Source organism: Sipha flava, unplaced genomic scaffold (assembly GCF_003268045.1).
Source record: "Sipha flava isolate LNK unplaced genomic scaffold, YSA_version1 232_pilon_pilon, whole genome shotgun sequence".
NCBI lineage: Eukaryota > Metazoa > Arthropoda > Insecta > Hemiptera > Aphididae > Sipha > Sipha flava.
Window position 1 is genome coordinate 1297933 of NW_020272869.1, and position 246387 is coordinate 1544319.

A 246387-nucleotide genomic window follows, 5' to 3' on the forward strand; every position below is an offset into this window, starting at 1 on the left:
TGACGAATTACCGTATTAATGTTTTGAGAATTATTCGAAAGTAGGAAGATTGATAGACTTGAATTGTTCGGATCGGTTATTTTCTTTTTTCCGAAGGTTTAACTGAACTCTAGATGATGATATCGTAAGTCCAGATAGTATTTAATAACATTTTGTAGAGGAACAGTTTGAAGGGAATTGATTTTTTGAGTGAAGATTTAAGGAGTGACTTTAAACTAATATTTAATTTTTAATTTTTAATTTAGGCTTTTTAAAATAACATAAAATAGCGTATGAATGCTTTTGATTTTCAGACTTAACAATTACTAAAATTCTCTATATATTATTTTATTATTCGTGATACCTACATTCAATTTACAATTTTACAAAAAATAAAATAGAATATACTGTTCAAAATGTTTGGTTCGTAAATGTATAAAGAAGTATTATAATTGAACCGTGGTATTTCAATGATGATAATAATATAATAATATAATGTAATAATTTCATAATTTTCCCCTCTATTTTGTTCAATTAATAAAAATTATACTTTTCAGAACACTTTTTTTTTTATTTTAATAAATTTTAACATTTCAATGTAAATGCAAAACATCTATTTAATTTGTACTCGTAGACCTCATTTACCATAAATATTTGATGAGATGATAAATAACTACCCTAAAAAATTCACTGGATGAAATCAGCATATACTCGTATGTAACGATCTAAATTTTATAAATATAATTTCTGATAATGAGAAAAGAATCGACTATCGTTAATCAAAGAACACAAACTATATAATTTATATATATTTGCCCCCACAGAAACTTGTTCAGTAGGGCCCATTTTTTCGGACAAATAAACAACAATAACAATAAAAAATAAATTAATACAATATGAAAGAGTTAAAGTGGAAATAAAAAAAGAAATTGAAATTTCACATTAATTAATCAAATAATATGACATCCGATGATTAATGATAATAAAATATCTACATCATTGTCATTATGTAAAACAATATTATTTTTTAACTCTATAAAACACTTTAAAATTATATAAGTATACACTCTAGCCTTGAATTTATATAATTTAATTAAATTACATCATTACACAAAAAAAAAATGACTGTTTATTGTAATACCTTTTTTTTTTATTTACTCATCTAATTTAATATTGATCTTATTTTAGCAATAGGCTTAGCATATTTCTATCTTTTCTGTAATATTTTTTCGATATTTAACACTACATTATAATATGAAATCACAAGCATGACAATATTGTAAGAATTTATTAGTGTTATTAAAAAATAAAGTTGTAGGATTCAACTTAATAGTTCATTCATATTTGTCATGTAGAAACGAATGAAATATATGGTATATTCATAACTAGAGCCTGGAATTATATGCACTCAAAACGTACGAAATATGCATACATTTATGCGATGGTTATCATTCAAATATTCACTCAAAATATGCAAATAAAAATGCATTTTTATTATTTATTAAATTTATTTAATTTTAAAATGTATACAATTCATTAAATAATTAATACTCAACTAAAAATATATTTTAAAACATATCAATTGTATTTTATTTATACGTATATTATTGAACTGTATGGAATTGTATGATGTATTGAAATTAAATTGTATTTTGAACACTCACTCATCTAAATAAAAAGTTACAAACGAAAATCAATTAAAACAAATCAAGCGGATTTTTATATTTTTTAAAGTTACCTGGAGAGTTACTATTGTATTGGTACTTTTAGCAAACTTTATCTTATCTTATTATAACAAAAAAATCAAATTATATAACTGCACGATTCACGAAATTTACGATGGACATACACTAGGTAATAAATAATAATATTAATAACTTCGTAATATTTTTTTTTATATATGCATTATATTTTAGAAAAATGCTAAAATATGCATAATAATTTGAAATGTTCCAAATATGCAAAACTATGCCAAATTTAATTTCGCATACCAACACATTAGATTAAGATTCAAATATCTATCTTACATAGCTACTTTTTAGTTTAATATATAAATATATGCAAATGCATACAATTCCGGATCCTATTCATAACTTTTTATACTTCTTATCACTATGAAGTAGAAATTTTGAAGTTTGAGTTTCAATCATACATTCAATCAAACATACTTTTGAGATTTAAAGTTTTTTAAGTTTAAATTGACACAGAAAAATAAATTTATGTTGAACCTATGTGAAAAAATTGAACATTATTTGGCGATCTAAACACTAACTCACGTTAATTATACAAGTAACACAGAGTGAATTTTATCTATAAAACGTATTTTCAATAAATAATCAATCTGTAACTCAAACTTTTGTTTGAATAAATAAAATAAATAAATAAAATAAGAAATGATTCAATAATATAACAGTCATTGATACAATTTCTAACCAACAATTAGTATTACTATTTAATTTAACAGACCTTGAAATTAAAAAATGTTATTGCAAGATTCATAGAGTTTTAAAGTGAAATTCTTTATAATCGTAATACTTGTACCATAACACGTAATATTAATTAGTTAGTTTATAAATAATCATTAGAATAAAATCAATTCAATAAAATAGACACATATATTATATTAAAATGATCAATACTTTATTATAATTAAAAATACAAGTGTTTCCAATTATTTGAATGTATAGAGCTTATAATTCAGTGTAAAATAATTATTAAATAATTACTAAATACCATTTCAATTTCGGCGTAATCAATGTTATTTTTAGAAACTTGAACTCATTGTCACTATTTTGAAACATATACTTATTTTTGAGGTAAATCAACTCTCTTAGAAACACCTTCAGCTGTAATTTGGAATCTGTTCGATAAAATTTTTCGTATTTCATCGCGATAGCTAGGTGGGTTTCTTCTCTGAAAGTCTTTGCCAGTCGGTATATTGGCGTGATTCAAAAAACTCTTCCACGTACTCACACTCATGGTTCTCACCGAATCCAATAAATCAAACAAATCCAATACATCGTTTTCGTTTTCTTTGATCCACGCGTCAATGGTCTCGAGTGGGACAGTTTCCGATATTTTTTTATCAGAAAAAATTTCCGGATACTTATCCAAGTCACCCTGTGTCGCGATGTTAAGCTGTTTGAAATAGACGGACATATCTTTTTGTGTACAAGACGACTCGATGGATTGATTGACCGCCGTTAACTCTTTGTCCAGGCCATCGAGGTTCTCTTGTTTCGCGATATCTTCGTCGCTCTGGGACAAAATTCCGTTGATTTTGTCAAACAAACTTAACAACTCCATATACTTATCGTTCTTTACGGTCATCAATATGTCCACGCTAGATGGTATCAGGTTCGTGAACACCAGGAGCCTTATTCGGTTCAAGCTTTTCTCGGTTTGAAGTACCAGCATCCTACTGGTCAGCGTCACGTGAACGGCTATACGCTTGAACAACAAACATTTCAACGCCGTACTTAAAATGTTGGTGCTCGCAGCCAGCGCTTGGCCCGAATAGTATTTCGTGGGTTTTGACAGCTTGTGCAGAGCGACTAGCGGGTCCAGATCGTCGATGTTCTCCAGCGATTCCTTGATCCATGGTGCCAAGTTACTGGCGTTCAGTTTAATCCTTTCCGACAATATGTCCTGGAACAGTAAGTCCTCGAAAAGTATTTCTTTCACTATGTCATGAATCTGCGTCTTAATCGGTAAGCCTAAACCGCATGGTGCGATCACGACCACGGTCAACCAAAAGTGCGGTGATAAGTACATTGGAATCAAGATTTAAACGGATATGCGTACAGAATTACTGCGCTACGGTTAAACACCAAAAGGCGAACAACTGATTACCACTCGACTTTCCACCAACGACGTGTCTTATTTTGCGCGTGCTTCGTTTGGTAACTGTTTTCAATAAAAATCTGTGTACACAAACTCGACTCGAAACAAAATTAAAAACATGTATCTATACATTTAATAAGACAAACACATTCGCGCCTAACATACTGTTGCGATTTTACTTTACGAAAAGTAGAATAATACAATATATTGATTATTATTTGAACAGCATAATTTATATTTTACACTAAGTGTTGATTATAGTATAATATCCTCTCTTAAGGAAGAAAAATCCAAAAATTAGTACTTATAATATGTTATATTTTAGTATTATAGTTATAATAATTCGTGTATTATAGTTATAATGGATGGATGTTATGAATAACGAAAAAATAAAATAAAAACGATATAAACGATTCCTAAATTTGTCACTTAATATGTTCAGATTAATAATCTTTAGTTTCCTAATATTCTTTCCAATACAACATATTGATATAGATAAAAAAATTTAGTATACTTAAATCGTACTGTAATGTTTAAATATCAATAACTATCATTTATCCAATAATTTTATTAAAATAGTTATGATGAGTTATGCTTATTAAAGTCTACATTTCTAGAATACACCAAGTGAAATTAGGCATTTTAAACGTATACCGGAAGAAAAAATTATAACCGGTTCCAATTTGGATTTAAGTAAATTATAATATAAAATATAGACGTAGTTTTTTAAAATGAAAAATTATATTTGTATTATAATAACAATTTAGGTACCATCATAATATTTAACTTTGTTCTTATATAAATCAGTAATATAATCAGTAATAAATAATAACAAAATAAACTGAATAAGTATTAAATACTGTAGAAACCTGATTTTTATTGGAATATGCTTTTAAAATAAAATGAAAAAACTTTTTTACTTATGAATTGATATTATAACATTTACAATATTACTGGGTTAAACCCATTTTTTTGCAGCAGTGTTTTGGTTTCAAGTCTATATCCTAAAATAAACTTTAATTGGCGTATACTTGTGAATCAAAAACATATCCGTTAAGTAATTAATCAATTACACTTTTTCAGACATATCTCAGCACAATAGTTACATCATTTATTATATGGTTAAAGTTTATATTTATTTAGTGTATCCAACATATAAATATTTAATAATTACATTTGTCTATAATTTTATGAATAATAAATTACTTGACAAATTAATTGTAATTCGTTAGTATTGTTCGTGTTGTGTAACACGTGTTATATATTATATAATAAATCCTCCTTTTTATATAAGTTTAATATTTGAATTATTAAATACTTTTAATATAAAATCCCTCTTCGTAATGGTTTCTTATTTAATAACGTTAAAATAATGTTTATAAACTTTACGGATGGTTGGTAATAATAACACGTAAAAACATAAATTATACCTGATTGAGATATAAATAACGATTTATTTGATATATTGATATTATTTGATTTATTATAATTAATGGTATACCCTAAACTTATAATAATACAATAGCATATAACAGCAAACATATAATAAAATAACAATATGGGAGGAATTATTTATTTTTATTTATTTTTACTATTCTATAATCTGGACGTACATTAGATAATAAATAAGCTAATTGTAATGATGGTTAATAATAACATTATGTTGTATAGTGCGCACTGATTTATTGTAGGTAGAAAGCATTATCTGATTCGAGTACTTCGTGAACTTCGTGTTCTTCGTGTACTTCAAGTATTTCCGGATTGTTGAGATAGTCGGACCATAATGTCAGATCCATGGTAGTAAACGGCAAGCCGTAGAACAACTCTTGCAGCTGCTTCTGGCACTTATTGAATATGGCTTTCGGGCCGTCTGGTGATGTCCAGTTTTCAATTTCCGGATCGAAATTAAAGGTAGCCTCGATTTCGTCGACGGTGTTCACTAAGCACGATTCGTCCAGAGTGCTTTGCAGGAGCTCCTTGAACGGCTTAACATCACCAGTGGTGCCGGTGATGGGCTCGGGCGTAGCTAGGAACGTCTGGCCGGTCATGATGCTCCACTTGTGGTACAATTCTGCAGCGGTGTGCAACGAGTCCTTGAGCTTAGCCATCTTGTCAATGTACTGCACCAGGTTCTTCCAGATGATCTTGGGCCGCAAGACGCTTTCTGCGTCCTCTTGGCCCGCCGTATGCTCGATCACCTTCAACTGGATCAGTATGTACGGTAGAACCTTGCACTTGATTCCGGACGTCATCACGGCCATGCCGAAATTGATCGCATCGCTTTCCTTGTTGTGCTTGGTCACCACGTCAACGATCAACCGCAACGCCTTTGCGGATACCACCCCGCTGCCGCCGTCGTTCTTCGGTCCCTCGTCCGACGACGTGGGCAGACTAGACGTGTCCACCCGTTCAGTATTCGGTGTCATGGGCACGGGACGGTGCGTAACGTGCACGGGCTGAACGAGGTTCAAGTCCTGCAACACGTTCCCGGCGGCAAACGACACCATGGACGGGTCAATCTTCACCTCTACGTCCAGGTACCGCATCCAGTACTCGTCATATTTGACCACGTTGTACAGGAACGTCAACTCGTCGTCCATGTTCTTCACTCGGATTGCTCCGGCCCACAGCGTGACGCTTGCCGCCAGCCACACGTTCAGCGCCAGCATATTGATTTTCCGTCCGTGTACGCGTTCCTCCTTTTCTCCCCCTTGTCGTAGGATTCGTAAACAGTGTTACTCGTTCTTAACCCCTGTTGGAGCGAACGGAATGTACTGACGCGCCGCGGCCGCTCAGCAACGCATTTATTCGGTTTTCCTCGACAGCCGTCGTGGTGTTTGTATGTACAACGCGTTCGCGCACAGTCGTACTTCTATATAGTTACATTTTACCTGTCGCGTACTTCCGTTTTTGTGTTTACACACGTGTTCCGCCGCTCCTGTGGCTCGAAAGTCGCAGTTATCGTGATGTTTCCTACTGATTTTCAACTTAAGAAGAAATGCATTTATTTTCTTATTACAATATCAGTAGGATGAAAGGGTATGTTTCAGCCCACTCCCACTCACCGTCCATCCATCGCTGCTGTCGCCCCAAGACCACTACCTCCGTCGCAGACCCACATTTACCTGCAGACACCCGAACCCGCAGACACCTATTATTCATCACCTCCGTAGCCTGCTGCGTCCATTACCCACCATCTCCCTCACTCTCAACCGATATTGTATTTTTTTTATTTTTGTACAACCAATAAATAAATCATTTATAATAAATCGATCATATCAATTTATTCATATAATCCATTAGAAAGCATGTCGATCACATCTAGTTATATCAAAAAAATATCGGTGGCTTTCTTATCATTGTATTAGGACTATCCATCAGAGCGCAGGTCAGTCGCACAATTGATAATGGAAATAGGCGTGAAAAAATAAATAAAAAAATTTAGTTGAGGGTAAGGGAGGTGGGAGTTAGTGGACGCGGTTGGCTATGTCGATCACGAGCTACGAGTACCTATCTACAAATAAAGATGAACTTTGACGAAGGAGTTGGTCATGGTGGCGACGGAAACGGCTAGTTGTAGATTGGTGATAAGTGCGGGTGTCTGAGAATGAGAGAGGGCTAGAACATACCTTTTTATCCTACTAAAGTCGACTCGTCAAAAACGATCTCTGCGATCTTTGAATTCCTTATTGCGACTTGTTAATATTGTAACTGTTTTCATTTCGACCCACAGGTGTATTGAAATATATTACAAATAACGTACGCCATCTATCAGTATAATTATTTTTCCATAACACAACATGTCGCTCCTTCACCTTCATTGTTAAACAGAAATATTTATATTATTTATTTTATTTTCTTATAGTTTATATGATTAGAAAAAATAAGACAAGTCTTGCTGGAATAACACAATAAGAAAAATGCTCTTTGGAGAACATTACCCCCAGTGAAATATACACGTTAACCATTTTGAAGATGTACTCAGGGGCGGATCCAGAGTCTGGGAACTGTGGGTCAAGCAATTTCAAGAGGCCATTTATCAGAGATGAAACTAAATTAGAAATTAATACCTTATAAAAAAAAAAAAACACATATGCTCATAAAAGTTTGTATTAGTATATTTATATTACATTTTAGAATTAATGATACCACCGATAATGACTTATTTACGATTAATAAATATAATCTAATTTTATCAGCGCAACAAACATACGGAATAAAATATGATTTACTTAACATTCTACTAAAACGATATAATTTAAAATATAAATTATGAATAGAAAAAATTTAAATTTTGAATATACATGGCATTCATTTTTCAAGTAACTCCGATGGGCCAACTGTCCAAGAGTCCAAATAAAGGTCTAAAAAGAGAAAAAAATTTCCAAGAGGCCAAATCAAGGTATAAAAAGAGAAAAAAATTTCCAAAAAACCAATTTTGTCAACAAATATTAACTGTGGATCAGCTGACACCCTGAACCCCCCCTAGATCCACCCCTGGATGTACTACAAGGTTATGAGCTGGTCATACACTACCTTTGTTCAAGATATTACTTACGTCATATCACTTTGGCACTTTGTAAAGGTTAAATTATTTTGGTAGTATTAAAATAAAATAGGAATTATAAAATAAAAAGCTAGCAAATAATACTCATAAGACTTTAAACGGTTTCAATAGTACACTTTATTGTTGCCGAGGTAATAACAATAGTGTCAGTAAACTGATTTCACCATCATCTGTAGAAACTCATAGAACTTGCATATAATTACAACCCTTTGTCCTAAAATAAAAATTTAATTTGCCACATTAATTGAGAAAAAAACAATTCAAAATGTAAAGGTTTCACCTCCTCATCGCTGTCATTCCTCCATCTAATTTACTCATTGTATATATAGTATAGATTGTACATTTTTAATAATCGTTATTTAAAAAAATATTGTTGCTACTAATTGAGAAGTTTCTCAAATAAATCTCAAGCAAGACAAAATAAAACATAAGATTTTTCTATAATTTAATTGATTTAATATCAAAAACAAGTATTTGTGACACATTATTAGTATATAATCTACTGTATATTATATAATAATGTTGTTTTAATTGTATTGATATTAAAGCTAACTATTTATAGGAAAATATTATTTTCTGAAAATTTATAGTTATTGATACATAAACAGTATAGATATGTCCAAGACATTAAAATACTTCAGGTAACTAAACTTAAATAATATTTCTTTAAATGATCGTAGAAACATGCATACCATGTCTTACCTATATGTTCCACATACAATTTATAATTCAATTTTTTCATTTATATTAAGTATTATGTGTTTCCTGAAAAATTTTATTACATAGACATGTGTTCTTTTTGTGTTTAGCGATTCATACACAAATAAATAATAATATAACTGTAGTTTGTTCTTCTGTAGATAATACATTTAGAATTCAAATCAACCGCCAACACTGATAATGGTGTACAATATTTTTTTCCGCGTTACTTAATGGTGGCACTGAGCAAAGTTGACCATCCTGAGTTAACCTGTACCGTGATATCATTTTGATGCTCTTGATACCACATTTTATTTTGAAACATTTCTTTAATCGTGTTTTGAAATCATTATCTACAGCCGTGTTCGAAAATCATAATTATCAAATCACTATCTCGGTCGATTTTTCTAAAAATTAAACGCTTTTCCACTCTTCGTATTTTAATTGATAACGGCGCGTAACTACGTACGCATCAACTTGAGTACGGAACGCGACCCCCGTGCCGTGCTTGTTGTCCTTGTGCGCTTTTCGGTAGTACACCGTTTTGTCCGTCGCTTATCATTACTATTATTATTTTTCTTTATTTTTCCTATTCAATCGGGAAAATGTGTTGAATTTATATCGGATTGCAGTGTTATTATACGATTTAATCATGGCCAACAGTGACAGCGACGATATTTTGTCCGCCGAATTTCTAGAACCTGGTGAGCTGTTAGACAGTGACGAAGATGAACAGCAGGACAATAATAGTACATCAGCGAGAACGAATCAGTCAGTTTTAGTAAACAGAACCAAAGTACGTTAAATGTTTACATTGTTTCATAGATTTTTTAATGTATTGGATATCAGTTGAATAGGAATACTTTCCAAACCGCAACAGTGTCAAACAGAAATGAACAGTCTACCCATAATTCTTGTGACATCACAGATAAACAAATTCAATATATTTTAAATAGGTATGATGAGGAAGTGCATTTTATAGAAATTTAAACTAGACAGTGTCTAAATTGTATTTTTTTTACGTTACAGTTTGGGCATGAATAAAAATAACAAAGATATTCAACTAAATGCTTTACATTTACATGGAGTCAATGGAATGACTACTAAAGATATAATAAGTTATTTTGATCAGTATGATCCAAAATTTTTAGAATGGATATCTAATTCTGAATGTTAGTTGATAATTTGTTGAATGTTAATAAAATATTGGGCATGCACATGATTTTTATTTTAATATTTTTAGGTAATGTTGTGTGGCTAGATGACCGAATGCCTACAAAAGCATTATTGGAATTAACCCGTCCAATACGTGAACTTAAACACCTTACGTCTGTAGTTGAAGACAATTTAAATGATGAAGCTAGAGAATTAAATGATAATTCAAATGATGATCACATGGATCAAGATGATGTAAGTTGATATTTAAACTTTTAATATTTTATTTATAAAAAAAAAAAAAAAATGTTATAGGTTTTGGTGTCCGAAGATTATGTTAGTTGTGTTGGTAATGAATTACCACCAGGGATGTGGCGAAAAGCAATTAAACCACATACTAAAAATAAGTGTATACTGATGAGATATAGCACAGTACATGACAAACAAGATGTGAAGAACAAAAATATTGATGCAGAAGATGGAGGTAATAGAAGAACAATTTTAACTATGCAGTATGCACCAATATAATATTATAGTTTTTGTGAATATAAATGTTTTATAGAGTATGAAATGTTTTCACCTGAAAGTCGTAAACGTAAGTTTATACCAGTTATTAATCATCCTGATATTGGTGATGAAGTATTGAAAGATGATGTTCGGTGGAAATTAGCCAAAAATCCTGGAATCAATACTTGGACTGCTATAGCAAAGACTTGGAGCCAATATGACAATGCTATGGATGCCAAATGTAAGTATTTTTATTAATTAATATTATTTGATATTTTAGTATATTATATTATATAACTAATGTTTAGGGCAGATGACTAGTAGCATTTTCATATTTGTGTTGTTTAATCATAAAAATAGCAGAGAACTAAATAAATAACGTTTAATACTTTCATAAAACTAGTCTTAAAATTTTATTTTGCGTTTAAATGCATATTTTGAGGTTTTTTTTTGTTCTGAGATCATATTTCTTCCAGTTTATTATTTTAGATGCCTATCTTAAAAATATAATTTTAAATTTTGATTATATAATATGGTTGTTGATTGTTCTTAGATGAATGTTTTTCCTATAAATATATCTTGATGGTTTCTAATTAGATTGATTATATTTATAAACAGTAAACACGTTGTTTACATCATAACATTTCCAATAGGACATTAATAATTCTACAAATAATACCAACAATTTTCATTGCACTGACTTTAATCAATCGTTAATAATTTAGTTATTTGGTCTTGGTTCTGCAATCTGTGTATGTGTATTTATTCTTAAATTGTGTCAATTTTCATCTTTGTATACTGTTTTAACATTAAAATGTTGAAAGATTAACAGTCATTTAAAGGGCTATTTAATAGAGTTTGGTGTCAATGTGTCTTCAACTTACGGTAAAGTCCTATACTGTAAGAATTTTGTCATTAAAGTAGGATGTGAAAAACAATTTGATGTTACGCAATATTCAATATTCAAATGATTTATATATTTTTAAAATAAATAGCTTTAAAAAAAATTATAAGATAATTTTTTTTGGTGATAGTGTATTTAGGATTTTTAATTCTCAATACTTTCAATATTACTAACTTTCTTAAAATATGTAATTACTTTAAACATGTTAATACATTTTCTGTGGATAGTACAAAACCAAAACATTATAGTTTTTGTGATTTAACATAATGTAATAATTTTAATTTTATTTTAAAAATTACAAAAAATATATTGTTTTAAAATTTAAATTGTCCTATTTTAATCATTTATGAGTGATACATTGTTTTATCTATTATTTTTGTTAAAATAATTACAAAATGATAGTAACTGTTTATAATTAATTTAAATTAAATATATAAATATTTTCCAAAATATTTATGGTAGAAGTATTAAGAATAAAATGTTAATTAAAAACAACTATTTTGTCAATTTCTTTATTATTAAATGTTATATTTAAAGAAAATAAATCAATTTTAATTTCAAAGAATTCTTTAAAATTTTGCTAGGAGTATTTAAAATTAATAGTTTCATTAAATTATTAATAATATCTACTTTTAAATATAGTCTAATGACAAAAATAAAATCATTTTTATTATTTTAAGAATGGTAATTCTTTGATAAATTATGTTATTAAAAAAAGAAAAGGGTATAGTTATAATTTAAAAGGATATAAAATAGAGCACCCACAACACGACTTTTCACAGATTTGCTCTAAATTAAATATACTCTTACCTTCTAACTCGTTGCTCTGAAGCTGACTTCAATTTCATTTTGTCTGTTCTTAATGGTACTTTGGAAATTCCTAAAATTTTATTTGATATAAAACTACGTGTTCCCTCTCATAACACTAAAATCCATAATCATTTCTTTATCCCTCCTTATTCTTTTTTTTATGGTTTCAACCATCCGATGCACTGAATGCTACTCTTTCTTAACAACGCTCCCTCACATTGTTTACACTAATTATAACTTTTCGGTTTGTTATACTTTTTTATGCCTATCTTAATTGTTGCACTTACTTAATTGTATTTCTATTCTATGCTGTACATATATTCTTATACTTGTATTCACCTATACAATTGCTAACTGGTGTTAATACAATAAATAAATAACTTAATAAAATCATCTTAATGAAATTTGGTAGTGGATATTTATACATGTAATTTTAACTTAGACATCATAGTTAAAGTTCTGCAATACTGGATTCTGCCATTTTTATTCATAAGGTCAATGGAGAAAATATGAGTATAACTCCATTGTTTTCAAAACCACAGAATGTACAAATACAGAATTTCAAATTTATATATTGCTATTATATTAATATGAAATATTACATTCATGTATATCAAAATGTATATTTTAACCATAATTGTATTTAACTATATGTTTAAGTGAAATTTAAAGTTTAAATAATTTATAATTTTCAGACATTTTTAAAGGTATTTTTATAGTATTTCAAAACATAAGAAAGTTCATTAAAAGCAATAATTTAAGAGTTATAAAAATAAGTCATAAAGCCTAATCACTGATCTATTTTATATCAGTCATTAATAATTTATTTTATTTATATTTTATATATTTTAATTTTTTTTTTTTTTTTAATTTAATCCTTTTACTCTAAAACTGTGAAAAAAATGCATCTTTGGGTAGAAATTTATATATCTAGTACCTAGATACCTATTTTCAATTATTTTGCCCATTTCTGGTTGAATTAATGCATAATATGTATTATATTAATATGATAAAGTTCTTAAAAAAATTGTGTAAATTCAAAAATTGTTTTGTATGAATTTAAAATTTTAGTAGTTGTTAAAAACCTAATTTTTCTGCTATTTGCAATAAAATGTACATTATATTCTCAATAATAATTTGACCATTTCAATCTTATTTTTTTTAATAATATTTATCATGATAAATAGTAAATGTTAATTTTAAATTTACCTATAATAATTATTGAATTCTTATTAAAATAAGAAAGTTGCTGCAAATCAATCGTTAGATTGAATACGGTAGAAGAAAAATTCTTATTGAAAGGAATCGCATATATTTAAATTTTTTGAATTGTAATTTTATTTATAATATGTATGTATGTAATTTGTATATATGTATGTATGTGTTAATAATTTTTTAATTTTTACTATAATTCGTGGTTTTTTTTTAAAAAATAATAAAATGTTAAAGTAATGTTTGATAAATTTAAATATATATATAGTGAATACTGGGTATAGTTTTTATAAAGCTTGTTAATTGTTAACTTTTTTAATCGTTTTAGATAAATCCAAAGTACGTACTCCTTCTCCACCACCACCTACATCATCTTCAGGCGCTGCAAGTGAAGATGATGATGAAGATGATTACAATGAAGCCAGATATAGAGAAAGCAAAATTCCAAGAATGCGTATGTATGCAGATGATGAATCACAGAATACTATGAGAAAACGTGTGAATTCTAGTTCAAATTCAAGGTTAGATTATTTATAATTGAATAATTATCATCATTCCATTATAAACAACAATCAGCAACCAGTGACCCGCAGGCCATATCAGGCCCTTACATTTTTTATATGATCTGCATTAAATTCCAATACTAGGAAATTTCATTGAATATCATATAATTTTTTTGTTTTGTCTGGACCGTGAACCCTTTTTAAATTGTGAATATGACCCAAAGGTCTAAAAAGGTTGCTGGAAACTGTACTATAATTTAAAAACTTAAGTTTAAAGAAAATATTGATTCTCCAATAACTGTAGTTTTTAATTTTTAAACCTCCTTAACTTTACATACTTTACATATAATGCATTTCAATTTATTTTTCTTTAAGTGACTATTCCTTTATTATTTACTTCAATTAAGTGTGTTAGTTATTCAATATTTTAAACAAAAATGTTTTAATAATTATTCTATGTATTTTTTTTATAATTAGACATCAAGTAAATATAGCTAATGACTTACGTGAACGTCTCAATGGACGTATAGTGTCTGCAAAAGTTGCTAAAGCTATCCGAGCTGCAAAAGCTCACCATTATATTGATGATGAGTCCTTTGAAGTAGATGTTGAAGATGTTAATGATGAAGAATATTCAGATATTCCATTCAGTCGTGCAACACGTCGAGATATTCCACGCCGCCAGTATTTACATGAAGATGATGGTGATTATACAAGTGATGAAGATGTGTATGAAAAGAGGCATGTAAAAAGTAGACTAGGACCTCATAGAAAACATGGCCATCGCTATAATGCTCGCTCTGTATCTCCACTTCAGATACAAATTAATAATGATAAATATTATAAGCGTACAAATCGGCGTTAACAAGTGAGTTCATTTTTAAATTTTGAATTGAATTGACTTAACATTTGATTTTATAAATCTTAATTATATTCAATTATTTATATGAATCATTATACTCTACATAATTTTACAACCATTTATTTTTTTATTTTATTGTTGTACAAATAAAAGCACAATTATTTGTATAATTTTATATTTTTACTGTGTTATTGATAATTCCTAATTTATTCCATTAAATTTTAATTTTAACAAAATTAACTTTGGTAAGTTGTATAATATTACATTATAGCTCTAAGTAATGTATGAAAATTTGATATAACTTAGATTTTTAAGATTATGATTTATTTAAAATAAATTACTGCAGTTGAACAACTGTTAGTCTTATTGGTTTTTTTCCATTATTTATCAATGATTTAAGCGTGCTAATTCATTAATCCATTAATTATTCACTTAAAGACTTATAGAAAAATATGTGATTTGGAAAAGTTAATACCTTATTCAAAAATATATTTAGGTATGTTATATTTATATATCTGCAATATTTTTCCTGATATTTGTAAAAAAAAATTTAAAAATGTATAAATACAATGTTTTTGTTACTAATTTGACAGTTTTAACTCTATTGTACAATATTTAAAAATAAAATTTTATTAATTTTATTACAAAAAAACTGACTGGTTTATGCTTGTGAAAACTAACTATAAATTAAATATTTTACTTGACATTTTTAGTTTAATAAAATTTTTAAGTTTAAATTTTGAATCCTACTTAGTTATTTATATTAAATCTTAGATATTCTAAAAATGCTATCACTTTTTTATACATTAAAATCATATGATCATCATGACGCTCAATTACATCAATTCCCATAATTATTATACTGGGATTAAAAAATGGAAATTAAAAAATGTCGATTGGAATACATACCAAATGGAAATTGATAAAAAATATTGAATCAACATCTTGGACAAATACTAATAATATAGAAGAAAAGATAAAACTGTTCACCAACCTCATTATAAATACAGCTTTAAACATTTTCTAGTTAATTAGCTACTCTGGCAAGAGACCTCCAGTCCCTTGGTGTAATAAAACTATTAAACAAGCTATACGGGGAAAAAAACTGCCTTTAACTGATACAAACAAACATTAGACCTTTACGATTTTATACAATTAAAAAAAAAACAAAGCGCTAGTCCGTTACCTATTTAAAAGTGAAAAAAGTCATGGTAAAATTTTACATCTAGTTTAAACAGTCATATTTCCCCAACCAAAATGTGGAACGAAATTAAAACATTAAAAGAATTCCCTTTACACAAATAAAAATACTGATGGTAGGACAAATAGTTTATACAGAAACTAAAGAGATTACCAACCAAATAGGACAGTTTTTTTACTCCAACAGTAGTAGCTCTAGTTTGAATCCAAACTTTTTGAAATTTAAAGAAACTCAAGAATTGAATGCTTTACTGATCCCCACATCAACAACAAATCAAGGTTCAATTCTCAACGATCCTATCACAATGTCAAAACTGAACTCTAGAAGGAAAAAAAAGAGTTGTGGACCAGACAAAATACCGTTCTTATCTCTCCAGAACCTCTCCATTAAAGGCAAAAATTTACTCATCGAGTTATATAATAATGTTTGGTTGTTCGGTATTATCCCAACGTTATGGAAAGCATTACTCCTATTCCTAAAAAAGAATAAGACAGACATAAACCTTTAGGATATCGTCCTATTTCTGTTCTATGTAACCTGAGTAAAACGTTTAAAAAAATAATTTATAATTTACTTAATTGATATGTACTAAAATTTAATCTGTTATCAACAAACCAGCATGGATTTAGAAAATGTCATTTCACTATAGATTGCCATGTTAAAATAGAAACGGGAATACTCAAATCTTTTGCCAACAAACAAATCATGATTCTCATTAGTCTAGACCAGAGTTTCTTAAACTTTTTTATCTGTGGAACCCTTTTTGATGTCCACATTTATCGTGGAACCCCTACTTTTTTTTTTAGCTTTTTTTAGGATTTTTTGCAAATAAATTATAATCATATAATATTGTGTTAAAGGTATTTAATTCAAAAAATGTTTTAAAATTAAAATTAAAATAATTAAAAAATATCTATATATATAATAATAATACTTTAATAATAATTACTTTAATTAGACTAAATATAAGGACGCACCGTAGCTTCGCGCGAATAAAATTATTTTGTAAATCCGCAACTCCGCAGCACCATAATTCGGCACGGTTAAAAAAATTAAAGTACTGTAGCTCCGCATTCTAAAAATATTTTTAACACCGAAAGTCCGCATAGCATAAAACTATGTTTTGAAAATTACTTTATAAATGACCAACCCAAGATTCACGAATTAAAAAAATGATCACTCACTAAAACAAAACATACATAAAAAAACGATGCAATATTTCCATCCAGTATTTGGGTCAAAAAAGAAGCAATACTGGAGAGAACAATAAACAACTATGAGTCTTTTCATGCAAAATTTGGTAATTTATTTACTTCAGTACTTACATCTAAATATTGCAGTTTTCATTAAAAACTTATTAGCTATGCAGACGGATTCTTACATACGAACGAATTCTGCTAATAATAATGAAGTAGGATAGTTAGAACTAAACAAAAAACCAATATGGAATTTATAAATAAAAACATAGAATTATATAACGATGGCTAATTGATAGAATACCGATTTTTTTTTTTAAATTATGTACAAAAATATATACAAAAATTATGTGCGGAATTTAGGTGTAAAAAAAAACCTCGTAGGCGGAGTTTATGTGATGTATTACAAAATGGTAACGATGCATGCGCAGTGATGTGCACCGAAATATAAATGTAGACTATTCCATATCGCTTATACATGTTATTTAATATACAAAGATTTTTTTTCTATAATGCAAACAGTTTTTCAACATTGCTAATCTTAAGTTGGAAATTTTAAAGTAATTTTCTTAAATTTTTTTAAAAAATTACTTAAGCTTCACGGAACCCTGAAGTGATCATCGCGGAACCCCAGGGTTCCGCGGAACACAGTTTAAGAAACGCTGGTCTAGACCTTCTAAAAGCATACGACACAGTTTGGCGACATAGAGTTTTGAATATACTCAGCAAATGGCATATTATTGGGCAAATGTTACAATTTATATCAAGTTTTCTGAATGAACGTTTTTTCCAAGTTGAAATAAATGATCAAATTTCAGAAAAATTTGTACTCGAGAACGGAATCCCACAAGGATCCCCCCTGAGTATTCTGCTTTTTCAAGCTGCAATCAAAAACCTACTTGACGAAATTTTGCATCCCATTAAATCAATCATGTGACGACACCCATATTTATTTCAAAGGGAAAAACATTAAATCAATGACACGTCGCCTTCAAGATTGCCTAAACGACCTACGAGTATCTAATTGGTGCTTCCACTCGGGTTTTATTTTTTCACCAGAAAAAACCAAATGTATTATATTAACTAAAAAGAAACAAATTACAAAACTAAAGTTATTTTTTCTATTAACTTTATTTGACAATATTATATTTTAAAATATTTTCCACTAACATACATTATTTTTTTTATGATAAAATCAACATTTTAATTAGATACCTTATATCTGTTAACATACAATTTCAATGAGGATACGTTAAATCGATTATACGATCTCAATGTTATTAACCGATTATCGATTCCCTTGTTTCCATTAAAAGACACAAACTGAAAATGTATTGTTGATTTATTAGAGTATCACAAATCCCTATGGATTATGTTCAATACAGGTCTTTCAATTTTTATAAAATAATTTATTTTTCAATCTGTTATGATTGTGGCTATTTGATTGGTCATATCAGTTGGTCGGTAGATTAACATGTATTTATTTTATAAGAGTTTGAGCTTGTGGCATAGTCTAACCTAACCCTGGTAACCCATCCGGTTTCTAACAACGTTGGACTGTGTTTAATCACAAAAATAATCAATGCGTTGTGTGTTTTATTGTAACATTACATATGATAAGGTTTAGGTATTAGAATAATATAGCAACATTTTAAATTTTAAGTACAATATCACGTCTTTTATTAAAAAAATTACACAATCGTAAAAAAAAAATCTCAACGATTTTGATACTTGCTTAAAAAAATATAAGTACCTACAGAATAAATTGTATCTACAGGTTGTACGAATAATATATATTATATAAATATTTATATGTATATATTTTATATCATAAAATAAAACGCTTAACGTAAATAATATATAGATTAAGTATTGATAAAAAAAAATAAATAAAAATATCACAAATTTGTTCAGGCACTCAAAACGTAATAGATGAGTTGTATTGGCGAGAAAATATCTCCTGTTCAAGTCACGCCCACCAATGGCAGCCTAAAATTATAGTCGCGTTCAGGTGATATTAAAAACGTTCATAAATGCACGATATTATCCCAATTTATTATAGTAATAGTGAATATAATACTTTCCGGCGCAATAGTTCTCGTTCGCGGTACAGGTATCACTTGTAGTAGTTGTTATTTTCGACTTGATGACAGGATTGAATTTAAGGTCTCGTGTAGCTTCTGACGTTCTGTTCATCAGTCTTTATTTGAGAACAAGAAAAATTATTGCGTCAAAGTTGATTTTTTTTTTTTTTATGAGGGGACGAGACTAAATCGTAGTGTTGATTAGGAGCAGCAAAAGTCTAAATACGTCCCTGAATTTCGACTCTAAATATGCTTGGACGTGATTGTAATAAAGTTCGAGCGATTGTTATTCAACATCAAAATAAATTATATTACACGATAATAAATCGCTGCGACGGCATTCGGCATAGTCGTCAAGGTATGTACAACCACAATGCCCCGTACGGTTTACACCGTGGGTACGAGGAGGGGGGGAGGGTCGTGGTATGCGTCGCATTGAAACCACATGTACCGTACTACGTTCCCCGGCCGGGTAGGCGACGACCGAAGCTTGACGTAGTCTGACGTGCTCACAAGAGCCGCCACGTAGAGCTCCAAAACATTGCTGCCGGCCACACAAGTAATGATAGAAACGTCGGCTGCAGCAGACCGTTGGCAATGGCGGCCGAGGAAGGCTTTTCGCCGGGAAATTCGGCCTCGGATAGCAATCGTCCGCCTCGGCCCGCGGAACGATCTGTAACCACGGTCACCCGACCCTTGCTTCTCACTGGTGGCCGTTGTTTGCCACCATCCGTGGTCGTCGTACAATTGAACCAGAACTCGCCGATTGACCTGGGCTCTTCCTGTTCAACGCGCATCCGTAGATCGTTGAACTTCCAGAAGCCTCGGTTCTTTAAAAAGTAAGTGGCACCTGTGCACAACAACAATACGTAGGCAATTAATAACGAACATCGTCGGGAATAGCATGCAAGGTGTTTTCGTATTTAAAACCGCGTTCTCTTTACAACGTGTCGTACAATTTATGTATGTTAATTTTAAATTGATTTGATTTTCCAATACATACCACGGATGTGTTTTTTATTTATACCTAACCACCGATCAGTGTTAAGTCTTTTGTGAGTGTTTCGTATTTTATGCTCTTTACGGTTAATAAAATTTTTAAGTTGTTTTCTCACAACGTTATACTGTTTTTTTTAATAAATATAATTATATCGTAATAATTATTATTTGTTATAAATATTTTTACTGTATTGAACTTATAACTCTAGAAGAACTTACCGTCATGCCACTGAAAGGCGGCATTAAGGTTGTATCCCACCCCTTTCCATATGGTCATTATGTCACGAGGATAGCCCAGTTCCATCCGATCAGTTTCGTCATCATACCTCCAATACTCCGTTCCACTGAATATGTACGTCTTGCTGTTATGGCCCCATACAGTTACCGCGTCTACGTGGTCGAGTCTTTCTGGTAGCCCTAGTGCTGTTAACGGTTTCGGATATCCTGGTACTAGGATGTTTCCATTGAACACGTAAAAACTGCGACCTATGTAATTATAGATAAATTTAATACGGGTCATTATTGATTTTCAATACATAAATTAATTAAACATCCGAAAATGAAATGCCCTATTTATTGATATAGGTTCCTTAAACGATCATAAATATTATACAAATATTTGGCTGTAAATAAAATTTTATAAGAAAATTTAATGAAAAAAAAACCTTTTAAATAAACATTTTTATCTAAATTAATTAAAATATGAAGTAATTCAGATACGTAACAATCTCAGAGCATTACATAAACATGCACATAAAATATGCGTAGATAAAAAGTTAAAAATAATTTTGCTAACCGATGAAGAATACAATTTTGTGATCTTGTCTTTCATACACAGCATCCACTTGGTTCATATCTTCGGGCAGGTTATACCACAGCCGGCTAATGAGTGCTGGATATCCAGAGTACAGTCCCTTGTCGCCTAATCTCCACGAGTATTTACCCTTAAAGAAGAATAGGTCCTTCCTTATAATCGATACTGCGTCAAAGGTTGTATTGCAAAAGTCCGGTTTATCGTTAGCTGGAGGTATATCTGGTTGCCTTGTTCTAATATTCGTGTATGTTGTAGTAGTCCTCGGAGTAGTAGTGGAAGTAGAGGAAGTAGTGGTCCTGACCGTAGTCCTCGGGGGAATGGTATTTGGATAGTTGGGTCTTGGAGCAGCCGGTCTATATACGGGTATATTTCCCCATTTCTTGTCGTTTTTGGAATCTATATGATATGTTTGATAAAAAAACAAACATCACTAATTTAATACAATGTAATGGTATTTGATATGCAAGTAACTTTTTAGTTTAAAATATGGTATTCGGTAAAATATAATGAAGATCGAAAAATAGCTGAAACAATAATTTTCTTACACATAGATCTAATTCTTAGTGAAAAAAATGATGTGTTTGTAATATTAATTTCTATTAAGTCTACTGAAATTATAATTTATTTCTTTTATATATTTCATATCTTTATTTTTTGAAACGATTCATAGCGTTCATCCGCTCATATGGGCTCATTTATTATTCCTAAAACTATTATTATATTATATTAGATATATAATCGGAAAAATCAGGTATCGACTTCTTGTTAAAGTGGAGATAGTATTGGACATAAGTAAATTTTAGAGTGAGTGGAATTCATCACATGAGACATCCTAACATATTTGATGTATTAAAAGTAAAATACAACATTGCAATATTCTTGACTATTGTAGTGTATTTACCGTATAAGACTTGTATACCCAGCCGATCGTCGTCGGGCAGTTCAAAGTCTGACTGTAAGCCTTGGTACCATGGAGACATCAGCGCACCTCCAACCGACGAGTGGGCCAGACCGAGTGAGTGTCCGAATTCATGCGCAGCCACTGTATACAAACTGGTCCCTATGATTGCGTAAAAATAGAATGAAATAAGTTAACAAAATGCACACAATAACTCTACTCTCGCTACGGCACACCACAAAAGTATTACTAATAATATTATGTACCTTCATTGTTTTGTTCACCATTCAGCAGCCAATCTTCTTCTACGTCGAAATGCGCGTCTCCTCCGTGACCCGTGCCCGGGAAAAATGCATGAGCCAACACTTGACCCCGCCCGTCGAAAGGATATCCATCGCCGTGGTAGCCTCTGTGCATTAAACAGGCGTTTATTATACTTTGTGCGTATAGGACATTAACGAGTGGTATATATTTGTTTGAATCACTTATAAGTTATAACGATTGACAATTCTCGCGAAACCAAAAAACTTACTTTTCAAAGTATACCAGTATATCCGCTGTTTCACTGTTTATTTCCCGGAATGTGAGTTTGGAATGTTTGGACCAAATTTCCAACGCCTTGTGTAAATCTGACCTTACCCATCCGTGATCCATTCGCTCTAGGTGCCTCGTTCGCAAACTGAAACAGATAGCAATTCTTATTATATGTTCATCGGTTATTAAAAATAAGTATAAAAAAATATCGAACTGTATATACTCGTATGTATTTATGATGATTTATATATATTCATGATCGGTTCAGTCTATACAGTTTGGATATATGCATATATTATATATTATTAGTTATATTTTATGAATATAAAATCAGTGACGCCGAACCCTATATTCAGACAGGGCAGTTGCCCTATATTTTAATAATATTTCAGTGGTGGACGAGTTGGTCCAGTTTCCAGTAGTTAGGTCATTACAATTATTGTAAACTATAAACAAACTCGGTTGGTAATCAACACGTTGCTACACACTGCCTGGTAAATTAATCTGCGTGTCTTATTTATCACATAATATAGTACATGCAATGAAAATATTAATAGGTTCTAAATCCAATGGTATATCGGTGGTCAGGTCTCATCTCATGTTATGAGTATATGCGTTAACTGAAATGTTTGGTTTCGGCGTCACTATGTATAATATACACACGCTTATGTATGTTTGTTATACACACATAGTATGTATTATATTGATACAAATATACAATACATTAGGTCGATATAACATGGTATTATTTTTTTCTTTACTTCTCCATTTTCTTTTTTTGTCATAATTGTACATTATATACAACATATGGCACTCACGATGTGAACATGTGATACATACTGTAAAATCACTGAGAATGTATGAGCGGTGATGTTTATTATGTTTCAGTGTCATATTATTACAATTTTACCCCTGCAGGAGACATGGAGAGCCGTCGCTTCACATTAATTTATAAACAATTCAGTGGGCATTTCTGCTTTTGGTTGGAAGACAATGCGTTGTAATGGTTAAATATAACGAATTTAAGGATGTGTGTCGACTTTCCAAAACAAATAAAATTATATAGGTACATCAATAAGAAAATGTAAATACACTCCATTATATGAAGAAACGATATTATATATTTTAGTTTTACTTATTAATTAACTTCTATACACCAATTATAATGGAAAAATTATTAAGAAAATTAAGTATACAAAAAAGAGTAACACATGCAAAATACCATACACATATTCTTTTATTTTTATTTTGCAAGTGAACCTAAATTATAGAGTGTAAACTATAAAATCTATAGTATAAATAGATTAATATAAAATAAAATATACATAATCTATCAGTGGTTCTCAATCTTTTTGAGGTTGTAGACTAGCAGATGACTTATTAAGTAGGATTACGACTCTTTTAGGATTTTAGCTAAAAAAATCAAAAACATTTCCTTTTTTCTTAGTTTTGATTGCATTTTTATATATTAAATTAATAAATTATATATATTAATAAAATATTATATTACCGGTGTATATAACAATATTACCATACAAAATAAATATAAAATATCTATAATTATTTAAATAAAAATGAATTAGTACGATGTTCATGTTTTGTTATGAAAATTGTAACTCTTTGTTCCACTCAAGTAGTCTAAGCCGAGCGTAGACTATTTATGATATCAAGCTTATTCCTAGTTTTAGTTTTTTATGAGCGTTATTCCGAAAATTCCTGCTTCAAAAAAATACATAGAAGAAAATGGAAGTGAAATTGTCATCGCTATTTTGAACAGCACGAAATACTTGTCCTTAATTTCAATTCAAAATTTGTTCAGAGACATTTATTTAAATTTAGATTGTAAACCAGTATAACTCTAACTTTAACAAAAGTTCTTCTTCTTTTAAGCCCAATGTATGTTATAAGTTCGTTTTATACGGATTTTGTACAAACAAATTTCAGTCTCGTAGATTTGGGTTAAATTAATAAAAACTTTCAAAATTATCATGCAATGGCTGTAAATAATTTTGGATAGTAATTTTAAAAGTATTTATATTGATGTCTATCCCGTTAGTTTCTAAAATTTATGAAAAGATTCAAACATTTAGCAGTTCCCTTCTAAATTTTCTTTATTCATAATCAGATTTTTTTTTTTTAATGCATAAAATATATTATCCATGCTAAAAATTGTTGTAAGTAAACTTTGTAAGAATTTATAATGTTAAAAATACCAAATTTTTAACTTAACTTTTGCAATCCATTAATTATTTTGCGTAATTAATATGTAATTGCTTTTCTTTTAAATTAAAAATAATTCTATTTATTCTCTTAACTCAACAAATCTAGCTTAGACTCTACTACGGAACAACTACCGAACATACAATTATTTAAAAAACAACAAAACACGCAACAAAAACCGCATGTAACGCTGCATTGACAAACAATGAAATACTCATCATAATGCCCTAAACGAATTGTTGTGATAGTAGGATTAATTTTAGGTGCTGATAAATATATTTTACTTGTATCCATATACGGTTTAAAGTGTTTAAATAATAAATTAAAAATATAAATTTGTCCAATACAATATAGATCGGCAGTGGTATAGGTAAGGGGCGTTTTTGAGGTTCAACTCTCTATCATTGCCAAAATTCCAGCTAGTAAATAAATAGGTAACAATTAAAGTATTTATTATCTAAATATATCAAACCTTCCCATAAATAATATAATTTCCGGCGGTCATCAAAACCGCACACTTACCGTTTATAACCGCATATTTTACATCGTTCAATACCGCACATATTTATTTATTTATTCTATTGTTAAAAAATTTGAAAGGTCGATAGTTCAAAACCGCACACATTTGGTTAACAGTTCCTTTCTTTTTGTATACTTTGCATGTGATGTTACATAGCAAATCGGGGGATATTTTCGTTTTTAACTGTCCTAGCAAGCACATTGAGTGAGTGACTCCGCTCAGTCTCGAGGTGCACTCATGTTATTTTAGATAAATGTATAGGTAATTGATATATATATACTTATATATAAATTTGTGCAATATTGAACGGTTTAATTTGGCGAAAATATGTGGAATTTAGATATAAAAGTGTGCGGTTATGAACGATGAACATAATTTCTACCTACGCCCTTGGGGATCGGTCTACCCTTTCAATCGCCGACCGGTGGTTTAGAATCACTAAAATAGACAACAACATCATGTCAGATAAAAATATTTTATCTTTAGTTATCAAATTTTTATTAAAAAAAAAAGTAAAAATATGTACATTTAATCTTTAAATAAGACACGTCCTCTAGAAAGTACATTTAATTCAATTTTTTAAAATATCAGAAAAGATTCAATGATAATTATAATTTGTTTCCTCTTTTCTTGTCATTATATCACCCGACTGGTTTATTTTCTTTATTATTCTAAATTATGTAAATACGTGATTTCAGATTGAGCTAAATCTTTCTCTACGACATGTTGACTGTTGATACTTGTTATACAAATGTGAAATGAATCAATCGATTCGGTAAAATACGATTGAGAATGTAATTTTTGGTAACACAATTGAGAACGCTCGAGTTTTTTTTTCTAACGTTGCCAAATGTAATCAATCGATAATATGAGCATAATAATTTGTTGATATTTATCGGATTTCTATATCGGATTTGCTGGATGTTAATAGTAACTTAGATACTAGATACGAGAGAATGACGGTTAAGCTTTACAGTCGTTGCACAAACTGTTCGTCAATTTAATATACTACATAGTATATTTATTAAAATGGAAAAAAACGAAATTAAAATTATAAGAAGCGAACAAGGTGAAGACCTAATATTATTAGAAAGTAATAAATTTTATAAATTCTACATATTTTACAATTATTTATACATATATATTCACTACATATATTTATTAGATATTTTTATAAGTCCTACATATTTTTGATTTTTATTCATATTATATATTACATATTATTAGGCACTTATTTGTATACGATTGTAATTATTAATTTATAACTTTTATTAAGAATATTTATTGTATGTATACTGAATTTTTCAAAAGCCAAATAAATGATATGGTAAACTATAGCAACGTTGCACATAAATTGGTTCTCATTCGTATCGTTTTTCAGGGTTTTTTTTGGGTCAGTGGTAAGTTCTTTGTTAATTTTAAGTGTTCTCAATCGTTCGGCCAAAAAGTACAACGTTCTCAATCGTTCGATAGTCAATCAATTAAAAATAAAATAATAATCGGTAGTGCGTTTTATTACCACTAATATGCTCCCTACGTATCATTTTAATGCATTTCGACAAGGATAAAGTCAAGGTGCATATGACAGTTTTCGAAATGTCACACGTTAATTTTACGGTGCAAAACTTTATTCATTTTTATGTACTTTAACAAAATGTGCCGTAAAATTACGACGCAGTAAAATAACATCCGTGTGTTCCTAGTCTAATTAAAAAAAAAAAAAAACCAATAATTTCAGCGCATAGCAGTTTAAAGGATAAACGTCTTTGTAAATGTATCTAAGACCAAGTCTAAAGGAGATTATAATTATTATTGTTAATAATAGAGATTTATTTAAATCATTATTTATTTAATATTATATTGGAAATTTCAATAAATCCATAAGTTAGGATAACTTGTAAAAATAAGGTTGATGTAAAAGTCAAAAGTTTTTTTTTTAAATTGAAATGAATATAAAAATAATTTACACATGTAAAACAAAAAATAATATAATAATAAAAATAATAATACATACATTTTTCTCGCCCTGAATATATTGTTTAAAATTTGTAAATATCTATGGATTATAATAAAAACGAATAAATATCTAATTTTTATATGCCTACCGTTTGTTTTAACAATTAATAACGAATTAATAACTACCTACTAATTTGGTATCGTTATTAAATATATTTTATACCATAAACACCTATTTGTTTAATATTTTATTCTAAACCATGTGTGTATATAATACATTATTAAAATAAAAACTGTAGATAATGTTCCGAGGTGAATTGTACGTACAAAATTTGTAATTTTTTTTTTTTTTTTTAATTTTAATATATTTAATATATTGAAGAAAAAATTTAAAGAGACATAGATTTTAGTAGCTAATATTCTAATTTCTTATATGTGTATAATATAATATAATTTGAGAGAGACAATGTTTCAATAAAAAAGACAAGGGTAAAAAGGTCAATAACTTTTGAAATTGGTTATCATATAATCATAGAAGCAAATTACCCAACTTTTTTGGGCAGTTGAAGTGTCTAAGCCCCCAAGCCCATCTTATTGCGCCAATGCGTATAATCATAATGTGTTTAATTTTTATAGAACACTAATATATTTTGTTTAACCATCTATAGCGACATATACATTTTCCTATGAAAATCATTTTCTATTAGTGATACGAGAACAATACGACAATAAACGTTAAGGCTCCTCGTATGCTGTACCTATTTTATGAATGTACATGATGTCTATGCATAAATAAGAGAATGGATTTTTTCTAAAAGAACTTGTAGAATCTCTATCGTATTAATTTGTATAATTATTAATTATTTTTGCATAATTAATAAGTATTTATAACAATGGTTATTACTAAAATCAATTATTTAAAACATTTAAATATTGATATATTATTACTTAATATTTATTACTACAAAAAGTATTAACATTTATTTTATATTAGATATAGATAGGAATTGTATAAATGTAAGTTTAAATAGGATACGTGAATATAGATGACTTTATACTGGAACTTTATATTGAAGTTTTAAATATAATTAAATTCTCTTACCGTACGTTGTTTATTAAATCACCAGCTTTATATCGTTTTTATTATAAATGGTTTATAATCATTTAGGTCGCATTTTATGCAATAAAAATAAAAACACTAACATGATTTGATAGAACAATGACCCCATATTTGTTTTAATTTCAGGTTGAAATTGATTAATTTTGTTTTAAATTTATTTTTATTTTCATTGTTTCCTTTTATACAGCTAATTCATGACAAAAAAAGTTAAACCTATCACATTGATTAACCATCATAGAACATAATATTTACAAATAATAGAACAAATTATACTATAGAAAACAATTACACAAAATTGATTCACTTATAATTTTTAGAATATTTTATAAAAACTATTTTAAAGTATTTATAATATTAATTAAACCTTGTTAATAATCAATTAGAGATTACATTGTTAAAATAATTTTATGTTAAGTTACTAAAAATAACTCAGTGTAATATATTTTAATGTATATAAATGTATTAAGAAATAATTTATGAATCGATGTATCTGTTGTTTAGAAAACAATTTTATATTTAATTATTAAAACTGATGATAATATTTGTAAGATTTAACAACATTTCATTATTTCTAAAACTACATAAGCTACATAATATATAATATACTAGTTAAAAAAAAATAATACATTAATATTACATAAATAACACTCCAGGTGACATATAAACTATTTAGTTTCTAAACTTAAATTATTATTATATTATAAGACTATGATTATAAAAAATCAATTTTTTATAAAAAAAACTAATAAAAAAATTCATAAAATAATATTTACATAGCTAATATATGATTAACGAACATAATTATAATTTCGATAAAAAAATATTTGAATCATGACATTATTGACAGTTATTGAAATACGCAAATATATATATATATATATATATATATATATATATATATATATATATAATAATAATAATGATAGATTTATATTAAATTACATATTTACAAACTATTATGTTGACGACGAGTATGTAGATCCCCGAGTCGCTCACTCAAGGAGGTTGTGGTGGCACCAATTTGAACATCACATCCAAATTGAGTGAGTAACTCTGAATATCCATTGATTTTTTTCATATAATTTTACATGTAATAATACCTAAATTACTTTTTTTTCTTAACATTCACGTCTCGGATATATTATACAGATTTATTTTCTTGATCCGTTCGTAAACACAATAAACTGTTTGTAACGGCAAAAAAAATGTTCATAAGTTCTGAGAATTTATATGGCCAGGACTCGTGTGCGTGCAAAAAGATGGTATTGGCGAAGTTATTTAATAAAAAAATATGAGCTTTAAAAATACGTAAATGGAGTGGGCGCGGCACATGTAGCGACTTAATGAAAAGAGAACTTAGAGTGGGTTCACCTAAAAGCTCTTTTCAACAACCCTTCCATTTGTGCTTGTGCTTATCTATAGCTAGAGTGTCGGGAATATCCTGCGAAATTATTATTATTTTACTGAGCAGTGCGCGGGTTGTTTACGGGCTATGCCGTTACCTAGTATCGGCAACGTACAATTTTCAAAATGTCAAAAAGTCGTAAGCTTCAGACGTGAAGACTAGAGGAGTAGATATTTTTATATTTATAGCGGTAGGATACGACGCCAGCTATAGGGTATATATGATTATTATATTATATTTAAAAAGCTATCAAGATGTCCACTTGTACATGAAAGTCGTTGAAACGCATAAAAGTAAGTTTATCTACGTTAAGAAATTATTTAATCTGAGAATATTCTTTATAAATTACGTCTAGAAACGAATTGATGTAATATGTGAATTATAATATAATATATATATACAATGATGCAGAATTTAAATTGGGATGTGAATAATGAAATAATCTCTTTTTAAATATTTTTATACGTGCTTAAATGAAATGCAACGAAGTGAGATTTTTTAATATCAAATTACAAAAGTAAGTCATAAATAAAAAAATGAAGTGGAAAACATCTGTTATTTAAGGACTACATGTGTAATGTAAAACTCAACAACATTTGTTATAACATACTCACTTTTGCAGCTTCATTTAAATAATGCATACCTACATTGAATTTGAGTAAATTATGAAAACATTAGAGTTATTTTATACTATAAAGAATTAGAGTATAAATTAATAAATATCGCAAAATTTTAAACTCTTAAACGTGAAAAAAATATAAATAAAAATGTTATGTATTTAAAAATGACAATACATACAAAAAAAATTAACAGACTACAAAATACTTATGAAAAAAAAATACATGATGCGTCATATGAATAGATTTAAAAATATTTAAGTTTTAATACGATCTATACATACATAAATAGTGATCTTTAAATATTTTCGTACAGTCGCATGTTTATTTTATCGCTAATAGATACGGTTAAAGTATTGTACACGTAGTTAAAATCGCACAAACCTGTACACACTATAAAATGCAAAATAGTTTCATTTCAAAAACTGTTCGGTTACGCACTGCTTACATATATCATAAGTATCGCGTAAAAAAATAAAATTGAAATTAACCTTAAGTCCTCATCGAGGACTGTGTTCAGAAAAATACTAATATATGATCGGTGAACTGGTGTCGAAACGGCAAAATAACGACGATTACAACGAATTCATAAGATACTAAATCGTTTTTAACAATAAAATATTAATTTATCGCCCATACGTACATGGTACACAAATTTCGATTAAATTTTTTCTCTTGGCACATACACACACACACACACACACACGAACGCACGTTGGTTCACTACACGAGTAGGGTACGCGCGTAGCACAGGAAACGGTTCGCGGGCTATTGTGTACACGTACTTACGCGATCGGTCGTCATCGTCGACCGTTGTCCGATTGGAAGATGATGCGCTTTTCGGTCGTCAACACGATTCGCAATGCTTCCGATGTTCGCCGCCGCCGAGACGTTGCACGAGAGAAGACCGTTGCAGGAGTGTTCGTTTCCAGCGCCTCGTCGCACGTTTATATAGCGACACCCCCGAACAAGACCCTCGTGCTATCAAACACACACGTACACACGCACACGTGCACACCCACACGCACGCGCACGCACAACCAAACAGAACCGGAGATAGCGTTTATGAAGGCGAATCGGAAGTGCGTCTCGTCTCGGCGTAAGCTGTTCGCGACGACGACGTATTAGATACATATTTATTCCGCGAGGTCAACACACGTAGCACGACAATAATGTTGCACCCCACCGTCGTGTTCGTGGATACACGTGATAGGTGTACACAAGGGGTGGTACTCATAACGTTGGGCACCGCATAGCTAAGGATATACGCGAGTATCATTTGAAATTTTATACAGAAACCGACTGGATGTTTAATGTTTCGACGGGAACTCGTAGAGGTAGAACATAAACACCTCAACTATCGACTAGCTTTATAATCTTTATAATGTATATGGTGTACATTTAAATTTTAGGTAATCTCTTCCATTAGTTGTTCACGAATGAAACGTGTAAACAATGTTGCAATAATAATTTTAATGTATAGTTAAACTTATTGTAGATAATCACAATAATAAAAAAAAAACATATTTTTTTCATCCGATATTCAATCCTACTTACTCGTCAGTCAACATTTTAATATATAAAAAATTTCTTTCATATGGCCTTATGTCGTCGATAAATTATACAATTATTAATTTCTATGAATTACATATATTTGACCGAATTATAACATTAACAGATACCACTTGTGCGCTAAATATCAGTAAATACTTCCTTAATTTAATTTTTGATTAAAATTTAATATTTTAAATAATATTAATTTTACTAGAGATTAGGGTAGACGTATAATTTTTTTTTATATTTTTAAAATTTGAACTATCTACAGTTAATATTTTTCAGTTTAAGCTTTAATGACTGAAAATTACAATTAGCATGTAATTATATCACAATTACTTGTGTACCATTGAAATATAAATAGATGACATTCAAAACAAAAATACTCTGATAATTTAAATTCACATAATATCGCTTCTTATAATAATAAAACAATTTTATAATAATACGTAACAAATTGTACATTTTAAAATTTGTAGTCACATTTATGAGGTTTTTGTTTTTTATAAATATTAACTGCTTACTCTTGTTTCAACTGTAAGTAAATCAGTTTTAATAATTATTAACTTATGTTGTCTTTATTTATTCGTACATAACAATAGACCAAAAACTTTCATACAGTTAACTTTTAGTTTTACTTATTTTGAATACCAAACTTGAAGAAAAAATCAAAATAAATGTCATTATGTTTCGTGGAGTATGATGTCCGTTTTAATAACTACTACACTGACTGGGTACATTTTTTGAATTAAATCCATGGCTAATTTTAGTCTTAAATATTTTAATATAAAAAAAACCGCGTATTCGCGGATGTTAGTCTAGTATTGTGTTAATGTTAGTTTGTTTTATATAAGATATTCATTTCGTAATTAGGTTAAAATTTAGACAAAATATATATTCTCGTGTCTCATATACATATTATTTGTAAATATAGTTTTTCCCTGTTTGAACATTAACCTAATCAGATTTGTCTCCCCTCGCACTGTGTTAACATTTAAACATTCATGAGCCACAATAATGATTTATACGTAATAGTTGAAAAGTTTTAACTTTTTTGTTTGATTTTTATTTTTAAACGATATCAATATATAATAATGACGATCGTATAGTGTGTTCATATTTCACTACTGTTGCTACCGCCTTAATGGGTTAATGACGGTTACCTATTGAAGTATTACTTGTATATTATTTTAAAGTCATTACATGTCCGATATTCGTGTAGTGATACGTATAAAATAAATAATTAATGCCCTTAAAAACGTCCAAATTTTATTCCATCGATTCGATACCAAACTACTGTATGAAGATCAGATTAATAGTTATACTCGTAGGTCATTGATCCAAAACGGACCTAAATGAAAAATTATTTGTTTTGGATAGATCGGTGCGTTTTGCGTTGTAGATCACGTAAACCTTACGATAAAAGATATTTTATTTCCACAAAATAATTAAGATTTTAGTTTAAAATCTAGAAATTTTAAGAACTCATTCGAAATTTCTGTGTTTACTTGCTACATAAACTAATCAACATTTTTTATTTAGAGATGTAAGAGACACCGATTTTATATGCATTAGTGTATTATTAAATCTGTCTAATATTGACTTATTATTAGCACATTGATAATTATAGTGATATTATATTACGATTTTATCGATAGTAGTGGACCAGCAAAATAGGAGGAGCTCTCGATTTGTAATAATTAAAATGTATATATTAAGTGTTTTAGTATAACAATGCGTACGAATATTTTGATATATCGTTCATTTAATGTACAATATTATTGCAATATTCTTATCGTGGAGGGCGGGCTAGAAACCGAAGCCGTATCAGTATGAGTGTATAAGAGAGTTGCTAGGCGAATCTATTGTAGTTATATGTTCATTTGAAGTTATCGCATATAATGATATAGCAGCGATCACCATTGTCGACGACGACGCCCAGTCGTTCCCAAGGGGCTATGAGTCGATTTTCGTAATAACATAACAGACACATTACACTATACAGTACACACACGTAATGGACTAATCAGACGTACGATATCATAATATATATTTTTATCATACTACATTATTTATGCGTATATATATATATATATATATATATAATGTGATATGTATAGAATACATGAAGATAATGTCAATTTTACATTGAAATTACTCGGGAAAATATCAAATCTTGGTGATACATCCTGTATATATTGTTGTGTGTGTGTGTGTGTGTATATATGTTAGTTCTGTTCTGTGATTATAAATTGTATAATATAAAACAGGACATGATGTTGCTATAGCAGAGAGGCGAACCGCGATAGCTCAACGCATGGTTATACGAACAAAATATAATATAAAACACTAAATACAACGCTAAAATGAGAATAGAGTACATTTTTTATCGGATTCACTGATACTGATAGTTAAACACAAACATGTATTACGCGTTGATTAACAGACATGCATATGGCTGCTGTAACGAACATCCATGTACCCGTTTCACGCTCTTTCATCCATATGTCTTTACACACACATATATATATACCCATATAAATATATATTTCCGCGAGAAATCTGCTTATTATTATTATAGAACATTTTTTTTCTGTTTCTATGTTGATATATTTTATAATAATAATTGTTTAGTGTAGAAATTCCAGGATGATAAAAAATGCTTTTTTCGTTTACAAAACACCGCACTGCAGTCCCTTTGCCAGTGAATGTGTGTAAATATGAAATTAAAGTAATAACAAATTTCCACATGGTATTTCTTTTTCTCTAGGGAACCGGCTACAAGCCATACACTCAGTATTATTATTTTTATTATCATAAACACACGTATATTACCTATATTTTATTACAGAGGACCACAACACGTCCGTTCGTCCCTTACGGCGGTAGGTAGCGTAGCGTCAACAAAAGATCGACCTTTACAAAATATCGTCACGGTTCGTATGAAATGTGAATTATTACAAAGGTCAAACCCTTTAAAAGTCGACTGGCTTAAGTATTGTGACCGAATTAGTATAGTGATTTTAACGATATGCATTAGGTATACTGTTATATTGTAGTACACATCCGATTGTGTTACCTTGGCCTACCGTGACGGAATTATGCGTGATTTCACCTTTAATGATTTTTGTAAATTTCATTATTATTATATTATTATGAAGTTACAGGAATCCAAGAATCCAAAGTGATAACACAAAAAATATAGAGAATTTATTATAAAGCATATTATAAAGTGCTCGTGATTTCCGATCTAGTTAGTAGATTTTTTCTTTGTACGATAATGAATAATTATAATTATTGTATCCCGATGTTAATATATTATTAATAATTGTAAGTTTACCGAAAATACGGTACATGATCTATATAAAACTAAACTATTATTTATAATGGTATTAAAACCAAAGTTATTATGAATTGAATTTTTTGCAGTCACATGTTTGCACACATATATTTCAAATAATTGAAATATATACTTATATATATATATATATATATATATATATATATAAGCAAATTTAATTTAATAATAATACCAAGTCATGAAAATAAAAAATTACAAAGGCAAATTCTACAGAAAATAGTTTAAATATTTATTAAAAAAAAAAAATCTTTTCCTATATTTTTACCCGAAATTGTTAAAACCAGTTTGGTGCATGTGTGTTTTAATATGTAACATACACAAAGTTATTGACAATATATAATCTTGTTACGTAACGGTAAGATGTTAAAATTTAATCTGAGAGAGCGTCGTCAATAATTAAATATCAAACATGATTATATTGATCGAATCTTAAAGTTTAAAAGTTTTAATTTATTATAACAGGAGCTTTAAAAAGTTTGTTTAATTATTTAAAAATTTTTAATGCAAAAAAGCTATTAAAATAAACAATATTAGGAATATACTAGTAAATATATTAGAACTTTAAAAAATATTCACTGCTGTATTCTATACATTGTGATTTATTGTAATCATAATTTAAATAAATTGTAATTTATAGATAACAAAACATTATTTATTGAATCTTAATTTCTGGGTGATTAAAAATCTTTTCGTTAATATAATCATTGAATTAAAACTGTAATACAACTTTTAATGTTATTTTGTATTTAATACTTTAAAATAAATATAATTTAATATAAAAATCGAAAATAATGAAAAAAAATCTTAAAACTCTTTTCAGTCTTAACATAATATTAATATTTCAAATTATTACTATACCTATAACCTTTATCATTCTTATATTTGACTAAAGTCTAGATAAAAATGTCTACGTTATAAATATTCATGGCAAAAATTTTCCAAATACATAAATATCCATTTACACAAATGTTCAGGTATAAAAATGTCACTTACAAAATTGTTCATACACAAAAGTAAATTTTCATATAGAAGAAAAAAAGTTAATTAAAACGTATAATTTTAATAATTTTTAGATAAAGATTAACAAAAATAATTATTATTTATTATTATTTATATTTATTAATTTACAATGTATTAATATTTATTATTATATTAATTATTATTATTATAATTATTACTAATTTAAATTACAATTTCTTGAGCAGTAATTATTATTTTAATGAAATAATTAAATTAAACTTGTTTTCATTCTTGTATTTTGAGTACAAAGAATTAAAAAATACTTATATTTTTCTCTGAGCTTGGCATTTTTGGTACTTGAAATTTTGAACTCTGATATTTTTTTCTTTGTACATTTTTACCGAATACTATTAGAATGTATTTGTTAAGTTTTTTTAAATTGATTTAAAGTTGAGTTATAATTTTACTATGAAGTTTTTTCCTTCAAACAATTTTTGAGCGAGTAAAAGAAAAGTTCTTCTGTGATATGATATGAAATCATAAAAAAAAAAGATACTGTATAAATTAGCTTAATTTTCTTGGTAATTATTCAAAACTGATGAAAAAATGAAAAACCTGTAAAAATTATTAAATCTCTTCAAAATTTAAATTTAATTTAAAAATAAAAACAATTTAGTATTATTTAAAATTTTAATGTATTTTTTGTATGCAGTACCAAAAATTTTAAATTGATATACGTAAAAATACCACTCACTCACTGATCATAGCTACATCTCAAAAAAGGCAGATCATATGAACTTAAAAAACTGACATAATGGTCTTCTCAATACTTTAAATATGCAATAAAATAGGATTTTCAAAAATATTGGCACTAACAGAAACAGTTCCGTAATGCGAAACCAGGTAATTCAGTGTACAACCAAAACTACCAAACCGATTCATTTGAAATTTAATTTAATTTTTTTTATAACATTTACATCATACTAGGATTTAAATAGTGTAAGGTAATAATTCATTAAAAACTATGTTCCGGCCAAGACTGTTCCGAGAGAAATCGGGTTATGAAGTTTGGTACTTATATAATTGTCTATAATGTCCATGCATACACAAAAAAAAAAATCAATAGTATAACTAAAAATTATGATTTTTACAATTAATATTTAGCAAACAAAATTGATTAGCTAACTTAAATTTACTTCCAAAAGCATTTTGCTGATAATATATATAATTAAATTTAATATTTACCAGTTTAGTCGAAATGCCTTAAACAAATCATTTTTTTTATTAAAATAAATATTTTAGTAAGATGATTTAAAACTCCATGATTCTATAAGACTATAAAAAAACTATTTTAATTTTTTATTGTATGGCTAAAAAAATTAGATTTTATTTTTAAAGCCTTATTGTAAAAAAAATCATAGCGAAAAAGTTTAATGCTGATAATATTTTGTTGTCCCTTTGCATATAATGCTTTAAAAAAATTACAGTAATTTCTAATTAATAATATGAAATATATTTTGTTAAAATATAACTTAAAATTAAATTTTAAATTCAGTAAATCACGAAGATTGATGAAAATTATGATTATAATATACATATCTACTACTTGTTAGCTATACTACCTTATAATATTTGCAATAAACGTTATCTTCGAGAAATTAAAATTAATGTAAAAAACAATTACTGGGTAGTTAATTGAAATTACTGATGGTCGTGATGGGAAATGGACCGGTTAAAGAGCTTGAGTGTAAATTAAAATAATATTACGATAGCATAATTGCAGTGGTGTGTGTATCATTTCGGACAGTCTCATCGAGAAGTAATTTAAATAAGTTGTACGCTTGATAAAATAAATGAAACGAGCTTTACATTATTAGGTACTATTTAATATTATCATCGAACTCGACCTGTGTTGAAAATGCAAAACTAATTTGAACGTTATTACGATGTATAGGTACTATAAAAATATGGCGTACAATTAGTATTATGTGAATAAAAGATTTTACCAATACTAATTTAAGCTTTTTTTGGATATTTCATTTACATATCTAATACATATTAAAATAAAATTATAATTTAAAATAAAATTAATTAAAATAAAATTATAATTTAAGCATATTAAAGGTAGATTGTATATATAAGTTCTATACTTTAATTCAACATATAGATATTTTAACACAAAATCATTATAGACATATTTACCGTGGAAAATTAACGATTTTTTTTTTTTTAATATCATGTTAGTTTTCTAATTTATATGGTATTTTTATTTTTTAAACTGAAATAAAAAAAAAAAGTAACATTAATAATTACTTTTATAGATTCCTAGGGGAATGGATAGAAACTATATCGGTTTTATAATGAAGTGAGTTTTTTTAAAAACAATTTTTGAAGCAATAAAAGTGCAATATAGTCTCTTCATAAAATGAAATTTAGACAAACATTGCACACTATATTGTTATTTTTGAGAAATTTGAAAACAAAAACTGTTTTAAATAGAAACTAAAGCAGTGTATTTGTAATAAAAAATACTTACTTTCAAATACTTTTTAAAAGGATCGATGTGCTCAGAAGTTTTAATGTAATATGTAACATGAAGTAGATTATTATGTAAAAATATTCAGTTTTAAAAGTATTTGAACTTCAATATGTGAAAATATTATTATTAATATATATATTATGGATTATGATTTTAATTGCAACTATTTTTTTATTTTTTTGTGTGGCATAATTTAGAACTTTACAATGAATGCCATATCATTATTATTTTTATTACAATAATCAAGGTATGGTAAGATATTGAATCCGTATAGGAAACTTAAGATTTTTAAAACTATAAGTAGTGCATTTATTATTTTATTATACTCTATTTTAGTAATCAAATATATATATATACTTTATAATTCAATAAATAATGTTAAGTAACCGATATTATAACTAATGATATAAATATACACACACATATAAGTGAAAACATGTATAAATGTGTTCACTTTGTATTGATATAAAATAAAAATTAGTATGTTATACTATTTCAGAAAATATACTCAATATTATAAGCATCGGTATTTATTTGATCTTAAGAATTTTTATTACTTTCAAACTTTTGTTGAGTTTCATTTGAAATGCAATATGAATATATAATAGTTAACAAAATAAAACAATTTAATTGGAATGCATTATTTTAACTAGTACAGCTTGGTGGAATAATAACAAACAATTACGACGAAAATCATTATAACGATATTTCAAATTTAGTATATTGGAGACGAGACAACTGTTTTTGAAGCATAGGTACATTATATTATAAGTATTACCACGTATAGTCGATCGTTAAGGGTCCATCGTCAATGTTCGCCTTTATCCTTAATTTTAACGTTACATAATATCATTTTATGAAAACGAGTGGTGTTTACATGATATAATATTTATATTTTGTATAAAACGTATATAAATGTTTTCGGATAAAGAAAATTATAAGGAAAAATACGTTAGGACCTTAATGAAAACGCTCGATTCTTCGGTTAAAATAAATATTTACATACAAACTAAACAGATTAATTTATTACTATGATTTAACGTCTTATTAATAAAATAGTGGGGTCAAAAATAGCAAACGTTAGGGATTCCTTCTAAATAGTGATTAAATGTAATATGGGATGCGGACATATACGATCGCGGTAAAAGGTCGTATACCATATGTAAACAACCATGTAGATTATGAGACGATAGAATTAATTTTGTTTTACGACGTATGCCTATATTTTGTGTTTTTATACAAACGAATAGAGCCACCCAATTATGGCTTTAATTCAAAATTATTACATTTTGGCAGGAACAAATTAATAATGTCAAAATAAGACTTTAATCTACACAAAATCGCGATGGGTTTTTATCAACTCTTGTTCATAATTCGAATAGCCTATAATATTATATTGATAAACTATGCATGTTTTTAAAAGTTTTTGTCGATAATTTAGTCCTTTGAGTACATGCTCATTTATATCTCTGAAATAAATAAAATGAAAATAATATTGTGCTTTGCACATGTTTTTAACTCCTATAACGTATAAGTTTAACAACAATTTACAATTTCAATTCGGCTACAATTCTTTGTGTTCTCAATTTAAAGCAACTTGAGTAAGACATAAGTGGGCGTTACTTCCAGTGAGGTACGTCCAAAGAAGGAAGATGATTATGTAATACAATTGACTGACGGCACAGAAAATAATTGATCGCTTCAGAACGCGTGCGTATTGTGTCGGGAACTTAATTAATTGCGTTATAAGTTGCATTTGACCGGTCCCCATAAATTAATAGAAAATAAGTAAATTCAATGAAATAGTATTTTTTTTTTTTTTTTTTATAGCATTATAGGCCATTTAGGCCCTTTGCTGCCAATATCAAATTCTTCCACTCTTCTCTATTATATGCATGCATTAGGTCTCCATGCCAATCTGGTCTTAACTCCTGGATATCTCTTTTGACTACATCTATCCAACGCTGCTTCGGTCTGCCGCGAGGTCTTTTCCTGTTCAAGTTGTTAACAAGTACAAGTAATGAAATAGTATAATACTCAAAAATACTATTTACATTTTGAACCCCACATTTTTTTTGTCTTTTCAACAATTTTTTTTCTTCATGTAATCAAAACAAACCTAAATTTATTGAACTTTAAAAAAACTTAGTTGGAACTAATTTAGTAGAATTGGTTTTCAGAAACGGCTAAATCCTGTCGCATAAATAAATGTTAATAGTTAAGACTAATAGTTTACGATTATACTTATATAACTATATACTATACACAGGGGCGTGGCAAGCATATTTCAAATCTTAAGCAAAGTATTTAAATAATAACTTTCCCCTCCCCCTCCCCATACTACATAACATATATATCTTCAATTATACTATCTGAAAGATTTTCTTAATATCCTAAAAAATTCCTAAATCTATAGGGCTTTCAAATACCTAACCTATTTACCATTTGTGAATATTAAATTATTTTTCAATGCATGCAATTAGCCAATTAATTGCATTATTTAAATAAAATATGTTCATAAATACACGAGCCTAGGGATACCCAGCCTCTTCATACGTTTCTAGCTATTGCATTAGGAAAATATCGTTTATCACGCCACTGACTATACAATGTTACTATTTAACTAGGTACTTAACTTATGGATAATTAATTTAAATATAAATAAATTATGATCGTGAAAGTTAATTATATTAACATTGGTTTCATTAGAGGAAACTGAATCAAAATAAAACACATAAAGTATAACGTTAAATAAAATTAATTTTTCGTTATAAATGTGAAAAAATTTCTCTACTTCTTAATTATTAAGTTTAGAATTTAAAAACCTTCGTAAATATGATAAAATGTTTTATAATATGGACAAAATAATAATATAAAAAAATGTTTATTTCAATGATTTCTTTTTCTTTCCGAGATTATTTTTCAGCTTGTTTCAGCTTACCTTAAAAACAACGAATATCGCAAATCTGGTGAAGGGTTTTCAATCTTAATATATACGTATATATGTATGTATATTATTATATATATACTGAAGCTGTTACACAGTACGGATAGGTCGGTATTTTTCGGTAATATGAGCCTTCTTTGGCATCGTCCTATATGTTGAACCCTTAGACCCAAGCGGCTAACCTCTCGCATCTGGAACGTCTATAAATATATACATATAGGTCTACACATAACATCGAATACCGTCGGTTTAGCATGAGCCTATAAAACAATATGTGCCAGTTTCCATCCCTTCCAATACATTTAACTTCAGTGGTGTGGTGGATTGTGTGGGTCGTTAGATCGATGATGCTTGAGAGAGGAAACTCGGGATTAGATTATTGTTTGTCTGCTGATGTATTTACAATAATCTCTATGCCTATAATATACCGATCGAGTGATATACGAACAACGTGACTTATTCGAAGATGACGGCGAACGGTCGTCCTTTTGAGTTGAGAGATGAGTAGTCCTTTTTGAAAAAAAATTGTTACTTACCCAAGATTAAAAGATAATAACATGTTTGATAAATACTCGTAGATAATATTGCTCGTTTGAAGTCTCAAATATAAAATTGTATGCGTGAAGTACCTATCAAATTAGTGAGAACACGTATTCATTATCATCTGAAATACTATTATTAAAGTTTGAAATTATATTTTTAACATCGTCACCGGTTACAGATCCTACAGATAAAACGATATTTTTGTATGAATTGATATTAAAAAAAACTATAGGTACACCGATAATTTAAGTGAAGAATTATACTGCAACGTTGAATATAATTATAATAATGTGTAAAAAGTTATAAAGAATCACGCCAGTGTTGAATTATAATTATAACAAATTTTTGTTTATGATGAAATTCGAATGTTCCATTACAATAATACGAGTTAATTATTAACAAGAAGAGAATACATTTGTATATGTGTCCATACTATACATTATAACCAAATTACTATAATTGTGTTCATAAAGTCTTTGATTAGTTTTAGTTTTTGTGGAATTTTGTCAAGTCCGAAGTCTGTTATTGCAAAAGAAAAGATAGAAGTTTAAAAAAATACAATTTTGGGTCCATTACAAAGTATTTAGATAGGCCATTGTTTTGTTCGCTCAGTATTATTATACATATAAAATCATATAGGGAAGATATGGGTCGAGCGTACTAAGGGGGAGAGAATTTTTGGATTATCTATCTATGAACCTCAGACGTATTTTCATGATATGGACATGTCACTTTGACTCATGACATTTTCCGATGTATTCAAATTGATTTACACTTTATATGTGAAATAAAGAAAAGAAAAACTAATCGGCAAAATAAAAATCGAGCTAGCCCGAGCCTGCACAGTTTTTAAAGGTTCGGCCACTCTAGAAACAGGCCACTGAGAATCCTTGTCGCCACTCGGATTATATATTCACTATTTAATACACATCGAATTGTGTATTACGTCAAAGACATTTTCAATCTACGGGTTGAAGGCAATGTCGACAAGGTATAATCGTTGAATAATAATTATGCTGGATAAAATGTCATCGCAAGTGAACGTTTTATAAAATATAGCCGACCAAACATTGAGTACAAAATCTCCCTAAAAGACATGTAACGATTTTACTACCCTAAACGTAAACGTTATTGTCGACATTCGAACATTCATTTTGGTATATTATTTTACGGAATATGGTACGCCATCTAGTAACTTGTTTGTATAATAATAAACGACGATCGTGACACCTAGGTGCTAAGCACAATTGTTATTTAACCACCAATAGATAGCGCTAGCATTATAATACGGAAATAATATTTTTTGAATTGGCTTACGAAGGATAACATTCAATGTAGTTCATATTAGTAAATTGTACAAGACTTAATACGAATTTTATGCTTAGATCAAATTAAATGTAAATTATCGAAACTAACTACTGATGAAAGTTAACCAACATGAAATCATAACATTTTTTTACACGAAATAATGCGAAAACGAATTGTAATACATATTTCTTTTATCCATGTAGATTGTATAAACTAATAAGATGGTATAAACTATTTGACATTCTTATAATCAAACATCTTAGTGAGGATCGAATCAGAATTTGTCACCCCACCCCTTCCCTCAAAAAAAAAAAAATGTTTTCACTAACAAATTAGAAGTATAAAAATCACCTTCCCTCTTAAAATATGCTACCAGGAACGACTTTCTGCGGCACTTCTTTCTGCCCTAATTATGGTGCTGAATTTAATACGAAGCGTACCATTTACAATCGAAATCCAAGTCTTCAAATAAACATTTGGAATATTTTTTGGTTTATTACAACTTTAATTAAGTTACATTATAAAACAGTACTAATAGTTTCTTATCGTTGCTGAAGATCTAATAACAGATAGTCGGATTCTAGTATAAAAAAAAGATTATAAAGAATCTGAACTTGTGCAAATGCGAGTACTACATGATTAATAGTTTATAGTATCTACCTAATTTTGTAATATAAAACTATTTAATTTATTATTTTAATACAACACAGTTATTATTATTTTTAAATTCTTGTCGGAAAATTAGGATTTACCTATACTTTGATAAATTAATTATTGGTCGAGTCTGACACTAGTTTAAGTCATGGTGTACTAATAATATTATTCATGTTTATATATTTCTCTAAGTACGATAAATATTGTATCATTAGTTTTGTTAAATCGATAATCAATATATATACACATAATAATGATGACTGCAGTTTTACAGCAGTCTTCTTGAACTAATAATTGAAATTACTTACCTCCATGTTAGATTCACGTGTTGCCATTTCTGACCGTGCAAAGTGTAACGTTTGTTCCGATGTCTTCCAGGTGGAGTGACATCGGGAACACCGCATCTAGGTTTTCGCATCAGCTCTTTAGTTTCCGCGTCCAGTTTTCCGGTAACTGGGATGTTTCCATACGTCTATGGGTTGACAAAAATGTTTATGTTTATATAATATATATATATATTATCATGATAAATTTAATATTACACTAATAAAATACATGATTGTCTAGTATATTAAAAAATATACGACCATAAAGCATGTAAAATATTTAATTCTATAAAAAAAATATATATACATATATATATATTAGCTGACCAAGTAAACGTGGTTTTGCCATATATTTCTAGTTTTTTTACTATATATTTTTAGGACTAAAGAAAAACTAACTTATTGTAAGTATGTTGGGATGGTATCTATGATTGAAAATGGAAGGAGCCCTATGGACGATGACAGCCTATAAAAATTACAAAACGCCAGCCATTTATTTTTTTACTTTATATGCCAGGAACGCATCTTTAACCGTCGAATACTATTGTCCATTCACTTTGCATATATCTTGAAATGACAATGGGCCGGTGAAATTAACCAATAATAATTGCAAATAGAAGCACTTAATCTGCCTTAAACTGACTGTTTATATTCGGCCTAAAGTTTTTGATTTGAATTAACCTGTCCACGCATCAATTGGTATTCCTTGTTTGTGAGGCATCCATTTTTTCGCTTGAACTTATGTGAAATAGCGTGTTACTTTGAAGTAGAATTGTGTTTGTGTAAAGGCACCAAAAGAATTCGCATGATTACACAATTCGAAAAAAATTTAGTGAGTATAGTTTTTTGTAGATTCAATGCATATGATTGTCAATGTCAATGTCTCCGTTATTAATATTTTTTTTAAATGATTGTCCACTATTATCGATATTTGTTCGACGATGTATTGGATAACCGTCGACATTTGTGATTATATCGTTAGTGAAATCTTTCGGAAAACGGTTTGTACATATTCCATCTGTCATGTAAGACTGAACGATTTAGATTACCACATGGGGCCATGAATCATGTTCGTTGTAAAAATGTCAAACAGTAGGTAGATCAGAAATGTCCGTAGAAATAATACTATCGATTTCTTCAGGACGTATTTCGTCGATTAACCAAATTAAAATGTGTACATGAAGTAATCCTTAACTATTTGTGATGATCCGAAAAAAGTAATTTGAAAGCATGAATTAAATTTGCGTATGGACTTCAGGAACCGGTTTGAATCTAGATCCTAAATTAGATATACTATATCATAAGTATGCCTTTCAATGGTTCTGGTGGTATTTAATTTACAGGTAGTTGCACTTTTCCTGATGCCCAACATATCCCGACTGGCAAATTTGGGAATTTAAGCGCATGACAATTGGGACATTCATTGTCCATAGCACCAATCTTCACTTTCGAATGAACGTAATATTCAATATCTGGCTCATAGTTGAATGCCAGACGAATTAATGAATGAGATATAAATGCTCAATGTACTTGTTGACGCTATTGATCATGTGCTCTGCGTGTGTTCACTATGAACCGGTGTGATTGACTTCGCTCAGATTGGATTTGTTCATCTGTTCTTTACTCTCTTCTAAATCTCATGTTTATAATTGCATTTGTTCGAGAGCACAAATTGGCCCCTTTGTGTCTTGCTGACATTATTTAAAAAATAGAACATTTTTTTTTTTTTATATAAATATTATTACTTAATAACAAATACTGTGCTGGAGAATTTTACACACATAAGATTCAATAAGAATGTGTGATATTTACAATTTGCAGTTGCATGGATATTAAGCCAATGATTCCGTCTATATTATAGATATACAATTTATATGTTTGGGGTAGGCCACCCTTAACTTCTAGGGGTCCGAAAAATAGTTTAGGAGCTATTCTCAACTCTACCAAATATACACACAAAATTTCATGAAAATCGGTCAAGCCGTTTCAGAGAAGTTCAATAACAAACTCTATGATAGAAGAATTTTATGTATAAGATATATGTAGTAAATAATGAATATTCTCTATTATTTTAATGGTTTTGATGAAAATATATTTTCACCATTGATTTTAAATGGTCAATAAAAATTTTTCCTTTAAATCAAGAGGGCCAAATTTTAAAAATGTTAGAATCGCTGGACTACGTAACAACACAGTAAAATGTATTGATGATTGATTTGTATTATTTATATTAAACTCGTATACAATTATATTAATAAATCTACTATTTATTTAAGTAAATAGTATAATATTTTAATTGGTAGAGTTTTTAAATAACACGTTTTGTTTAGATGAATGACATATATTATCATAAATATATTGTTATAGCTTTTACAAGAAAAAAAAGAAAGTTCCAAACCAATACATTAGTATTAATATGAATATACTTCGTTATAAATGAATACCTATGGTTAACGTTAAGATTAAGTAGTATCTTTGTTAACATTCATTACGGATGTACTTATAAGTACTTGTTCTATGCATTAGTATTGGCTATATTATATTTATGAAATGTAGGTACCTATTGGATATTTTACTTAACAAAATACATTACATTAACTACATTTTTACCAGGGTTATTACCCTTTAGTGCTCAGCCTCATTCTCATTCTCAGTGTTATGCTACTGGGTGGATGTACAACGAAGTCATTTAATCCATTCAATTGCTCAATACATTCCATAACCTAATGCGGTTTATTGGTATTCTGAACACATTTGTATTACCTGTAATGTCCGTAAAGCATCATGTAGTTGATCGACGGTCTGTAAATTTCCTGTTGCTAAATCTGATTCTGGCAAGTAACCGAACTTGGTCAAATATCCATACTGTAAAAAAAAATTATATATGCAATTTTCAATAAATTTTATTGTTTTGAATTTATTTTAGAATTTTTTATTTTATTTTTTTATTTTAATATTAATTTCATTTAATTTGTTAAAATTTATTTAAACGACCGTTATGAATACGTAAACGGTTCATAAATCATATAGCGTTTTTATTGCTGCTGTAAAATAATTATGTCGTTAACAGTAGCTGATATATTAATGAATTTGTATTGTATGTTTTCAAATTAAATTCAATCGAACATTTGGCCATCAACATAAAAAGAACTCTTTGCATTTATTATTTTTCTTGTTATAATTTTGTGTTGATATTTATTTTGAGCATTAAGCCATTTCACATTATATTTTAATGTAACATTATTAGTACAATTTTTCTGAACACTCATATTAAGACCTATTTAGATTTTAATATTATTTTATACTAGTTACTACAATGAGTTCACTGGAAACGAGTTTTTATTATGTCATTTTAATTATGTTCACCATAACAGTTGACATATTTATGAGAAACTAAAATGTATCGTCCAACATTTTCCTTGTAATACATGATTTATTATTATTTTTTAATATTTATTAAATTGTTTTTTAAGTAGTATGTTTATATGTATAATGTATTAAATTTAAATCAAATCCTTTTAATCGATTTAATTTAAAATATGCATATGCACGAATGAGTTGAATATAATACATGTAGGAATGACAGAATTTTTTTAATTACCTCTATAAAATGCAGGTTAAATAATAATAATTTGTAATTTTGTCAACAATATTTTTTTCTCTAAGTTCAACTAAGGTACGTTTCTCGTTTTTTGCTATTGTAATTGCAATACATTTGATTATGATAATATACCTATTGACATTTAAGTCGTTGTTATACGTTATATTTCAAATGTAATACAAAACTTCAAACTTATAAATAGAAACTATCTATATATATTTTTAATCGTGATCGATTTGATTATTTTAAAATAATCAGTTCGAAAAAACCATACGTGTGCATTACAATAAATTGTGTTATAATAATCTTAATAGTGTTTACTATGTAATTTATGTTTTATTATTTGGTTTTTCGTAATTTGCTGGCGCTTAAATATTTTGATTGTGGTTGTATTAAATATTAATATATGTACAACAGTTGCCGTCGTAAATATAAAAAATCTGACTCGTAGACACAGATCGATTATTAAGGACTGCGGTAACAATAATGTTGTATGATTGTGTCTGTATAGAATAATATATGAATGCATAATATAAAAATTAAAACTTCTCCAAAGGGTATAATAATTTCTGCCAACGTGTTCAATATACATATCAATAAATTATCGTCTACAAGATCATTCATGGATTTAATTTGAAAAGAAAAAACAAATCTCAATAGTAAAAAGTAAATTATTAATATGAACATGCTATTGAATTCTATTTTTACTGTATAAAAGAAAATCACAAGACACGTACCCATTATTATTTTTGTTACAGATCGCAAAAACTTGTAATCACTATATTTTCCAATGTACATATTTGTACCACAAATAAATAAAATAAATATATCTAAAACTGTACTATGTACCATCATATAAGAAGCACATATCATGTCGGAAATTCCCTAACTGAGCGAGTAAAAAAAATATGAGTAATACACACAAGGTCTACGCTAAAAAATATTGATGGGAGGTGGGAGAGTAAGTTATAAATATAATATATTATATTTTAAATTTGATAACTACTTTCTAAAACAAAATTCTACCATACTTATAATAAACTTAATTAAAATTATAAAAACTTAATTTGTTGATGATTGCTGACTGTATAAATAGATTAGGTTTAATAGCCCCTCCCCATACCGCCAGCCCTAAATACACAAAATAAACTAAAAAACGTATTCACAAATTAGAAAATGTTGCAGAATATAGAAAAAACTCGTGATTAAATCAGTGCTGATACTAATATTGATGATTGGTTATTTTCTTATGTAAATATCTGATTTAATTATTATTAAAATAAATTATATTTATTATATTTATATTCATATTTATTATAATATTTGATGACAATTGTAAATATTTAAAGAGTTATTAGATCATATAAATTATATATTATTTATAAATTATTATTCACTAATGACCACCGGTTTTTTTTTTGAAATTTACCGACTAATTTACTGAGATATGTAACAAATAACCCATTTGATATACAATCATCATAGTATACAAGAGATTAACGAGACTTATGACAAGCATTTGTTTTGCCAAAAAAACATAGATTCACCGATTTCGTATGAATAGGAGACTCGAAAATGACCATAAAAAATGGCATCGCATTATAATCCGAAAGTAAAAGTTAATGGATGATCGTGCGTGTTTTTCATTCACATATATTGTTAAGATCGCACTATCTCTTTATTGTCATCAAAAACGTTCGGGATCCTCGGAATAATACCGCGTACCACATGACTCATGTATTGAATATTCTTTCTAACACCATTACATATGAAGTGCACAAAAGAAGTCGCTCATCTTTAGTAACGTCCGGCTCCCCGACGTGCGAAATAATAGCTTACATCACACATCTACCAGAATATACCGGATGACGTTGTCGTCACTATAAATAATAATAAAAAAAAAACACACGTGCGAACATTTCAATCGTAAGATTATGATTATAGAACTACTGCATTAGACAAGGCACACTCACGGTACGTTATTATTTTAGCGATGAACTAATTGTGTTGGTTGTTTTTTGGTTATATCCAAATTTTATTCCTGTACATAGCTGATTACGCTACCTATAGATCGAGCATGGTTAAATCGTGCCACATGCGACTTTTAAACAGTGATGATCACGGCTTATTTGTTCGATCTATACAAAAACTGTTTGCTGATATAGATGGAGCTAACTATACATTTACATTTAGGTACAACATCATCGTTGCGTGATTACTAAATAGGATATTTTATTCAGCAACTGTTATTACGTTCAATACATTTTTATTAATTTAAATCGCACTTTAATGACACAGATATCACTTGACTTATTGGGGGAAAAAATGAGTCAATCGTAGAACTGTTTGTTACTCAGGTAAATGGAATGTAATTATTATAAGAAATCAGTAAATAGATCTAGTGTTCATATATTGTGGTTAACATAAAGAAAAAACTACTAGTCCACACACATTGAAAAGATTTTATTTTATTTTTGTATACTCTTGATTATCCACAAGAATAATTTAGAAGACATAAACGCGATTTTCGGTTTAAAATAATTTATACTGTCAACTCTATATAACTCGAAATTCGTGGAACATATGAAAAATTTTGAATTACTGACATATGAAAAATGTTTTGTTTTTTTATTATATGGATTTAATGATTAAATATTAATAAATAAAACGAGATAACCAATTTTTTTGTAAATAATTTTGCTTTTTCTTTTAGTAAGAGGCCACACATGGGCACATTTTGTCCTCTGCATTGCCTAACCTATTGTAATGGACACTTCTAATCTTGGATGCTCATCTTTACTATTTTGTGTACTACCTAACAACGATTTTATTTTTGTCCTTCAAAATAGTATAAAATGTAATTTAAAAAACGTCAAATGTCTTTGCCACATCGTTTTTGTAGTCACCTCTTTTCACCACTTCAATCAATTGCTTTTTTTTCCGAAATCGTTAAATATTTGTATTTTTTTTAAAAATTAGACACGAGAATATTACTTTTAAACTGACAAAAAAAAACTGCAGTCGGTTTTTGACGATTTAAAATACGATAAGAGATTATTAAGAAATAAAATGCTAAAAGGTTATAATTTCATAGTTATCGAAAACATTAAGTTAAATTTATACACAACTGTACAGTAAATTATAAACGAAAAGATAATAAGAAATACATTTTGAATATATTTCGAATCACCGAACGTTGAACGGATGAAACTTCAAATTGTCACATGTTAGTGGCCAGTTTTTCCAAAATTTAATTTTAAATTACTTAAACAAATTGTTTTCTTCGAATTACCGTGAAATTTTCAAGAGAAATACCATTTACTTCGAACTATAAAAAGTTATAAACCATCGAAGGTTTGAATTATTGATAGTCAACTGTAGCTTCAAGCTATCACCAACATTTCTATTCTAGAATAAAAATATAGGGTACATATTTGTGTACATTTAATACATAATTAAAACATACATGATTATTGAATTGAAACTTGAGTTAATAGGTACATTGTTTTTCGAAAAAACAACAAATCCAAATATTTAAATATGTGGCCATTTATCGCATTTTTAATTACATTATGTAAATACTTCGTGCATGTTTTATTTGTAAATAATAAATTTAGGTGCATATTATATTTCCATTACAATATTTGAATTTAATCTGACTATTTATTTAATGAGATTATATTAATTTCATAGCTATAGTACCTACATAAAATATTATTACACATGTATAAAATATATGTGTGTATATTGCTGATTTACATACAAGTGATATGAACAGTGAACACGTAAATATAACGAATTATTTGTTTTATAATAAATAATAATATTGAGAGCTATACCCCAGCCAACTTATATACTCATCGTACATTTTTTCAATAATTGTTATAGTATTCAGTGGCGCCCATCCCTATCTAGGGCCGTAGAGAAAATAAAGGACAAATTAATTCAGGCCCTTATTACATGAGGTATTAAACTTTTCACTGACATTCAGGGTCTTCTTTTAAAATGTGTATACCAAAGAGCTAATGTAATCGCAGTCATGGTTATTCCACAGACTAAATTAAAACAATTATTTATAGCCTACGGGTCTTTCTTGAAAATGTTATTTGTATACGTTTTAGATCAATATTGAAGTATTCACTTTATTGTAAACTCATTATAATTATACAGCATACGCTATAATTATTTGGGTAGTTTATTAGCACGATTCAGGATGGTAATCCATAAATAGCTCAACCCCATAACCGAGACGTAGTGAACTTAGTTAGGCCCCTAGGCTTTTTTGAAGCGTGAGCCTCTGGGCTACAGCCCCAGCTACCTCCCCCTCTCACGCTGGGCCTGTCCCCATCACTAAATACAGGGACCACTACAACTTTTAAAATACGTCAGAAGATAATTGAGCTACTAATATGTTAAAATATTAATATAAAATTATTGCAACAACTTAAGTTGCTAATTATGTCTATTATTATAGTTGAAAACAGAAATATTAAATTAATAATTCACCTAATAATATATGTACGTACAGTAGCGGCGCAATGTTTATTTTCCAATAAAGCATTTACGTGTATTAAGTACCCACCACAAGTAATTTAACCCATAAATATTAAAATTAACAGGTTCAAATAAAATAGTATATAATAATATTTTATGTCAAATGTGTAAATGATGTATTAAACTTTTCTGTCATACAACACTACCTATCCACACAATTTTATTCATGAAGCAGCTGCTTCAATAAAACCCATATCACACCATCACGGTGTACATTTGTTTGAAGGGAAAATGAGGACCATTGACAGCAATAATTTTAAAGATATGAGTGGATGGTACAAAAAAAATTTTATTGCTTTATAATTTAGTTTAGATCTGTGTGCCACTGATAATGCTTACAACACACTAGTTTAAGTAGAAGATTAATAAAAGTAAATTGATAAAAAGAAAAAACTTTGGTACACGATGAAAATTGTATTGGAAAAAAAATAGGTAAGTATATTATACATCTTTATTATTATTATTTATTTATTTTATTTTATTAAGCATGGGTAAATTGGTCGTTTCTTCACGTTTTTTATATTTGCAAACACATTATTAAATTCGTTATTCATAGTCCTAGGAAAACAATTTTATATTTTAGAAAAATGTCATAAGCATATATATATGAATTATTATTTCGTGCAAGGAGAGAGTAGTGTGTTCATTGTCGATGTAATATTAATGGGGTAACACGTCCGGCGACGGGCCGTACGTTATATTAAAGACTATTGGGGAGCTCTTATAACCACTCCGAATACAAATGTGCGATGTAAATGGTAATAACAATAATAAATAATATATTATACACACACTTCCTGTCAGCAGAGTTCAACTGTGTATTGGACGAGACTTACATTTGCATTTGCATAGACTATTGAAACCTTCCTCGTAGTCCCGTCTCCCCTCTAAACACGTCTAGTATAAATAGCCGTCCATGCAAGTGATAAAAAACAGTATGTACGTTTAATTAGATAATATATAGTACATACATAGTGCAGTACTGTGAGCATCCGAGAGTATTAATTATTATTATCATCCATACGATAGAATGGTAATTATTGTTGGTATTTTCGCTATGCTAATGGGTTTGCGCGGTTTTCGAGAGACCGTCTGCAATTGTGTGCAATTTAGGCGACAAATTTTTTTCACTATTAAATTATTATTTTAAATTTTTTTATATCAATTTTTGTTGCCTATAAGATTAAGATTTATAAACATATGATATAGCATCCTAAGTACCTAATAAAGAGTGAAATCATTAAATTATTAAAAAAGCCAAGAGAAAATATTATTTTATTTACTAATTTCATTTTTAATTTAATAATATTAAAACATTTTACTTTGCATTATATTCATTATACAAATTATCCACCCTCCGTGAAAATATGAAATCCAACTGAGATATCGCTAGCTCATCGTACGTTAATTTTACAAATTTTTCCATTTTTTTTTCTTTTGGATAAATTATTTCTTCAATACAACATCCTACTCATTGATATTTTTATAAACAAACATTTTTAAAATTTTAATTTAAAAATATATATTTATTATTCGTTCAATTTATCCTAAGCCATTCATTTGTATAACTATTATCTTTCGGTGGGTATTTTAGCTGTTTTTGGCCATTATCATCCCCCTCAGTCACCGCATATTATTATCACCAGTCGTGTGTGCAATAATGTCTTGCATTTATATACAACATTTAAAACATATATTTTACAATAAGTTCGTTCAACCACGCGGTGGTGGAGTTTTTTTATAGACTTGGCATCGATAATCCACTGTAGTTTTCACAGCACACGGGACGGACATATAGGTCATATGTATACGTATATATGACAAGTTCTTATAGCTTACTAATATTATTCGAATCTACACCTCCGTTATTTGGTCTTGGTGACAAAATATTTTTGAATTACATAATTTTGAATTACTAATAAACACCTATTGTAAGATGCAGTGATTTTGTAAAAAAAAAAAGACGCTAGTATTGGTATCTCATTTAACATTATTCGCCTTATCACTCAGTTTAATTAACCCGCTTATTATTTTAATTGTAAAATGAAAAATAAAAACAAAAACCTATATATTATTTTGGTTAATAATTAACATTATATACTAATAATGAATACTAAACCATATGCTGTATAATGTATATACATATTTGTGTTTAGATGATAAATATGTTATCTAATAAAACATACGATAATTTGTTTATAATTTTTTGTAAGTAGCAATGTGATTTCAGATTTTTTTTATTTTACTTTGGTCGTTATTCATTAATTATTCATCTACTTAGCTTTTTTATTTAAAAAGCATTTAAATAAAATTATATGTGTTGAAGCACATCTATAATTCTATCTAAATCCATAAATCTTAAGTTTAAGTACGAAACATTTTGTGAAAACTATTTTAGAAAGTCTTATTGTATTTTACAAAATTGTATTTAAGAGTTTATCATAAAAATATTTAAAATATTACTTTTATCAATTATATATTTGTTTAATTATATTTAAATAAATGTATTATTATTGATAATATACAAGTATATTATTTAAGGTTTATCTTAATAATATTTTTTTTATATTATTTCAATTTTTGAATGACATTTTTTCGTGGAAGGTATTTGATTTTTAAACATTTAATATTCAATATTTTTATTTTGTAATAAACAAAATTGTATTAAATATTCATATTTAATTCTATTTATTTTTTCCTATACAATACTATACGTCTTATACAAGTTCATATTATTGAACCATTAAATATTTAGGGTTCAAAAATTATCCAAACACAGCTATATTATAAAATCAAAGTTTTACCTATATATACTACAGTCATATTTATAGCATACCTACTAATAAATCAAAACATATCATATTCTAGGATAAATTGTTTTTATATTTTAACTAGATTTAATCAATAACCTTTGCACTTAAATAACGACGTATGAATTTAAAAAAATTGATTATATATTTTATGAATGTAATAAAACATTATATTATGTTAAACTATTGAATAAAAAGTTGTGCACTCCTCCAATACAAATATTAAACTTACGTAACCTTGGTTATTACTTTTTATATTTTATCTATGTATAATAGTTCGTAGGAATGCTTTTTTTTATTATTTTTGTCTACATTCAACTTTTCAGTCCTAATTTGACGAATAAAAAATTTCAATATTAAAAGTAAATATTCAATTAAAAGACTTCAAAAAGAAAATTCTAAAATAAAAGAAAATTCATTAAACTAATAGTTGGTTACAATTAAAGTATAATCAATATTATACTATGATATAAGTCATAATATAATACTATATTATAGTTGAACACTATTTCTAGTTAACTATACTTCACATATAGACACTGATACATATATAAGCCTTCATGAACATTTTCGTTAAAACTAAATATATCTATAGTTTTAATGACTCTTAGTAAAACGTATGAATATTCGTTTATGGGCAAATTTCAAGTGACTTTTTGTTAGTGATCAAGACCTAGTATACGTATTTACGTATATGTATAATATACATGTATAATTATGAGATTCAATAACACACGTTTAAAACGAATGGAACCTTTTCATTACTTGTGGGTTATGCATAATATTTCAGTCGGTAGAAAATTATTTATCATGCACATAGTATAACATATTAGTATGTACTTTGTAGATTTAGTAAATTGTCCAAGTCACATAATATGGCGCCTGTCGGAAGTGCCTAATTCATCCAGTGTACTATAGACTTAATTTCATTACAAGGTATCTATTGTCCAAGAAAATTATAGACGCATATAATAGCAATACACTTATAATATTAAATATATTATGTACTACGGAAATAATGAAAAGTCATACAAGAGAATATAATACCAACAAATGGAACGGAAATATAGTCTCATACGTGCATAAAAATATGATTTATTTAAAAAAAGTAAGGTTTACTGTAATATACTTGTCACTTTATAAATTCGAATCAAAGGACTCACACTATGTACTATATTGTGGTAGTTTCTATTTATCAATTATCCATAATATTAATCTATAAGTACTTATATCTTATTAAGATATACAAAATCAAAATGTTTTAGGGAAATAATAATAAAAAACCAACTCAAAGGAAACAAAATTATTTTCGTTAAACAGTATAAGTGCTCGTCAAACTATTCATTAAACTACCCCAATGAGTATATTTATTAAATTGAAATATTAACTAAACATAGTGAAGTATTTAAATAATAATTTATTGTTACTTTAGGCATGTAATATAATATTATTTTTTAAACGAATAACAATAAAGCTATCGATGATTATACTAATAGAACGTAATAAATTACATTTTTTATTAATTACCGACCACTTACTTCTCATTTTAATATCTAGTAATTATAATTCAATAATAAATATCGATCACATTCATCTTTTCCGCCAAAAATGTGGGCTTCAATGATATATAGTACACACAGGTGTACTAACGTTTGTGAATTTTCCACATTAAATTTTATCCTAATTTTACGTCCACTTATTCTCATATTCATAAATTTTTGAATGTACTAAAATTAATGCAATTACATATGGTAGTATTAATTAGATCTTTAAAAATGAAAACCAAAAAAATTAGAGAATAGAGAAACTATTAAAAATAAAATAAACTTTATGAATAACTTAATTGATAAATTAAACAATTCAGAAATTTCAAAATTTCAATATTTTGAAGTATTAGCAAATAAATTTATACCTCGGAAACATACAACAAGACTAATTTAATAATAGGATGTAATTCTAATGAATGATATTTTTTTAAATCGGGAAGCATTTCAGTAACCTTTTTAAAAAAAAATTCACGAGAGGCAATTTAAGGGTCAGATGGGAGGAAATTCATGTGCGCTCATTTAATGAATTTCAATTGAAAATCAATGGATGGTTTTTCTTAACTTAATAATATGTATGTAATTTCAATAACTTCATTTAGTTAGTATTTTATAAGTGTTTGCCAAACTTCAAAAGTGTTGTGAAGTAATTACTAGAACATTAAATCAAAATAGACCTATATGCTTTAATATTAACAATATTTATGTAAAAAAAAAAATTATCAAATATTAAAACAAGACGATAATTTGATCCATATGATCAATATAATACTATGGTAAATGTACTACTCGTATATTATAACAATAATAAAACTATGAAGAAGAAAAACGTGTTTCGATTAAGTGACTCTCTGTCACCACCGTAACGCTCATAGTTAGGGACATAATTTCTATGAGTACCCCACGTTGTTATAATACCAGATGTTTGTATACACATATATACACAAGGAAAATGACAGGTATTATGTTTTTATTAAATTTAAAAATTGGTATTTTTAGTGTTTTCATCATGAATAATCTAATGTATGGTAGAACAACGATTATTCAATAAATAAACTAGAAGGCTTAAAAAAAACAGATTCTCAAAAATATTATAAGTATCCAAATTGTTTATTTCATTACAATAACTTTTAGATATAATGTAAATGAATTATAAGTAAAATAATATATTCAAGTACAACACTATATATATCTATCTGTTAATCTAAATAGATATATTAGGCAATATTACGATTGTATACATTAAGCTATGGATTTTATTATTTATTTAACGAAGACCGATGATTGTAATTAATATAAAACACGAACAAATCACAGTTTTAAAATGTATTTATATTTAACATAGATATTACATCTAAAATAACTGAATTGTTTTTTAATAATTTATTGGTACATTGAACGATTAATTAACAACAGTAGATAATATCGATGTAAATGATCAATAAGTTAATATTATGTTTTACATTTGATTAAAAAATTAAAAAGTAGTAATGTGTGCAAAAATTACATATTTATACTTATACTCGTATAAAGGTGTATCAAATTAAGTTATAAAAATAATAATGCTCCAGCAGTTAACCAGTAAATGATTTTCTGGTTTTGTATATTTGTTTCTTTAACATGATAAAATAGTCTTAAATATTCAAAATAATATAATTTTTAGTACCACACTTGTACCACGTTTATCTGTTAATTATTAATAAAGTTATATAAATAAGATTTTTCGAATGTTTTGGTATAAATAAGTATAGATACAAATATATGAGTTGTACTAATATGATGAAAGACGATAATTAGTAAAAGACGTAATTTATTAGCAAATGATATCTTTTACTAAAATGATTCAATTATGTAAGTAAATGTTGTAAAAAAGAGAATTTTGAATTTAAATTTACTACTTTCACCGGTCGATAGAATCATTTACTAAGAATGTTGCTAAATTCTGATAAATCTCATATTTTTCAAAATAATAAACCAAATAATTATTTTACTATGTTAATACATATGAATTAATAATAATCATTCATCGTAAGGGATTCCTGTTGAAACCAATTCTATCCATGCTCTACACTTCATATCATTCAATAACTTCCAAAGTTCATAAACGGGACTTATGCAACCTGACATGCTGACCTTACTGAGCCATAATTGAAAGATAAAGTAAGGTATTTAAATGTCTAAATTTACGTTTTCTCTCAAAACCAAAAACTGCATCTTCCTCAATGTGAGTTTACTAATTTTTAAATTCACACTAAATACGTAATTTTTTTGGTTAACTGGTCATAGACGTCAATTACCGATAAATAACAACAATTACAACATTAACCAACTTTAATTTCCTGGTAAATAACGTCATTCACCATAATAGTAGGTAATAATAATATTTACCTAATCATTAAACTTTTCAAATAAGTTCGAAAAATAAATAATTTTTTTTTTTTAATTAAAATAATTTAATGTCGATTCGCATACTATTTTTCCAATTAAATTGATTCGGTAGCAAAAAACTCGAGATTGGTTTTCACGCATTAAGTAAGCGTGATCATCCGTTGTAGTTCATGTCCGAAAGCGTTATGGATATTTGTACGAGACGAGGGTTATATTGGATACTGTCAAATCGTGTTTCCCCTAATACCCTTGAAATTTTAATTTCGATTTCCTGTCCTCATCTTACGACGCAAATCAGCACACGTAATATTGATTTATTCATTTTAAACATTTTGAGTAAACCATAACATTATAAATAGCGTATCAGCATACACGTTCATTATTTCGAAACGCGTTAGGTGTATTTTCGGCAATGAGCACGTACAATACGGTAATGTTATATCGCGATTCACATGTATTATACGTACGTGTACCACCTACATCCTGCATCATAAGATAGGTATATCTGCTCTACACAATGATAAAATAATATAATGGATACTGGATACAGCTGACTTGCACCTTGTCCTTAAGGGTTAAAAGTTAAAACATATAATATGAGGTAATTGTGAAGACTATTGTAAACGCACGCACACGTCTTAATACACGTTTTTTCGTGAAGGTGTGTGTGTGTACAAAACAACAAACGCCTACAACAGTATATCATTGTGTATGTTTATAAAACGCACGTTTGTTGTAAACACAGAGTTAAATAAACGTTACTGTCTTTGAACGTTTCCCCTAAATCATCTTATCTGACTACAAATCTAAATCATTTCGGGGTGCCCACGACGGAACACAATGCAATTGAATATGTGACATCAACACATGTGTACATGATAACAATTTTAAATGTGTAGACAGACGGTTTTCGAAAACATCATCAATTGATAAGTCATTTTTATTTATTATTTAAAACCTTTATAAGATTATGGTGAACAAATAACGGTACATGAAAATATGAATAAATGAGTACAGTTACAATATTCACGTGTGGTATTATATTATTGTTTTTTAATAATATTTAAAATATAAATTTAAAAAATAAACTATACATTTTGTGGCAGTATACATATTATAACATAAATAACGGCTATGACTGATGATTATCGAACGAAAATTTGTTTATTTTACAAGTTAAACATTACATTTATTTCAGTCGGCAAAATAATAATATTGAAACTAATGACTATTAGGAATTTAAACTCTTCGGAAAGTAATACCGGCGATATGTACAATTATATTATTAATAATGGTTATACTTATGAAACCAAATTATAATTTTATATATTTTACTAGTGTACACTATGATAATTATACTAATACATGCTACATGCTACATACTAATGAAACTTATGACTAAAATGGCAATTGAGCTTTTTCATTTATTGAGGATGGTCATTATTACTTAGTTCTATATTATTTTTCCAATTGTTGAAACAATTAGATTAGAGAAAAAATATGTTTTAAGTAGGATAGTGTGACAAATAAAATTAAAAAATAAATTAAAATTAAAGACTATCATTACAATATTTTTAAGGTGCCGGTATAACATTGTTCAATGCGCATAATTCATATTTTATGCGGAAACATTTTACTTTGAAAAAGTTTTACATTGTACAAGTTCCTACTTATTTATAAGTTTATAACATATACAAATATACAAATTGTTTAAATATAATTTTTAATATATTTTTAAGGCTAAACCTAAGTGTTCTTCAGTCTGCTATCGTAATTAAATACATTTTGTATTGGAGAACCCTACAAAACTTGTAGAGTTCTTTTTACATTTAATGTAAAATATAATAATTAATGATTAATTTATATATGTATCTCTATAACTGATACATTATTTGATGAAAATTATGAACATTTTGTTTGATTTTTTTATAACAAGTAACATTTTTTTAACCATTTATATAAATAATATATGCATGTTTATTAAATACAAAAAATAAAGTTACAATTTTTTCAACTCGCATTAGTATACTAATATATAAATTGAAATATCATAAAAACTAAAATGGAATTAGACATTGTGCAACAAACAACAGGGAAAATATACTAACATTAGTATTCAACAAATCGTAATTGTAAAATAAATAATAGCTGTATCATATTTCTTTCGTAACTTGGTACACAACTAGTGTATTATAAATATATTATCCAAATAAGTATGCAATATGTATGATATCAAAGAAATTCTGTCAGGAAATTTTCATAAACACGACCAACAATGTTTATTTCCGTGTACCTCTATGGTCGCCTGCATACGCATACACACAGTAAAGTTTAGAAAACGATACATAAAAAGATCGGTGTTATGTATAACACGTGTACCGGTATGTTTACAAGCAAACAAAAGAGTGAAAGAATAGTTTCTAAATAGAACCTTGAAACCTTGATATACGCAAGTTTACATTTGGAATGATCTTGAGAAAACTTGTAGGATAAAACAAACATTGGTATCAGAAAAAAATACAGATACGCGTCTTGCAGAAGAGTTAGGGCAGTGTTTCCCAACCTATGGGTCACGAAATATTTTTTATGAGTCACGACTAGCGACCAGTTCCATCAGGCAGTTCAGTACTATGATTATTAATAACACTATATTATCACATATTTTTTTTAGAATTGGTGGGGTGGGTCGCGTAATTTACAAGCAATGAATAGTTGGATTGCCATTACAAACAGGTTGGGAAACACTGAGATAGGGGAATAAATGAATTGTAATTTTTCGAAAGATAATAATAAACTTATTATTCTAATTTTTCAACGAATAACGAATTATGTTTCATTATATAAATAAATATGAGCCAGCGTAAGAAGAACTTAAGTCACTGATATTATATTCTTAATACAAGATGTTATAATGGGTTTGGGTTTTCAATTTGAATGACCCATCATATTATAATTATTCACTCGAGAGTCCAACTCGCATCTTTATATACTTCCGGCAACCACTCGAGGTATAAAAGATGAACAAAACTACAAATATACATAATATTCAATAAAGTAGTTAATTATCATAAATGAAGTGATACCATTTACAGAATTTAAAGTTGTGAAATAAACAACTGACTGGTCGGTTTCCTTCGAATATTTGTGTTTATTGACATATCTTGAAAAGTTAACTGCTAATTTAGATTGCTATACATCTTTAAATTGTTATCTTTTGAAATTTTTCCATTTAAAAACCTACAAATTAGTTTGATATAAAATAAACTTTTTTTACCTATTGAGCTGATCATCAGATTTTCACACATTCAGATGAAACACTGAAATTGCACGTTTATCACACTGATTTAGTACTAATGATAAACATAGATTAAGTGGATATAAATACTAATTTTTTTTTAAATATTATTATTCTGATTTTCTTATTCTATAATTCCCATATTTTCAGAGAAATAATAAAAAAAAAATAAGTGCATATAATTTAACTTTGATATTAATAACTATTTTACTCGTATAATTATAAGTATCAACTAATCCAATATTATTTTTGTATTCAAATCCATAAATATTCACATAATGAGACAAATTATAAAATTATTTGGACTTTAAGGTTAAGTTAAAAGTGTAATGGGAAAAATGACCCGTTTTTAATCATGTGGTTTTTTTAGGCCATTTACAAAAGGTCAAACCATTTAGTTGAAATTATGTGACATATTCAAACAAATTGATAATATATTAACAAAAACTATGGATATTACAATACTTGAAATTTATTTTTTTTATCATCTACAATATGTGTATAAATAAATACAGCGAAATTGCATAATAACAAATTCAAAGGATTAACTTTAAACGGAAAAATATAATCCGTAGAATGTCAAAGTAATTGAAAAATGTATATAAATACACTGTCGGCTATAGAAAGTTCTAATGGTTAATTTTATCATTATGTTGAAATCACCTTTGTTTTAGAATATTTTTTATAAATTTCTCGTACATGAACATTTTAAAAGCCATTAAGCATTATGCTAATCTTCCAAGAGTTATGCTCATTACAAATAAAACTCAGAAACATAAATTATACAATATATAATCAAAAAATATACTCGATAGTTAAATTGCCTAATTATCTATGAGTAAAAAACCGTTTATCAGACATTTTATAATTCATAGAACTTTTTAATTTTCAAATTAGTAGTAATAAGACTTTTTATATTATTTAATAATTATTTAGGTAAAATAAATATTTCAAATCTAATTTAATTGTATCACTTCTAATAACTAATCATTGAAAATATGAACTATATAGAAATAGAGAAAATAGCTGTTTAATAATGTTGTAGTTTAGCACTGCACAAGTAAATATATAATAACTTTTGAAATTATTCAATCAGTATATGATTCGGGGTATTATTATATTAGAAAAAATTAAAATTAAGAGAAATCCATTAAATAAATAAAAAATTCTTGCATTTTGTACATTGATTTCTTCACCGTTTGTCCACTGTTCATTTTATTTGCCATCTCATAACTATTGAAATATTTAAAAATACTCACTTAAGCTTAACTTTCAAAAAATAATTTGATTAAGTATTCAAAAAAAGAAATTCAACTTTGTAATCAAATTTCTGTTTGAAATTATTATGAAATAACTATGAGTATAACTAAAATACATACTTATAATTGTAAAACTAAATGTTCACTACCTCTATTCAATATTTAATAATAATAAAAAAAGTTAGATCATTATTTTGTTTATTGAGGTTGGTAGATCAAATTAAATATATCGGTATAACGTTATATTATTCATAATATAGAAATTTTTGGTCTCAAAATTTGCTTGTAAATTGATACTTATATGCTGAATTATAATAATGTGCGATTATATTTATAAGTAAAGAATAGTAGTATAATAGTATATGTATAGACGTATAGCTGTAAGGAAAATAACAGTTAACATTGTCATTTACAATATTTGGTGACTTTTATTTTATAATACTTGTCAATACGCTATATATAGTGAAGCAAGGTTCGTGTGTAAATATTGCATTAACTGAAGCGATAATACATTGTTATGTTATTCCATCATTTTTTAACTTTGGTAAAAAACAAAACAAAAATAAAATTAATAGTCGATCAAAATTGAAAAGAATCAGGTGTACAACAAACAACGATAAACGTTTATTATTGATTCATAAGACAAATAAAAGTTACAGCAATTCTAAACAAGTCAGCTAGTATAAAGTAAACGCGTTTATTTCATCAACGCATCTTATTTCAACAAAGAGATTTTAAAAATTCAACTTCATCCGTTATCCTACAATGATGACATATTTGTTGACATAACGACTTAACACAGATCAGAAGAAAAAAAATATTTTTTCAGCTGTTCATGAAGAAACATTAAGAAACCTTTATACCTTTATATAATATAAAAATATTAAATTTAATGATATAATACATTAAATTAAAATCGTTTTAGAATTTTCTGCAGAAAGAAAGCATTATCACTTTAAGATTTTCATCTTCTAATTTATTTAGTATAAATGACTAACTGATCATACTATTAAAAAGATTAATAAACATCAAATTTAAAATATTAAAAATTTAATATTATTTTAAACTGAAGTACCGGTACACGAAAGTTTTAATTAAATTGAATGCAACCTTTTTATTAAATTTATTTAATTTTGTAAAAATATTATGATTAAGTATTTAATTATTAAATAAACAGAAAAATATTTATTTGATTTTTATTTATAAGATTTAAATTAACAGTACGTAGCATGATATATTTTACTGTACCAAAATAAAATAAAAGAATATTTATCTGTTGAATATCTCATTATTATGATATGGAAGAAATTGTTCTATATACTAATATAATTTTTTACAATTGTAACATATTCAATAAAAATAAATTATAATCCAAATGAATTGGTAAAATAATTTATCTAAACATTAAAAACTACGATTTTGCTTATACTATGAATTGCATACAATGTATAATGGTTTATTTTTAATAATTGTTTGCACAACGAGCACCCGCAATTTCAAAATTTTTAGATCAAAGCTAAAAAATATACAAAACATCATTGAAAATTATAGGAAGAATTTACATGTATACGTGTATACTGCACATCATACTCATAAGCCGCATATTGGTATATGATACATTAATATTAATATGGTAATAAACTAATTTAATTAATCTAATTTGTTTTATATTAAAGTATATTATCTTTACTGTTAACAATTACTGTTAGTGTTTTTAATTTTAATTTCGATTAGATATAATTAGAATATTATAATTTATATTTATATTTGAACATACATGTAGATAGACTTGGTCTCTTCATGAGGTCATCTATTGTATCTATAAATGTAATGTTATCATTTAATGGAGTTCTTTTAGATAATATACTTCTCTGGAGTCCTTTTTTACGCATGTTAAACAATAATATAATTTGAACCTAACCACACAGGATTTATGAAATTTATTATAGTTATACAGTAGACTGTAGACTTGTAACGACACACCCTATTAAATGTGTCGCTACTAAGTTAACAATCGTTTCTATATAACCTACCGCAACGTATTATGGTCACGCGGCACACCTCTATTTATAAAATTATATATTTATACTACCTACCCTAGGATGTATTTTATGAATACGTATATATATATACAGTATCTTTTTGGGCGCAGAACACGCGCGCCATGTGTTACTATAACATATATCCTGGGTGCAGGATTATTATTAATTAACATTTTCCCCAGACATCATCATCGATCTCTCGCCTGATGAACAGTATCGAAAATAATATTTATAACTCGTGACCGATCGATTCAAAATGATGGATATATACCACTACTGCACATATTAATAATTATTATCGACTACTATTGCATACAATTCCCAACTGTTTAGCTAACCGTTTCTTTTCACTAGACTGTAGGGTGTCTAAGCTCGTATTTACCATATATGTTGATTAAAAAATGAAAACACGAAGTTTTCTACTCATTTTTCCTACACAGTCTATATTGCAATATTGACGAATATTAAGGCTTCAGACACTACATTGATTCTATACGTTTATTATACTTCACATGTAGAAATTGTACATAGTAACTACAAACTACACAATACGATTGCTTCTTTTTAAATTGATACCACGAATAAAAGAATAATATATTATTATTGTCATGATCGCATTCATAAAATCAACCTTCGTTCTTCCATTCTGATTGTAACCAGGTAAATAAGGTATTTTTAACAAATGAGTTTTTTGTTTTTTACATGAACTGAAAACGAATAAGGTCTAGAAAATTAATTCAATTTCAATAATGTACTTGAACATAAAATATGTATGCACGCTATATAATGTGTAGTATATTGTATATTTTCTTATTAACAACATTGTGAAAAAATAATATTGATATTAATCAACATGAAGTTATTATAAAACATTTATATGAGTGTAATTTATGCTCACAAAAGTGAAGTTATTTTTAAATTATTTACAATCGTTTTCGTGAAATATTTTACGTGGCACTTCAACATGATGTAATTAAACAAAAATAAATTGTTCACTCCACTTAAAATCAAGAGCAATCTCTTTCGGTAACATATTTTCCCAAGTGGCATTCTTATATTAAAGTAAGACTATTCTAACTGTATTAATAAACTAAATCAATACTTTTTTTATGAAAAATCGAGTAAATATAAATTAAAATTGCTTTGGAGAAGAATTAAATAGGTAAGAATTTATAAAATAAATTTTTTATGAGACATCAGAACTTTTATTGTCTAGATCCTATATGTTTATTATGTCTGCGAATTTTTAAGTACACGATTAGAATGTATTATTATTGTATGTTATATCATGTGTGATTCCTAAACCTTCACAGCTAGTGCTCTAAATATAATTTATCAACTCCCTTTATTTCGTAAAAATCAACTGATAAATCCATACTAAACACTTACCACATCTTCATGGACTGGAGGTGACCTTATTTTATTCGATTGTTCTACAGGTCTTGAAAATGCCGATTGTATATAAATGGCTAAAAGTAACCATCGAACAGACAGCGATTTGAACAACATGGGCTTGATATACATTCGGTTCGTTTGCATGTTATCATACGCGAATAGTCATCATTATTGGGTTTGTGTTCTGTAAAATGCATAATAGATATATTATTATAATCAGAAGAAGAAAAAATTACAATTATAATTTATAAAGAAAACGAAATCTAAAAAAACCCAATATTATTTTATTTATAGGTATTTAAATTTTTCAAATCACTTATCTAAGATCTACTTATCCGAAAATTAAATTTATTCAACAAATATAAATTTCAATGTGCGATGTAGAGTACTTTTGGATCATTCAAAAATGTTAATCATATAATTTTTTGTTCACACAACATAAGGCCCATTTCACACATACACGGTTTATGTATTATGTTACTTGGTATATTTTCAATGGTTAAATAACGATAAAAAGTTGATACATATTTTATATTATATATAATCGAAAATGATTTTTATCGAATTCGATAACCACGGTATACTAAATAATTATACCTATAAAAAATAAAAATACAATTTCCATAATATTGTTAATTCAAAAGTATTATAACAGAATTAACTTGTTTTTGCTCAAGAACTACAAAGTTCAATTAGGTCAATTGAAATGACTTAGATTTTAAAAATTTATAAATAAATATTTATCAATTTAAACGTCTATTGTTACTGTGATGTAAAAAGACAATTATATACATTTACAATGGCATCCAACAGGCACGCGCTCACAGTTGTGATCTGGATTATAATGATAATTTTTTTTCTTATAATTTTATTATTTATTTAATTTTTTCTATTCCAGAAACACATAAATTAATGTCTAAATTGTGATATAAAAAACGTTTCTAAACAACTGAAACAGTTAACTAGAAATTAAGACGTTCATTGTATTCATTTGGAATTCTATTGAAATACACAGCGTAAAACCCGTAATAAGAGGAGACGTACATATTACTGGCGTCTACGTAGGCTTTACGCAGCTGATAGTTTTAATAAATATGATTCCGGCTGACACGATATAATAATAATAATAATACGTGATCGGTCTGCTTTGTCTACGGATAAAGCATTTACGTGTAACCCGTAATAAATACAAATCGGTCCATTGCAGACGCGTGTAACGTAAAAATGGAATACTCAATATAGTGTGTTAGTATGAATACGATAATTATTGGTTTTATTACTGTCGAAAAGTCCGGAGCAATTTAGTATAGCGAACATTTTACTGCCGCGGAAGACGAAAATGTTACAGGAAAGAGTGATCATTTTTCAAGTGAAAAATTCGCTGTCTGTAACACAATAATAATTCGCTGTTGATACGTATAAATACGGATAAACACGTTCACGTCATCATATTGTGCACAATATAGATTATGGATACCACTGAAAGTACTTTGCACCGGAAATTTAAAATAAAAATAATAATATACAAATGACCATCGATAAAATAACATATAATAACCTTATATATATATATATATATATATATATATATATATATATGTGTGTGTGTGTGTGTGTGTGTGTGTGTGTGTGTGTGTGCGCATATAAAGTGCATAGGTCAATTATTCATACTGCGGAACGCAATTGTTCACGAATCCGACACATCCGTGGTGAACTTCAATATCCGCATTTCCTTTAACGCTCACGCCGCATCAAGACTCTGCTATGGAAGGCGTACGGAGAAATACTTCCGATTTCTGACCGATGGTTTTCACGCCCGCCCACTAATCCGCGAGGTAGCAGTTGTCAAGTTTGCCGCGACGCGTCCACAGAGGCATCACGATCGATATCAAAGTGCGTGCTGCTGATGTGATGATGAGTCAACGAAAGTTACGCAACTACAGTGGTACAATCATGACGATTAGCAGGCGGAAACGATGAAAGGTGCTCAGATAGAAAACTTTCATGTAATGCATCCTAAGCAACACTTGGCGGTCTTGCCTTACGAATAAATAAAATCGGACGATAACATTGAACACTTACGCAATAACCTTTTTGCTTATGAAGATGCACCGCGCACTTGGTTTTTGATGCATTAATTTTTTATTTTCGGAATTGACTCTATAAAATCGTTCTGTTAGTGTTGGAATCGTGGAATTTACAAAAACCCTCGCAATCGTCTTAAAACTCCGAGTTATGGTGTTAGGACATGCTTTACGCGTCTGCAATGTTATCCAATGGCCTCCATACATAATCTTATACGCTAACCTACATATTGAACTACGTTTTTCACGAACTATACTACCTTATCGTGCTAGGGTTTGAAAAATGTCGTAATTAATGAGCCCTAGAATAATTAACAGCAATAAATGATACCGTGTAATAAATACATCTCAAATGTTGTCAAATGTTGGAAGTCAAAAAGATACCATTCATGTGAATAATTATCTGTTCTATTTTAGACGTTGATTATATGATATCAACAAAATTTATGTGTCGGTGTAATGAATGACTAATTAACGTGGATATACACAACTTTTCCCATTTTTAATATCCTCAACCTTTTTCACGTGCAGTCCAGCTGTTATAGTTGCTATGAAGATTACCATTGCAGTTGTTTATGTAAGATCAAGAACGTAATGATAAACGAACCAAAAACATTTTTTCGTACTGAATATTTATATTTTTGAAGCATAAATCAATTTCTTTAATTTTAAAGCCAATAATTATGCATTCATTTGATAATAAAATCGACTATTTGTCAACACACGTTGACCACCAATAAACGACTAAATGTTGGAATAGACGAGAAAATTATTTGTTGTTTACAAATATAGGTACTATGATATCATAATAGCAAGTGATGCTTATTTGTTGTAGAACTAAAAATTTACATAAAATAATATACATGTTTTCACTCACGCTAAGGATTTTCGAAGAAATCGTGGGTGTTTACAATATTAATTTTTTACGTAATACAAATCAGCATAATTTTCATTAGTTTTAACTATTTATTCGTTTTTTCTATGCTAACAAAAAAAAAAAAAATAAATAAATGGCAAACCTAAATAGTTATATTATATTGAAAAATATTTATATTTTAGTTTATTAATAATATTAGGTACCTAATACTGTAGTTTTTGGCAATACACCGTGTGATATACGATTGGTGGATTTAGGCTAATTATAATCTGTGGAAAGAAAAACAATACATTTCTATACATCGACGTTAAATCGAAGTATAAAACTTATAAATTATGATTTAAAACGTAATTGAAGTATTTTAACTATTAATTCGTACAGCAATGGTTAATTATTTCACATTTAATTGCTTAGTACACAAATAACTAGACAAAAACTAGACCAAATAATTAATGTATTTTTATTCCTTTACAAATAAATGAGAATGAGAATGATAGTTTTTAAAATTTAATATTTAAGAGAAATATTTAAACAAAGAAAAAATAATTTTTATAAAATTAAGGCAGTTTGCCACCTTTTAAGCTAATGCAAGAAATTTTATCCTAAAACAGTTATTATAACATTATGAAAAATAATCGAATTTTTAATAAAATTTTACATTCAAAAACAAAACAATACTTCTATAGTACTATAATTATGTTTCACTAAGCGTATATGGACAAAAATAAAGCTAGAGTTAAATTTTATGTATTTATTCAAATAATAATATAAATAATATAAGGCATAATAACACATAAATAGTAATTTATAGCATTTTTTTCTAATCAGACGACATAAAATAAAATAATAAATAAATAAAATAATAACTATGACATTATAAAACATTTTCTTTGATTTGATTACGTATAATTTTTAATATAATTAATTTATTGATTTATTTCAAAAATCTTCATTCAATTGTTTATATTTCGTTGGTAAATATTTTAAATATATATACAATATTTGGTTTTTAAAAAATATGCATAATTTTAGATTATTATAGTTAACATTATATACTTACATTGAAACTCAAATATGTATAAGCATAAAATCAGTTCAACATTTACTAAACTATATTCTACTATTAATATATAATATATATAATTAACTATCACTTGAAATAATCATATTATATATAATCGTAATACGATAGTTATTTGTTATACAATTAAATCTACTGATAATGTTTTAGTTTTTTAAGGAATATCATTTTTTTATGTCCATTGAACTGGATAACATCCTCATAACCAATTACCACTATTATACAGTTTAAATTGATAGGCATGTTTTACTAATGTGTTTTACAAATTATATTAGTGATAGCTTACTCAGAATCTACTTGACTTGACTTTTTGTATATGACTAAAATGTATTAACTAAAATAAACTAGCTAAGCATTGATTAATTATTTTATAAAGTATATTTTATTAGGTACAACCATATAGTGTAGATCTACAGGTAATCTTGAAAAATGTTTCAGTTAATACAGTTTTCCTCTATCAAATTTTCTCTAGTTGTTTGGGTAGTCTTGATTTGAAATTAAAATAAAACCATCTTCATAAATGGATATTTAGTAATTTTTCAATTACAAACAAAAAAATTATACTCCTACGGTAGTTGACCCAGCTACTTTACAGAAACGTAACTCGGGGTACATATGGTCAGCAGGCGGAGTAATTGACGGGGGAATAGTAATAAAATCTTTTAGACGCCGTAAAAACGTGCATAATATCGACACTATATACAATGAAGGACCATACTTCCATAGAAGGGTTAAAGACCTTCCAAAGTTTCGTTTCGAATTACAAGATAATTGCGATAAATAAAGAGGGCAAAACAATAGAGATTAAACAAAGTATAAAATTTAAAAATATGAACAAACGTTTCTGGTGTAGAGCGAATAATAAAAGTATTCTTACAAAATCTTTACTGTAATTTGAAATACTGTGATGAATTCATGTAGAGAAGTAGAGAAATATACGTTTTAAATAAACGATTGACATTAATTAAGTTTTATTAAAATCAAATCGCATTGCATATAGGTACCCATTTTTTAAATTTTTTTTTATTAGTCTAACATATAATGTAGACATGCGTACGAGAGTGAGTCATATAAACGATTAACAATAAAAATATAAATGCTCTATTTTATTGTTATTCTACATTTGATTCAAAGGGAAATTTCGAACAGTGATTTTGAAATATTATGTATGTTAGCGCTTCTAATCAGAAATGTTGAAATACGTAAGGTAATTACCATAATTAATCACAACAATTTTTAAATAGTATCCTGGTAAACTAAAGTTACTTGACTAATAATTTTACTTTAAGGAGATATACTCGTAATGATTTACATTTTACTAACATTTGACTAAAAATTACGAGAACTAATAAATTAAATCAAGAAACCTGCACGAGTCAAAAACCGCAGTTATACGTTCTTAAAATAGTTTTAAATTGAACTCTATTAAATTTCGTTTTATAATGCCATAGTTATTATCACATAAAAATTTTGAATTATAATATATTATTAAAATTACTATCTAATACAAATAAGTGACTTTAACCATGCAAATGTTTCGATTTTAAAACAATTGGTATACACAATAATTCAAAAACAATGCTTTTATTCATATTTTTAGTAAAAACCACTAATACGTATAGTTATAACGTTACAGTTGTTTTTAATTCTTATTACTTATAAAAATAAGAAGTTTTAAACTCATATATGTTATTTTATTGAGGATGAATTAAAAAGTAAATTTTCAAATAATGATATAACTTATTGCATGCATCAGTACAGTACTTTTAATAATTAATATTCATATTAAATTTACTTAATGATTTTATGATTCACCGAATTTGGAACACGTTATGTTGATTGTAATCAGTACAGAAAAACTAAAGCTTTTTTTAACAACTTTAAAACAGAAAAAATGCTTATTGTATAATACATAAAAATATTTAAGTAGACAAATAACTGATATTATGTCAAATTTCGTTACTTATTAATAAATGAGCAAAAAAATAATGTTTAATTTTGTTTTTCAATAAAAAATAAATTTTAATTTATCAATCACAAATCATTTATTTTTCTCCACATAATTGATACTCAAATTAATGCGCTGTTGATTAATAATTTTTTTTATAAATTAAGTGTAGCTTTGCGGTGGTTATAAACAAGATATTCCTAATAATTAAAATTCGAAAACACGAGAATTTGTGCATTCGTACGTGGTTATAAGAAAATTATAACTTTTTCAGTGCTTAAATTATAAAATAAACGCACTAGGTCCGTTTTAATTTACAATTATTTTGTTCTTAGTTATACAAACTATCGAGCGCATAAAAATGAATATAACTTGAAGTTTTAAAATACGAGATTAATAGCACTTCAATAACAATTTCAACCACGGAATATTACTACGAACGCTTCGAATGTACACGTAACATTATGGTATCGGACGATTAATTCGAAAACCGCACAACATCAGTAATACATATATCAGTAGGTACGTATCCTATAACATTGCAACTGTGTTGAACATTTAGGAGATTTTTTTGTAAACAAATACGGATCCACAATGATATATTGTCATCCGTCGCGATAACGGTACGGAGGTGTGGGTATACGTTTGCGATGCGTATGAACGGTTAATCTACGGATGCACCGAGAGATGTACGACTGCAGTCCGCGTAGAGCTAAAACGTTCGGTTTCCTCGGTTTTAAGGGATCGACCCAAATCGAGAACCATATGCTGTGCGAGAAAACAAAATAATATATTTTCGTAGAAAAAAAACATACTTAGTAAAATGCGTGACGCTCAAGCATACTTGACAATCAATAGCAGAGCTCACGTGAGCAGACGAGGATTACGGACGAGCTTGCCTTGCCAGCCGCTGAAGCCGGATAACGTTCGAAAATGGGATCGGATTCCACGGGAACGATGAGTACGACTCGGCAGTGCGAAAAAAAACGATCGGTGCGCGGTGTAGGCGCGACGGTTGAAACGGTTGAAAATAAAATTTTAAAAATAAAAAAACGAAAACGAACGACCGGAGAAAAGAATAAAAATAAAAAAATAAAAGCAACCGCACGCTGATCGATAAACACAACCGCACGCGTTCGCCACGGCCGCACCACTGGTCGTTCATTCAACTTGCGACGCGACCGACGGGCCTACGGGGGCTACCAGCCGTCGCCGTAGCCGCCACTGCCGCCGCCGACGCCGCCGCCACCGCCGCCTCCACCGCCGCCACCATGCCGACAGTCCCCTCGCGTGTCCAACGACAATACCGACCGTTGTTACCACGGGCTATGCAGCCTCAGTGTGCCTCACGATCAAGTGCAACACGCGCGAACCCCGTTGCACGACCAAAACGAGTTTTACACCGTACACCGTTGTGGTATGCATTGCCAATGTAGAGGTATCCATGCGGTAACCCAAACGTGATCCCTCGTTGCTACGAGTTCGACGAGAAAATTGGTAAGAACTATAGCGATACAGTCAACCTTCCCCTAAAACCAGATCCATTAGAATTCGAGACTTTTTAGACGTTTTAATTTAAAACTTTTAAACGGATCAGCTGTGGTTTGAAATTTGTTCGAAACGATCAATCTATTAGAATTGATGATAAACCATGATAAGAAATCCGGTAACGTATTAACTTAAATTTATCATTTTTTAAACCCCCTTTTCCGCGATCTTGGTCACCGCCTTAAGATTCCAGTAAACGGCTATGAACGTTTCGTGAACCAAATAATCGGATTTCATGTCCAGCCATGTCACGAACCAACGAGATGGCACGTGGACTTACAGTATGCGATAAACTTTTTTAACTTCAAGAGAATACTTCAAGTTTTTTTTGATCATTTTTGGCATCGTGTTTGGTTTTTAAAATATATTGTTTGATTAACTCAAAAGATGAATTCTAACGCGCACTAACATACGTATTATACATCATTCTCGAGTTATTAAAATTGCTTTTATCCACATAACACTTGTATCACTGAGAGAATAACATTATGTACACAGTGGCGTACATATGGGAGGGGGTCCGGGTTCAAACCCCCCCAGGGCCAAAAAAAAAAAGAAAATTGTTTTATAATTGATTACGTGTAATATATTCGTAGTTTCATTATTACCCTTTGAACTTAAAATATACAACTATACAAATATTATGATAATTAAATAATTATATTGATAGGTATTTGAAAAGTTTTGTTACCTATGCTGTTTTTATATTCCAATAGCTATTAATTTACTGTAATGTAAAAGTAAACTGTAAATTGGTAAAAATGTTATATAAAATAATATCTATATATCTATTTATAGCAGTTATTTATCTTATTTATCTGTGCAACGAAAAAAAAAGATAACGATTATTTTTGTTAACCCCCCCCCCCCCAGAGCATGATTAAATGTACGCCGCTGTAGGTACAATTTATCTAATAAAAAGCTACAGTTAGCATCTCAAAAATTACACGTTAACGTTGTAATAATTGTAAATAAATATTTATCAGATTCCTAGTGGATTCTCAGAGGTCCTTCATTCATACTGCCCAAAAAAGGTCTACCAGTAATTTACCGTAATCAGCCTGTTGTGAAATAATGAAAACCCTTATAATAACGGAATATAAGGGGTGGTTCCTAAGACCAACCACTATATAAAGGCTATATCTGTTATTTAGCTTATTTTTGGGAATAAAATGTACAATGGAGTATTTTTTTGATCGCAAGAAATTTCTTAATGTACGCGATTGTAAGGTAGTACGACACTTTTACAGATGGATGTCTGTAAATAGAAATCTCATTATTATGAATACACCGAATCTTATCTTTGTAAAACGATCGAATAGGTAACAGGTGAATGAAAATTTTGGTTGATGTATAAAAGTGTTCAGCGTTGAAAAAATGAAAGTTTTGGTATCTGTATATACTAAATTTTTAATTTTTGTGATATTAATAGTTTTGTAAACATCCGTTAAACATAGCTTTTACATTGGTTACGCAGTTAATGCCACAGGTTTTGCTACACGTTGATTTTCGTTTGTAACATAAATATATACGAAATAATAATAAGAAATTGTATAAATTTGGTTTGATAATAAACTATAACGATAATACAATATACCTATATGTATTACATAGATAAATATTATCCATACAACTTACGTGTAACTGTAGGGCGTACAATTTAAGGGAGTCATGAATCAAAAATCATAAAAATCGGTACTACTACTGATTTTCTATTGTTTTTAAAATTATTATTTTAAGTTATAAACTGTTGGGGTATTATTAATGTTATGATGATGTACAATAATAAATAAAATTCAATAACTAATGTGAATGAAATGAGTTCTAGTTTTTCATTTCGAGTGTCGAAAATTATATTCATTTTTATTTTTATTTTTGATCCCCGATACCGATCTAGTCAATTAGTGCAATAAGAAAATAGTAGTTCTTCGTTGGTCGGTGGAACGCATATTATAGGAGTTGCAAAATTAGCGGGTGGTCGTTACCAATTCAGGAACTAGTAATAACGCCGGACGCGACCTAATCGCAACGCCGTAAGAAAACTGCGCCATAACCAGCCCCACTTGTTACTTGTTTAATTATATGCTGGTCTATGGATCATATTTCAAAATGGAGTGCTAGTTGTTAGTGCCTAAGAGGACAGAAGAAATATGAATGTTACCACTGGGCTTGTATATTAAAACGTGTCGAATTATCTACCGAATAGTGAAAATCATAACTACGATGACGTTTACAAGGATATCATATTTATATAATATACTCCACAACATGTTCACTACCCCAGAATGGCCAGTGTACTACTATGCATTTCTACCCTATCAGTTATTTATAACCTACACCCGCTGTTTACTCTTAACAGGACGCTGTACTTACACGGCTACACACTGTACACGTTTTATACACGAGTAGGTATAGGTAAAATATATTTACTGTTGTACTCGGTAAAGTGTCGATATCATGTAAAAATAAACACCTAACGAAACAAAACTCGTACCGAACGCTATGTTGTATATTATGCTTTTGATATCTCAAAAAAAAATTCGTTTCTATATAAAATAAATAACCGAACACAACACTCGAGAAATGTACTTTTAATTGAGATATTAATATAGTGTATATCATCATAATTTATTTAAATAATGATAATATATTTTCCATGAAATTGTTAAAATAAGATAACTGTACGTAATTATTATTATTATTATGTAGTATATTTTACTTTATTTACATATTTTATACCTATACATTGATTATAGATTGTTATATTTAAACGATCATTAATTTTTCAAAACTTCTCAAGTCTATTCAATATTTATATCAATATTTATAGATCAGCTCATTCAAACTTAAGATATTTGAATAAATAATGGATCCTTAGTCCCAACGCAATTATATCTATCATGGTTGTCATGATTTTCCGGTTATCCGATGAATGATTAAGAACGCGATGTAAAAACCAATGCAATGCGTCATTGGATACGCCAATTGCATTAACGATTGATGACATTGCAACGAGTTCATGATTTTTAATAATACACAAGTTTAATAAACATTCATTTAATTTCTGTAAACCTTATAACTTTATAAAATGAAACAAGAATCAATAACAAATATTTCGCAGTACAATTTTAGTAAAAGTGTATTGAATTATTTTTTTTTTTTATTAACACAGCCAAGTAGTCTAATCGCATTTAATATTTAAATAATAAAATACACATTTAAAGATTTTTAATCTATTCTATATTATAATTATAGGTATAATATATTGAGTACAACCAAGACCAGATTAAGGGAGACAAAGAGAGAGTCATGACCCCGGGCTTCATGGATATAAAAAATATATGAATAACAATTATTATTTATCATTATATGGAATATCAAATACATGTTTATAGTTTTATAAACTAAATATAAAAATTACCTATGTATCCAACAAAATATTTTTGAATTTTTGAATACGAAATTACCGAATTATATTTTAAATTTACAATCATGTAATACATATAAAAACTACTTTTTTTTATGGTTTTCATAAATTTAAATATGCAAAGTGACCATAAGAATCTTCATAAATTTAATTTAAAATAGTTTTCTTGAACATTTTAACTTAACGGAATTAGTTTTATCATTTATTTTTATACAAATATTTAAAACAAAATTATAAAATAAAGATTGAAATATTCAATATACCAACACTAAATAATAATTAAACCAATATCAAAACTAATGAAATATTAAAATCAATATTATTTCAAACTTAGGTTACCGTTTACCGATTGTTTTAAAGTAGGTCAGGAATGCATGATTATAAATAAAAGCAAAAACCAGTTTTGTTTTATAATATATTGAAAATACTTGTATGAATAGAGAGAAATTAATATGTTTGCTTTCAGTAAATTAGAATCCGATATATTTCACCTCCATGATATTTCCGATTTGTTGATTACACATAATATTTCCAAAAATTAACGCAAAGAAAAAAATCGAAGAAGAATTATTAATTTATAATATTCTCAGAAAAGTATCATTGGAAATATTTTCACTTAGTCACTCACTTAATCATTTTATAGCTATTATTTAGTGGCTCAGAATTGAAAATGAATGATGTCTAATTGTAGTTAAACTAATAATATAATATGATAAAATAAAATAAAATAAAAAAATCTTGACAATCCTGATAATATTTCATCCATTTTTTCAAATCTATAATTATAGAAATTATAGTTTTTTACTTAAAACATTGACCTATATCATAAAAGTTATTCGAGTACAATTTAGCAGTATAATACAGCATCACAAATAGACTATAATTTTTACCTTTTTAACATTTTATTTTATTCTTTTTCTTTTTCTGGCTTTTACAACTCTCTAAGAATCTTAGCCGCCAATACAACCTCGCGCCACCTATCCCTGTCAAGCACCATTTCCCTCCATGTGCCTATTCCCATATTTCTTAGATCTTCTTCGACAACATCGATCCATCTTTTCCTGGGTCTTCCCCGGGGTCTCTTTCCGTATGGTTTCCATTCTAGTGCTGGTTTAGCAGTATCGCTTTCCCCCTTCTCATGATGTGTCCAAGCCATTGTATTCTTTGCCCTTTGATGAAACTGGTTACTGGTGGTATATTAAACATTTCGAGTAGTTCTTTGTTGTACTTTTTTCTCCGACTACTTGTTGATTCATCATAGGTGAGACCGCAAATTCTTCTCCAAATTTTATTCCCAAACGTCCTCAGCCTTTTTTTCAGTTTGCTTAGTTATTGTCCACGTTTCAAATATTTTATTTTGAATAGTAAAAATATTAATTTACTAAATTTATCGTGATAATATCGAATAATGCAGATAAAATAATTGAAAATGTAACTTCACTACCATAAATATTTTCTATATATTTAACTGCTATGGTTAAATTCATAGATAAAAAATAATAACGTCTTATATTAAAACAAAAATACTTTAACTATAACAGAAAAATACTACTTGAATATTTTTTTAGTTAGACTTAAATTAATTAAAATATAAGTAGAAACTTATAATTTTACTTATATGCATGATATGTAGTATCTTTGGTAGAAGCGGCAAAGCGACTAAATGGTGAGTGAAGCAAAACAAAAAATAATAAATAAAAAAATATAAGTACTATTATACGTTTAATTTAATAATATATATATTTATATATATATATATAATATCAGCTACCTTTAAACGAAAGAAATTGGAAAACTGTTAAAAAATGAAATGTACTAGTATTTTTCCATGATGATACTCTAAATTAAACCAAAATTTGTAGACACAAATCGTTTTCTATACTACTTCAATATATTCACGTGAATATATAATTTCTCTTTTATTCTCTATATTTTCGGATATTTACATAAAATAATGCATTTTGCATTATTAGTTTCAATAACTATGTTCAACACATATATGGGTTACATACATAGGACGGAGATAATTCAATTCTTTTAATAATTTACAAAGCATTAATTATTATCAAAATAGACTACGGCTCTGGATTACTTAAAATTGCCAAAACTAAAATAATTAAGTATGATCCAAACTAAACTAAATACTGCCATAAGACTATCAATCATCGGATTCAAATCCAATCTAATCAAAATCATCAGAAATATTGCAAATTAAATTCCACTTGACCTCAGAATAGAAAAACTACTCCTATTATATGATACCAGAACCAAAAGAAACTTGAACAATCCGGCTAACAAAGTAATAAACACATATTAACCTTTCTCTAACAAAAATTAAAAAAGAAAACACAATGCCTTCCATATAAATATAACAGTGACTACTTATAAGCTGATGCATTTACAACAATTAATGAAGTTGGACTTGTAATTATAATAAATAACCAAGCAATAACATACAAACTTCCTCCCTCCCTAAACCTCAATATTCTTGACAGCAGTGAAGGCAATACATCAAGCCATAAAATATATTCACACAGAATATACAAACATCCAAACTATATTTAAAATTCTTATTGACTTGCTTTGGAATTCAATCACCACTACAAATACGCAAAATCTTAACACCTAACTCAACAAAATAAAAACCAATATCAATTTATGGCAAAATATCAAACTCAATAGCAAAGAAGAAACCATAGTTAACAGACTCCAAATTAGATAAAATCACCTAACAAACAGCTTTTTGATGAGCCATGATGAACATTCATTATGTGACATACATGGTTTTCGATTAATGATCAAGCACATTATCACCGAATGTCAAAAATGCCGAAACCGATTCCACAGCTTCAAACAAATCTGTCAAGCTTTAGGATTGAACCCGGAAGATACAAGGAACATAATTATATTTCTTAAAAAATCTTATAAAATAGTATAAAACTTAATTAAAAAAAAAAAAAAAAGAAAAAAAGTAAATAACACAAATTTGGTATATACTCATATATTTTAATAAGTTTGTAAATAAATTGCAAATATGGTAATTTAATTATTTTTATTTTTTTGTCATTACATGATGGTTATTTTTAAAATAAATAAAACCTATTAATATTATTTATTAAATAAAACGCTATGAATATATGTGCACGAAAAAAAACTGTAACAATATAAGTAAAGAACACATATTATTATAACTACACATAATTATTTCATATTTAACAGCTTGAAAATAATATATATAATTTAGATGTACTGCATAAACTGTGATAATATCATTCTGTAAAATATGGTTTAAATAATATGCAACGCTGAGTAAAAAAATAAAAAGGAAACTTCAAGACATTAAAGTAACAGAAACACAGAACATTAAAAATTCTATAATAATCAAAAAAAAATATTCATAAACAGTAACTTAGACTTCTATTTATACAGTTTTACACAAAAAAGATATCTAGCAAGAAGATAAGTTATTTTAAAATACAAAAAATGAAAACTTAAGAATTAAATATGAGTCATATTACTATGAAATAATGAACTTACATTTTTAATTAATAAAAAATAATTTCAACCATTGTATCACACAAAATATGTTTCAATATATTCGTGGTTAATAACTTTTATTGTATTAATGATAATTATAATAGTAATAATAATAATAATCAAACTAATCATTATAGAATTTAAATAGCGATTTAATCAATCAATATCTGTATCCAAAAATGAATTTCATTTATGTAGAACACAATGTAGTGGAATAAATACTAATAAAAAAAAATGAATTACTAATTAATTAATTAATTAATTAATTAATTAAATAATTAAATTAAAATTATGTAGTTTTAAATATTTACCGTCGTAAAAAATAATATTTTATGCAGTCTTATACTTTTAATCATATAATAATTCCATTAAATTAAACAATATTATTGTAATTACATTAACTATTTTAATTTAAATAATGGAGAAAAAAATTATCATTTTTCGAATCAATGAATAATAATTATTATTTTAGCACATTTTTTTGGTGCCGATTTGAATAATTGTTATCATTTTCTTTGTAATATATTAGTTATTAAAATATAATTATTAAAAACGGTTTTGTTATTTTTTCATATTTATAGGAAGACATAGATAAACATAGTCAACAATTACTACTGCTTAAAAACGTTATTATAACTCAACGTTATTTTGGCATTCACTACCCATCACGTAAGACTGTATGTTGCTAGGAACTTGTACACCATCCAAACGATTAGCCAAACTCCAATACCTTTTCCTCAAATGATGTGCTGATGCTTTGGGCTCTCGTTGTCGTGTGAAGACGCCTTTCCGATTACCTCCTACTCTCGTGACACCTAAACAGTAATACAACTTAACATACAGAAACTAATTCAAACACTACATTGTTAAAAATTATTGCAAAAATATCCAAGGAATGTATAAATCATCGCTCGTCAAGGTATTGATTATAACTTTTTACTATGTATTATACATTTTGATAAAAATAGCAGTAATATGTGCATAATTTTTTTTGCTTATTAATATAAACGCTATAAATTATTCATCAATAACAAGCTTATAGTTTAAATAATATTGTCTCCTACAAATTGTACGGACAAAATAAAATCAAGAGTCATATAATTTTTTGTATTGCCAATTTCATACACTGTTATTTTTCAAAATTGGACACAATGCAATCTCATTACTTAAAAATATTACATAAAAAAAGTTATCAAATCTGCATTATAATAAACAATATAAAAGCTCAGAAGAATAAAAAATACGATTTTGATATAGACATAATAATTTATAATAATTATATTATTACATTAAATTTTCTAACATTTTGTTAGACATATATTACATTTTTTTTAAATTGCAAGCACAAAAAAAATTATTTTTATTTATTCGTCCTGCACATTTTTAATTTCAAAATTGTGATCAAGAGAGGATAACATTGATAATTTTTGATCCTCTAATTATTATGGCACTGAATATTCGTAACATTTTACAACTCGAGATCGCAAAACATTTATTAAATAATAAACGTTAAGATTGAAATATTTGAAATGTACTCACTTTGTTCAGTTTTAAAGTCTGCAAAATTCCATATCATTTCACCAATAAAAAATTTTTTACTTCGAAGTATGTCGAACGCTTTAAAGTGTTCAGCCATTAATTCTACCTGATATTCTTCAGACCAAACGAACGAGGGATTCTGAAAAAAAAAATTAAAAACATTAGCCATATTTAACTTGTCCAATTATATGATCTATATATAAATATATATATATATATATATATATATATATATATAAAATACGGCTTTTGATCAGTATACTACATACCATATGCAAACCTGGCATCGTGTCAGCTCCATATTCCGTCATGAAAACCGGCTTGTTGTGTTTGACGTGCCATTTGGTCGCTTCATCTTCAACTCTGCTTTTGATGATCTCCGTATGACCTGGTAAAGTATACCAAGCACTGTATCTATTGAAACCAATTATGTCCAAGTGTTGACCCTATAAAAATTATATCATTGCAAATCCGAAATAATTCGTCGAGCACTTGGGATTATTATATAATTTGTTTTCAGCATATAAAAGAATAGATAGCATGAAGAATTTCCGGCCAAAGTGTTTCCACTCACCAATTGATCAGTTTCAACATTTGTCGCAATAGCTGCTGTTATGGGCCGCGTATTGTCTAAGGTTTTGGCATAAATAGCTACGGATCTACAAAAAACAATTTTAACATACGCTCAAGAATGCATAAAACAGTCAACAAGAAATATTATATTGTTAGGTATGTATATGTAGGTACATTGTGAGTATTAGGAGAAGTATTATGTAATGTAAAGCTGTAATTTATTTCGACAGATGTTTTAAAAGCTAACTATTTCTACTATTCATTAATATATGTATTATTATAGCGTAGTAGTGATGTAAGCTTAGTTGAAATAACACACAAGTGCAACGTTTAATAATATTAAAATATTGCAATAATAGTTTTGTAACGGTATGTATAGTTTGTATAGTCACTCACCGCCCTGTCAATGCTGAACCATTTGTTCAGAGCGGCAGTAACTGGGCGTGTTTTATCCTTAGTTTTGACAAAGTTCACCAAATACCTACGGAACAGAAAACAAGTAAAAAAATTTCCTAAAAAATTAAGACAATTATGTTAATCAAATATTATTCATTAAAAATATATTTTTTGATAATTTTATTAACGTAGTTAATAGGCTGTATTGTACGAAATATATTAAATTTAAATCTAATGTTCATTATAAAATATTTTCAAATTTTAATTTAAAATGTTTTTTTTTCATTATTAAAGACATTTTAACAGGTAATTTATTACAGAGAATTTAGAAAATAAAATTTAACACTAGTAAAGCTGTATAAATAATATGTTATATTTTTATAGACCTATAATATAATTTAAATTATAACAGGACTGATGTTTTTATTTTATTACTCAATTTTATGTACCTATTTATACAATTTTGGTTAGTTAGTTGGCTGTTTAAAAAATGATTAATTTAAATGTTCAATTTACTGTGATAACATAGTCTTCATGTATTAAAATAAAAAAAAAAATTGCAATAAACAGGTGAATAAACGAGTTTGAAACTATAAAATATATGCAATCAAAAATATAAATAGATTACATAATTTAATATAGTTCTTAATTTGTTAAACATGACGTTATTTTCAATCAATTATTCACGTCATTGTGCGATTTGTCAAAAGTGTTTTCCATGATAAAGAAAAAACCATTTTAAACATCACCTCGTTGGTCAATGTATTTATTAAACAGAACTGCATTCATACTAGATCCTTCATTAGTTTTATTACAATGCAATCGAATATGACGTGTAAACTATAGGAAGACTAAACTATACCATCACTCTAACATTTGTGTATAATATGTTAACTATTCTATTTGTGAAAGGAGTTGACTTACTTGAAATATGAATCGGCGTCTTTATGATCTGACCGTGGCTCGTTTGCAATGGACCACATGATAACACTAGGTCTATTTTTATCTCTTTTGATGAGTTCTGCTAAGCTCATGGTATGCTTTTTCAACAATTTGTCAGAAAAATTACTGAAAGAGTATAAAAAATTGTGTTTATTAATTATAAAAAAACCTTATATTTTTAATTACATATTCTTATTCGTACAATATGTATTCAATTCAAAATCAAAAATAACAGTATAACTAATAAACGAAATAGTGTAGATTTAAAATAACAAAACACTAAACTAAATCGAAGATGATGATAAAGCAAAAAGCATGTAACCTTTAATTTACAACTCATAAACTCTAATGGATTAGTATAATGTACCAGCTATCACTTGAATACTTTGATATGTCGATATGAATGTAAAAAAAAAATGAAAAAATAAAATAACAAATACTTAATTATTTGATCTGGAAAGATATTGAAGCATTTTTACAAATATCATGAAAATAAAGATTATAATATTCATAACTTTAAATATTCCTGGACAATTTATCAACCGTACTGAAATTATGTAATATTCTAAAGCTTAGTAAATAAAACTATTAAATCTTATTTTCCTTACTCTGTATCAACACTGGGACACTCGTCAACGACCATGATGCCGTGTTTGTCGGCAAAATCCATGATTTCTTCTGCGTACGGGTAGTGGGAAGTTCTGTAAGAGTTCGCTCCGATCCACTTGATAAGGTCGTAATCTCTAGTCACCAGGGCATAGTCCATTCCTTTTCCTCTAATCTATTCAACAAGCGTCTTTATAAATTTCACTAGCCTACACAGAAACGTGACAGTATTTACATCTGAATCTTCATGTCGTCCAAACCCTCTCAAGTATGCTGGTTTGTTGTTAATAAGAAACGATGAATTCGTCCACTTGATCGTTCGAATTCCAACTGGTAATCGGTACAAGTCGTCCATGTTCCAAGTGGTTGAAAGTCTAATCTAAACGTGTAAGCTCAATATTATCTATTTTCATTGTAAACACATTGCATTGTAAGTAATAATAACATAAACCTATATATGTAGTTAGAATAATACATTGATCAAACAACTTTCTTATAATACCGAGTCATACCTATGATATTTTTTTAACCGCTATAGACATAATATCCTTTCTTTTTTTTGAAGTAAATTATGGATCAATATAGCTTACAGCTTCGATGTAAAAGTGTATATTGATACCCATCACATGGTGTACATTGAATATAATACTAATCAATTTACCTCTAACGTGTACATATATCCAGACACTTCATTCATTAAATACGGCCACCAAAGTTGTACATTTTCAATTTCGATTGTACCCGAAAGGCCCTCTGCATCATTTGTAATCACAGTGAACTTTTCTCGTACATTTTCGTTATTGAACACCGTTATTGAACAATTCAAAACTTCACCACTACTTAGTGATCCTCCATATTGTACTTTGTAATAAATTATTCCTGGAAATATAATGTACCCATAAGTGGACATTATTAAAACGTCACTAAATATATTTTTAAATAACTATTATCTAAGAGTAGTAGTAAAATATTAAATAAAAATAAAAAATGTATATCCAAGTAAAAAACTCATTTAATATAGTTAGATTTGTATGTTACATCAACTGTGATTAAATGACGTAATGTAAAATTATATATAAACGTAATAAATAAACAAATTTTTAAAAAATTTATATTATACAATAAACACTACGTAGATGAATGAATATGAAAAGTAAATATTAAAAAATGTATTTTTCTAGTTAATGAAATATTTCATTATATTATCATTGTACGGTAAATTGGATTATTTCTTTAAAATTATGAAATTATACACATGAAAAAAAAATTAATAATCAATCAATAATGAGAAGGTATTTTTGTACACAAGTCTGCTACATTTAAAATCTTAGACATGATTAAAATGTACATCTTTAACTCTTATGTCAGCTATTTATTTATTTATTTTTACTAGCTTTTGATTATATTTTAAATAGTATTACAGTTCAATTAAATGGATTTATTTTAAAGTTATAAATATTTACTACCTAATAAATCTCAAATTTAATCAAAACCAACATTTAAAGATCACGCTGCTCTCTTGGGATGAAAAACCAATATCAAAAAAATTAAAAAGAATCAAAAGAAGCAATAATAAATAAAATGATCCACGAAAATAACAATCGGTCACTTTTTTTTAACCTATTCACACACAATGAATAAATTTACTCGATACATACATTCTAACGAATATATAACAATTAAACATGTCATTTTCCAATGTTGTACGTATACTGCAGATCTTTTGGATAATATCAATAATTTTTCCAAAACATTATGGAACTTAGAAATTAATATTTTTAATTTTAAAATGAAATTTACAACTAATTTATATACTCAACACATTTCAAATACCTATGAATTTAATTGTTCTATAATATCTATAAGTGGTCAATAATATTTAATATAAGTATTTATAATTTATATACATTTTAAAGGTAACACAAAATAATCGTCTCAGTTCTGGAGCTTGAACTGTAATATAACAATTTAAAAAGAAAAAAAAGGTAGTTCCGCATGATTTATTTAATAGTAAATTAATGAATGGTGTGGTATCAAGTTTCTCATATGGCTAAATATAATTTATGTTTCACTAAAATACAAGTTGAAAATAATATACCTTATTAGTTATCAGCTATAATTTATCTAGTTAATTTTGAAATAGCTAATTGATCACTATTATCATTATATATTTATGATGATTATATAAATTTATAGTTTATAATATGATAATCAAAACTTAATTAATCCATTTATCAGATAATATTATTATTATTTTGTTTGTATCAATGTAAATAGTATAAACATTTTCCAATTTTAATACATTTAAATAAATTATCCCACTAATTAAAATTGATATTGCTAAAATATGTATCATATTTTTACCATATTTATACTTCGAAATATAAATATGCCTATATGTTATAACAAATTACTATCGATTAATGGAACTGCCAAATCTGATAAACTATTAACAAAACTCGATAAAAAAAATTTGATAAATTATTTAATATTATAATTTTTTTGTTAATTCTTGTTCTTTGTAACTTCTTAAATTGTATAAGAAGATAATGAATATAAATAAAAATAAAATAAAAATATAATATGCATCTTATCTAGATAAAGAAAAATACACTTTACCTACGCCATCATCAGTGTAATCAGTTGTCACATCTACATCATCTATGTACACAATAGGAGTTGTATACAGAAACACGGACCGATGAATACCTGCATAGTTGAAGAAGTCAAATGTGTACGATTGAATAGTCTTAGGTCCATTATTCCTACAATTATAGACACGAATAAAACTATTATTTCAAAACATACGTGTATAATATTATGATAATATTTCGTAATGTGTATAATATATTGTTTGACATGTGCAATCTTTGATTTTTTTTTTTTTGTATTTTAAATAAGCTCAAACAAAATAACGGTATGATTATTAAGTTGTTTATTTCACAATTTGTTATGTATTATTCAAAAGATAGTATAATTTTACAAAGATGGAAAAAAATTATTTCTCAAGCAAAATGTTTGAATTATCTCATAGGGAATCAAACCGAGGTAGGCGAGGTATTATTTTTTTTTGAAATACAATTATTTATAAATATTTTGTTAAATTATTGTTTTCAAGCAATTATGTAAAACGTGTTTAAGCAACATTATTATATGACCATAAATATGTACATAAAAATACTTTATAAATAAAATTACTTACGTAGTAATATTTTGTAATGATCCTTGTGGTATAGTAGTTGATAATAAAACGTTATCCACAGCTACGGTTATTCTATTCAGTCGTCCAAACTTTAAATTGGAAGTGATATCCCTTTGAAATGGTAAATGTCCGATTTCATGATTCATTACTAAATGTGTATTCACCCACTTTACACAAAATTATAAAATTTTAATTCCATATATATATTATATTTACAGATAATTTCATATTTAAAATAGTAATAATTTTCTTTATGATTCGTTCATATATTTTAATAAGATTAGTATTACAGTATTAAGGATATTAAATCTCATATAAGAAAAATATAATATAATTACTTATAAGTACAAGTTTAGTTAATAAAATATATTTACACATAAAAAGTTTCCATTTAATATATATATATATATATATATATATATATATTGTAAACTTTTAATTACAAAGTCTAAATGAAAATCAAATAAAATTTAAAATATAAATGAAAAAAATTGTAAATAAATCTATATACTATGTAGTTAAATAAATTACGTTATCATGATCAGATTCAAAAGTAAACTATTTTTATTTTTTGGTATGATATAAGTATTATCCTACAAACATTACTAATAAAATATTTCACTTACTACTTGTGCTGCATAATGAACACTGCCGAATCTTAAGCATACTCTAAAACCCTGCTGCCTCCAGGATTCAGGCACGAAAAACGACTTATCATACCAAACTAACCCGACGTGATCTCTGATTTTTTTATCCACCATCACGTCATTGTAACTACTGGGCACCGGCATTTGAATTACTGGACCCGACTAAAAAAAAACAAGTACAGTTAGTCAAAATATATTTCATTGAAAAAAATTTACCTGTAAGAATGTATTTCTACACATAATATTTTCACTAATTAGTAATTAATATTTTACAAATCTGAGTTATTTTGAATACATTTATATCTTATTATTTTTATTATTTACATTATAAATTAACATCTGTTTAACATTTTATAAGTGTTTCTTCATGTTTATATACTGTATGAAAACAGCAATTATGTAATAATAACTGGTAATAAAATCGCTAAATTCGAATTATACTAAAAGGCAGTTATGTATATGCAATGTCGTTACTTGTACGTGTCGAAAGATTATTTCTAAACGGAATTATTGCTATACGCTTTCTATTGCAACCGAATTTACAAAAATTTATTCAGATGTTGTACATAAAACTATTTAACGTTTATATTATTTATTTTATTCACTATTAAAGTATTAACATATAAATTTGTATATTAGGGTCAGATTGCATATTAAAAACTATTTTTGTACATTAGTACACGAAACTGTATATAATGTATTCATAACAATATTTACAACGTTTTTTAATTTTAGATAAATATTAATATATCTATTAATTGGACATATTTTTAAACCATATATTAAAATTACTATTGTGTGTATTTATTAAAATTATGCAATCGTTATAATCTAGCACTTTTATTCTAAATGTTTTTATATAAAACTATACAAGACATTAAAACACACCAATCTTACAACCATATTATTAATTATTTTCTCGATTTAAAAAAGAAAGCTTCTTTAAAGTCGAATAAAATTTGTTGTTTTGCATCAGATTCCAACAATATTTTCTAATAGAAAAATAGTGTACCTACCAGTGATGGGAATTATTTGAATATTCGAATATTTGATTATTCAAACTCGAATAGGTCCAGTGTAAATAATTCGAATACTTGAATATTCGATCATTCGAATATCAGTATTCGATTTTACAATACAATACATAACGAAAATTATTTGTTTAGGTTTTCGCGAAACACAAAACGTTTAATAATAATAGGTATTGTAGCATCGAATACTGATATTCGAATGTTCGAATATTCAATTATTTATATATTCGAATTATTAACGGCAAGCCTATTCGAAGTTGAATATTCGAATATTCGAATAATTCAATTATTCGAATATACATTACATCTCTAGTACCTACTCGTTTGTTATGTCCACTTATTACTATCCAATTTAAAATAATTTACAAATTATGTACTATATGTTCTATTAGAGAAAAATCATCGAATAATACATACAGTTATTTTATTATGAGATCTTATTATCAGGATATGAAATTATTTATTGTGTTTATATTCATTATGAACAACAAGCGATAAAGTAGTAAACACTTAGATAACGAACAGGTAAAAAAAAAATTAAAATAAAGCTAGTATATCCTAACTGACGGTTACTTATAACAGTTCATTATTTTTATCATATAAAATATCAAATATAAGCTATGATACAAATTTAAAAGTTACACACCTTATCGTTACCGTATTATTTTCTCTTACTTCGTTTCAATCACATATTCCGTTACAAATGGGCATTTCAATTTAAAATTGGAACGTTAAACGTTCATCGATAACTATTGTATAATATTTTAATATGCTTCTACAGTTCAAACTTCAAAACAACTATATACAAACCCAACCATATAAGTAATTCGACACGCGTTATTTTATGTACACACATAACACTGTAGCATTAATAATGCAAACTTTGTACGATTAATAGACAAATGACATGGCAAATGTGACCGTACAGGTCAACACCTCGAACTCAACACAAAGGTATCACTTATAATCCATTATTGTGTGATTTCTGAAATTTATTTAACATACTTATTACAGTGAAAATAACACAAATAGCAAAAGTACAAATAGCTTATATTATGTTCATAAGATAGCCATGGTATTATAGCTATTTTTTATAGTCTAAAATACACGTGGCATATAAGAGTATTTATATAGAATATATTTCTAATTCTCATTTCAACAGATAATCATGTAGCCGCGTGTCACAGCAATTAAGTAGGTATGAATAGGCAGACAAATTGCATTACTAATGTAATTATTATACACACATTGGAAAGATTGTTTTCGTCACAGACATTATAGATTTTAATTGTCTGTGTAAAATACACGTTATTCCTTAAAAAATAACTTCAACAACGTCTGCTTAAATAACGTCCAATAATGAGGACTACTTGAACCTCTGTCAAAACGGGCTTTTATAAAGAAAATTGTATAAAATACTATTTGTTCGATTGACCATAAAATAAAACAATCTTACAAAATAAGATAAAAACTAATGAAAATGTCTACTCAGATAATGTTTTACAAACAATCCACTTGGCTGAAACATGAAATAATTTGCAGAATAAAATGATACACATAATACATTCTTTATATATTTTCTTTGTTTATGTTTAGGATGTTAGCAACTAAACTAGTAGGAACTTATTTTAAAATATAAAATAACTATGTATTAAACAATAATAACAATAAATAAAAAATAAAAACAATCATTTGTGTTCGAGTTTGTACTTACTCAAATAATGTGATTAAAAGAATATTATTTTTTTTCTTCAATGAAGAAAAATCATATAAATCGGAAGCACCGATTATCATATTTAATCATATTTTGTTCTTTGAATAGCCAGCCCAGGCTCATCGTTTAATCATAATATTTTATTTTACATACCTAATAAAAATCATCGCTAAATCGAATAAATTTACCATTATATGAATAATAATTAAATTAAATAAAAATAAAAAATTAAAATGGAATTAAATAAAATTTATTGAGGTTAATTGTTTTCAAATCCATGATTAAAAAAAAAAAAAAAATGTTGTGTATGATATCTTAATAAATGTATGGACATAATCCAACAGAAACATAACAATTCTTATGTTAATATAACTAAAGGTTAAATACCAATATCAGTCGCCTGCTGTTAATTTATAGTAACCGAAGTGTACTATTTATGAATAATCCAGAGTGTTGCATGGATTACATTTTATTGCTGCAACTAAAACTGCTATTTCGTTAATTTTCTACAGGATATTAAACGATAACTCTTGTTTATTAATTTCTGATAAAAAAATATATGCACAAAAGAATAATTATCTAACGTCTTAGTATATTATTTTATAATACTGTGTACCCATACATATATTCCAGCTTCACTCAATACCCAAGAAGTATATTAATGAATGGGTACAGTATTTTATTGAACATTATAATTATTATATATAGTAATAAATTAGTGTATATTTTTCTTCAAGTGATTTAACAACGAACTTTTATTTTACACAGATGTTACTGACATTAAATTATTTACAATGTTTACATGTCATTCGGATTTAATAGTGTACCGAATGGCGAATACCCTGAAATACGTATTCAATATGTACTAACGCCCACATATTATTTGTTTAATTATAGGTATTTTCAATATTTTGAGAATAGTATTCATATAGTTTAAGTAAAATCAAAAATTCTGAGGAAAATAATACAACGTTAAGTGTTTGGTGAATCATTTAGTATCATCATATATTATATTGTCAATAAAAAACCAAAATAACCTTCTAAACATATTCTAAAATATGTATCGTTGTATAATAAATAATTAAAATATCTTAGTTCAATTTAATTTTTTTTCTTTAATACCACGTATAATGTAATATGAAAAATTAAATTAAACGTACCTTGCTCAAGTCCTTCATATACCAACGTTCTTTAAAACCAACGAGGGGATCAGGAAGAGATAGTCTGAAGTTCCACATGCCATCTAACGACTTTACTTCCCGGGATTCCGATTCTCGTGGATACAAGATGCCTGCGGTATTGGCACATGTCAGCAAAAATGAAATGCAAATAACTAGACTTACACACCACATAATTGTCATGTTTTGAAGAATCTACAAAAAAAAAAAAAAAAAAAAATAAGAACACTTTATAATTGGGACTAAATAAATGCATTCTTCATTTCCCTTTGAACTAAAATTGTAATTACGGTTGAAAAATATTAAATACCATTCCTATAAAAATTAAAAAAAATATAAACTATTGTGTGTATACCTACATACAACAATGATAAATGATAGAAAACATACAAATAAAATTATGACCAAAATTAACAAACTGGTTTTTATTAATATCAAATAGTTCTTTCGTGTTTTTATAATAATCTACCCGCCGTAATTTATATTATTGAAACTGGTTTAAAGAGTGTAACAAATTTATTTCTTTGTGCAAACCTGAGAAAGAGAATAAAAAGGTTACGTCTTTTCAGAGGAAACACGCACAGGAAACATGACTAGTATTGCTGAACGTTGTGGGACAATTAAAAAATTATGTCGATATGCTCATCTCATACCTAATATGATTTCCTCCTTCCAACTTATGTCGGCTATCTATTAAGAATAAAACTGATTGCCGACAAACTTACAATGAAATCGGTGTCCTATGCTTTATGAGGTATATGATAAATATTTATACTCGATGAATTTCACACAATTATCACAGCATGAACTTTCTAAAATTACAATAGTTAATTTTTCTTTTAATTTTAATTTTTTTTTTTTTCATTTAAACGATTTCGATTAAATATTTAAATACTAATGGCTACAGTATAACAGTAATTTTCTTTTAAATTAAAATTATTAATAAGATGGTTCAAATATATTATACTTAAAATTGAAGTCATATTTAAACTTATTTGAAATCGAAATCAAATTTTGTATCACTCATTAAATAAGAAAAAAATTGAATTGTTATACTATTCTAACATTGTTTATGATATATAAAATAATGTGTTATTTCCTACACTTGAAACCTCAAAATATATTATTTAACTTGGTCATACATCATATATTTTATCAATCATTTAATTTCACTTTCACTTTTGGTGTTGCATTAATGTTTATTATTAACTTTTTTTAGCTAAAGGAAATTTTTTCAATTATTTATTTGTATAACATTCATTTTTATAATATAACTTTTTAAAACTTTTACACATTTTAAAAATACAAAGATTGTAAACATTATTTTATTTTAAATTAAAAAAAAACCTTTATTATTTTAGAAATATTAAAAATAATAACTGCAAATTTTTAATAATTTCCTGGTAAATATATTACGTTATTATTAAAATGATATAGTTATACTATGGTATATTCGATTACAATTTATGGTCTAGTTGTAAAGCTCATATTTGTAATGAATAGGATATTTATTATTAATTTCAAACATAGGCATATATATATTATTTAAAAATGAATAAACCCTTTATTGCTGAAGAATTTATTTAAAATTATAAGAATTATGACATAGGTTATTTAGGTACACTTGTTGTACATCATGGTGTACACAATAGATGTTGTGAATTAATTTTATACTTTTACATTTTTATAAAACAATTAAAAATAATCAATTATTACATATGTAAGATGTGTGTTTAATGTTCAATGTATACAACATATTCAATGTGCTTACTATATTATTGCCAAGTACCGGTCAAGTAGCTAATAAATGTTTTTATAGGTACCATTATGTTTTTGGTATGTTCAAACTCAATTCGAATTGAAAAAAATTGTTTTAATTTGATTTTATGTATGATATAAAATAAATCTTAATTGCAAATTTTATTTTTTTTCCTATATTCTACAGATAGTAAATTATCCACATATATAATAATGTTACAATTTAATTGTTTATATAAACGAACCATAATAACACATAAACACACAAACTGTGTACATACCACCAGTGATAAGTTTTTTGTGTATATATCTAAAATAAAATTAACTTATTGTTATTACCTTGAGAGAGTTGGAATTTAAAAGCTCAATGTTTTATAATTAGTTTTCGACAACATTACATATTACTATAATAAACGGAGGTTGTTGTCGTTGATTAAAACGAGTTAACAATGCGTTGTTTATTAATATATTTCACTTAAAATAAATATTTTTTTTTTAATAAAATTACATAACGTAAAGTACCTATTAGAATATATATTTTGACTATATTTTACTTTTTTTTTCAAGTAGACTAAATCAAATCTTTTTTTGTTTTATATTTTTTATATGACTAATTTTTACTACGCTAAATAATGTCATGTTAAAATTACAACAAGAATTCATTCAACAAAACAAAAATATTAATTTATCAGATTAGTAAGTGAATATATATGTCCTATACACAAACACACGCGTAAATAATAAATAATCAAAATTTATATCTTTATAATCTATATTTAATAACTTTTACTTGTTGATTATTATATTTTGATAAAATTAAATTACATTATAGTATGTACTGTTCTAAACAAAATCACATTATTTAACATCAAATTACTATATTTAGTACTATTAAAGTAATAATACTAAAAATATAGTATCCCAATAATTATTAGCAACTAATAATTATATTCTAAGTATAAATATTTACAGATAATCAAATATTAATATTAAATCATGCATTAGTTAAAAAATATTATACAAGCAATTTATTTATAAATAGGTATTACATTTTTATCACAAAAAAAACCGTAAAAATACGTTATTTTACTTTATTATTTTAAATATCGAAATGTTCTTATTAGTAATAATTAACTCTAAAATGAGAATATTACTATGAATTGCACTAGGTAATAAACAATTAAGTAATACAATTTTATTAAAAATTCGAATGTTACCTTTAAAACGACAATATAGTAATTCCCAAAAACATTTATTAGGTGAAGATGAAAACCATGTGCAACAAAGTAATAATAAAATTATAAAAAAACAAACCGTGTAACAAATATAATTTAATTTTTATTAAAAAAAATACTTATATTATACTAAAGATTACTAGACATCATCTAGACCTGTGTGTTTTAAATATGAATGTCTTCAACACACTGCCTACAGTAACTAACAAACCGTCTGGTTTTAGCCAGTGGGATTTATCATGAAAGTGGGTTGCATTAGACGAACTCTATAACGTGCGCACGCGCCAACAAATTTTTATCTTAGACGCAACTATATTGTAGTATTTTTTAAAACGTAATCCAACGTTTTTTAAATATTTTTAATTATATTGCTTAAGAATTTTAATGTGCCGATGATATTAAATATTTTTTCTTGTAAGAATTTAATCACGATTCCTGTATATTAGGTAATTATCTCGCTTTACCCACTTTACTGCAATATAGTGATGTATAATTTTTACAAACCATCAAATTTAAAAATAAAAGTTGGGTGATTTTGACCTAATTATGAATATGTAATGTATGAGAGTAATTCTCTATGAAACTATTGCAGAAATTCAAAAATCTATAGGAGGACGATGGGATTGACAGGATTTAATTTTTTTTATATTAAAATGTTGGGTAGTGCGTTTTATGCAAATAGTATAAAAAATGAGATGTAATTTAGTAATTAAAAATATCAGTTTTCTATTTTTAAAATATTTTTTTATTACTGTCGAAAATGTATAAATATAACAATATAACAGTTACTGTAAAAATTAAATAATAAAATATTTTACAGTCAAACATATTTTTTTTTTTTTTAGTGTTAAAAATTTTAATATTAGAATATTTGATTATTTTTCGTCAATCAATTTTTTAACAACTTTCTGCAGATGAAAATTTTGACAATAATTGAAAAAAATTATAAAATAAGAGTCTTTATATTCTTTAGACTAGTTTATTTACAATGTATTATCTATAAAGTATTAATATACTATGAAAAAAATTTAAATTTTCTGACTGGATAAAAAATGACGGTTTTTTCTAGTTAATTGTACTTATGTAGATAATGTTCATTAAGAGTAACATTAATTTTACAAATAAATTTAATTTGAGGCCTGGAGGAACTTTTTAACACATGCATATAACAGATGTAATAATTAACGAGCACTCAAACCTTATGTTTTATCCACTTTTAAATATTAAGTTTTCATAAGTAGTAAACTTCCACAAAATATATTAAACAAGACAAATATACAAAATGGAAGTTCATATATTGGTTGAGTTGTTATTAAATTATTTCAAATTATCATAAAATTTAAATTATTGTTGACTGGATATACAACAAACTACAATACAGTAATTATTAATAATCCATCAATATTTTACGTAGTATACATCATATACTAAGCCATTTAATTTTATAAAATACAATATTAAAACTATCTATTATAAAAAAAAAATTTAATACAAATGAAATTGAAAATATTATTTAATAATATACACAATAAACGATTAAACATACATTAAGTATTATGCTCAAATGTTCAAACCTGAAACATTAAGTACACTACGATATTTGATATTTGGATCTATTGGGTTGTACATTAATCTATAAGTTATTAAATAAGTCAATACCTACATAATATATATATTATATTCAATATTATTGATATGTAAGTAAAACTATTCCTCACCCAAAATTATATCATTATGTGTATATAATTTATTATCAGATATATTTCATATATCTGTATCTATTGTAGAATTATGAAGTATTTTGAAAATATTAAAAATATTAAAGTACTAAATCTTTTAAACCCATATAATTTATTAGTATATGTATTTAATAATTTTAATGTATTAATAATATGTGTATATATAAACAATTGTATAATACTTGTGTAAACCATAGTTATGATATTGATCTTTTTAATTCAACCCTTAACAATGAGTGTGTGATGAACAAATAAGATTATATTAAAATGTTTTTCATTAAATAATTCTCGTCAACGCATAAAATATAATGTAACGTTTTATTGATATATAAGCACAGTAGACGTCTGAAGTTTTAACGATGATTAATATGTCATTAATATTGAGTTCATTACCCGAATGATGGTGATTCTATATAAAAACCAAGGAACATACGGCAAAATAGCCAAAGAGGTCAATTGGTCATCACATTGATATTTTTTCTGCTACTTTTTCTTGTACATTACTAATCATAGTTAGATATAATATATATATAGAGAGAGAGAGAGAGCCATTACAAACAATCTTTGTGACAACAAAACACCGCGTAATGGTACCAACCCGCCATTAAGTCTAGAAACTTTCCCCCTTTGTGTCAATCCTTCACACTATGTCCTTAAAAGGATCAACAGGACTATTCGTAGTCATTTTAAGTATATTGTATACTTGTTTTGGTAAATAAACCTACTATGGAGGGAAGTAATAAAATTATAATAAACTTTCTTTTGTTTCTGAAAAAAATTCTTTGTGACACGACTACTTACTACTTAGTATTCACCGTTTCACCAAAAATTCATAATGCACTAGACACGCACTAATCAAATCGACGTTTTCTATTTATATTGTGAATAATATATGTATCACCATTTAAATGAACTAGGGTTAATTTGAATGATAATCAAACAATAGTTAGTTAAAATTATTTCTAAACTATTTGATTATTTTGTATAAAATTAATCTTATTTTTGTAAAAAACTCAATTTATTTATAATCATATACTAAATTTATTTAAAAGTAATAATGATATAAGTATAAAATGTATTCAAAATTATTTTAATGAAATTATAGGATATTTTAAAACTTAAATCATGTTTCGCATAAATCACTCACTCAAAAGGACTATTATCAAATACATAATTAGTGAATTTATTGATATTCAAACATTATAATATGTTTATAATAAATTTAAATATTGTCCGGTTGTAGGTAAAATTCTATAAATTAATAAAAGGTCCGGAAAAAAAACCTCCCGTATTTCTAGACGTTTATATTTAAAGCTATTTACAGAAAAAACGGTATTCCGGGTATAGATAGATAGAAGTTTATGTGCAATTTTCAGTAATCATAATGTTGTAGCACGGTGAGCACCACGCGTTTGTCGTAAAAGAAAAGGAATAGGAATAGGATTTTTTCAAAGAAAATGGGCAAAAAGTTACAGTTAATGCGGATCGCTACTGTCACATGATTGAGACCTTTCTCCGACCAAACTTAAATCAGTTTACTAGGAACCACGAAGAAATCTGGTTCTAACAAGATGGAGTCACAGCACATACTTCACGGCGTCCATTAACCATTTTGAAAGAGATGTTTCCAGGATATCTTCTCTCTACGAGAAGATATCACCTGGCCCCCAAGGTCCCCAAATTTATCACTTTGTGATTTTTTTTCTTTCGGGACATTTAAAGGTCCAAGTCTACACTCATCGCCCAACATCTTTGGAAGCACTTAAGAAGGCAATCACTCAGGAAGTGACAGCCATTACATCACGAATGACTCGACGAGCAATAGAAACTTCCGGCAAAGGCTTCGTAAGTACATTAATAATAAACGACAATATTAAACGGATATAATGTTTAAAACTAAGTAATTATTTTATTTAATGTAAAATGTCATAGTATTTAATTTAAATAATTTAATAAAATTGATCTGTTTAATTGTTTATTTATTTGTAATTACCTTTTAAAATATAGGATGTCTTTTTACCGGACCCTGTACTTAATAATTAATAACTCAATTTGAATGGCTATAATACAGAATTCAAAAATAATAACATAGGTACTAAGTATTTTAAATTTTATGAGCTTTAAATCTTTTGCTTTTTTTTATATTTTAGTTAAAATTATAATCATTCAAAACAATAGCATGTTTTTTTTTTTTGCGATTTTTAAGAACATTTTGATTTTAATTCTAAAACTTTGAAGCAAGAGAGATTCATTGCTTTGGTCAAAATCTAAAAATCAATTGATAATAATTTACGGTCCACAAAAATACTTAATAATATACTATAACTATGCTTATAATACAGGTTACTATAATTTAATAAGTAAAAGATAGACGAAATAATTATTAAGCCCAATTAGAAATGATTTTACATACATCAAAATGTATTAATTGTAAGTCATTTAAAAAAATTTTTGGAGATCTGAGTACCTGACCGGTATTTTGAACCATTAGACATCCAGTCGTCGGTGAACTTCCTCCCCTCAGGGTAATAGTCGTTCTACATCCATAATATTAATATAGATACCTGCTCTACAAAACAAGAGAGTGAAATTAATTTTTATATTCAACAGAATATTGGTAGAAATTAAATTTTCTGTAATATATATTGTAATATCTAGCCTGATATATTAATAGAGTTGCATAACCGACATACTTTTAACGTATACCAATTGAACTTTATGGATGATCTGTATACTCTATAAGGTACTAAAATTGGACATTTCCGGTGCATCTTGTTTAGCTTTTTATAGTCGTTAGCAGATATTTTATACAATGGATTTTACGTCCTAACTACATAATTTTACGTACTACGTAATAAGTATATCATTTAATATTCATTTATTTTAAGCCTTATGTGAATAATAATTTAATAAAATCTGTAAAACAATATATATACTATAAAATGGTGTGTAAATATGTATTATGTCATATATGGCAAGGTTGGGCAAGTTAATGATATTTTTTACTCAGTTAAGTTTAGTTAATTTAGTTCATATTCAATTATGTCAACAATTAAGTTAATATTATTATTAATATATGCAAGTAATTTAATATTAAAAATAATTTTATTTTTATTCAAATTGTGAAGAAAAATATTTCCAAGTTGTTTTAATGAAATTTACCTCTAATTTACAACTAAGTCGACTACTCCAATTACATTACAAGTAATAATTTTATTCACAAAATCAAAAATATTTTTTTTCAAAATTATTTTTAATTGTAAGTTGGTAGAGCAATAAAGAACTATGTTAATAATATGTACATTAAAGACAAACAAATTGTATTACATAGCCAATGAATTAAATATAAATAAACACAGGAAATAACGTGAGTCAATTATGTGATTAATTTTTTATTAGCCTTTAATAGTACTATGATAGTTCAATAATTAAAATAATATTATGTAATTATGTGTTAATATATTATAGTTCTACAAATATTAAAAGAAAATGTATAATATTTCTTATTCAAATATATTATTGACCCAGTTTACATCTGATTAAAAAATAAATCATAAACGAATTAAATACTCGAGTCGTCAAAATGTATAAATAATATTCTATTGTAAAAAGAGTAAAAAAATAATACTAATTATTTTACTCAGCTTTCTATTTACCTATATTTAATTAAGAAATGCTTTAACAAAACCTACTAATTAATAAAATGTAAACACTTTGTAGAAAGAACATTAAAAAGAATATTATAAGTATAATTTTTGATATTTTTAAGGGTTTTCAAATATTCACAGAAGAAAAATGTACGAAATATTTTTTTTAACCAATATTTATTTTTATCAACATAATACTTGTTAAGATTTAACCACCAATTAAGTAAAATTAATAATTTATAATCATACATTTAATTATATCATATCATACGCATAAATTTACTTAGATTTAAAAGTATGGAAAATAGTTAATAAATTTCAGTTTCAACTATAGAAGTTTTTATTCCCTAGGTACCGATCATCTAATCAAAGTTATTTGTGAGTATTTTCAAATATGTTAATATTTATATTTTCTTGGTAATTCAGTAGATGAATTTATTCAAATTAAATATTAAAAATAATTGAATAAACTAATTAAAATTGTTACTCTAATTTACCCTTTACGCGCAATTTAATAAAATAAAACACCTGTAATAATATTTGTATTAATATTTGATATATTATGATGTCTTGTTGTTTACTTTTCATATTTACTTGTTTATAATTTAACTCGTCGTTTTCGTTTCCACATAATTTTTAATGTCTTAAACATTCTTTTATATCTTAACAGTTTACATTTCTACAAAACTCATACATTTATTAATTTATTTTTATAAATTAAACTTTATTTTATTTATATAATTATTAAAGACAATTTTTAAAGGACAATTGTATTCTAAGAAATTTGATAGTTATAAAAAAAAAACAATATTGATCACGTCACTGTTCACATTGGATAATGAGGCTATTTTTGAAAATTTTTAAAATAAAGCATCATACAAATGGTGTTTTATTTAAAGCATACCACATAAAATCGAACAATGAGTTTACTGTATCAACATTTTTAGAAAAAATAAGCGCATAAAATGTTAAAATTGTGATTAAAAATATTGAAAATTATTCACTGTATATTAGTTACAAGAAATCCAAAAGCCCTAAAAGAAAAAAATATATTCATACAGAAAATGTTGAAAGGGCATTTGCTACAGGAATTAATGGTGATTTTTTCAAATAAACTTATTAGACTTGAATTTTCGCGTTTCTTTTTTTAATTTAAATTGTATTTTTAGTATCAAATATATTATTATGTAATAGTTAACTAAACGTTGATTAATAATTAATAATAGTTCGTTTCATAATTAAATTTATACAAAATAATCACTACCTATTAATCGTTATCAATACATTGTTATAAAATAATAATTATAATACTATCGACTAAGTACATGTGTTCATATATGTACATATCATAATAATATAGTATTTGTATTTTGTTTAAGTTTTTAGATATTATATTAGTGTTGTTATTTTAATTTAAACATAGCATGCTTGTCAAGAAGTAAAAAGATATTAAAGTTAGTTATTACATCTTCAAAAATCATAAAAGATTCATCTATAACTGAAGAAAATTTTAATGTAATTGGTATTGATAATTTAAGTAGTATAGATATAAATGATATTCATAAATTTGTTTTCTTAAATGATTTTAAAAATATGAATAATAATAATATTGTAGTAAATGATAATGTAAGGTGTACTATTAATAATAATATATTAATAGCAGATAGTATTTATTTTGAAAACATAATAATTTTTTTACCATCCAGTGCAGATGTATAGAATGTATTGCACAGAACAGCCTATCAAATAATATTATTGACTAAAGCCACAATGATAATTCACATATTAATAATATTATGATACATTCTTTACCTAATGAAGAAGATAGTGAAGAAATAGATCATCAAACTGTGAACGCATGTTCATGTGAACAAGTGAACGCAAAATCTGTGTTTATAAAAGGGCGCATACCACGACTAATATCACTTAGAATAATAAAAATATAATTCACGCATGTTTAAAAATTAAAATGATAAGCTTAATTAAATTATCAACATGTTTTCTATATGAAGGTAGGTTCGAAATCAACTGATTTCAACGACATCATTTTTAAAAACACTATTTTTTTTCCTCCTGAACAATTTAAATTATGTGGTATACGCCCTTCTAATAAAACACCATCGATATGATAGTTTGTTGCTTCTAAATCTCACCACTTTAAATTATAATTAATGATTAAGATCTGAAAACTCAATACTGTCATTATTAATCAACATCAAAATTATAATTACTTTACAATTTATTTTTAATATATTACTGTAATTTGGACCTCACCGGTGTTTAATTATATAAAATTAACAATGAACGTATAGTCTGGGGGACGAGCTTATTTATCGTTAGCCGATAGGAATTAAATTAGAAAGTTGTAGAAGGGCTTTAAATGGCTACATGCGTAAGAGAAATGTTCGATGTTATGCCAAAGGCCATAATACAATGATTTATATTAATCTCATAACAGTAATAGGTATACAGGTCACCTACAAAAAAAATGTATTTTAAATTTAGCCCTCAGTATTTTAACCGTTTATCATGTATGTAGGCTATAATTAATTGTCAACTTACGATTTTCACGCATTTTCTTTTGTTTTGATTATACCTCTGTAGTCTACTATGTTAATTTTATATGACTAAATTATTCTTTATAAGTTATTTTACTAAATGTTTACCATTACTATATCTACTTTACGTTCATTATGCTCAGACAATTACTATTTTATTAGTTCATAGATTATTTGTTATTCTCTTTACACCTAAACTGTCTAAATACAATTATAGCTATGATATGAATTTCTGTCAATTGTTGTAGCAACCGAAATATGTGACTACATTATTATTCCAAATCAATTTCATACATTTTATTGACCGCTGTAGTTCGCCCAATGCGGTTGACAAGAAGCTCAGGAGTCACGGTATTATCTACTGATTAGGACAATCGTCTTAATTTAAAATACAATTTTAACCGCTAAAAATGTTTAACTTCTTTGTGTTTCTCTTTATTATCACTAACAGCATTTCGCCTGCAAATGCTTTGATAAAATCTGTGGATAAAATGCTTTGAAAAAAAATTTGAGGTTATGTTGATAAAATTGATATTGCTATTCAATGTGCAATACGGGTAGTATAAATTATATATGTACATATCTATTTTTTCCATAGAATTCAGAATAGAAACAAATACATGCTTCATCACATTGCCATCACTGTGTTAACTTGAGTTCAAACATTTTGCATTTACTACTCGAGAAGCATTCTTTTTTTATCGTTTTTGTTATTAACTTCGGTATTGTTTTTTGGAATTAATTGTCATCATGAATACATTAATTAGATGCTTAGGACATTCTTTAAAAATGTCCAACATGGCCATTAATAACTTCACTAGGAATATGTCAATATCACCCATTAGCCAATCGCTATTGCTTACAACTCGAAAGATACAGACATGTAAACCTTTCAATGTTCGGCTTGCACATTCTTCAGGTCAGTATTTTCATTAGATATTACAGATACAATACTGTTAAAGTGCACTTCCTGGATAATATAAGCATTAACAATTTTACATTATCACATTTTTTTAGTTGAAAAAGAACTTCAACAGTTTTTAGACAACGAAATAAAAACTGAAGAACAAACATCAGACAAGACTTATCTACCTAAAACATTTGAAGGATTTAAAGTAAACGCTGATGGAGCAGAAATTGAATTGATCAAGGAATCCTCTGATGAAACGTAATATATTTATAAATAAAAATATGTAAATTAAAATATATAACAAAAAAAATATACATATAAACAAAATTAATAATTTTATAATTTACATATGTAACTTATGATTTTAAATTTAAGCTAAAAGTAAAACAAACATCATATAAATAACAATCAAAAAATTATAATTTTCTATTTTATTTATTTACAAAATATAACTGGATATTAACATATTTTAACGTTCAACACTAATTACTAATATTTTTCACTTCATATTTTTTTTATGGTAAATTCAGTAATTTTTTACAAAATTGAAATAGGTATAAATGGTAGTAAACCAATTAATATAATTATTACAATCCTACATACACATTTATATTATAGATGCACATGTCTTTTATATTAGTAGTACATATAATACACTCTTGATTATCTGTGGAATTAGATGCTGTGAAAAAGGGTTTTTTTGTCCAGTGTAGACAACCGAAAAAAATTGAAAATTAATAAAAATATATATTTTTTATTTATTTTTTTTATTAATTTAAATAATTTACAATCTATACAGTAATTAGTACAATAAGAAAATGTTATGGTAAATAATGGTTAGTGATAGGAGATTAACATATATGAGCAGGCACGCAGCAGTACCATCTGACCAGAAACATTTTAAGTATTATGATATTTTTGTTTAATTTTAGTTTTTATTTTAATAGTTCTGTAGGCCATTGTTTTTTGAGTTCTCTATCTACATAACCAGGAAGTGAGGTGGAAGATATTTATTTTATTAATAAGTTACTGTGAGAATTTAAGTTTGTGTAAAATTTGGGGTAATATGATTTTGCTAATTCATTGAGTGTAGGAATTTTTAAATCTTTGTGAAAGTTATTGTTTGAAGTACCAGGGAGAATAGGTTATTATAGATAAATTGAAACGCCTGAAGCGTTTTAGTATTTGATGGCTTTGCATTTCCCCATAACTGAATTCCGTTTGTCCAAAATAATCCAATTATTGTTTTATGTACTTATGATAACTTTGTTGGATAGGGAAAGTTTTGATTTTAAGAGTGGTCTGAGGATATGCATTTAACATTTAATTATTTTATTATTATTATAACTACATTATTATCATTTATTTTTAAATAAAAAAATTTTATATTTGGTTTTTCTTGCTCAAACTCCTCTTTTTTGTGTTTAAAGTTTTTAAATAATGTTTTGCTACAAAGTCTTTTAATTACAATATTTTCCTCTATATACTAAATAAATCTGTAAATATATTCCAAAGCTGTCTTGGCTTACTCACTTTTGTAATTTATCTACTTCTGTTTCCTACAAGATGTTCTGATAATTATTTTTTCATCAATCAGATGTTTAAATTCTGGGTCGTTAGTATTACAATTTATCTACTTAACTATATTATTTTTGTTAATATTTTCATATGTGTACATGATTTGTAATTCTAAAATTAATACTGCTTCATAGAAAGCCACATATAATTGAGAGCTTACTATATTTATGTTTGTACATTCCTTATGAATACTAGTTTTACTTCAATTATATATACCAATGTTTTTGGCCGTCTTTGAGTAATTGTCCATTCATAAGCATTCATAAGCATTATGTCACATAACTACAGTATAGCACTTTGATACAACTAATATTTTTTTTTAATTTTTTTTTTTAAGAATTGCTATCAAATTCAACATTAACCATTCAGTATCTGAAGAAGAAACTGAAGGTGCAGAAAAAGTTGCATTAAGATCTAAACCAGATTTTGAAGTAGATATCACTCGAGGCAATACTATTCTTGGTTTTAACTGTTCATATGCTAGCAATTTTGACAATGCAGAATTAGAAGAAGCAGATGGTACCATTAAATATAATTATAATTTGTATGTTTTGAAAACTTCATTGTTTTTAATTTTATAGAAGATGTATTTCATATTGATGAGGTAACTATTTACGAAGACAAATACTCGGACAATAAATATGCCCTGGCTGGAGATACATTAGATAGTGTAAGTCCAATATATATATATTTATTTTACCATAAATTTGCTCTGCCCTTTTAATGTAAGTTCTAAATAAGTTATAATGTTTTAAAATAAAATGTAAATTAAAATTACATTAAAATGTAAATAAGATGTATATTAGACCCTAGATTGGTAAGTTATCTAATGTTATAATAATATATATAATGTAACTTTAATAGAAAGTTAAGTTCAATATTTATCGATTAACCATAAATATATTTTATTATTTCTGTTACTGATATTTCAATCTACAATCTAGTTCTTCCCTCTCCATCGCGCCTTCATAGATCATAAGTTTTTTTTTTATTAAACTTTAAAATTGTTGGATTAAACAATATACTATATAGATGTTATATATAAAGAAAAAGATTAAAATATAGTTAGTTACATTTATATAGGTTTAAAAACATTCATTATCAATAATCATTAATATTATTTTTGGTTATTTGTTATTTTTTCGAAATGTGATTAAAAAAAAAACAGCTACTAAGTTTTAACAATTCCTTTTCTGTTTTATTTTGTTTGATATTTTTAGCACTATTGTAGTAAAGTTTTGTTTTTAGTAAATTAAATTTTTCGATTTGAAAAAGAACTATAGTCAATATAATATAGTTTTAAAAATATTTAATTTTAAATATCTTTGTAGAATAATAATCTATGATTAATTTTACTTACTAGTAAAATAATTATGTACACTTCTAAACATAAAAGTGTACTTAAAATACATATTAAAATTAAAAAGTACTCAGCCTATTACTTTACAATAACATATACTTTACAGATATTAATATTATCAATATTTTATATATTTCAGGACCTCTACGATTTATTGATCACATTCCTTGCAGAAAAAGGTATATCCAACACATTTGTTGAAAATCTTTCAGATTTCAGTACGCAGTATGAACAAAAAGTATATATAAAATTTTTAAGCGACTTAAGAAAATTTTTTTAAGATAAATTATTTTCACACTATTATTTAAACATTAATTTTATGTATTATTTTAGTCTCATGTAATTGAAAATATATTTAAAAACTCCAATAATTTATTTTAAAACAATATAACCTATTATTCCTAATTTTCATACTTTTCCTTATTAAATTTCCCATTGATTTATTAACCCATACTTGTTGACAAACTTCAGAATAATTTAAATTTTTATTATATACATCAAAATGTCTTAATAGTATATAATAATTGAGTGGCAATAATATGTAAACATTTACATATTTAGAAAAAAACAAAATAAATTTTTAGTACAATAATAATAATAATAACAGATTATAAATAAAATAAAAATAGTACTTTACAATATTTAATGCATTAGAAATTAGATTAGTTTTAATATGCAATACTTAAAATTATTATGATTTTTAAAAAGGTTAATATTAATTTTTAAATGATAACACAAGATAATTGTGCTTAAACTTATTTAGTTTTTAAACTAATTGATTTATACAATTTAGATTTATTTATATTTACATTTTTATTTGTATATACAAGTCACAGTTAACATCTTTTAAATAACTTATCAAAACCAAACATATTTAGTTCTTTATAAATAACATTAGGACTTTTATGGCCAAATAAATTTAATTATTCTGTTTAAAGTTATTTTTAGTGTTCTTAGATAAATTTAAGTGCATCCTCAGCTGTCAGTAACTGATTAAACAAATGAAATATATATTATTCTTGATTGTTTTTATCAATTATAGATTTTAAATTATAAAAAATTTAAAATCATTGTGAACAAACAATGCTTAATATTCTATATGTTTATTCCATTTTAATTTTCAGTCAATATACAGACCTTATTATTTTATTATATAATAAACATTTTCAATACAAAGACATGAGTAATTAAAATTATTTTTTGCTAGTGAGTGATCACAAATTTTAAGTTGTCTTGAATATCATTATTTATTTATTTATTAATAACAATATGCTTTGTTTTATTTAAATTTAATTAAATTAATTTTTAAGCAAACCTTGATGTAACTGTGTTAAAAATATTGTTTGCTTTAGTATATAGATTTTCTATATTTTTATCGTGGATAAGAATGACTGTCATCAGTAAAGCACATTATTTCTGTTTCAATATTAATAATGAGTAAACCATTTATATATAAGGTAAATAATACCAGACCCAGAACTGTTCCCATGGAACACCATGCTTAACTCATAAAGGTTGACTTGGTCTATTGTTAATTTTAACTATTTGGTTTATTTATTTTATTTAATTATTAAATAAAATAATGGTAAATATCAAATATCTATCACTTAGATTTGAGGTAATGAAATTATTTGCAGTGCCTCAAATGCCAGCATAATTTAATTTTTTAATTATAATTGATGGTCACACAATCATGTCTTCTTAATATTTAAAAATATACCTATTACCTTATTATTTTACTTTATATATTTACTATGAAAAAAGTTAGCATCACTTAAAATACCCGACAAGATACAAAATACGAATTGTGGAATGAAATTTTAATTAAAACAAATAATTCTAGTAAGTTAATGATATACAATCCTTTTTATTACGAAATAATGAATAACTAATTTATCTCATACATGTGAGTATTTGATGTATTCAACATACTTATAATATTAATATTCAATCAACAGATATAAGTTAAAGGTGAATAAAGTTAATTTTCAGGTTTTTTTATAAGAACATAAAGAAACTCAACTGTAATGACAGTCACGTCGCTTAGCGTAGTTGTTGACAGTTGCTTTTGATGAAAACATAGCTTAATTCTTAAGGCTGATCGCACACCAAAATTAGCAAAACTGCGTTAGACATTGTTAATCAGTCTAACACAGTTTTGTTAAACATAGAACGTAGGAAATTACATTGCTGAAAATTGAAATCACATGCTGATAAGCAGGGCTCGGAACTTTATGCGCTAAAAAAACATGAAATATGTGCATACGTATGCACTAAAAAACACCAAAATATGCGGTATAATATGCATTTATTATTTTATAAAATATGTGTTTAAAAGCATAATTAATAATTATAGAAACAAAAAATTTTTTTTTTATTTGTATTTTTCTTTTGATAATGAAGCTGTTCTACACTGGATCTATTCCCAGAGTCCTAAATTTAAAAAAAATAGAATTTATCAAATACAGCGATTATTAAATCATGTTAGGTATTCATTGTTATATTTACCTAAATTACACTGAATGATAAGATACTTTTTTATGTTTTCAAGTTTAAATGATCGTCTGTTTTGGCTCAGGTTTTTGTAAACAGAAAATGATCTTTCGACATCCACTGACGTCATTGGTGCGTACTTGTAGAAAATAAGGTCATTTGTTGACAGATCTTCGGGAAGACCATCCATGGTGGAGATAGATCTACTAAGTATTGACGAGATTTGTTTTAATGTTTTTAATCCGATATTTTTAGACAAAACACTTTCCATTTTTTCATAGACTTTTTTCCCTGGTTCACCTTGAACGGATTTTAATTGTGTTTGAACATTGTCCACGATACTCAACGATTCAGCTAAAGGCATGTTTTTTGTCTGCAGTTTCAAAATTGATTCAAAAAGAGCTTTAAAATTTGAAGTAATATACACCAAATTATTTTGAACGTGTTCTTTTACCAAATTTTTTTTTGAAACTTTAATACTTAAAGCATCATTGGAGTTCAACATATTTACAACATCACGAATTTTTTCGTAATATTTACAATAATAAAGTACAGCATTGATCCAGGTACCCCATCAGGTTATAATTGGTTCCGGAGGTAAAGGGATATCAGGAGCGTAATTTTTTAAAATTTGTATGCGTGATGGTGCTTTTTTAAACATTTTTTTTACATTAGCTACAATTTTATCAACAGTACCAAATTGATTTCGTACTTCCTTCGAAACTCTATGGAGGCCATGAGCAGCACAAGTCACATGTACCATTTTAGAGTAGAGTGCATTCAGAGATTTTCCACACTTTATCATATACGGCGCAGCGTCGGACAAAAATAATAAAACGTTGTCGTGTCTTATCCCATCAGGCCATAAAATGCTTAAAGATTTGTCAAAAAGTTTAGAAACTGTAGAGTGATTGGTCTTTTCTAGTGCTTCAGTATTCAGTAAAAAAATTGGACCAGCAGTATCCTCTTCTAAAGTCCCTATTATTACATTAGCTATATATCGACCTTCTGCGTCTGTTGTTTCATCAAGTGACACCCAAATTTTTCGGTCGAAAACACGTTGCCTAATTTTTTCCATCATTTCGTTGTAGCAGTCGTCTAAATAGAATTTTTGAAGTACTGATTCTGTGGGGACATCTTTTCCAGAATAAACTTCCAAAAATGTCCGAAACTCTATATTTGATAGTTTATTTAGTGGTATATTAGCCGAGATCATAGCTTTGCATAAATCCAGGTTGAACTTCGATTTTTTAGACGGTAAATCATTGGTTAATAGTTGTTGGCACTTGGTCTCTTGTTGATTTTCTTTACGTTTAACAGAACACAAATGTTTTTCTGTTTTCAAGTGCTGTATTACGCTGGATCTTCTATCCAAATCGACTTTCGTTTCGCAATATTTGCAAAATAATACCCTAGTGTCAATACTAAAAACATTTTTACTGAACTCAGACACGAAAGTATTTAAACGACTACTTAAATTTTTTTTTTTTTTTTAGGCATTTTAATTTTTGTTTAACAAATATTAAAATCAGAATATTACGTGGCACATAAACGGTAATCGAGCACGGTAAGCAAACAATACGAACTACGAACACACTAATTTATTTAAGTAACAGACCACCGTTATCGAATATGTTTTCGACACACGATCAAACACATACTAACACACACCACGAATATACAACGATTTTATCGATTTTATCTAACGAGCGACTTCAATATAAATAAAACCAGGGCGGTAATTACGGTAAGAGTAACGACCCAATTCTTATTTCTTAGTAAAAACACTATAAACCATGCGGGCGAGCATGATTGATAGCATAGCAAATTTAGAATAGGAAACAGTGTGCGGCGGCTATTTATTTTTAAATTATTTAATTTACAATATTCAATTATCAAAAAATTGTTAGTTGTTGATTTCTTATAAATTTTTACCATAAAATGCATTTATATATTCAAAATCTTTAAATATGCATAATCATATAAATTTGGTAAAATATGCAAAAATATGCAACATCAACTTTTGTATTTCAACTGTATGGTTCATGAAACGAATTTGTATCGAATCAGATTTGAAATATGCAGCTTCCTAAGAAAGATGCAAATGCATAAAGTTCCGAGCCCTGCTGATAAGACATAGTCCAAACAAAACTTTTTTGCTTTAGAACACAATTAGTCATGACTTATACTGTCTGAGTTTCCAAATTTTTCGTTAAGCCGGTCCCATACTACTCGAAAGTATACACGATTAACTCACAATTAAATTAATCGTTGACACTCGTGAGTAACGTGGGACTAGAGGTTTGCTATAATTATACACTTGCGATGTCATTCGTAGTTGATCGCCCAGAAAGCGGTAAATTGTCCCGAGTCAAAGTGAGCCGAAACGCACTCGTAAATAATCGAGGTAATTCCCACACTCCTCGGGAATGACTGAGAATGATCAAAAATAATTCAGATAACAAACAGACATAATTAATAATATTATTCAGTGTTGTGACGTCGGTTATAAGTCATATATATATCTCAATTATAGTACTCATTAACTGGAATAGCTTTTCTCCGAGTGGTGTTTTTTTTTCATTATACGAGGAACGATTTTATATGAAATGATACCAAAATATTTTGCTGACATTCTGCAAAAAATTTTCAAAAGAACCATATAGTACGTTAATTAAGTCCTCCAACATGTGAGAAGCATTATAGCTGCAAATAAAAAATAAAAATATTTACTACATTTATTTCATACTAGTTGTGAATAAAAATGATTGAATTATTAAAATTAAAGTGTATACTTTACCTGGATCTACTTATATTTATTGATAACATCCACCATCTTCTTTTACGTTTATTTTTTTTTTTTGAACTTCAAGTATGCACCACAAATAATTACATACGCAGCGCTCATCATAACCTTCAGTATCCATCTTAACTGACGTCTCAACACTGGTCTGAATACTTTTTGACAAAAGACTAGAGACGATTTTTGAAAAATAACATTCGTAATCACGTAACTCGGTTGTCGCTAAACTTTGTGAATACTCGTAGTAGCTTGTACTCGGCTCTACTTCCAATTAGTGTGGGAAATCACTTCGAAGGTCGTGCAATCAATCGGAATAGTCACTCATCTCTACACTTGTGATTACTTGGGAGTGGTGTGGGACCGGCTTTAGTCACAACTGGACAAGAAAGAATTATTTGTGTGTATTTTATATTTCGTTTATATTTTTAATATACTTATCACATAATGACTTGTGATGGGGAATTATTAGTAAGTTTAGTGGAAATAAAACCATCCATTTATGATTTTGTAGAAAAGGACTATAGCAATAGAATTGTGCAATAGTATTAGCAAAGAAATTAATGTTGATGGTAATTTTAATATATGATACTTGTATAAATTAATATATATAGTTAATATTGTATATTAAGCACTCAGTGCTCGAAATGGGGGGGGGGGGATACGGAGGGATGGAATCTCTCTATTTTTTTTGTATTTACAGTTTTCATCCCTCTACTTATTTTGTCTAAAATAACGCATTCCTTCTAAGACTTGTATTTTAAAATGATATACTTATCATTTTTATATTTATATATAAGACAATTTTTTCTTCAGTGAAAATAATTGTTTTTAACATTCAGGCCCGGGTGCCCGGCTTATCGTGTTGTTTAGTATAAGCCGTTTCGCAATTTGTATTATACGCATATTTATAGCCACTGACTAAGATAATATACTTTATGTGAAATATAAAAAAAAATAAAAATATTATAGGTTCACAAGGTGTGAAGAATATTATGATGATATCAGGAAATCTGAATAATAAGGCATCCCACCACTTATCTTGAGCCATTTCGACCACTGTGTGCACTTTATAAAAAACAAATTGTATTTGGTTGACTAACACATCACAGTTTTGCTCTTTTGGTATACGATCGGCCCAACTCTTAGCCGAACAACTGGACGGCGACAAAAACTTGTCTGTTCTTGCGCATTCCCACCATTTTCAGTGCGTTCACACATCGGTAGCCGCGTGATGAAGAGATGATATTAGAGTTCGAGACGGCAGAACGAACGTGCAATAAAGTAGTGGGAATGTGCGAACGAGTTGCGTTCTCTCGGTGAACAAAGTATGATCAGTATATGTGTACCTGAATTGCCTACACAAAGCGCCGTCTAAATCGTGCTATCTCAAATAATATAATAGTTATTAATTAATAAATCATTTAGAAACCGGATTTATTTGCGCTTACAATCATAAAAATAAGATGTTCTTATGCATTACAATTCCATCAAAATAATCTTTTAGATGTATTAATATTCTTTTTTAGTAAAATATGATTTTTCATAAAAATATATTAAATAATGAATAAACAAATAAATTAAGAGTTTATAAAAATTATAATATAATTAAATTAATCCTAACCTTTAAAAAAATATTCGAACAGTCATATTTCATCTATACTATGGTGATATACTGGTTTATATTTATTTTTATATTTTACTTATGTGATTATGTAGCACATAGTCACATATAATACCTAAAATTCAGATTTATTTAAAAATAATATAAACAACAAGTTTTAAATAATAAAATAAAAATTAAATGCATATAACTCTCAAAAAATAGTATCTATTAGTACACTTACAAGTGTAAGCTTAAACATGTATCCATATTGGAGCATTTATAATACACTATGATATTACGATAATATCGTACAGTCACAAGTTACACATGAAGAGCGCCCTTTATCTACGACCGTTCTACGTGTACAACAGGCTAGTATTTTAGTATAAGGCACGAATTAAGATCTATCTAAATTCGTGGTATATGGTTTACGGATATCAGTGAATTTTTTTTGATATCTCATCTATAACCACATAATAATTTATTTTTTTTACCAATGTTATGTTCTTATCAATATTACATTGCACATTTTGTCTTGAAAATAAAAGAGAGTAATGGAGATTAAAAACATTTTTGTATTTTGTATAAACCATTACATTTTTTAAAAAATGTTCAAATCAAACCTCAATATGGTAATATATTCCTAAAATATATTATTTTGCACAACATATTCTTTATCCTTGAAATATGTTTTTTTTATGCTCTAAAACTTTTCGTATATATTGATAGGAAAATAAATTGTCGAAAACCCTTATTCAATAGGAATTGCATACTCTCAGTAAAAATATGTAAAAACATAAAAATTTGATCTCTAATCATAATACTATTTTAATTACATGGCTTTAATATCAGAAAATAAAAATAAAGATGATTATCAGTTTTTTTTTTTATTATTATTATAATACAAACAATAATGTGTAATATTATACATTCACACCTTAAATTAATTCTTTACTGGAGTTCCTATAATCTATTTATCGATTTCCATTTTATCAAATGAACATATATCACACCTTAAGACATTAATTATACTTCGTCATCGCTCGAGCCAACTGCCAATTGCAGAGAAATTCATCATTTTATAATTTTTTCAATAAAAAAATACACACCTTCTGAACAAATATAATGTGCCAATTTCAGTAATGAATTGTTGGTTTTTTTTTTTATAAAATCATAATAGTTAATCTAATATTCGATTAATAACATTGAAAATATTTTGAAATATTTATTTAAATGTATAGAAAAAAATTAACATACCAGGAACTGTCATTAGTACAACCATCTGAAATCACACACGGTATCTAGGGGCCTATTCAGAAGCTCCCAAAAAAAAAAATCCATATACGAACGATTCACACGATTTGTTTCCGAGTACGAATAAAAAATGCTATTCACAAAATTTGTATATTCGTTTACGAATCCACGTTCCCTATATTATCCATCCGTATGGGAATGATATTCACATGACAAACAGTGGTAACATTGCAAACTATTGGTTTTCCCACAAAAATATCATGGAAAACAATTTGAAATATATAAATAACAAAGATATCATTATGATATTTGAATTATATTATTATTTATATTATAGTGAAGAATCGATAAACAAAAATCAGAAATGTAGTCGTGTACGTTATGGCTTTTCGTATGCGTACTGTGGGTGAAACGAACTAGGAGAAAATCGAAATTTATTTTACAAACGGAAACTCATCCGAAGGAGTCATTTGAATACTTTCACATAATTATACCCGTACACGGAAAAGTTTTTAGAACACGATTTTTTAAGATCATGTGAAAATTCATGTGGAAATGAAAATTTACGTGTACGGATCCTATCCGTATGAGTGTCTGAATAGGCCCCAATAGTCTTGTTAAACGTCGACTATTTAATGGCATTTAGTTTATACATTAATTACTTAATACCTACTCGTGTGGATTTTCCAGAAATCCAAGAGAAATTTAAATATTTCTTTTCATTCTATTATTAACCAAGCTACTATTTAGATTGACCAGCATCTGATATGATAATGCGATAATCATCATCAATAAAAAATAAAAATATATGTAGATACCGGCAGTGAAAAACATCATATTACTTTTACATTAGAATTATAACATTATTTTTCTATAAAATTTTGACAAACATCATTTTACCATTTTAACAAAATATGTATGTATGTATGGTATACTCATATGGAACACAACCCTCATAGAGTATACATAAAAGCTTAAAGTTTATCTACCTCAACAGGGTGTAAACAAACATATGATGAACATCAAAACATAGAAGTTGACAGTAGTGTAATTAATCGTTACAGATATATAAATTAACACGCGCAATGTAAAATCGTGTGTAGCGTACAACACGATTCGTCACCATTCCAAGCACGTCGGCACGCATACAAACACGATATGGACCATAAATTAAACGTTCCAAGGTAAACAAAATGAGTCGACTGTGCGTGTTACAGCTGATTCAAAAACAATATATTCTATATATATACATATATATATACTCGTATATTTTTTAACGATAGATATTTTTTAAAACCACAGTAGGATAGCTATCGCAAATTAATACGTAAATTATATAATTATATTGTTCTGCTGCGAATACTAGTCTTTAATTGCCAATCGCCTTGGAACGAGCTCTGTATGTTTATACCTTTAAACATGTATTGCCGGTTGTACGTTAATATAGTGATATGTGTAAGTATAATGTAGGTATACACTTATATGCAAATATAAATATATATTACGTATGCTAATAAATAAATTCAAGATTAAAGATGACTAGGCATGGGAGATTAGTTCATTTGTTTTTATAGTTCTCTCTCTGTATATATATATATATATATATACATACTGCCTAGTCGATAATTATTATCGATGAGTTTCTTTTTACACAATTTGGAATGGGTTGTACCAACATTAACGAAGTGACCGTTGCATATAATATGGATTACTATGTTTATGGTCAATGCGTGTGTGGTATAACCAGTAACATATTTGGGATAATTATTCAAGGGGAAGGGGCAGAATCTGTACATTTGATTTTGACATATTAATGCCAAAACGTTGTCTACTCTAAAAACATAAAATATTTTAATCAAAACGAAACTCAAACCAAACGCGAATTCAGAGTAATTATTTGGGGGGGGGCATTTTATATTGTGGACATAATATAATATATAAAATTCAATGATTCTATAATATTATAAGTATTACCGTTTACCATCAATATTTCTTAACACTGTAAAGGAATAAACTTTCAACTAAAGTTTAAAAAAAAATAGGTATATACATTGAAAAGAAAACTTTATATTTAAGAACAATAAAAAAAATATTAAATATAAATTAAAAATTATAGAAAGAAATCTAATTTTCTTTTGGTTTTTGAAAACATGTCAATACATAGTTGCTATGGAAAAAATATAATTTTTATCATTGCTTGACATATAATATTTTTTTTCGTGACATTTGGGGGGGATATCGCTCCCATGACCCCCTTGTATCCGCGCCTGACTCAAACAATTGAATCAACTATAAACTACAAAGTATAATAAAAATAAACTATTAACACAGAATATTGATTATAACTATAGATAGGTACCTAATAGATTTTTCTATATTATCTATAGCCAAGGCCTTATCTAGAAATTTTTTTCGGGAGGAGTCCAAAACATGTATATTGTAATTTTATTGAATTTAGGTTTTAACTTTTAATATTTGGTTAAAAATAAAACAGAAAAAAATTTAATCTTCTTTTATTAAAATTAATACCATATTTTTATATATTATGTTATAAAACTAAAAGCAGCCAATGGTTAATTGTAGCTTAAGTCATTTTTGACTAAAAATATTTATATTGGTTTTAAAAAAAAAATTTTTTTTTTAAACATTCGTAAAATATCGAAGAAATTTTTGGGGGGGGGGGTCCAGACACCCTGGTTAGCGGCCTTGTCTAAAGCTACATACTTTCAGTTTTTGGTTCAAACTTGACTGAATGTATCGGGACGTTCAGTTAAGTCTTAACGTGATCTTAACTTATCATGATTGATTTTTCGATCACACGCACGTCAAATCGTCGGTAGTGAAGATTTCGATTGTAGTAGCTACACTTATTGACTGACAATACTAGTAGTGTGCAGGCATGAAAACAAGGATGCTAGGGGGCTGAAGTTCCTCCTACCTTAGGCACTTAAAATATTTCGAAGGTTACCTTAATCTTTAATTTATTAATTAAAGTACAGAGAAGCAATATTATACTTATATTATAAATTGATTATTGGAGTGATTTATAATCGTAATTATTTATATTGTTCTCAATAATTATAATCTAGAAGGATGAAAATAAAGGATTGGTTGAATTAATTTGCTAATAAACTGTGATATATTTTACAACTATTAAATATTTTGCACTCTTTCCTTGTTATAATATAATGTATGCAATACAAGGTAATTTTAAATATTAGGTAAATTAAATATTTTTATGATTATTTTATAATATGCATGTATGATTAATATTTTATTAAAATTAAAACCTAAACTTAATACCTATTATAAATAACTTATTTTTTCATTTCTATCCGTAGACTGGTAGTGTATAGTCAATCTCATACTCCAACTTAGTGTGTAGACCACTTATGATTATAAAAAATATAGAACACGGTATTGATGCTAGAAACAGTTTCTATTGTTATTACAAAATTGGGTATTGTATTTGATGGGAACGTATGATAGGAGAGTAATCTAAATAATGAAATTTGATTTATTACCATAGTTTTCGCGAAACAATAAAAAAAATCACTGGTTGTAACTCGCTAATTATCATTAATAAATATATTATATTCTACCGTTCATTGTAATATACTTACATATTTCATGTACATTATTGTTATTATTATATTGATACGTATTGTTTACATACATAAAACTAGATGAAATAACAATAATTGGTCAAAGGTTTTTATTCGCACAAGTTTTATTTTCTGTACTGTTGCACAGTTTGTTACAATTAATACTATTATTATGGATACTTGTATCATTAAACCACCAAAAAAAAAAATATATAGAAAATTATTAAATTCCTATAGTAAATTATAATTGGTAATTATGCACATAATATGTAATTAGCAAAAATATTTTTTTATAGAAAGAAAAGTTGTATACATCTTTTAGCAATTAAATAATTAGCGGATCACACATTCGTTGTAATTCGAGTGGCTGTATAGAAATTAGCTACATGCGTAGATATGTCGGCTAATAACACATGGTCGTTGTGCGTCAAACTTATTTTTATCATTCCGCGTATCACGTCGATCGGGATCAAAATTATTTTTTTCCAATTAATTTTTTTTTCGCCATGAAGAAGAGCTTAAGAAAATTAATTGTTTTTAAGTACATCATATGTGTCTATACCTATAACAAAATTAATATTTTTTTACCCGCCTATCATACAATTGATTTAGTGAATATTTTAAGAAATTTTTCACTCGGTGACAAAAAAAAATTTCATGCATTTAAACAAAATTAATAAAATCAACATTAACAATATAATGAACCTATAGAATAAAAAAAAATATCAATGTTTAATATACAAATCTTAGAAACTTTAATAATATGATTCAAACTTTTAATGCAAATTTAAACAGTGTTCGGAACGTTCAGTTAAAAATTGAACTCGTACACGTTCACGTTATGTGCATAAAAAAAAGAACTCGTTCACGTTCATGTTAATTTTTTTAAAGTGTACACGATCACGTACAAGTTTTTCAAAATCCATATATATGAATATGATGATGAAATAAATTTGAACGTCCCAAAAATCGTTTAAATTCATTAAAAATATAAACATTGTTCGTGTTCACGTTCAACCTGAAAAAGCGAGTGACGTTCGTGTGTCGTTTACAAAATATAAATGTGAACATGAGAATGTTATGTTTCAACTTCAAATCATCAAAGGAAACGATAAACAAGTTACAAAATCAAGCATAATGAAAACAATAATAAATACAATTTTAAAATAATTACAAACCTCTTAATTTTTAACAAAACAACGTTGCCGCCCAGTAATTAAATATATCGTTTTCTAGGCGACAAAAAATATTTACTAGGCGACATTTATGTCGCCCATTATATTAGTTAAAATATGCACTGAATTGATTAGTTCACAACCATATATGAACCTCATAAGCAGCCACTGACTTGTATCATGATCAGTGCCGTACTTAGCATAATCAGCGTCCAGTGCCAAAAATCATTTCTAGTGCTCTCACCCCTCTACCAAATATTTTTATACTTTCAAAAAGTCTACATAGCATTATTGGAGAGCCGGAGACAGATTCGTCAAATTTAACTTATGTTTCACATTAAACATTTTTGTCAACATGTACAATGTACAAACACTTCTAAAGATGATAATATGTAAACAGGGAGAGAGCCTTTAACATAATTAATATGTTGAATTTTCAGTAATATTACTTATATTATAAAAATGCGTTTAGTGGTGCACGCACACTTCTCGCACCCCCCTAGGCACGGCCCTGATCATAATTAAGATATAATGTCTTCAAATAATTAAATGCTTAAACTTTATATGAGTGGCATTAATATCTACTATTAATATACTATCTTCAAATATTAATTGAAACACTTCTATCTACTTAGACTTTCATAGTTTCATACACCAGAATTATCGCTTCAATAAATCTAAAAGTACAAAATATACTCTCATTATAATTTCTTTTTTTTTTTATTAAATGAACTACAGTCAAACATTTGGTTTTTAGTATTTCTTAATTTACTGGAATCAAAAAAAATACACAGAATATTATTTATGCAATATAACTCAGATAGTATAAAATAAATAGTGTCTCGTTACTTTAGTTTAATGAAAAATTATAAATATTTAGAAATAAACAATTTTTTAGTACATTATAGTACGTTATGTTCTACAAAAATAAAAACTATTTCTATTTATCATGAAGTGTATTACTTAATCTTTATTTTTAAGCTTATATACATGTAATCTTTATTTTTAAGCTTACGTGTATATTTAATTTCCTACATGAGTTGTATTCGTATGTTACAAAGTAAAATGTAAAAAATACCGTATGACACGTACGTTAAGTTTGAAGAAACTAATCTACATATATTTTATGAGATTACTGTAGATAATTTTTGACGATCATTTGTAAGTCATTTAAAACTGGTTTACATTTATCGATAGTGGCTTTGAAATTATTTGTATAAATTAGTAGTGTTAGAAAATTGTTCTAATTTATCATGTATGGACATATTTTGTTATAAATGTACACCTATTGTATATATTATATATATAATTAGTGTTCTCGAAAAAAAACTAATTTTATTGAAAAATAATAAACATCATAACTACAAACTTAATATATTCCTCGCTTTGTTCAGAATTTAAAATAGTAGGTACATAACAGTGGTTGTCAGTAACAACCTATATAGAACGTATATATACATATTTATAAAAACAAAAAGATAAATCTATAATCATCAAAATTTGAAATTTTAATATAGTAATTTAAATACGTTTACTTCATAGAGTGATCCAAATTAGTGTCGTATTTACGGGGTGGGAGATATGAAGGATAGATCACCTTTGATGTTCTTTTTTTTTTTTATAATAAGTTAAGTTGTCTCATTTTATCATTACTTTTAAATATGTCTGCTTTCTAAAAAAAATCATTTTCCTCACAAGTCACAGCTGTTTAACAGGGATTTTCATTCAATTGGAATGTGTAAGTGAACTTAAAAATGATTCTGAGATGTAAAAAAATTAAAAACCATTGCTCAAATATGTTTGTTAAATAAAAATTGCTGTAAATAAGTATAATCAATAATGTTCCATTCAATAAAAAAAAAAGCTGCATGGTTTAAAAGTGTTAAACGATCATAGAATTATTATATATCATATACATAATATTTAACAGAGGTTTGGTTAGCTTAAATGTTACTATTCATTGCCATAACTGTGACTCGAATAATAGATTCATTTTAAATTGACTCATATTTTGTATTCATAATACATAGGTGTTTTACTACTGTAGTCTTGAAATTACCTAAAAAATATTTTATTCAACATTATTATGTTCAATACCTACTATAAGTTTTGTTATGACGTGATCAATAGCGTATTTACGGGTATCCATGGGATCCGGACCATCTCTATTGGCCCCATAAATACCAATTATTTATTTTATTTATTAATTCTTATTATTTTTGTTTATAAATAAGAAAAATTAAAAAAAATAAAGTTTGGGTATAAAAAATTTAATATTTTGATAGAATTTAGCAAATGTTATTGGTGCATAAATAATCAATAATCGCATAGCTAAGAAAACAAACAATTAGAGCAATTTTCAAGTATCTTATGTAGAAGATTATTATTGAGTGACAGTTTTTTTTGCCATTTATTGACAATTTTATTAACCAACTAACAACTCAATTTTTGACAACTAACAATCTAACAACAATCCGTTTTTAATGGTATAGATTTTGACTTATCTATGTTTAAATAAAAACCGGTATTAAATATTATGTTTTGTGATTATTTTATAGGGTTTAAATGTTTATTTAGTTTCACATTTACAGATGAAGAAAGGTTATCATTTAAAAATATAGGTTGAGTTTAATTTACCACCAGTTGAAAATGATAATGCTTTTGTTGAATTAAAAATATGGAAAATGAAAATAACCAGTTGAGATGTTAACATCAAAAATGGATTAGAAACGCTTTTAAGTTGCCCAAAAACTGATTCTCGTAATATACATTATTTAATTAAATTATTTTTCACATTGCCAATGTCAATAACACCTAAAAGATCTTTTTCAACTTTAACAAGGCTGAAAACATATATCAGATCAAAAATGAATAAAGTAATATTTTAATTATTTTGTAAATATTTAATACCTAGTGTATAACAATATAACTTAGAACTGTATTCTTAAATGTATTACTATGTACGAGTAGGTGAGACTAAATGGACTAGCAATGATGTCTATTCATCAGGACATAAATCTAGATGTTGATAAAATCATTGATGAATTGGAATTAAATCCTAAAAAATTGAATTTTGTTTTGTAAATGTAGTTTTATACGTTCAAAAATAAATAAATATAAACAACAAAATGGTTTCATGTTAATGCATTGTAATTTTAATTTATTTTTAAGTGTTATGCTGGGGGAAAGAGGGGTCGAAGTACTCACTTAAATGTGTTTAGAAAATTAGCTGGACTCCCCCAATGAAAAATTCCTAAATACGCCACTGATCCAAACATCACCGAATAAAAATTAAAAAATAGGAAATGTTACCTATTTTGTATTTTAATAGAGGTCATTTTACGAATTTTCCAATAGTTTTCTTAATAATTGTAAAAAATTGAATAAAAGTTATAAAATCATGGAAAAATTTACGACATCGTTTTTCGACAAAACCTAATTTTTGATTTCTTTGAAACTTAAAAATTAATCATCATAGAGAAATGGCATGTTTACTTAATGCTTATATCACCAATAACTGGTACCTATGGCACATCATAACAATTATTGTAATAATGTGCCATGGGTAAATACCCGACGGGTTGGTAAGTATTTTAAGTATTTACTAGGTTAATATCCATTTTACCCACAAAAAAATTGGGTAAATATTTTCATATTGTTATTTTTCTACTATAAAATATTTATTATTATTTCTGTTACTTTATCTAATGAATATGATAATTTTATTTTTTTGAAATTAGTATAAAAATGATAAAATTTTATATTTTTATTATATTTTTTGTACTTGCAGTATGATGATAAAGAGTATAAAATGTGATTTATTATTCATCTGTTTGACAACTAAATATTTTAAGTCTAACTACCTACTAAGAATTAATGCTGCATTGACGGTTGTTAAATGTTATTCTTTTACATTATATATTTATATAAATATGTGATAGGTACTCCATTAATAACTTAGTGAATCCAAAATAAAAACTATTGAACATTATTGAAGTATATTTCTATAACAATTATGTTTTAATATTATATAATTTTTATAATTGTTGTAAATATTAATTTATTGTTCCATAAAATCAAAATTAAAAAATACCAAATTTACTCAATATACGGGGTAAATTTCTGGTTAACATTGGGTATTTACCAATTATTTACCCATAACTAACTGTTTGTTATAAATGGTATACATGATATAATCAATTTTTTACTTATTTATAGAAAATTTCAATTTCAATTTTTTCTAATACATCAATAAAATATTTTTAATTAAAAGTTTAACAAAAAATCTTAAAAATTAAATATGCTAATGGTAAATAAGATCCTAAATGACCTTTTTTCAATAAATGAGAGGTATTTTTGTAATAGTTAGAAGACTTGAATTTGTGACAATCTATAATGGATTGGTAAAACCGGCACCCCCGAAGTTAGTCATATAATCCTCAGAACAGTAGACGTATTTAGCTGGATTGGAGTAATCTTTGGTACAGCTATCTGACTCATGAGCCTCGCCACATTTGACGCAGCGATATGGGCAATGGCAGTAATTTTGAGTGTGACTATAGTCTTATTAAAACATTGTAGTGAACCGTATGTGGTTTTATTTGGTTTTTCTATAACGAACTTCGTGTATTATATGCTATAAATGTAGTTGTTTATCATTACGTTGAAGGCTAAAAAAAAATATTGGAAGAAGATGGTTATTTTTTTTTTACATAGTGGACTTGATTCATTATATGTCCTTCCGATAATACGGCAAAAATTTCAGCAAAAAGAGTTGAATGATGGAGTTTTCTAATATCGATCCTATAAGACACTAAGAAGGAGACCAAAAAGTATGAAAACTAGAGTTAGTTCCCATCAAATGCATAACTATTGCATTGAAGTTATCATAACCGTTAGGTCGGACAATAAGATGTGATGGGTAGACTTACAAGTATACCCGTTGGGGCGTTAATATTAATTAATATATCCTTGAATGCGGAGGAGTTTGCAAAATGTCTAATGTAAATAGGTGGAGCAATAGGCTCAACCCGATCTGTGGAGTGAGGTGAATGTACGACGGTATCATCATGGGAGTATAGAGCCGCATCAAATACGGTGTCATCACTAGTATCAATTGAGGAGAGGATAGTGAATTGCTTAAATTAGTTAAATATTATAGTATATTAATCTGTTGCACGATTTTAAACTTTTTTGGATGTCATTGAGATTTTTTTACTTATATTTCATGCTTAAATGTACCCGAAACAATGTAAAATACATTTGAAATAACGTACCGGATAATTAAATTACTCGTATTTTATTTTAATTTTATCGGAAAATTGTGCCATTTTTTGCACACTTAAACAAAATCTTGATTATTTTTGATGATATTAATTCACTGTTCCTAATTTTAGAAACATAATAATTAACCACGGGGTTGATATTATATATACCTACTTTTTTCTTCTCTTATAAGTCTCTATTATTGATATAATTTGTTCTCCCTTATTTTAAATTAATATTGTTTCGTAATAGACCAAATATAATATAACATGTATACATTATATTTATTAGACATTTATTATTTCTACAAGGACATCGTAATTTATATTTAATTTACAACTGTATACAACGCATTTTATGTCATGATTACAGCATGCCCACAGGAATATACTTTTATCACTCATTTTTTTAATGAGTCATTTCATTCTTAGTGCGTGCAAGTATGCAATGAAATATATGACAAATCAACCAACATGAGATGAGGATTTTTTTGGTGTTTTAATAGTACCTAATCAGTAAAGCTTCTGACCGTCAGTGACCATGAGTATGTATCTACATTAATTAAAGCTGTAATTTCATTGGTAATTAGAAAATTTTAATCATCAAGGTAAAAACAATTTATTATAAGAATGATTTATTGTAATAAAAAATAAAAACTATTCAAATTAACCGCACTGTTTCGTTTTATTCGTAGTTAATCGTATATTAATAATTTCACATTGATACACTAAGTGACAACCACTAAATGCAATAATTTATAAATGAATTACATGATCGTAATATTATTCATTTAACTTCTCAGAAATCATTCCTTAAACATCTCTTCATCCTACCAAAAAATAGAAAATAATATTACTGACAATGCAATTATCTCATCGACTATTCCAATATACATATAGATTCTCTGCATATCGCGTTAGCTTTTTACATGAGCTTCTTATCGTAAATACGATTTACTATAGTAAAATTTGGGACAATTATTTTATCTTAAATTATTGTAGTAATAACACCACGCTTTAATTGTTATAACATGAGACTTTTGACGGCTGCGACACGATTGAGCATAAAACACCTTTCTTGCGACACGATTGAGCATAAATTGTCGGCGTATCAAAGGAAATTGAAATACAAAAGAAAACCAACACGATTGAGCATAAAAAACTCTGCAACGTTGCCATTTTCAATTTTGAACTGTATCGTATAAAAACATTTATTTAAATAATTATAATAAATCAAAATATAACATGACAAAAAAATATCATGTTTTCATAGTCAATATTTAATATGCATGAAAATACTTATGATAGTAGTATAAATAGCTGTCACAGTATATAGATATTTTTGTTAATAATAAAATAATAATAATAGTTATGACTTATGACTTATCAAAATAATAAAATCAAAATATTTATAAATAGTTGTCACATTCATATTATAATACAGTATAATATACCTAGCTAGATTTTTTGATAATAATAAATTAAATTGATACACCTTGGTATCTGCTTCCAATTTGACTTAAATAAATTAATAAAGATTCCGTATTCTTACGATTTAAAAACTGGCTGTAGGCTTGAATATTCAATTCATTTTTTTTTATTTCTTTTGCGGATTGTAATTTTCCAGGCTTGTGTCGAATTGAATTGATCTTAGTCGATGTTTCCGCTTGTGTTTCGATCAATACCCTAACGACTGTATGAACATGGGGGTGAGGTGAATAAAACTGTGAATTGTACGTGCGATGAAAGCTTTCAGCTGCATTGGTCGTTCTAAAAAAAATTAAATAAAACAATACAAATTAGTAAAAAAAGTTTTTATAATAAGTTTTAAAAAATATTGTTAAAAACCTTGGGTTTAGCGAAGGAGTTTCCGCCCAAATATTTGGAGGAAACTGGCAGTGATCTTCAATATAGTTGTGTATAATGTAATCAGAAAATATGAAACCGTCATCATTTGGACAAATTGATATTAACTCGTGAAATGCATCAACTACTTCTTCTGGGGAAATAAACGCCAAACCAAAAAACATTTTCAACCATTTCCCTAGTTCATTACTGTTGTCCATGTATGCTATTCTGAGTGAAGGTTCGCCAACAATCTACAAACAAATTATTATATTTTAGTAAAAAAGCACTATATTATATAACTGTTTCTTACTTTTTTCCACCATGATTGTCCTAAATGAAATCTACATCCAATTATTTTAATATTTCCAAACACGTCTGTAATTGCCTGATGAGCTCCAATTTCAAAATCAACATGAAATGTGTTAATTTGCAAACTTTTTTCGCATAATTTCAAACATAAATTATTTAAAAATTGCCACATTTTAATATAAGTAGACCTAGTTTTATTTGGTAAAAAAAAGTAAACAAGTGGTAAGTAGTATCCATTTTTATATCCATGTATTGTGTACAATTGAATAAAATATTTTGGAGCATAATTAAATGTGCCATCGCCAAAATACTCAGTACAATTATTTGTCATAAATTGTAGATTTTGTTCTGTAGTTAAACATACAAAATTATCATCAGTCGGCATGTAAATGAATTGTTGACCCTTATATTTAAAACATTCTTCATTTTTTAAGTCACTTAATTGATGAATTGTTTCATCCAAAGAAGTTGGTAATTTAGGATAGGTCTGCTTCCGTTTATCATACATTGCTTTCCGTACATTTCTTACATTTTGATTGTTTAAATTTGATGTTGGAGAAGAATTTAAAAGTTCGGTGCGAATAATTTTAAGTGGCCGTGTGTAAATTGATTCTTCAGCTTTTCTTTTGCAATTTTCTCTTAAAACTTGCGTTTCTATTTTCTCAATAGAATTTTTATCGTGATTATGTTGTCCAGCAGTTTCAATCACTTTACGTTTATCGAAACCCGAGAACATTATTGCCGAACATTTATTATTAGTACACCTCCATCTCAAAAGATTGTCTTTTTTTCGCTCTCCAATTAATTTATACTTGTATAAATTAACTAGGGCCAATTCTTTGCCTCTTTCCGATAAAATAATTGTTATATCCATATTTTAAAAAAATAGAAAAACGCACTAAGTATACACGCACTATACACTACACAGGTGATCGAACACTGATATTATTTCTATAATAATTTTGGATTTGTATCTTAATTATCTTATATTTTCCCCCGATGCTAAATGTTTAAAACGTCGTTTTGCTCCGGAACTAATTTATTAATCGATAACATTGTCGATAAAATTTATAAAGCCGATAAAGCTCACGGCTCGCGTCAGATATCATAATAATTGGTGTAATAATACGAGAAAATAATAAATTACAAAATTTTGGCAACGTGAATGTGGCAACGTCGCATAAAATATTCTATGCTCAATCGTGTTGCTAAAAAGGTCTATGCTCAATCGTTTTATGCTCAATCGTGCTTTACCGCTTTTGACCATAACTACTGAATTTAGTTTACTCATCATTCTTCGATGCCTCGTAAGTGTTTAGTTATTATAAGATTGTGTAATTTATTCTTTATATAGAACTGAAATTAAATTAAAATAAATACAATTTTAATATTTTAATTTAAATTATTATTATTTTTATTCTCAATCTTATGCAAATTTTGATCTTTTTATCAAGTAATATAATATGTTAATATTATATTATAAAAAAAAAAAAAAAAAAAAGAGCTTAATGTTCAAAACCGTATATATTTTAAATTAATCATATTATTTACATGGTATTGGTATAAATATCATATAATGTATTGTAAAAATAATGAATATTTAAAAATAAATATATAAATAAAAGTAGCTACATTACTCGATTTTAATTATAATTTATACTACTATACATTTATTTTAATAAACGTACTTTTGGGGTTTATTATGATTTTTGACATAAATTATTTTCATCGTTGCTTGGGTTATAAATTTAGGCATTAATGATGGAATGATTATTAATAATTATAACTTATTTAAATTTGAGTGTGGTAAGTTTTTATTACTTAGAAACAACTTTTTTTTTTCAAAACTCCATTATTTTATGAATATTGGAATTATTTAAAAAAACCTGTATTAGATACTGAGATAAAATCATTTGTCCTTCATCATTTACTCTTCGAACTATTAATGTGTGAAGCATATATGCTATATTATATTAGGGTGGTATTTCGATAATCATACAGAACAGTAAAATGTATATAAAAATGTGATCATAAAATGTAATAGATATAATTGTGTCATGCCTATAAATATACATTTAAAAATAACAATTAATTATGTTCAAAAATATATTTTTAGCAAAAAATGCATTGCATTTACTAAATATATGAAACTTGATATAAGACTCTCAAATTCATACATAGGTGTGTTTGGACTTTGATGACCATAGAAGCATAAAACAATTTTAAATGGTGAGACTTATTTTTTTTTTTTTATTAGACATAAAGAAATATTATTTTTTTTGTTAAAAAACTCGCAATGAATATTTTTAATTAAACCCAAAAAGTATTACCATTTGTGTGTTAAAACAATAAAAATATATTTAAAATTAAAATAAAAACATATATTATACTACTATACTCTACTGATACTGTTAGTACTGAGTACAGACAGCAATAATTCTTTTTTCTTTTTTTTATCATTTTGTTGGAGGCATAGCCTGCTGGGGGTGGGCAGTGCCGACCCGGCCCCTACTGTAAACACGCCTATGAATTCATGTACCGTGTTATTTTTACTTATAACGTAACATTTATAGTAACAATACAAATTCATTGTTCGTAAACAGCATTAACTTACTATTTATATTAATTAAAAATTATAATTATATTCAAAAGTAAAAACCAAATATTCTATTTTATCTTTAAATTCAAAAAACATGTTTGTAATATTATGCTTTTAAAATTAAAACATTATTTTTATTTTTCTACAATTCTACTGAAAGCTATTTAATAAAACACAAATTCTATGTTAAGTTGAATAAAATTAAATTAAAAGATAAGTATTCTTATGATTTATAAAAAAAATCAAGTGTTAATACAAATTCAATGTGTTTATGAATTGTATGTTATAATTATTAAAAACAAAGCTTTTTAAACAAAATTGACTATCTGCATTATCCTAAATACATCGATTAGATTATGCGAAAAGTTATAGCAAACGCAAGTAATCGGAACTCAGCGTCTTAGAAATCTTAAGTCTTAACTACTTGTAATTTGAAATGATGAAAAAATCTCTTACACAACTAATAAAAGAATCTACACAATGTCGGTCTAGCTCATGATTGGGCCTTCGGAAAAAAAAAATTACAATTGGCCCCTAAACAACATAATATTGTAGTGAGATTTAATAAATCTCTACTAACATTTTCTTTTCTCGCTATACTTGAACTCTATTACACATTTTAATTCGTTTTGTTTTTATATTCTTTCAAAACTAATATTATCACATTAACATTATGATCGTGTATATGGTCGTTAACAACACTCATCTCAATTTATCGAAGTATTTATAATTGTTCGGTTTTAATCAAGAGAACAAAAATGTATAAAGTATAGCGATTATACTTAGTTATATTAAATCATACAGTTTTAAACATTTGATTTAAACATTATGTGTTTAAAACAAATAATAATAATTATAATAATAACTGTTTTTATAATTTCATGAATGTTGAAATTATTTAAATATTATACTGAGTATGTATAATTTTTAATTGTCAAATAGTAAATTTATTTATTTTTTTTGTAAATTATAGTATAGTAGTAAAAAAGTTTTAATATTTAATTTTTTCCAATGTTCATACAAGAGTATTTGTTGTAAATTGTATGAATTATTTAATTAACTTTTAAATATAAGAGCTTTCAAAGGCAAACTGTTACTTATCAATTAATACCAGTGTCGCAATAACCGAGTGTGTAAAGTGTGCCGTGCACACGGGTCCCAAGGCTTACATACATTTGGGGGGCCCCCTAGTCTCAGACAAAAATAAATTAAACTTTATAAACACACAATTATTTAATAATATAATATTAATATTTTATAATAAAAAGAAACTTTTTTTTAAAATTCAGATAAGGATGTTATAATATTTTAGAGTAATATAATATTTATTTAACAATGAGTCCATTGAGTATTTAAGTAGGCATACAACATAACTACCTAAACTACTTAAATAAATTTACTACATAAATATGTAGTGAAGAATAATATACAACAGTTGTAGGTATTTAATTTTATATATATACATATATCATACACTAACTGACGAGAAACGTGTTTTAAAACCTAAAAAAATATATACTTATAAATAAGATGTACAACAAAAATAAATTCTAGGAAGGGGCCTAATATAATTACCGCACACGGACCTCCTATTTTGTAATTGCAGCACTGATTAATACTCATATTTATTAGCTATTACTAAAGTTAATATTAATTTTATTTAGTTTAATAAAAAATATAATTCTTTAATTTTAATTAATATTATGTTTGTGGCAACCATTGATAAAGCTATAATTATATAGCTATAATAAAATCGTATACAAGTATTATTTTTACTATTGTAAAAATATGTACAATAAAAAACGTCGATTTTATTGAATGTCCCATTTTATACACATCAGCTTACCATGTTTTTTAAATACTCCCTTCGGACTAGAGAAGATAGACAAATATGTAACTACAAGTAATTGTCAACATTCATATTAACTATAGTACTTGAAGTAACTAACTGATTACTAATTTAAATTAAATATATGCGTTTGTGAGGTACTGATTACTATTGCGTAGTGTTGATTACAAAGATTCCCTAGATATTCCAAACTTTGACCAATTTCGAAAATAAATATTGCGAAAAAATAACATACAATATTTATGTTCTATGTGCAATTTCCTTTTGTCCTTTAAAAGTAAATTATAGTAATTCTTTTCTCATTTTAAAATGTTTAAATGTTTAAAATATGTTTATAAAAATTTAAAAAAAAAAAAAAAAATTTTGTTTAAAATTATCCTGGTCAAATGTGCAGAGATTAAACTAGTTTGCCTAACACTTTGGGTGTGGAACGAGCTAGGTTAAATTTCCAATTATTATTTATTACATTATATACCAACCCTTATAACCCCGACACTCTCAGTAGAAAACTGTGATTTATGTACATGAATATCAGAACACAAACCTTAGACCTTCCTTCGCCAGACTTGAGCTACATCGAATTGGATAGTTGATATCTGAAAAGACTTGAATAAGTTTTGTTGAGGCTAAATCCCAAATTTAACAATACATAACATTCGTGAATTTAACCTACATACTTACTAGCCAGCTCTTGAACAATCCGTCTCGCTATATAAACATAATAATATAATAATGAAGGTGGATAGTAAGGTAGATAGGTAATACTTAATTAGTCTAATGGTAGTACACGGACAATTCGAATTTTCGTCAAGGAAGTTCTTCTTTTCTATCACTAAAATTATATACCGAATCAGCACAGTCGGCCGCCCTCGTCGACTTCACACAGTGCCCATTAACAGTCAGCACTTAAATTTTCAGAACATTCATCGTGTCATCGATACCTTCTTGCTCACTGTGCCTCCGAATGCATAGGTACACCATTACATACCGCGTTTAAGTTATACATACCGATAACCACAAATCAGCCTTCAAAATAGTATAATCGTCGACTTAACAATACGTTTGAGGGAAACCCCATAATGATTAAGAGTCTTCTTTCCAACAACAACAACAACAACAACAAACACTATATAGTTCTATAATTATACGTGCGATAAATTTCTAAACCATATTGTTCCATTCGTCATCGGATGAAAGAAGAAAAAATGTGTTTCGTACGTTGCACAGAAAACGATTTCGCGCAGCGGTGGCCACGTCGGAGAGAATACATAACAACATATAACACGCGTGGAGACTTGCCGACGTCACACACTCGTTAGCAGATAAAATCTAATACAGAGGCGCATGATATCTGCCTGTAAATAAATTCTTGTTATTATTGAACCTATGCGGCGAACGGATACCTGACACGGCCGGTCGCTGTGACCGTACGAGGACGAGAAGTGAAATGGCACTGCGGCGCTGGTGGCGGTGACGTGCTCGCGGTGGGGATTCTTTTTATGGCTGGCTGCGGTTCTCCGTCGTGTATCTTTCGAGCGCACCTCCACCGAGCGCGATCACGCAACCGTCCGATTTCTGTTCCGTTTCTTGATGCCCTTTAGTTACTTCGCGATTGCGTGTGCAACAGTTGTCACGCCGAAGTTATCGCTGATAGTCCGTTATCGTTATCACACTCGCATGATTCGTATTGAAATCGTCATTTTTATCAATGTTACGCGGCTTATGAAAAATAAAAAACTTTTTTCATTCCCCCGTCAAGTCGTCAGTACTATTTAAATCCTAAACGGTTTGCACGTGGCTTTTGTGCGCTGCGTCTTCTCCGAACAAGCCATTCTCGTTTAGTCTTTGTGTGTGATCGGTGCGCGTTTTATGTGCGTACCTATTTATTTTTTTTTATTATTATTTTTTATTTGGAGAAATTTTGTGCAATAAATGCGTTTTTTTTTTAACGCCCGAAGTAGGTCGCTGCCGATAGCTTTTTTCTTCGCGGCACACGCCAACAACAGTGTTTTTAATATTCTGCGAACGAGAATCGAACGCGAAACGAATTTACTGTCGACACACATCCGATTATATTTTGTTTCGTCTTCGTTGTAGAATAATGGATTAATCAATTTCAGTGAGTACTGTTTATTCAATAATAATAATTGTTTAGTTTTTATTTTCGTTATTTTTGTTGACCATCGCTCGCACAATGACATCATATAACTTATAAATAGAAAAAACGTTTTACAACACATAGTTTTGATGATTGTTGATCAATTATTGTTAACCTTACCTTCCTATTTCTTAATATGTTAATATATTAAGTGATGATTTCGTAATGATACTTGGGTTTTTTTTTTTCTTGTCTTAATTTTTATATTTTCTGTATGTTTAAGAATAAACCCTAGAATACACCCTTTGACCTTCTAATTATAACAATCAGGCTATATGTCCTATAACTTTAAAAAATAAAATAATATATGCGTTTATCTATTATCTATAGGTACCAAGTCTAAGTGCATGTATTTAGTTGGTTGTAATTAATTATTGAGATACTTAGATAAATAAAGACTAATGTCTTATTTTATTCTTTGACCAAATTAAATTGACAGAATTTACTTGGTAATAAACTAGTATACTACCTAATTTATACTAGATATTATACTTATGGATAATTGCCTTTTATATACCTAGTCAATCATAAAAATTATACAAATAAATATACTGATTTAACATGTGATAGAATTCCTATACTTAAATACAATTTCTAATTAAATAATTATTTCTTAAATTTACCTTGGTACTTATTTTTGAATGATATTTATGACAAAATTACTATTTCATATTTGTTTACTATTGTCTTTTATATTCTTACTAGAAAAAATATTAAACTAAAAACTATGATTCAACTATTTTTATCTATTATTAAAGAAAAATTATGGTTAAGAATACTTATCAGTAGTAATAATCATGTAAACAATAGTGAATATGTTTAACCACAAAAATACTATTCATTCAACTTGTCTTGATTAAAAATAGTTTAAAAATAAATAACAATAACAAAAAAACAATCTCAATAGATCAAAAAAATATTAAGTTTGTGAGGATGTATTAAGTTTTAAAGAAATTATAACTCATTTCTTTACTAACAACTGTTTTTCCTTACATTTGGAAAAATTATTGAGATTTTAGTAAAATTACCTCTCTAAAGAACCACCAAAGGCCAATTTCAAATCTTTAAAGTTGCTAGATGAAACTTTTGAATCAATATTTCTATACGAAACAGAAAAATTTGTAAAACCTTAAGATCCTTTGCTTTACTCAGAATCTAAAATTATATTTTATTTACTCATACATATGTAAATTCTACTCCATATTTGTACATATTTATAAAACATTATTAAATTGCATGATTAGGTTATATAATGTATAATTTTTTGTATAATCAATATTAATATAATAAATTTTGTTCAATCTACATTACCCTTATTAATATCATGAATATTGTTTTGATAAAAATTCAAGAATGTAATATTATCTTTATACCTGTCTACCAGCATAATTGATATAATTTATAATTTTATTTAATAAAGGGGAAAATACCTATATAATTATTAAAAATTAATATATTTAACGCCTCAATATTTTAAGGGTGGTTGGTCTGATGAAGTAAAAAATGTTCAAATACATTACTTATGTAAAATTTAAGGTAAAATGATATCAAATAAAATTATTATTAGTGTTGTATGGAAAACAATTATTTTATTTAATATTCTATATTTTCTATGAACACTTCTTTGACTTTTATCAATACTTTTATCATCTATTCTAGAGCTTAATGTAAAATGTTATGTTTTCATTATTAATATACTCAAAGTTTTTGTGACATATATTAATTATTATAAATGTATGCAATATTACGTAGGTATCCTTTAAATATTTAGGGTTACCTGTGTAATTTTTAAGTTTAAAATATTAACTTAAAAAATTATACATTTTATATCCTAATCATGTAGTTTAATAATATTGTATTCATATATTTAACTTTTTAAAAATATAAAATACTCTATAACCGTGAAATAAATAAATTAAGGGAATTATTAGAAATAGGTGATGTTATGTACATAACATTGTGCATGTTGTTGATAAAATCTTCAACAAAGTTGAGTACTTCCATTATTTAGGATTTTTTTGTCTAAAATATTTTTAATTAATTATTATTAAATAATATTATATTATATATTAAAGTCTTAATGGGTCGAAGGTCGCAATTTTGACACAGATGCGTCAACTTTTCAAAGAAGATGGTGTCACCCTGTGTCTATGGTGCCAAATTACATGCTTAGACATATATCTTTTTTTATCTATTATCTACTATCCACTTTTGTAAAAAATATATTTATAAATGTACTGTATCTCATATTATACTTACACCTCGATTTATACAATAGTTTTAATTTTAAATTCAGATGCTTATTACAATAACTATTTACAAAATTACTAAATATTTACCTATCATATAAAGTATAATATTAACTTTATTATAATACTAGTCATTTTCGAAATCAAGAGGATGGAGAACAGCTCCACAGTTTATGAATGTGTGTTTGTGTATGAGTATTCCTTATTACGCTCACTAATTTTTATAAAAAAAATATTTTAATAAATAAATATAGGAACATAATTTATTTTTAATTTACTCATAAATTGTATGTTCAGTTACAATAGTATTGAAAATTATATGTAAAAAATATTAGTTGGTAATATTGTTTTATTCATAATCCAAAATCTAAATTAAATCTTTTAAAGCTGTACATTTTTAATATATAAAATTAAGTAATCATAAAAATAATTAAAATAAATTAGTTCTGACATTTAAAAAAAATTATTTTGTTATCCTCTCAATATTATAATTTTAAATCTATGGTTAATTGATTGATTCAACTAAGGGTCTTAACAAATCCCCCTGTTGGTAAATTAGAACCTTTAAAATTTTGAATTATTTAAAAAACGTGAAATATTTTGAAATAGGTACATAAATAAATTAACAAAAGTGTATCTCCATTAAGTTGTAATTTGTTGATACTCTGGTGTTAAATATTAAAAAAATAATGAGTTTATTCCATATAAAAATATAAACAATTGTTCCATTGTGACTTTGTCAACGTTTGACAAAATCTATTCTATGACATTTGTATTATAATTATCTGTATTGTTATTATTGATTTTTTAATTGTAATTATATTATATTTTATGGTATGAAAATATAATATAATTACAATTAGTAAAAATTTATTTTTTTTATAAAAAATGAACTTTTAAAGTACTTAGATACTTAAAGTTAGTATAAATTTTTAAAAAATTTTCTTGATTTTACTAAGTACTAATTTGATTTATATCAACTTAGCTTGTTGTAAAACTTCTGTAATGCAATGGATATGTATATCACTGTGCGATAATATTTACAAATATTTACAAATCACTATCTATATGACTATACAGCTATATTTTTATGTTGTAAAAAATATAAATAAATAATAGTCTTTTTTTTATTAATTTGAATCATGTATTAGAAACCCTATAAATTCAGTTGGTATCTGTTAGTTGTAAATTACAACCTAGAAGTCTACTCTTAAAAATAAATTAGTAATTCTTAAGACAATATCAAAAATACATCAAATTTTTTTGAAATCAAATATGATATCCCAAAATCTTTCTTATACCGACTATTCAATCTGATGTATTTCATGATGGTTTTTTATAATGATTGTTTTTAAATCTCATTATTAGCACTTGTCTTACTGAAACAGCCAAATAATTTGTATAGCTTATCAGTTTATATATAAATTGTAAATATTTATTAAAGAAGTAATTTACATTCTGCAGCAAATTATTATAATTATTTATTTGAATGAAAATAATTGATATCCTAATAATTATCGCTAGGTATTAAAATTTCAAAACATTAGTTTTAGTTAATAATTAATTAAAATTGACAATATCACAGATTCTGTTATTCTGATGTAGAAAAATAGTTTATTAATTACTCTATAATAATATACTTCATAATAAAAACTCTAAATATTGAAACAATGAGCATTTTTCTATATTTCCCATTAGACTATTCATAATTAATGAACAAAAATACGAAGAAATTCTAGTTGAATAATAACTATTCATATATAATATCTGTTGAATTTATTGAATTGTACAATTTTTTGTTATAATAAATAATATAAGTAATTTAATCATCTTATGTATCTTTTATATGATATGAATATAATCTTAATATTCATGTTTTTTATTTAATTCGTCTGCCACATTTAACAATGAAATTACAGAAATTAAATGAAATTAATTTATTGTTACAACTATCCATTAACATTTTAGTCCTATAATGTACTTGTATTTGATTAGAGTTGGACGAGTACTCGACTTAGTAAAAAAAATTTGAGTAGAGTTCGAGTACTCTGCTCGACTCTACAAAAAAAAAAAAAAATTGTTGTACTCATATAAACTTACGGTACTCGACTTAAATCAAGTATTTTAGTTTATTTCACTGATTTATTGAAAAATAAATATTAAAACTATCAATAACTGGGAGTCTAATACTTCCGATAAGAAAAACCAGGAAGGTTAATGGTTTAAATTAATAACAACAGATTTTTACTGTTTTGATATCTTATTATAATGATAACGATATTTTATTCTGATTGGAATGACTCTTTTCTCGAGTACTTGGATTTTAAACTCGACCGAACTTGACATTAAAAAACCATACTCGCCCAACCCTATGTTTGTTAAATTTAAGAAAAAAATATCTTTAATATCTTATAATTATTATTACTAACAGATTTGACCTCTTCATTGGACTAGTTATTAAAATAATAGCTTATATATTATATGCTAACCTTGAGGTTACAAAGGCAATGAGCTTTACGATTTAAATAAAATTTGCATTAAGAATATAAAAGGGCTAACCATTAATTTTGTAATATATACCTATATATATTATACATATTTATTCTTATGTTCAAGGTACCTATTTTTATATTATTTTGATTGTATACGAAAATATTTTTTCATATTATTTTGACAACTTTAATAAATATTCAATGCTTAGGTACAATACAAAATCTCAACACGACGTAACTATCGCTATGTTGGTATGACGTGGCGAGAAAGTGGCCACCATACAACTGTATTTTATTTTCAAAATGTACAATAGTATTCTATGTATTTATGTTATCTATCATAATCACATATTTTATTCGAAAAATGTTACATATTAAATATCTATAAGTTCTTATTTATTAACTTTCAATATTATAATTATAATTTTATCAAACACTTTTTATTGTATAAATGTAGTCATCTTTTAAATGTTTATAGAGATCTGTGAGTGCGCGCGTATTATACGTGTCCTTTGGAAGTGAACACTGATCTAACAACTTTCACAGTAGCACACCCTTCTCTTGCGAACACGTGATGCAACTATGTCATCAACATACACATTCAATGTTTATAATATTATATTTATTATTATCAAATTCAAAAAAACTGGATTAATTTATTTCTGAACTTATTTGACTTAATTCATATTTTTCGTAATTATTTACAGTGAAATATACGCCTAAAAAAATTTTGATTTAATCAATCCAGCATTTCATAAGACTATTATTTAATCTCAAGCCTCTACACAATTTGTATATAATAATTTATTAATAATATATAAAAAACGTTTGCAAAGTAGTATTTTAAATTCTGCTTCCAACTATTTTTAAACAATCATTTACCCTCGTAAAACTTTAAAGGTACTTAAAAATGAATGTTATTGACCATTGTATTAACTATTATTCTCTTGATCCTCTCAAAATCTAATTTTAAGTTTATCGAAAATATTTTATATAATTTCGAATAAATAATGGCCGACGAATAGTTGTACCGTGACCTTGCATCAATCTGACAGTGACCACTAATCATTATCAATTTTATACAATCTGGTTTGCTTTCACTACCACCCAATCATGATTTGCTCATTAGTCATTTGTTCCTTACTTCGAAGATTGAATGCTGCTCTTGGTTCTTAACATATACTTTATTACATAATGGATACATATTTATTGGGGTTTTTTTAATAAAAATTATGATTCATCGACCCATCCTTAAACTGTTATTTTTAAAAGAATATTAGCGAACATTTATACATATATATATATATATGCAATTTAAATTTAACCAACTTTATTTTACCACTACTACGTCAAGAACTTAAAAAGGAGTATAAATTGTATTTAATTTTATGAATCACTTAACATGACTAAATTGAGATTCCGCATTTAACTTAGTTTTAATTAATAATTTAAATAATTTATTATTTATTATTTATTTATTATATTAAATAATTTAATAGTTTAAATAATAATTTGTATATAGTAATGAGTTTTTTATACAATGCGATGTATTTGAGTATTTGTTAATTATTAAGAAAAAATAATATTTTATACACCTAATATACTTATGTAACCCGTGTATTAACAAGTTCAATTTTTTAATTATATTAAAATTAATATTATAATTAAGTATGCGTATTTGGATTAATTTCTGGTGACCCACATTTATTATTATTATTATTATTATTTTTTTTTTAAAAAGTTTAAATTTAAATATCTAGTATATTTTCATATTAAAGTAATAGTTAATCCATATTCAACACTAGATGGTTTTGTTCCATATAAATGAAAATATTTTTCAACTTCAAAAATTGCGTAAAATTAGCCCATGGAATAACTGAAAAGCAAATAACCATACCTAATTTATATTTTTTTTTTCGAAGATATAAGTACCAAAATATGAAATTTGTTTATAATACTTTATGAATTTCGAAGGCCGTAACACGTTTGGGTACACTGTAATTACGTATGACAAGTAATAGGAATAATAAAAAAAAATATTATATAAGCTAATATTATTTCTACAGTTGATTGAATCAAAATCGATATAAGAACTAATCGTTTGAATAATATTTATTACTACAAGAACAATCTTTATTCCGTGATTTCTCTGTAATTTTTGATGTTAATATGTTATAATTAGCAAGTAAAGTTAATATTATGTCATTGTAAATAGTCTGTTTGTTTATTCTCTTATGAATATAATTTTATTTTTATTGACTATTTGCTTTGTACATATCAGTTATACTCGTTTTTATAATTAAAGGTATACCTATATCAAAAAGTTTTACAATGTATGTAGTAGATTTACTAAACATTCTCAAACACCTGAACATATTTAATTTATCTTACATTATGTGTACTCAAACATGTTTTGAATCTCTACCAAATTGTATTTTAAATGTCCTGTTAAAAATAAGCCACTTACCCAAACGTTTGGTTCCTTGTAAACAAAGCCGTATTTAAGGGGGACGATGGGGAAATCCGGCAGCTAAATTATAATCCATGTAGGAGAGTGACTAGGCACCGCTGTACCCTGGTGTAATATTGTTTTGTAAATATTATAAATAGATACCTATTAAATTGTAAGTAATAACTCCTACATTTATTAATAAATAAAAAATCTTATAACATCATCTGCATAATTAAAAAATTAAGACTAAATAAAGAAGTATAACTAAAAATTAATTTTAAAAATTAAAAATAAATCAATTTTTTTAGAGGGAGAGGTGTATAACTATGATTGACCCAGGGCGCAAAATTTATAAACACGGTCCTGCTTATGAATTATGTTTAATTACTTGTAAATAATCAAATCACATTTCGAGGAACTTAATTTTAATACTTTAATTTGTTAATACTTCAGTTGATGTTAAAAACTTCTTTTAAATACTTTTAGTCCATGGAAACTAATATTATTTTACCAATCGTAGAAATCGTGAACAGTATTTTTAGATTTATTTGTGTGAAAATATACAATCTATTGTATTCTAAATTTATGTCCGTCCAAATCGACTTTTTGGGTACATTAGCAATTGAAAACCTTACCAACTTTTTTTTATATTATTATAGTTACCAGGGACGGCGCGGGTGGGTGGGCAATAGGGGCAATTGCCCAGGGCTCCGCTGTTCTGATTTAACAGAACTTAAAATATTTTATTAATATAAATTATAAGACCCAACATTAATTTTGCCCAGGATCTCACAAACTCTAGCGCTGTCACTGAGAGTTACCATAAAATAATTGCAGTACCAAATCCTCGGTGATTAATTATAAAATAAATATATTATCTAACTTCAGATTTACATAGGAACCTGTAATTTAAAATCATTCATTATTTATTTAAAAAATATATTCTTAAACTTTATATCTGCTAGATAATAAGTTCTTTCTTAAGTTATTCAAGTATATATCGATATCGTATTTATACTTTATTCTTTAATAATTCTTATTTGTGTAGTTAATTTCTAAATGTTTTCTGGAAACTTTATATCTCCGATTTAGAATTCAGTCTCCGCATTCAGCATTATTTTGCTATTCCATTATTAATTAAAACTTATAAATATTATAAGAAACGATATTTGTGTTCTATGTATAACAGAAATTTGATAATGTTGACACTTTAATTTAAATCAAAATCATTCTTAACCATTTTTCAAAACTTCCATAAAAAATATTATGCTATAATAGATAATAATAATGTTATACTTAAAAATTATTTAAATTTTTCAAATTTGAATTACAATTCTTTAAGTTTTTAACACTACAAAGTTTAGATAGAGTTAGATAAACTCAAAGAAATTCTAATTTGTTTTACTTTTTTGTTATAGTATTATTTGAATAGTATAAATTTATAATTGCGTTTTTTAAATTTTATTATTACTTTTACTTATGTATATATATATATATATATATTAATTGTTTTTAGACGTGGTTAGTGTGTGAGTACTATATGTAATAACATACTTATAATATTGTATATATCTGTAATATTATCTCCTAGTTCATATCAGTTCCCTAATTAATGTTATTATTTTGTCAGCTCATGATTTGTGAGTTGTGTCAATTAAACATATAGTTAATAAGAATTGAATGAACTAGACATTGTTTGGATAAGCCATTGAAATTAACCAAGTCAAGTGAATTAAATCATTAAATTAAGTCAAAATTTCCACCTCTACTTATTTCCTATAATGCATAACAATTCCCAATGACTGTATTTTTAATGAAAAATTAAAAAAAAAATTTATCTAATTGAAAATATCAATTCAATGAAAAAAAACTGTTATCCAAATTCTCAACAGTTTTAACACTGTACATTTTGGAAACTAGTTAAATAGATTAGTTGATAATTGTTTTTTGATTAAAAAATTATTCCCTAATCGTTAAAATTACAATAAAACTGTTTTAAATGTAAAAAAATAAATATTTGTTGAAAGATATATTTTTACAATTAAAATAATGAATAAAAAATATATTTTTATTTGGATTTAGTTACTTGTTTATCATAGTTTAGGTACATTGTTGAATAAACCCTAATATTAATAAATATAATTATATTTTGCACTTTAGTAGAAAGTAAGCATATTTCAATAAAGATTAGTTACGGAATTAATATTTTCCCTTTTATTAGACGTGCTTAAAAAATTGTAGAAATATATTATTTACTTTCATCTATACTGTTTATAAACTGTAAAAAATGTAATTCAATTTTCATTGATTTCTTTATTTGATAATCTCATATAATAATGTTTATTTGTCGAAAAACTAAATTATCTATATTGTGTCTAACTTAAATTTTTATTTCCAGATGCAGTAATCGTAAATGGTAAAGAACCGATAAAACAGCGCATTATGTATTATGACGCTCCAAGCTAAAGTTCAACAACTAGAGGTAAAATTATGTACAATATTTTTGTATATATCTAAGCAATGAATAATTTAAAAAGATTTATTTACACAAATAGTTATTATTTATAATTTATGTAACAGTATCACAATCGTTTATTTTTCACCTATTCTTATAGCAAGGTGGTGTACAATCAAGGATAAAAACTGGTGAATCTATTGATAATTCTAGGCAATTTATGAAAAAACCAACTCCTTTACAATATATAAATATAACGAATTAGAAGAAACAGTTAAACAAATTGGTCTATTCATATCTATGTTTTGATAATATATAACTGACGATACTCATCTCAAATTTATTAAAATTGTCGAATTAAGTAACAAAAAATGTTTTAATACGTTTTAAGAAACACTCGTTTTATTATTTAGTTTCAATACAAGCATAAACTCTGCTACATAGAAACGTTTACGGTATTCGTATTATAGTTACAAACTTAAAATAAAAAACTTACCTCATATCATTTTTTCAATATATGATCATTTATTTTTACAATTGTATAATAAGTTAAATTTAAAAATCTGTATCTTAACATTCCAAAAACGAATTCAACCAGTTCTAAATGTTTACAACCTTGAAGGTGTAATCTTTTGGATATGTTTTTAATAATTATTCATAAGGAAATATGATTTGTTATTTAAACTGAAAATTATTTATACTTTGCAAGCTTATTGTACACTGACTATAATTTAGATGCTTAATATTCGTCAAAATGAGATATGTCTTTAAAATATTTATTTGATTATATCGATTAATTATCTGACAATCTTAGAATATTCTTACAGCATAATGAATAATCTCAAATAATCTTGTTATGAATTATCCTTCTCTGATTAAAGAATGATCATTCTGTGTATGTCTGAGTGAAGGACTCGATATTTTTAATGACATGACGTTAAATTATTTAGTTAAACTTTTCGGTTTTTATACATAATTATATAAACGTACTTATTCTTTAAATTTTTGAACATATTTCTTATTAAAATTATATGTAATATACATATTAGATTAAGTATTGTGTTTACTTTTATCTCTAGTAATTGTATATTTATGTTATACATGAACTCCGCGAACTTGTAAAAAATATTATATGATTAAATTATATTGTATAACAATTACGAAATATTGTATTTGTTTATTCAACAAAATTTCTTTTTATTTTACATTTTTAAAAAAAGGTTTAACGTTTGCAAATAAAATGCTTAATAACACATATTTGCTACAATTTACAATATTCAAATATTAATTTCTCTCAAATTTAACGTTCAAGTCGAGCACAATTATATATCATGCAGTGTATACACTATATATATAAACAATACGTTTAATAAAATAAAACTGCTTAAAATATAAATAAAAGTTAGGAATTAATATTAAATTACCATGCATGCGTTTTTTTTTCTTTTGATGATGTATGTAATTTTATGATTCACTGCTAAGTTATGCAATGTGACAAAAAATCATTTTGTCCATATTCTTAAAATGTCAAGATTAAATATTGTGAATTTTTAGTAATACCTACGGTAAAACAGTTTTATAATTATTAAAAAAATAATTATTGATAGAACATTTACACTAAAAGCCTTATTAAATTAATTATTAGATTATATTAAATTTAATTATTACTCATTAGGCATTAAATACAGCATTTGTCCAATTTAAAATATATCAATACTTAATTTTATTTTATTTTAGGATACATACCTTTCATAAGATTAATTTTATTTGATTATAAAATAATCAGGCAATTATTAATTGTTTAGTTAAAATTACATTATTTGAATAAATCTCCATTAGTTTATTAACTATAGCTTTACTATAAATTATAAATTCTAAGCACACTTAGTTTGGGGCTAGTGGTGTTCTAAATTTTAATTATACATTTTAATCTATTTGTTGATAACCTAAAATATAGTACATTTAATAATATTGATTTATCCCGAATTTCATATAAAATATTAGTTGGATCATTTGAATCTCAATAATAATGAGCTACAACTTGAATCGAGTTCACAAGTATATCTATTATATATACAAATATAGCATTTTGCTAATTAAATAAATAATATAAATAAAAATGTCATTGGTTATACTTAAGTTAAATTTTACTAAAAACATTTTTAGAAGATATTTCAGCCAACCCGTGATAATGTTAAATTATTCAACTTAAATATAATTACCAATTAGTATATATCTAACTGTTGATAATAATATTTCATAAATCATTTTAGTTCAATATAATTTTTATTTTTAGAAATGTGAATCATTGATGCATATAATTTAAGGCTGAGTGAAAATAATAAATATTTAGATGATAGAATACTTTCCAAGGCGATTAACAATTAACAATAATAACAAGCGATAAGTGGGTCATTTGTAGATGATGTATGAAGTTTTATACAGTAAAATTAATAATAATTTGTAAACGAGGAATGTATTACCTATGTATTGATATTATGATATATGTGTTTTTTTAACTTGTTAATTTTTAGCAAATTTTTTCTGGCTGGTGCATTAGGAATCTCGATTTTTAAAATTCTGTTGAGCTTTCCAAATAATTGGAAAAACCAGATGAAAAATTACTATAAGAAACGGTAACATTTATGGGATACCGATTTTCGACAAAATTATTTTTTTTTTTTATTGTCGTAACTTAAAAAATTATAATCGTTCAAACTTGACATTTTCACAGAATACTTAGATTACTATACTCTAGAAATGTTGTATTTTTTTAAATATTTTTACTTTTTTTGTTGCATATAAATAAAATGGGAACAAATATTTTATTATCTGAAGAACAAAAATGAATTGTATTTATGTAATTCTTAAAAAATACCTACTCCAAATCATAAGTAAAAAATACATATTAATCAAAATTATTGATATAAAACATTTATTACATTTATTTTATTTATTCGTATGGCCAGAAACAGAAAAATTAATAAATACTTAGGTAGGGTTGTATAGATGTATGTATTATGTATTGTGTGTATGACTAACTTTTGTTCTGTAACATGTAACGTAATTATATAGAATATTACTATGGAATTGTCGCCTGTTATAGAGGGATTACAGAAAACTAGGACAGAGAGAGAACTTGTAGCTCTAAAAAAGCTCTAAATATGCAAGCACTCAATGCACTGAAATACCCCATAATATGCACTTAAAAAATGTTTTCACCTTTTTATTTAAAATTATTAATAAAATAAATAGCATTAAAAACAAGGCAAAATAATTACATAATTTAAATATATTATATACCCTAGTCAAATAAACAAAATACATTTTACTTAATTTTCTTAATTTTCTCTAAAGAAACGACGTTAGATCGTTATCACTTTTAGGAAAAATGTGTGCCCGCGGATAGTCAAAAACCATATTATACAACAAAAATTCAAAATAAATAAATTTTTATCCAAACATTTTGACTGTATTGTTTGAAATAAAAATGTCACTTCGGAAAAAATCAACTTAAGTTAAATATGTCTTAAAAAATATAAAATAGCGCTTAGAAGTGTAAAATATGCCCTAAAAACAAAAAGGACTCAAAATATGCATTTATATGCAAAATAAAATTTCAAAACTTTTGTGAAAACATGAAACGTATTTGTTTTGTACTTTGCTATTTTTGTGACTGTGCAAAACAAATATGCAAATGCTTCAAGTCCTCTGCCCTACAGATAACCAATATCAAAATATTGCTTTGTCTTTGTAAACACTAATAAATAATTTTTATTTTTAGGGCGTCGAATTACCACGATGCCGTCTATGCAAATGTTTGGACGTAGATGGCTGGCCGGTACAGATGATTTGGTTTTTCCGGGATTATTGGAACTTTTAATGCGGGGAATATGGTAAGTTAAAAATATCAAACAGTTTTGCTTGATATTATTTATTTTATATTTTGAGGAATTATTACTTGAATGGAGTTTTGTTATTATTGAGTGTTTCTTTTTAATCAGCTTCTGAATTATATTTATTATTAAAGTATTAAATATACTACTTCTAAATAAATAAAAATTACTATAATTCAAAAACACTTCTCAGTTTGTTTTTTACGTGTTAACTATACAACTTCTTGCATAAACTAAACTATCAAAGGAACAAAATATTAATTATTTTATAATGCATTATACATTTACTCTAATTACAAATAATTTACCATAGCACTTACTGTTTATAGTTTATAGTTAATAGCGTTCTTCAAACACCCCCTACAACTTCTTTCAGATAAGAAATATACTAGCAGACCCGTTAACAAAAATAGATTATCATCTGATAACTCCATTGTTTTATAGTCTTAATCATTATACTGAATGTATTCCAAATATAAAACTTAATTCTTTTGAGAAATATATTTTTTCCTTTTTTCTTTATGAATACCTAGGTATGATTTCACATATCCTTTGAGGTATTCAAGGACTTTTCTAGGGGTCCACAGACTTACGTTTAGATTAAACTAACGTCTTAAAATGATGAACTTTATTTTTTTTAATTCTTAATTAATTTTTAACTATAATTTAAACTTATAATTAATTTATAGAATTTAAATTGAAACACTCATACGTCGTACTTGAAGGTTTATATTGTAAAGAATTTATTGTACTTGTTTTAAGATCATTAATCCTTTATTATAAAAATACATAGCCTTATTTTTTTATCGTAAAATATTTTCAAAAAGGTTTTTCTGAATTAAAAAAATAAAACAAATTAAAGGAGTTAAATTATTCAAGCTTTAAATACTTTAAATATTCACAAGATTCAAGTCATATATACAAAATGAATACTTACATGAATACGTAAATTATAGATACGTTTATACTCCTGGTGAAAATACTTGAGTTTACGGCTATTTTAAAATCGATCAAAACTCAAGTTCAAATTTCAAGGTCTAGAGATTTAATGGCTTCCTTTAGAACTTCACTTAATAAAGAAATCATCCCTTGACTAATATATAATTTACCATTAATATTAACAGTAACTGTTTAAAAATGAAGTACAATGAATCTCTGTTACTGCATAGATATTTTTAACAATTTTTTATCCTCATAACAAATATACACACTTATTATTTCCATGTTCAACTTTCTATCGTATCTATCGTATCTTTCTATATTATTGTATACCTAAGTTAATACCATTTAAGATTTTATTAGAATTTCAAATTTCTTCATATACAATTGATAACATTGTAATCGTATCAATGGATTTAATTTATTTATTGATTCCTATTCTAAATACGAGTAGTTTTACCCAGGCACGTATCCAGAAACGTTTCATGGGTTGGGGGGGGGGAGTCAGCAAGTTTAAATTTACTATGTTATTTGTAAAAAAATAGCGTATGTTGAAACAATTAAATTATTCAATTTATTGTGTTTAAACAGATAAAAAATATTAAACCTTATTATTAAAATACATAATATACATTATATTCGAATTTCCAGAGTTAAAATAGTTATCACCTAATTACAATACTTTATCAATTTTTCATTTTTTTTTTGCCAATTCATCTAACACTTCTTCTGGATTAACTTCAATTGTCCTGTTAATATTTAGCTTTTTCATATTATTATTATTGTTACGTATTTATTAACGCCCATTCAGGCAAAAAGTATATATAAATGATACTATATAAGTTAATTTACTATTTGAGGTTAATGAGGGGGGTTCTGGCCGACCCCCCTATGAATATGCCACTGATTGTACCTATTGTAACTTTATACTTTAAAGCAGTGCTTCCCCAACTTTTTCGACTCAAGGAGCCCTTTTGATCCAAGGATTTTTCAGGGTGCCCTTCTCTAAGTCAAAGCATGACTAATCATAAGAAAAATGTTAGACCTGATAGTATTTCATGACGGCGCGGCGCCCTTATACATAAATCGCGGCGTACTAGGACGCCGTGGCGCACACTTTGGGAACCTATGCTTTAGAGTTTACACTGAAATGCAATATCTTATTTTAAGTACAAGACACAAATTTTCAGTGCCTTAAAAATAATGATAACTCGTTCATTTTGATTATTAATATTTTCGAATATTCTCGTTAAATTTTATGAGAAGCAAATATATTTTTTAAAAAAATGTATTTTCAAAATTATTTTAATTTTCTTGTTTAGAAATCCATAGTATTTGACTAATTTTTTTATTTAAGTCTGGTAGTTGTTATTTCAAAATTAATTGAAACATTGTACGCTATTAAATATATCACTTTTTATAATGTCATTACATTCTAATTGTATTATCCACCGGAAACTATCCGAATATTTCAAGGTAACCATCTAATTTATACTTTTGATACACGACTATCATACCAATTGTTACCAACGTAATTGCAGGTAATTTTGATAGTAATCGTACATACTACCATAATGTCCATAATAACTGTTAAATATCCACAATATTATATTTTTACGTCACGCAAATTAATCTACTATCCTTGTCTTCTTATAATATTATGTCGATAAACATTTTTGAAAAAAAAACTCAATGATCACTGTTGTTGTTTAGATACGAAACTTAAACAAAATTATATGTAACAAATATGCAAGGCTGGGCATTAACGTATTATTTTTTCATTTATCCCAATTAAATTAATTTTGATTTTTAAGATCAGAAAAATATTTTTGTAATATATTGCGTTCATGGAATTTAGAAAAATATAAAAATAAAAATTTCGAAGAATTTTTAGATAAGAATATAATATTTATCACGATAATAATGATGGGACCCACCAGTCTCGGGAAATGTAGTCAACCGTCTTAAGACTATTGAGTAAAAATAGCCATGCCACCCATGAATTACATTACCATTGTCATGAAAAGTGACCATAAATCTATATTACTTTAATAGGTACATATTATCTTATTATTAGAATTATTCCATAATCGATGATATTATTAAATAAGAGAAGAAATTCAATAGCTGATCAAAATGTTGAGTTGACTGTTTTATCGAGATTCATTAAGTATTTTGATTAACTTGTCCATTGTATTGTTTTATATATTTTGATTTTAATAAAGTTAAATAATATTATATATTTATTTTAATGTTTTGTATCTACTGTATACATTTATTGTCTGTATAATTTTATAGTTATACTTTCAGCTGTAGTAATTACTTTTAGTTTTCATACAGTTATTGAACATTAAAAAATATACTTTTTATCGTAGGTATGTGATTTATATGAAAAATAAATAAAATAAAAACCATATATAAATTATCGTAAATCTAACATTTGAGTACTTAAAATCCCAATGAAGAAATGTATATTTTTCTACTGTAATTAGGGTTAAATAGAAAATATTCTTGAATAAGATTTGTATGCATTTTCGTTATCATTAATGTTAATTAAGATCTGTTGTAAATTGTTAATAAATAAATATATATATATATATATATCACTTATATCAGTGCTTAATGTGAATAATATTTTTTTTTGGTAATTAATTTTTAACTTAATTTATGTAAGTCTCATATGAATTAACTTAATTGAACATGATCTCAATTAATTTAACTTAACTGAGTTAAAAAATATCATTAACTTGTCCACCCTTGGTTATAATATATAATTTTCCACAGAAATTTCCAAGATCCCAACGATATTACTTTAGTTTCTTTAAATTTATAAATACAATAATATAAATATATTCTTCTTATATTTTACCACTTTTTTATAGTTCATTAATATATTATAAATTTAAACAATTTCGATAAAATAATATATTATAGAGAGATAAAAAAAAAATTTAAATTATTGTCGTACAGTTGATCAGAAATCGTTAGAAGTATAGTTGTATACACCGTTAAAATTATATTTGAATTCGATTTGTAGTCTATCAGTGTTTCTGTCATTCAATATAAATTATGCTAATGTATGAACTTCCTGTTTTATTCGTTATATTCATTACTTAACGTTTTGTTTCAATTCATGAATAGTATATAATGCTATACTACTTATGTACTGCTTGAATGCTTAAAATTGACGCACAACAAAATATAAATAAATTTAATTTTATGTTATAAAAATGTCTAAGAGTGTTGTGCATATTGAAAAAATACAAATTATATTGATTTACATAATTACATAATAACATTTTTTTTGGATGAGCATTACTAATTACAATTATAAAAGTAGTTACATAATTTACTCATATTGACCATAAATATAATTTTTATATTTATCATAAATTGATTTATAATAAAATATAATTATCATTTTAATTATTAAGTGTTTTCATTATTTATTTTACATATTTTACCATTAAATTTATGTATTTTAATTATTTTTTTGAAAATATTATCCTTGATCATATTTTGCATTAAATGATTCATTATTTCATATTATATTATTAAATTCTTAATTTAAAGGTTGTCTATGAACAATAATTTCAGTATCCCTATTTATTATGCACTGTTTGTTCAAAATATCTGCAAATCTATTTTTAATATTAACAATAGTCATTAGAATTTTGTAAAAGAACTATACACAATCGAAAAAGTTACCCATTGGTCTGATTATTAATTTTTATACAACGATGTTTTCTTAAAAATAATTCTTCTAGAAAAATTATTTTTATTTTTGTTCTTGTAAAAGTCTGAATTTATAAGATAGGTAAAATTTTCAAATATTTAAACGTAGGTAATTATATAATTTATGGTTTAAAAGTAGAGTGAAAATGTTTTAAAAATCAATTTGTACATATACGATATTTTACAACTTTATAAATTAAAAATTTATATTAATTCATTATAATTTGTTTTTAGCTGGCCATTTTGATTGACAGTTGAGGTAAATCAGTACTAGTATAAAGTAAACATCTTGTGTATCTTAATTTTTATAATTTATTTTTATATTACTGACTAAAATGTACCTCAAAAGAACCTCAATAGTACTGAGTTAGTACCAATGAAAACTTGGATATGCTTAAATATATTTCACGCTTATTTAGTCTCACATGAGATTCCAAAGATTTAGAACTGAATCATTAAAAATCATTTATTTTCAACAATCAACTTTTACATAATTTACATGAATGTTTAAAGTCTCGATTTTTCTGGTTAATAATGATGTAACAAGTAACAACTATGAGCATGTGCTGACAGGAGTGAAGTGCATACGGATATTTGCCCAAGGCTCCGCTTTTTATTTAGGACTTCATACTGTATAAACAACGACCTACAAAAAGAAATTGGTATACGTCGTTCCGTTTTATACTTAGTTCGCCAATTTGTTGCAAAAAATATTATGTAAAATATACCCAGAGTGATTAGAAATTCGTTTGCAAAATTGCTAATTTAACCTAACCTAATCTATGCAATCCCTACATTGTAACTTACAATTCCGATTACTCTGCAAAAAGTAGTTATTTTACTTATATATTTTGTAATGTAAATATGTGTAATAAAATAATTTAAGAAAAATTACTGTTAAGTTACTTATGCTTCTATTTGTCCACATATTGAAATAATTATATTTCTGATTATTTTATATATTTTAAAGAATATATAATTTATAATATTAGATTACAGCAGATATAAATAACTAGTAAGACAAATTTAAGTGAATCATAGTTTTTAAGTTTTAATATTTTAGAATACTACGTAGAAATTATAATTTTAAGAGTCAAAAATAGTCTAGAAATAAAAAAAAGGATACTTGATAAAATAATTCATAGCATGTAAGAAATATCAGTCACTGATTATACCTATAATATATTTTAATATTAATTAAGGAGATTGCAAGCAATGATTTTCTGTCTCTATCACACATATTACACAATGATTTACACGTTTTCTTTTTCTAATGTACCGATCGATCAATTGATGCTGTGAGAATTTTAAAAACTCATTTTAATTCATTCTAAAATGTACTTTAGATAAACTTTCCCACTTTTTTTATCTTGTCGCCCAAAATTTCACGAAAAATAAAAATTAAACAAATTGAAAGTATAATAATTAACTAAAGACTATTTTTTGTTTGGTGTGTTAAAAATAACATGGAAAGTCATTCTAATATTGACAAATTTAAATAAATTTTTTAAATCCTTATCGCATCGATTCATGGATCAGTACGTTGGAAATATAACGAATCTAATTCCTTATACTACTCGTGTGATAGATAGAGATAGAAAATCATGGATTGCAATCCCCCTTAAATATTTGAATTGATTAAACTGTGATGCAAAATATTTTTCAATTTGTATTATTGAATAATATAAGTCAACGTTTTGTTTTCAACAAAATTATCATTTATAAGTCACCACTGTCAGTTAACTTTGGTAATGGTACTTTGAACCACCTTCAAGTAGTTACAGATGTATTTTGCTCCAAATCGTACCATCTCATCTTATAGTCAGCACCACTATTTACTCAACCAGAATGGTAATTCATTCCATTACCAAATAAATTGTTACGTTTTTTATATAGATTTATTACTTTCTCGTTTACCATGTCAATAAGTTTTACAAAAGTATAAACGTTTTGAAGGCAAGTATTTTATAATAAAACGCTATTGTAAACTTATTGTAACTAATTGTATACTATAATATTTTACTATCGTATAATCTTCAAATAATAATCCTTTGTCTTTTATACTTCTGATATTTTTTCAGTATTGCAATGAGTATCTATTACAATGTGAATTAAAAATATAACTTCTTCTCACCTTACTGATCCATTAATGATCATTTCTGTCTTCAAAAGGTCTCGTCATCTATGTTGTAAGTCACCGCAAAGGTTACATTCTGGTCTATCTCTTTCAAGTCTCTGATTTTTACATCGATCCATTGGATTCTAGGAGCCTAGTGTTGCTCATTTTTCCTGCGAGTATTTTATTTTTTTATTTGTCCATCTGCTCTTCAAGTATGTCCAAACCACTCCAATCGTTTATTCCTTATAAACGCTAAGATATTTTGTCTGTAATAAAATCTCTGTAATTCCTTGTTTCTTCTCCTTTCTAAGATATTTGTTTATTGATTAAATCGTGGCTCATAGATTTTCTGGATTATTTTTCTCTTAAGTATAATTAATTTTCTCTCATTGTCTTTTGTTAAGGACTATATCTCGTAAGCATATGTTATTAACTATGTTAGCGTCGAATTTGTAGGTGCCATTTAAATGATTATTTAGTGATCAACAAAATATGGTCAATTATTTTATTATTATGATCGAAGTGTTATGTGGCAGATTGGGTTTAGGCCTCTTTCATACGAGGCCACCATGGCAGCGTCACCACAAATTATTAATAACTAAATTAAGGTTTTCACATTTGGTGAAGCCACAAATTTGGCCACGCCACTCTTATCAGTTCATGTGACCAAATATGCTAAACGCGTGGCCAAAATTGTCGGGCCACCAGTTAAATTTATATTATTTTGATGTAAAAACTGCTAGTGGTGCGTTTGTTCATTGTTTTTGACATTGTCGATATTTTTAGTTTTTACCATGGATAGCAGAAATTCTAATAATTCATTAAATAATTTAATTAACATCTTAAAATAATTAAAAAACTTATCTTCATATTTATAAAAAATAGAACAAAATTAATATAGTCGAACATTTTTTTTTCTATTTACAAGAGTCCAAGACGATCATAACAAAAAATCATAAAATAAATTAAATTTAAATAAAGTTAAATAAAATGTAAATATTAAACAAAAAAGTACCCATTTTGTTATTATTATTTTAAATAAATATAATTAAATATGTTTGGTAACATGATTTTTACAATAAAATTTTTAAACTACGATTAATACATTTTTATACGCATTTTTTAGATCATTAAAATCCCAGCCTAAATTATTACCAATATATTGTCACTGATATTTTATTCAATATATGAACCAACGTTCATTATTTATTAAACTTTTTTATTTAAGATATTAGAAAGATATTATGACACCAACTTAAACTTACTAATTAAGATTAAATTTATTATACTTCAAAGTAATACTCGTATTATATTTTAAAATGTAATTGGCTTTGGGTTTTATAAATTATCCTTAGAGTTATTGCTTAACTGTGACCAAATATATCAGATATAAAAATCTAATTACAACCACTAGTATATTTTTCCATAGGAATTTCATATTATGTAATAATTCCACATTAAAAGTTCAATTTATATATGATAGTAATGTACGTTCATATGTAATAGTACTCAATTATGAAAAGCATATTTATTTTATTGTTTGGTTCAAAAATGGTTGAATACTATCTATATATTATATAAACTAAGTACTAATTTATTAAAATTATATTTTTTTCTTAATATTGGCTTTGATTATGGAACATTTTTCAATTAATTATTACTACTAATTAAAATATTAAAATCTGGTGAAAGGATGCCATACCTGCATGTGTTATTTTCATTGTACAAATTTAACTCTTTCAAACTTAAATGGGACTGAAATTATGTATGTAATATTATAGATTGTCTACAATATTTTAATTTTAATTTAAGCCAGTTATGATTTTGTATAATACTGCAATTTCAAAAATCTCAGAACTCATTTAAAAATAAATTAAAAAATATCATATGCAAAGAAAACTCTCAGATAACCCAGCTAGAATATTGAAATGAAGCTAACAATTTACTACTGAATATCTTCTTAAATCATCTAATCTTAATTTTTATGTATACATATAATTAAAACCGGCTTTTATTAAAATCTTAACAACAGTAATTTTAAACAAAACAATATTCAGGATACAATATATTTATGTGTAATAAAATTAAAATAAATTATAAATATAACTAAGTACGAAATTATTGGTAGTTATTCAATATTGACATTATTCTTGTTAGGGTTGCATTTTTTGCAAAATTGTTTCAACCAAGTGATATGAAAAAAAAATCTTTATTTTGAGTATTATCAGGGATGCGAATACATACACATTCTGATAACAAATTTTCCAACGCTAACAATTTACAATCAAATTTGAACCGTTTGGTTGATTGGTGTATTGTTAATGATCTTTCTATTAATACATCAAAATGTATTCATATTACTTTACATTTTTATAAATCTATTATGAATTTTAAGTCCTGGATATATAATGAAAAAATCATTCATACAGATCAAGTTCTTGACTTAGGGATTATTTTTTCAAATGACTTAAGTTTTAATTCTCATATTCAATTTACTTTTAAGGGTTAAGAGTAGTTGAGTTTATATATTTAAATATAATTCAAATTTAAAAATATATAATATCTTATTGCTCTTTATCAAGTATTGATTAGGTCCATTTTAGAATTTGGGGCTGTAGTTTAGAATCCGTCCCAGTCTAGTCAAATTGATAAGCTAAATAAACTTCAAAGACATTTCATACAAATTTTGGATAATAATATGTAGTGGCGTATCCAAAATTTTTTTTGGGGGGAGGGTTATAAAAAATGGAACATTAAATTTTTTTTGAATTTTGTGTGTTTTTATTATAATCAATAAACAATATACATACAATAAACATTTTCGGGGGGGAGGGGTTTATAACCCCCTTACCCCCCTGGATACGCCACTGATAATATGTCTTCTTTGGATATTGCTACTCGTATTGGTCTTGTATCATTCTCGTCTTAAGTATGATATTGTATTTATTTATAAATTAATAAATGGTATGATGGATTATTTTGAATTTTTATCACAAATTGGTTTTAAAGTTTCTGCATTTAACTCTAGGAATGTTTTAAGTTTTTATATCCCCTCCCCCCCAGTACACATAACTATGTAACTAGCTGTTCAATATGCCACTTGCCTAAGTCATATAACAAACTTCTTAATTTTGGCTTTAATTTTGACATATATCAAAATTAAAACCATATATTTTGTACTAAATTGTAGCATATAAGTGTATCTAATGTCATAAAATTTCTGACGTACTATATATCTGTACATGACCTCTTGCGAGTGTTAATTAATAAATGAATAAATAATTTAATGTAATGAATTTCAATTTAGAACTACATTGATTTTTGGTGATGTGTTTAACTTTAAAATTATTAAATTCAGTAAGAAAAAAATTAAGGCTAGAATTAACTTTACAGCAATATTAACAACTATATAATGTTTTAAAAATAAAATATTTATTTTCAAATTTTTTATGATTAATTCTGTAAACTTTGATTTTCAGGCTAACTTTAATGAGTTGTGTGCTATGCCGTTATTACCAATGGACATTCAACTGTGTGACTGGTGGCTTATTAGTCAGAATTTATCTTATTGGGATAGTTGTAATGCATTCCATAATTATTCTGATAGTCATGGTTTTAGTGAATCGGAGTGCTCAAGGAGCAATATATGATACAAAAGCTAGACGTTTTGTTCCGCATATACTAGTTACAAAGTAAGATAAATATTATAAATATTTGTCAAAACTCATATTTTTATTTCATATAGTTAATTTATTAATACATTATATTTTATAGGATTATATTACTCTTACCAGAAATAGGATTAAACATACTTGGAACTATATGGACTTACACGGATTGTATACAATGTGACCATGAACATTTTACAAATACTGTTGTAGAAAGTAAAAATTAAAAAAAAAAATTAAATATTTGTTATTATACTAATTTATTTATTTATTATTTTTATTAGTTGGAGTACTGTTCAATTGGGTTATGTTAGGAGGTTTAATATTTTTATTAGCTATGGTGTTAGATCCAGTTGGTTCATTGAAAATTCAAGAAGGAGCTAATAGTAATGTAGATACAGATACACTGTTACATCGTAAAGTTACTCGCATTTGGGTGAGACGCTTCAGATGGTTTTTTTGCTGGTTAATTAGAGATGAACATTCACATGAAGCATTTTCTCAAGCAGCTGGTCAGTAATACTAAATATAAATGGCATAAATGTAAAATGATTGTTAAAAAATATAAATTATGTATTTTATTATTTTTTTGCATTCAGGACTAATGAGTTCTATGTTCCGAAATACCGACATTGTCCCATCAGACTTTATAGCTGGTTTTGTATTGTTAAGAGTAAAGCAAAAACGTGAGTCTAGAGAACAAAGAAGACTTGCTCTCTTAGCTGAACAAAGATATAACTGTACTTCTAGTATGTAAAAATTAAATTTGCTAAATTATATTTTTTTTATTTGTTTAAGTACTTAAATATTTGTCTTTTAGTTGTTAGTGAGTGTTTTACTGGAAAACCAAATTGGATGTGTTTAAAAAAAGCCAGGCATTATCTACAATTATCTGTTGCTATTTATGGTTGGCCATTTCTGATTTACCGTTATTGTATAACAGGGTTATTTAAAATGATGCCTAAATTTCTTTGCTGTGCTTGTTTTAGGTAAATTATTTTATTTTATTAGAATTTAAACACATAAATTATGATTATTTTATTCATATAGAGCTAAACCGACTGTGGTCAAAGAAGATAATTGCTGTCTATGTAACTTTGCAGCAATTCGGTACATGTCAAAACTACATTCTAAAGATATTTTATTCGCTTCATTTGTTAATCATATCTTTGAATTACCATTTTTTGTTACTGCTGATCATGAAACTAGTAGTATTGTCATCGCTATTAGAGGATCATTATCAATGCGAGATATATTCACAGATCTGACTGCTGTTGTAGAAAAATTAGATGCCTATGGAGTTCCACCTGATAGCTATGTAAAAAACAAAACTTTTTTAATTGTAAGCCTACTCAAAACTAAAAATATATTTTTTATTCGTTTTTAGGCTCATAAAGGAATGTTATGCAGTGCAAAATACATTAAAAGTGAATTAGAAAATCATAATGTTTTAGAAAAAGCTTTTACCAATTTTCCAGAATACAATCTTGTAATCACTGGTAAAGTTAATTAAATATCTATTTTTTACTATTTAAAAGTTTTAATTTAAATATTTATGATACCTAGGGCATAGCTTAGGTGCTGGAACATCAGTACTTTTAGCATTTTATATGAGACCATTGTATCCTAATCTTAAAGTATATGCATTTGCTACACCAGGTAATCACACAATCAAAATTATAATGTATTGTCTTTCAAAATATTAATTTTAGCTAATTTATTTATGAAACATTTATATAACAATCTATGTACTACATTTTTAAACCACAATGAATGTAAATTTTTTTATAATAGCTATCTGATACAATTTGAAATGCCTTATTTGTTGTACTAAAATTATTAGATTAAAATTAAAATTTTGATTATAGCTGGATTATTGAGTCGAGAAGCTGCAAGAATAGCTGAAGATTTTACTTTATCTGTTGGTGTTGGTGATGATATGGTTATGCATATGACAATTGATAACGTTGAAGATTTGCGAACAAATATGATTCAAGTTCTACAATCGTGTAGATTACCAAAAGTACAGTTATTTTTAATAGTATCTTCTATTATCTGGATTTATAACATTATTTGTTTTTTAATAACAAATAGACTGGTAGTTTAACTAAAATCCTTTATTAAATTTAATCAATATTATTGTTTGACCAAATTATTTATTTATCAAACAAAAAATGTATCATAAACATATACATTAAGTTCCCGTTACAACAAATACCAATACAACGAAAAATCCCGTCATAACAAAAGTCATAGAAGTCCCCTACCGAAAAGCTATTAAAACAATGTTAAATGAATCTCAATATAACGAAATAATTGATTTTTAAAAATCCTGATACAAATAAAATATTTGTACTGGTTAAAATATATATTCCCTTCTTATTTTAATCTAAATATAACAAGCATACAATTTTATGAAATTATGTACCAGACTTCATCTTTACAAACATTCACCAACTACAAAATTATTTATTTTCTATTAAAACAGTAAACCTTGTTCAAAATAAAATTGCCAATTATCTATAGTAAATTTTTTTTTTTGTAAATTATTGAACTTTAAAATATTTATTATTTATTTGTACATATTTGAATTATATAATGTTTTGGAAATTTTTTTTATTAGAATTTTTTAAATTTTTATTATAACAAAAAAAAATTTGGTCCCTTGGAGTTTGTTGTAACGGGAACTTATTGTATAACTAATATATTGTTTGACATTAGCAAGAGAGCCTTTGATAGAAGTGCAGTATTATTAAAGCACATTTAAACAATAAATCACATAACAGCCTAAATTCTACAATAATAGTTTCTGATTATATTTTTATTAAAATACCACAACAAGAGGAAATAATATATGAATGATTTTAACTAAATAGAACTTTATAACTTAACTTCTTTGCTTGAAGCTAGTTTTAAAAATTAAAATGTAAATTAGTTACCATTACTTACAAATTTTAAGTTGTAAAACAAAGGAGCATTAATTTTCATTAATTAGAAAATATAAATTTTAAAATCTAATCTACTCTAAATATTTTATAAAAAAATAGGTAGATTTTCAGTACTTAAACTATTATTATTTTGCTCAAGATCAACATGTCATAATTCAAAATGATTTATTTCTTAATCGTTAAAATATTTTTATTTATTATTTTTTCAGTACCGAGTTTTTCTAAATGGTTTTGGCTATGCATTATTTGGTGTACCGTCTCGGGACCTTGAATCTACATGGCGTCATCGAAACCCTTCAGAAATGCGCAATTCTCCACTACTATCAACACATTCTCCTGTTTTATCTATGATTACGCAAAATGATGGTTTTTCAGCTGATATAATTAGTAATAATCAACAACTAGTCCCAACTACATCGTCATATCCTTACGAACAACCAATCACCATGTCACCTACTTATAATGTAATTATGTGTTTTTTATTTAGTTAAGAATTATTTTAAGACTTAGTTAAGTATAAGAATGACAGGGAATTTCATTATGAAAATATATTGGTTTTATTTTTAGGAAATAGTCGTCAGGAGATATTCAAAAATTCGTTTGTATACTCCAGGTCACATACTACACATTACAAAAAAAAAGAAAAGTAAAGAACAAAAAAAAGCTGATAAGTATGTATTTTATAAAATATAGACCATGTAGATGAGATGTGCATGTATAAATATATATTATTTTAGAAAATCTGGCACAGACAGTAATGAATATAACTATGAAATGCGTTGGGCTACTCCTGAAGACTTTAAAGAACTCCGTGTAATGCCTCGTATGCTATTGGATCATTTACCGGAAAATGTTTTAAAAACTCTTGACAATGTGCTTAGTGAACAAAGAACAGAAATTGGCTTTGATTTAGCTCAATTAACTATGATCTGAGTACTTAAATATGATTATTTACTTCATAAAACTAGAACTTTAATTAGTTCATGCTCAAATTCCTCTGTCCAATGATAGTAATTATTATTATATTAAGTTTACCTATTAAATAACGTAATTATTTTTAAATTTGAAGTATTATTTTTGATTTTTGATAAATTTTACTAAAAGGGGATGGATGCATAATATTCCTTTATGAATTGATGGTCTGATTTCTGTGTGAATTGTGGTTGTTTATTATTAATTATTAATAGCATATCCTTTGATTTTGAACTCTTTAATTATTAAGATATTCATACCGACCAGTCATAATCTCTTAATTTTTGAGAATAAAGTTAAAATGCTAGATTCATATGGAATCTAATAAGTTTCTGATTTAGTTATAATAATTATTATGTATTATTGCTTTTTCTACTATTTTTTGTTTTTATTTATATTAGTATAATTTTTTTGTAATTAAAAATTACAGTTTTGACTTCAATCCCTACTGTTTTTTTAATTGTATATATCTACAAAATGTAGTATAAATTTATATAATACAATTTGCAATTATTTATTATTTTAATGATTTGTATTACCAAATCTTAATATTATTATTTATATATATATTTATGTATTAATGAAAAATTCTGACTTGTTAAATCAGTTAAATTAAAATTCTTATTCTATGTGTTACCAATATATGATATATTGGTTAACAGAACTAATAATCTGTGATAACTTTATGTTTTAAGAAAAAATTCTACTGATTGAAATATGTAATTTTGAAATATATTGTCTTTTTTATTATTATATTTTTTGTAACATACCTATTTTGAAATTATGTTATAACAGTGACCTGCAAGTTTATAAATAAATACCATATATTTTATAAGTGTGAAATATTTAATATTATTTTTGTAATTTAATGTCTTTTGAAGATTTAAATGTTTATTTTATTACTTATAATTAAAGACCGGATTTATATTCTCTCAAAATACCTTAAATATGATGCTAATATTCCCTAAAAAACCTCCAAATATTCTTATTATATTCTCTTAAAAATCTTAAAAATATGTAAAAATATTCGAAATTATTCAAAAATAATCAACAAACATCAATATACGGTTTAATATGCATTTTTCAAAAATTATTTTTTCTTTACAACATTCTTTTAATTATAAGGTATATACGTAGTTGCCTATTATAATACAATACTATTGTACTTCAGTAAGAGTAGGAGTATAGTAAAAATATTACAGTATAGTCTATAGCAGGGGTCGCCATTGTTTTCAAACAAGTGAGCTACATTTGAAATTTAAGTCCCTAGTGATTGACATCCAGGAAACTTTAGGTCTTTATTCTTTAAATCTAATATTCCCATTATCCAATTAATCTGATTATTTTACGCGATCGACTGATTGGCAATCCCTGGTCTACAGTATTAAAATTTAAAAACAATATTCCTTTGGTATATATTAATTAAATGTTGTATTAACACTATTGTCACAATATTAAAAATAACAAATAATTATATATATTAAAATATAATAAAACAAAAAAAAAAATTAGTTAACAAAATGTAATCCTTAAATAATAACAATTTAATGCAAGATATAAAATAACAAATTATGTGTATTTATATATATATATGTATATGTATAAAAGAAACAATATTTCTTTTGTGCATACAATGGCAAGTATTTACTTCCTGAAGAATAAAAAAGAAACTTGAAATACTATTTAAATTTTATTATATGAATTAACAATAATATATTTTACATATTATCTGTACTCATGTTAGTTCTTCTATCGCTTAAAATTTGTTTATAGAGACTAAATGAACGATCAACAGCAACAGATCTTAGAGATGCAAACTTCAAGTCAACAACTACATTAGGTGTAAAATATTCAGAGAGATCTTCATAGTTTCCACATAAAATGTTCCCAACTTTTGCTAACATTTGGTAACCTTTATTTTTTTAACATAATTGAAACACTTTAGTATTTTTATTATGTTACCCGTTTCACCAGGTATATTGGTAAGTTTGCAGATAACAGTTTGTACAATCTCCAACTATGAAAAAAAAAAAAATCAAATATTCTAAAATATGCTAAATGGGCTAAATATTCTCTAATCTATGATATATTCTCAAATATGCAAAAAAAACTTTTTTCAGTTCTTTTAACTCAGAATTGAATGAATCGTCCACATTTTTTACTCTCATACAACTGCATAGATCAAGTAACGATATGTAAAAACATATAAATCCGGTCTTTATTTATAATCAATATGCTCATTTGTATTACCATAGTAACATATAATCAAAGCAATATAGTGTGTGTGTGTGTGTGTGTGTGTTTATCAGTTGAACTATGAAGTAAAAAGTACTTAAGTTATTTAAATCCAATATTTAAATTATATCATCAAAATAAAAATGAGTTGTAATTATAAAAATGTTCACACACCCATAGAATGGCAAAAAAATTGTGAATTGGAATTAAAAACTGCTGAGAAACAACAAGAATTGGCCCAACGATTAATACTTGAAGCAGATCGATTGATTAACCAGGCAAAAGAAGCGGTGGTAAAAAATAAACTTGAGACTGAGCATCAGGCCAAGGTGAAAGTTAATGACGTAGTTTATAAGTGTAATGAGATTGAAAAGAAAAAATTTGAATTGGAAGAAGAAATAGAGTTACTCTTAAATTACCAAAGGCGTATTGAAAAAGCCAAAAAATGTCTTATCGGTGATTCTCTTGATGTAATTGCTGAGTGTCTTAAATCCAGGTAATTGAAACAGTACAAAAACATAATATAAAATATTTTATATAATTATTTAATATTACTTCTAGAAAACAAAGGGAATGTATAGACTTGGTGTTTGATGATGTAGAAAAGGAACTTTTAAAAGAACGTGAACTCATTTTGGGCATTAAAGATCAGCTTGAAGAGTTGTTAGATAAAGTTTTATTACAAATCAGAAAACTAAGGCCATTTGCTTATAATTTAGCTGAAGATTTACATTTAAAGCAAAATACACTTAAAATTGAAGAACACAATGAGCAGCTCAATGAAAAATGCTCAGTGTTGGATACTAAAAATGTATTTAAACCAGCGTAAGTTATTTCTTAAGACATTTAAAAATATCTTACCAATACTTCATACTTATAGTTTTATAATTTTTATAGCTTTTACATAGTTTCCAATATATTTTTTACATTTATTTAATTTAAATGAGTCTTTTCTAATAATATTTTAAATTATAGTAAATTAATAATATACCTACATTAATATTATTTGAATTTGAATCTAATTAGTATCTTTATTTTATTGTATTATTTTTCCATTGTAATTGAAATATTATAGTGCTATAATAGGCATATACTTATAAGCTCAATATGTGTAGGATTTTGCTAACATAAGCCTACACCTTATACTACCATTTAACCTATCCCTATAGTTATAATTACTAACCCAATCATAATTAATTTGAACCCTTCTCAATCATCTGTATTGATATTTCTGATATTTTTATAATAATTCAGTAAATAGTTATATCTTTTTAATAAACAACAACCTTCAATTAATATCAACAGAATTTATAAATTTTAAATTTAATAATAATATGTAGGGAATTCAGCTCTGACTGAGTTAAACGTTAGACAATTTGTACTCATCTATTATTAATGTATTACCTTTCGTAACCAACTTATATAATTTATTTCATTTTTATTATTTTAAAAACCTGGAATTATATAAACACTATTTAAATTAATAATATTTATCAAAACAATAAATGTACTTAAATTGTATCCCTATAATGCAATGTGTTTTTAACTAATAATTAGTTTGAATCTTTAAAATATAATTAATTTTTTATTTCTTGTTGTGACTGGTAAAAATATAATTCCTTTAAAAAAAGTCATTATTTAAATCAGAAGGTACCTGTTATTCCCTTTGATGGTTTTACTATAAAGATACGGGCACATGTGTGTGACAATGTAACGAAATATTTGACTATGAAAGCAAAGCACTAATAATAATAATAATATTTTTCTATTAAAATGTAATACAATATTATTTTTAAACCAAATATGTGTCCTATAACTTATTTCTAAAAACTCCTGTGCCAATGCACCAGAAGGTGGAATTATTTATCTAGTTGAATAGTTGTACGATATATATATGAACTATCTAGTATTTATGTTAATTTTCTATAGTATGATTTCCATGATAGAATGGGATTGTTTTACGTCGGACATTATAACAAAGGCTGACAAAGTATTAGTAGATGGTAGACCTATTCGCGCATTTTTCGACAAGTGTTTAAATAAAATGACCGAAGACCTGAAAGTTCAATCAGATATAGTCAACCAAGCGATTAGATTACGCGTGGATGAGTATGAACAAATGATTGAAAATTTGAACAAGCAGAAGACCGAAGTATGTGTTATATTATAAAATATATACATTAGTACAATTGAAAAACATTTGCTCAACGTACTCATAAATTAATTTAGGAATAGTACTCTTACAGTCGTATAAAAGTTCATAATACGAGTATAACCATTGATTTTATAATATACTAACGAGTTACTTAGCGTTGCCCAAATATTTTTTACCAATCTTTTAGTAGAATTTTAAAAGTAAAATATAGAAATTAACCCTATCTACAAACTAAAATTTAAGTACCTACTAAAAGTTTAAAGAACGAAATCAAATTTTTACATTAATTAAAAGGTAATAAGATTTGCAATGTTTCCTGCCTATGATTCTAAAGGGTATTAAAATTTTCTCTAGTATTATGAGTCTAAAACCTGAATGTAATTATCATTAAACATTTCCGGAAGGTTCTACAAGGCTTACAAGGATTATAGTAATTCGTTACCATAAAAAGCTACTAAGTTCTACCTACTTATATTATATTATATTCGATAAATCTTGTGCTTAATGTCGTCAGAATTGTTGCAGATCAATTAAGTGACCTCGAAAAATTAAGTATCTGGCATTAATATGTGTAGGTATCTTACTCATCAATTGTTTTCTAGTTGTATAAATTTGTCATGTTTTGAAACCAAAGTTGGTAGATGTTTCTCCAAGAATTTCAAAGTTAGGAAGATAATTTCTAGAAAATATGTACACTTACATTTTTATATTATACATATGATTACAAAATTAATATTATAAATTAGATAACCATAATTGATGATATTATTATATTAGATTTAATTAGTAGTTAGAAAAAATATTATAGTTAAGTTAAACTTTAAGTAAAATTTGTAAATGTAAGTAAATGTTTTAACGTGACATATTTTTTAGCTTGATCGATTAGTTTTCTTATAATATTTTTATAATAATTATTAATTGGTTTTTCGTGTATCAAGTTAAAATAAGTAGGTTTTAGATGATTAAAATGTATTTTAATATAATTTTTTTTAAACTGATTATTCTTATAATTGATTAAATAAATAAAATTACTCGTAATAAATTAACTTTAATATTCAGTGTGTGATTTGGATTTTAGACGATCGACAAAATTAATCAAGTTCAAATAACAATCGACAATCTTGTAAAAGCTGTGGATGACAAACAGTCCCACTTAGCAATAGCACATACGCGGTTGTTGAACCGAACGCGCAGAGAAGGTATCGAATTGTGCAGGGATGAAGTAGAGGTTCAGCTGTACGACGAAGTGCTCGAACTAGAAAACAATGTGAAAGGTTTAAAAAAAATGATAGCCGAATCAGTCGAGTGCCTCCGACGCCTTAAACAGGTATCCACAAGAATCGATATTCAACTACAAATAAAGAAGAATTCATTGCGCATTGACAATGAACTGTGTTTCGAACAACGTAAACGAGTTAACTACAGTTTTTATTAAGCTTTGTTACATATCGTTCAATACTATTCTTAATAACCATACTAACCCTTGTCCATCTTTTCGTTTTGTCTGGATTCATGGTTTCTATTTCATTATTTAGTACAACCATTTGTTTTTCAGAACATTGAATGAGTATCTTCACTGTTTCTCAAATGTGCATATTTTTTTAGTACTTATACAAATGTACGTTCATAACTAATGAATGTTAAAATAAATAATTATTAAAAGTTTGATGGGATTAGAAACGGTAATCTCTGTATCATACGCGTAACATAGGGATTTAAATGTTGTATATTTCCAACGTACCGATCAAACTCTTGGTGTAAAAAATATTTTGAAATCTGATTCGAATTGGTTATTAAATCTATTTAATAAATTCTTATTTTTTAATGTTTTTCCAAATGAAATGGTCTTAATAAAGTATAATGAAGACGGCAAGTTTTTTGATACCATGAAACAATGGATGAAAGGAAACCCTCTTCAGATTATATCAACGTATCATATAACAATAATAAACATGCATAGCCTATAAAACTTATAAATTTATAAATCATGGTAAATGTATAGAAAGACAATGCATGTTTTCCTGATAAAATTACTACAGTGAATATAAATGTATTTTCCAATATTTTTATTTTAGGGTAATTTTATGGTTGAAAAATGTATTGTTATCAAATTCCTATTTCATCTCTTAACCTATTTAGAAAAATAACTTTTAAACTTTCATTTCTATAAAATTGCAATATATATAATTTGTACCTAACCTAACCAAACCTACAATATAAGACCTTACGTTACATTTCTATGAAATACCTCTCCGTACATGGCTGTAACACGATTGCGCCCGTCCTACATTTTTACATGAAAAAAACACAACACGATTGCGCCCAGCTAATTAGCTCGATAGCACCAGGTTTTACCTTTTTACCTGCAAAAAACGCAACACGATTGCGCCCAGCAAAGTAGCTCGATAGCGCTCCGTGAAATATAAGGTCTTGCATTTCTAACAATTTTCAAATATACTATTTAAAAATATATTTGGAGTGTAAAACTCAAAGTTTAAATTAGGTTAAATTATCATTTTAACAATTTTCCTTCCCGATTTTACAGGCTTAGGACTGACAATTTTCTGTGCTACGTAGTTCTTGTCTAATTATTTTATTCGGTCTCGTAAAGAAGTTGTTTTCACATTTTTTTTTTATTTTACAATTTATTATTTGTTTACTATATTTTCTGAAATTATGTGGTGATGGTGTTCATTGAACACGCTAAGATCTTTTGTCACATCATTGTCAACATAAACACTCGATGGAAAATTGATAATCTAACCTAACTTAAACTTTGAGTTTTACACACTGACCGTATTTTTAAATAGTATATTTTAAAATTGTTAGAAAGGCAAGACCTTATATTTCACGGAGTGCTATTGAGCTACTTCACTGGGTGCAATCGTGTTATGTTTTTTTCATGTAAAAAGATAGGACGGGCTCAATCGTCTTTCACCGCCGTCCATATTAATGAAACAATTAACAATGACCTGCACATACTCATCATTAAACTGTTATAGGTCCATTGACCATTACAAAACTTTCACAAATTTTAATTAATCTAATTTTCATCAGAATTCTATTTTATTATTTATATCTCTTTCTCTTGCCTCATTGCTAATTGAGTAATATCGCCTTAAAAGGTCATGACACAGAGACAATAGAACAATAGCATAAAATGTCTTTTGTGAATAAATATTATTCCCTTGATAGTAAAAATGACTATAATTGTATACTATAAATTAAAATATCTATATGAGTAGGTACTGCCAAGAGGTGGCTTGTCCTCTGGTGAACAAGTAAATAATATATGTTTAAACTCTAAATGAAACAAGAAATGTTCATTTTTTTGTATTTTGTCTCTAATATTTTTTGTTTAAAGATCCTGAGGGCTGAGAATACAATTCCCAATGATTTAACCAGATAAAGTTGATACAATATTTTTACCATGGTTTATAATTTATTGTGTGCACAATGCGTGCTTATTATATTTATGTTATGTTATATTAGGATTACCATATTTTAATTGGCAAATAAACATTTTTTTATAATTTTTATTGAAAATAATCTTACCACTCCTTTTATGACTAACCTCCAATTTTAAAATTTTACGACTCACATTGTTGACAACAACGTATTAATTGGTGAAAAATATATTTTTTACATATTATAATCATATAAAGTATACTATACATATAAAGAATACAAAACTATTAATCTGTGTTCGACAAGTTTTATAAAAATTTCTATTATTTTATAATCAAACATTTTTTTGTGCACTTGATAGTTATCATATAATTATATTTATATTATTTTTCATACTATACATACAGAGGTATTAAGTACTTCTTAGTATTTTTATACTTTATATTTTTGAATCAATATTTTATGAGTTGTATGATAAATAAATTAAAATGTATTATTTATTATTGGCAAAACCTTTGAATGACATATTTAAGCTGTACGTGAGAGAAATATTAGGTAAACCAAATTTAAGAAATTAGCTAATGTTATATATTATTATCTATACAGTATACTTTCTCATATAGCCATATAAGGCTTAAATACATAAATTATATTTTAATAGATAAATTTTTAAAATAATCTTATAAAAATAACATTTTATTTCCAATATTTGAATGAGAAACAAATAAAAACCAAAGTAAATGTAGACATAAGTTATTGGTCCATGATTATTGTTTACACTGCATTGGTGTAGAACCGCTACAATGAGTTCATATGAACTAAATAATATTATTTAGTTCACCTATGAGCTATGACTCATAAAAATAATATGAATAAATATGATGTGAATTGTAATTTTACCATTATTATAATACTAATAAAATACGGAGATACATTTCATTACAATGCATGCATCTGTGATCAATACACTTTAAAATTAAAGTTTTAATTAAATAGAAATAATCCCTCTTAGCAATTTATAAATTAATAATAATTACTTAAACTCTTTACCTAATTTTTAAAGCTAATATAAGTGTATTTATTACCTAACAATATAAGTATAATACTTACAATTTATAAAATCATATGTTATGCACCAATAATTATATTTTTATACTTTAACCGCCATCAAATTGTAAACAAAACTTAGCACCAATTTATTTTGTATGACCTATACTTTAGTTTATTACATAAATAATACAATCATTTAACTGTGAGTTAAATTTTATTTTATTTTTACTGTTTTATAAAATAAATTAAAATGTATAACAGTATAATTTTTATTTATTCCTTATTGAGCTCAGTTATCAATTTGAATAAATAATGAGTATAATAAATAATTTGGATTTTAAATGAAATTCATATTATAAAGATACACAAAATTGTAGGAATCTGTACAGAGTTCCGTAAAAAAAAAATTATTCAACTAGTGTCTATCCTATTACTAGCTTGTACTTTTTCTTTAATTTATTATACTCGTTTGTTTATTTAGTATGTTACTAGAAAAAATTATTTTTTTAACTTTTGAGTTAACAACAGAATGAATACGGTATATCACAGAATGTGTTTAAAAAATCGGACGTTTTTGTCATTTAGTATCTCAAAAAGATGAAAAAGACATGAAAAAACTAATCCACTCCTATTATTCTAAATGTATGGAAATTTAAATGGGATTATATTATTGTCATACGAAGCGATTTTTTGCAAAAAAAAAAAAAACTAGTGCGAATTGAACGCAATTTTTTTTAATCATTATTTATTGACGATTTAGTGATTGTAAAGTTATCTTATGAAGTTCGATAATTCGGAAGTAGATACTCTAGCTTATAATCATAAAAAATACTAAATAAAATTGAACGCCTAAAATAATTAAAGCATACTCTTTCACATAAACTAAAAACATTGCAAAAAACTTATTTATCAGTTAACATATTTATAAATTTATATTAATATATTAACATATATTTTAATTTGTTAATGTAATAGAAATAAATGAAAACAAAGATATATTTAAATTAATTAGCTATATCTTATAAATTCATATTATATTTTATATACGCATGAACTACCTTGTACTATAGTTTTTTAGTATAAAGTACAAAACTATAATAACATAGATAAATTAAAATGTTTTAATTACTTATCTCGAGTCTACATTCACACATAAATTTAGCGATTAAAATATAATAAATTTCGCCGACAATTCTCGATAACAAATTACATCGTCCGATCTATATAAATATACTTGATTTTACATATTATATTAGTCTTTATACTTACTGTGCCAAGTAAACGGGAAGAGTGTGACCGACGTGGACATCAACGCATCATGATTATAGAGATTTTATACAAGAAACATGGAATAAATATAAAAGAGAAGATATTAACGAATTATAATACATAAAATGTTTAGGTTTAAAATATCAGACCAATATATTGCTTTTAAAACTACTAATAATTATATTATCTGTAATTTTATTTTATTATTAATTTTTTGACTGTAGATTATTTCCAACTTATAAATAATAATATTATTAATATTCATATCAATATTTTTTTTAAACAGAACTTATTATTAATTATTTATATTTTATATAATTTTGTTTGATTAATTATTGAGTGTATATTATAAGCATTTTTATACCATCCAAACGGTATTTTAGTTAAATAATCCTCGCTCAAACGGTATATATCTATTCGCCTAAATGGTATATATTTATTAGCCCAGACTATATTTTAGGTCGATTCGCCCAAACAGTGTACGTCCATATTTTTACCGGGAAAGCACGATTGAGCATAGACCTTTTTAGCAACACGATTGAGCATAGAATATTTTATGCGATGTTGCCACATTCACGTTGCCAACATTTTGTAATTTATTATTTTCACTTATTATTATATCAATTATTATATCTGACGCGAGCCGTGAGCTGAGCCCCTCAGCTTTATCGACAATGTTATCGATTAATAAATTAGTTCCGGAGCAAAACGACTTTTTAAACATTTAGCATCGGGGGAAAATATAAGATAATTAAGATACAATTCCAAAATTATTATAGAAATAATATCAGTGTTCGTTCGTTATTTGCAAATATACACATTTCATGTTGATTTTGAAATTGGAGCTTATCAAGCAATAACAGATGTGTTTGGATATATTAAAATAATTGGATGTAGATTTCATTTAGGACAATCATGGTGGAGAAAAGTAAGAAATAATTATATAATATAGTACTTTTTTACTAAAATATAATAATTTGTTTGTAGATTGTTGACGAACCTTCTCTCAAAATAGCATACATGGACAACAGTTATTGACTATGAAAATATAATATTTTTTTGCCATGTTGTATATTGAATTATTATAATTATTTAAATAAATATTTTTGTACCAATAATACAGTTCAAAATTGAAAATGGCAACGTTGCAGAGTTTTTTATGCTCAATCGTGTTGGTTTTCTTTTGTATTTCAATTTTCTTTGATACGCCGACAATTTATGCTCAATCGTGTCTCAGCCATTTTTACCGATTACACAATTTAGGGTTTTGTACATAGGCGTGGGCAGGTCTATATTTCAGGGGGTGCTTATAATACTTTTGAGTTCTATATGAACAAAACGTGTTGGTATTTTTAATAAATTATAATGTATAAATAATGTTTTCCTCAAATCTTGTATATTTTTTTCAGATAACTTCAATTATTAATGATTTGTACTTTTATAATCAATTGTATCTTTTATATTATTATAAGAAGATTTTGCATGAACATTTATAACATTTAGTTTTATTTTTCTATTATTAATTCGGTTAAATCGTTTTCAGCTAAGTACCTAATTTAAAACCTTATTATTTTAATGCAACTACTTTTACAAAAAATAAATATTCCAAATAGGTATGTTAGGAATATATTTTAAATTGTTTGTTAAATGATTAATATGTTCCTACAATAATGAGTTAGGTAGTCATAATACATAGGAATTGTTTAAATACTTAAAAATAACAAATCAAAAATACATTTTTGGTAATTATTTATATAAATTATAGTATTAAAAACTAATTATTGTCTGTTATTTTAAATTATATTTAAAAAAACGACAGTGAACTGAATAGGTATATAAAATAACTAAAATATCAACTTATTATTAATACGCGATTTTTATTTGTACCTAAATATACAAGACATATAAATATAACTTCATATTTCAGTCTTAAATAAACCAGCAATTCTAGTACTTGACCGTGATAATGACATTAATAAGTAAAAATCATAAAAAAACCATGGTTTGCAAGATCAAGAAATATAAAAAGACACATTTTAACAATAGTTGGCTATGGACACGACTACGAAGATTTTTACTTTCTACCTAATATCGTTAATAACGTTGGGATTTGGAACTGCACTCTGAAGTGAACATTTATATAAGACGCTGATTTGGGCGAACTTGCTTTTTTCTCTAGATCCCGTTTTTAAATCGTAATTATTCGTATATCCATGAACATGAATATTCAATTGAAAGGTCAATCTACTAAACTCGAGTATTGTTATACAAAAAGAAAAAAGAAAAAATACTTAACATGATTCTAAATTAAATGTTGAAGTCTACATTTTAATTGTGTATCTATAATCTTGTTTTGTATCTAAAGAAACTGCCCTTCACCCCCGAGGGAAGTGAACCCTCCGTTTGTTCTTGAGTCCCAATACTGAGTTGTCGAGACGAACTCGCGCGTACTTCAAATACGAGACGGATGCGGGTTCGGTCGCCTGATTTTGAACTAACCTAACCTTCTATTCCTCGAACGATACTATAAACCTCGTCAAATCCAACCTCAGTTGAATTTAGCGCTGCAGGTCCAGCACGTGGGACGTGCGTAACTTGTATTGACTGCGTTAGCCGACGAACCATTCATGTTGTTAAGCGTCATCATAGGCGCAATACGATTTTTAGCACCCCTGAATTCAAATGTAGCACTCCTGTTTTTTTTTAGATCTATATAATCTATAGTAATTACAGTTAAATATAATTTTATTTTATTTTCAGCAATTTCAGCATCCTCAATATTTCAGCTCTAGTTGTACCCATGAGTATCATTGGCATAGGCGTAACTAGGGGGGCTAAGCCTCTCAACATTAATTTTAATTTAAAATATCGTTTTATTTTTTTAATTAATATCTTGGAAAAATATTTATTTTTTTTTGGTTATTCGTATCATTGTAATACGATGATTGTGAAATTATTAATAAATTAAACACAAAAATAGTCGTAAAAGACGTACGATTATTAATAACTTGTAATAACGATTAACGAGTAACGATGATCAGACGACAATCCAGTGGCACCATTTCAGTTTTTTTAAGGGTGTGCAAGCAATTAAAGAGGTCAATTTTTTCCCACCACCAGGCCAACATTTATGATTAGCAGTGATTGCTGATTAGCCGAGGTGTATGCACAATGTTAAACATTGGAAAACTGAAGGCCAAGGCGGCAAGGCCATGTATCAGTGACGCCTAGGCCAATAGCCAATAATTGAATATGAAAAAAATTCAAGGTGTGTATGTGCACACCCTGCTCCCCCCCCCCCAAATGGTGCCTCTGCGATAATCTTTAATCGCTGCGTCTGCCGGCCACATATTGGGGTTTTTTGCTAAAAATAGAACTAGATTTTTATATTATCTTCGTCCTTCTCTACATTAGAACAATGATTCTGTGTACTGTGTTTGTGACTTGTGTCTGATAAATGATAGTTTAATAGTTGGTACTCGGATTAAAGTTGATATTATTTTTCTTGATTTATAGCGGTGTCAGTGTGGTGACAGTTTTTTACCGAACGTACGAATGTTTAGTTTAAACATTTATTAATCTTGTTCATCATGGATTTATATTTTACGCGCTTGTTGTTTTCCTCGCTTGGTGGTAGTTACCTTACTTTGTCATGTCGAAGAAAATCGATCTTTTTAACATTTTTTTAAATGAAACCACAGAAATCAAGTATTGTTAGTCCACATGGCAAGTCACAATTTGTTTATTAATAAAATAATAATTTATCAGTTAGGTAAGAGTTAAAAGTTTTGATTTGCAATACTATCCCTTAAAGATGCTTCTAGTTTAAATAGTACAATATTTAACATAGTTACCAAACCGGTAGAACATTCATATGAACTAAGTTCGATGGGTCCTAAAGATTTAGGAAACATAGAAACTGGACCATTTTAGCCAAAACTTCAAGTAAGGAAATATTTTACTTTTTGTATTAATTTAAATATAAAGGGAATGTTTAGTAGGTACATAAAATATATTGCGGTGTTAGTACATTTTAAAATAACTGCTTTATTTTTGAGTCATTTATAAGTTATTTTAACTATAGACGTATCCAAAAAAGTGTTATGGTTCCCAAAATCATGGGTTTTCTACATCATACTTTGCTGAATTTAATTGGCTGGAATATAACATAGAAACTGACTCAGTTTATTGTTTTCCTTGTTGGATTTTTGGTACTAAACCTTCAGAAGAAACATTTACCTCAAAAGGGTTTAATAACTGGAAAAAAGTAAGTTAAAATATATATACAGAGAAATATTTTATTTTGTTTAATAGTTAGGTACCTAATATATTTGTATTAAATTATTTTACAGCTTAGTGGGTCTAAAGGTATTGTCAAAGGTTCAGAATCAAAATTGCAACTGTATTAAAGGATTTTCATGTTACAACTACCACTGGTGCAGATGATGGATGTATTCAATATGAGGATAATGCCAAAGAATATTGGAAAAACATGCTTTTTATCCAGTGGTTAATAGTATTATAGTTAACATGAAACACAAATTTTTACCAGAAAGTCTAAAACTGGCCATATCAATTGATAACTTCATTAATCTAGACTATAAACTAGGTGAAATGTTTGTAAACCAGTATAAGGTAAATTATTTAATCATGTAGAGATGTAGGTTATACTATTTATTGATATTATAATTGGTCAGATTTTGTCATCTTATGTTTTCAGGCTTTATTAAATATTAATAAAACTGACTTAAAATCAGAAATGTTGGTTGCAAAAAATTGTTACGACAATCAATTGGAAAACATTAACAATCAGGAACATTTAAAGCAGCTGAAGAGTATTGTTGAAAAATCTGTTTTCCAAATTATACAAAATGCTACATTTAACGCTTGCATTTCCATCAAGTTCTGCATGATGTAAAAGAACATTCTCAGCAATGTGTCGAATAAACACCTACATAAGGTCGATTATGTTACCAAATCGATTTTCCAAGTTAGCAATCATAGCAATTAAAAGCAAAAAAAATTTAATTGATTTGTCAAACATTCTAAACAAAAAAGACATTTTAAATAAATTCACCAATACTGAACGGAAGGCTTAAGCTATAATAGTTATAAAATTCCTTTAAGTTTTTAATTTCTATGAAAATTTAACTTGTATTTAAAATAATACTTAATAAATATGTTAATATTTTAATGTTTACCTCAATATCACTTTTTTATTATTTATTTTATACATTGTATATTAATAAAATAATATTATAATTAAATAATGAATGTTTATTGAGGGACGAGTTTGGAGGATGTGGGGGGTAGAGCCTCCCACCTTTTTTACTTTTTTTATACATGTTAGGGCTGAAGCCCCCTAACTTAAGGATCTAGTTACGCCTATGGTCATTGGTGGAAGATGCCTCGATTGCGAGAAGTTATCCCGCCGTCTACCGTATTAGTACAGACAGGGCCGGCGAGAGGGTGGAGCACGGAAGGTTAGAACTCCGGAGCTCGTCATTATTTACTATATTTTTATTGTATAAAAGTATGTACAAGTATATCTTGGTCCAGAAATTACAAGCAAAGGGGGCCTGGAACCAATCTGGTATCTGAAATCGATACCCCCCCAACTCAGGAAAATTATTTAGTATGTTTTTATAGAGTTTAAGTGGTTTATAAATTATACAAATATGAAAATGTACAACCTAAACCCTCCGAAATATTTTTTAGTGTATGCTCATATACCCTAAGAATGGCTCTGATTATGTACTTCATATACCACCTGAAATATCAAATTTACAGCTTATTATGCTTACAACAATAATCATAAGTTCATTTGTTTAATACAGTTAGTTCAAAAAGTGTAAAACCGCCAATGAATTCAATACTCCACCAATTACAAATCAAAATTACATTATTGTAAATTATTAATCAGAAAAATAGAATGTTGTTATTCAATTATGAATTTAAGAAAAAAATAAGAATGACTCCTTATTTGGACATTGATAAATGTTTGTTAAAATGTTTATTCAGTTCCGAGATAAAAATATAACATACAGATTTTTTTTAAAATAATTAATTAATTGAATATTTTAGTTCATTGATATGTATGTATTATTAGTATATTAAGTACCTATTCAAATTATGTATTTTAAGAATTCAAATTATTTACTAATTTTTTTAACATTTTCATAAAACTCGATTTTTTCCTGTTTCCCTTGAGATTCGACATCACAAAAATCTGCTGTAAAATAAACTGGTTAATTTTTATTTTTTTCAATCACCAATATCATTTTTCAAAGCTAATTTTTATTTTGAAGGCAAACATTTTTGTATGATTTAAAATAGTTTCTACACAACATTTTAACAAAGAAATTGTGTTTAATAATTTTTTATTGTAATGGTTTATTTGAATTTTTACTTTTTAAATATGCAATTGACATAAAACGAGTACGTGAGAAATCCACCGATTACACCTGGTTCTTATTTTAAATTCTGATTTTTATTATATATTTACAAAATGTTCAATATAAATAGAGCGTTTGTATTATCATTACTATTATTAAGTTAATAATAGTATAATCTACATTGTAATTTATAAATTTTGCGCCGAAATCAATTTTTTTAAGTAGCCCCAAACATAGATTAAAAATATTTAATTTATGCCCCAAATGGCTAAAACGATTGGTGGACCAATATTTTAGTTTTTACCAATGATTTGTTTCCGTCAAAACAATCTGATTGTTACATTTAAAACATGTATGTCGATTCAGATACTTATAAGTTTTCAACATATACATGTAAAAATATCATATAATGATTAAAGATCCTTTATAATATATATTATAATTTATCCATGATGTATAAGTGCATAATCCTCAAATGAAAATAATACATTAATTTAAACATACGTAGTGCAAAATTCACGAAACATGAAACAGCAAGAAAAAATAAAAAGTGCATGTTGATTTTTTAAAAAATGTATGTATACAAAAAGTTGCATTGAACAATAAATATTTTTTAGTATAATAAATATATATTTATTAGTAAAATAAATGAAAAAAAAAACAAGGTTTTTGCGTGACTGCGTCCGTATTTGATGGCATCAGTGCATTTATCAATACAATTATTACTTATCAAATTTTATTTAATAATCTGAAAACTTGTTTATTATTTGTTTGTTTTTATTTTTTCCATCTTCAACACTCTAGTTATCACGTACTCGCGTCGGTGTTCACTGTTCAGCGGGTTCGCCGAGTTGCGTAGTGGTTCTATGATTGATTTTCGTCAACTCCGCATTCGTAAATATTGCTATCGTTTTCCGTGCGTTGTTTTGCGCAACAGCGTACTTAACAGTATCATGCGGTCTGCAAATTACAACAGTTGCCACTTAGGGTAGTCGAACATAACTAGACGGTCTTGTCGTTATTGGAAAACGTTCTGCGCGAGTGAAGCATACTCGCGGTATTGTCTTTCATATTCCAAACGCGTAAAAGTGTCGCTCGCTCTCGGCGGCCAACTGCAACCCTGAGAGTCGTGAGCGATTGTTTTTTCACCTTCGAATGGAATTTTGATTGCTCGTTAAACGCTACGATGACAAGCGTCCAACAAGAAGAAAAGCGGTTAAATGAAACTACCATCCTGGACTTGCCCGCTGAACTGATCGAGTACCTTTGCTGCTCCAACATATTGGACATGATCGATATCTTCAACCTGTCTCTTTCACATCCAAAGTTGAACAATTGCCTGTTCCGTGAACCAAATTCTCATTTATGGAAGACTAAATACATACAGAAGTACGTTTGGCACTTGTTCTTACACCATTCTGCATTTAATTATTGTTTATTTTGTTATTAACTAATGTGTCGGTTGTGTTAGGTATGGTCAGTTGGACAAGGATGAATACGAAGTCATTATCGATGAACAAAACACTTGGAAAAATGAGATTGAGATGCGCATGAGTTTGGCGAAAGCTGTACCCATTGAAATTGCACAAATGCCATGCAGATACATGAAGTTCAAAAATATACCATATCATTTGTATCCATTTAGTGAACAGTTGCACTCAAAAAATCAAGGACATAGATATTATGTCTTATCTGCCTGCACATCTTATTATAAGCAGCTTCTGATCGATAAATGGTATTTTTATAGCATGTCACTTATATATTTTTCATTTATTTTAATTTACTTTTAGTTGTAGTGAAAATTATGATTTACTATTTATGGCACATCAATTTCTCATATATACATGCCAAGTGTATTTCGGTTATAAGATAAATGATTTCTTAAGTTTACCGCCAGCAGAACAAATTGTTGAACGAGGATTTTACTTACTAGGACGTTGGTGGTGTCCAACAGTTGATACACCTTATCGTGATATATGTAAGATGACACTATTGTGTATTAATAATAAATTAATATTTATATCTATCATGGTTCATTTTTTATAGGCAAAAATTTGGACAACATAGCTATATCTGTATGCAAACTCATACGGTCAACAAATTTATCTCATCCACTATTTGAGCATGAAAATTATTTAAATCCAGTAATTGAACGTGGAAAAACAAATCTGGATCATGATCTATTTGATGAGGCTAATACAATTATTATTTTTGATTGTCTAAGACAAGTTTTATTTGCTGACAATCAACGAGTGTGCTATTGCGTTCATGACATTAATTGTTTTTTATTACAACCGGTAAATTTTTACTTTAATTATTTTATTTATTATTAATAATTGACACTTCAATTTATTAAACTTAGGTTATTGATCGCAATAAGGGTTCTGTATTTTTGCTCTGTGTGATATTCGAGTCAGTTGCTAGGCGATTAGGAGTAAAAGTCAGACTAACTGCAACTTCTGTTCATAATTTTGTATCTTGGTCATCTTCATGGCCTGGAAATAAACTTAAGAATTCAACATGCTATTTGATAGATATTGCTGGTGGTGGTATCATGCGAAAAGCTACAGTTTGCCCAGTATCTAGAAAATTGCCTGAACAATATAATGGAAATTCATCACCTGATGTAAGTTTTTACTCAAAAGTCTTAATCCTTGGATATTTTAATTTATCAAGTTTAATTTAATACATTGCATTCATATTATCGTTTACATAAATAAGAACTTAATATTATCTGTATAACATTTATAACAAATAATTTCATTTAAAATGTAATCTTATATCTCATTATGAGTATGATGTATTTGATTAATTTTACTGCTTTAAGTCAAGTATGTACATATAAATGAGCTTATAATTTGTAAGTAAAAATTTACTTAAATACCATTTTTTTTTTTTTTAAATATGTTTATCAGAAAATAATATTAAACATTATTATAGGATTTAAAATGTACTAAACTATAAAAAAAAATTGTAGTTATAGAATATGTTTCTGATATTCGGTGTACATAATAAATGAGTTAAAATACATTTTTGGATAGGTTTCAATTTTATTTTAATTTTTACAATTTAAATCTGGAATACTTCTAATTATTATTATAGACCTTGGAATTTTTTTTTTAGAGAATATTTAAGTTAAATAATCACATTTATTTATATTATAAACCAGTGGTTTTTGACCTTTTTCGAATCACGGCACACAATTTTTATTTTATTTTTATGCAATATCTACAATTAATAAATGATAGAACATGAAAAAAATTTAAAAATAAATAAACAATATAAAAATTTATATTAGCAATTTTCTTGTTTTAATGAGAAACTTGTGCTTGGATTTTATATTAAAAACTGGTACTCTTAAGTCTGGTTTTTTAATTATACTAATTATTAAATATTATATTTGTTACTAAAATTGTTAAAATACTCATATAGAATATGAATATAAATATAACCAAATATTAAATGACATACCAATAAAAATCTGTGACCACAATCATTAATTATCCATCAGGAAAAAATTACACTACTTGCTATTTTATTTGATATGTTTTTGTACATTTATGATAGTTAGATAAATTTTTAAAATAAAACATTTTTTTATGAATAACCATTTAATTATTATTTTTGGGGTCCCCAAAATATCTTTTTCAACCCCCAAGTTGAAAACCACTGCTATAGACTACAAAATTGATTATTAATACTCAGTTTAAATATCACAAGTTTAATGGTACTAAACATAAATGAGGAAAATCATCTTCAAAATATATTTTTTACTTTCATATATTTTAATTGAATTGATAGTATAAAATTAAAATGTATTTTTAGCTTTATAAATTATTCCTAAAAAATTGTATAATATTTTTTACTTCTTTTAAAATAAAATTATTCATTAATTAACATTGATTTATAAATAATTACTTGAAATCATTTTTTTTTTTTTTTTTTTTTTTTAATATTTTTTGAAGTAATATCTATATATATTTTTTTTTTTTTGTTTTTTTTTTATTTAGTATCTTTAAAGGTGACTACTGAGAGTTTTTCCACAAGCCTCTTCAAAACTATTATTTGCACTAATTAATTTATTGTACAAAAATATGTATAGATTGTAATTAAACAAATAAACATATTTCTAAAGACAGAAATTAGTATTTAGTATTTGTTATTCTGACATAAAACTATAAAGTTATCCTTTATTCAAATATATTTCAAGCATATAATATAAATTATACTCGAAACATAATTATTAAGTATAAATATAAATGAATTATAAAAACCAATGACAATTAGTACATATAACTATTATGAAATCTTAGTTAAATAATATTGTAATTACTATCTGTATAAGATGCATTAGAAATCTTCAATAATTACTTCAGTGGTAGATCCAGGTAGGGGGTTTGGGAGTTAACCCCCCCCCCCAAATCAGGAAAAATATGCAATTAAGATCGATAATTTTCAATATCCAGGGAAAATATTCAAAACTACCTCCCAAAAGAAAATCCTGAATTCACTGAGTTATTAACCTTTTTCTCAAATATGTTTATCAATGATCCAACTTTTTCATGACTATTTCATAAAGTATTACAAAAATAAAAATTATAGGTTAAAACTTAAATCACAATATTAATTCAAATATTTATTAAAGTTGTATTAAAAAAAATATAAATTTATAATTATAATCTCAATCCTTGCATGTTAATATTGGTTTTAATTTTTTTTTCCAATTATAAAATGTTGATCAATTGTTATCTATATAATATATATTTGTTATCTTGTTGTATTGTTATCCATTTAATTTACATTTCCATCTAGAATATAAATTATTAAAGGAATGTTTATTCTCATTGACTAATTGATTATATTTTGGTTCATATCCATGTTTATATAGCCCATAATTCATATTAATTTTCTAATTGATACAAATTAGCAATCAACTATTGGTGAGGTATTATTATATAATTATGTGTAATTTTGTTTTATCTCTAGTTTTGACTAAAATATATCATCCTGTATTAGTAACATATAAATCAAGCTCATGCATCATGGAGTTAAAAGTTGTACCATAATTTAATTGTAATTTTTTGTTTCATTTTTAATGGGTTGATAACATAATTGTTCTTATTACTGAAATTTATATTTCTACATTTATCTTAAATAATAAATTTAATTATTTTTAAAAATGGTTTTTAATTTATATTTTAAGTGTTTCAATAATCTTTTTACCATACCACAAACGCTTCTTTCCTTTTCTCTGGTCTTTTATAAAGTATTTAACATTACTCCAAAACTGAGGTTATTCAACATTTTTATTTATGAAATTATGTTTAGTAGATAATACACAATTTCTTACCACCAATTATCATATAAGTATTTAAATTATAATTTTCCTAATTGTATTGTGTATAGAGTAGAATTTTATATTAAAAAACAATAAGCAAATAAATTATATTATTAAACAACTTAAATAGTACAATAATTATGTAGATATATGTTTAAATGTTATGTAATTTAAAATATCTAATGTTTTTATGTGAAATCGAAAGTAACTTTTATTGTTAAGTACTTACAATAGGACTACATGTTGGCAACTATCATCAATACGTACCTATATATTACATCAATTTTGTATTTTAAGCCAAATAATACTAATTTTCAGATAATTATAAATATTGAGAATTATTCTGCCACTCTATTTTCATAAAATACCTATTTTTTTAAAAGATCATTCTTTTCATACATTGAAAATTAAATTTGATTTATTTATTCTCTGATTAATCTTATGATATTTATTTTACCATTTGTTGCTAATTATATATAATTTGTTAATGAAACAAACTGTAGGTTTTATAAACATAGTAAGCTAGTAGTGTTATCATCAAAGTTAAAAAAATCTAAATATTCTTTTGTTATAATACATTAGTCAATCAGAAAAAAATATACTTAACCACTAATAACAGTATTTTATTTTATGTTTGTAGTTATTTTGGACATTTTGTAAAATTGTGGAAAACTTGACTACTGACTATATAACTACACTTAAATATGTGTTAGAATTCCAAAAAATTCTTAAACCCAATGATTCAGAAGTTGAATTTAAATATGCAAAATTCTATGATTTATATGATTACTGTCAATGCCCTTTACTCAGAAATGAATGTCACCCTTTTGTGAGTATTCCAAGGCTATTTTTTCATTGTGCAATTTAGAATATAATTTTAAGCATGAATAAATTCACTATATCATACACAGTAATATTATAAAATGTAATAGCTATTTTTATTTATAATATTTTTAAAACATCATTATTTTACATATTTTTTTTAGGCACCGCACCATGTTAATGAGAAGAACATTCTGTATCCTGACGTAAGTGATTATAAATAATACAATTACTATCATAACTATAATATTTAATATTTTACTTATTTTAACAATCAGTGGGAAGAAATTTTTCCTTTGATACCAAAAAAACGTGGTATGGAGCATGATCCAAAATATTCTGTTGGTATGATGATTGAAACAGTTATAAAGGGCAATGGCGGTAATTGTGCTAATATTGTGACTAAACGTGGTGTCATTGTTGGCTGGACTAGAGTGCCCAGTAACAACCCATTGCCAAATCCAACTGTGTATCATGTGCTTATCAAACCTGATTATTTCGATAGAGCTAAAGATCAAAACCCTATCATCAAAACTATACGGGAAGGCAGATATGGTATGATAAACTAAAATGTTACGAAAAAAAATTTTAAATTTTACACTTTTTTTTAACTACTTTATTATTTTTAAATGATTTTTTTCCCCGTAAATACTATATTTATTTTTATTAGTTTTTTTTTTTTTTGGATTTAACATATTATGAAATACCATGGACGGTGATCTTATTATATAATAAATCAACTTGGTATTATAAAAAACAATAATAAGGACAATTGATAATACTAAATATAATATATAGTTATTTTTTTGTCTTTTAATACTTTTTTTATTGAACAACTACATTTTCTTATCAAATTATTGTTTGTGTTCTTAAATTTAAATTTTCTAAATTGATGATTGATTCATCATTCAAATTATTTTACAGAAAAATTGCAGAGACAGCTGAAACCATACGATTACAATTTCAAAATCATTGGCAAGTTTTTCAAGCATTATAGTCATGAGTTATACGCTTTTGTGCCTATAAATGACTTGGCTCAACTTTATCCTGATGATCTTTCATACACTATTAGTAAATCGATTAACATTGGTGAAAAGACTAAATTATCAAATTTTTGTTCCTAAGTTTTAATGTTTTATTATAATTTTTTTTTCTTTCAATACTATATTTTGTTTTTATCTTACTCTTGCCAATAAATCACAATTTATATTTGTGTTAGTGTATGTAGCTATTGTAATGAAGACTTGTTTTAAGAAAAAATATTGTACTCTAAGAATAATGCACTGTTATTATTTGATTTTAGTAATTGATGGTTTCTTATACACTATTAATATCGATTTATTGTTCCCAAATGCGTGAATATTAATATACCTTAGTCTTAATATTTATAATTTATAAATTTATAAATTAATAATAATAAATGTTTTACGTAATCCTTATATCAATTTTGAATCTTGATTTACTCTTCTGTTAACATACTTAGTTTTTCTTAGGCTTATATCAATTTTTACCATTCACTCAGAACCAGATATTGGTGATAGAGGAAGTGGGTAACCTTGGCTTGGATGCTAATTATATGGAACGCTTTTAGATTTATGAAAAATTAAAATATATATATATATATATATGAATATAATATTTATGTATAAACTCAAAGTTAATATTTATTATCAGTAATTTTTTTTATTAAATTATTAATCTTTAAAAAAAAAATAAGTGTAATATTTACACACTTTTTATATAATAATTCAAATTTCAAAACCATTTTTATTAATTGTAGACATATTTGATAGTTATTTGAGCAGATGAGGATTCAGGAGGGATGGCTATTTTAAAGAGACAGTAAATTTAACCTAGTAAATGTAAATCTGTTTTTGGTCTACAATTGCTCTTTTATTGTTTATTTTTTATTAATTTTATTGTTCAACTATTGAATTTATGTTAAATGTGGACATAATTTAAAAATAACTTGTAGAAAGTTCTCTAATAAATTTATAACCAATATTTAATAACAATGTACTCGTCAATAAATTAATATCCACATATGAAATCGCCCACTAAATTTAACCAAAATGCAAAATAATAATCAAAAAAATCCTATGAATTGCCTATGCGGTGCGCCGTCTAACGTAAAAAACGTATTATATTACAATTTTATAATAAAATGCCAACAAAGAAATAATAGAAAATAATATTCTCATTCAATATCTTTTTAATAGTACCTAGTAAATAACTAAAGAACGTTAAAAAAAAAACCTCAACTCAAGGTTAATTTGTCGATTTTTATTTTAAATAAATAACAATCTCTTTTACTAAAATTATTACTCTTTATTTTTAACCAAATTTTTTCAATGTAAAATTATAAACGATTTTAAATTGTAATCTTTATTTAATTTATATTTAAAATACTAAATGTCACGTTGTTTTGCTATCTTATGTAAACAAATAATATACTGTCTTTCTGTACATGATCCATATTAACGGATACGGTCTCGTATGTGTATTTTATTATCAATAGATTCCACGTTTAAGAAAATTTAATTTTGTTGATACAGTTCATAATGTTGTTGGCAATTGTTTGGAATAGTCCGATCAATGAGATGATAAAAAAATGAAAGAATAGATTCATAACACTGTATGACCTATAGACTCTATAGTAAAGAGCGGTGACGGGCAACTGGCGGGCTGTATTACATTTTCAAATCACTTCATAACATTTTAGTGTTTATTAGTAGGTATTTAATTTTATCACGTTAATCGTATAGTATAGATATTATATTTTACTTTAGTATTGAACTCCAGCTAAATCATTAGATTAGGGTTGCCATTTATACAAAAATACAAGTCGGGACACTATAATAACCCCCCCCCCCCACAACACATTCTTTGGAATTTTTAATAAAACTTTTTTTAGTCCAACGTTATTTAATATTTTTATTATATTATATTTATAATAAATAAAAAAGTCAAAAATTAGAAACAGCACAAAATGTAATAAATGTATTATTATTATCTTATTCATAAATATAATTTTAAATTATCTAAAAAAATTAATTAGGTACACAATTTTTAATTTAAAACAGAGTGGTCTTACTTATTTACTAATATGTGTATTGTTTAAATATGCATCATTATTCATCATCGATTTCATCTAACTTCATTTTTCGAATTTTTTCATGTTTGAGATCCAGAAGCTTCCGTTTCTGATTTTTGATTTGTTGTTGAATATTTTGCAGTTTTATGAACTCGAATGAGCAAATCTTTTTCAAAATGTCTTCATAAAATTGTTGGCACGATTTATTTTCAAAATTAGTCTTAATGACTAAAGTAGCTTCTACTGTATTGATGCATAAATTACCTCGTGACTTTGTCCAACAACTGTTCATCAATGAAAATATTCTTTCCACTGCAGCGTTAGATTCAGGCAATGCAAATGCAAATTCTACAATTTTTAATAACATAGAATAATCAATATTATTCTCTTTAAATGATTTAAAAATTGACAGCCATTTTTCTTCAGATGTTTTGCATTGCCATTCATCGGTTTTATTTCTTAAAAATTGTTCAAAAATTTTAAATTGTTCATACAGTTCTTCCTCGTTTAAAGTAATATTAAAATTTAATTTTAGAAAAGAAATAGATGGCTTTATGTTGGACCAATTTATTTCATCTTTGTTGGACCAATTTATTTCATCTTAGTTGGACAAACAAACCCATGTTAATGAATTTAATTCTGGTATATGTTGATTTGAAGCAGTCCAATCTGTTATATAATTTATGCATAAGTCATAAAATTTAGTACACGTTTCTTTAAACTCTGATTTAATTATTTCACCACTTTCTTCTAGATGAACAAGTAATGCTTCGATATCACTTGGTAAAAAAAAAATCATCTTTTTTATTTTTTAATTTCGTAGTTAATTTTTCCATAATTAGTATAAGTTCCACCGCGCAAAGCTTTTGATTTTCAATTATTTTAATGTATATATTTATAGTTTTCAATTGACTTTGTAAGAAGTTAAGCCATAAAATAGAAGTTTCATTTTTAAAAAATGTTTTCAAAATGTTTGGACAGTTATTTTGAGATAAAAAATACGATTTGAGTGCACTAAATATTTCTATTATTCTTTCAATTGCCGGATATAACGATAACCATCTTGTTTTGGAGTGATAATATTTCTTTATACTGAACATCAACAAACGAACAGAATTCTTTTAATGTTGAAACACGTACGGTATAAATATGGAAATATCCAAATATTTTACAAACTATTATTTCAATATCAATAGGAAGACTATCCGCAGCATACTGAATACTGTTATGTATTACGTGTGCGCAGCAACCTAATCCCAAAATATTACGCTTTAATATATTTTTTAATTTTAAAAATACATTATTTTTGCCTTTCTAGCAATACCGCCAAAGTTTGTGTTAGCATTATCTCCAGAGAAGCTTATTATTTTTTCTTCGAATTCAAATTTTTTCAAACACTTACAATTTTATTGTGAATTAACTCGGCAATTTCTCCGGGTAAGCTCGAAAAGTCCAAAATATCATTTTTAATCCCATTCTCTGGATTAAAGTATCTAACAATTACAGGAACTAATTTTACGGACTTATGATTTGAGGCATCAACAAGCACAGAAATATAATTAGCTTTTTTTAAACCTTCAATAGTATTCTCCATTGCGAAAGGAGCTAAAATATTTACTATTAGGTCACGGGTTTTAGTTTTAGCACAAGTAAATTTTTTTTCATTAAATAAAAGACGAATAAGATCTGTTGTACAAGTCATTGAGTTAAAGCTATGATTATGCATAACAGTATGAAAAGCTAAGGTTATTTCTTTGGCCACTAATTTCAATGATTTGTCATTAGCTTTTAATGGTGTAAAAAAATTATTTAATTTGCCAGATGTCAATGCAGCCTTTTGTGCTATTTTATGTTTATTGGATTTCATATGATATGTTATATCAGTTTTCCCTCCATGGCTAACTGAAAATGTACTCAAACATACAGTACATTGCACATCAAAATTATTGTCGGTTTTTACCTTTTTAATGAATGGAAATTCATTTTGGAGTTTGTCAGTGAAGCTGCATAATCGTTTTGGAGCCATGATGTTTAAAATAATAATACGTAGAATAGCATAAAAATAAAAATTAGTAACTACAACACAGAACACAGCAAAGTAATTTAATACTAAATACGAATGACTGAAGAGTGAAGACTAATATATGACTATAATATACGACTAATCGTTATTTCTATAAATTGTATACGCTATGTCGTTATGAAACTTTATCGGTAAAATTATCGGTCCTCGGCTATCTCGGAAGTTTCCGACAATTATTTATTGTTTGTTATTCACATGTGAACAATTCGGGACTTATTTTAAGAAACCGGTACTTATCCACGTCCCGGCCGGGAAATGAAAAATATCGGGACTCTGTAGTAAAAACCGGTAGTGTCCCGGCGAAATCGGGACGAATGGCAACCCTACATTAGATGTCTATGTAATATCCATACCGGCTTAGCTAATTTAGCTATAGGTATTAGGTACTTATTGTATTAGTTTGCATAATAATATGCCTTCATATATTTTGGCTCGGCAGTAGATGGAAAGTTTAGTTCATATCTGTGAGTAGTTCATAGTTCATTCAAGTGAATAGTTCAAATGAACCATTCTTAAGTTCACGTAGTTCACTAATTTTATTGATTATACAGATATTGTTTGGCAATCAACTATTCGTTTTATCACTATTAGTACAGTAGTAGTTCACACTACTTATGGGCAATTAAGTATTTGTTATTTAATTGTAAACAGATGTATACCATTTACAGGATTTCGAACAACGAACCATAGAAAATTTTTAAAGAAGTTCGCGAACTATTTCATTTATACAATGCTATCCAGTGGCGTATTTTCAATTTTTTCTGAGGGGGTCCACAGTTTATACATAATTAATATAAACTATGTATTATATTGTAATAGTTACGTCCTTATGCAGTTTTTGGAGGAAGTTGAATTAAATATATAATGTAATAATCGTATAGTCTTATGTTATATTATATATATGTACCTATATATTGTTTTTAGCATTATATATTATAAAGTATTGTTATAAAATAAATTCTAGTTGTCTCGATTTTTTGGCCAACTCCTCTATCACTTCATCAACAGTAATTTCAACTTCCCTGTAAATGTTTAACATACCCAATTCTGTAAATATGTAAAAATTGTTGAATTGTTGTTAATTTTTTATTTTTTGGAGTGGTTCTGGGGGGGGGTCCAGTACCCCTGGACCCCCTCCCCCCGTAAATACGCCACTGATAATATCAATTTTTTTCGAATTGTGAACTGTTGAGCTACAGGTACTGAAACAGTTCAGCGTAGTTCATCAAAGTGAATAGTTCAAATGAACTATTCGTTCACGAACTTAACATCTATACTCGGCAAGAGCTTTTGATATTTTATGTAGCCCTCGAGTGAAAAATTTTGAAGGCCCTATTTTTTTATATTATATATGTGTTTTTATTTTATGTTTTAAATGTATTTTTATTATTTTAACAAAAAAATAAAATAAAAACAATAGGTCTCAAGACTTAAAAAACTTACATGCCCTATCGGCCACCCTAAGTTTAAACACGCATAGGTGTATATGGAAATACTTGTATATATGTACATTGACCATTACTGATCTAACATGTAAGAAATTGTCTAAAAAATGTGATTTTAATGTTGCATGAAATATTTTTAAAAATCTATAGTTTAAATATTGAACCATTATCAGCTACCCAAATAAACTAAAAATAATGTTGAATCATTTGATCTACGTATCATCACTTCGGGCAAAAACATTGAATTTGAGTTGTGAGATAATTAAATTGATCTTTAAAGATTTAAATAGAACCTTAATAGATTTACGGAACAACGAAAACCAATTTGGTGGCGTAATGATTTTATTATCAGATTTTCGTCAAACATTACCAGTGATTCCACGTTCAACACAAGATGATGAACTAAATGCATGTTTAAAATCCTCCAAATTGTGGAAACATGTCAAGGTATTACATTTAAATAAGAATATATGTGTCATGTTGCAAAATGATCAATCTGGAAACATATTCTCTAAATAACTCAATGATATTGGTAATGGCAAATTTCCTATAGATGTGCTGACTGGCTACATCACCTTTTCTGAGAATGTCAGTTAATGCCATCAAAAGCTGAACTCATTCAAAAAGCGTTTTCAAATGTTGCTCAAAATTATTTATTCCATGATTGGTTGAGCGAACGAGCATAATGGCTGCCAAAAAACACTGATATAAATTAAATTTCAAAATTCAAGATGACATTCCTAGCAAAATTAGGTCATATAAATTAGTTGATACCGCAACTAATAAAGATGATGCCGGTTAAGCATTTCTAAAAAAAAATCTACCTCACTCGCCACTTAATTAGTTCTTTTTTTACAAGAACTCACAGATATGTTTACTGAATCTAAAATACCAAACTGGCAAGTAGGAGCCAATAGTGTGAACGGGTTAACTGCCACTACTTGCTGGTGCTATTATCAGTCGCTGGTCAACAGCAACTGACATCCAGTCTATATAGTGTGAAATGTGTTTAAAACATCGATGAATTTTGCCTACCTCTAATGTTAATTTATTATTCACATTGACTTGAGCTACAACCCAAATTTACTTGACATATGAATTATCTAAATATTACTCTTTAAAAAATGGTACGTCCCCATAAAGTTGCTCAAATAATCAAATTTATTATTACTTATGTCTAATGTAAAAAATACACAAATTAAATAAATTTTACACAAAAACATTTAAAGTACATTACTTTATTGATGGTCACATATGTTTACATACTGAACAGCATAATTAATGAGAAAAATTATTGAACTTGTATATTAAATAACACCTTTGTTATTATTAATTATCATTAAATAGATATAATATTCTTAAATAGCCAAAAATTATTGTAAATAAAATAAAATGAATGCCGAATGACAATAACTTAAAAAAAAATTCAGAAATTATAATATATTCTATACATTTAAACTTATTAAATTAAACTTACTTCTGAAGGAATTTTAGTTTTCACAAATGACTGAAGTGCCCTGTTTATAACAATAAATAGTTCTAAATGAAAAATTACTAAAGACATAATAATAATATACACTTCATTATATAGCTTAATACAGTAAAAAAAATGAATTAAAAAAAAAAAAAAAAATATTAAGTTTATAATATAATATATACATAAAAAAAAATTAACATAAACAAGTAAATAATAGAATGAAAATAATATACACTTAATAAACGAATGTCTTTTAACAATTAATAAATTCTATAGTAGTTGAGAAAATGTTTAAGTGGAACTGGTATTGGTAATGAATCAATTTTATCCTTTAAAAGTTTGCTTAGTTCATTTTCTTTGCAATCTCTTATAAATTTAAACTTGTCCAATTCATTTGAAGATTCTCCACCATTATTAGCGTTATTACGAGTTATATTTTGATAATGCTCAAAAAAATCACTGAAAGTCTCTTCTTCTGCATACATTTGTTCTATGATTTCTGTAGCTGGTAAAAAACTATCATTACTAGCTAATGAAGACTCAGATGTACTAGAATAAGTATCCCATAAATCACTAGCATCACTAAATGTTAATGCAGATGAATCGTCAGCACAACTGGGAGTGGACGCTAAATTCATTTTCATTCTCTTTGAGTTTTCTGTTTCTTCCATTGTTCTAGATGATTCAGAACACCCAGCTTCAGGTGATTTCCTTTTAGATGTTTCATCAGATAATTTCTCATGATGATCCAGCAACACAGATTTCCTGTATTCACAAAAACTGTCATTACTGTCAGTGCTTACATCTAATTCATCCATGGAGTTCAATGATTCATTGAGTTCATTATCTGGCACAGAATTAGTATCATCTGACATGGTCTCATCCAATCTAGAAAATGTTTCAAAAAGACTTCGTAAACCTACTAAACCTTCTACATTTAAGCGGCGATCTTCTACATTCAAGCCACACTGAACACGAATAAGCTGTACTAATTGTTCTTGAGGATTTGGGTGTTGATTTTCTTCAGAATTAGTATTTAAATCAATTTTAGTACGACATATCAAATCAGGAAAACTTTTTTGTAAGTTTTCACGTAATAATGATCGGATATTAGATCTACACAATTCTTGTAAGCTTAAAGGTACAACAGCAGCTGAAAAATTAAATTAGAATTAACAAACAATTTAAACATAAAAAAATTCAATCACAAATTAATTTTTTAACCCTATATAATTTACTTAATGTATTGTTTAAGAACTAACAATATAAATCATTTTTACTTTAATCCATAAAAACAGAAACATTAAATTATTTATACACTAATAAAAGCAAATTAAACTAATGGAGATTTATAAACAGTTTAATAACTTTTTGATCGATTGCAAATAAAAATTTTCTTCCCAATAATTTATAAAGGTACAGTAAAACCCTTCTCGTTCGCCCTCAGCTAGTCCACCACTCCGTTTGATCCAACTATAGTATTATCAATATGAATATGGATTTTCCAATTTATAGTATGTGGCTAGCATTGGCGCAACTAGGGGGATGCACAGGGGACTTGTGCACACCCAAAAAATATAAGACTTTTTCCAAAAAAAATGTAGGTACCATAATGTATATAGAGAAAAATAAGTACCTATTATGTATCCAGGGACCCAGCTATATAATATATATAAATATATACGATATGTCTGTATAGACAAATTGTATAATATCTAATGCATAGGCGTGTTCAGACTTTGGTAGCTGAGGGGGAAAATAATGTTAAAATAGGTAGGTAGGTAGGTAAATCTAATTATTTAATTTTGTTAAATAAATTGTATTATAAATATTAAAACAAAGTATTTATATTAAAATAATTATTAGTAGTTATTTTTTCATAAGTATAATGTGGAGAGTAATTATATTAGTGGTTTGGGGTTGTGAGGGCTTTGCCCCATTTGTCTATGAGCTCTTCACTATTTGTGCACCCCAAAAATTATTGGTCTAATTGCGCCTATGGTGGCTAGATATATTTATAAAATTATTTGAATTGCCTGTTTACTATTTATCAATTTGTTATTTATTTTATTATTTAATTATTTATTTAATATATATATATATATATATATATATGTGTGTGTGTAATTAAAAATAATTAAAGAAATAAATTTGGTAACGTTTTGTCTTCAAAATTTGATGTTTCTTTATATTTTGATAATCCGACCTTTTTCACGTTCCAACCATACCCCCCAATCCTGAAGGTGACGGATTAGAGAGGCTCTACTGCAACTGTATTAAAATAACCCAAACCAATTTTATTGAACTAGTTATTCTAGTATTTATTAAAAAAAAAACTGGAATTTACAGGAAAAAGTGTACTAAAATTGTCATTCTTACTATGTATTATTAAAAAAACTTGAGGCAAATAGCCTAGTGTTTAATGTGTCTAATTGGTAATACAACACTGTCCACTAGTAAAATCTTACACAATAAATATGTACAGAAATTAAATTTGTTCCAATTTAATAATACGTAATACTTACGGAATTGTATTGTATTAAAACTACATTTTTCAGGCACAATAAGGTTTGTAAATAAAACTTCTAATGCCTCATAGTTTTGCCAAGTGTGTTCACCTGTCCTTTTTACTTTTATAAGAGTTCCATCTAATGGCATAACTAATATTCCACCAACCTAAAAACACATAAAAATGTACTCAATATTAATTTCATAACACAAAAAATGTTCATGCATGAACAGTTGTCGTACCTTAATAAGAGACTTCATAAAATTAGATTCTTCAGGTGGTACACCAGCTCCACAATATACTCTATCATAGAAACCTGTTGGCGATAGCTCACATGCATTCCCTGAATCAATAATTTATAGATAAATATTTATTTTCACATGTAATGTAAAGAAATAAAAGAATCGATTCAATAAATTAAACTGAATTATTAGAATCATTAATTTAACTGAATCATATTTCCCATTCCCATTGTAAAATGCGTTTTGAATATAGATTGTTATCAAATAATTTACTAATAAACACAAGATTTATTTTTGTAACATAGAGGGAAAACGCAATTTGTTTACAGTAAACTGGCTATTGTAAATTAGTTCCATTTATTCTAAAATAAATTATAATTTATTACTTTAGAGTTTTAGATTTTTCTCGTTTTATTAAATATACATATGCATATATTTATGTACATATTATCAAACTTTGCCAATGAGTTGAGTAAAAATGTAAATATTACACTGGGTATCAGGTAAAAATTTAATATTATAATGGGTACTGAGTAAGGGCCAAGTCTTAAATATGATAGGAACATATTTATTAGGGACTTATCCAACTAGTTAAAATGAAGAAATAAAAGCTACAAAATAGGAAGTAAATGGAATCATTTTTTTTTTTTTTTTGTTTTGTTTTTCGATGACTTTGTCATATCTGATAACAACTTGGAAGTGTTTGTGGATTTAAAAGGCAGAATTATTTTGGTATTTTTAACAAGTATTTATCATTCATCCAATGAAAAAGTATTGAATACCTATATCCTTTTTCCAATATCAGTTTAAGCACAGGAAATTTCATGAATTGAAAACCAATAAGCAGTCAATAAATCAATAATGACCATTATTAGATATAAAATAAAAATAATTCACTGTATATATGATCAATAACAAAAATAATAAAATAAGATTATCTTTTTTTTTTTTTTTTTTTTTTAATAATAAAATTGGTAAGTTAATAAGTAATATGTATAGTTAATTAATGGTTTATAAATAATATAAAAATAATGTGTATACATCTTACTTAAAATAAAAATGTAACTATTATTTTTAAACTACAGTGAAACTTCTATATAATGATGTCTAATGGGGAAAAAAAGGCAATATAAAGGCATTTGTTAAATAGATAATTTTGTTAAAAAGAAGTTTTTTAAATGGAAGTTACACTTTCTATTTTTTATTTTTCTTGAATTACTAGAACTTTTTGACTAGTCTCTCTAACTTTGAATTAACCAAGTTCAACTGGCCTTAAAATATATCAGAATTTCAAAAAATATTTAAAAAACTTATTTCAATAAAAATATGATATACTCGCATTAGTTTTTTTAATTGGTAAATATACTTAAAAATAAAAATGTCCAACCAATTTATTAATAATATAAAATGTACCTTGGATAAAGACTGGTTCACAAAACTCATAATGATCAATTGCTGCAGCATTTAATTTAAATTCTTCCAATTTTTGGTTTGCTTGGTCTACTAATAACTGATTGATTTCAATACCATGATTAACACCATTTGTACCTAGAAAAAATTAAAAAATTAAATCAATTTGAACTAAAAAAAATGATTATTTCCAAATCAACTGATTTGATTAAAATATAATTAATATCAGAATTATGTCATATATTCACTACTTACCTAATAAAAGGCCAGCAACAGTACTGAAATACCCAATTCCAGAACCAATGTTTAAAAAGGTATTACCTTGTTGTAATTCTAAATTTTCTAAGACTGAAGCATAAACGCTTGGTGCAGATAAATGAATTAGTTGAGATTGCCAAGCCATGTCTCTATAAGCATGATGTTTTTCTTCATCAGTAAAATACAGCTTTCGATCGACACCTCTTAGAACTTTTTCTACCTTATCAGTGCGTACAAATTGGTGTTTAACCAAAAAGTTTACGAGTTCATCATGTGTCCTGTTATTGCCATTTGAGCTCATATACTGACCCATTTTAGAAAACTGCTATACATAACATTAAATTAAATTTTAATTCCTGAAATATAAAGTACTTATTATTTTGTTATTTATAACTAGGACTCAAATTTTAAAGCACAATAAGTAACAAAAAAAAAATTAACTTTAATTAGGTATGAAATTAATAAAAAAAAAATTAATTAACTGGTATATAGTTAGATTTTTGTTAATGAAACTGACTCTGTTATCAGACAACATTTTTTTATACACCAAAAACATACACTCTACATTCACTGATGTGATTGATGCATATTACATACAAGTTGTTTTGCTTAAATAAAATCTATGATAATCAATATTAGATGAAATATCAGTATATTGTTAATGTGTTATAATTGTATCTAGTTTTTTGAAAGAATAAATTTACCTTAAATTGTTAATAATTGAAATGGTCCATGTTATAGGCATACTGATTATAAATCGGTAACTATTGATGATAATATTATGATTAACCAAATGTTTAATATATTTTATAATCAAACCGATAAATGGAAACAAAAATAACTTGATAACCATAGTCCATATTCAGTATTTGACATAGATTGAGAACTGTACCTACTGTAATACATAACTAAGAAGAATGTTTTTACGTTTCTTATTATTTAAATTTTTTTTTTATAGCATAATGAAAATATTAAAATTCCCTAGCTGGAATAATTGTATAAGAGCAATAAAAAAGCATTTATATTAAAAAAAAATTGGTTTATTGAGAATCAGAATGACATGAAATTAATTTGTGTATTAAAATTATATTTCTATATTTTATTTAAAATTCGAGCCTTATTTATAATTAACCCAAGGAATATTTAAAACACTTGAACTGGAAAAGTTTCAATTAGTATGAAAAAAAAGCGACAAATTTAAAATACTGACATTTTAACACTTAAAATTTATAATATCCAGTTTGTTTCAACCCCATAGACCTATTAACTAATAAATAAATTAATCAATTCATTCATAGGTCTATGGTTTCAACGTTCGAACATCCTCGGTCAAGGCATTCCAAGATTTTTTGGGGCCAGGGGCAAACTAATTCAGAGACCCTTCGACCATAATAATAAGATATGATAAATAAAATACTCACTGAGAATAACAAAATTCTTGTAAACGTATTTTTCCAAACCTTAACCAATCAAGCTCATTTAAATTCATGTACTGCATTACTCATTTACATAATAAAATTGAATATTGTTCATATTATTTATAATTTAATTGCTCGATGTAATCGGACAAGTCGCTATACGTTCACTTTAATCGCCAACACGCTTTTTTAATAATCATTATACATTAAGATTTCATGGGGGCCCCCTAAAAAATATTCCAACGATAGGGCCTGGGGCAAAATAATCCTCCCATGAATGCCTTATCCTCGGTATCAAAGGTTTTCTATACAAAATGTTACATTTGTTGTAAAAATGAACACATCAACAAATACAAATTAAAATTACACACAATAATGTCTACATGGTACAACGCGTAGGTATGTATTGTAATTATTTTACTTACAGTTTAAGGGACGCTGATTAAATCTTGCAGAACACAGTACGGAAAACCGAATTTAAATGTAAGATGTGACGCGCTCAGTGCTCAACACCACGGATGTATTGTAATGAGTTCAGTGTTCAAGAAGAAACGAAAATATATATTGGTGTTAAAATACATTTACTCGAACACAGTCGACGTCAAATACCGTTATCATTAAAAATGTTCAGTAATGTCAGGTGATTTTTATGAATATTAATTATATGGTGAATTATAATGAGACGAAAAAAAGAAATGGAAATATATATATATAAATAAATAAGATATCAGAAAGAAGACTGATATGAAATAACACGGACAGTATAGGCCGATGTCAAAATCAGTCCGCCATGTTCATAGAAAAGATAATGTTTTAGGAGAAAATATTAGTGTGTCCAGCAAGCAGGAATAAAATTATGTTTCATATTAAATTAATTTTTAGTGATATTCTAAAATCCAGAGTTAAGTTTTTTCCGTGCTCATTATACAAATTAAAAGTGACAATAACAATTACTGACGAATATTTAAAACATAGATAAATATAAAATATAATATATAATTAATAATACCACAGAACACTGTGATAATACATTAATATGTGTATATCTAAGGTGACCATAAGTCTCGTTGTCCCTCAGGGAATCTTTGTGACACTTAAAAGGTCCCGTTTTTAGAAAATAGTAAAAATAACGATGATTAATTTTAATTTATTGAGGATTTATTGTTTCTAATATATTTAACTATTTTATGTGCATGCACTGTATTACTACATGTCGGTGGGTAACGCGTGATGATGGCGAATAGCAGGGGCTGCATGTGGTGTATTGGGATAGATAACTACACTCATGATAAAATAAATTTATTTATTTATATATTTAATATTATTTAATAATATATATATATATATTTATTTTATCATGACTACACTAATAAAATATATAATATTTAACACCGCAATATCAGTACAAACTTAAAATTATTTTTCATTATTACGGTTATCGTTGACTATTTTCTTAACGTAAACGCTTTTCTTATATATTTTGGACTTCGTGTCCCGGTGTTCCGAAAAATGTTTTCAGGACGTCCCGACTTAAACGTTTAAAGGAAATGTAGTATTGTTTAATTTTTAATTTCGACTATTTTATCTCAAAATAGAATTTTAATCGTAATCGATTAACAATATATAGTAAAAATATAATTTGTAATTTATATATATAAATATTTAATACATTTTATATTACAATAATATTTTTAAACTTTATACTACCGGCCATTAATGTTCCTCTTCAGTGGCGTATACATAACTTGTATAAAAGGAGGGATCATTTGCAAACAAGTTATTATTTTTATTTTATTATTAATTTTTTTACGTTTCTAACGCCCTCACACTAAGAAAATTATAACATTTAAAAAAGGCCTAGTGGGGATCTGACCCCCACATCCTCCCCTTGTATACGCCACTGGTCCTCTCAATATAATAAAATTTATATAAAAAGTATGCTCGTATTACTCAATAATGTGTTTGTTTTGTCCCGGTTTCGCCTTATAAATTTATGACAACCCTAGTTACATCTAATAATAAGTGTAATTACTTAATTTAATTTTTTTGTTCCTTAAAATCATGATATTACTTAATTTTGTTAATAATTATTAAATCAAAGGAAAAAAATTTGTAATCAAAATTATGGAGATATTTGTTTTTTTAGTCTCATTTTGACTAAAGAAATATGTGGTCCCTTATGTATAACTATTAATCAAAAACATTAGTATACAGTTTAAAAATTTATAAATTAAAACATTTTAAACCATGTATTTGCATTTATCATCAATGGTAGAACATAGTCAAAATGATCACTTTATGGGAAAATAAAGTAATAGTATGATAATTATATTCACAAATTTACCACAAAAGTTTATTTCATGTACTTATATATTAAATAGGAAATTAATACTTAAGTAATAATTAAATTATTAAAAAAAATATATCATTTTTTAAAAAATGCTGATCATAGCAATAATTAAAAAATATTATTTATATATATTATATAAAATATAGTTGTTAAGTTTCCTTTAAAAATATGGCTATTTAATAGGCAATATTATCAGTGTTCTACCCCAATGCATACTGCTTATAGTCATATAATCATCTTTGATATTATTGAAGCGCATACAGTAACTGACCACTGTCTCAGTATTGTTTAGTATGGATGGTTGGATAAACTCATTGTTTTGCCATCGAGAAATTTTAGTTATTCGATTATTTTTCAGCATCAATCGTCTACAATAATGTACAATAACGTTCCAAACTTCTTCACTACAGGCCGTAGTAAATAAAAAAAATTACTTAGAAATATTTTCTCAACCATTGTACATTACCTTGGGTACATAATATATTTTTACTGTAAAATATTATACAGGACCATATTTTTATTGACGATCCATTTGTGACCTTATTAAATTATTAACATTTGCAATATTGACATGAAATTTCCTAAATCTAAAACTAGCTTGTAGGAATCGTCAAATTAGCAAAGTATTTAATCCACTTTTTGAATAGAACTTACTATTTGTAGTGACCTTAACAACTTTGCAATAAATATTTAATGTACTGTTAATAAATAATTCAATCTAAATTATTTGATGATGTAAACATTATATTAGCCATATATACATTGTTATGACAATATATATTAATAAAATACTTAAGAATAATAATTTAACCATTGATTAAAAAATACAGTTTATTTGCAGATTTTTATTGTTAAGAACTTAGTAATTTATTCTTGTTCTTAATTTTCTTTTAATCTTTTATGGTATTTATTAAGTATTTGGTATAAGGTCTGGAAACGAAACAGCAATTGTTTTTATAAGGAATATTTTAATACTAAATCATACTAATTTATTTCTGTTCTAGTTAATAAAAATTAATTTTTAATACTTATTATCAGGGCTCGGAAATTCTAGCAAATGCATATTTTTCTTGGTTCATCCTAGAACATCCAAAGTAAGATACAAATATCTTTCTCACTACTTAAATATCAAATATAAAATTGAATTATGCTATTTATTGCATATTTACGGGTTTTAATACAATTTTGCAAATTTAGGAAATTGTACCAATAATAGGGCCTGGTTTATAAATTTTCATATAATACAGGAAATAATCACGTTTTGTTGATAATAATGGTATTTCCTTGGTTATATTTTTAAAAATATTCGAATTATTGGAAATAAATAGACCTTATCAAATATTATTCTGTTTTCATCGACAATTTGATGTAATAATAGTTAGAGATGTTTTTTTTTTTCCTTATTATATTACATTGCATTAGATAATCAAAAATTTTATTAACACAGATTAATTTCTAAGATAAATATATAAAATAATTGAATTATAACATTTTTTTTAAAGCCGGGTTTCACGATGACACTCACATGATAGCAACTATCGCGTTTTACTACCATCGTGTGGACCCAGCTTAAAAGTTTATAATTCAACCATTCCAGAGACTGTGTCTATGAGCTCAAAAATATGCAAAATTATATTTAATTTTTTTTCTAATACATTTATAATTTTTTCAAGATTAAATGCATATTTTTTGATTTTTCGTGCTATTTATAGTGCACATTTTAGAGCCGTTACACACCAGCAATATTTTATCGTACGATTTATTTATCATATATTTGAAGTTACATGTTTATAAATATACAGGTAGCTATTCACAGGATCACGGTAAAATGTTGTATGATTATCTTATTGTACGATACCTCAAAAACTGTCGGATATACTTTAATATTCCAGACGATAAGAATACCATACGACTAAAATATTTCAATCAAAATGTGCAAACATAAATTTATTAGAACACATGAACGATAATTATCGTTTGATAAACCAAAAAAACAAATTCAGTACCATGTCATCCACGGATGCAACCGCTCTAGCGGAGCGAATTCGCCCACACAAAAAATTTGTGAATTTTCAGACGATAATTTAAATATAGATATAGATGTACTTATAAGTGAAGTCCAATCAAGAGTCCTCAAAGTGACTGCCAATTTTTCAGCGGGAGTGATAGTTTTTCGCATATTTTAGTCCATTTTTGTCAGTTTTTGTTCAACGAATGTTGTAATTAGTTCATCATAAGCAGAAACTGTCATACGGAAATAATTAAAACATTTTCTTGGATCTTTCCTGAGACCGTGAGAATTTAATAAAATCCGCCTTCTGATAGGCGAGTATTTAATAAGGGATGAACCCAAAATTTTCGATTTTTCTGTTCATTTTCTTTTGCTAGTAAATTATATCCCATATATAAAGTGATTATGTTATCCATTACAGTATGTATTTAGAGATTAAAAATTAAAAAGACTGTATCACTATCATTGTATTTGCAGACGTGTGTCTTGTGCAACTGTAGAATCACAAATGCCAAAATTACATAGTATCGTTCAATAAATATCGGTCATATGTTCTGCCAACTATAGGATCGTACAATAAAAATGTCGTCCGATAAATAATTGTTCGTGAGTACTGACCATAAGAGTTTTTAAGTTTATATTTAAGAGCTAAAAAGTTACATTTTAAGTGCTACAACTTCCGAGACCTACTTATTATTATCATCATGAGTCATAATTTTTTTACTACAACACAGTACATTTACAATAAATGACCAATTTCAGAATTTGAATAAAATATAGGAATAACTAATTTAATGAAACTGAAAATAATGATAAAGAAAATATCATTCAATAGTTTAGTGAGATAATAAACGACTGATAGTAAGTGGTACCAAGTTAAATTTCTAGTCTAACAGCAAACCTTAGGAACTTTTTCTAATAACTTTACCAAGTCATTCAAGTATATTTATTAGTTACAACATACAAACAGAATCTTTTACATTGTTAAAATAAAGATTATATATTTTAATTATGTTTTATAAATAAATTCAAAATATTTAAAATTTGCTTTTACAATGTAATACAAAAAAATTGTAACAATAAAGAATAATAATGTAAATGAGTTAACGTCTTTCTGTTTTACCAATACCTCTTTTTCCAGCATACAAATGTTTTGGTCTTTTAGTTCCAATAAATCTATCAGCTTCACCTTTAAGTCCTTGTTTCTTAACTTTCTTAGCAATTGCTTTATGTGCCACTTGTTTAAGTTTCAATTGCATCTTAACATATAATTTATAATTTTAATATTCATATTAAAATAATATATATTTACAATTTAAAAAAATATAGATAAAACATACCGATGAGTCACGAACACCAGATTGATTACGAGGTAATCTACTTTGGCTTCTTGATGTTGATGTAGAGCGATGCATGGATCCCAAACGTGGTTTCTTGGCATTTGTTCGAGACTGAGACCTTGTTAAAGAACGAGCACGCCCACGTGTTTTGGTAAAATGAGCCTGGAGCAAAAAATTGTTATGTTAGTGAAATATTTATTATCTTGAAAGTGATTCGAGCTTTAAGAAATACCATACAGATAAAATTTAAAAAAAAATTATCTAAGCCAAAATTAATTTATTCTAAAATAAAATACAATTTGCATAACTGGTTCCAACAAAAAATTAAACTGAAATAAATTATTACGTTTTCAGTATCTTCCATATCAACACCAAGATCCTCCATACGACTTCTAAAATCTGTAGCACTGCGACCACGAGCTTTAGCTGGGGCAGTTCTAGGAGTTGTAGGTTTACTGGATTGACGTGATATTCTACTTTCATTACGGTTAATAATCTTTCTATCTCTGATCTTTTGGGCCAATTCTTTAATTTCACGTAGAGTTTCATCAATTTCAAGTTTAGGTACAGCATAATATCCAGCTTCTTCTCTAAGGGCTTCTTCTTTTTCAAGATCTTCAACTTTCTAAATAAGTAAAAAAGAATTGAAAATTATTAAAATTAATACATTTAGTAGATTTTAAATTTTATCATTTGAACTTATAGTTTACTTGTAATAATTCTGCATGAATAAAATCAGCAATATTTCTCCCATTCCAAAATTCTGGAATTATGTCATATTTAATATCATCTGGTAGATCATAATTCTTTTTAAGGTCCAAAATGTAATCATCTCCTAGTTCATCTTCCAAATTTTTCTCAAGCTTCTTCTTAAATTCTTGAAGCTCAGCTAATCTTTGTTTTTGCAGTACCATTTCTATAAAATTAAATATATGAGGATAAGACATTTTCTCAATTATGCGTAAAATTCTAATACAAGTGTTTAAAGTATACAGACAAAAAGAAAAAAATTTAAAATCAATTTTTTGCTGCATTCAAAATCAAATATGATATAATAAAATATAATTAAATAATTAACAAACCAGGTATATGAGGTGGTCTTTCTTTATCATCCCGAGTTTTAGGTAGTGCTACATGTAAACGGTTCAAAATTGAATCAACTTTTTTAGCTTGAATTTTATTTTCAATACGATAAGCTAAGAGAGTATCACAAGCCTAATAGTAAAAGTAAAATAAAATATAAGATTCAATAAATATAATTAATTATAATAATATGTATTACCTGTTGTTTAACTGCCATAACACCTTCTTCAGTTACAGCAGACATAGGTAATAATGGAACATTATTTTTTTCAAAAATACTCAATGCTTCACGGCTAGCCTCACTTAACTGATCCATAGGAGTAACATCAGTTTTATTACAAACTACTAAAAGTGGCTAGAATAATAAATAATTGAAATATAAAATGTAATTAAATATGTAAGCATTAAATGTATAAATAAATTATAATATGCATATGATAATATTTAATATTTAAAAAACTATCTTTAAAGTGACAAATTTCTGCTATAACTTAATGTAAACTTTAATTTTAAAATTAAAAAATAAATATATTAACAAAAATTAACTAAGAAAATTATTTTAATTTAGTAAATGTGAAAAAATATGTCACTTCAAAATCATTATGTAACATTAAAGTTAAAAAAAAAAAAATTAAGAATAGAATAATACCTTGTTTGTAAATAATGGTTTTATAGACTCATAAAGCTTAACTTGTTCAGCAATTGAATGACCACATTGTTCAGAAACATCTATAAAGTAAAGAATAGCAGCTCTTAAATGGGCTAATGCAGTCACAGCCTGCATTTCTATAACATTTCTCTCTTCTAAAGGATGATCTAATACTCCTGGTGTGTCAACTACTTGCCAACGTAAATATTTATAGTCAGTATGTCCTACATACAAACTTTTTGTAGTAAATGCATATGAATGAACTTCTACATCAGCTCTAGTAATCTATATAAAAAATTATTTTTAAATTTAAAAATTATAACCATTGTAATAAAACTATATACCTTATTTAAAAAACTTGATTTTCCAACATTAGGAAAACCACAGAGGATTAATGTTCTAGTGTATGGATCAATTGAGGGTAAACGAGATAAATGTTGACGAACTTGTTCTAAATAAACTAAATTTGGAGCTTGACGTTTCATAATTGTAGCCATCCTATATAATTTTACACATATTCATGTTAAATCAATAATATCAAATTTAAAAATAAGTCCTAATGATTAGAATTAAGACATAATTTACCGTCCAAGAGCTGCTTTTTTCAACATTTTACAACGATATAATGAATCACCAAATTTCATAAGGCGAACATAATCTTTACCAACGCTGAAAGAAAAATTGTATTATATTTTTAAAAATATACAAATATAAATGATAGTTACATTTATAAAATTTAATAGTTACTTATCAATAAGATGCCTTGCTTGATTTAGTTGTCCAAGAGCAAGTTTATAATGGTCTTTGTCATACAGAATATTCATTAAATCAGCATAAAATGGATGAATATTCTGCATAAAAATGAATTATTTAACTATGATAAACAACATTTAAAAATTAAAAATAAGACCTACATCTAGTTTTGGAAATTCTTGAATAATCATAGATAGACGTTCATTGAAATTTTGTTGTGTATATCGTACTTTTCGTGTATAAAAAGATCTTATTCTTGATATTTTATAATGTTTATGTACAACAGTTGGAGTCTTCCGTTGAGTTTTTGATAACATAATGTTAACAAAATCCTGAAAATATAACGATTAATGCATTAGAACTATAATAAAAATATTAATTTTAAAATATACACGTAAAAATACAATTTTGTTGAAATCATTAAATTTTATATAGTCTATTTACTTTTGCCGTGGGCACGACCGTGATCTTTTTGAAGTTGTACAAAGGCATGTTTTCTGATTAAATTAATTAGTTCGAATAAAATTGTCAGTAAAAAGTTTACTCATAAAAAAAGTATTAACTCAATGAAAAGTGTTTAGTGTATTTAAATATTTTGAAAAAGGAAAGAAAATATTATTGTAAATTATAACCTAACTTGACATCACGTTTTTTATTACAGTATAGCCATTTTAGAAATATTTTGCTATTGAACACGAGCAGTTTTTTTTTATCATTTAAATTTTACCATCCTTTTTCAGTAACAATAATATATTTTTCTTAATTAAGTCTTAAGTAATTATAATAATAATTAAATAATTGAAAATTTCAATAATCATATATAACATTAACATTATAGCAACAAGACTATACGTTACTAGCTTCAGGTACATAATGTTCCTTAATAATTCAAGTGGTTATGAAATTCATAGAATATCGATTTTAAAATATCGATGTTGTATTTATTTTGGTACTACAATTAAAAGTTTTGAACTATATTAGACTATCATATTCATTTTAACGTTTTATGCATGTGTAATATTGCAATTTAAATGGATTTGATTAGCCGTTTTTATTTTAATTGAAATTTTTTTTTGTACATAAATAATTTTGTGATAACAAATAAAATAAAAATACTTTATATCGCTTTAATGATTATCGATAGTGAAAAGCGCAAGCATGAATAAAGTATAAACAACGATTCTTGAACGAGGATAACCGGGAAGCTTGTTATTAGAACGTTTGGTAATGATTCACTAATATAATTCTTAATTTTGAAAAGTCTAGTGTCTACTGATTTATAATTGTTTTGTACAAATATTACAAAATTTCATCATGAGTAAAGCACATCCTCCAGAGTTGAAAAGGTAAGTATTTAAAATTACGCACAAGTTTTAATTTTTATTTTTGAAATGCTGTTTAATTGACACAAGTCAATTTTTTTTTTTTAAAAAAATTTGTTAAGTCCATATTTGTTATTATTGATGTTAAGTATATATTATGATAAAATATTGTAACTGTTAAATGCTTTTAATCAAACATTTGAATGATCCCTATTGTAGTTCCTAACCTAACCCAAGGGGTCACTATACCTATGTACAGTATATTAGCTTAGCTTACCATTATTAAAATAAATTGAAAATATTTATTTTTTTTGTTACTCCTGAAAATGTCCATATTTATGATTTACATTACTTTTGATGTATAAAGTATTATTTATAACAATCTGCTCATCATTCATAAGAACTGTACCTATGTTGAAACAATTATTTTAAATTAGATTCGCATAACATTTTAAGAATAAGAAATTAAAACTTATTGATTTAATAACCTTAAAATTAAATTGTATAAAATTTAAATTTTTTAAATTTGTTTTAAAATTTTTATTTTCAGATATCTTGACAAGAAATTACAGTGTAAGAACCAAGAAAAATTTCTAGATAATATTTATATATATAAATATATTTGTTTACTTACCAAATTATATTTTTAAAATACTTTTAATTATTATTACAGTAAAACTAAATGCCAATAGACAAGTATCAGGAGTTCTGCGTGGATTTGATCCATTTATGAATCTTGTTTTGGATGAAACAGTAGAAAGAATTAAAGATGGTGTTGTAAATAGTATTGGCATGGTGGTATGTTCTCATACTTTTTTTTTTCATTTAAATATTTTGTTTTGCTTAGCAACATTTTTAATTATTTACAGGTTATAAGAGGCGATAGTGTCCTAACTATAGAAGCATTGGATAGGATTGATCAACATTAAGCTTAGCAAAAACAATGTATTTTCCATCAAAAAAAAAAAAAGAAAAAAATGTTTTTATAATTTTTTCAATTGTAATAAATTAATTTAATTCAATTTAAAATTAAGTATTTACTTAATGGCTGACTTCAAATAGTCGGAGAAAGGTGAAGGAAAAGAAAACTTTACTTTATCTTATGGAAATATGGTATACAATTGTAAGATCTGGTTATGAGAAAAGTGTTTGATAATTATAATTTAAGATTTTCGACATATCTAGTTTATTCCTGCATATGTAGTGTATATATTAATTTTACCCCATTATCTTATCAAAGAGTAGAATAGTTTATGTGTCAACAATAGAATACTCCGTATATATTTAAAAATTACTCTTTATTATTCTTAAACAATAATACTCTACGTACATACATTAGGGAATTAATAACTCAAAAAATATAAAACTATACATACTCGATAAAAATTAAAATCTATGGACTAATTATTAGTATAGATTTAGTATTTTGATGTGAAAGAATTTATATATTTTTTAAAATCAGTTAACTAAAATACCGAAATTTAAAAATCATAAAAAACCTCTATATTTTTTTCAGGGTTAATTATTGTTTGTACTTCATTACTCTTTTCTTTATTGTGTAATAAATCTGTGTTCAAATTACATGTTATATCAGTCATTTGTTTCTTTATATTCTCCAATAAATTATAGTTGTTGCATTCATTGACTTTTTGTAGAGTCTCCATCATCAATTTTTCCAATGTTCTTTTGAGATTTTCTAATTTAAAATTTTGTTTATTGTATAAATTATAATCATTATTTTTTGGTAAATCTTCATTTACATAATTACTTTCAGTAGGTTCTGTATCTGAACATACAGACTCTGTAAAACGTCGTGTGTATGTTGAATGATCATGATTAGTGTAATGAGGTCTTTCTACATTTTCTGTGTACTGGTAAGTCTGTGGAGTTCCTTGAAAGAGAATAACTAAATGAACATGTTCGCATATAATCTTATTTGAAAAATAATCAGAACATGTACAAGAATATGAATGGTAGCAAATATTACAAAAATTACAAAAAGCTATACAATCATCACAACATTTTACATTAATTTTAGTGACATAAAAATCTATATTACAATTATTTGAATAAGATGAAATTGAATTATTACTCATAGAAATTTTCCAAACATTTTCATAAATTGGAAGTACAAAAGACAAAGGAAGCTGAGAAGCAATAACATGTTTTTTTTTAGTTTCATTTGTATTTAGTGATGGTTCTTCAATGGATGACTTAGTTATTTGATGGGAAATCTTTGAATTCTTTTTTTTATTTGAGGATTGTCGTACTGTTGGTAAAATAATATTAACATTGTATTTTTTGGAAATGTTCAATATATCTCTACGTTTTATTAAGTGTTTTCTTTCAATTTGTTTAGATGATCCATCTTCTTTATAAGATAACAATATATCTTCAATTTTCACTCCTTGTAATAATTTAGAAGCTATTTCTTGTTTATCACTTTTAGGAATTCGTAGATGCACTAGTTCAGCTTCATGTCCATAATGTGTATGATAAATAATAGCTTGAACAGTACCTTCAATTTCATTGATAGTCAGTGTAATTGATGATGTGCAATTATTATTTATTTTAAGAATTCCTTGTGATTTTAACTTGCGTCTACGTCCTTGTGATGCACTTTGATAAATACCCGAACGATTACAATACCAATATTCTACTCTGCGTCCACTACGAGTTTCGGTTTTACGGTGATAAAAACAACTGCGTGTTTCTGTTTCATAATTTTCTTTCCAGCATATAAACTCTGAAAATAAATTTTAGAATTAATGAATAAAGGTTATCTTACAATTATCATTAAAAAAAATTATTTCAGAAATAAAGCAGGTCAAATATTGGACTTTAGTTAATCATATATACAAATTTATATGCAATCATTAAAATGAAAGTATACAAATTATATCTAAACTATAATATATTGCTTGTTTATCATGAAAATCAAAAAAAACAACTTTTCTAAAATATATATAGGTCCTAACTTCTGTAATTATAAAAAATGGTTGATGCAAATTTATTATCAAAAAAACTTTGAGAAAAGTTGTTGATTCAAAATAAAATTATAATACTATAAGGAACTAAAAAAAAATCATATGAATTATTTAAACATTTTTACTATAAAGCATAAAAACTATATATTCTGAATGACTAATTTTATATTTACACAGATTTAATCAACATTTTTCTATGGAAAAACTTTGAAAGGTAATATTTATTTTTAATGTATTAATATTACTTTCAAAGTAGTTAAAAATTGAATAAATTCTACATCATTTACCAGAATATCTATTAAATTTTTTATCCTCGACATCAAATTGCATACAGTGTTTCTCATTTAAATGTTGTCGAAAGTCTCTAATGTACTTGAATGTTAATAAGCATCCAGGTTCGTTGCACTTTGTTTTACCAGTTACAATTTGTTGTTCAGGACGTAAATTACATTTCTTAATATGTCTGTAGTAACCACCTTTAGACATAAAACGTTTTTCACATCCACATTTAAACCGTTCAATTTTCTGATCCTTGCTAATTGTTTGGTCACCATTTATGGACTGAATTTCACATTCTGAAATGGCCAATTTTAACACATCTTTTTTGGTAGGACAAGTGATGTACTGATTAGCCTGATTTTGGGCATGTTTACAAAAGCCCACATGTTTGCGTAATTCAGATTTTGTGCTATAAGTTTGATTACAAACACAGACATATTGTGTGGCAAATTCGTTTTTAGACATTAAAATCTTTAAATATTTGCTAATATGAAGCAAAATAATGAATCAAAGTCGAATTTTACAACAAATAATTGATGTAGTTAAAATTTTAAAATCACTATCTTAAAAAATACTTAATTAATATTATTTTTAAATAATTTTTTAGTATTAAGTTTATCATTTATCATTTTGGTGGACAATAGTCAATCCTGCAATCACGAATAGTTATTGATTGTAATTCAAATACGAACCAATGGTATACATGGTATATTATTTGAAGACCAAGATATATTTTTTATTACAGATCAAATATAATCTCACATGGATATCTATTATTTACTTATTTTTCATTGGTGGTTATATACCCTGTTATCGTTAGCACAATACAGCTATTATCACTGTAATCATTTAAATGACTAATTTGTTGTCACAGTTAGCTGAAGACACGTGTTTTGACAAATTTTTTATTACGTTTCTAAGTAGTGTATCGTATATTTTTAAATAATATTAAGAAATTGAAACCTAAAAGTAAGTCTTTCTGTAATAGATCTATATAATTATTGAAAATTCGTTAAAATCCGTCCATATGGAGTTTAAATTGTCAATATACCTTTTAGAGTCTATGTTTATTTTTTAGAGTCAAGTTTATGGGTGATTTATTATATATCTATTAAACACAATGTTTTAAAATTAATTAAATAAGCATTTGGGGAATTAGTTCTAAATTATTGTTGGTGCTAATGTTATCTGAAAAGTGAACTGTATAACAAGGTTATACATTTTTTGTGGATATTAAAAAGCTGTATTACAAGACTATTGTTCTTATAGATATTAATATTACTGTTTTAACTACATTTTTTTTTTTTATTTGCTTAGATCAAAATGCCTAAAACAAGCTCGGGCTCTAAAGCCCCTCGCACTCAGGGGTTCAATCGGTCAGCTCACAGTATGAATCCGGAGCGTAAAACAGAAAATCTTAAAGGTGTGGCCAAAGTGAGAACAAAAGCCACTATACGAAGGTTGCAAATGTATAGAAACTTCAAAGCTAAACGCGATAGAAATGGTAAAATCATTCATGCAGCACCATTTCAAGGTTGGTTACCATGTGGCGCTCAAGCTCGTGTAGAACCAAATCGTAAATGGTTTGACAATACTAGAGTCATTGGGCAAAATGCTTTACAGAAATTTCAAGAAGAATTAGGCAAAGCAGTTAAAAATCCATATGATATTCTTATGAAACCAACTGGTTTGCCAATTACCTTATTAAATGAAAAAAAGAAACATCAGCGTGTACATATTCTTGAAACCGAAAGTTTTGAAAGTGTTTTTGGATCAAAAAAAACTCGTAAACGCCCAAATATATTTGTTAGAGATGAACAACAATTATCAGAATCTGTAAATTCTATTAATGAATCATATTCTGATGATAAAGATATAGATTTGGTAAGAGAAGACACAGGTGAAAAAACTGCTCCTCGGGATTGGATAATGGCTGCTGGCCAAAGCAGACGTATTTGGAACGAGCTATATAAAGTAATCGATTCATCAGATGTTGTTATAATGGTTTTAGATGTTAGAGATCCTCCTGGAACACGTTGTGCTCATATAGAAAATTTTTTAAAAAAAGAAAAACCACATAAACATTTAATATTTGTATTGAACAAAGTTGATCTTGTACCTGTCTGGGTAACTCAAAGGTGGGTTGCCATTCTTAGTTCTGAATATCCAACTGTAGCATTTCATGCTTCACTTACTCATCCTTTTGGAAAAGGGGCTGTGATTAATTTACTGCGACAATTCACTAAATTACATTCAGAACGTAAACAAATAAGTGTTGGCTTCATTGGCTATCCGAATGTTGGTAAAAGTTCAGTTATAAATGCTTTGCGATCTAAAAAGGTTTGTAAAGTAGCTCCTATTGCTGGTGAAACTAAAGTATGGCAATATATTACATTAATGAAAAGAATTTTCCTTATCGATTGTCCAGGTGTTGTTTATGATGCCGCTAATACTGAAACCGATACAGAGAAAGTATTAAAAGGTGTTGTAAGAGTTGAGCTTGTACCTGATCCAGAACAATATATTCCACCATTAATGGAAAGAGTTAAACCTGAACATTTATCTAAAACTTATGGGCTAGAGAGTTGGGAAGATAGTGAAGATTTCTTGTCACAACTTGGTATAAAAACAGGTAAATTATTAAAAGGTGGTGATGCAGATACTACCTTATGTGCTAGGATGGTATTAAATGATTGGCAAAGAGGGAAAATTCCTTATTATAAACCTCCTCCTGGTTTTGAAGAACCTCTATCAGCTCAAGATCAAGAGCAAGAACCAATTACCAAGAAAGCTGAGTTAAATGTTGCAGAAGAAAGTGATTCAGAAGAAGAAACAGAAAATGTCACCACTCCTACTGAAGAAAACGAAAATGCTACTTCTACTGATAGTGACGAAGAAGAAGAAAGAAAGAGAGAAAAACAAGAAAAATTACAATTAGCACATGAAGCTTACATGAGTAGTTTGACAAGTAAACAGAAAAGAAGTTTAATGTTACGGAATAAAAGAAAGAAAGTTGGAACTGATTTTTATGAAGTTACTAATGTTAAAAATCGTAATAGAAACCGTAAAGTACCAAAAACAAAATAAAATTAATTTTTGTTATAAATACATTTTAATTTACCTATAAAAATATATTTTCATTTTTATTTATACTATATAATATTATTGAAAAAGGATAATTTAATGAAAATTATAATATTCACAGAGATTGGTAAAATTTGTGAGATCTAAAATATAAATGTATGTTACATTTATTTACTAAAGCTGAACTAAAATAGTTAAGTTAAAATCTTCAAAAGAAAACATATGAGTTAAGAGTTATAATTAGGCTTAAGGACTTATAGCTCTAAAAAATACACAAATATACATGTAAATATGTTTCTTATATAATATGCATTTATATGCATTAAAAAAAAAAAAAAAATGATCACATAGTACACAAAATAAAACGTGTTCATTGCATGTAAATGTATCTTTAAACTCCGAAACAAAACTTTGTAGTTGGCTACTCGTAGACTGTTATACTTTCGGCATTACACAATGTTATAAAATATACGCGTACGATGTTTTACAAATGATTTGACGTTGTGGATTGCGAGATGCAAAAACAACGACGAATAATAACAATGCCGTAGCAACCAAATATTGCGCCCGGGGTGAAACTTCAAAATGCGCCCTTACGTGTTTTCATTTTGAAAATATACTTATTAGATATTATTTTCGATAATTGTTTTGATTATAATATGAAGACTGTTAAAAATTTTGTAAATAAAATATACGACATTGACCGTTGTAATTTTTAACATTAAACGCAAGATTTTAATTTTTGTGTTCTTCCAGGAATTGCGCCACGGGTGTAGGCACCTCTCGCTAGTCCCTAGCTATGGCCCTAGATAATAATCAACTGAAGTGGACACTAAAAAAATAATCTATTATTCTATATCAACTATTATCTTTATCGACATCAAGTCAATATCTAGCGGGTTATACAGTCGATACAGGTTTATAGTATTATTTATACTTACACGAAAATTATAACGAGATATGATAGGTAGTTTGCAGATAGCATATTACTGGAAGTATTAAGTCCATTTAACATATTTATTTTTCGATAGGTTGAAATATGTATCCATAGTTTTTAATTTTAAGTTTGGAAAATTTGTTAAAATATGCAAAATAAGTATAAACATTTTAAAATATGCAATATCCTGCAAAATCTATCAAATATGCAAAAATATGCACATTCAAATTTTAAATCTGATATCATGGCACCGAGAAACGAATTTATTTCGCACTCTGCTATATTTAACAATAATTAAAAAAAGTATGCAAATGCTAGAAGTCCCTAAGCCTAGTTATAATCAAGTCTTTTATAACCCTTTTTTTCAATTTTCATTTATCATCCCTTACTATTCCAAAACTATTCTATTCTTTCTCTATTAATAAGGTTTTATTATTCTAGGCATGTGGGGATTTGTGTAAATTTGGTACCCAATAGGCCAAATTCTCAATTTGTATAAGTTCTTCCTTTTCTTTTATTCCTTGGTCCAATTCTATGATGCCATATTTCTTTTCTTTGATCAATTTATTGGAATAAATAACTTGCAAACTTTGCCTCTAGATATAAATCTACTTTTGCTTATATCCCAAACAAAATTTGGTTCAATAACCTTAACTGTCATCAGATGTTATAGTTCATTTTAACCATTTACTCATTGATTATCTTTAACCTTTACACACCTACTAACTAAACCTTAATGGTTTTTGTTTTAAAATGCTCCTTATGGAGAAGAGTATTTATGATATATTTTATGTCAATTTAGCTTAATCTACCATATAGTCAAGGGCTTAACTGAAAATTAAACCCTCAGTTCCAGTGACTGAATAAAGTTTAAATATTTTAGGGCCATAATTATTTTTTTATCTACTACATTAAATAAAACATTAAGTACATAAAAATGGTTGTGTTTAATAATATTTAACTTAAATGAAGTAATAATAGTTAACACACAAAAAAATTTTAACATAATTTTAACAAAAATATACACATAAAAATTAAAGTTATTTAGCTTCAAAAATATTGCAGATATTGTTTTTCCTTACACATGAATTATTAAAGAATATAATGCGGCAGTACTTCACTTGCCCTGATTAGTGAAGGGGAACTGTTTAATTTAAAAAAAAAAAAAAAGAGCGTTCTCAAAACTAGTTTAGCGTTATAATTATAACGTAATAATAATAGTAGGGGGGGACACTAAAATTTTGAAAACTAGTTAAGGTACTCCATCCCTCCTTAAGTTGGGCACTGTAATGTGGTCAATCTATACACATAGTTGTTTACAAACAAATCATTAAAATAACCCTCTTTTATGAGGTAAAAATCCTTTACAATTATTTGATTCGCATAAACATGGAACTTCAGATAAATTATTTTGAGAGTAAGATCCTTCACCTCCATAATTATATGTTATTTCTTCATTACATTGAATATCTTTTACGGCAAAAATTGCTAGTCTTGGGATCAATGAATCAATCCGCACTGGTATAATCATACAGTTAGGTTGACAACTATGATTAATGTAACGACCAATATTTCCAATAATGGTAGAATCAATGACAGTTGTAGTAGTATGATCAGAAAAATGTTCATTTATAACAAATATATAATTTACATTATCTAAATTTGATCGTCTTTGTGCTTCTGATATATCAATTATTTCACCAGCATATTCACAAACAAATTGTCCTTTTTCAATAGCAATATCAGTGTACAACCCATAACCTTTGTTAAAGTGAGAGATACGCAATCCGATTCGTGGACCAAGTTGAACATTTCGATTTTGACATGAAGTACATTTACACAAATCATTACATTCATATATTAATTTATCAACGGATATTAATTTACCAAATTCATCGTAATTATTATAGCCAGCTAATGCAATACATTCACAATTTGGTGTATGACACAAATCAGTACAGTTACACATTTGATTAGGACAGCTGTTAAAGTCGTTCATATTACAACCAGGTCCAGGAATGTTTGTTATAGTATATATTAGTGTATTGTTTATATGATCATAATTATCTTCTCTTTGATGACTGTGAAACATTTTAAAATATTATTTTTTGACTGAAACAAACAAAGAATCATATTATTATGATATTATAATAAATTTTTTTAACTTACAATAATAACTTTTTAAACATGAAATTGCGTTGTTTATTAATTAATTAAATTATAATAATATTAAGAGTAATAATTGTGACAATAATAAGCCGATGAAACATTTTGATAAATGATAATGTCCAATGATAATATAATCAATCTTAAAAACGACAAGAAAATGCTGTTGATTTAGAAGACATTATTTTCGGAATGATAGGATTATAAACAATTTTTAACGAAGAGATATTATATTGAATTTAATACAAATGTAACAATATAAGATAGTTTTAAAAAAGTTTATGTATTTTATACCTACTAAAATAAATCAGAACAAGAGAAGCCCAAATACAATTTTATTTAAACTATCACTAACAAAAAATAATTAGCATGCTGAAGAAAACTTAACTATAACTATAATTATAAGAAAGATAACTTAAGTATTTAATACTTTGTTCTAGCATTATATGTAATATATGTATAACCTGTTGTGTAGAAAATATTTTGTATGCTTCAGATGAAATTAAATTAGAAAAATATTAAAAATTACTTTTTGTCATAGGTATTAATATATTTTGTAATAATTGTAATTGTTTAAATGGTCTGTTTTTTAAATATTAGTTAACATATCATGTGAATTTTTTACACTAGTTAACCAAATGACACAAATGTTGCCTAGTGAAAATATTTTGTCACTTAGTTGTTAGTATTTTGAATGACTGTACGAAACACAATTAACATTGTACAATGTTAATTGTAACAATGTACAAACATCACCTGGAGAAAGTAGCTTCCAAATTGAAAACGAGAACTGCATTAATTTCCAAACTTGCCGGGACTACTTGGGGAGCCAATACTCAGGTCCTGCGAACATCAACCTTGGCCTTACTTTACTCAGTGGCTGAGTATTGTTCTCCGGTTTGGGAAGGAAGTACCCACTGTAGACTAATAGATACCGAACTGCGGAAAGGTCTCCGCATTATTACTGGTACAGTCAAATCCACTCAAGTACAATGGTTATCAGTCTTATCCAACATCGAACCCCCACATATTCGCCGACAAAATACTGTACTGCGAATTGCGGACAAAATACAAAATAACCCAGTATTGCCAATTCATGAATATGGAGTTGCAATGCCAAGACTCAAGTCCCGGCGCCCCTTTATCGCGAGATTAGAAGCAATAAAGAATCATAGAAGTCTTCAGCCCGATCCGTGGAAGGAAGATTGGGAAAATAACATCCCAATTAACGGTTCTTTAGTGGACAATGTACATAGTAAACCTCCAGGGTCAGACCTCTCCCGAAAACTCTGGACAAGGCTGAATCGCATACGCACAGGCCAAGGTCGATGTAATTATTTATTACATAAGTGGAAAATTAAGACAGACCCTAAATGTGACTGTGGCGCAGATAAACAAACAATGGAACACATAATAAGTGAATATGCAAAGAGGAAATTTACTGGAACCTTATCTGAGATTCATTCGGCTACGGACAGGGCAATTAAATGGCTAGACTCATTAGACATCGAAATCTAACGTAATCCACAACCCAAGATAACGCAATGTATATGCCACCGTACAGCACTCACATATTTACCAATCTATTTATTTATTAGTATTTTATATTCCATAGTTTATATTTGTTATATGCAGCTGTTTATTTATTTGTTTATATATTTATTTGTTTATTCTAATTTGTCTGTTAGCTAGTAGTATTAATACTGTAATAGTACTTTATAACTATAATTATATTGCATTCAATAAAGGTCATACGATAATAATAATAATAACACAATTAACTATCAAAAGAAGAATTCTTGAATTAGGCATGTAAAAAAAAAATAATTAGTTGATGCATGGTAGATAAATTTTAATATAAGTAACACAATATTGTATATTATCATACTATAGGTTTTAATTTTTTCTATAAATTTTAAGATTTATTCTTAATGATTATGTGAAGTGAATGTGAAATATACCATCATACCTACTGTACTATACATTGATCAATTTCAGAAAATAATTTGTCGCTCAATGAAAATTCCTTAAAAATACACTAGCACCACGAGTTGGACATTTTAGTGTTTGATTTTCATTTCAAGATCAAACGTTTTTACAGAACATTATTTTTTATTCTATTTGTAGTTCTCATAGGTACCTAATATAAATGTATGAACGTGGTCAGAGTCCAACTATCAACTAGTCATTTTAAATAATTATTTGCAAAGTTAAAAATCTGCACACGGGCGAAGTCGAGTTATTTAGCTAGTAAATACAAGCACAACGGTGTTTAAACACGCCGACGCACGCGTTCATTAACGCCTAGTGTGTAATAAGCTTGACCAATAATTTTATAGTAAACACATCGAATGCATAATTTATATTAAATAAGAATTTTTAGTTTCAGTGAATGCCAAACAAGAATTATTTAATTTATTGCTATCAAGGGAGTTGAAGCTCGTATGTAACATGCATGTCTTAAGGAGCAATATTTAGGTAATTTTTGTGTTATGTTTATTTGGATTGTGTTAATGTGTGAGCAGTAAATTAATAATAAAAAATAATTAGGATATCTAATGTGTTATCACCATTGATACTATAATTAAAAATCAAAAATTTCTGTTTACCAATATTTTATTTAAATTCATATTTTAATAATTCTTGTAATCGAAAATCTACATAAAATATAGTGAGGTGAGACACAATTTTTTTTATTCCAAAAAGTTTGTTTCTTTTAAAATTTTCGTATAAAAATTCTTAAAGTAAATGTATACACAGATCAAATCATACATATAGACATAAACACATAATTTGAATTATGGTACCTAACATAATTATATGCTCTATTTTGTATTGAGTTGATGTATTTATTTTAAACGTTCCAGATAATATTTATTTTTAGGCTCTGTCAAATAGAACGCGTTATTAACGTTGCGTTCTATAGATGACGTACCTGACTGCCATGCCGCATTACTACATATTCATTTGCCAAGTACAGTAGCTTGTCACTTATATACCAAGTAAAAAGCTCGCGATAAAAAATGTCCAGCAGTTCATAAGAAGAAGAACTTTAGCTTGTTTTTTAATTTCTCGCTCTCCGAAAAAAAAAAAAAAAACGAGAAACAAAAAATAGATCATTCTGGTCGACGACTCCAAAAACCGCACACTTTTGATAAAATACAGAAAAAACCGCTCACTTTTGCTAGGTGAAAACCACACACATTTTTAAATTCTTGTAACCAAAAACCGCACATTTTATAATGATATATAATTTATTATTTATTATTTAATTTACACATTTATTCAAAAACAATTTATTGTTTAACAATTTATACAATGTATATAGGCATTAAACAATTTAAAAAAATGTATAAAAATGTTTGAGGCTAAAATTTTTTGCAGACGTTTTTCAAAAATTAAAATATAAATAAAATAAAAAAAAAATTGCTCCCTTTATTACTATCTTCTTCTTTTTTTTCTTAGGGTTTATTGGGTCTTTAAGACCATCCCGTCTCACAACCTTTATTACTAGGAAACGGATTAATATGTAATAAAAATACAGAAATATGTACATATATATGTAAGTATAATTTATAAAATATGTGCTAAAAACATCCAAATATGTAGGAAAAAAATTTAATTAAAAAAAAAAAAAAATTATAATTATTAAATTATCAAAATGATTTGTTGCATTGAATTATTACAAAATCTTTTAAATTATCAAATATTATATGTCGCTTATTAGATCTGAAAATATTTTTAAAACGGCTAAAATGATCGTTCCACATCAACCTACATCGGTTGATTGAAGCATATTTGCAGCGTATAATATCAGAAGGCAATAATTCTAAATTTTTAGAAGGATGTCTGACACTCATTATGTCATTGATTGATTTAAAATCAATATAGCCTGGAATTTTTTTCTGTAACAGCATGAATTTTCTTTTTTACAACATCTCCCATTGGTCCGCTTACGAGTTTTCATTTTTTCAATCGTTGATTCGACAATTTGCATACTATCATTTAAGGACATATTTTTTTTCTAATTTTGTAAATGAATGTGCAATAAAACTAAAATTCATTGAGATGAAAATTAAATTAGTTTTCAATGTTTCATTTTGCATAATATTTTGAGCTTTTCTAATAGCGATAGAAGTTACTGGATCTAAATTTGAAATAATTTCTTGTATTTTCGTACGAAGAAGACGTGAAATGATAAAATATGTTTAAAAATATTTACAAATTAGTGAAATATGTAAAAATATGTAATTATACCAAAATATGTAAAAATATGTATCGAATCTTAAATATCTCGTTTTAATAAAAATATTAATTTACATATAAATCCGTTCCCTATTTATTACTAACAATAGTTTTAAAATCCATTTATAAAAACAATTTTTTTTATAATATATATATATATATATATGTTTATAAACTTTACGTTATACCATGCGTTTTGGTCGACAAATATACTAATTATTTTTCGGGCACATCAACATGCGATAAAATAAGCTTTTGAATGTAACAATTAACTTTAAAATTATATATACAACATTCGTCTATACAAAATACATTATTATTAATACATTATATAGTGAGGTTTTAACCCACTATAAGTTTGCGGTATTTGGCTGTACAATATACCTGGCAATAAGTAAAGTGTGCGGTTTTTGTCTACCAACCTTTTAAGCGTTAAAATCAAATGTGATGCAACCATTCTGGTGAATATCACCGGTTATTTAGGGAGTTGGAACTTAATTAAAATCGTTTTTTCCTATACTCCAGAAAACTATAAATTTACATTAAAAAATAAAATAAAAAACCTCAAAAACTAAAAATGAATAGAGATAAATATAATATGTTACATTATGATTTTAACGCGCGTTAAAATGGATCTATTTGTCTTTTGTTTCAGCGTTGTATTTTACTGCAGCCGTTACCACTACTGTTCTCCGTTGTTTGATATCTGATAAGTAGAACTGACATTTATATGTAATAAAAAACCAAAAATATATACATATATATGTTTTTAAAATTTGCTAAATATGTAGTAAAAAATATAAAATATGGAATAAAAAATTCAAAGATATGTAAACATGTTAAATTAAAATACAATTCTAAATAATTTTTCATTCATTTAAATTATAACAGTGATAAACCATATATATATATATATTATATTTATATAATATATTATATATTCTTTTAACTTTTCAAGATTAAAACTACGGTGACTTGGTCTTAACATTGACTTATACCTGCTAAAAGAACGTTCCAAATCACAATATGATATCGGTGTATACTTCATTGTTCTTATTTTACTAGGCGAAATTAAAATCTTATTTACTTAAACCAGAGGTTCCTAACCTTTTTTGACTCACGGCACTCTATATTATTTTCTAAAAATTTGGAGGCACCTTATAGTTTATGCCCTATATTTTATAGTTTATACTGAATACGCAATAGTAATATATCGTATATTTAAATTTATATTTTGTAATTTCGGTTTTATTTAGCATTAATAAACAATAAAGATAAGATAAAGTCACAAGCAAGGCCGTAACTGAAAAAAAATTTCGGAGGGGGGATCTAACATTATTATTTAATACAATTTATAGTTAATAAACTATGTTCACCGCTAAAATGTTTCTACTTTTGAAAATTTCGGGGGGGGAGGGGGGTCCGGACCCCTGAACCCCCCACAGTTACGGCCTTGAAAACTTGAAATACTATTTAAATTTTATTATATGAATTAATAATAATATATTTTACATATAATCTGTACTCATGTTAGTTCTTCTATCGCTTAAAATTTGTTTATAGAGACTAAATGAACGTTCAACATCAACAGATATTAGAGGTGCAAACTTCAAGTCAGCAACTACATTAGGTGTAAAATATTTTGGGAGATATTCATTGTTTCCACATAAAATGTTCCCAACCTTTGCTAACATTTGGTAACCTTTATTTTTTTTTAACATAATTGAAACACTTTAGTATTTTTATTATGTTACCCGTTTCACCAGGTATATTGGTTAGTTTGCTGATAACAGTTTGTACAATCTTCAACTATTATGTATAAAATATATCATAATAACTAATATGTAAAATATGCTAAATGGGCTAAAATATTCTCTAACATATGATATATTCTAAAATATGCAAAAAAAACTTTTTTCTATAAACTCAGAATTGAATGAATCGTCCACATTTTTTACTCTCATACAATTGCATAGACCAAATAACGATTTGTAAAAACATATAAAGCCAGTCTTTAGTTATTACTATACTTTCTATTGGCCATATTGTATAGTTCATCATTCTAATGTATTTTTCTATTAAAATTTCATCATCAATAGTAAAATAATAAAAATGTGGTGATTTATATTTAGTATTTATGTGATATTGTTGATGTTGACTGAAACATTCTGCTCAAATATTCATACTATCGGTTCGTCTCCGTTACGTCAAAATATAGTTTTCGATAAACGTTGCATAACGTGGCCGATATATATAACGATTACGATATAAATCCATAGTAAAATATTTTGATATCACGTTGACGTATCGTATAGAGCGAATCGATCTTAAAAAACAACACTATTTCCTCCTATGTCAGAAGTGATAATATTTTTCAAATATTCAGTTGACACGTGTAAGAGTACCTATATTACAATTACGCCAACTATTGATAACTTTCGATCTCATAATAATATTTTTATTCGTACAAACGACGTACACTCATTATATTAATGCATATTAAAGTAGATCTAATACCTAAATAATTTAAAATGTGGAAAAAATATGTAAAAACATTTATAACTGTAAAAAGCTATGGGTAGTTGGGAAATATTTAATTGTACAAGTACTTGTTCGATCTTTCATATAAATCGTTGATGAAATGGATTGTTATTGCCATCGAATTTATACTAAACGCACACACATACAAACAATTAGGTTTTTCAGAAGGTAAGGATTTGAAGGTGTTGTGGTGAACGGTAAACTTAATTATAGTAAACTAAAAGGAGACACCGGTCCATTAATATATCCTGCTGGTTTTTATATGTATTTTCAGTGTTGTATTATTTGACTAAATTCGGCAAAACCATCAGAACTGGTCAATACACATTGATGGTTTTTTTTTCATATGGCGTAAGTTTATTGGTGAAAAAACAAAACTAAATAAACATTAAATTAACAAAATAACTAGGACTGGGGTAGATAGATTTACAATATACTAATAAATTTAACAATAACAAAAATAATAATAATAAAAGCTCATAATTAGGGTCCGGAAGTTGGAGAAATTGCATATTGCTCTGTATGCTCTCAATTTATAGCAGATCTAGCTAGAATCTGAAGTATACAATGGCGAGTTAAAAAATTTAAAATTAACAATGCATATTTTGCATATTTCATTGGTTTTATACGCATATTATGCATATTTTATATTTTACTAAAAAATTGAATTTTTTCTTTCTTAACCTATATATATGAATTTAAATTAAATATAAAACTCAAAATTATCAATAAAGGTGTTTATTGCCATGTTAAAATGTATAAAGCATTTAGTCTATCATGCCGAAATACTTATTTGTAGTACTATCTTATCGTCGATAAGTTATCGTAAATATATATTTATTGGTTCTTCGTTTATCGTTACTGTCAATGATTGTACATGATTGAAGTTTGACAGTTTTGTTTTAGACGTTGTCGTATCGTTAGTAGGTATAGTGTGTATATTTTTTCAATTTAATATTTATATTTCGATTTTATTTTTAATATTTCATTAAAATGCCAAAAAACCTTAATTTACAAAGATATTTAAGAGATTATGGAGACATATTTTCATCTGACGATGATATACTATTTTGTAAAGTGTGTTCAGTTAAGGTGAATGTAGAAAAAAAAATTGCGGTCATGCAGCATTTGAAAACAAATAAACATGAAATATTAGCAGCTCGTTGAAAGGTTGAAAGTAAGTCCTCAGAATGTACTCAACAATTGTTAACTGCATGTAACAAAAAGTCGGCATTTTCTAAAGATTTGTGCAAGGCACTAATGACAGCAAATATTCCTATATATAAAATGTCTATTATAAACGATATCTAGTATATTTTATAACTTATAAAATATACTAGATATCTTCAACCTACACAGATATGTATTATGTTTGCCAATAAATAACGCCGTATTTTCTAAAATTAATAAAAAGGTTTTTTTGTTGAACAAAAATTCATGTCGTTCGAAAACAATATTCTAAGAATCATCTGCGGTACAGTAAACGACAATGAACTGGGCTACTGGCGCAGATGATGGAACATAAAGATTCGAGAATTTGCAGGATTTCCAAGTATAACCAACCTTGTAAAAGCACAAATAATTAAATGGTGTGGGCACATGATGAGGAGGCTAGACTCAAAGTACCTTAAAGCAGTGGTAGAATAGAATTTCACAGGAAAGAGACCAAGAGGACGTCCAAAGAAGCGATGCATAGATGGAATAAAGTAGAACTTAGAGAAACTAGAGACACCAAATTGGAAAGAAAAAGTGCTTAATCAGAAAGAGTGGAAGGAGGTGTCGGTGGCGACAAAAACTCTTGAAGAATTGTGATGCTAGTGAGAGAGAAAGAGAGAGAAAACTATTTACATGAACTACTCAAGTAAAATGAAATAATTATGAAATTGGTTTTCGTATACCATGTAGAAATACAAAAAAATAAGACATACTTGTAATTCTCAATTTTAATATTAACAGTGAAAATAATACATTTTTCCCAAGAGTTTTTTTTCTTGGCTAATAGGATTTTTCACGAATCAGATATTTTTGTATTTTTTCGTGTTACTTTAAATGTAAAACTTTAGAACCAATAAAATTATTATACTAATATTACGAGCATATATAATAAAATAATTGTATAAACTCGTCTTTTCATTTATATGTCGAAAATGTTACAATAGTTATTATAATCTTGTAAAAAGTAATTTTCCTGTGAATATTAAATAATTAAATAAATAAATAATTATAATAATATTTCCTATAGTATATTTATAAATATAAAATCATCACAAAAAGACCAGAACCACAAACATAGCAGGAAGTAAATGAATGTAATGAACCTATTTTTTAGGATATAAATTTCATCGTATAAAATAAACACAAGCAAAATATAAAATTTAAAAAAAAAATTCAGCGTAAACATCCCATTTTTAATAATTTCTAAAGGCCTCAAAATGCTTAAATCAGGCCTCGAAGACCAACAAAATAAATTACAGTAAAAGTAGTGTAGTGGTTAATATGATGATAAAATATCCGCTGCGTTTTCATAAAATTCTATCGGGTTTTACTGCAATTATATAATTATATAAATATAACAGTTTACGTCATAGCCATGCGCAGACCTGTATTTCAGGGATGCCTATGATATTTTTGGGCCCTATCTTAACATAAATATAGGTATATTTAATACATTATAGTTTATTAATAATTAAATAAATATAACTTTTATTTTTAATTTAATATTGTGGTATATTAGTCCCAATGAATATTTTCTCCTTGAATCTCATATATTTTTCATAGATAATTTCTACCATTTAAGATTTATACTTTTGTAGTCAATTGAACCTATTATACTATATAAGAAGTTTTTGCATGAAAATGTAGAACATTTTTGCCATGGACATAAATTATTAAAATTTATTTAATTATATCATATTTGAATTAAACATTTTTTTAAAGGATCTTTTGTAGATGTTGTAAAAATTCCGTATTATGATTTACTTCAGAACAAAAAAAAATTTGATTTTTATAGTATATTAATTAATTTTCATACTGATATAATTATTGAAAATTCTTAAAAATAAAATAAGGATTTAAAGTATTTTTCACAGTGATTGTTCGATAATCGTCTAGTGGCGGGGCAAGATAATAGTTATCGAGTCGTTATTTTTGACATTTCAAGAAGTTTTAACGAGACACCCCGTTCTCCCTCTGCGTTGAATGCATGCCAGACTTGCTTAGTAGCTAGTGGGTCAGTGATTCGTGTATGTATGTATGCTTGTGCGACCGTTCAACCTTGGACGGCATGTGTCGGTCTGTCGTATAACTGAGAAAAATAAATCGTTACGGCTGATATAGTTTCCCGTTGGCGGTCGATGAGCGATAAATGTCTATTTCGCATTATATATTTGTGTCATAATAAAATACTAATTTTTTTTGTTGTAATTTTTGCAAAGTCTATGTTAAGACATGATGCTTCTGTGTGAGCACAAATCAAGACAGTAAGACGGGGTGAATAAAAAAATATTTGAACTAAATAGTAATATTTGATTTGGAAACGTTGAAATCACTCGAAAAAATACAACGTTCGAATTTTATATAGTAATCTAGTGTATTTGATCACGTTTATTTATTTGATAATATAAAACTAAGCAGATTTTAACGCTCGTACTTCGAATTGATTTAAAAAAAAAATTAATAATAATCGATAAACAATTTGCGTTAGTTGATGTTGACATATTTGATTTATTTTTTTGCATTTTTAACTTTTAATATTCTTGAAGTTGTAACGAAATAATACAGGTACTTGTTATTTATATGTCAACGTCCATCACAAATATAATAGCTGCAATTTAAATATATTTTTTTCAGAATTAAATTACTTAGTATAATACATTTATTTCTGAGAAACAAAAAAGGCAAGAAGTTGCTGAACATAAATTATTATCTCTTAATGTATTAATTTAATAAACATAAAACACCAGATATAATAGATTACTTAGTGTTTCACATCCATACCTATAGTTTATTTAAAGTTAAAATTTTTAAACAAAGAAATTATATAATTAACCAAAAAAATATCATCATTTTAAAAATTATTTATTCATAAAAATTGTATCTGAATATAAAAGTGAGTCTTTAGAAAAGAAGAAGAATATAAAATCCTACAATGTATCAATTAGTGATCAAACATTATGGTTCTGCATCGAAAATATTTCAATTATATCAGCCGTATTTATCTATATACTCCTATTTATTAATCGAGATGTACAGTATATGAATATATGCTTATGCTTTAATAATTTTAGGTCAGTGAAAATTTCGACTAATACGATGTTTGGTGATCTGGTCTATGTATCATGAATATACACAACAGTTTACCATTTAAATTCCTAATTTATTTTTGGACTTATTTTAATAATTTATTCATAATGTTATTAAATGACATTATCTATAGTCTCTTTATAAGAATTACGATATTTGCTAATCGGTATACTCCATAAAATATAATATTTTATAATTGAGCACTTCTAAATACGGTGCAAGTTTAAAACGTAAGTACATAATTAGTACTTATCATACTTATCATATGTTTAATCTACGATGATGTATTATAATTTATTATTATATTGTGCTAAATTTGTCCACGGTTATAGACTAATGTTATTCTACGTATTAATATTTATAACAAGTATAGATAATTTCAATAATTATTGTTTCATAACACCGATTTAACTGCTAATAGGGTTATCGATGTTTTTAGACGTAGTAATTTATTTATGTATATCATGTACATACTCACTACTTGTACACTGATGCTGCGAGCGAATTATTTCGTTCCATTAATCAAACCAGCTGGTTGTTTTCGCAAAATCATACTGTAGTAATCAAATTCTATGTATAAACTTAAATGAGTAGCCGTTGTTTCGTCAATCTTAGGAAATATGACTGGGTTCATAATTAACTAACAGAGATTTTTATTTGATTCTATTCTCAATATTTTTTTTTTATGAAAAAATCTAATAGTACATCGGAAATTTCAAAAGTAATACTCAGGGTTTAAAGTGGGGGACGGGACGGGGGAAAAGGAGACTCAGCCCTCTACCTTTTACCACACTTATAAAGCGTTCTTTTTAATATTTCTCCGAAAAGTATATTGAAATGCTCAACTTTGGCTTTGCAATTTAATTAATTTTACTAGATATTAAACAGATATTAAACAAAAATAACTAATAATATATATAAATTATAAATTATATAATATATATGATTATAAATACGTTTTTTTAATATATTTTATTTTATTAAAAGATTTTTAGAATCAGTTATTTAAAACAATAAGTAAGTAATTTACAAATTTGTATATTTTTACAGCACATGAATAGTTTGTGGAGGAAATTGTTCACTAACAATACCTCATAACATATATTTACCTATTTATAATTAATAACCTTGTAATTGTATAGGACTATATGGAATGCTGAAAATAATAAATGGATTACCGTCCCCCTGCTATTTTTACCTTATTTACAACATATTGGGGGCTTGGCATCCCTCCATGTGTACATCTATGAATTAGACTACATAGAAAACTAACAAATAAATGAAGAACTTGACGGGGAATATCGGAAACAACTAGGGCTATTTCATCTTTCATATTATGTTTTATTTCTCCATTTATATGTTCTATACAAAAAATAGGAACCTTGAGATATTATTTGTGAGGCTGGACATTTATTATTGACACACGTAGCAACTTCCTCTCCTCGTGAACACTATTTAGTAAAATAATATCGATCGACACGAAATACATTATAATTATTAAATCTAAATTCATTCGTATGTATTAAGTCACATATCCATGTTTCAGCTAAAGCGAAGAAGTCATTATTCAAATACTTTGAAATTTATTAATGTGAAATAGTAAATTAAATTTATTCGGGGGTCCCCTTACATTTTAGTACATGTCGGAAAAAATATTAACATTATTAAAATAAGACAAATCATGGTAGTTATTTACAGAGTTTAAATATACAATAGTATATTTTACCTTGGGGTTATATATTAGTTTTTTTAAGTAACTAAGGGATTCTGATGATATATTTGATGAACCAACCTGTACCATCTTTATCTCATTTAGTCTTGAGTAGGAAACTGATGGGATTTTCCAGTAGCTTTATATGAATTTCATTTACATCCATACTAATTAAAATATCCTCCTAACGAGCATTGTTACAGATTTTAGATTTGATACGTAAAATACAATGTATGGACTTTAGAAGGTGAGTTAAGTTGTATCAAAATAGGGCGTAGTCTTATTACCAGGATAACCCAAACGTTTCGCACTTGACTTTAATATTGGACTGTATAAATCTTGAAAAATCTTAATTATTTAGCAGTTCATTCTATAAAAACTTCGGATATTAAATCCGTCGCGTTAATTCGAACGAGGTTATTTTCTTTTATTATTGTCCTAAATATTACGAGATTCCTTAACTAAGTCGAGATCGGGCAGTCGATTAGGTAAACAGGATCGTTCTGACTTTATTGAATCATTCGCACATAATAAATGTACCTATAAATATATCCGCTATCAACGTACTTTATATTAAGTTTATTTGTCTATGCTTCAGTTGACCGGAATATTCGATTCATATCGGAATATCAATTATTTAGCCGCTGCTCTACGTACAAAAAATATTTCTAGCTGTTTCGACGAGACGTTTTCGCCGCGTAGAGGTCGTCGCCGTAACGGGTAATAACGATTTTCGAGAAAAATGACACGGCCCCGATCAACTGACAGGGTTTCTGGACGGATTTCCGTTGTTTTGTGGGGGCATTGATGTTGGTCGCAGCGACGGTAACACTACTTGGTACCCGGTGAAGTAGGATATTGCCAGAGTCGGCTAACGGGAGTGCAATGCACCGGGGCCACAAGCTAACCAAAATCTAAAACTGAAAATTGTTCGTTCCGTCATTTTTTATTGGCTTTTCATCAAACGCATTTCATTCGACAAATGTTAACAGTGCATTTAAAAACCAAAAGGTCTAAACGTGCACTCGAAAACTGCGGTGCACAAAAACGAAAAAAAACGCTACTTTTGCGGAGAACTATTTTTTTTTGAATTTTTCGTCGGGAAACCTCTAATTGGTATTCGCACGCCGGCCCCGGCTACTCCGATCCGGACATGGTAACGATTGTCGGTTGCCAGTCGCGTATCCTGACGGGATCGAGTGCCGCGCGCGGCGGACCCAGGAGCACGATGGCGATCAGCGGCGCGTGCCCAACAGATCGATACCGCTGGCGTTTACCCGACGTTTGGTCCGGGCGACGACGGGTTTTCGCGCGCGCTACGAGAACCACGTACAGCGCGAACGTACGCGATCGATACGTAAGCAAGCACGCGCACGCACGCACGCACACGATGTCGATGTGTCTGGCGGCACATGATAACGCGACATGTGTGCGTGCGACGCGCGTTCGTGGACGACACCGCCGGGACGACGTGTTGTCGGCCCGTCGGCAACGGTGATGATGGGGTACATTTGAAAAAAAAAAAAAAAAAAAACAATGTTTTAATTGTTATTACCGTTTACCGGGGGTGGCGTTGCGCCTACACTTTCGCGCTCACAGTACCTCCGCGAACGACGCGTTTTGCGGAACGTGCGGCGAGGGGGGAAAGGTTACCAACCCGCGACCGTTTGCGGACGCAACATTATAACATGCACAGTACTAGTTATAATAACAACAACAACAACACGTGTGTATTAAATATTTTGCGCCGCACCGTCGCCGGTCGGATACGTCGAAAGACGATTTTACGCTGTTGCGCATCGATTGCATTGTTGTTTCACAGTCGATGTGAACGCGCGTCGTTGTCCGAAAGCAGTGGTTCTCAGAAACGTTAACGCGACCGGCTAACTTCTTCTTGAGAAGGATCCGCGCGTATCCGTTCGCTGACGACAGCGGGAGGTACGCGCGTCCGGCACACCATCGACGTCCGTCCCGCGATCGTACCGAGGGCACTTAGTACTTAGTGGTCGAGTAGCCGTATGTTTCGAAACCGGGCGCAGCCGACCGACCGCCGGAGTCCGAGGTCCCGAGGACGAGATGATGGCGCATTGTCGCGGGACGCATAGGCGCGGACAGGCGGGACGACAACACGGTCCGAGGACCGCTGCGTAGTCGCTCGAGCGCCCGGACACGTGTCGGGGCGGTAGGTACGGGGCACGCGCGAACAACCGTCTCCGAGATCACGGAGGGCTACTGAGGCGTCCACGCGAAAAGTCGTAGCCGCTAATGCTCGGAACGATATTACAACGAAGTGAACACACAAAGTGAAAAAAATACAAAAATCAAAATCAAAACGAAATCATCAACGAGATCTAGTCCCGTCGAGGTTGGCAACAGTGGCCCGATAGTATGTGCCATTGGTGATCATGCGTGTTTTCGTTCACTGAAGACATCTTCGTGTCCGCCGCTGCTGCCGCCGCCGCAGCACCAGCAGCACCAGCACCAGAGTGCCCAAGTGCTGCTGATCGTGGTGGTCGCTGTCGCTGTGCTTTGCCTGTAGCGCCGCCCTTCCTTCGCCTCCAATTCCGCGTTCCGAAGGACCGTGTCTCGTCGTCCCGTCCGTCTCGTTTTCGACTTTCCGATGCGATCACCACATCCCAGTACGACGCCGTAGCGCTCGGTGGTCTACCGGCCATAGCGAATTCACCAGGATATGATGACTGCATGAACTAAACGTAAGTGACCAGCAGCGAACCACACGCTTTCACCCACCAGCCGTCCTAGCACTGTTTGGTTCTGGCCCTCCAGCAGCTCCTTGTTGGTTCTGTGGTTCACTACGGTCTCTTTATTGACCTGTAAGCTTTTGATCCGCATGGCAGTGTTATCTAATCTGTTTCTGTCACTCCTGACGATGGCTTGAGCTTTCACTGTGTTTTGGCATGTTTGCATTCTACCTTGCCTTTGCATCACATTACAGTATTACACCATTGAAATATTTTTGGCAGTTGGCATTAGTTCCCAGTTAAGCTGTGGTATTTATACCGTTTGTGCAATCTGTGTTCAGTTTAGTTTAGATCTCTAAGAAGTCTTATCGTTCAATCGGCAGTTGTTCAATTATTACACATAATAATTTTAAAAATTTGGTGATAGTTTTTTTTTCACTTGCTCTGTTTCAAGATATCCAATAAGTTAAAGTTTGAACATTAGCTATCAAATGTATTTACTATTAAACTTAGGACGTATATATTCTAAAAAAAAAATTTTTTAAATTTTTAAGTTCTTAATAAAAATAAAAATTATCAATTAATTTGTTCGAATTTATAACAATAAAATATTTTACAATTGGAGTAAATTTTTAATCGTAATCGATTAACAATATATAATTAAATTATAATTTTTAATTTACACATATAAGTATATATTTTATTTTACATAAATATTTTTAAACATAATATTGCTGGCCATTAATGGTCCTCTCAGTATGTTAAAAGTTGTATAAAAAGTATATTATTCAATAATGTGTTAGTTTTGTTCCGGTTTCGCTTTATAAATTTATGGCAACCCTATTGAAGATGATAAAATACAATTTTTTATACAATCATATGATAGGGTAAACATTCAACTATTTAATGCAATCTATATTTTACATACATACTCGTTGTAAATTAATATATCTAGTTCAACCATTTGAATCGGTACATAACTGATAATATGTCTTAACAAATGTATTGTTATCTCACATTTATACAATGTTAAATAGACTTATTTAAACGTCTGAAGAGTAGGATTTTAATGATGTTGAATTTATATTTTCATTAATTTCTTACATATGCTTAGTTAAAATTCCTTTTTTTTTTTAGACATTTTTGCCAAGTTGATGATCAGCACCATGAATCACATGAAAGATAAAAAACCTTGTAGACCTGACATTCAAGAGATATTATCAAGAATGAAGAATCGTTTTATCAATGAAGGAGATTCTGATTCTGATGACTGTGTAAAAGCAGAAAATATTGTGACAACAACAACTGTTGTTGAAAGTATTGTAAATGAAACTCCTATAGAAAAAAGTCCTGATGATGAGATAGCAGAACTCATGTTAAAATTGAATGGGCAAGTAGATGAGGAGCTAGTAGCTAGTATTAGATCAATGAAAAAAATGTATGAAAACCAGTCTATAGTAGACAGTACATCATTAACAGATAATTTTGATGAAACCGAACAGGAGAAACCTAGAATTATTTTAACGTTGAGACCAAATGAAAATAAACCTGATACCTATGTTAGTTCCACCAACCTTACAGATTACAATTCAAATAGCCCAAAAAGAAAAAAACAAATAAATGATGCTAATACTGAAATTCCTCCCCTTAAAAGGTCTTCAAGAAGATCTAATGATAGTAATCAGTCAGTGTTAAAGTCTGCTATTGCTCGTAAAGAAAGAACATTTAGTATTGATGTAGATTCAAAAAAAAAAATTCCAAAAAAAGTAAAAAAAGAACCAGAAGTCACAAATGAAGTGGTTGCTCCTGTTAATATAAAAAAAACTATTGAGAATGATATCCAGGACATTAAAGAAGAAAAAAATGAAGAGAGTACTTGTGATCAGAAAAAAAAGAAAAAAAAATTTTTCAGAGGTGGACGATACAATATTTTCAAGAAAAAATCTTTACATAAAGAACGTCAAAAAAATGTTAAAAAATCCATTTGTAATCAGATAAACTCAGATTCTGGACATTTTGATTTAGATTCATCAGAAACAAATTCAGAAAAACATTCTGCTTCAGGTATGCTAAGACTGATTTACAGAATCGTATTACCTATAGAACTATTATTATTCAGTGCATTTTATAAGGAATTTTCACTGGGCAACAAAAAATGTTTTTCTCAAAATAGTCAATGTATAATACCATAGTATGATTATAGTATTACACGTTTTTTCGCATTATTTCACTCAATATTTTAAAATACTGTCAACAGAGTATAATTACTGGGCGACATTTGTGTCGCCTAGTTAACTAGTTAAAAAATGCACTGTTATTATTTATTATATATTCATCATTATATTATTATTATATATTTATTATTTAATATAATTATGTGATTCTTAGTTTGTAGTGACATTGGTACATTAATATCTAGTGATAAAAATTATCAGGACGATATGGATACTAATTTATCTACTATTGATGTTGAAGGTATTTATAAATGAATAAATATTATAAAAACTCAATTTTTATTTATTACCTTTTATTAGTAAATTAGAAATAAGAATTAAATTAAAATAAAACTGGCCATGTTTTATTTAATATATTTATATTCAAAATTCATCTTGAATATTAAATATAATTCATAAGTTAACTAATATTAAAAAACCTTGGTTTTAAATATTTTCATGTATTAAATAGGTGGGGGTGGTTTAATATATTTAATATAAATTCAACTAAATTGTTATTTTGTGATTAAATTCTTTAATTTTTTGTATTTTAATAGATAAAATAAATGAAGGTACTTCTGATGTAGAAGACAGAGATTTTCAATTATGTTTATGTGAATCAAGTATTGATGTAATAATAGTCGACGAAGGAAAAATTTCTTGTAAAGCTGAGGATTGTATTGATGGAAAATTAATAGCGTGCAAGAAATTAGCTTTTCATCTGGATGAATATGGCTATATGCCTATGTTAAGAGCAAATGTTGCTTTACCTTTTTCAACATTTTGTGAACATCACATGAATCGTTTCTTTTTACATCATTGTTGCCCACGTTGTGGGAAATTTTGTTCAGAGGTAAATTATAGTATTATTAATTAATTCTTACTATAATTTTACTTATTAATAAGATTATATGTATCTAATTTTTAAATCAACCATGTATTCATTTAAATACCATTTTTGAATAGTTAATTTATTTTTGCACACAATTTATTATAAGAGTTTATATTTGTATTAATTTTAGAGAATATAAAATATGCTAATAATTATCCTTTTTTTATTAGGGTATATTTATGATGTGTAAAAATAAACATTTTTCACACATCGGTTGCCATCAAAAAGACAAAGCTTGTTTACATTGTGGTGTTATTGATGTTTATGACATAGAGTTGAAAAGACATGTAATTAAACATAAGAAAATAAGTAACCATAAAAAAGATTCACCCAATGTGACTGTAGAAGTAGGAAGTATGAAATTGACTACTGTTGATTGTCCACCAGAAATCGATGCAACTGAGTTATCAAAATATTTGCAACAACTTAAAGATGAAATTATTAATCCTAAACGTACTATGTAAGTTATTACAAATTATTTAAAATAATAATTATTGATTATCGATGCATAATATAACATTAAATTATTAAAAATATAAATTGTTGTAGTTTAAATAATTATGTAAAGCTTAGATAAATTATTTTATTATAAAATATTTTTCACAATTGTAATAACCAGGGTTCGGATATTTTAGAAAAAATTATTATTATTAGCAAAATTATAAACTTAGAGTTAGTAGTTCTTAATAATTTTTAGCATTGAAATAAGTTGTATTTCATGTCTGCTTTTTTATTATTTAAAAGAAATTAATTTATTAAATACTTATAATTTTCATCATAACTTTTTTATTAAGAATAACAAATAATGATTTCTATTATGTATTTAAAATTTATAGGTACTCAGTTCTTGGACTTTATCAAGCTTGTGAATCAAATGATATAAAAAAAGTTATATCGATTTTAGGTATAGTTGAATTTTAAATATATTTAATCTAAGAATATTGATAGAAGTTAAAAAAATTTTTTTTATATTTTAGGGGCAGAATGCAATCTTTCATATAAATTTCCCAGTAATCATAATCGAACAGGGTTACATGCTGCAGCTAGTAATGGACATCTTATGATTGTGTATTTATTACTACAAGCTGGTGTGGACCCAAATTTGGTTGATAATAAAATGAAATCGCCCTTGAGGATGGCTGCTAAATTTGGTCATAGTAATGTTCTTCAATACCTTTTAAATTTTAATGGAGCTCCTGAGATACGAGTAATATAGATATAATTTTCTGTTGATAAAATCATTGTTAATTTATTTATAATTATATATTATTATTTAAGGATGTACAAGGTATGACTTCACTTCATCTAGCTGCTAAAAATGGACAGTTAGAATGCTGTAAAGTTATACTAAATAAACGACCGTCTATGGTGAATTGGAAAGATAACGGAGGATGGACTCCACTTGTATGGGCTTGTGAAAACAGTCATATTGATATTGTGAAGTATAAAAATTAAAATATCAAAAAAAAAAAAGAATGTTATTAACATTAATTTTAATGTATGGTTAGATATTTTATGACTCATAATCCAAACACAAGAATACCTGATGATGAAAATAATGTTGCATTACATTGGGCTGCAGTTTCTGGATGCCTTGGAGTTGTTAAACCTTTGGTAGAATTTGATTCTGAGGTCAATATGTTTAATGATGCTGGTGACACTGCATTGTAAGTATTAATGTTGAAATGTTAACTTCATTATTATTTTATTTTATGCCAACTTTTATTTATGTTATCTATATTTTATAGACATATTGCTGCTCGTAAAAATGCTGTTGATATAGTATCATATTTATTAGAAAAGGGTGCTATGGCATGGCACAAAAATGGAGATAAAAAAAAACCTATAGATTACTGTACTCCGGGTACTAAATGTTATAATTTGCTGAAAAAAGTTCTACCAAAGCAACGTAAACCAGTTTCTTTTGTAAGTCCATTACTTACTCTTGACTCAGAATTTGTTAAACGAGAGTTAGAAACAAACAAAACTCCTGTTTTTGTCAAAACTACACCTGTTCTCATATCTGAGTAAGTTAATTATTATATTTATACTATAAATCAAGTATATTAATTATTTATTATTAATCTGTTCATAGAGATATTACTCATGGTTGTGAAGATGTTCCAATTAAATGTGTAAATGAAATTGATGATGAAATACCAATAGAATTTACATACATTAAAGAGAACTGTTATGATGTAGGGAATTATGTTGATTCAGCTATGTCCCATATAGCTGTTAGTTAACTTTTTTGTCTATTTTATTTTTTTTTAAAACTTGAAATTTGTTACTTTGTTATTTTTTATTTTAGAGCTGTAATTGTGAAGGTGCTTGTAATACCAATGATTGTAAATGTGTACAAGCCAATGGTGATTGTTTGTATGATAAAAATGGATGCTTGAATTCTGATTTTGATTATTTTAGTGAGTATAATATTGAATTGTAATATTGTACTACAATTCTATGTCATTATTATAAATTAAATATTACATTTATTTTTTAATTTTAATAGCCATAATTTTTCATGCTTATTTTGCAGGCCCGAGTGCTATATTATATGAGTGCAATTTGCGTTGTAGGTGTCATAAACAACGATGTGGCAATAGAGTTATTCAAAAGGGTATAAAAGTAAAATTAGAATTATATAAGCATAAAGATATGGGATGGGGTGTAAGAGCACGGCAAGCCATACCTCGAGGAACATTTGTATGCGAGTACGTAAACATCAAAATAATAAAGTAGTGTATTCTTAAAATGTAATTTATTTTAAGGTATGTTGGTGAAATAATTACTGATCAAAAAGCTAATGATTTAAAAGAAGACTCATATTTGTTTAATTTGGAAAACCCTGTAAGTAGACATTTTTTTTTTTTCATTTACAAAAATATTAATCATTTAGTTTATAATATTAAGATTTTCACGTCTAAAGATTTTAATTCAATTTCAGGGAGCTACTGAATTATATTGTATTGATGCCTATAACTATAGTAATGTATCTCGTTTTATTAATCATTCATGTGATCCAAATCTCATGTCTGTTCGATCATTTATAAATCACCATGACAAAAGATTTCCCAGAATTGCATTTTTTGCAGTTCAAGATATAAAAGAAAATGAACAATTAAGGTAAATGTAACTTGTACTGCAATAATATGCTAATTGTGTGAGTTAAATTATTCTAATCTGTTATTATTGTTGAATTATAGTTATGACTATGGTACTACTTTCTGGAAAATAAAAGGTGGTTTGTTCACTTGTAAATGTGGTAAATCTAACTGCAGTTTTTCAGAAGAAACTATAAAAAGTCTTCATATTGACTCAGATAATGAAGAGGTAGAATTGGATAAAAATATTGAACAAATTAAAAATGAAAAAAAATATTTGGCGAACAATAAATTATTAAATCAAGATATAGTAGAGACAAATAAATCAAATAGTAACTTGCTAAATCAAAAAACTGAATTATCTAAAAATAAAAATTTACTAGGACAAAACACTAATTTCAAAGAATTAGATATTAACAAATCCAAGCAAAAAAATGGATTATTAATTGAAAACAAATCTATTAATTTAAATGTGAATAAAGACAAAGAAGAAAATAAAAATATACCTGAACAATTGCGTAAGGAATCTGATGGTCATTCAAAAAAAATTCTTGAATCAAAATTAATTCAAAATAAACCACAAGCTGTGTTAAATACGCTAGATAAAAAAAAATTAGTTGATAAAATGGTAAAAGGAAATGCATGTCAATTGTTGATCAATAAAAAACAATCATCCATAGAATCTATGGAGGGAGACAATATTTTTAATAGCAGCAAAGTGATCTCAGAATTAGTTAAATTAAGCAAAAATAAAGCAATTACCACTTATGTATTAAGACCTAAACTTACATCACCTTGTATTTTTGAAAACAAAAGAGTTGTTGGTGTCCCACCTGATACTTCAAGTTTTAATCAAAAAACAACACAAGAAGGTTCAATTGATCAAATTATGAAATTTATCAAAGATGAACCAATTTTTAATGATTCTGAAACTGAATTGAATATAATTAACGGGGAACATCAATCTGTTGATTGTTTAGGAACACAGTATACATCTGAAAAAAAAGCTTTAGATGTAAAACAGAATCCTAAAATAGAATGTTTTCCCCGTACTAATCGAGATAGTTAAAAATCAAGTGAATTATTAATATACAAAATTTAAAAATATATTAAACAAGGAATTCATGTTTTAATTTTTAAAAATTAAGATTTATTTATTATTTTGGATTTATTAGACTGATAATTTGTATTTTAATTTTTATACTGATTGAATATATGAAAGTACAAAATTTTACCATAGAAACAGCTTTAATTGATGTAGTAAAATATTTTTGGAGTCAACTTTAATGATTGAATATATCTATGAACTTAATCTAAAGTATGTCTATTAAATTAAATATTTATTTCATTTTAAAGAATTTCAGCATTATTGTGAAATATCAAAATATGTTGAAGTTTGTACTAATAATGGAGTATTGTAAAGATTTTATTAAAATTAGTTTATTTTATGTTTAAAATATTTTTATAGTTGCATGCTTTCGTTTTGTGGTTTGAATGCCACTCTAGTCATTTGGTCTTCCTAATTTAGTGAATTATTGTAAAATAAAGTTGGATTCTTTAAAAGTTAAGTTTAATTTGTTTTTAAGTTATGCAATATTGTTCCATATTATTTTTAAACTTTCCTTATTAATTTGTAAATATAATATTAAGGTCTTAGAAAATGTTGTTAGTTTTTCTTAATGTTTTTGTTTTATTTATTTATTTTTAAATGTGTCTTATAATTTGTATATACTTTCAACGTGTTCAATAGGTAGGTTATTTAAGTTTTAATATTAGCCTTAAATATAAGGTCTTTAAATTTTATAAAAATATTTTTTTTTATATTTTCCTAAAAAATAATATTTATTAAATATTTTTTTTTTGTTTTATTTTTTATTTTGTTGCTTTTTGAAAAAACTGTCAGTTGTTGATTTTATTTACTTTTAAGATGATTGTTGTTGTAGCTATTAAATTATTAATTACTATCCATTTATTTGTTTAAGTGAACCTATTTATCTAAATAAATCTAAACTCCATGGCGAGTTAGTACTTTTTTTTTTATTCATAAATATTGCTGTTAATTTTTTTAGTTCAAGTAAACTGTTTATTATTTAAAACTGACTAAATTGAATATGTATTAGGTAACAAAGAAATATTATACTTTATGATAAAAATATCATTAACTATCAAATATTCTTGTCTTCAATACAAAATCAATATCAAAGAGTTACTAATGTTTTAGCATGAGATATGGTTTTTCTTAAAATTTTAGATTTTGAAGTATTAAATGTTTAAAGCCTTATAAGGTTATAACTAACTGTATTTGAATATTAAACACTAATGACAAACATGTTGTTTATAATAATATAATTATATTAAATTAATACTATTAATGTGGTACAATGAACGATTGTGACCGAGTTCATGGATTTATAAATATAATCATTTATTTATGATTTTTGGGACAAACATTTATTACATGGGACACATTTGTAGAAGAGGTTAACTTTTTTTTCTAAAAGAGAGAACATCTTGGTATGATGCAGTGGTGTAATTTTAGTTTTTGATAGGGGGGGGGGCAACATTTTGAACCGGCTCATACTACCGGGGGAAATAGAGTTTCGCTCACACGTTTTAACTTATACTTAAGGTACCTACGTATTTTATTTATTATATTATTATACAACTTAAATCTTTGTTTTTTATAAACATTACCTAAACAAGGTTAAATGAATCTAAGCTGTAAGTGGATATCTTCCATTTTTCATTTTTGAAAATACATCTACTGTATCATCTAAACTAATTTTGGCAGTAATATCACTTTCAACAGCTATAACCAACAAATTACTCAGACGATCATTTCCCACTGTCAAGCGTAGATAGGTTGTAATTAATTTAAGGGAAGAAAAAAAAACGTTCATTGGAAGCAGTTGTTACACGCAAAGTAAAAAAAATATTTATAATTTTAAGAATTTCAGTAAAATCTTTAGGAAGTTCATTTAAAATTTTAGAACTATTATTGTTGATTTAAAACAATAATTTGATCGATTATGTTTCCAATCACTAAGATAAATATGCCCTGTTTAAGCAAATTAATGGATTCTAAATAAATAATAATGCTCGGACAAACAGAGTTATAGCAAACCTTTATTATAAAGAAATAAAATTATACTTTAATTTCAATCAGAGGATTTAAAAATTTCAAGACATTTTATGTAAAGTAATGAATTTGATTATTATTCCATTAAATATTTAATGTATAAAATTAAAAAAAAAAAAAATTATAAGTGGTTATCCAGCTCTCAAAGGACACCTCCTTTAGATTGAAATGATTCAAAATCCAGGTTCTGAAAAGAAACATACCAGATTTATTAAGATAATTTATATAAATTAAATGAAATTAATTTTTATACCATTAAATATTCAAAGTGTAGAGTTCAGAAGGAGAAATGAAAAGGGGATCCCCGGCTCCCGGAGGAAAATTGATTTGGGTCGATCCAAAAAAAAAATCCAGGTTCTGAAAAAGAAACATAAAAAAAAATGAATTTAAATTTAAATATTATGAAACAAAATTAGATTGATTGATTTAAATTGAATTATATGTTACATTTATAAGCACAATTTATTAGAAATTAATTATAATTAGTTAATTTTAATCGAATGATTTAAAAGTTTCAAGAAATTTGATGTAAATTAAAAGAATTTGATTTTTATTCCATTAAAAATTTAATGTATAAAATTCAACAAACAAAATTTATAAGTGGTTACCCGGCTCCAGAAGAATTCTTGGTTTATGTTGATACAAAGAATAAGTTCAAGTTCTGAAATTAAAAATAAATACTAAAGCAATTTAATTTAACACAACTTAAAAAACTATTGGTAATAAACCAAAATATACCTTTCATAGTTATAGACAAATTTATCCAATTTCGCATAAAGAACAATCCATCAAACAAATATCTAAAAAAAATAAAAAAAAAAAAACAAAAAACAAAACCAAGCATATAACAGTAAAAATCATATTCCTATTTAGTAAAGAAAACTCAATACTATTCAATAGAACCATTAAGAAATAACCATGAAATACCTTTCATAAAAATTGACAACAAATAAATCAATAACACTGTAAAAATATAAATAATAAACTAATAAACACTATCAAAAGGACAATCAATCAAACAAATAACTAATGCAAATCAGAACGATAAGCCGAAGAAGAAAAAGTTGACCGATAACAAACAGTAAAACATTTCCTTAAATTAACGCCAATAGAGTTGAACAGCTGATCATTCCTACCTACAACCAACAAGAGCTCAGGACCCCGGGTTCGCTAAGACCCGTAAACACGTAAGAACGTGTTCCCCTGGGGGATAACAAATTCCTATACAAATCACAATAAGAAGCCTAAGCACACAAAGAGACTTAAAACAATAAGTAAAAACATTTACCTAAATCTAATCCAAAAGAGTTGAACAGCTGATCATTCCTACCTACAACCAACAAGAGCTCAGGACCCCGGGTTCGCTAAGACCCGTAAACACGTAAGAACGTATTCCCCTGGGGGATTACAAATTACAATACAAATCACACTAAGAAACTAAAGCACACAAAGAAACTTAAAACAATAAGTAAAAACATTTAACTAAATCTAATCCAAAAGAGTTGAACAGCTGATCATTCCTAACTACAACCAACAAGAGCTCAGGACCCCGGGTTCGCTAAGACCCGTAAACACGTAAGAACGTGTTCCCCTGGGGGATTACAAATTCCTATACAAATCACACTAAGAAACTAAAGCACACAAAGAGACTTAAAACAATAAGTAAAAACATTTACCTAAATCTAATCCAAAAGAGTTGAACAGCTGATCATTCCTACCTACAACCAACAAGAGCTCAGGACCCCGGGTTCGCTAAGACCCGTAAACACGTAAGAACGTGTTCCCCTGGGGGATATCAAATACCTAAACAAAACAAAAAAAAAAAAAAAAATGCCAATGAACAAAAATCAAACCTACATAAAGCAGTGAAAGAAATTACCTAATTCATAGCCAATGATGATGAACAGCTATTCAACACTACTTAAAAACAATGAATTAAAATATATTCTAGAATACCTAAACATCAATATAGACAATAAATATATCATCCCTACCAACAAACAACCAAGAAAAAGTAAGAATTACTAAACATAAAAATACACATCTCTAATTAGAAGTCAAAAATAAATGACCAGCTGTTCAACTCTACCTACAAACAACCAATAAGATGTAAGAATTACAAAACATAAAAATACACATAAAATATATACAACAAAATAATACATATCAAAAATCTTAAAAGAAATACCAAATGAACAATTTATCAACAATGCATTAAACAATAAAAATATAATACCTAAATAAAAACCAAAACTTATATACTATTAGACACGACCTACAAAAA

The 246387-nt window shown here is 26.8% G+C and overlaps 18 protein-coding genes and 1 long non-coding RNA gene across 31 annotated transcripts; 9 read left to right on the forward strand and 10 right to left on the reverse strand.

Annotated features, from left to right (window-relative positions):
- Window positions 1-2673: 2673 nt before the first annotated feature.
- LOC112683660 lies at window positions 2674-3886 on the reverse strand. Its single transcript, XM_025554793.1, has one exon. It carries the CDS (start codon window positions 3751-3753, stop codon window positions 2785-2787), a length of 969 nt encoding a protein of 322 aa, XP_025410578.1. The 5' UTR covers window positions 3754-3886; the 3' UTR covers window positions 2674-2784.
- Window positions 3887-9403: 5517 nt separating this feature from the next.
- Window positions 9404-15226, forward strand: LOC112683652 (nuclear cap-binding protein subunit 3-like). Its single transcript, XM_025554785.1, has 8 exons — window positions 9404-9884; window positions 9938-10044; window positions 10118-10260; window positions 10332-10498; window positions 10559-10727; window positions 10806-10991; window positions 14005-14197; window positions 14657-15226. Exons 1-8 carry the CDS (start codon window positions 9741-9743, stop codon window positions 15042-15044), a joined length of 1497 nt encoding a protein of 498 aa, XP_025410570.1. The 5' UTR covers window positions 9404-9740; the 3' UTR covers window positions 15045-15226.
- Window positions 15227-19580: 4354 nt separating this feature from the next.
- LOC112683709 (matrix metalloproteinase-2-like) lies at window positions 19581-74842 on the reverse strand. Its single transcript, XM_025554859.1, has 10 exons — window positions 74491-74842; window positions 67680-67869; window positions 47561-47662; window positions 44780-44943; window positions 22766-22912; window positions 22500-22642; window positions 22237-22395; window positions 21318-21731; window positions 20741-21007; window positions 19581-20372 (listed from the first exon to the last, which is right to left on the reverse strand). The coding sequence occupies exons 2-10, from the start codon at window positions 67827-67829 to the stop codon at window positions 20032-20034; spliced, it is 1887 nt and encodes a 628-aa protein (XP_025410644.1). The 5' UTR covers window positions 67830-67869; window positions 74491-74842; the 3' UTR covers window positions 19581-20031.
- A 7864-nt stretch (window positions 74843-82706) lies between these two features.
- On the reverse strand, window positions 82707-97195 carry LOC112683708 (beta-glucuronidase). Of its 3 annotated transcripts, none has more exons than XM_025554858.1 (13): window positions 96991-97195; window positions 93998-94210; window positions 90072-90254; window positions 89446-89612; window positions 88863-89008; window positions 86905-87122; window positions 86479-86622; window positions 86246-86418; window positions 85620-85763; window positions 84696-84780; window positions 83996-84172; window positions 83727-83865; window positions 82707-83002 (listed from the first exon to the last, which is right to left on the reverse strand). In XM_025554858.1, the coding sequence occupies exons 2-13, from the start codon at window positions 94196-94198 to the stop codon at window positions 82818-82820; spliced, it is 1962 nt and encodes a 653-aa protein (XP_025410643.1). In that variant the 5' UTR covers window positions 94199-94210; window positions 96991-97195; the 3' UTR covers window positions 82707-82817. The 3 variants fall into 3 exon arrangements, with proteins under 3 accessions (XP_025410643.1, XP_025410642.1, XP_025410641.1); XM_025554857.1 differs by lacking the exons at window positions 84696-84780; window positions 96991-97195 and adding exons at window positions 84301-84385; window positions 94550-94624 and having other exon boundaries at window positions 82708-83002; XM_025554856.1 differs by lacking the exon at window positions 84696-84780 and adding an exon at window positions 84301-84385 and having other exon boundaries at window positions 82709-83002; window positions 96991-97194.
- An 8296-nt stretch (window positions 97196-105491) lies between these two features.
- On the forward strand, window positions 105492-109105 carry LOC112683674 (complement component 1 Q subcomponent-binding protein, mitochondrial). Its single transcript, XM_025554809.1, has 5 exons — window positions 105492-105871; window positions 105970-106120; window positions 107778-107959; window positions 108022-108110; window positions 108940-109105. The coding sequence occupies exons 1-5, from the start codon at window positions 105703-105705 to the stop codon at window positions 109078-109080; spliced, it is 732 nt and encodes a 243-aa protein (XP_025410594.1). The 5' UTR covers window positions 105492-105702; the 3' UTR covers window positions 109081-109105.
- A 2117-nt stretch (window positions 109106-111222) lies between these two features.
- On the reverse strand, window positions 111223-111813 carry LOC112683676. Its single transcript, XM_025554810.1, has one exon. It carries the CDS (start codon window positions 111796-111798, stop codon window positions 111280-111282), a length of 519 nt encoding a protein of 172 aa, XP_025410595.1. The 5' UTR covers window positions 111799-111813; the 3' UTR covers window positions 111223-111279.
- A 16608-nt stretch (window positions 111814-128421) lies between these two features.
- Window positions 128422-129316, reverse strand: LOC112683677. The gene is made up of 3 exons (XM_025554811.1): window positions 129156-129316; window positions 128846-129096; window positions 128422-128767 (listed from the first exon to the last, which is right to left on the reverse strand). The coding sequence occupies exons 2-3, from the start codon at window positions 129061-129063 to the stop codon at window positions 128479-128481; spliced, it is 507 nt and encodes a 168-aa protein (XP_025410596.1). The 5' UTR covers window positions 129064-129096; window positions 129156-129316; the 3' UTR covers window positions 128422-128478.
- Window positions 129317-135124: 5808 nt separating this feature from the next.
- On the forward strand, window positions 135125-164008 carry LOC112683678 (sn1-specific diacylglycerol lipase beta). Of its 3 annotated transcripts, none has more exons than XM_025554813.1 (16): window positions 135125-135473; window positions 135561-135721; window positions 145352-145435; window positions 149193-149304; window positions 159577-159789; window positions 159872-159981; window positions 160050-160277; window positions 160365-160514; window positions 160586-160754; window positions 160816-161083; window positions 161153-161264; window positions 161332-161424; window positions 161634-161788; window positions 162923-163177; window positions 163281-163384; window positions 163451-163646. In XM_025554813.1, exons 4-16 carry the CDS (start codon window positions 149210-149212, stop codon window positions 163644-163646), a joined length of 2148 nt encoding a protein of 715 aa, XP_025410598.1. In that variant the 5' UTR covers window positions 135125-135473; window positions 135561-135721; window positions 145352-145435; window positions 149193-149209. The 3 variants fall into 3 exon arrangements, with proteins under 3 accessions (XP_025410598.1, XP_025410597.1, XP_025410599.1); XM_025554812.1 differs by having other exon boundaries at window positions 135564-135721; XM_025554814.1 differs by having other exon boundaries at window positions 135125-135721; window positions 163451-164008.
- Window positions 164009-165376: 1368 nt separating this feature from the next.
- On the forward strand, window positions 165377-171562 carry LOC112683679 (tektin-1-like). The gene is made up of 5 exons (XM_025554815.1): window positions 165377-165592; window positions 165660-166416; window positions 166482-166745; window positions 167850-168072; window positions 169154-171562. Exons 2-5 carry the CDS (start codon window positions 166064-166066, stop codon window positions 169508-169510), a joined length of 1197 nt encoding a protein of 398 aa, XP_025410600.1. The 5' UTR covers window positions 165377-165592; window positions 165660-166063; the 3' UTR covers window positions 169511-171562.
- A 5565-nt stretch (window positions 171563-177127) lies between these two features.
- Window positions 177128-178903, forward strand: LOC112683680. 3 transcript variants are annotated; one of them, XR_003148611.1, is made up of 5 exons: window positions 177128-177510; window positions 177571-177747; window positions 177887-178069; window positions 178155-178437; window positions 178523-178903. XR_003148611.1 is itself a non-coding variant. In XM_025554816.1 (4 exons), the coding sequence occupies exons 3-4, from the start codon at window positions 178333-178335 to the stop codon at window positions 178718-178720; spliced, it is 303 nt and encodes a 100-aa protein (XP_025410601.1). In that variant the 5' UTR covers window positions 177130-177747; window positions 177887-178069; window positions 178155-178332; the 3' UTR covers window positions 178721-178903. The 3 variants fall into 3 exon arrangements, 1 of the variants encoding a protein (XP_025410601.1); XR_003148610.1 differs by having other exon boundaries at window positions 177129-177574; window positions 177653-177747; XM_025554816.1 differs by having other exon boundaries at window positions 177130-177747.
- A 2041-nt stretch (window positions 178904-180944) lies between these two features.
- LOC112683682 lies at window positions 180945-187721 on the forward strand. 2 transcript variants are annotated; one of them, XM_025554819.1, is made up of 9 exons: window positions 180945-181586; window positions 181669-181932; window positions 181994-182175; window positions 182244-182494; window positions 182560-182823; window positions 186176-186364; window positions 186522-186563; window positions 186636-186912; window positions 187282-187721. In XM_025554819.1, the coding sequence occupies exons 1-9, from the start codon at window positions 181384-181386 to the stop codon at window positions 187479-187481; spliced, it is 1872 nt and encodes a 623-aa protein (XP_025410604.1). In that variant the 5' UTR covers window positions 180945-181383; the 3' UTR covers window positions 187482-187721. The 2 variants fall into 2 exon arrangements, with proteins under 2 accessions (XP_025410604.1, XP_025410603.1); XM_025554818.1 differs by having other exon boundaries at window positions 180946-181586; window positions 181988-182175.
- A 6949-nt stretch (window positions 187722-194670) lies between these two features.
- On the reverse strand, window positions 194671-200996 carry LOC112683685 (protein-L-isoaspartate O-methyltransferase domain-containing protein 1-like). 3 transcript variants are annotated; one of them, XM_025554824.1, is made up of 6 exons: window positions 200719-200996; window positions 198873-199197; window positions 198621-198755; window positions 197208-197308; window positions 196982-197132; window positions 194671-195609 (listed from the first exon to the last, which is right to left on the reverse strand). In XM_025554824.1, exons 2-6 carry the CDS (start codon window positions 199186-199188, stop codon window positions 194717-194719), a joined length of 1596 nt encoding a protein of 531 aa, XP_025410609.1. In that variant the 5' UTR covers window positions 199189-199197; window positions 200719-200996; the 3' UTR covers window positions 194671-194716. The 3 variants fall into 3 exon arrangements, with proteins under 3 accessions (XP_025410609.1, XP_025410608.1, XP_025410610.1); XM_025554823.1 differs by having other exon boundaries at window positions 198873-199200; XM_025554825.1 differs by having other exon boundaries at window positions 198873-199231.
- Window positions 200997-205573: 4577 nt separating this feature from the next.
- Window positions 205574-208971, reverse strand: LOC112683651 (nucleolar GTP-binding protein 1). The gene is made up of 12 exons (XM_025554784.1): window positions 208924-208971; window positions 208641-208811; window positions 208474-208577; window positions 208312-208395; window positions 208071-208224; window positions 207727-208011; window positions 207277-207432; window positions 207077-207209; window positions 206705-206910; window positions 206341-206619; window positions 205995-206156; window positions 205574-205913 (listed from the first exon to the last, which is right to left on the reverse strand). The coding sequence occupies exons 1-12, from the start codon at window positions 208969-208971 to the stop codon at window positions 205758-205760; spliced, it is 1938 nt and encodes a 645-aa protein (XP_025410569.1). The 3' UTR covers window positions 205574-205757.
- A 661-nt stretch (window positions 208972-209632) lies between these two features.
- LOC112683654 (probable small nuclear ribonucleoprotein G) lies at window positions 209633-210981 on the forward strand. The gene is made up of 4 exons (XM_025554788.1): window positions 209633-209825; window positions 210352-210374; window positions 210475-210599; window positions 210671-210981. The coding sequence occupies exons 1-4, from the start codon at window positions 209794-209796 to the stop codon at window positions 210728-210730; spliced, it is 240 nt and encodes a 79-aa protein (XP_025410573.1). The 5' UTR covers window positions 209633-209793; the 3' UTR covers window positions 210731-210981.
- Window positions 210982-211080: 99 nt separating this feature from the next.
- On the reverse strand, window positions 211081-213603 carry LOC112683653. Of its 2 annotated transcripts, XM_025554787.1 has the most exons (3): window positions 213076-213603; window positions 211562-212547; window positions 211372-211497 (listed from the first exon to the last, which is right to left on the reverse strand). In XM_025554787.1, exons 1-3 carry the CDS (start codon window positions 213530-213532, stop codon window positions 211468-211470), a joined length of 1473 nt encoding a protein of 490 aa, XP_025410572.1. In that variant the 5' UTR covers window positions 213533-213603; the 3' UTR covers window positions 211372-211467. The 2 variants fall into 2 exon arrangements, with proteins under 2 accessions (XP_025410571.1, XP_025410572.1); XM_025554786.1 differs by having other exon boundaries at window positions 211081-212547.
- Window positions 213604-213918: 315 nt separating this feature from the next.
- Window positions 213919-216175, forward strand: LOC112683655 (nucleolar GTP-binding protein 2). The gene is made up of 2 exons (XM_025554789.1): window positions 213919-214036; window positions 214385-216175. The coding sequence occupies exon 2, from the start codon at window positions 214391-214393 to the stop codon at window positions 216152-216154; it is 1764 nt and encodes a 587-aa protein (XP_025410574.1). The 5' UTR covers window positions 213919-214036; window positions 214385-214390; the 3' UTR covers window positions 216155-216175.
- Window positions 216176-218078: 1903 nt separating this feature from the next.
- LOC112683663 (probable histone-lysine N-methyltransferase set-23) lies at window positions 218079-220095 on the reverse strand. Of its 3 annotated transcripts, none has more exons than XM_025554798.1 (2): window positions 220011-220095; window positions 218079-219200 (listed from the first exon to the last, which is right to left on the reverse strand). In XM_025554798.1, exon 2 carries the CDS (start codon window positions 219178-219180, stop codon window positions 218419-218421), a length of 762 nt encoding a protein of 253 aa, XP_025410583.1. In that variant the 5' UTR covers window positions 219181-219200; window positions 220011-220095; the 3' UTR covers window positions 218079-218418. The 3 variants fall into 3 exon arrangements, with proteins under 3 accessions (XP_025410583.1, XP_025410582.1, XP_025410581.1); XM_025554797.1 differs by lacking the exon at window positions 220011-220095 and adding an exon at window positions 219258-219297; XM_025554796.1 differs by lacking the exon at window positions 220011-220095 and adding an exon at window positions 219258-219290 and having other exon boundaries at window positions 218079-219169.
- A 14582-nt stretch (window positions 220096-234677) lies between these two features.
- On the forward strand, window positions 234678-242257 carry LOC112683659 (histone-lysine N-methyltransferase EHMT2). Its single transcript, XM_025554792.1, has 16 exons — window positions 234678-234767; window positions 235893-236819; window positions 237144-237230; window positions 237526-237821; window positions 238031-238320; window positions 238697-238764; window positions 238838-239067; window positions 239139-239302; window positions 239369-239527; window positions 239609-239887; window positions 239956-240097; window positions 240172-240283; window positions 240400-240574; window positions 240632-240710; window positions 240808-240986; window positions 241067-242257. The coding sequence occupies exons 2-16, from the start codon at window positions 235910-235912 to the stop codon at window positions 242031-242033; spliced, it is 4137 nt and encodes a 1378-aa protein (XP_025410577.1). The 5' UTR covers window positions 234678-234767; window positions 235893-235909; the 3' UTR covers window positions 242034-242257.
- A 1974-nt stretch (window positions 242258-244231) lies between these two features.
- On the reverse strand, window positions 244232-245486 carry LOC112683694. The gene is made up of 4 exons (XR_003148613.1): window positions 244842-245486; window positions 244712-244764; window positions 244357-244460; window positions 244232-244290 (listed from the first exon to the last, which is right to left on the reverse strand). It is a non-coding gene; the product is annotated as an uncharacterized LOC112683694 (long non-coding RNA).
- Between the last annotated feature and the right edge of the window lie 901 nt (window positions 245487-246387).

Coding starts and splice junctions, on each gene's coding strand:
- LOC112683660 (XM_025554793.1), bottom strand. CDS start 3,753: ATGTACTTATCACCGCACTTTTGGTTGACCGTGGTCGTGATCGCACCA.
- LOC112683652 (XM_025554785.1), top strand. CDS start 9,741: ATGGCCAACAGTGACAGCGACGATATTTTGTCCGCCGAATTTCTAGAA. Junction 10,728..10,805: donor TATTGATGCAGAAGATGGAG/GTAATAGAAGAA, acceptor AATGTTTTATAG/AGTATGAAATGTTTTCACCT. Junction 10,992..14,004: donor CAATGCTATGGATGCCAAAT/GTAAGTATTTTT, acceptor TAATCGTTTTAG/ATAAATCCAAAGTACGTACT.
- LOC112683709 (XM_025554859.1), bottom strand. CDS start 67,829: ATGCAAACGAACCGAATGTATATCAAGCCCATGTTGTTCAAATCGCTG. Junction 22,913..44,779: donor CACGTGAATCTAACATGGAG/GTAAGTAATTTC, acceptor TATCTGTTTCAG/TTTGCGAACGAGGCACCTAG. Junction 21,732..22,236: donor GGGTATACAAGTCTTATACG/GTAAATACACTA, acceptor CATATCATATAG/ATTCCAAAAACGACAAGAAA.
- LOC112683708 (XM_025554858.1), bottom strand. CDS start 94,198: ATGACAATTATGTGGTGTGTAAGTCTAGTTATTTGCATTTCATTTTTG. Junction 89,613..90,071: donor TTCATTATGCAGCACAAGTA/GTAAGTGAAATA, acceptor TTTTGTGTAAAG/TGGGTGAATACACATTTAGT. Junction 84,781..85,619: donor GACGCCGATTCATATTTCAA/GTAAGTCAACTC, acceptor TCTGTTCCGTAG/GTATTTGGTGAACTTTGTCA.
- LOC112683674 (XM_025554809.1), top strand. CDS start 105,703: ATGAATACATTAATTAGATGCTTAGGACATTCTTTAAAAATGTCCAAC. Junction 105,872..105,969: donor TCGGCTTGCACATTCTTCAG/GTCAGTATTTTC, acceptor ACATTTTTTTAG/TTGAAAAAGAACTTCAACAG. Junction 107,960..108,021: donor AGAATTAGAAGAAGCAGATG/GTACCATTAAAT, acceptor TTAATTTTATAG/AAGATGTATTTCATATTGAT.
- LOC112683676 (XM_025554810.1), bottom strand. CDS start 111,798: ATGTTGAACTCCAATGATGCTTTAAGTATTAAAGTTTCAAAAAAAAAT.
- LOC112683677 (XM_025554811.1), bottom strand. CDS start 129,063: ATGGACAACAGTAATGAACTAGGGAAATGGTTGAAAATGTTTTTTGGT. Junction 128,768..128,845: donor ACTCCTTCGCTAAACCCAAG/GTTTTTAACAAT, acceptor AATTTTTTTTAG/AACGACCAATGCAGCTGAAA.
- LOC112683678 (XM_025554814.1), top strand. CDS start 149,210: ATGCCGTCTATGCAAATGTTTGGACGTAGATGGCTGGCCGGTACAGAT. Junction 163,178..163,280: donor CCATGTCACCTACTTATAAT/GTAATTATGTGT, acceptor TTTTATTTTTAG/GAAATAGTCGTCAGGAGATA. Junction 163,385..163,450: donor GAACAAAAAAAAGCTGATAA/GTATGTATTTTA, acceptor ATATTATTTTAG/AAAATCTGGCACAGACAGTA.
- LOC112683679 (XM_025554815.1), top strand. CDS start 166,064: ATGAGTTGTAATTATAAAAATGTTCACACACCCATAGAATGGCAAAAA. Junction 166,746..167,849: donor AAAAATGTATTTAAACCAGC/GTAAGTTATTTC, acceptor AATTTTCTATAG/TATGATTTCCATGATAGAAT. Junction 168,073..169,153: donor TGAACAAGCAGAAGACCGAA/GTATGTGTTATA, acceptor TTTGGATTTTAG/ACGATCGACAAAATTAATCA.
- LOC112683680 (XM_025554816.1), top strand. CDS start 178,333: ATGAAACACAAATTTTTACCAGAAAGTCTAAAACTGGCCATATCAATT. Junction 178,438..178,522: donor TGTTTGTAAACCAGTATAAG/GTAAATTATTTA, acceptor TTATGTTTTCAG/GCTTTATTAAATATTAATAA.
- LOC112683682 (XM_025554818.1), top strand. CDS start 181,384: ATGACAAGCGTCCAACAAGAAGAAAAGCGGTTAAATGAAACTACCATC. Junction 182,176..182,243: donor TACACCTTATCGTGATATAT/GTAAGATGACAC, acceptor CATTTTTTATAG/GCAAAAATTTGGACAACATA. Junction 186,913..187,281: donor TATACGGGAAGGCAGATATG/GTATGATAAACT, acceptor ATTATTTTACAG/AAAAATTGCAGAGACAGCTG.
- LOC112683685 (XM_025554824.1), bottom strand. CDS start 199,188: ATGGGTCAGTATATGAGCTCAAATGGCAATAACAGGACACATGATGAA. Junction 198,756..198,872: donor TGTTGCTGGCCTTTTATTAG/GTAAGTAGTGAA, acceptor AATTTTTTCTAG/GTACAAATGGTGTTAATCAT. Junction 197,309..198,620: donor TGAACCAGTCTTTATCCAAG/GTACATTTTATA, acceptor TTATTGATTCAG/GGAATGCATGTGAGCTATCG.
- LOC112683651 (XM_025554784.1), bottom strand. CDS start 208,971: ATGCCTTTGTACAACTTCAAAAAGATCACGGTCGTGCCCACGGCAAAA. Junction 208,396..208,473: donor GCAAGGCATCTTATTGATAA/GTAACTATTAAA, acceptor TTTTTCTTTCAG/CGTTGGTAAAGATTATGTTC. Junction 206,911..207,076: donor AAGACCACCTCATATACCTG/GTTTGTTAATTA, acceptor TTAATTTTATAG/AAATGGTACTGCAAAAACAA.
- LOC112683654 (XM_025554788.1), top strand. CDS start 209,794: ATGAGTAAAGCACATCCTCCAGAGTTGAAAAG. Junction 209,826..210,351: donor CATCCTCCAGAGTTGAAAAG/GTAAGTATTTAA, acceptor TTTTATTTTCAG/ATATCTTGACAAGAAATTAC. Junction 210,375..210,474: donor TCTTGACAAGAAATTACAGT/GTAAGAACCAAG, acceptor TTATTATTACAG/TAAAACTAAATGCCAATAGA.
- LOC112683653 (XM_025554786.1), bottom strand. CDS start 213,532: ATGTCTAAAAACGAATTTGCCACACAATATGTCTGTGTTTGTAATCAA. Junction 212,548..213,075: donor AAAATTTAATAGATATTCTG/GTAAATGATGTA, acceptor ATTTATTTTCAG/AGTTTATATGCTGGAAAGAA.
- LOC112683655 (XM_025554789.1), top strand. CDS start 214,391: ATGCCTAAAACAAGCTCGGGCTCTAAAGCCCCTCGCACTCAGGGGTTC.
- LOC112683663 (XM_025554796.1), bottom strand. CDS start 219,277: ATGTTTAAAAAGTTATTATT. Junction 219,170..219,257: donor ATGTTTAAAAAGTTATTATT/GTAAGTTAAAAA, acceptor AATGTTTCACAG/TCATCAAAGAGAAGATAATT.
- LOC112683659 (XM_025554792.1), top strand. CDS start 235,910: ATGATCAGCACCATGAATCACATGAAAGATAAAAAACCTTGTAGACCT. Junction 238,321..238,696: donor ATTAATCCTAAACGTACTAT/GTAAGTTATTAC, acceptor TAAAATTTATAG/GTACTCAGTTCTTGGACTTT. Junction 239,888..239,955: donor ACACCTGTTCTCATATCTGA/GTAAGTTAATTA, acceptor ATCTGTTCATAG/AGATATTACTCATGGTTGTG.